The 288,358-nt window shown below is 44.2% G+C and overlaps 1 protein-coding gene across 3 annotated transcripts; it reads left to right on the forward strand.

Annotated features, from left to right (window-relative positions):
* The first annotated feature begins 35,199 nt into the window (after positions 1-35,199).
* Positions 35,200-153,990, forward strand: RRAGC (Ras related GTP binding C). Of its 3 annotated transcripts, XM_069223965.1 has the most exons (11): positions 35,200-35,286; positions 43,151-43,287; positions 53,655-53,722; positions 79,548-80,230; positions 91,258-91,461; positions 97,082-97,281; positions 108,945-109,059; positions 111,917-112,059; positions 120,152-120,268; positions 135,675-135,823; positions 152,294-153,990. In XM_069223965.1, exons 4-11 carry the CDS (start codon positions 80,045-80,047, stop codon positions 152,443-152,445), a joined length of 1,266 nt encoding a protein of 421 aa, XP_069080066.1. In that variant the 5' UTR covers positions 35,200-35,286; positions 43,151-43,287; positions 53,655-53,722; positions 79,548-80,044; the 3' UTR covers positions 152,446-153,990. The 3 variants fall into 3 exon arrangements, with proteins under 3 accessions (XP_069080066.1, XP_069080068.1, XP_069080069.1); XM_069223967.1 differs by lacking the exon at positions 120,152-120,268; XM_069223968.1 differs by lacking the exons at positions 35,200-35,286; positions 43,151-43,287; positions 53,655-53,722 and adding an exon at positions 83,103-83,153 and having other exon boundaries at positions 80,117-80,230.
* The last annotated feature ends 134,368 nt before the right edge of the window (positions 153,991-288,358 follow it).

Genomic DNA, 288,358 nt, shown 5'->3' on the forward strand with positions numbered 1-288,358 from the left:
TGCATATGTGCTGCACTGCACAGCACGCACACAATGTGTTGAATGTTTCAGAATTTGTCTAGATACAGGAGTTTTTTACTGGAAGGGTACGATTCTCTACGAATCATATGCTAGGCAGCACATAGGCATACCTGTGCACCATGGTGAAAAGGTTGACTGTGGCTCAAGGCTGCCTTTATTGCACACCAGCACAGGGGATAACAGCAGCAGCAGGCCATTTTTAATACATTTTTAATAAATATGGCTCTGCACTGCTTCTCACCCTTGCACAACATTGCATCATTGGTTGTAGTGCTGCGTTATATGCCCCATAGTTCCGAACTTCTGGTCTTCTTCCAAACAAAACATGTAAATATTCTAATGATTAATGGCACGTTCCTTTGTTACTTCTGCCTTAGTATTACAAAACTTGTCTGCAGCTTTTGATTTGGTCTCACATTCCATTCTTCTAAACCTGGGTTCTGCAAAGTCGGTCCTGGAGAGATGGATCCATGCCACATTTTTAGCATATCCACATTTAGGAACAAGATGTTTCAGAAATCTAAATTTTTCTAAATGTGTATATGCTAAAAATCTGGCAAGGACCCGGCTCTCCAGGACCGACTTTGAAGAACCCTGTTCTAAACCATTTAAGGAACATCAAAGACCTAGGCTCCAGTGATTCTCATCTTCTCACTAGACCCACTTACAGTTATCTTGCTACCACTTGGTTCTATCTCCAAGAAGGTCTCCTGTGGCATTCTCTAGGGAAATGCACTAAGCCTTACTTTTTTCAATGTCTAGGTGTCCCCTTTGGAGGCCCTTTAGCCATTCATTTAATCTCCAGTTTCATGCAAAAGCAGATGAATCCCACCTCATCCTCCAACTCGATTGAAATAAATCTTGTCTCCAAGCTCAATTTAAGGTCTGCATGTGCACAGTTACGGAACAGATGAACCTTAATTCTCCCCACCTCAACATGTAGTTTGGAATTCATTTAATCTGAAAATATATTTGTGTTTATCAGATGGTAGCAGTAACGGAGCGGTCTCTTTCCAAAGTGGAGAGAACTTGTACCATGTTTTAGAGTAGGTAGTTCCCAAAGCCCAGAGGTGGAAAATCAGCAGAGTCACAGAAGATCGGAAGAAAGTTGGTCCAACAGAGGACTAGTGAGTATTAGCAGGATGCGGAGTGCAGCAGTTCTTGATTAAATTGCAGTTATTGTGAAGTTGGATGGTGTTTTGCAGAGATGTTCCAAATGTTGTGTGAGTGTGGTGATTTATAGGGAAGTTGACATGGTTATTAGGACCGATGTGCCTAAGATCCTGGGATAGTTTAAAAGGTGCAGAAGACAACATATTATATTGTCTGCTGAAGATTTGCGGTCATCGTGAGACGTCGTCAATGGCCAGTTTAAATTAGAAGTTCACTTTGTGTGACTGTGAGAGAATTTGTATAGTGGATCTTATAGGCTCAGAGGGAAACTGTAGTGGGTCAGAGGTTACCTAGCAGGTCGAGGTCTCATAAGAAGTGAATGCAACTTTTTGTGTGATTGAAACTGTTTATTCTTTAGTAAAGCAGACAAAGGTTTATTGTATTGTATTTTGTATGTGTGTATTGCTTTGGATAAAGTGTGCATGCAGATTGTAAAGGAGGGGGGAACTGCTGCGAGGAGTGAGATCTACGTCACAGTGTGTCGCGCTGGTATAGGTCAATTAATGTGATAGTGGGTCTCTATTGGTGGGTGACACCATAGGGTTGTGCGTGGTGATTGGTAGTTGTAGTAGAGCAAGGGATTGCGAATACCCTTCTGTTTTGAATTGAATTATCACAAGAAGTTTGGGAAAACGAAATATTTTAAAGTAATACGAGACATGTTTAGAGGAGACATTTATATTCCTAGTAGGGAGCAAGAAGTGGCACCTCCCGAAGGTACACCAGGTCATTATATGGCAACGAATGTAGGGCTTCATATGTGAGTTTGGCTTGGTCAATGGTACAAGATCACAGAAAAGGATGGTCCATTGAGATTTCTGCAATAAGGCACGTTTTATTTGAGAATTATTAAAAATTTGAGGAGAGTGCCATACAAAATAAAGCCACCTCCCAGACCTGCACAATGTGAAGCGCTTAATGCTTAGGAACGTGCTGCTCATGCAAAGGAAATCGGGAAATACCAAAGTAGGGTAAAGAAAGCTGTGCGGAGTTAGGCAGATGGTAGATGAGACACTGACCAGAAGAGGTCATGATAGAGGGAGTCAAGCTGTATCCAGCTTTGGCTAATGATGTGACTGGGGGAAAGGAAAACAACATGAAAACTGAAAGAAAACAACCCCAAAGAGCCTGGTAATATGAGTGTGGATAGTGATGGGGAGTCTGAAGATAGTCTTTTGGATGTGTAACTTTCAGAACGACCACCCACTTATAATGAAAATAGAGACGAAAGTAGAAATCAGAATGTTAGTGGTAGTGGTCCAGTTGCTATTGCGGCTGCCCAAACAAATTCGACCCCCTAGTGCGGTTAGAGTAACTTCTACTGGGATGCCTTGTGGGTCTTGGAGAGGAGGACAGGAAAAGCATGTTCCCATTGATCCTACAGTGAGTGCTGTGGATGTTCTTGCAGTTCCAGTCACTATTGGTCCAGTGATTCCAAGATACAAGACAGAACTCCTGGGAGGAATATGTATAATCTGAATGTACCTGAGAATACTGAAAGACAGAGTGGAGTTCCAAATGTTTCAAGTGCCAGGGGTGTGTTCCTCTAATTCCAACTCATGCTAGTACTTCATGTGGGACAAGCGCAGATATAACAATGAAAATGTCAGGAAGGGCTTCCATGGGGTCATAACAAAAGATGCCTACTCATACTACTCCCCTATGGGAACCACCTCTGAAAAGGGAAACAATTCCACCCCGAAAATTCCTGTGGTTTCACGATCTATTAGTGTAAAGGATATAGATGAATGGGTACAATTATTTAATGGAAATACTCCATCTACAAATACAGAGGTGAGCGAGAGAACACTTCTATCACCCCTAAGGGAGAGAATTTTAGATGTGACCAAATTAGTGGCGGAGCTGGATGCAATGATCTTTGGAAATCTTGGTTTGGAGAGGCTAGATACCTATCAGGAAGATGAACTTGCTTTCATGAATAGGGACATTACCAAATGGGTGGGCCAAGTTCATGATAAGTTGACAGAATTGGCACAAAAATATGAGGTAGACCTGCACAAAACTAAAAACTTGCAAAGAAGCTATCTGGGTGTATTTTAGTAACAAGGATATTTCTGAGATGAGGACACCAGGATTGAAGACCCAGATTAAGGAACTGGTTCAATATTTTAGGAAATGGAATGAATTGGATAAGTGGGAGACCAAATGGGGGAAAAAGAAAGAGGTGAAAAAACCTTCAGGTGAACCACCTCCGGTAGGAGCAGAAGGAAGTGTTAAAGCTTTCCGTTTGAGAAAGGTGCCTGTTGGAGGTTATGTGCATGTGCAGTGGAACAGGGGTGATCTTGCATCTTTACCAAAAATACGGGAGAATCCAGTTGAATAGTACAAACAGGTTGAAAGGTTTGTTAAGATTTGACAGGTGTTGTGGGTTGATTTGCGCGCGTTGTTTGACATTGTTATTCTGAGTGATTTGTCGGTGGAATGTAAGATAGCTGTTCACTGGCCTGAAAAAGAACCACTTAGAAATCTAGTACCCAAGTGTTTCCTTCACCATTGGTTATGAAGAAGTATCAGGATGTCATAACATTTCTGAAAGGGAAGATGCCCGCTCAGGATGTTGATTGGGTTAAAATAGACAGGACAACTCAAAGGAGACAATACATGCCTATTATGAGAGACTTCTGCAGGCATTTAAACAGTATAGTGGTATGGAGACTTTAGAGGCAAAGGGTATGGAACATTTTGTGTCAAGGTTTATGACAGGTTTAAGATCAGAGATTAGTTTGATGATTCAGCAGCATTTGATCTGTTGGCAGAATAAGTCCATTGATAAGATTTTATGTTATGCAAAATACTGCCACGATGAAATAGAAATGAAGCAGAAGAAGCTCACAGAGAAGTTGATGCTTGCTCAAATGAAAGCACCTCAGAGAACTAGCCAGATGACCGTAGCTGTGAGTAATGCAGGTGAAATGCAAGGTGTTTGTCAACAATCACAAAATCCAACACAAGGGGGAGGTTGAGGTGTCCAAAAAGATTCAGGAATGGATGTAAATAGTTTGAAGAGGTCAACCCCTTGTCATGTTTGTAACAAACTGGGACACTGGAAGCAGGATTGTTGTTTAAATCCTGCTAATCAAGCTCAAAATGCAGGGTTTGTACCTTTTACAAAATAATACCTTTAATCAGATGCAAGGAGTTCAAATACCTAGGAGTCAAATTTTAAATGTGCCCTAAGCCACGACCATGCAGGTCCCTCAACCTCTGATGCCACAGCAAAATGCTACTGGCATACGCCAGCATCCAAATCAAGGTCTGAGTATGCAAATTGAACGCAGAATGGAAATCCATTTCAGCAATATCCATTGTTCGACATGGCTCCAGAGGAAATGGCTCTGATCAGTCTGCCGGATGGTGCCTGAGAGGGGAGGTAGACTGCGTACTTGGCGCAGGCTTAGAGGTAGACTAAAGTGAATCACATTTGTAGATAGTGAAGTGGTTGGCCACCCCATGACGGGAAATATCCTTTTTTAGGACTTTTTTTTTCCGAAAGTCGTGGTTAACGAAAGCGCAACAACGCTTTTTTTAACCACGACTCTGTTTTTTTGTGCCTTAACTACGTATGTTCTGAACAACAAACATGCGTGGTTAAGGTACTGTAGAAGGGTCTCTGAGACCGCGTCTCTTCCTTCCGTGAACCGGAAGTCTTCAGCTGACCCCGTCTCTACAGTACCGCGTTCCCATGGTGACATGGGAACGCGATGGACCGCATCGGGAGCGAACTACCGGCTTCAGGGCAATGAAAAGAGGACGGACTCCAAGGAAGGTGTGCAGGACGCCACGGAGCAGGGAGAGGAAGACGGAGACGCACACCGGGAAGAACAAGATGAGCGAGGACTTTGTCCAGAAACCAAGCAGACCAGCTGCAATTCCAGGAACTCGCCGGAACAGAGCAGCCAAGGAACCCGCCACGACCCAGGAGGGTCGTGGCTTTCCAAGGTACGGTCCCTCCTGGGGACGAGGGAGGCCACAGCTAAAGGGGCACAGGGGAAGGGACCAGGGAGGTGGGAGAGGGAAAAGGGAGTGCAGCACCTACCAAATAGCGAAAGCACTTCTCACCCTTTAAGTTTGGAAGCACTAAGAAGTAGTAGAAGCACTAATAGAATCACCGATAAAACTCCTCTTCCTCATACTCACCCCGGGATACCATCACTCTTTCTTCCCCCCCCTTTTTTTGGTGATCCTTCCCCACCTATTATCCTAAGAAAACCCCAGAACCACCCACCCACTTACCTTCGCGTTTTTTTGTTTATGTTTCCGGTAAAACGCGCTGGAGCATCCAGAACAGGACCATAGACTACCTAGAAGAGAGAAAAGGAAACAAGAAAGGACAACACTTAACGGAAGACTGAATCAACAACCCCTAGAACCACATGAAGCATAGAATAGATATTGGACTGTATTCCCAATTGGAAAGAAAATTAAAATATTGGTTTACCCACCCAATTATTAAAGTCTCAGCCTTTTTGTACCGCCAAAGCCTGCCACAGTGGTGTCAGAAGTGGGATCCCCCCCCTTTCCCTAAGGCTATTTGGCGGTATATACAATGAACGACAAACCCACCCTAGAGGACATGATTAAACAGCTGGCGGAAGGCCAGCGTCATTTACAACTAGTATGGGAGGCACACCAACGAGAGGCTAAGGAAGACAGGGAGGCCCTACAATCGGCATTAAAAAGCCAAGCCACTATCTTGGCAAACAACCAGCTCGTACATGAGACTGCGCTGCAGAAATTAACAGATACCAAAGCTGCCAGCAAAGTACACCCCAACGTCCCAAGCTCCGTTTTACAAAAATACCAGGAAGGGGAAGACCCGGACTCCTTTTTTACCAACTTTGAACGGGTGGCTTCCTCCGCTCAGTGGCCGGAGGAACGATGGGGACAATACATCGCACCATTACTCACGGGAATTCTACAGACAGCCTACCAAGCTGCCAATCCGGGAGGTACCACCCCATACAAGGACATAAAAAGGAGTATCCTGGAAAGGGTTGGCCACAATGTAGAATATTATAGGTTAAAGTTCCGGAAGGTGAAATGGGGACAGAATGAGGATCCGCGTACCTTTTACTTCCGGGTTAAAGATTTAGCACTAAAATGGTTGGGCCCTATAGGGACCACCAGGGAAGATGTCATAAAAACAATTATCCTTGAACAGTATTTGGATTCATTACCCCACGGTACTAAAAATTGGATAAGACAACATCCTAAGGTAGATACGGAGCTTGCTATAGATCTGGCTTGTGCATACCACCGGTCTACAGATGTGAAACTCCTACAGCCCAGACCAGCCATAAAACCCATACCACCACCACCAAAACCAACCCCGAGGTTCCCACTGGAAGACCATGGGACACATAAACCTGGGGAGGGTCATCCAATGCATCTACCACAGTGTTTTAGCTGTGGGGAATGGGGTCATATAGCAAGGGTATTTCCCAGAAAAGCGGATGGCACTGAACCCATGGAGATAGGAGTTACCAGACGCAGGGTATTATGTACGGGAGAGGGGAATTCAAAATTCAAACAAGTTATACAAATAAACGGACGCTTCCTCTCTGCCCTCATTGATTCGGGTTGTAGTCAATCCGTAATCCGGAAAAATTTAATAGACCCCATAGACTTAACCTCAAGCCAATGGGTCACTATTTGCTGTATACATGGTGATAAAGAGCAGTATCCTCTGGCCCTAGTCGAGCTGGAATGGGGTGAATATCACGACTTCCTCCCGGTAGGAGTTATGGACCAATTGATTGAAGACTGTATTATCGGGACTGATTATATCCGGTTCCATCATCTACTAGACCAAATCCGAACCCCGAAAGAGAACCTGGAGTGGTGGACTGAAGCCCCGTTTTCCAATAGCTATATTGAATGCCCCCCAAGCCGCAGGAAGCTCACCAGAAGTGAGAAACGACAAGAGAAAGTGAAATTTCAGGAAGCCCGAGAAGAAACAAAACCAGACAGAGTGGTAGCAGAGACTAGTAACGCTCCGGTATCCTTTAGAACCTGCCAGAGAGAAGACCCCACCCTCACTCATGCTTGGAGAACGGCTAAAACTGAAGCCACGAATGAGGTGGGTCCTTATTTCCTCGTCCAGAAAAACCTTCTTTATAGAATCACCACAGCTACCACAGGAGAAGTCAAACAACAATTGGTGGTTCCGGAATTATGTAGAAACCAAGTGCTCTTCCTAGCCCATAATCAGCCAGGAGGGGGCCATTTTGGTAGGGATAAAACGGAGGAATATCTCCTAAGGAGGTTTTATTGGCCGGGGGTCTACGCTCATATTAGGAGGTATTGCTTACAATGTCCCAGATGTAAACTCACAGAGCCAGGAATACCGAGAAAAGCACCCTTACAACCTCTACCCATCATTGACATTCCCTTTAACAGGGTGGGTATGGATTTAATCGGCCTACTACTTCCATCTTCCAGGGGACACACATACATTCTGGTCATCGTTGACTATGCAACGAGATACCCCAAAGCCCTTCCCTTATCAAGTATGACTACCAAAACGGTGGCACAAGCCATGATAACAGTCTTCACTAGGACGGGTTTTCCCCAAGAGATCCTTACTGATCAAGGGACCCCGTTCATGTCAAACCTTATGAAACAGATATGTCGGTTATTGGGAATTACCCAAATAAAAACGTCAGTATATCATCCCCAAATGGACGGCTTAGTGGAACGCTATAACCGTACCATAAAGACACTGTTGAGGAAGATAGTAGACGACTCTGGAAGGGGTTGGGATCAAAAGTTACCATTAGTTCTTTATGCCATCCGGACACACGAACAGTCCTCTACAGGTCATAGCCCATTCGAATTGGTGTTTGGAAGACAACCACGTTGTCTTCTGGACATGGCAGCTGAAACCTGGGAAGAGGAGGAAGAGGAGGGGAGACCATTGCTAGAATATGTCAATAAGCTAAAAACCCATTTACAAAACCTATGGGAGGATGTACGGCAACATCTCGAGAATGCCCAAGACAATCAAAAAGTCTATTATGACAAGGAGAGTAGGTTACCAACATTTCTCCCGAATGACCAAGTCCTTATAATGCGGCCAACGTCTGAGCAGAAATTGTTAGCTCGATGGCAGGGACCTTATAGAGTTATTAGAGCTGTCTCTCCCGTCACGTATCTTATAGAGCTAAGTGTCCAACCCAAAAGAGCCCAAATCTATCACGTAAACCTCCTAAAAAAATGGGAACCCGTAGACAGACTAGATACTCAAACAGGGAACGGATGTTTCATCTCCCCATGCAAAGACTTAGATCTAGAACTCTTCCCTTTGGAACGACAACAGCCAGAAAGTAATCCCTGTATTAACAGTTCTGTAACCGAAACCGAGAAGGGACAACTGTCCACTCTGATAAAACAACACTCACATTTCTTTTCAGAAATACCGGGAAGAACCTCCTTGATCCATCACAAAATAAAAACACCTTTGGGTCAGACTATCCGGCTTCGACCTTATCACATTCCCGAGGCCCGGAAACATGTAATTGAGGAAGAAATAGAGAAAATGATAACCCTAGGAGTTATTGAACCCTCTGTTAGTCCTTGGTGTTCCCCTGTAGTTCTGGTTCCAAAACCCGACGGGTCTGTCCGGTTTTGTATTGATTTCCGTAAACTCAATGACATATCATTGTTTGACACATATCCTATTCCCCGTGTCGATGACGTCCTAGAAAAATTAGGGAAAGCTAAATATCTGTCTACATTGGATCTAACTAAAGGGTACTGGCAGATTCCCCTTTCTCCTGAAGACAAAGACATTTTCCACACAATCCGGCCTCTATCAGTTCACAGTGCTACCCTTTGGTCTCCACGGAGCTCCTGCCACCTTCCAACGGTTGATGGACAGGTTGTTAAAACCCTTTCAGACCTTCGCGGCAGCCTATTTAGATGACGTTGTCATCTATAGTGATACCTGTCTGGATCACCTCCGACATCTCAACCAGGTGTTCACTACTCTTGCGGAGGCCGGATTGACGGCTAATCCTAAAAAGTGCGTATTAGGGAATACAAAAATCTCATATTTAGGCTATATAATAGGCAATGGAACCCTTCAGCCACAAAAAAATAAAATCAAGGCCATAATGCAAGCCCAACCCCCAAAAACCAAGATAGAATTACGATCCTTTTTAGGACTGGTGGGCTATTACCGTAGATTCATACCCAGATATTCCACTATCGCTGCCCCTCTTACTGATCTACTGGCTAAACATCGCCCCAACACGCTACTCCCGTTTTCAGACTCTCAGAAGAGTAGTTTTGAACAGTTAAGGATGTCCCTTACCACAGACCCTGTGTTACAATGTCCTGATTTCTCTATACCATTCCACCTTTATACTGACGCTTCTAACATTGGTTTAGGGGCTGTGCTTACTCAACCTGACAAAGAAGGACTTGACCACCCGGTTGTCTTTATCAGTAGGAAACTTCTTCCATGCGAATGCCACTACCCCACCATTGAGAGAGAGTTTTTGGCCATTAAATGGGCTATAGAAAACTTGCAATATTACCTTCTCAGCAGACCTTTTGTACTATACACTGACCACGCTCCTCTTACTTGGCTTGCTTCCCACAAGGACTCCAATTCCAGAGTGTTAAGGTGGTTCCTTGAACTCCAACCTTTTACCTTTCAGGTGCACCATGTCCCGGGTTCTCAGCAGGGCCCCGCCAACTATCTATCTCGGTTTCCCTTCTCCTCTTCGGTCCTCGATCAGGACCGTTCATGGGATGGGGTGTGTAGACGGGTCTCTGAGACCGCGTCTCTTCCTTCCTTGAACCGGAAGTCTTCAGCTGACCCCATCTCTACAGTACCGCGTTCCCATGGTGACATGGGAACGCGATGGACCGCATTGGGAGCGAACTTCCGGCTTCAGGGCAATGAAAAGAGGACGGACTCCAAGGAAGGTGTGCAGGACGCCACGGAGCAGGGAGAGGAAGACGGAGACGCGCACCAGGAAGAACAAGACGAGCGAGGACTTTGTCCAGAAACCAAGCAGACCAGCTGTAATTCCAGGAACTCGCCGGAACAGAGCAGCCAAGGAACCCGCCACGACCCAGAAGGGTCGTGGCTTTCCAAGGTACGGTCCCTCCTGGGGACGAGGGAGGCCACAGCTAAAGGGGCACAGGGGAAGGGACCAGGGGAAGTGGGAGAGGGAAAAGGGAGTGCAGCACCTACCAAATAGCGAAAGCACTTCTCACCCTTTAAGTTTGGAAGCACTAAGAAGTAGTAGAAGCACTAATAGAATCACCGATAAAACTCCTCTTCCTCACACTCACCCCGGGATACCATCACTCTTTCTTCCCCCCCCTTTTTTTGGTGATCCTTCCCCACCTATTATCCTAAGAAACCCCCAGAACCACCCACCCACTTACCTTCGCGTTTTTTTGTTTATGTTTCCGGTAAAACGCGCTGGAGCATCCAGAACAGGACCATAGTCGACCTAGAAGAGAGAAAAGGAAACAAGAAAGGACAACACTTAACGGAAGACTGAATCAACAACCCCTAGAACCACAAGAAGCATAGAATAGATATTGGACTGTATTCCCAATTGGAAAGAAAATTAAAATATTGGTTTACCCACCCAATTATTAAAGTCTCAGCCTTTTTGTACCGCCAAAGCCTTTTTGGTTTTGGGGAGTGGGTGGGGGGGTCAGGGGGTTTTAGGTTTTGGGGTGGGGTTGGGGGGGTGGGGTGAGGGATGTAGGGTGAATGGTGCCTATTGCTAATGCTTTTATCAGGAATGCCTTTACAACGAAATATAGTTGTTAAGGCATTCGTGGTAAAATCATTAGTAGTAGCAACGAGGTTGGTGTTCAGACCTCGTTGTTAAGGCAGTAGTTGTTTTTTAAGTCGTTGTTTCGTCGTACAATCCCCCATTACATTTTTGGTTGAGACTGGTTCTACCTATTCTACTTTGAGAACAGTAGAAGTCCCAAACCTACCCCTCTTGAGAAAAACAATCCAAGTTGTTGGTGTGGAGAAATAGGTTGGCAAAGTTGAATTGTGTCATTTATTGTACCGCAGCAGGAATAGAGGTTCATACTCAAGATGAAGATGCTACCTTTAAGTTGATGAAACGTGAAGCATATTGCATGTTACTGACTGTTGATGATCTGCCCTTGGACTTGAGGGAAACTGGTAAGCTTGAAGTGTAGGATTTTTCAGGAAAAGAAATTGGACTGATAAAAGGTGTAGAACCTGTCCGAATCTCTGTCAAACCAAATGTTGAGTTTCCAAAGACTCCACAATACAATTTGACACCTGAGGCGATAGCTGGAGTAAGTCCTGTAATCGAGTCAGTGATTCAGCAGGGAATTCTGAAAGAGATAATGGAAAGGCCTTGTAACTCTCCCGTCATGGGTCTTCAAAAACTGAACGGAAAGTACAGGATTGTACAAGATATGAGAAGGATAAATATTATTGTTGTTCCCCGTGGTACCGAATCCAGCTGTGATATTGTTTCAGATTCCATGTGAGGATGAGTGGTTCACTGTCATTGACCTGTGTCAGGCCTTCATTTCGATACAGCTGCATGAGGACAGTCAGTTCCTTTTTGCGTCCTGACCCGGAAACAGGGCCTTAACATGGTGTTGTGTCCCACAAGAGTACACGGAGTCTCCGTCAATCTTTAATCAGATTCTAAAGAAAAATCTAGAATCTCTGATTATGTTTTGCAATTCAGTCTTGATTGTACAGCGGTGACCTTATGGTGGCATTGAATACTCAAGATGAATGTAAACAGGATAATATTGCATTGTTGAACCACCTGGCTGAGAATGGACATAAAGTATCCCCTGGGAAATTACAGTATTGTCAAAAACAGGTTGGACATCAAATTGAGGAAGGAGTGAGAAAGGTGTCACAAGAGAGGATTTCAGCTGTACTGAAAATGTGTCCACCCGCTACACAGAGAGAAGTCAGGATGTTCTTGGGAATGGCGGGCTACAGTAGACAGTGGCTACCCAACTGTTCCCTAGTGGCCAAGCCTTTACAGAGGCTGACGTACAAAGATGTGCCTGATCTGGTACCATTGGGATGACGAGTGCCTTGTCGCTTTGATTGAGGTGAGAGAATCTCTCTGTCGTGCCCCAGCTTTGGGAATGCCCCTTTATGACAAATCTTTTGAACTTTCCTGCAGAGAGGAGGGCTGTGCTCTCTCAGAGCTGACACAAACACATGGAAATGCCAAGAGACCAGTGGCATATTTTTCTGCTAGGTTGGATCCTGTTGCATCTGCTTTGTCTGGCCGATTTAGTGGTAGCTGCAGTTAGTACTGCAATTGAGAGGTGTGAAAATATTGTTATGGGTCACCGCTTAATTGTGTACATGCCTAATTCAGTAAGGTTCTTATTGATGAGGACAGGCACTCAATATCTTACCAGCAGTAGACTTTCAAAGTACAAACAGGTGAATTTTGGCAGCATAAAATGTAACAGTCAAATGATGTGGAATTCTGAATCCTGCTACTCTGTTGCAATAGTAGGTCAAGGATCAGTTGAAGATTGTGAGGGAGACCACAACTGCCTTGATGTCACTGAACTATGTTCCAAACCCAAACCAGACATACAAGACAAACCATTGCCCCAATCTGATTATGTCCTTTATGTTGATGGTTTGTGTTTGAGAGGCAGTGGGGGACGTTTAAAAACAGCTTTAGCTGTCTGTCCTCTGGGGGTTATTCTAACTTTGGAGGAGTGTTAATCCTTTCCCAAAAGTGAAGGTAAAGTGACGGATATACCACCAGCCGTATTACGAGTTCCATAGGATATAATGGACTCATAATACGGCTGGTGGTAAATCCGTCACTTTTCCGTCACTTTTGGGACGGATTAACACCTCCTCCAAAGTTAGAATAAACCCCTCTGTCTTGGGTTGTCGAAGCTTCTTAGCTTCAAGGAATATTTTTGGCTCAGGTGGGCTGAGCTGATTGCCCTTACAAGAGCCTGCTGAGTTTAAGATCAATTGAAAGTGACGATCTTTATCGATAGTCAGTACAGCTTTGGTGTTGTTCATGACTTTGGGCAACTGTGGCCTTAGTGAGGATTTATGATGTCCTCTGGATCACCAATCCAGTGAAAAATGTCCTTGATGCACTCCAATCGCCTGGACAGGTTGTGGTAGTCAAGTGTTCTGCACACCACTCTAGAGATGATCATATGGCTTTGGACAATTGGTACACCGACAACATTGCAAAGTATTGTGCTCACAATGTTTGTACATTTAATGGAGAATTCACAAACGAGGGAATGGATGAGACTAACTTTATCCTCTTGTTGACAATGGCTGACACCTGGGATGAGGTGACAAGGTTACAGGAAGAGGTGTTTGAGAAAGAAAAGCAACGTTGAGTTAGAGCAGTTTGCGTCAAAAGAGATGATGATATTTGGGTTTAAATGGATGGAAGGCCAGTGTTACCCCTATGGCTCGACATTTCCATGGCCCTTATCATATAGTTAGGGATGCTATGGTGAAGTTGTTCAGGCAAACTTGGTTCAATTCTAAATTCAGAGTGATGGCTGAAGCATTGTGTCACAGGTGTGTTGTGTGTGAACGGAATAATGTTGGGAAAAGGACTGCATTCAAGTTGAGCCACATAGGGAGATCGAGAGGACCTTTTAACAGACTTCAGATGGATTTCAATGAGATGCCTGTATGTAACATATTAAGGTAGGATTTGCTCATTGTGTGTATCTTTTCCCGTTGGGTTGAAGCATACCCGACTAGGTGAAATGATAGTCTTATGGTGGTAAAACTTTTATTGAGAGAACTTATCCTGATGTTTGGCTTCCCAACCTCTTTAGAATCAGATTGAGGAACTCATTTCAACAATGAGGTCCTAAAGTTGCTATGCAGCACATTACAGATGGATTAGAGACTGCACTGCAGCTATAGACCTGATGCTTCCGGTCTTGTTGAACAAATTAATTGTATGCTGAAATCAAGATTGGCAAAGGAGTGTGCTTCGACATCTCTGAAGTTGCCCAATGCTTTGCCCTTGTGTTGATGAGTCTTCGGAGTGTACCTGATCAAAAGATGTGATTGTCACCCCACGAAATCCTAATGGGCAGGGTGATGAGTTGGCCTGCACTTGTGAGTATAACTGCTGACATGCTCCTAGATTATTGCAATGGACTAGCTGATGTGGTGCATTTTGTATCTCATCAGTTTGGAACAGTCACAGCTGCCCCACAACAAGAACAGTGCCATGACCTCAGTCCCGGCTACTGGGTCTTGGTGAAGAAACATATCAGAAAGACGTGTCTGGAACCTCGTTGGCATGGGCCTTATCAGGTGCTCCTCGTGACGACTGCTGTCAAGTGTGGAGGTCTCCCCAACTTGATCCATGCTTCTCACACTCGCAGGGTGGAGTGTCCCCTGGATGAAACAGCACCTGTCCCGCAAGAGTCAGTAGTGTGTAAAAGACAACTGGAGCAGATCAACCAAACTACTGGGGACCAAACTGAGCCTGAAACAGCACTCAATCAAGGAGAAGCGGGTCTAGAGCCAATCATGTCTGACTCTGAAACAGAACTGATCAAAGGTTGTCCTGAGGTGCAGGAGTCAGACTCAGAATCAGACCCCAGTGAAGGAACGAGTGCCACCCAAAAGCGAGTGGAAGCTGGAGACCGATGGCCTACACGACAGGAGCGTGAAGGAGTGAAACTTACTAATGCGCATATACTCTCAATGATTTCCGAGGAAGCAGAGAATTCTGATCTGAGGGAAAGTGAAGACGAGGTGTAAAACAGAGAAAATCAAAAAGCAAATGAGTACCAAGTCGCAGGTACTCTTCACCTAAATGGACCTACTTTGCCAATGTCACAGATCAAGATTTCTGGGAATGTTGCCATCAACATACTTGTTCAGCTGAGCCTCAGTGAACTGGACATTGGATAGATGTATAATAAGTGCCTTACTGCTTGCTTTGCTTACCATAATATTAACATTGCTAGTAGTAGGGTTTTCCCCCCACTAATCCTGTGGAGGTGAGGGACGTTTTCTGATATTTCATCCCAAAATATTGGTCTTAGGAAAGGCAAGCTATTAGGTAAGAAAGCATTACACGTAGATACATCAAGAGGAGACTATTCTGCAAATGTATATTTCCACTTGCTATATGAAAAAATAGAAACCATGAAGGCAAGGGACTGCTATGTTTATACTCGGTTACCTGCATCTGTTTCAAAGCTTATTACATATCACATCCCTGTGACATATGAGATTTCATGTAGTCTGTTGTTGAGTTTATTTTATGAGACAGGACATTATCAGTATTATTTCTCTAACTATGATATGGTTCTTTCTGAAATTCCTATAGTTGAACATTAGAATAGACGTGCAGTCCCTTTGGAAATAAAAATCTTTGCAAGATTTTTCAGACCCTTTTCCACCTTATATACTGTATATACACATAAACACAACTTAAATTGTCTTTTATCAGGTGTAGAAAAGAAGTTTTAGAATTTAGTTGAAGAAAGGAGGCAAGAGATGGAAGCGGGGTCACAGACAGATGAGTTATTTCGAAGGCAGAATAGCTGGACGAAGGAAGAAATAGAACATCAGTTAGCTGGAGACTTAGCTGCTTTAGTTTTAGATTGGGAACATAAAGGGAAATCGTGCATCTAGATGGGAGGTCCACCACTGACAATATGTTTGTGGAAAGAGTGAATGTGAGCATGCGTTCGAAGTTTGAGGAAATTTCAAGTTGTATTTGGATAGGGAAGATGCACTGATTGCTGGTGTTTATTTTATTTGTGGCAAGCAAGCATATTTTAGACTACCGAATGGGTGGTATGATACATGCTATTTGGGAATTGTTTTCCCTAAAATCTATCATATGGAGCACTTCGATAATCCTGTTTGGACAAAAGGGTTTAGACCTAAGCGAGGTGAGTGCAGGAAAAGTAATGGAAGATATTTTTCGTGCTATGATTCCATATATGGGAGTGATTTTGAATGATCTGAAAATGAGAATTTTGTCTACTATAGTGGGTAAACTAGCGACTAGTACTGCTGGAGCACTATTGGTTGTCAATACTGAAATGATAGCAATCAGATCAATGTTTTTTGTGAAATCGACTTGCGTTAGACATGTTGCTCGCAAAAGAGGGGAGAGTATGTTGAATGCTTAAAGTTCAACAATGCTGCACTCTTTTCCCAGGTAAAAGTGAAGATTTGCAGAAGTATATTCAGAATATTTCAGGGTTAACCAAATATTTGAAGGAATTGGAAGCAACAGGTGCATGGGAGGCAATTGGGAGTGGATTTTCTGCTGTAGGCAGATGGATTGGTAACCTGGGAAACTGAATATTGGGATGTGTGTTGAAACCATTGTTGATTCTTTTGATTGTAGCTATGATCTTTTTTGTGGGATACTGAATGTTCCAGAGAATTAAAGTTCAACAAGGCAGGAATAGAAAGAGAGCAGAGGTTGAACTGGAATATAGTCACTGTAGATATTACAATGACATGATGTGTTTGGAGGAATCCAGGCGGACGTTCTCAAAACAACTAAGTTTTAGAGCTTCATGACTCTAAAAGTCATCAAAGGGAGGGTTGCGAGAGCCTAGCTTGGCTGTGCCACAAGGGCGGTCATTATGAACACGGAGATGTGGGCCACCATGCCGACGGTGGCGGGAAATCCCGCCAGCCAGCATGGCGGCCCACAGCGCCACATAATTAACCCATGGAGGGTCACCGTAGGCAGCCCCCACTCACTACCAGGCTACCTCCGTCAGACAGCCTGGTGGTGGTCAGCATCATTATCCGACAGGGCAGCGGTGCTCCCCCTCGGATAATGATCCCTTAGCCTCCAGCCTTTCCCTGGCAGGTTTCCCCACCAGGGAAAGGCTGGCAGAAGGGGTGCACAGGGGCGTCCCCGGGGGCCCCTGCACTGTCCATGCACTTGGCATAGGCAGTGCAGGGGCCCCTGTGCAGTGCCCCATCGCGCAGGTCACTGCCCGACGGGTGCAGCTGCACAGAGGCATTGGCGGCGGCTCCATGAGGAGCCAATATCAATGTCCCGGGCATGCATTCCTCTGGGCTGGTGGGCAGAAACAATGTTTATGCCCGCCGGCCCAAAGGAATGTTCATTATACAGCCGGCGGGCTTCCGAGGGCGCTGGTGGTCACGGAGAAGACCGCCAGCATGAACACAGCAGTTTCCACCGCTGTGTTCATAATGAGGGCCAAGGTCTCTGGGAAAAGAATGTGAAAGGCTGATCATTTTCTGGTGGTTATAGTTGGTGGTATAACAGTTTAATATGAGTCAAATAATTTCTGCACTAAATAGCATTATGAATGAAGTACATCTCTGCACATAACATTTAATCAACATTTTATGAATATCTATTTGAGACTAATGCTTTAAAGGTATTATTTTGCATAATCATTTTGAATATTCTTATATGTAGTTTAAAATTAATTTAATCTGAAAATATATTCATGTTTTATTAACTTGGCTGGAGTGAAGGTATATACACATAATTTTCTTTTAACAGTTAGCATTCACTCTGGAGTTGTTTTTCTTAAATGTTTCTTTCAAGAAGCAGGTGTTGGGAGCAGATACGGAGTCAACAAGAAGTTTATTGTGCGGGAATGATAAGTAAGCCTGAGACGAATTATTCAAGGACGAATAGAGAAGTGTTTTGGAAGCTTGGCAGTCATAATTCTTTTGAATTTGCTGAGACTGAAGAGTATCAAGATGAGATATGTCAGAGAGTTGGAAATTGTAACTCCCAATTAATTTTAATTACGGTTTCAATCAAGAAGCTTTGGCTGTGATGTCATTGTTTTGTGATTTAAGGAAGGTTAGTGAGTGAAGAGATTCAGACCCTTTCCTATTCTTAGAGCTGAATGGACCCTTCTGAGGTTCAGACCTCATCATTTCTACATGGCTTTATGCCATCACACCTCTCTTGACAGAATATTTTACTGAACTTCTGGTTGCTGTCATTTCTCAATTATTCCTTTAATATTAGAATAGTTAGGTTTTAGTTCAAATGGTTAGACAGGAGAATTTGGTTCTAGTGACCAAGAATTATATGCTTTTTTTATATTATGGCTATAGACGTTTTAGTCCTGTATATGCTAACTAGGATTAACATTGTATGACTTTTTAACTCTCCGTTGGTGGCTTCATATATCTACACTATGGCCCTCATTACAACCCTGGCGGTCGGTGATAAAGCGGCGGTAACACCGCCAACAGGCCGGCGGTAATAAATATGAAATTATGACCACTGCGGAAACCGCTCAGACAGACAGCCACTTTAACACACCGACTGCCAGAGCGAAACCAAAAGGCACCACGCGGTAACCGCCAACAGCCAGGCGGAAGACAGTGTTCTGCCCACTGTATTATAACACACCAATCCGCCACCTTTTCTGGGGCGGTACCACCGACATCAAAAGCCTGGCGGAAACAGAACACAGAAGGGAAACGACTCACCTGTGGAGACTCTGGGAAGAACCACACCGCCATGGAGCCCGTGTTGCATGTGTTCCCCATGCTCTTCTACCTTCTACTCCATTACGAACACCAACGCCGGCGAAGACGACCACAGTGAGTACTTCCGTCTAGCACACAGGGGAGGAGGGGAGGAAAAAGACAGTGACACACACACGCAACACACACACACCCCTAAAATCATACACACGAGCAGATGCAGCAATATAACATATTTACTCCGTACCCCTCAGGAATAATGCAAAGACAACACCAATTGATTAAAGTGAGTGTAATAAGATAAAATAGTATAAATACGTGCATCCAAATAAAAAAGTATTTGCATATTTACAAATGTAGGGACACTGCCAAGTCCTCAATGTCCGTGGGCCACAGGGCCACATCACATAGTCCAAGGCCCCACCTCACTCCTGCAACAACACCGAGAGAAAACTGCAGGGGCATCAGTTTGAAAATAGCCAGGGACCTCAGGGAGACGGGGAATGGGGGGGGCACCTCAGTCAGAAGATGGTACAATGCCACTGGTCCTGGAGGGGGCAACATGTCCTGTGCTTGGTCCTGGGGAGTGCAAGGCCACAGTCTCACAAGTGGGTGATTTGCCCACTGCTTGGTCCTGGGGAGTGCAAGGCCACAGTCTCTCAAGTGGATGACTTCTTCCACTGGTTCTGGAGGGGGTGTTGTGCCCAGTGAGCTTCAGCCTGGGAAGGATGGGGTGAGTGGATGGCTTCTCCACTGGTTCTGGAGGAGGACACAATAGGATGGGGTGAGTGGATGGCTTCTCCACTGGTTCTGGAGGGGGCATTGTGCCCAGTGAGCTTCATCCTGTGAAGGATGGGGTGAGTGGATGGCTTCTTCCACTGGTTCTGGAGGGGGTATTGTGCCCAGTGAGCTTCATCCTGTGGAGGATGGGGTGAGTGGATGGCTTCTCCACTTGTTCTGGAGGGGGCATTGTGCCCAGTGAGCTTCATCCTGTAGAGGATGGGGTGAGTGGATGGCTTCTCCACTGGTTCTGGAGGGAGCATTGTGCCCAGTGAGCTTCATCCTGGGAAGGATGGGGTGAGTGGATGGCTTCTTCCACTGGTTCTTAAAGGGTCATTGTGCCCAGTGAGCCTCATCTAGGGAGGATGGGGTGAGTGGATGGCTTCTCCTCTGGTTCTGGAGGGGGCGTTGTGCCCTGTGATGCAGATCTTGGGGAGTGCAAGGTCACAGCCTCTCACCTGGGTGTCAGACCTACAGAATTTGCTGGCGCCAGGCCACACAACAACCCATGGATGCAGGACTACACACTGTCCACCAGTGGTGACGGCTGCTCAGTGGTGGCAGTGGTGGTGCTGGAGCTGGCAGTGTTGGGGGGAGGCTCCAGCCCATCCCCTGCTGCCTCGGACGGCTGCCCACTGGGGCTGCTGCTGCTGCTGCTGGCAGTGGAGCTGGTGGCGGTGCTGACAGTGGTGGGGGGAGGCTCCAGCCCATCCCCTGCAGCCTCGGATGGCTGCCCACTGGGGCTGCTGGTGGCGGTGCTGGTGACGGAGCTGGTGGCGGTGCTAGCAGTGGTGGGGGGAGGCCCAAGCCCTTCCCTTGCAGCCTCGGATGGCTGCCCATTGGGGCTGCTGCTGCTGGCAGTGGTGATGAGGGGAGGCTCCAGCCCTTCCCCTGCAGCCTCAGATGGCTGAACCACCATGGTTGGTGGTGGGGGCTCCGACTGATCCCCAGCACCAGGCCTCTTGTCCTTTCTGCCTGCTGGTGCAGGCCCCTTGACCTTCCAGCCAGCAGCTGGGGATGGCTCTTTGCTCCTTTTGGCAGCAGCTGGGGACTGCTCCTTGCCCTTCCTTTCAGCAGCCGGGGATTGCTCCTTGCCCTTCCTTTTAGCAGCTGGGGGTGCCTCCTTGTCCTTCCTTCTAGCAGCAGGGGGTGCCTCCTTGCCCTTCCCTGCAGCAGCTGGGGGTGCATCCTTGCCCTTCCTTGCACCACTTGGTGCAGGCACCCTTTCAGTGTGGCTGCCTGGTGCCCGGGATCCTCTCCCACCTGGAGTAGCTGTGGACACGACTGTGCCCGTGGACTGGGTGGCTGAAGTGCTTGCCTGGGTTTTGACCACCCTGGCCTGACGTGAGGGACGGGTGGGGGAGAGCTAGGGAAGAAGTCAATGATGGCGAGGAAAAGCTACTTAGGGACATTGGGGCGGGAAGAGGGAGATGGTCTGGGAGTGGAGGAAGAGGGAGTGCTTTTAGGAGGTGTCAGTCTGCTGTGTTTGAGTGCAGGTGCAGGTGCATGGGCTGGGTGCTGTTGTGAGGTGGATGGTTGTTGGGTGTCTGAGTGCTTGCGTTTGTGTACTTTGGGAGGAGGGGGCACAGACACAATTGGAGAGGACACAGGGGACGTGTGCATAAAAGTGGGGGTGGTGACTTCCAGTGAGGGGCGGGTCCTGTTACGTGTGCTGGTGATGGGGGTAGTGGATGAGGATGTAGTGCATGTAGGTGTGAGTGGAGACGAAACTGGGAAGGAGGTGGATGACGACGAGTAGGAGGGGGCCAAAGTGGAGGCAGTGGATGTTGGTATGTCTGATACTGGATGGTGTTTGTGTGAGTGCCTGTCGGATGAAGTGTGGTGCTTGTGTTTGCCATGTCCACTCTTGTGTGTTGTCCTGGGTGCATGCTCGTCTGCCTGTGTGCGTGGGATAGGTTGGGGCTCAGGGGAATGGGATTGGGTAGAGGAAGTTGGAGGGGGGAGGCTAGAAACACAGACAATTGCAGCCATCAGAGAGGAGGCCAGAGCCTGGATTGATCTATGCTGGGCCGCCATGCCGGTGTGAATGCCCTCCAGGAATGCATTTGTCTGTTGCATTTGGGCTGCCAGCCCCTGGATGGCATTCACAATGGTTGACTGCACAATAGAGATGGATCGCAGGAGGTCAATAGCCTCCTCACTCAGGGCAGCAGGGCTAACTGGGGCAGGCCCTGAGGTACCTGGGGCGAAGGAGATGCCCACCCTCCTGGGTGAGCAGGCACGGGAAACTCATTGAGGGGCAGCAGGGAGGGCGGTGCTGGTATGGGGGGGGGGTGGCGGCTGTAACTGTAGCTGGGGTGGGCACGGAGGTGTCCGTCACCACCAGGGAGCTTCCATCGGAGGATGAATCCATGTCCTGACTGTCCTCTCCTGTCTCCGACGTGGTGCTCCCCTCGCCCTCCATACAACTGGTGCCCTCACCGTTGGTGGATTCGGCATCCTGGGTCCTGTGGGATGCAGCTCCCTCCGTCGCCGGTGCCTCTGCTCCTCCGCCAGATAATGCTAATGCACCGAAGGACAGGGTGACAAAACAAAAAGGGGGGTGAGAGACAAAGGATACACTTGGTCAATGGCGGCACTATCACTACTGTTGGTGTACCCAACACACACACACACACACAGGGAACAGCCCTACACACTAGGCAATGCACTACCAGTCACAATGCTAGTCACCAGGCCATGGATAGGGATACCTAACGCCAATTGCAGCATACCTGAGACCCACAGGCCCCTGCCCAGTAGTTGATGCCAACTAGCTTGGTTGGAGTACTTTCACATCAGAACCCTGCCCAACATGGGACCAACCCTACAATACCAGGCCTTGCCTAGGGGCACCCACAGGGCACACCCCCCCCCACCCAGATACCACCCCACCAGGCGCAAGTTGTATATTGTATATTGGGGCACTGTACTCACCCCCTTGTGGCTGCTGTGATGCCCCCAAGAGCCCATCCAGCTCCGGATAGTCCACCGCCAGTATGCAGGCCATCAGGGGGGTCAGGGTTCGACGGGCACCCCTTCCTCGTTGGGAGGCCATCCCCAGCTGGGCCTCCACGGTCTTCCGTGCCCAGCGTCTCAGGTCCTCCCACCGTTTCCGACAGTGGGTGCTCTGCCTTGGCAATGGCACGCCATATACCCGTTTTTTGATGGGTGCTGATCTGCAGGGAAATGGACACAGGGAAAGGTATTAGTCTGAACGTCCTGCCTGTGACACTCATGGCCCATCATGCCCCTTCCCATCCCCATTGGCACAGACATGGCCCACCATACATGCTGCATGCTGCCCAGGGCCCATCCACCACACAGCCGCTACATGAGGCCCTCACACACAGCACTCCATGCATTCATACACCATGCATCGTACTCACGGTGTACTCACCTGTTGGTCTGAAAGCCCATGCAGCATTCGGTACTGGGGTAGGACCCCATCCACCAGACTCTCCAACTCCGCCGAGGTGAAGGCAGGGGCCCTTTCCCCAGGCACACGAGCCATGGTCAGTTCCAGACACAGGCCACCGCAGCACATGCAGTGTAGGTCATCGCCTGTTGAAGGTCAGGTAGAAAGTGAGTGAACAGATAGAAAATGGCGGTGACGTCCACGGCTGTGCATACCGTCACCGCCGGCGTACATCACCATTGGCCCCTGTACCCCATAGGGCCCAATATTAACCAATGAGGAGTTGCACGGCGGTTTTCGACCACCACCCACAACGGCATACAACGTCAGCAGAGTTACCTCATTTCCACCTGTCCCTCCAAACAGGACAGGAGGACGCCATTTCGAAGGGGGGGGGGTACATGCCATGGCTCCTAACTGCATCACAGTACACATATGCACCATTTGGACCTCTCCAACAAAATACTGTTACAATCACAACATGCAATGAAGTGTAGTGGTTGAAAATAAGAGATACTGACCAGCTGCTCACCATTTTGCCCCATAGATTGCAACCGCCACAGATGAATAGGAGATGGAGACATCCCCCCGGGTACAGACCCCTGGTGGTCTTGGCAACAATGGAGGACAGGCACATTATACTCATCTATAGACTGGACAGGGTCACAATCATAGAGCTGTGTGCCCAATTGGAGCCTAACCTAATCTCTGCTATCTGTCACCCCACAGGGATCCGCCCTCTTGTGCAAGTGCTATCAGTGCTCAATTTCCTGGCAACTGGCTCCTTCCAAGTGACAGTGGGCTTGGCAGCAGGAATGTTTCAGTCAATGTTCTCAATAGTGCTGACCAGAGTGTTGTCTGCCCTGATTAAACACTTGCTCAGCTACATCGTTTTCCCCTAGGTGGAGGATTTGGCCACAGTGAAAGCTGATTTCTATGCAATGGGACATATCTCCAACATTATTGGGGCAATTGTTGGTACACATATTGCATTTGTCCACCCCCTGGCGAAATGAACAGGTGTTCAGAAATCGAAAGAGCTTTCACTCCATGAATGTGCAGATTGTGTGCCTGGCGGACCAGTACATTTCCCATGTCAATGCAAAGTATCCTGGGTCTGTGCACAATGCCTTTATTCTGAGGAATAGCAGCATCCCAAATGTTATGGCTCAACTCCACACGCACAGTGTGTGGCTAATAGGTGAGCCCTGGGTCCCACCCAGTATATGTTGGTGTATGGTGTGGGCCCTAAGGGTTAGTGTGTGGCTAACAGTTGTCCCTCGATATTTGCAGGTGACTCTGGTTACCCCAACCTTTCATGGCTACTGACCCCTGTGAGGAATTCCAGGAAAAGGGCAGAGGAATGTTACAATGAGGCACATGGGCGAACAAGAAGTATTATAGAGAGGACCTTTGGCCTCTTGAAGGCCAGGTTTCATTGCCTCCATCTAACAGGTGGATCCCTGTACTATTCACCCAAGAAGGTCTGCCAGATCATCGTAACATGCTGTATGTTGCACAACCTTGCCTTACATCGCTAATTGCCTTTTCTGCAGGAGGAGGAGGCTGGAGATGGCCGTGTGGCAGCAGTGGACCCTGTGGAAAGTGAAGATGAGGAGGCAGAGGATGAGGATGAAGACAACAGAAGTGCAATAATTCGTCAATACTTCCAATGACACACAGGTAAGACAGTGTAAATTCACATTTAATTGACAGTTTTGTGTTTGACATTGTCACTTTCAGGCTGATTTTCCCACTTCTATGGCCACTCACTGTACCCTTTGGCATCTCTATTTTCAGATATGTGTGCCCCACTATCGCTCCTGGTGTGTTGACTGCAGCCAACTACAGATCTTTCCTATGTATACATTACTGTACAGTTGAATTGCAATGTTTAAACCTTGTTAAACGAATACATACTTAAATCATTTGACATACTCCATACTTTTATTTTTCAAAGTGTGTTTATTTAAGTGCTAAGAAGTAGAGGGGGATGGGCAATGGGCTGGGGTGATGGTGGAGGAAAGTCCAGGATAGATTCCAGTCTATTTGTATCACGGGTGCATTGTCCAAGGGGGCATAGGAAGGGGAGCAATGGCAGTTCTAGGTGGACAGGGTGACAGAGTGGGACACAAGGGTGACAATCAGGAGAGTCTTATTTCCTGGCGGTTTCTCAGCAATAGTCTCTGGCTTCTGCCTGGATCACAGGGACCATTTGTGGGGTGGTTCTCCTTCTGCAGGGGGAGGGGTACTGGTGGCCTGTTGGTCCTGTGGCAGGGCCTCCTGTCCACTATTGGTAGTGGAGGTGGAGGGCTGTTCATCAGTTTGGATAGTGTCAGAGGCTCGGTGGTGCGCCACTGCCTCCCTCATAGTGTTGGCCATGTCTGCCAGCACCCCTGCAATGGTGACTAGGGTGGTGTTGATGTCCTTCAAGTCCTCCTTGATCCCCAGGCACTGTCCCTCCTGCAGCCGCATGTTCTCCGGCAACTTATCCAGTATCTGGCCCAGCGTATCCTGGGAATGTTGGTATGCTCCTAGGATCACGGTGAGTGCCTCCTGGAGAGTCGATTCCCTGGGCCTGTCCTCCCCCTGTCGCACAGCAGTCCTCCCAGCTTCCCTGTTCTCCTGTGCCTCTGTCCCCTGAACCGTGTGCCCACTGCCACTGACCCCAGGTCCCTGATTGTCCTGTGTTTGTGGGGTGGCCTGGGTCCCTGTAGTGGTGGACACACTGCTGATTGACGTGTCCTGGGGACAGAGGTATGGGCCCGCTGGGTGGGTTCTGTGGTGGTGTGTCCTGAGGGGAGGCTCTGTTGTGGTGTGTGATTGTGCCTGGGTAACCGACTGTCTAGAGATCCCTGATGGGCCAGGTTGGTCATCCAGATCCAGTCGAGCAGAGCTGCTGTCATCACTGTGGGCCTCTTCTGGGGGGGACTGGATGTTGCTGGCACCTCTTCTCTGGTGACATTGGCTGGGGGACCTGTGAGGATATGAATGCAGTGTTATTGTTTCTGCATGTGACATATTGCGCATGGGTGTGTTGCCCTCTATGGTTGTTGTTGCCCTGGCAGATTTGCCTTTGTGTGAGTTGCTATTTGGTGGGCTAGGTGATTCTCTCCAGTGTGCATGCATTGGTGATAGGTGTCCATGCATTGGTGTTGCACGGAGGGCTTGGTATTGGGATGAGTGGGTTGTGATGGTGGGGTATGTGGGAGGTGGTGATGTGAGGGTAGGGGTTTGTGATGGCATGCAGGTAGGGGGGTGATAGTAGTAAAGAGTTGACTTACCAGAGTCCAGCCCTCTTCCTACTCCTGCCAGGCCCTCAGGATGCATGATTGCCAAGACTTGCTCCTCCCCTGTTAGTTGTGGGGGAGGAGGTTGGGGGTCCACCGCCAGACCTCTGTACAGCTAGTTGGTGTCTTGCTGCCACGGAACGCACCTTCCCCCGTAGGTCGTTCCACCTCTTCCTGATGTCATCCCTTGTTCTGGGGTACTGGACCACGGCGTTGACCCTGCCCACGATTCTCCACCATAGCTCCATCTTCCTAGCAATGGGTGTCTGCTGCACCTGTGATCCAAATAGCTGTGGCTCTACCCAGATGATTTTCTCCACCATGACCCTTAGCTCCTCCTCTGAGAACCTGGGGTGTTGTTGTGGTGCTATGGATGTAGTGTGAGTGGTGTGTGTGAGGGTGTGTGGGGTGATGTGTTGAGGTGTGTGATGTAAGATGCGTGGACGGTGTATAGGGGATGGTGTTATGTGGCTCTGGTTATGTGGGTGCTCTTGCTGTATCTCTCTCTGGTGGAAAATCTCCTAGTCATAAAGGGATGCGGGTATTGTGGGTGTGTGTTTTATAGTGGTGTGTGGTGTGTGTAGTTTGAATTGTACAATGTGGTGGTGTTTTGTTTGGGTGAGTGTATTTTGAGCGCAGCAGTATGTACCGCCAATGGTTTAGCGCCATTGAATGTCCGCCATGGTGATTCATGGGTCATAATGTTGTGGGCGTTGTTCTGTTGGCGTAACGGTGTGGGTTTGGATACCGCCAGTTTATCACTGACCTTTGGGCTGGCGGACTTGTGTGAGTGGCTGTATAGTGACGGATTGGTATGTGTCTGTCATAACATGCTTGGCGGTTATCCGCCACTGCGGCGGTATGATGGCAGCAGTCGGCATGGCGGTAAGCGGAACTCACCGCCAATGTCATAATGAGGGCCTATGTTTTTGAGACTCATTTATGTTACATTGACTTTGGGTCTGTAATAAACCCCTTTTTACCCTATGGACTGACTCTGAATGTTATTATGTGACATTTAGGTTGGATGGATATTGTTTAAGTAGTTGAAAATTATTATTATTCATCCCTCAGAACTGAGAAGCAAAGGTTCATCAGGCCCCACAATTAGTGAAAGGGTCCCAGGCTCTATCAGTCTCAATGACCATAAGCTCTCTGTGATCATCAGTAATCATCAGTAAAGCATAGAACTCTTTCTCTCAATCTGCACACCATTAAGTGCTAAACTACACTTCGTAAACTACATACAATTCATCACTTTAACATGTAACTTCTAGTCTGTTAACTGTTTCCATTCAGCATCAGGACTCCTTTCCCTGAGCAATCCTGCGTTTTAGAAATACCTTTGATACATTTAACAAAATAACTATCTACAGACTTTAACCCAGTGTAATAATAATTCACCCTTGAAAGGCCCGATGACTTTAAAATGTGGTGTTCTCAATAAATGTAACCTGCTGCATTTGTTGTATCTTTTCACAACAAACAGCTCAGGCTTATGGCTTAGAACATTACTTTTCCCAAATGAAATTATTGGAATGTAGTCTTTATCATTAGCTTGTCATCAAAACCAACTCCGGCCTACCGTATTAAATATACGATTTCCAACAAGGCAACCATCAGACATACATTGATAAAATTACAAATGTTTAAAAAAGTACAGTTAACCAAACCAGTTGGCAGACAATACTTACAAACCTTTCCTAAAACAGTAACCTGTGAGATTCCATGCAGAAAAATACCCTTCTACAGGCGTTAGTATAATGTATTAACAATCCCACATTAGAGCTCTATTAACTTAAAAATATATTTTTTTACAATAAATGCCACCTCTGCTGCCTATGTTATAATTAAATACTCACCCTGGCTTGTCACCATCACCAAGTCATATCAGCACTATGTTTTCAGTGGAAACCTTCCTTCTGCGAAATAAAAAAGCTATAGCAACATGTGGACGAAGTCTTAGCATCTTTCGCAGTACTGCTGTTTCTCTGGTGATTTCATAAGGTCAGATGACAGCTGCACTGTCAGGCTAAAACTAAAAGGTAGTGCAAAGAAAAAAGATACACAAAATCTAAGATTGCTATACACTGTACTTAAATTGTGATTTTCAGATTTTGGATATTGATAAAATTACACATAACATGTTATTCCCCCCTTGAAATTTCAAGTAGTCACTCTCTCCATGCCCTCTGCTTAGTTTGGGACTCTTCCAAACTTCATTGGCTGCCACTCCTTTTGGTTTGCTCTCAATATAGAAATTTCACATAGTAACTCAATGAGTTACCAACTTTCATGTACTTTGATAAGGATGCCATTTGCTCCTAAAACTTTGAACACGTATTTCAGATTTAAAAAAATGTGGAATGAATTCCAAAATGTCAGATATTTAGCAAATTGTTGACCTTTGCAAAGGAATTACCTGGAGCTCTGCTTTGTGGTCCTTGCAGTAAGGACTTCTCAGGGAGGGCAATGTCCAATCTGTGAGAATCATAATATGAAAGTTAATGAATGGCAACACATTTCATGAAGGGGTCATTATTATTATTTTTTTAAGTGGTCTCACGGACGTCATTGGCGGTTTTTGAATTTTGAATTCACCTAAGTAGGTCGCCTTTCTAACAAAAATTCTCCACGTAATAACCTAGAGTGGAGTCCGATAGACAGGTAGTGCAAAGAAAAAAGCAGTGGGACTCAATTTTCGCAGTTACATCTTAGATTTTAATTCTGTCTTGTATGTCACTTAAGCCCTGTTTGGACATTTTTGAGCACAGACAAAAATTTACACAAAATCTAAGATTGCTATACACTGTACTTAAATTGTGATTTTCAGATTTTGGATATTGGTAAAATTACACATAACATGTTATTCCCCCCTTGAAATTTCAAGTAGTCACTCTCTCCAGGCCCTCTGCTTAGTTTGGGACTCTTCCAAACTTCATTGGCTGCCACTCCTTTTGGTTTGCTCTCAATATAGAAATTTCACATAGTAACTCAATGAGTTACCAACTTTCATGTACTTTGATAAGGACACCATTTGCTCCTAAAACTTTGAACACGTATTTCAGATTTTAAAAAATGTGGAATGAATTCCAAAATTTCAGATATTTAGCAAATTGTTGACCTTTGCAAAGGAATTACCTGGAGCTCTGCTTTGTGGTCCTTGCAGTAAGGACTTCTCAGGGAGGGCAATGTCCAATCTGTGAGAATCATAATATGAAAGTTAATGAATAGCAACACATTTCATGAAGGGGTCATTATTATTATTTTTTTAAGTGGTCTCACGGACGTCATTGGAGGTTTTTGAATTTTGAATTCACCTAAGTAGGTCGCCTTTCTAACAAGAATTCTCCACGTAATAACCTAGAGTGGAGTCAGATAGACAGGTGTGCAGGGGAGTGGCATAAACTAGAGTAGAGTGGTGTAGAGTGCATTGGCATAAAGTGTTGCAGCTTATAGTGGCATAGAATGCAGTCGTGCATAGAATTCTATGGCACAGAATACAGCTGAGTACAATGCAGTTGTAGAATGTAGTGGCGTAGATGAGAGTGTTGCTTAGTAGAGTGCAGTACTGCAGTGAAGTGGTGAATAGTAGAGTGGCATAGAGTACAGTGGGGTAGAATGCAGTGGTATAGAGTGGTGCAGAGTAGAGTGGTCCAGAGTAGAACATATTGCTGTAGAGTAGAGTGATGCAGAGTAGAGATGCATAGAGTGGCATAGAGTTCAGTGGCATAAAGTGCAGTCTTGCAGTGTAGAGTATGGTAGAGTAGAGTGGCATAGAGTAGAGTGGTATAGAGTGCAGTAGAGTAAAGTGCAGTGGCAGAGTAGAGTGCAGTGGTGTAAAATGGCGTAGAGTGAAGTGGATTTATGTAGAGTGAATGGGTGTAGAGTGTTGCAGAATATAGTGGCATAGAATACCGCAGCATAGAATTCAGTGGCGTACAATGCACCATCATCTAATTTAGTGGTGTATATTAGAGTGGTGCAAATTAGAGAGTGCAGTGGTAAAGAGTGGAGTGGTGCGGAATGGAGTGACATAGAGTGCAGTGATGTAGAATACAGTGGCTTAGAGTTAAGTGGTGCAGATTCGAGTAGAGGGACATACAGTGGTGCAATGTAGAGTAGCACAGAATGCAGTGGCATAGAATGGTGTAGAGCAGAGTATAGTGCCATAGAGAGTAGTGGCATTGAGCAGACTGCTGCAGTGGCGTAGAGTGCACTAATGCAGAGTAGAGTGCCATACAGTGTATTGGCATAGAGTGCAGGAGTGCAGAGTAGAGTGGCACTGAGTTCAGTGGTGCAGGGTAAAGTGCAGTGGTGCAGAGCAGAGTGTCATAGAGTGCAGTGGTGTAGAGAGCAGTGGCAGACAATAGAGTGGCATAGAGAACAGTAGACTGCAGTGGTGTAGAATGCAGTGGTATAGAGTACAGTGACAGAGTGCAGTGTTTTAGAGTAGAGTAGCATAGAATGCAGTGCACAGAGCAGAGTGGCGTAGGGTTGAGTAGAGTAGTTTGTTTCAGAATACAGTAAAGTGGCATAAAGTACAGTGGTGCAGGGTAGAGTGCAGTGCTGTAAAGCATTCCTTTTAATTCTTTTTTTTCTCTTTACAAATGAAGAATAGACTTAAAGTGGGAGCCCAAAGCCTTCCTTAGCAGCCAGATGCTGAGTGCTGGCCTTGATGAATGACAAGACCCTCGACCAGACTGATTTACTTTCTCCAGTGCGCCCTGACTACCTTCATTAACTGTTCATGTCCTTTGCCCTACTGTTGTAACTGCCTTGTGTGGTAACTTCTCTATACACACCCTGATGTAAAAGTCAAAGTTCAACTACTATCAATGTAACCAGCTGTAACCCTGTATCCTATGTATTTTAAAGAGCTCTGATCCCTTTGGGCCATGTCCGCTCTATATAAAATTGCAGATAAATAAAATACTTAGGGTCTAATTTAGAGTTTGGCGGATGGTGTTACTCCCTCACAAACATGACAGATATCCCGTCCGCCCCATTATGATTTCATTATATCCTATGAAGATCGTAATACGATGAACAAACTCTAAATCAGGCCCTTAGTCTTAATTCCACCTCATGACTTTCTTTCACCACCCTTTACTTTTTTGTCTCTATATCTTACCCTTTGCAGATTCTTTTCTATCCTTTAGTCTCTCTCACTCACTGTTTTTCTCTCTTTCTCCTTTTTCTGTCTCTCTCTTTATGGGTCAAAGCCTGATAATACAAATAAGTCCCAGTCCCAATAATGAGTCCCACCACCTGTGAACAATGTTACAAATTAAGCACAGTGTCTACTGTTCCACAGCAAATTCAACGACTGTCGGCCAATGCGTAACTTCTGCCCATCTTGCATTGACTGAACCCCAAGCACATGTGCCAGCAGACCCGATTAAGGTGTGATACTCCCTAGTTCTGATGCCAAAATGGCTTTATTTTAGATGTCCCTCACCTACAATAGCCTCTGCAACAAGCACCCCACATAGGTGCTGTAGGAGGCTGGCCTGGCTTGTAGTGGGTACCAAGGGGTACTTACACTCTGTACCAGGTCCAGTTATCCCTTATTAGTGTAGAAGAGGTGTTTCTAGCAGCTTAGGCTGATAGAAGGTAGCTATAGCAGAGCAGCTTAGGCTGAACTAGGAGACATGCAAAGCTCCTACTATACCACTGGTGTCATATGCACAATATCATAAGAAAACACAATACACAGATATACTAAAAATAAAGGTACTTTATTTTTATGACAATATGCCAAAAGTATCTCAGTGAGTACCCTCAGTATGAGGATGCCAAATATACACAAGATATATGTACACAATACCAAAAATATGCAGTAATAGCAAAAGGAAGTAATGCAAGCAATGTAAAGTTACAGTAGATTGCAATAGGAGCACATAGGTATAGGGGCAACACAAACCATATACTCCCAAAGTGGAATGCGAACCACGAATGGACCTCAAACCTATGTGAGCTTGTAGAGGGTCGCTGGGGCTGTAAGAAAACAGTGAGGGTTAGAAAAATAGCCCCCCCCAAGACCCTGAAAAGTAGGTGTAAAGTGCACCTATATTCCCCAGAGAGCACAGAAGTCGTGATAGGGGAATTCTGCAAGGAAGACCAACACCAGCAATGCAACCAAAGTGGATTTCCAGACGAGAGTACCTGTGAAACAAGGGGACCAAGTCCAAGAGTCGCGACAAAGTCGAGAGTGGGCAGATGCCCAGGAAATGCCAGCTGAGGTGCAAAGAAGCTGCCACCGGATGGTAGAAGCTGTGGATTCTGCAAGAACGAAGAGGGCTAAAAACTTCCCCTTTTGAGGATGGATGTCCCACGTCGTGAAAAAGCTTGCAGAGGTGTTCCCATGCAGAAAGACCGCAAACAAGCCTTGCTAGCTGCAAGGGTCGCGGTTAGGGTTTTTTGGATGCTGCTGTGGCCCAGGAGGGACCAGCATGTCGCCACTTGGATGAGCAGACTGAGGGGGCGCCCAGCAAGTCAGGGAGCCCTCACAGAAGCAGGCAGCACCCGCAGAAGTACCGGAAGAGGCATTTAGAAGAGGAGTGAACCGGAGCTCACCCGAAGACACAAAAGGGAGTCCCACGACGCCGGAGGACAACTCAGGAGGTTGTGCACTGCAGGTTAGAGTGTCGGGGACCCAGGCTTGGCTGTGCATGAAGGAAATCCTGGAAGAGTGCACAGGAGCCGGAGCAGCTGCAAATCACGCGGTACCCAGCAATGCAGTCTAGTGTGGGGAGGCAAGGACTTACCTCCACCAAACTTGGACTGAAGAGTCACTGGACTGTGGGAGTCACTTGGACAGAGTTGCTGAGTTCCAGGGACCACGCTCGTCGTGCTGAGAGGGGACCCAGAGGACCGGTGATGCGGTCTTTTTTTGCCTGCGGTTGCAGGGGGAAGATTCCGTTGACCCACAGGATATTTCTTCAGAGCTCCTGGTGCACGAAGGAGGCAGGCTACCCCCAGAGCATGCACCACCAGGAAAACAGTCGAGAAGGCGGCAGGATCAGCGATACAAGGTTGCAGGAGTCGTCTTTGCTACTTTGTTGCGGTTTTGCAGGCGTCCTGAGCAGTCAGCGGTCGATCCTTTGGCAGAAGGTGAAGAGAGAGATGCAGAGGAACTCTGATGAGCACTTGCATTCTTTATCTAAAGAATTCCCCAAAGCAGAGACCCTAAATAGTCAGAAAAGGAGGTTTGGCTACCTAGGAAGGAGGATAGGCTAGCAACACAGGTAAGAGCCTATCAGAAGGAGTCTCTGACGTCACCTGCTGGCACTGGTCACTCAGAGCAGTCCAGTGTGCCAGCAGCACCTCTGTTTCCAAGATGGCAGAGGTCTGGAGCACACTGGAGGAGCTCTGGACACCTCCCCTGGGAGGTGCAGGTCAGGGGAGTGGTCACTCCCCTTTCCTTTGTCCAGTTTCGTGCCAGAGCAGGGCTGGGGGATCCCTGAACCGGTGTAGACTGACTTATGCAGAGAGGGGCACCATCTGTGCCCATCAAAGCATTTCCAGAGGTTGGGGGAGGCTACTCCTGCCTAGCCCTGACACCTTTTTCCAAAGGGAGAGGGTGTAACACCCTCTCTCTGAGGAAGTCCTTTGTTCTGCCTTCCTGGGCCAACCCTGGCTGGACCCCAGGAGGGCAGAAACCTGTCTGAGGGGTTGGCAGCAGCAGCAGCTGCAGTGAAACCCCGGGAAAGGTAGTTTGGCAGTACCCGGGTCTGTGCTAGAGACTCGGGGGATCATGGAATTGTCTCCCCAATGCCAGAATGGCATTGGGGTGACAATTCCATGATCTTAGACATGTTACATGGCCATGTTCGGAGTTACCATTGTGAGGCTATACATAGGTAGTGACCTATGTATAGTGCACACGTGTAATGGTGTCCCTGCACTCACAATGTTCGGGGAATTTGCCCTGAACGATGTGGGGGCACCTTGGCTAGTGCCAGGGTGCCCACACACTAAGTAACTTAGCACCCAACCTTCACCAGGTGAAGGCTAGACATATAGGTGACTTATAAGTTACTTAAGTGCAGTGGTAAATGGCTGTGAAATAACGTGCAGGCCTGTGTAAGAATTGTCAGAGCTCCCTATGGGTGGCAAAAGAAATGCTGCAGCCCATAGGGATCTCCTGGAACCCCAATAACCTGGGTACCTCAGCACCATATACTAGGGAATTATAAGGGTGTTCCAGTATGCCAATGTGAATTGGTGAAATTGGTCACTAGCCTGTTAGTGACAATTTGGAAAGCAGGGAGAGCATAACCACTGAGGTTCTGGTTAGCAGAGCCTCAGTGAGACAGTTAGTCATCACACAGGGAACACATACAGGGCACACTTATGAGCACTGGGGCCGTGGCTGGCAGGGTCCCAGTGACACATACACTAAAACAACATATATACAGTGAAATATGGGGGTAACATGCCAGGCAAGATGGTACTTTCCTACAGGTGCAGTAAGCGATATATAAAAACAATACAATAGAAGTTGTACAACTTTCCAGATGTAAAATGTTGACATTGGTGTTGTAAGCGATATATAAAAACAATACAATACACGTTGTACAACTTTCAAGTTGTAAAATGTTGGCATGAATGCCCAAGTGATTTTTGCACTATGACTAGACATATCATCCTCGATCTTGGATGCCACACCTTGAGCTTACCTGCCTTGAATTTGCTCTTGAAATATACTCGTCTTTGCCAACCTAGGATAGGTTAGCAAATTAAATAATACAGTTCTTAGGAATTAGTGGGCTGTCTCTCTGTATGCAAACTGAGTTTACAAAAGGCAAGAGATAATGAGAAAAAAAGATACATACAAGTGAGAAAATCCTAACCATTTTACAAGTGTTCGAAAAACATAACACATACCCCCGACATTCCAGCACATCTACTATCTACAGTCTGACTGCTGTAAATTCCTTACAACATGACGCAGCACAAGGAAAGAGAGAACAGCACGTGAGGGTTTGCATGATAAGAGACTTGCCTGCGTTTCTGAGTCTTAAAGCGGCCCAGACGCACCAGGGAAACAACAGAAGTTCGGGCTTCCTTGGCCAGTGGGCAATACGAAAGTCAGAGTTTTGGTAAGTACATGCTGTAGGTGTCAAAATGCTTCGCTGCAAAGGAAGTCAATGCAAATATTCCGTGGTACACTCAACGGGTGGGAATAGGGCGAAAAAACAGAAATGTCAGTGGCTGTAAAATATGTGCTGGGCTGCGTGGATGTGTGAGGTTTTCATCCATTCACACGGTTACACACACACCGAGTGGGACTGGGACAAAAAATAGACCGTTATAGAAGGTATGGGAGACGGCATGCCTTTGTGCTTGCTGCCGGTAATGTTAGTGGTAATATGAGGGAAAATAAACAATCAAAACGGGCCCTCCAGATCATAAGGGAGGCCCGCAAACAGCTTAGAAAGAGGTCCCCACATTGATCTGTCAGGTCATCCCTGTGGCCGCTGCCCGGTTACCATGCTGGCCAGTTGGACTCCGCACACACACACACACAGACCACATGCTGGTGAAAATATTTGGAATAATCGCATTAATAAAACCCATTCACACATTTCCAACTAATGTGCAAGATGCGAGTACCACACCAGAGCACACCTGGCGCTTGAGAAAAAACAGAAACGTATTCCTCACAAACTCCATCCTAATTATGCTCACTGCATGGAATTAATCCCTTGTATTCTGGTTTGGGTTAAAAAAAAAAAAAAAACACACACACACAAAAACAAGAAAAAAACAAAAGGCCACGTTATAGCCTGTACGCTCTTGCTGCCAGTGCCAACTCTGGGGTTGTGGCCAGGCCTCCGATATTAACACGAAATCAAAAGCGTCCGGGAACCAGTTCTCAGCTACATTTTTATTTCGCCAAACACAAGTGCCCCAACCACCAATTCGTTTCCACCACTAAGGTCTTGATCACGGATATATATATATATATATATATATATATATATGTTTTTTTTTTTACCCATGCATGCAGATCCTCAACGACTTTCAGGGAGGGGATAGAGGCCATGACTGACTTGAGACTTCACCTCTCACAAATCATGTCTCTCCTCACACTCCACATTGGTAAAAAAAAAAAAAGCATTTTACACGCTACACATCTGCATATCTCCAACATATGGATATATTGAAATGTAGCACAATTAAACGCTTCTTATTAACAACTAATTCTAAACGCAGAAATAATATTGACAAGTAAACAAGTGCAAATTTGATTACTCTTACAATGGTAAGAAAGAGCATTTTAGGTGTTGCCCATCTCCATATCTGCATTGAATGGATATATTAAATTATAGAAAAATTAAACGTTTCTAATTAACAGCCACTTCTAAATGTAGAAAGAATATTGACAATAAACAAGCGTAAATTTGATTACTCTCACGTTGATAGCCAGAGACTTGTATAATTATTGTTCAAATTGTGGTTCTATTATAGAGTGTTCTTGCTAAGATGTATTCTGCATATTCAACTAATACATCTACGAACTCAGTATTTCCACTGTGCAATCCCGGGTGGTAATTCGGCACCCATGTTTAATTTACATATTTTATTGAATAGTTATAAAAACCAACACAATATACTAACATGGTAAAATAATAAATCAATCCAGATATTTTAAAATGATCGACTATTTTGCCATCCAATTCGCCAATATTACAAATTGCTAAGTTTTCACCTTCTGCAGCCCTGTCTCTATGTGGAAAATAAAAGTATATTAATCACAAGAGGCTACGGCGTGTTGCATAACATTTAATAACAAAATCCCCATAATGCAGAAATGAGGAACTATCATAAGCAAATAAAACTCCTTTAAAAAAAAAATATTTTCTATATAATCTAATAACAGCAGACATTAATTTTATGAACCCTTTTATATGCTGCAAACTACTATAATTGAAGCAGATTAACTTGGCTAAGGGGCAGCTTCTTATCTCTTATCAGGTGAAGTAGGGTTTTAGGCATGAATGAGTGAATGAATATAGGGGGTCATTCTGACCCCGGCGGGCGGCGGGAGCCGCCCGCCTGGAGGGAACCGCCAGAATACCGCTGAGCGGTCAAAAGACCGCCGCGGGTATTCTGGGTTTCCCACTGGGCTGGTGGGCGACCGCCAAAAGGCCGCCCGCCAGCCCAGTGGGAAACACCCCTCCATGAGGATTCCGGCTCCGAATGGAGCCGGCGGAGTGGAGGATGTGCGACGGGTGCAGTGGCACCCGTCGCGTATTTCAGTGTCTGCAAAGCAGACACTGAAATACAAAGTGGGGCCCTCTTACGGGGGCCCCTGCAGTGCCCATGCCATTGGCATGGGCACTGCAGGGGCCCCCCGGGGCCCCACGACACCCCTCACCGCCATCCTGTTCCTGGTGGTCGGAACCGCCAGGAACAGGATGGCGGTGAGGGGGTCGGAATCCCCCATGGCGGCGCAGCAAGCTGCGCCGCCATGGGGGATTCCCAGGGCAGCGGAAAACCGGCGGGACACCGCCGGTTTTCCTGTACCGCCGCGGTCAGAATGCCCTGCGGGGCACTGCCAGCCTGTTGGCAATGCTCCCGCCGACCCCGGCGGTCCTTGACCGCGGGGGTCGGAATGACCCCCATAGTGTTTATAGAGTGCGCGATCACTCAAGAGCATCATGGTGCTAGCTCAAACAACAATACTTCAATGAGAAAGTACAAAAACAGTACAAAAAGAAAGAGCCAAATGGGAATAAACAGAATGTGATTAAAAGAATATAAATGCCTATACCTAAATATATTAAAGAGTGGCACAGAGTATCCAGTACAAGAAAGAGCCAAGTCTTCACATTTTTCTTAAAACTAGCTTTGTTTTCAATGAACCGAGGCAATCCTAGAAGTTGGTTCCAGGCTTTTGATCCTAAGACCGAAAATAAATTACCTCCTCGAGATTTAAGCCTGACAATAGGACATTTTAACAGATTGACATTAGAAGATCTAAGAGTCCTCTGAGTCCGAAAATCGCAAAACCCACTGGTTAGATTGTTAGGACCTGTAGTATGAAAACCTCTGAAGATCAGAAGAGGTATCCTAAATAATCTTACGTTGGCACTGGCAGCAAAAGCGCGCAGGCTATATGTGGCCTTTTGATGTGAAAAAAATAATAATAATAATTTTAAAAAATATATATACCAGGGAGTGCAGAATTATTAGGCAAGTTGTATTTTTGAGGATTCATTTTATTATTGAACAACAACCATGTTCTCAATGAACCCAAAAAACTCATTAATATCAAAGCTGAATATTTTTGGAAGTAGTTTTTAGTTTGTTTTTAGTTTTAGCTATGTTAGGGGGATATCTGTGTGTGCAGGTGACTATTACTGTGCATAATTATTAGGCAACTTAACAAAAAAAAAATATATGCCCATTTCAATTATTTATTATTACCAGTGAAACCAATATAACATCTCAACATTCACAAATATACATTTCTGACATTCAAAAACAAAACAAAAACAAATCAGTGACCAATATAGCCACCTTTCTTTGCAAGGACACTCAAAAGCCTGCCATCCATTGATTCTGTCAGTGTTTTGATCTGTTCACCATCAACATTGCGTGCAGCAGCAACCACAGCCTCCCAGACACTGTTCAGAGAGGTGTACTGTTTTCCCTCCTTGTAAATCTCACATTTGATGATGGACCACAGGTTCTCAATGGGGTTCAGATCAGGTGAACAAGGAGGCCATGTCATTAGATTTCCTTCTTTTATACCCTTTCTTGCCAGCCACGCTGTGGAGTACTTGGACGCGTGTGATGGAGCATTGTCCTGCATGAAAACCATGTTTTTCTTGAAGGATGCAGACTTCTTCCTGTACCACTGCTTGAAGAAGGTGTCTTCCAGGAACTGGCAGTAGGACTGGGAGTTGAGCTTGACTCCATCCTCAACCCGAAAAGGCCCCACAAGCTCATCTTTGATGATATCAGCCCAAACCAGTACTCCACCTCCACCTTGCTGGCGTCTGAGTCGGACTGGAGCTCTCTGCCCTTTACCAATCCAGCCACGGGCCCATCCATCTGGCCCATCAAGACTCACTCTCATTTCATCAGTCCATAAAACCTTAGAAAAATCAGTCTTGAGATATTTCTTGGCCCAGTCTTGACGTTTCAGCTTGTGTGTCTTGTTCAGTGGTGGTCGTCTTTCAGCCTTTCTTACCTTGGCCATGTCTCTGAGTATTGCACACCTTGTGCTTTTGGGCACTCCAGTGATGTTGCAGCTCTGAAATATGGCCAAACTGGTGGCAAGTGGCATCGTGGCAGCTGCACGCTTGACTTTTCTCAGTTCATGGGCAGTTATTTTGCACCTTGGTTTTTCCACACGCTTCTTGCGACCCTGTTGACTATTTTGAATGAAACGCTTGATTGTTCGATGATCACGCTTCAGAAGCTTTGCAATTTTAAGAGTGCTGCATCCCTCTGCAAGATATCTCACTATTTTTGACTTTTCTGAGCCTGTCAAGTCCTTCTTTTGACCCATTTTGCCAAAGGAAAGGAAGTTGCCTAATAATTATGCACACCTGATATAGGGTGTTGATGTCATTAGACCACACCCCTTCTCATTACAGAGATGCACATCACCTAATATGCTTAATTGGTAGTAGGCTTTCGAGCCTATACAGCTTGGAGTAAGACAACATGCATAAAGAGGATGATGTGGTCAAAATACTCATTTGCCTAATAATTCTGCACTCCCTATATATATATATATATATATATATATATATATATATATATATATATATAATATGTATGTATTGGTAGCCAGTGCAACTCCCTGAGTGCTTTAGACGCGGAACTATATTTGGGGAGTATAAGCACCAGTCTGGCAACCGAATGCTGAACCATCTGGAGTTTATGAAGCAGTTGCCTTGTACTCCCTGCATATAGATGAATGCAATAATCCAGCATTGATATCATAAGAGCAAAGGTCACTGTTTTTGTGCCTAGAGGGAGGATTTCAAATACTTTTTTAAACAGATTTAGGCCCTCATTCTGACCCTGGCGGTGTCTCACCGCCAAGGCAGAGGAAGCACCGCCAACAGGCTGGCGGTGCTTCCGGGGCATTCTGACCGCGGCAGTAAAGCTGCGGTCAGAAAAGGGGAACCAGTGGTTTCCCGCCGGTTTTCCCCTGCCCCAGGGAATCCTCCATGGTGGCGCTGCAAACAGCGCCGCCATGGGGATTCCGACCCCCTTCCCGCCAGCCTGGTTCTGGAGGTTTTTTACCGCCAGAACCAGGCTGGCGGGAACGGGTGTCATGGGGCCCCTGGGGGCCCCTGCAGTGCCCATGCCACTGGCATGGGCACTGCTGGGGCCCCCTAACAGGGCCCCAACAGGATTTTCAGTGTCTGCCAAGCAGACACTGAAAATCACGACGGGTGCAACTGCACCCGTCGCACCCCTTCCACTCCGCCGGCTCCATTCGGAGCCGGCATCCTCATGGAAGGGGGTTTCCCGCTGGGCTGGCGGGCGGCCTTCTGGCGGTCGCCCGCCAGCCCAGCGGGAAACTCAGAATTACCGCAGCGGTCTTTTGACCGCGCAGCGGTCTTCTGATGGCGGTACTTTGGCGGGCGGCGGAGGCCCTTAATCAATGAAAAGCATGTACGGACACTGATAGTGCTTGTGGCCAGAAAGAGAGCACAATTATACTCTCAATTTTTTTTACACTTCTGCTGTGGATGGAGGAGGGGGGCACATAATCCGGCCACCACAACATAGGGGAAAAAGGATTCGACTTCCCGAACAAAAGAATTTCTGTATTGTCAGCATTGCATTTTATAGCCCACGTTCGTTCATGAAAAGCGTACAACAGGAAAAAATGTGTTTTATAATTTCATTTTTGTAGTTGCAGAATCTACATTAACCTGATGACCTGGAATCAATCTATCTTTGCAACACCTCACCTAAAAAGATAACCACATTGTTAGCCTTACCTATGTGATCATACACAGCAGGACATCAAAGCCTAAATAATATGTCACAGTGTATTTTCTGTGTTACATTGAGCGATAAGCCTCCATTATGTCCCGGAACAAGGGGACAAACAAAGGAACTCCGTAGTTAGTTTCTTTATTAACCCTAAAAACGTGACTCCACTGCTATTTATTTCCCAGCCGATGTCTCTGTTGCCAATGGACATGAAGTGCACTGGGTAGGCCCTGGCACACTCTTGGCCAGAACATACCACAACAAGGACTTTACATTCTTCAAAAATTCCAAAATAACGAAAATACACAACTCAAGACCATGACAAAAATGATACACCCAAACTCTTCACTACTTGCCATAGTCCGGATACTTTGTGGAAGGCACAGGGTGAGCCCGTAGATGATATCGGGAATGCACTCTCCCATTCAGAATCAGCTGTATAGCCTGTGGCTGTGTAGCTTTAGATAAACTGGGCTCTATAACCACTTCTGCCATCTGACTGTGTTCCCTCGGTTCAGCCCATCCACTTGGAATAGGACCATGGTCTCCTTCTGTGCCCTCAACTGGGCCACACTACTCAGATTGCAAAGACTCAGGCCCAGATTTATACTTGCTTTGTGCCGAATTTGCGTCATTTTGTTTAACGCAAATTTGGCGCAAACCTAACTCCATATGTATACCTTGGTGCTAGACCCATCTAGTGCCAAAGTTTTGGAGTTAAAGTCATTTTTTGCTTGAGGGAAACTACTTTGCGTCAACGAGAAGCAAAGTGGGCGTTTCTGTGCAAAAAAGGATGATATGGCCGTAGCGCCATATTTATCCCCCGTGCTAAATCACTCATGGGGGGAACGGGGCTTTAAATAATGGTGCAAAGCTTGCTTAGCGCCATTATTTAAAGCCTGGATCAGGGCAGGTGTTAGGGGACCTGTGGGCCTATTCCCATGTCAGAGACCATGGAATGGACCCACAAATGCCCTTCCCTAGTCCCAGGGATACCCCCACCCACACCAGAGGGACATCACAGGATGGGGGACCCATCCCAGGTAAGTAAGATAAGTACAGGTAAGTATTTTATATTTCATAAAAAAAAAGTGCCATGGGGGCCCTACTTTGGGCCCCCCTACATGGCACTGGGGCCAATGGTCATGCCCAGGGGACATATGTCCCCTGGGCATGGCCATTTCGGTGGAGGGCATGACTCCTGTCTTTACTAAGACAGGAGTCATGTCCATGGGGTTTTATGTAAAAAAATGATGCTAGTCTGGTTAGAGGCATTTTTATGCCTCTGACGATACTAGCGTCATCCTTTGACGCACAACCACCTGTTCCCGCCACGCCTCCCCCACCAGCTAGCATCCTTTTTCATGACACTAGCCAGGCCTTACTGCTGGCTACCGTCATTCCATTAAAATGATGCCCGTCCGGCAGCGCAGTTTTGCGTGAAAAAGTATAAATCTGGGCCTCAGTGTTCTCACCATGGTGCGCTTTACACTGATGATTCTCCATGGATCTGGTTCAAAAGAAAGCAAGAACCTACTTCCAGGGTTGCAGTCTTGGACAAGCACTTAATATCCCACTTGCAAGCAGACCATGTTGGCTTGCCTATGGCAGATCAGCACATTGTTGCGCTTCTTTCTTCTCTCCCCAATAGCCTCACTTTCAGAATCATTTGGAGACCAGCTAGGTGGTGCCGTGGGGCACTGACCATTAGTGGCATGTGGAGTCTGTCTGTACTCTCATACAAAAGAATACAGCACACACTCCAGATGATTTTGTTGAGCATGGGCAATTTGAATAGTCTTCATCATTGTTCTCATGTACAATTCTACCTCCGCATTAGCCTTCATCTACCATGGTGTGTCCTACAAGTGCTTGATGCTCAGTGACCGAAGATACTCTGCCACTTCATGGCCTTGAAAAACGGGCCCATTGTTTGTTCGCAACTATTGCACCAAACCATGATTGGCTAAGACTTTTCCAATTTCATTTCAGAATTACCTCTTCTGCCACAGTACTTTGAGCCTCTTCTTCCTCTGGATACTTTGAAAAAAATCATCTATGACAACCAGCATGTACCGCCTGTCCAGGAGGGTAAAGAAATCAGCTCTAACTCGCACCCCGAGGTTTTAGTAAGTATTCATAATGATCAACAGGGCCAGAGTGTATGGCACCTCAGTCACATCACACTTGGGACATTCTCTGATTGCTTGTTTCACCCTGTCATCCAGCGAAGAGGAACACTACATGTTGTCCAACCTACTCTTTTTTTTACCATCCCCTGATGACTTCCATGTACTAATTGAAAACGAGACCAAGCCCACATCTATATCTATTAGTATCAAAAAAGATTTTTTTCACATATTCTCAGGTCAAGTCAAATGCCACATTATTCCACAGTCAAATCTTCTTAAAATTATCCATATGTAGAATCAAATACTGATCTATCCATAGCCAACGCGTTTCGTCCTAACTGACTTTTTCAGGGCTAAAGGCATATAAACATATAAAACCACAATTCAATACAAGATTATTTATATGTTCTTAAATATTATACATCTCAAATCTCATTAAACATGTTGAATATCACATGCTAATGTCGCCATGTTCTTATAATAATATTTAATTACAATCAAGGTTATCTTGTAAATCTATATTTCTTACAACAAAATTGTAACAATTTATGATAGAACATATATGTTTTAATCTCTTCTGACATAATTACTATGTGCGCATAGATACTGTTACATTATTCCAACTTACTATTATCACAATCTATAAGATATCTATTTGAATAGCAATTATCTGGCCCAGAGACAGACAAAAGTAAATTTAAATATAAAAACAGAGGCTATTATGTACTATGGTCATTGAGTTGTGGGCAAACCAAATATTACTACCTTTATTTTTTTGTAGAGCTATTGTGTTTAAATGTCAGACAACTTCCCCCTTAATACATGTTATAATGGTCAAAAAATATTATCATATAATTTAGTGGTCATTATAGTGCAATTTTAGATCTAAGCGTCTACGTTTTGTCCATGAAGCAAATGCTTGAATCCATAACAATTATATTAAATGTCTTGATGCAATATACAAAATACTATATATGCCGATGTATTTGCACGTAGATACAGTGTAGCTGCCATGTTGAAATGAATTATCACAACTAGTCTAAAACCGATACAATCCACATGTAACGGGCATTTGATAAACATGATTGAGAGTTATATTCAATAATAAGTTGTTCCATGAACTAATTGAATCACTAGTGTGGCAGGGCAAGGTTGCCGGGTTGTTAAGATGACGCTGAGGTTGCAGGTGTTGTCGGTGAGGGTTGGGGTGTTTCCGAGGGCAGTGGACCACTAGGAATCATTCCAGTTGGAGGGTGTGGAGCTGTGGATGAGGACTTCTGTTTTGTCTGAGTTCAGTTTGAGGCAACTGTCTTTCATCCAGGCGGCGACTGCTTTAATTCCTTTGTGGAAATTGTTCTTGGCTGTGGTTGGGTTGTTGGTAAGGAATACTATCAGTTGGGTGTCGTCTGAGTAGGAAACGATGTTGAGCGCGTGGCTTCTGACGATGGCGGCCAGTGGGGTCATGTAGAGGTTGAAGAGGGTGGGTCTCAGCGAGGATCCTTGGGGGATGCCGCAGCTGATCTTGGTGGCTTCTGAGAGAAGGGGGGGAGTCAGACCTTCTGTGTTCTGCTGATGGGGAACGAGGAGAGCCATTGCAGTGCTGAGTCGTAGATGCCGGCATCATGGAGACGGGTGCGTAGAGTGTCGTGTGAGACTGTGTCAAAGGCGGCAGAAAGGTCCAGGAGGATGAGCGCAACGACCTCGCCTCGGTCGAGGAGGGTTCGGATGTCGTCTGTGGTGGCGAGGAGGGCGGTCTCGGTGCTATGGTTGCTTCTGAATCCTGACTGAGAGGGGTCCAGGATGTTGTTGGCTTCCATGAAGGCGGTGCGTTGCTTGTTGATGGCCTTCTCGACGACTATGGCCAGAAAGGGGAGCAGGGAGATGGGCCAGTAGTTCTTGAGATCTGTCGGGTTGGAGGTGGGTTTCTTCAGTACAAGGTTGATCTCGGCATGTTTCCAACTCTCTGGGAAGGTGGCGGTTTCGAAGGAGCGGTTGATGGTATGCCGGAGTTTGGGTGCGATGATGTCGCTGGCTTTGTTGAAGATGTGGTGAGGGCAGGGGTCAGTGGGTGCTCCTTAGTGGGTGATTGCCATGATGCTGCGGGTCTCATTGTTGGTGATGTTGTTCCAGCGGAGGAGGGCAGGGGGCGCGGTGATGCTTCGGTCGACGGGCTGGTGGCGAGAGTAATGGGGAGACCCTGGGTGGAGAAGCGGTTGTAAATGTCTGCAATCTTGCAGTGGAAGTAGTTGGCGAGGTTTTCGCAGAGTTCTTGCAATGGGGGGATTTCGGTGGAGTTGGAGTTGGGGTTGGTGAACTCTTTGATGATGGTGAAAAGTTCCTTGCTGTTGTGGGCGTTTTTTTATTGATGCGTTGGTACAGGGTGACTTTTTTGGTGGTCCTAATGAGCTGGTAGTGATGTTTGATGGCATTTTTGAAGGTTTCGTGATTTGCAGGGGTCTTGTTGGAGTGCCATTTCCTCTCTAGACGTGTGCAGGCCTGCTTCGATTCTTTGAGTGAAGGGGTGAACCAGTTTGCTTTTTTGTCTGTGCCTCTGTAGTGGGGTGTCTTCAGGGGGGCGAGGGTGTTGGCGCAGTCGATGATCCATTTGTGGAGGTTGTGTGCGGCAGTGTTGACGTCGTCGTTGGCTTGGTGCGGTGTTGTGTTGAGGCTGGCAGTGAGCTGGGCTTCTGTGACCTTGTTCAAATTTCTGTCGGGAAGTTGGGGAGCATGGTGCCGACCGATGGATTTGTTGAAGGTGAAGTGAATGCAGCGGTGGTCGGTCCATTGGAGTTCAGTGATGTGGCTGACTGAGACGTGGTTGCTGGCATAGAAGATGGGGTCCAGTGTGTGACTGGCCGAGTGAGTGGTACAGTGACGAGTTGCTTGTGTCTGAGGTTGGTGAGGTTTTCAATCAGGGTGGTGGAGTTGTTGTCGTTTGGGTTTTCCAGGTGGAACTTGAGGTCCCCCAATAGGATGTAGTCCTTGGATGTGAGAGCGTGGGTGGTGACTAGGTCAGCCATGGTGTCGCAGAATGGGGGTACGGGGGCCCGGCGGCTTGTAGATGAGGGTGCCCCGCAGAGTGGTGTTAGAGTTGGTTTCATAGTTGGTTTCATTCTAAAACTGGAGGAGTGCCATGTTGGTTGTGGAGATTTCGGTGCTGGTGGAGAGGCGTAAGGACTCTTTGTGGACGACAGCGATGCCTCCCCCGTGGCGATTCGTGTGGACTTTGCGGATGATCTTGTAGCCGTCTGGGATGGCGATGTCTGGAGCCAAGGAGGGGTTAAGCCATGACATTCAATGGCGTGCCTGTGGATGGAGCGAATGTTGATCAGGATACATCTGAGGCTGTGATCTGCTTTGTGGGTCCTCGGGGTGGGCTTGAGTGACGGAGGCTGGTGAATTTGCAGTAGCGACAGGTGAAGGGTCTCGTGGTGTTATTTGGAGATGCCTGCTTACAGTTGTTGTCGTGTCCTGGGTTGAGTGTGATGAGTGCTGCTGGCCTGTAGCGGTGGCGGTTGAGAGGTTCATGGGGCCTGGTGCTGGTCGTGGTCGGGACTCAGATGGGTGCACATGGGCGCAGACGGGCACTTCCGGGGGAGCTGCACCTCTCTTGAGTGCCCCCGTTGTACTCTTGTAGTGGCCCTGCGGGATGATACGGAGAACCACCGTCCCGTGCCTCGGATGGCTCTCCATAACAGGATGTCCCCATCGAGTCTGGATGTTCAGGCCAAAGCAAACTGGGACTTCTGGATAGAAATTCAGCATTGGTGTGTTGTGAAACTGGGAAATTAAGAGTATGAAAAGAGAAGGGTTGTAAGGCTAAGAACCACCTCAGAATACGGGGATTGGTATTTTCATGTCTTGCTAGCCAGGTTAAAGGGGTATGGTCAGTTAAGAGCTTAAAGGGTCTGCCCAACAAGTAATACTGTAATGCTTCTACAGCCCATTTACTACAGAGACATTCTTCTTCGATGATGGGACATTTCACTTCCTGGGGTAAGAGTTTGCGACTTATGTAAACAATAGGGTGTAGATGGTCCGACTCATCTGGTTTGGACAAAACCGCACCGAGGCCCCGGTTTGAGGCATCTGTTTGAAGTACAAAAGGTTGTGTATAATTCGGACATTTTAAGATAGGGTCTTCGCAGAGGCAATTTTTTAGGTATTCAAAACTGTTTCTCTCCTCTTCTGTGAGTGCTGATATCTTATCGGTTCTATTAATCCTTAATAGATCTGTTAAGGGGGCAGCCTTGTCTGAAAATTGCGGAATAAACCATCGGTAACACCCCACCAGACCTCACTTCCTTTTTTGTGGTGGAGGAATCTATTGCTTTGATTGCTTGAACCTTTTCTAACTGTGGTTTAATGGTTCCCTTTAAGATGGTATACCCTAGGTATTTAATGGAGTCTCTGGCCAAATGGCATTTCTCTGGGTTTGCTGTTAAGCCGGGCTGCCTTAAGGTATTTAAGACATGTTGTAGGTGCTGTATGTGAGAACTCCAAGAGGGGCTATGAATCACAATGTCATCCAAATAAGCAGCTGCGTAGTGTTTATGTTTCTGTAACAGAAGATCCATTAGTCTCTGAAAAGTAGCTGGAGCACTGTGTAACCCAAAAGGCATCACTTTGAAGTGATACAAACCTGAGGGGGTGGAAAAGGCTGTTTTTACACTGTCTTTATCCGCTAGTGGTACCTGCCAATATCCTTTGGTTAGATCCAGAGTTGACAGGTACTGTGCTGTTCCTAATCGTTCAATTAACTCATTGACATGTGACATGGGCTATGAGTCGAACTTGGAGATGGCGTTTAACTGTCGAAAATCAATACAGAATCGGACACTGCCGTCCGGTTTCAGAACTAAGACAACAGGTGAACGCTAGGGGCTTTGGGAAAGTTCAATAATCCCACTTTGTAGCATTTTAGTCACTTCCTCTTCTACTGCTACTCTTCTAGCCTCAGGGATACTGTAGGGCCTGAGCTTGACCACTTTTCTTGGCTCTGTCCATATCTTATGTTGGATAACAGTAGTTTTCCAAGGGGTAGGCAAAAATGCATCTGTTTTTAATTACTTCCAATATTTGTTATATTTAGTTTTTTTGCTAATTGTTTTCTATCAGGGGTATTGTTCCCTGGGCATTTGGGTTGGTGTGGGGGAAATGGATTTCAAGGGGCTGTGTTAGATTGATGAGAAAGAGAGCTAGTCCTTCCAGTTAGGGATTTTCTTCTTCTGCCACCCATCCTTTTAGGTGGTTAATGTGGAATATTTGTCCACTTCTTCTAGTGTTTGGTATCTCTATTCTGTATGTTACTGGAGTGATACATTCCTGGACTTTATTGGGTCCCTACCATTTTTCCACAAGCTTTTTATCGGTAGTGGGGAGCAATATAAGCACTTGGCTACCAATAGGTAGCTCTCTATGTTTACTAGTTTGGTTGTGTTAGACCTGGCATTCTTGGCGTGGTCTCCCCTGTCTTTTTTGCCTCTGTTTCCCATGTTTTGACTATGTGCTCGACTCTGTTTTTGCTGTTTTTGGTACTCTAGGCACTTTACCACTGCTGACCAGTGCTAAAGTGCAAGTTCTCCTGTGTAAATTATATGTGGCTTATCCCTGATTGGTATATTTCATTTAGTAGTAAGTCCCTAGTAAAGTGCACTAGAGGTGCCCAAGGCCTGTAAATCAAATGCTACTAGTGGGACTGCAGCACTGGTTGTGCCACCCACATGAGTAGCCCTGTAAACATTGCTCTGACCTGCCACTGCAGTGTCTGTGTGCAGTCTTGCACTGCCAATTCGACTTGGCAAGTGTACCCACTTGCCAAGCCTAAATCTTCCCTTTGCCTACATGTAAAGTACCCCTAATTTTAGCCCTAGGTAGCCCCATGGGCAGGGTGCAGTGTATGTTAAATGTGGGACATGTACCAGTGTGTTTTACATGTCCTAACAGTGAAATACTGCTAAACTCAGCTTTCACAGTTGCAAGGCCTATGTCCCTCATAAGTTAACATGGGGGCTGCCCTTAAATAATATTTAAGTGTAGATTCCCTTTGGTAGCAGATAGAAATGTGGAGTTTGGTGTCTCTGAACTCACAATTGAACAATACATCTTTTGGTAAAGTTGTTTTTTAAATTGTCAGTTTGAAAATGCCCCTTTTAGAAAGTGGGCAATTTCTTGCTTAAACCATTCTGTGACTCTGCCTGTTTGTGGATTCCCTGTCTGGGTCAGACTGACAGTTGGGTTGGTGTGAATTTCCTGTAGACAGTGAGACAACGGGAGCAGGGGAGTAGCCTGCATATCTTGATGGGCCATCTGAACTAGAGTGGCGGGAGGAGTGGTCACCCCTGAATGGGCTGTGCCTGCCCTCTCACAGTGCAGTCTCCAAACCCCTGGTGTAAGTCTGGAGCCTGGCCCAGGCAAGCCAGGATCTTACAAACAAGAGAGACTTTTCTTTGAAGTTTGCCTACTTCAAAGGCAGAAAGGGGTATAAGGATAGGACCCAAACCCCTGAAAATTAGATCACTGCTGGATTCAAGAGGAACCTCTGCCAAGGAGAAGTGCTGTCCCTGTCTGTGACTTTGCTTTGTTGGGCTATCCTGCAGTTGCTGCTTCTGCTTGTGAAAGGGGACAAAGACTGGACTTAATTATGCATTCCTGCTTGAGAAGAATCTCCAAGGGCTTGAATGGAGCTTGCCTCCTGTTGTTGAAGTCTCAGGGCCATCAAAGACTTCTCTCTGCCAGCACTTGGATTCTCTGGTGAGACTCGTGCCCTGCCAAGTGGTGCCCCATCCAGTACCTGGGCCCTTGAAAGGTGAAGCTGGTGGAAAAGGACTGAAATTTACGCAATCACCGCCGTGCTGGGAAATTTTCCACGCACCATCTGCAACGCGGCTGATAAGCGACGCACTGCCGGTCTCGTGGCTGAAATCTACACTCCGTCTGCATTGCGGCTGGAAGATTGAGGCATCGCAGCTGGAGAGACGACGTGCAACACTCGCTAGCGGCTGCTGATAACAGCACAAAACCCACACAGCGAGGTTTCCTGACACCGTGCGACCGGATTTCAGATGCATCAACATCTCTGGGTGTGAAAATTCGACGCAAAGCCTGCCCGGACCTAAGGTGCCCGTTCGGAAATCGTCACATCACTCTCTTGCAAGGGAGAAAAACGATGCATCGCCAACCCGACCGGAAAAAGAAACGACGCATGGCCTTACTTGCAAGTAAAGAATCAATGCATCTCTGACTTTTCTGATGCACGCTTGCCCATGCAGCTTTACTTTTGATGCAAACCAGGTACTTTGTGTAACAACAGCATTTTCACTGTTTTTTAGGATTGAGACTCTTATTCTTTTTAAAATTCATATCTTGATTTGTGTATGTTGGATTTTTGTTGATTTGGTCTTGTTTTGATTTAGATAAATATTACCTATTTTTCTAAACTGGTGTGGTGTCCATTTTGTAGTCTTTTTCACATACTACTGTGTGCGTTGGTACGAATATACTATACACATTGTTTCTGGGGTTAAGCCTTTGTGCTCTTGCCAAGCTACCAAGGGGGTGAGTGGGGATAACCCAGGTGTGTTTCTCCCTTACCCTGACTAGAGTGAGGGTCCCTCCTGGGACAGAGTGCAAACTGTCTGCCAACCAGAGACCCCATTTCTAACAGGTTGTATAGGCGTTGTTGTTTATCCAGACTGGCTTGGAGATGGTGGGGGACTTTGTCCCAAAGGGCACCTAGTGTATGTTTAAGGTCCCTAGTATGTTCTAAAAGATCCTTGCCTTTGTCTTCCTCCTCCTCTCACTGTTTGGCTGCCATGTCTAACAAGGTTGCCTACCGAAAACCATGTCGAAAGGGCTATATCCTGTAGATGACTGAACATGCGTGCGTAATGAGTAAAGCACTAACAGACATTTCCTTCCCAGTCTCTTCCAGCATTGGAAATTGTTTTTTTAAGGAGGGACTTGATGGTATGATTATACCTTTCAACTAAACCATCAGTTTGTGTCTCTCAAGTGTTTAATATCCAGCAATTGACAGACTTCGGTCATCAGTTTAGACATAAAGGGCATCCCTTGATCGGTCAACAGTTCTTTAGGGAACCCCACCCTAGAAAAAAACTCAACTATGTCTAAGCTATAGTTTTGGTGGTCATGCTTTTCAGGGGAACTGCTTCTGGATATCGTGTTGCATTATCAACTAAGACTAGGATATACTGGTACCCTTTACTGGAGGTTACTAAAGGGCCTACCAGATCCATGCCTACTCGTGAAAAAGGTACTTCTATGATTGGGTGGGGCTGTTGTTGAGCTCCGGTAGATTATGGGGAGTAGATAGTAAGCAACGTGTGCACGAAGCACAATGTTATTGGATGTCTGAATAGACACTGGGCCAATAAAAGCAGGACAACAGGTATTTCTAGGTCTTCTGTCTACCATAATGTCCTCCTCCTGTTTTCTCATGAGCTAACTGGAGGACATGTGGTATGGTACTATTAGTTGTTTCTTATACCCTTCGAGGGTTTTATGTTTCTATATAAAAGCCTATGTGTCTCTCAAAATAACACTCATACCTGATCAGATGGGTCTCGGACTACTTGGGCCCAGGCACGTCTCAACGTGGGGTCTTTCCTCTGAGATAGCTGGAAATTGCAGTGGTTTTCTTCCAAGGCTGGTTATGAGGAGGAGAAGGATCACAGGTTAGCAGGGGTTTTATCAGATACATTTCCCCAAGTCTTTGTTGTGTCTATTTCAAAAGGTCCCCACTTGCTGCTATCTAACTGATCGGACAGAGGTCTCTCTATAGGCTGTGTATAAGGGGGTTGTATATTAGATGCCTTTTCTACTAAGGAAGCAAACTCTTGTTAGTCAGTCCCGACCACTAGGTCTTCCATGAGCTGGGGTATTTCCCCCACTCTTAATCGCTCCTTTCATCCCCTCCATTCTAGGTCTACCAACGCCACCGGATATGTTCTTATCTCCCCATGTACACAGTTAATGGTGGCTTTTTCATTCTCCCTCCACAGATGGGGTCGCACGTAGGCCGCATTCACCACAGAATGTCTACAGCCTGAGTCTACAAGAGCCATCACCCGCCTATTGTTCAACAAAAGCTCAATCAGATAACCTGGCGGTTTGGTAGTGGTTAGGAATACCCCTACGTCCATGGGTTGGTTGTTTTTGAGGACAGTGCAGTGCAATATATCCCCAATCCCCGTACTGGAGACACTGAGGGGTGTGCTGTATGTCCTTTCGACTAGGATGTTCCCATCTAGGACCTCCGGGATTCCCTTGCAGTGGGATGTGTAACCTAACAAGGGCTTTTCCTCCTCCATGACTACTGGCTGAGCCCCCAGGAGCCCCTGGTTTTTGTTCATAACAGTGATGCAACACACAAGCTAAGTCTATTGCTTTTTGGGTCATTATTTCTTTGTCCTGTCATATCCAGACACGCATGTTTAGGGGGAGAGCCTCAAGGAACTGTTCCAAAAGCTCTTTGTCAAATAGCTCTTCCTTGGAGGACTCATAGGGTTGTAGCTATTTGAGTGCTAAATCCTGGATCCCGTAAAAGAGTGCCCTGGGATTTTCAGATGTTACCCACTTGTCTTTCCTAAACTTCACTCTATAGTGTTCTTTATCATAACCCAGTCTTTCCAATATAGCTGTCTTAACTTCTAAATATGGGGTCTCTCCCCCTGGATTGACAGCCTGATATGCTGTCTGTAGTTCCCCTGCTAGTAAAGGGGCTATGTATTGACCCCATCTTTCTTTTGGCTGGGCTGCAGAGGAAGCTACCCTCTCAAAATTAATTAAAAAACCATTGGGATCTTCCCCCATCTGGTACTTTTGTAACACTGAACTCGGGACAGAGGGATGTACTTTGGAACTGACAGTAGTTTCAGACAACTTCTGTATAGCGTTCTCATGTACCAGTTGGTTATTGGTTATCAGAGTTGATTGTAACTTCAGGGGTTCTTGTAACTGATCCGTTCTTTCTGGGACGTATGCACTTGCTCCTCCATTACCAGTTGTAAGTGCCTTTGCCCTTCGGCTAACTGTCGAATTACGTCCTCCATGCCGCTTGGGCTTATCCAGCTATATCAGTCCCTGCTCAGGCGGCACTGTGGCAGGGCAAGGTTGCCGGATTGTTCGCCAAGTGAAGATGGCATGAATTCCAAATACCCTTATAGGGGTGTAGGGGGCTACTCCCTGGGTGATGATGTGCCAGATAAATGAAGATTAGACTTAGAGTATGTCTTTAGGACCAAAGTTTATTTTATTCTCAGTTTCTTTTTCTTTTCAGGTTAATGTAGGTGGCTGTGAGGATAACATCCTTCTTACATTCCTCTTGGTCTCTCCCCTTTTAGATTTCCAGAAGGTGGTAATGATCCAGGTCTCCATCAAAGGGAAGAAGATAAAGAGGACTCGTGGTCAGGTAAGTGAGTAAGATATGTATTTTAAGACTAATTATTTAGGGAGGGGGAAGAAGGGTCCTGTGCATGTGAGAGAAGGGTGATAGGGTTGTGACCAATCCTACAAATACCCTGTGAGAATGCTTGTGCGGCTATGGGATATCACCCTTAGGTAGCCTCTCCTCTCTGTGCACTGTCTTGCCCTCCCCATTTTCCCGTTCTCTTGGGCCACCAATGCCAGCCCTGGCCACGTACCTAGTCAAGCCACGTCCCTCCTGAGACGTGGCTGGAGAAATCGTGGTGGTTTGGGGCTCTGGGGCTCTTTCTTGGGGAGTCTCCGTTGTCGCTGGAATCCTTCGTCCCTCTGTCTCCACCTTTTCGTCTGCTCTCAGTGGGTTTGGCGATATCAACTTCTCCTCTCTCTCCACGTCTTCTTCCTCCTGTTTCTGCTGCCGCGCTGTCTCCTTTATACCAGTGTCCATCTCCAGATGCTCTGTGTCCTTGTTCAGCTTCCCCGCATTTGCGCTCACCTTCTGGGCCATCTGCACCCGAGGGGAACTTCTGGGGGAGAGAAGCACCTCTCCTGAGTGCCCCGGGGTACTCTTGTAGCGGCCCTTGGGGATGATATGGAAAAACGCGACCTCATGCCTTGGACAGCTCTTTGTAACAGCTAGCAACACTAGCCAAACCCCTTACAAAAGATACCCTTCTGAGGTGACCAGTTCATGCCTCACATTGTGAAGGGAAGTTAAGGTTTGCTATGCTTTCACAGTTCATAAAGACCAACTACCTTTGAGAATGACCCAATTTCCTGTATGCACCGCTTCCAGTGCCAAATGTAAACAGCATCTTGGGTGATGACGTTTATAATCTTAGGGAGAGCTAAATTGTCAAGCTTTCCACACCCAGCACACCACCTACTAGTAGCAGGGCATTCTCTTGGTTGAGGAAGCGACCCCCCTCAGTGCTGGTCATTCTTCTTCCTTGGGCCTCCCCTTTTGTGATTTGGTTAACTGGTTCACACTTGATGGGCTTATTCACCACTGATTCCATAAGCGAGTTTGTGGCTTTCCACAGTTCCTTGGGTCACCCCAGTGTGAGAATGTCTTGCAATAGCTTCCCATATTCTTGTAATGTTTGTTCAGTCAGTTTTGCTGATTCAAACCCTTTTATGATCTGTTCTTGAATCACTTTGTTTTCGTCTTGAAATGTGCATAGGAGTCAATGGATTCTTATAGATCTTGCAGAGCTTTCCACAACAAGAATCTCTCATAATCAAGGTTGGGCATAAGCACAACAATGGTTGAGCACAGCAATGCTAGTGGCAAGCATGTGGAGAGGGCCTTCCTCCAACAAAGTTCAAGGGAATTTATACATGGCTGCCCCTGACAGGTGAAAGAACAGGAAGCATTTACGGTTTTGCAGTGAAATATATGTCCAATATATGTCCAGGTGCTTCACCCACAGCTTATACTTTAGAGCCTGCGCCAAGGGTGGGCATGCAATAATAAATGGTTCAATGGCTGGTATGGCAGCCATTTAAATGGCAGTGCCTTCGGCATCCAGCAATAGGAATTACTCCAGCAGGTGTCTTGTGTATCTGTAACACTCTGATTACCCTCCCTCAGCAGGTCGCTGCTCTCACTATCCCCTTCACAGTAGCCAGCCACCCTTTTCACAGGGTCGTAGTTTCAGTTACTCAGGACTGTGTCGGGATGAACAGATTTACAGCAAATCTCAAAAAGCATGCTTTCTGGACCATGGGCTAACTTTCTGCCAAATGTGGTGTCATTCCGTCCAGCGGTCCGGCCTGTAGTCGTGTTCAAAATCCCTATGGGAATTAACAGTGGAAACGCACGCTTGACGAATCACCCTGAAAATTACAATGCACAATAAGACACATAGGACACTTTTTATTTGTGGAAAAGTTCATGAAGATTCGTCAAATGGTGCCAAAGTTATAGGCAAGTCAAAAAACCCTTTTCCTATGATAACTAGGTCCTAACTATAACTACCTACTGGCTAGTATATATATATATATATATATATATATATATATATATATATATATATATACACACACATGTTTAAAAAAAAACATAGAAATTCACTGAAAAAAACAAAGGTTACAGGGACGTTATAGTTAGGTTCACATTTTAAACGTACAAAACCATAGAGATTCACCATTTAGAGTTATCTCAAGTAACCATAACTCATGCACTAAGGTAACTATAACTTGCGCCCCCACCATGCACAGTTTTTTTTGTCAAAAATATTACTGCACATATTACATGGATATTATCAATGATGTTATCAAAGATGTCATGAGTGTCATAATTTGTGGGGTAAATAGCAGTGCACGGTGAGGGCGCAAGTTATAGTTGTCTTAGAGCCAAGTTATAGTTACATGAGATAGCTCTAACTAAAACAGGTGAATTTCTATAGTTTTGTATGTTTAAAATGTGAGTTTAACTAAAACTTCCCTGTAACCTTTGTTTTTTTTAATTGAATTTCCTAACTGTAATGTCCCTGTAACTTTTGGCTGTTTGAGTGAATTTCTATGTTTTTTTTAAATTTAAAGTCATTTTCATTACTATACGTTAATCCAACCACCACCTTGCACAGCCTTTGGAAGTGTGTGGCGGAAGTTGGCCACATGGCCTGGCCTGTGGCCAGATGCCCCAGCGAACCCCCTAGCCACCCAACCCCATGCCGTGCAAGGCCTTTGTCGGTGCATGCCAGGAGTTGGCCGCGGCCTGTCTCTTTGGGAGTGAGAATAGGTGTGACTGGGTGTATCTGGGTGTGGGAGTGGCTGTAAGAGTGTCTCTCTGGGTGTGAGAGTGGGTTCGTCGTGTCTTGTTGGGTCCGTGAGTGGGGGCGTCAGTGTCTATGTGGGTTTGTGAGTGGGTGCATGAGGGTTTCAGTGCCTCTGTGAGTGGGTGTGTGAGGGTCTGATTGGTTCTGTGAGTGGGTGTGTGAATGTATGAGTGGGTCTGTGAGAGGGTGCGTAAGGGTTTGAGTGGGTGTGTGAGTGGGAGAAAGAGATTGAAAGAGAGGGAGAAGGAGAAAGATAGAGGGTTGTTTAGGCTTTGATGAATTATATACCTACAATGAGATATTTCTGAATAAATTGAAAGAAAAATGTATTTGTCAGTTAAAAAGAGAGCCATCACCTTTCAGTATGAACTTTATCTGTTGAAGTTTAAAAGAAATTAAAGAAGGAAAATGAACACGGGCACACTTGGAGTAGAGCCCTCAACTTTCAGGTCTGTGTTAAACTTGGCATCCTTGGCGTGGTCTCCCCTAACTTTTAGCCTCTGTTTCTTAGGTTGTTGATGTGTGCTGGACTCTGTTTTTGCTGTTTCTGTTACTCTGGGCACTTTACCACTGCTATCCAGTGCTAAAGTGCAAATGCTCCTATATCAAATGTGTATGTAATTGGCTTTCCATGATTGGCATATTTGATTTACTAGTAAGTCCCTAGTACAGTGCACTAGAGGTGCCCAGGGCCTGTAAATCAAATGCTACTAGTGGGCCTGCAGCACTGGTTGCGCCACCCACATTAGTAGCCCTGTAAACATGGCTCAGACCTGCCACTGCAATGTCTGCTGTGTGCAGATTTTATCTGCCAATTCAACTTGGCAAGTGTACCTACTTGCCAGGCCTAAACCTTCCCTTTTCTTACATGTAAGACACCCATAAGGTAGGCCCTAGGTAGCCCAATGGGCAGGGTGCATTGTATCTTTAAGGTAGGACATATACTAATGTGTTTTACATGTACTGACAGTGAAATACAGCTAAATTTGCTTTTCACTGTTGCAAGGCCTATCTCTCTCATAGGTTAACATGGGGGCTGCCTTTAAATATGATTAAAGCGTAGATTCCCTTTGGGAGCTGATAGACATGTGGAGTTTGGGGACTCTGAGCTCACAATTTAAAAATATATATTTTAGTGAAGTTGGTTTTGAGATTGTGTGTTTGAAAATGCCACTTTTAGAAAGTATGCATTTTCATGCTTAAACCATTCTGTGACTGACTGTTTGTGGGTTCCCTGTCTAGGTCAGTTTGACAGTTGGGCGGTTTGCACCTCTCTCTAGATAGTGACACAAAGGGAGCTGGGGTGTAGCCCTCATATCCTGATGAGCCATCTGTGCTGGGAGGGAGGGGAGGAGTGGTCACTTACACCTGAAAGGGCTGTGCCTGCCCTCACACAATGCAGTCTCCAACCCCCTGGTGTGTGTCTGGGGCCTGACCTGGGCAAGGCAGGATTTCACAAACAAGAGAGACTTTCCCTTTTAAGTAGGCCTACTTAGAAGGGAGAACTGGGTATAAGAAGGGCACCCAAACCCCTGTAAATTAGATCACTTCTGGAAATCAAGAGGAGCCTCTGCCTGGAGAAGAGCTGAAGAGCTGGGAAGTGCTGCCCTGCCTGTGACTGTGCTTTGTGGACCTATCCTGCAGTTGCTGCATGGACTTTGTTGTGCATTCCTGCTTGTGTAGAAATCTCCAAGGGCTTGTCCTGAGCTTGCCTTCTGTTGTTAAATTCTCAGGGCCATCAAAGACTTCCCCTTCCAGCACCTGGACTCTCTGCTGAGACTCCAAGTGGTGCCCTATCCAGTTCCTGGGGCCTTGGAAGGTGAAGCTGGCAGACCAAGACTGAAAATCCACGCACAGACCACCGCACAGGGAAAATTTTGACACACCTTCTGAGACGTGGCTGAGAAGTGACGCGACGCCGGCTTCGCAGCAGAAATCGAAACTCCACCTGCATCATGGCTGGAAGATCGACACAAGCAGTTGGAGAAACGATGCGCAACACCCGCTGACGGAGGCTGATATCGTTGTAACCCAGATAGCACGGTTCTGCTGATACCGTGCAGCAGGATTTTCTATGTAAACCTTGCTGGGTGCGGAAAAACAACGCAAGGTCTGCCCGGACCCAAGCGCTTGCCTGGATTGACGCATTGCTCTCCTGTGGAGAGGAAACATTACGCACACCGACCCAACCGGGGGAGGAGAAAGACGCACAGTCTAGCTTGCGGTTGAGAAATCGACACATCGACAGCCTTTTCCGACACACACTCGCCCTTGCGTGCTATTTTGACGCTACCCAGGTACTTTTCAATGCTAAAAGTGTTTTTACTGTGTTCTCGAGGATTTAAGAGTTTTAAAGTTAATAACTTGACTTGTGTATGTTGGATTATTGTCGTTTTGGTCTTGTTTTGTTTAGATAAATATTACCTATTTTTCTAAACCTGTGTTGTAATTTTGTAGTGTTTTCACTGAGTTACTGTGTCTGTTGGTACAAATACTTTACACCTAGACTGTAAAGTTAAGCCTTCCTGCTTGTGCCAAGCTACCAAGGGAGTGAGCGGGGGTTAACTGAGGGTGATTCTCCTTTACCCTGACTAGAGTGAGTGTCCTTGCTTAGACAGGGGGTAACCTGACTGCCAACCAAAGGCCCCATTTCTAACAGTCTGTGACCTTAAACTTTAAGCCATAGGTGACTCCTTACTGTGAAGCTTCCATGACATGCCTGTGACAGTCAACCCACGCTTGTGATTGGAAACAAATGTGAATGTTACATCACTAGGAAGGTTTGACAGTCAAAACACCAGTAAATAAAGAAACACACTGTCAAGTGATACTAGGATTTTAACCTTCAGTCTACTCAGTGACAGCACAATACGTTAACCATTAGGCCAGAAGTGACTATGTTGTGCTCTGTATCCAAAGGTAACTATAACATTCGTACTAAGCATCTTGCTAGTCTAACTCTTTGAAGTCATTGCATGGAGAGACCGTTGCATGACAATCTCTCTCTCTCCCATCCCATTATGGGATGGGATGGGATGGCGAGAGCGAGAGAGAGAGAGAGAGAGAGAGAGAGAGAGAGAAGAGAGAGAGAGAGAGAGAGAGAGAGAGAGAAAGAAAGAAAGAAAGAAAGAAAGAAAGAAAGAAAGAAAGAAAGAAAGAAAGAAAGAAAGAAAGAAAGAAAGAAAGAAAAGCCTCAAGGTCCTCACGGTCCTAGCTGGCTCTCTGCTTCTTGGGGGAGCTGGCATTGCTCCTCCAAGCAGGGAACTGCTTTTAATAACAGCTCCCTGCTTGTGGGAGAAATGTTTCATCTGTCTTCCCCACACATATATTTTTATGCATGGAAGACAGATGAAAACTCTGCTTTCTGCAAGTAAGCCCTGTTTGACAGCTCTCACTTGCAGAAAGCGGATTTTGTTTGCTTTTGCTTGGTGGGAGTGGTCTGCCCGGGACATTGCAGGAGCTGGCCCCGGGGGCTGGCAGTTCCCAGGGTGGTCCCCGGGACTTCAGGGGTCTGCAACAGACCCTTTTCTTTTTTTTTATGTTTGCCCCAGGGAGCTAGTGGTCCCCGGGGCTGCAGGAGTCCTAAACACACCTCCTTTTTTTATGTTTGTCCCAGGGAGATTGTGGTCCCCCGGTCTGCGGGCGTGCAGCTCCCCACACTCAAATAAAAGGAAGCCCTGAGGAGGTGGTGGCCTCTGGGGCTACGGGGGTGGGGCGAGCACCCGTCTGCATTAAATGAAAAAATAACCCGTGGGGAGGTGCAGTCTCCAGGGCACTGAAAAGCCCAAGAGGGGGGGCCTGTGCATCCCCTCCTTATTTTTTCATTTGCCCACGGGAACTGACCCACCCAGGGGGCTTAAATAAAAAAAGCACTGGAACCTGCACCTTTTGTTAAATATTTTTTTGCTGTGTGTTTCACAATTGTGCCATAAAAAATGCTTTTTTGCCCTGGCTGGGTCTCTATGGGACCCCAGCACCAGAGCTAAGGGGTCAGGGTGTCCCTAGCATGGCCCCTTTTCTTTTTTTTAAATTTTAAGCTGAGTCCCATGATGGCTGCCAACACTTCCTGGCTGAAGTGTTGGCAGCCAGTCAGAGCTGTGCATTTCCCTGCATGAACTCGTCATTACTCACGAAGTCATCGCGGCCAGAGATATACATATTTGGATTTCCTTAAATTTCTCAAATTTGGTGTAATTCCGTCCAGTGCTTCGGGCTGTAGTCGTGTTCAAATGTCCTATGGGAATTAACATTGGAAACACAACTTTTTTGACCCCTCTCCCTCTTTCTCGGCCCCTGTGTGCAATAACATTCACCTGGGCACCTGGTATGAAAACCTTTGTGAAGATTGATCAAAAGATGCCAAATATATAGACAAGTCAAAAAATGCTTTTTCTATGGAAAATGGTCCTAACTATAACTACCCAGTGCGACCACTGTGAAAGTAAAAACATATTTTTCTTATTCCCTTGAAAAGACTTTCCCTTTTGGATCCCCTCTCTCCTCTGACTCTCTGTGTGATCATGGGAAGCTCTGTACCCAGTATTCTGCCTCTTTTGTCTTCCCTGGCACCAGCCTAGCCAGCACCCCCTCAACAGTTTCTGACATGGATATTACAAACAATTAAGGATTTCAAGCTGGAATTCTATCAAACACCTCAACAAAGGGCATTTCCTCCTCACCTGCAATTTTCCCTACAAGTGTCCAATTTTATAAATGCTGAAATACAAGACTTGCTGCAAAAGCGTGCAGTGGCTTATTGCGACTCTCATCATTCTGCAGCAACATATTTTAGTTTAAATCCAAGGTGGAGAGCACATATTGGTATTAAATCTGCGAGAGTTAAATTGTTACCTTGGATTCTGATATTTCAAGATGGAAAGTGTCCAACAGACTTGCTTCGAAAAGGGGACTGGATCGTCGGTTTAGACCAGAAGGATGCCTATCTAACCATTTCCATTTTTCATCCATACAGACTATTTCTCCAATCCAGGTGGAAAGACAGGTGGCTGGAATATTCACCAAGGTGCTGAAACTGGTGTTAGCCCATCTCAAGGAGAAGGGGATATGCATGATCATTTACCTAGACACCATTCTGGTCATGGCTCAGACCCAACAGTTAAAGTCAAGCAACATATTCAGAGATCTCTTACCCTGCTGCAAGACTTAGGATTTGTAATCAGCAAGACCAAATTGATCCTTTGTCCCACTTGATTCATAGAAATCCTGGGAGTTGTGATCAATTCGGAGACAGTTTGTTAGAAATTGAGTCTCTACTTGGCAGTCCAAGTAGGGACCTTCACACTGGTCAGGATATGGGAGCTACACAGCTCAGATAACCCCTGCTCACCTCCTTGGTAACTTGGCACAAGCAGTCAGGCTTACCTCAGAGGCAATGTGTAGAGTATTTGTACACATGCACAGTAACACAGTGAAAACACCATAAAAGTACTCAACAGCAGTTTAGAAAAATAGTCAATATTTATCTGAGTAAAACAAGACCAAAATGACAAAAATCCAACATACACCAATAAAGTTATCACTTTTTAAAGATTCAAAAGAGTCTTACTCCTGAAAAATCAGTGGTTGTATCCTTATAACACATAGTACCTTGGATGCATCAAAACAAACATGATGCGGTCTGCAAAGGAAGTGATATGTCAAAAAAGCAAGCAATGCATTGGTTATTTTCACGCTGGACAGGCGATGTGTACATTCTTTTCCCGTCCGGCTGGTCATTTGCTGTTTCTTTTCTCTCACGACGGGAAAATAATCCTGTGTTGATTCCTGGTTGCAGAGCAACATCGATGAAGTAAAATGATGCCCAGGGATGATGCATGGAAAATTCAGGCGCACAGCAATGGTGGATCCATGCTAAAACACGTGATGCATCGATTTTGCTGCTGCAAGACAGGTGCTTTGTCGATTTTCAGCAGTGGTGCAGGCGCTGCATCGATTTTTCTGCCGCAACAGCCTAAGTGCATGGATTTTGACTCAGGTTACCAGCTTTCACTTCTAAGGACTCAGGGACTGGATATGGCACCACTTAGCAGGTCAGTACTCTCAGCAGTAGCGCCCAGGCACTGGCAGATGAAGTATTTGATGTCCCTGAGACTTCACAACAGGAGGCAAGTTCAAGCCCTTGGAGAATCTTGGAAATCAGGATTTAGAAAGCAAAGTCAAGTCTTTTCAGTCCCAGGACAGAAGCAACAAACAGCAGGTCAGTAAAGCAAAGCAACAGGTAGAGTGACAGTACCTCCTACAGCCTCTCATTGTCCTGGCCCCAGAAACACTCTAGTGGGTTGGAAACTGCTTTGTGTATGGACAGGCACAGCCCTATTCAGGCCAAATTGTCAGCTCCTTTCTCCACTCTAGTCCAGGAAGACCCATCAGAATATGCAGGCCACACCTCAGCTCCCTCTATATGATACCTAGAGTGAATTCACAAACAGCCCAACTGTCAGTCTGGCCCAGATGTGTTTTCAGCAGCCAGACACAGACACAGTTGGTTAAGCAAGGAAATGTCTACTTTCTAACAGTGGCATTTTCAAACTTACAATTTAAAAACCAACTTCACCAACAGATTTATTTTTAAATTGTGAATTCAGAGACCCCCAATCTCCAGATCTTTATCTGCTCCCAATGGGAAACTGCACTTAAAAGATATTTCAGGGCAATCCCCATGTTATCCTATGGGAGAGATAGGCTTTGCAATAGTGAAAAACAAATTTAGCAATATTTCACTATCAGGACATGTAAAACATATCAATATATGTCCTACCTTTTAAATACACTTCACCCTTCCCATGGGCCTGCCTTGGGCTTACCTTAGGGCTGACTTACATGTAGAAAAAGGGAAGGTGTTTGTCTGCTCTGGCAAGTGGGTGCACTTTCCAGGTCGACATGGCAGTTTACATCAGCTCACACAGAGACTGCAGTGGCAGGTGCCGGTCTGAGATATGTTTACAGGGCTATTCATGTAGGTTGCACAATCAATGCTGCAGGCCCACTAGTAGCATTTTATTTACAGGCCCTGGGCACCTCTGGTGCACTTTACTAGGGACTCACTAATAAATCAAATATGCCAATCATGAATAAACCCCTCCGAAATACACTTTAGACAGAGAGCACTTGCACTTTAGCACTGGTCAGCAGTGGTAAAGTGCCCAGAGTCCTAAAGCCAGAAAAAACAAAGTTCAGCACAGGATCAAAACAGGAGGTCAGAAGCCAAAAAGACAGGGGAAACCATGCCAAGGACTGACAGGTCTAACATAGATGTTTGGAATGGCAAGACCATCTTCGGTTCCCATCCAGAAGTGGTTATAATGTCCTACGCCAGCCGATAAGGGTTAGGGAGCTCGTTGAGAAGATATTTCAACAGGTGGAAGGTGGTCTCCACAGGAATCAAATCTACACATCAATTGTCTGAAATTGCTAGCTGAGTCCTTTGCCATCAGGGCCCTCTTCCCCAAGAAGATGTCTTATTGCATTCTGCTCAGAATGGACAATGTATCAGTAGTTCGCTACATCAACAAGTTGAGGGGTACCATATAGTCCCTGTTAGTAAAGATAGCCAAGGACTTTTGAAATTATTGCCTGACCAACAAAATATCAGTAATAGCTAAATACATTCTGGGATAATTCAATGTTGTGGTGGACCGAAACTCCAGATACCTGGTAGACCACAGCATCTGGAAACTCCTACTGGAGATATTCAGATTGACCCATATTGTGTAAGGTCCTTGCAAGATAGACCTTTTTGCCTCCAGCCTGAATCATCAATTGGATGGTGAGATCCTCTATCTAAGGCGAGGGACACCTTCTCTCAGGACTGGTCAGGGGACCTGAATTATGCTCCCCCCCTTCTCCATGATCCCTAGATTGGTGACTGAGATCAAGAGACAGGTAGCGTAAGTGTTGGTAGTCACGATTGCATAGAAAGTGCAACCTTGGTTTCCAGTCCTCTTAGAGTTGACATGCAACCCTCCTCTCCTTCTTCTTTAGTCTCAGAGAAAGTTCATTGGCCCTCAGGGGGAGCTGCACTCATTAGTTTAACGGGGCAGCTGGCCCTGATGGCCTGGAGGCTTTCCAGCAACAGTGGTGTGTGCCAAGCATTTTGGATGCGGCTTAAAAATTTATTACGCAGGCAGGGGCTCCCTCCACCAGAAGGCGATATTTTTCAGAATAGAGATGTTGGCTGAGCTAGTGCCTGGAAGGACACGTGGATCCTGTGGCAGCACAGATCTCTGATATTGTGAACTTTCTGTCACAGAAGGTAAGCAAGAGACTCTCTTACTGGTTGGTATACAACTTTTGTGATGCCATTTCTGCAGGACATGTACAGGTTAACAATAATCCTGTGGGCATGCATCCCATCATCTGTAAGCTACTTAAGGGTATCAATGCTGTAGGCCCCACCCCATGCTCTAACTGAGGTGGAATGGACCTCATGGGGAAGGTCCCTTCCATGGCATCCAGGGACCAGCTGCATGTCCAAAAGACTGGTGGTGGGCCCCCACCTCCTCCTTTACAACTCACATCCCGGGTGGAGAAGGTCTTGGCCATCCTGCATCCTGAGGGCTTGACAGGAATACCTGGGGGAGTGGAGTTGGGTAAGTCACAACAACAAAATAACAGCAAAATGTATTGTCATGCATGCTCATTGATTACCTTTTGCCAAACTCACTGTCAACCCACTCATCAGCCCAGTGTCCACCTGTCCATAGACCCCTGCAGCATTTCCAAGTCTGACTTAGCAAGCAAACCTTGGCTGTATACTGCATAGCAAATCTTCCCAAACCAAAATATTCTTTTTTTATGGGATGTACACTTGGTTCTGGATCTCTTTGAATGATGGCCAAGTAATGATCAGTTGACCAGAAAGAAATTGCCAGCTAAACTACCGATATTGTTATTTCTCATTGCATGTAGAAAGACTTTGGATGTGAAAGATCTGGATTTTGCAGGTAGAGTTTTTACTCCCAAAGGAGTTTCTTTTCATATTACAAAAAGTGTATTGACTATCATGCATTTCCTCTTAATGCTAAATTGTGTGTGGTCAAATGTTTAAAGACATATGAGGGTTGTACTTGTGCATTGAGAAATGATATATCAGGGCAATTATTGATTTTCTTGCACAAGCCATTCAAACTGGTTTCAGCTGCGACCATTGCAAGATGGTTAAAAGCTGTAATGGTTAAAGCTGGCATTAATGTTCAGGTGTTTGGTGCTCATTCAGTTTCGGGTGCTATGGCATTCAGATCTTTTGAATTAGGCTCTAATATTCAAGATATCATGAAATCGGCCGATTGGTCCCCTTACTCAACTTTTTAACAATTTTACTATAAACCTGTGGGTGATATTCCCTCTGTGGTGTTCACTCAATTAGCTTTAAATTAGCATAATTGGAGCCTCCGGTCCTGACATAGAATAAACAATTTGCTAGTATTCACACCATGACTTTTCAATTCTATTACAGACATGAAAGCGAGGATTATCCCACCCATGCATATCAATCATTTGTTTTATTATGACATTTTTCTGATACGTATTGGTCTATTTAATTGTTTATCCCACCTGCTTGCATTAAAAGATGATAAACTGAGATTATGGTGCCTTATTTTTCCTTTCTATATTTTAATCAGAAAACAGAATGAAGATGCTTGCATTTCGTCTCTGAAGTTGGCACTTTGCGTTTCAGTTGCTGGTTGAGCTGGTGCTCATGGATGGATAACATTTGATGGAGTTTGTTCCGTATTCAGTTTGGTTTTGTTAATTTCAAAGTTCTTTGGGACTTCAGGCGAGTTTGTGTTTACTGTTTTTAGGGGCATGCGCAAAGCACTCCGTCCCTCTTCTAATGTCTCTTTAGGGGGATTTTAACCACGCCCATGTTACGTCAGGCACTTTCATTGGTTTGTGGACTTGCCTTTTAAAATCCATTTGTTTTAATTTGTGAAAGGCATGCATACGTCATGGCTTTTCTGGTGTTTAGCCCTCCTCAAGAGCACCTGTAAACTACTGGAAACATACGAGGCTCCACGTTTTCCATATGGTTTCTGGACTACCTTTTCTCTTTATTTCACAGCGCGATCGTGCTGTGTTTTACATAGAAGGATCACACTCATTTTTATTTTTTTTCATTTAATGTGGTAAGAAAAGTCTGGTTAGGAGATTGCAACGCTAATAGCTCTAACTGGACGTAATGCAAGACCTGTTGCATTGCATATGTTTGTTTCATTGGCAGCTGTATTTGAGTAGTGAAGCCTAATCCTCACCTTCATGTCCTTAAGAGAATTTAAAATTATTGGTGCAAATGCTAGCAATTTGTTTACAACGCCAGCTCTGTACCAGAAGCCTAAAGATGTTTGCTGGTATTGATTGGTTACCATGCCCTCCTAGGAACAGAGACTTGACGATCGATTACACTCCTAAACAACGCCTCCTTACGCACACCAGGAACGTCTGAGCAGAGGCGGTGGCAGGGTGCTGTGAACTGGCGGCCAGCTCCATGTGCCTCCTGTTATCCCGCCTGAGGCAGTTACTGGGTGGCCATTGGGGGGTGACAAATAGTGGGGTGCCACTGTCCCAGTCCCTGAGGCCGCGTACGGTGTTCCTGTTCGCCAGAGGCGCCTTATGTGCTGCTGGTGCTCATCTCAGGGAGCTTAGGGGAAGGAGCATTGGTTATTTCTGCAGGACACACCGGGCGCCGTCGATCGCTTTGCTTCTCCTGCGGGGGTGAGCCCACCGCCCGCATGTATGCCTGGTTATCGTCTGCCCCAGGAATTGGGTCTTGAGCTGGCGGGTAGCCCGGTTTGTCTCCTTAGGGGCAGCCTTGCAGGTGACTGAGTTATCTATCTATCCATCCCCTTGCGAGGAGCTGCCAGGGTTGTCGGACGAAGAGAAGCATCTCTGCTCTCTGCCAGCTTTGTTGTCACTGGCTTTGACCTATAACGGTTGGAAAGAAATTAACACTGGATGTAACGCTAAATTTACGGACTGTCCATATACTCCTGCTTGGTGACAAACAGCATGGAGAACTTTGGCAGCTGAAGACAAGGATCAAAGGTCTTCCACAGTAGGCACAAAGTGCTGATCTAGAGTGGAAAGAGAGTGGGTCAAGCAGCACAGAGCAGCAGCAGAACAAGTGGAGCAGAGCCGGAGCACAGAGCGTGGCACTAAGGTACAGAAAGCTGCGAAGTACGGAGGTGTGGTGTGTGCAAAAAAGGGGATCCTAAGACCAAAAGAGGGGCTGCAAAAAAGGGGGTGGCTCCACACAGACTTTGCCCAGCTACCAGCACCACCCTATACCATTATCACTGCCGTTGTACTCTCTGCTGCCACTAGCATCTGCATTAGGATCGGACCAGGACTTGTGCCTCCTTCAGTACACCACAGCACAGCTCATGGCACAGCACGGCACCGGGTACGGTTCAAGGCTGGGCTGAGCTGAGCGCGCTGGCATTGGACTGGTTTTGAGTGGTCAGGTTTACCCAAGCGTGATAGCCGTAGCTGGCCATCGCAAAGTGTGAGCTGCGGCCCCCTGTGGAAGTGACCCAGCGAGGTCCAGGTGCAGCTTGTGGTGCGGCTAGCGAGCCCTGCTTGCTCTCTGGTTCCACTCCTGTCTTGACTCTCAAGGGACATAAGAACTTGAAGTGCCGCGACAGTCATAGTCAAAGTCAAACGCATAATCAGTCTGGTGTATAGTCCACCATTTGGAGAGTACTCCGGAATAAAGCTGGACAATATTGGAGCAGATCTAGAGAATAATCATATCTACAGTCCAAGGCTACACAGTGGAAGGCCCCCAGAGTGGATTAATCTCCCGTTCAGCAGACAGACTGATCAATCAGGAAAAGGAGTATTAGGTCAGGCAAAGTACGAAACAACGCCACCGACCAAACCAAGACGAAACGGAAAACAGAACAGGTTTGGGATGAAGCAACTGCAAAAAGGAAAGTGAGCAGTGATTTAGACTGCTTCAGTCCGTGCAGGGGGCAGGTCTCAACCAGCAAAACAGGCAGGAGCCCGGCTGAGCAAAATATTAGCATGGAAAAAATGAGCTGGGGAGAATGAGATAATTGGAAAAATGGGACCTTCCAGGAGGGGGGACCAAACCACGTTGTCCCACTCAATCTCTGCAATCACCGCAAAATAACTGACTACTTTTCTGTTGCAAGCGTCTATTGTGAAAGTAAGAGTAACCCACAGGCAACAATCCAAAAAAACTCAGGAAGCGGCATATCATTTGTTCAAGCCCAGCAAACTCAAGGAAGCCCTGGAAAGAATGCCAGGGAGAATCTTCCACCCCCTCTTCTCCATTCACAAAAAGTAGCTATTATGGGGATGTAGACTCTGACAGGAGTTGTTTCGCTCGTAGGCCCAGTAGTCCCAAATCCCGCAACTGGAGCCCCCATGCCGCCAAACAAGTAAAAACTCTGAGGAACACTCGATCAGATCTCGCCAATCACCACTAGACGTCCAGCCCGGGTAACCTATCCATTCTGGACTCAGAGGTGGTAGCAACTGTGGAAACACTAGAACAAGTCTCCCAGCAAGACGGCCCAATGTGCCCCACCCCCAAGCTCTATTCCTTCCCGATGTATGGATTTGAAAGCAATGAGCAGGAGCCTTGGGAAATAAAATTGGACGCTCAAAATAGAATGGTAGGGAAAGAGCAAGCAAAAGCCTCACATAATGAGTTTCCTAAAGCAAATACAATCGAAGGAGTACCAAGAGGGGACTATAAGGCCAACTCACAATCATCGGCGGTAACCAGTGTGAACAAAATGTGGGCCGCAATCTTGAACTCAATGCAAGCAACAGTTATGGCTCTTCAGTTTCATTCAAATAAAATGGACATCCGGGTAGATTTGCTAAATACACTGGCGGTATTTGGCTCCGGAATAGACGGCAAGTTGGAAGAACTAAATGCCTTGATAACAAGGGTCCAAGCTAAACAAACCAATGATTTTACCATCTGCTCTTGTAAAGAGGTGGTAGATAAATTATCCCAACTGCTGCTAATTCTGGAAGGAATATTAAAAGAAGTTCGTACTGCCCGAAATGAGGAATGCACATATGTTAACTCTCTTGCTACTATGTTAACATCTGCCCCCGTGCAGAAATCAGAGGATAGGCCTCACTTCTCTCAAGTGGCTTTATCCCCATCCATAGCGGATAAAAGGGACCTGGCAGGAAGTAATACTACAGCAAGACTTAGTATGGAACCCTCTGAGGTACCAGCACTCTTACTAGCTGCCAATAATCCCAGGAACTCTGAGAACCCCACAACCCAGATCTTAACAAAAAGAGAATGGAAACGTGCAAGAAAGGGAAGGAAATCGGCACTGTAAAGGCCACTGAAATTACCCCTATAGAATCAAGTAAGGAGGGCACGGTCTTAAGTGGAAGGCAAAACATGGATACTACTGCATATGTCAATTCAAGTGTTAACTCGAATGCAGAAGTAAAGAACGCCCTCGACCCAGTAGTTGTTATTTCGTCAACAAGGTCCCACCCAGGGCATCGCTTGCCCACAGTTGTTAGCGACCACATGGATGAAAGAGCAAGCCCCTCAAGGGGTCAGCAAAGCGCAAGGCCAAATATTAATATGCCAGGAGACCCTAGCCCACCAAGACAGGTCAACGTAGGCAGCAAGAGAAATGAGCAATGTAATAGAAAGAGCGAATCCAGCTATATGGAACAAAACTGGCACACGGAGCAAAGCTGGCCTACATGAGTAGCCATGAACTGAATCAGCTGCTTTGGATCCCGGAATTTATCTCAAGATCCCCCACGGATGTTCTCAACTGCTCCACTATTTTAAAACTTATAAAAGCACTTTGAGATCTCCAACATGTGTCTACGGATGACATTGCTGCTATAAAATTCATTCAAGCAAGAGGGAACCAGCTCACTGGCCCAACGCTCGTTATCTTTTCTGCGCCGGATCTCCCCAAACAAATCATGGAAAGGAAGGACCTTTTGAGAGCCTGGGATATTGAGGTGGCCATTTATTAAGGTGAGAGATATCCGTCCCTGCTATTACACCCACAACATTCTGAAATTCCCAAGGGCGCATGGTCAGTCCTGCGTGGAGCACACGCTGTCATCAACCCCAGTATAGCCACTGAAGAAATGATTAACAAAAGGAGAGCAGTCCAGTTGAGAGTTCAAATATGGAAGGAAGAAGGGAAAAAGAGACTAGTATCAAGTCAGAAATCTCAGCCTGATTGGAAATGGTTACTGCTGGCATTATCGACAGGAGCGGTTGGGAAAAGCTGAATAGCTAAGGAACAACCAACCTAAGGGGTATTAAACATCTGCTCGTGGAATATAGGTGGCCTATTGGCAAAGCTGGGGGACCCAGCAATAATCCAATTCTTCAGCTCATTGGACATCATACTCCTACAGGAATCCTGGGCTAAGGAATCAATACCATTAACAGGAATTACGGATTTTTTTAGACCAGCTACGAAAACTAGCAGATCCAGCAGGGTAAAGGGAGGCCTAGCAATTTATATTAGCACAAGCATTCTCGCCAAGATTACAGAGCTTAAGGAGGAAGACCTACCATTTTAACTAGTTAGGCTTGACGGCTGGGGAAAGAATATGCAGGAACCATTGATCGTAGTCAATATATATATATCAATCCAAAAAATAAATCAGTTGAAGTTAACAATTTACTAAAGGATCTGGGGCCAGATGTACAAAAAAAGCAATTTGCGACTTGCAAATTGCGAGTCCCTGCGACTCGCAATTTGCAAGTCGCAAATTGCTATACAGTACGGTGTCTGAGACACCGACTGCAACTCGCAATGGGGTCGCAATGTCCCACCTCATGAATATTTATGAGGTGGGTCGCAAATTGCGGCCCCATTGCGAGTATAGGCACTCGCTAACATGGAGGCCTGCTGACGTCAGCAGGCCTCCATGTTAGCGACCTGCCTTTTAAATAAAGCATTTTTTTTTTTTTGAAGTGCAGCCCGTTTTCCTCACAGGAAAACGAGCTGCATTTCAAAAAAATCCGAAACCTTTAGTTTCGGATTTTTCAGGGCAGGGAGTGGTCCCTTGGACCACTCCCTGCCCTGAAAAAATAATATGGGGTCCATTCACAAAGGGGAAGGGGTCCCATGGGGACCCCTTCCCGTTTGCGAGTGGGTTACCATCCACTTCAAATGGATGGTAACTGCGACTCCATTTGCGACCGCGTACGCGGTCGCAAATGGAGTTGCATACCACTCCGACTCGCAAATAGGAAGGGAACACCCCTTCCTATTTGCGAGTCGCAAATGCATTTTGCGAGTCGGTAACGACTCGCAATATGCATTTGTGCATTGCAAACCCACGTTTGCGAGTCGCAAACGGCGATTTTCGCCGTTTGCGACTCGCAAAAGGGTTGCTACATCTGGCCCCTGGTAATTACAAAAAGTATAGTACACACGGCATATTGGTTAATTTCAGGTGATTTTTAATCTTTATCTATTCCATAACCCACTGTGAAGATCATATTCAAACAGTAGCAACGGTGCCAGGCCGAACTCTCCCAGTAAAGAGTAGGAAAGATAAGTTTGGGGAGAAGTTTATAAGCACCTGTGAGTCTGTAGGCCTCTTCGTGCTAAATGGTCGGAATCCAGCTGACATCCCACCAGCATGGAGAAGATCCTCCGGGAATACGGTTTCTTACCTAGACTACCCACTGGTAAATCCTGCACTGTATACACTAGTGAGTGACTTTAGAATCATGGACCGTGTGGAAAGTGACCATAAGCCGCAGACAATCAGGATGCGATCTTTACCACATAAGCCAGAGGAAGCGGTTTTTCTGAACGGGTTGATCGGCACTGAAAACCTAAAATGACTGAATTGGTCATCCAATACGATTGAAAGTCAAGCATAAGACGCTCTGACGAGGCTAGAATCCATGGCTATGGACCCAGAAAATTTGACAACGGCCTTGGAGAACTTCGTCATTTACCTTACAAACCTAGGCCCCTCGGCGAATGTAAGAAAGGAAGCGCAATTGAATTATCGAAATTGTTCACACATACCGCAGCCAGTTCATATGAGGAAAGCTGGAGTAGGCAGACTACTAAGGCAACTGCGCAAATTCCCAGAAAATATATTATTACTGTCCGCCCTGTGAGAGCAAAGGAAACTGCTTAAAAAGGAATTATGGTCCTTTAAAAAAACAGACACTGGCTCGACCCGCGGCATATATTAAATGTTGCTACAAATTGTGCCGTGCCCCAAAGGGGACACTGGCTAATCTAGTTTGGCAGGAAATTAACTTAGAAAGAGGTAATAGCAACTACAAAAAGCATCTGGAATAAAGCCTAACCCTTCGGAACCTAGGCGATGTATGAGATCAGTCGCTTCCTACCTCGGCTTTTAACAAAGCGGTGAATAAATCAAGCAAATTATACAGCTGGCTAGAAGACAGGTAAGTTCTGGCTAAAAGGACGCACGGCTGGTTGATTCTCAATTCATATAAAGCTCCCAACGAATCACCACTTTTGGCTGCCCCCTATTCACTGAAAATCAAATAACGCTTTCTAAAGCTAAGGCTGAGCGAAGTGCCAACGTTAGACCTCATGCCGAAATGGAAGAAGGGGTCGCTAGTAGACATCCATGAATGCCGCCTATGTCATCTGGCAGTAGAAAACCTAGTGCACGTGGTCTGCATTTGTTCAGCTTTGGTCGCTGAAAAAAGACAGATATTGAAAAAAGAATTAAACGAATTAAGGGACAGATCATGCAGACAAGCTTTAATTGAAGCATTTAATCCAAGAAATACCATACTGAATGTTAGGCTCGTCCAATTTCGGCAAACTTTTATCTCTGAAATTTCCTGTGCCAAAATAAGCTAGCAGATAGGAATTACGCCAGTGGTAAAAAAAAAAGCACTCCACCACGAAGTATGAAACCCACCTACTATGAACAAACAGGTCGAAAAGAGGAAGGGCTCTTAAGTTATGTAGTTGCGCATTCACTCAACCCTGTAATTAAGTCCTGTACTAGTAATTGGAGTTAAGTGGGGGCAAACCTGTAGAATGTATTAAATTATTCTAATTTCACAATTTTATTGCACTATCAATGTTTTATCGCACCAATATTGTTGTGCTTAATTTTATGTTGAAGGAATATTTTTATGGTTTTAATTAACTAATAAAATAAACATTCATTCATTCATACCACGCTCTTGTAGTTCTTTATTAACTTCTTTACCGTAGCATGAGCAGCAGCTGGTATTATAAAGTTAGTCCGTAAACCTCTCCTCTGAGTCTGTTTTAGAATTTTTATTTATGTATCACTCTGGTTGTTCAGAGTGATTGCCCAGAGACACGTAAAATGTAGATTTTCCAAGTATTTTATGATGGAAAGTCTTAATTTTATTAAAGATACGGAGGCGAGTATTATGCTTTCTTTTCCTGCTTTATTTTAATAGCAGCCAAGAGAAACAGACCAATCCCAGGGCTTGCGAACCCGCAGCCAATGGGAGTTAAGAGAAATAACGTTAACCAATCAGTGCACTATATCATGCAAGATATACCAATCCTGACTGCAGGCAGCCCTCTTTTCAGTTGCGAGACAGTCAAGAAAAGGATTTGAATAAAGGTACAATACAACAAATTAAACATATTGCCAGGATTAGAGCAAAAAAAGTCTTGAATTCTGTCCAGGTTAGGAGAATAGGATGGCTTAACAGGATGATGGATGCAGAAGTCCGAGTTCAATGGAAATTGCGGTGGATGGATACTGCGAGGAGAATCGGCCTCCGTTGAATTAGGTTGAAGCGGATGTTGGAGCGTTGGTAGTAACTAGATGGGGTGGGAAAGAACAACGTTAGTGCAAAAAGCGGTGGGATAATACTCGCCTCCGTGTCTTTAATAAAATTAAGACTTTCCATCATAAAATACTTGGAAAATCTACATTTTATGACAAGACCGGAAGCTCCTATTGTGCTTGTTTAAAGCATGTTAACTACTACAGAAGTTGCTGTACTAACAGGTTTACAATAAAAAGTGCAAAAGGTAGAATCATTTGACCAATCTGCTGATCTTAGAATATCTTCCATGCGTGAACCAGCCCAAAAGGTTTTTGACGCCATGGCCCCTCTAGCAGAATGGGCACCAAATTTGGAGGTATCGATGCCCACTAGGGACATCACCCATTTGACCCAACGAGCTAAGGTAGGGGAAGATACTGGTTTATGGGATTTCCTGAAGGAAATTAAGAGTTGGGAAGCGGAAGATGTTCTAAGATCGGCCGTTTTCTGTTCATAAACTTTTAAACAGTTTCCCACACAAAGTTTCGGGTGATTTGGAAAGAAGGGATAGAAAACAGAAGTAATATTGGTTTTGGTACGACGAGAAACATTGAACATAACACCAGTAGGGGTGAAGTGACGAGCCGAGATATCTAGAGCTTTGACATCAGAAAGACGTTTGATAGACACAAGACAAAGTAACATTGTTAGCTTAGCTGAAAGCATTTTCAAAGATAAGGAGTCATTATCCTGCCATGAAACAAACATTTGTAAAACGAGATTCACGTCCCATAAAGTGGAATATTTGGGAATTGGGGAATTGGAGAATTTTACTCCTTTCAATAGACGACAAATAATAGGATGTTCTCCTACAGGTTTTCCGTTTATGAACGGGTGATGTAGAGATATAGCTGATCTATATAGATTGATGGTTCTGTATGATTTGCAGACGCTAGCTTGGGAAGCAAGAAAATTAGCTATTAGGGTTAGATCTGTTGAAAAGGGATCATATGTTTTTCCCAAACACCAGCTAGACCAGATGGACTAAGCTGATTTGTAAGCCTTGGAAGTGCCTGGAGCCCAGGAATTGTTGATGTATGTTGAAGCCTTGAGTGAAATTCCTGGATAAGATGAGGAAGACCTGAAATTTTCCAGGCGGATAGGAGAAGGGTTTTGTTGAGAATGAGGTCGTGAGGGAGACCTTGTGGATTGAGAGGGAGGGAGGGAAAGGAGGGTAGAAGTACCGGAAAGTCGATGGCTAATTCTAGGAGAGTGGGATACCACACTTGGGCTTGCCACAACGGGACTACTAAAACTAGTGTGGCTTTTTGACGTTGAAGATGGTTGATGACTCTGTTTATCATGATAAAAGGAGAGAATGCGAAGTTTATTGCATGATTCCATTGTTGGAGAAATGCATCGGTCGCCAAGGCGCGAGGATCTGGTCTCCAGCTGAAGAAGCGAGGAAGTTGAGCATTCAAACGGGATGCGAAGAGATCTATATGAAAGGGACCCCATTTGCGATGAATAGAGTTGAATACTGAAGAGTGAAGCTTCCAGTCGCTGTAATCGGAAAGATGACGAGAATACCAGTCTGCAACTGAGTTGAGAGAACCTGGCAAGTATTCTGCTTGAACTGAATTTTTTTGATGAAGGCAAAATTCCCAAACGTTTTTGCTAGATCTGCTAGGGGTTTGGACTTGGTACCACTGAGGTGATTGATGTGTTTTACCACTGTGAGATGGTCCATACAAAGGAGTACGGAACAAGAGACTCTGTTTTTGGTGAAGGTTTTTATTGCAAAGGAGCCTGCAAGCATCTCTAAATAGTTGATGTGCAACGAAGACTCCTGTCGAGACCATGTGCCTCCAGTCAATATCTGTCCACACCTTGCGCCCCAGCCTGTTAGACTTGCGTCGGATTCTAATACAAGATCTGGGGCTGAGGCAAAGATTGTCCTGCCATTCCAGGCTTCGAGATGATCGAGCCTCCATTGGAGTTCTGTACGGGATTCGAGGTCGGGGGGGATGAAATCTGAATAAGCAAGACCTTTGCGCAAGTGTCGGATTTTCAATCTTTGGAGCACCCGATAATGCAGGGGGCCTGGGAAAATTGCCTGAATCGAGGAAGAAAGAAGGCCTACAATCCCTGCAAGGGACCTGAGGGAGAGAGAAGTCTGCTGTAAAGATAGGGTTATCTCGGATTTGATACTTTTTATTTTTGAGGCCGGGAGTTGTAGAAGGCCTTGAGAGGAATTGATTAGGAATCCTAGGAATTCCATTGTCTGTGACGGGATAAACATTGATTTCTCGTTGTTGATTAAGAAGCCTAGATCTGACAGGAGTGAGATTGCGAAAGAGAGTTGGGACCGGAGTGTAGAAATATCTTGATGCATAAGGAGGATATCGTCCAGATAGATTATCAGTCTGAAACCCTGAGATCGGAGAAGAGCTACAATAGGTTTCATTAACTTGGTGAAGCACCAAGGGGCCGAGGAAAGACCGAAGGGTAGGCAAGTGAACTGATAGGTGTGATAGTTCCATTGGAATTGAAGAAACTTTCTGTGAGAATGATGTATAGGAACTGTTAAGTAAGTATCTTGAAGGTCTAGACGAACCATCCAGTCGTTGAGGAGAAGCGAATCTCTTAGATGGAGAATCGTTTCCATCTTGAAGTGTCTGTAGACAACGAACTGATTGAATTGCCTGAGATTGATGACCGGTCTTATTTTCTTGTTTTTTCTGATTACTAGAAAGAGGGGGCTTATGAAGCCTGAGTTAAGGGGACGAGCTGGTTGGATAGCACGTTTTTGAAGAAGATCTTGGATTTCTGAATCGATAAGATTTGACATTTCTTCTAAAAATCTGAGGGGAAGAAGGGGGGATGGTTGAAAGGGAGTTTCGTAAAGTTCTATTAAGTAGCCTTTGACAGTATTGAGAACCCAGGGGTCTGAGGTAATTTCTTTCCATTTGTGGAGAAAATTTTTTAGACGACCCCCTATAGAAAGATGGCCAGAATGTTGGCTTACCTGAGTTATTATAGGACCTGCGTTGGTTCCTTCCTCTGAACCCTCTGGAATGCTGGGGGTAGAATTGTGGCCGAAAGTCCTGCTGCTGTTGTTGTTGGTAATTATAGGAGCCTCTGAAGCCTTGGTTCCTGAAGGACCGGCCAGTGGAGCGGCTTCTTCCTCTACCGGCCCTGGCAAAAACCTGTGAGTTAAATACCTTTTTGATTGACTGTTGGGATTTGTCTAGTGAAGCAAAGGTGGTGACGTATTTACTGAGTTCTTTGATAAAATTATCTCCAAAGAGTAAACCATCGGCTTTAGCTCCTGGATCCATACCTGACAAATTTGCAAGTTTAGGATCTAGTTTGAGCAGTAGACCTTTCCGACGCTCGTGCGTCATGGCTGAGTTTGCGTTACCCAACAAACAAAAGGCTCTCTGGATCCAGAGGGAGAGTTCTTCGGGATCGATAGATTTATCATTGATTCTAGCGGATTCTGCGAGGTAAAAATGCGGGATAAGGGACCGACCAAATCAAGGACTTTATCCTGACACAGGGCCCAGGCTCTGTCCACCCCTTTACGGGGATCTTTCCTAAATTTGGAGAAAAAGGTTAGAAGGGACGGATCTATAGACGGGGTAGCAGTAATGTGTAAGGGAAGGGAGGGTCTGGGACATTCTGATCGAAGCTTAGCTCGTACTTGTTTGTCTAGAGGAAGACGTAATTTTGCAAGAATGTAACTTGCAACATGGTCAGAAGGTAACCATTCGGTGGAATTTGGATGGTAAATTAGACCAGGATCAAACATGGGGTTACCATCTGAATCTAATAGAGGGGCGTGGGATTGTTCAGATGGTGTTGACTTAGATTTTTTTGGGGGGGACTAATCCAAAAGTTTGAGGTGTTGTCGTCCTCATTGTCTGAGGAAGAATCATTGATGTCATCATCATCATCAGTGTCTCTAATGTCCGCAATCACAGTTTTATGGGTCTTAGACACATTTTTTGATTTAGATTTACTTTTAGTACCCATAACTTTGTTCCCCTCCGTACTAGGAGGCCTTTGAGGAACTTCGTCCTCCATCCTGTGTGAGCTTGACTCACCATCCGTTAGCGCAGACGAGGCGTTAGCCTGATTAGAAGAAGCCTCTGAGGCTTTGCGCTTTCTGCTTTCCCCCGCAGAATGGGCCACTTGTGATTGGGACAAACAGGATGATACTGTAGATTGAATTTGTTGAGAAATCTTTCCCATAGAAGCAGAAACTGCTTTTTTAACTGAAGATTGAATGAAGTTATTTAGATTATAGGAAAAATTCTCTTCAGAATCATCATTTTCTGTGAAGAAGTCTGAAAAATCCATTTTGCTAAAAGAAAGAGGCAAAAAACTGGTAAGTAAGGGGTTAAGTAAGAAGGGCAGTCTCTGGGAATAAGAGGTGTGTGACTCACCAGAAAGACCGGAGATAAACGCTGTAATTCGAGGCCAAGTTTCACTGTAAAGTGAATAGAATATACGCGAGGTGCAGAGGAGCTCTGAAGAAGTGTGAAGAAACGTGTTAAACACTGCAGGCGGCCGCGATAAGACGAGCGCTTCAGAAGGAATGCGCTCTGGAATGACAAAAATGAACGTTTGAAGCTCGTGTCAGCCGGCGTTCAAAATAGAACGTTCACGGCGATGCGAGCGGAATGAGAAATGGAAACGCTGCAGGCGGCCATTCTCTTCGCACGTGAGAGAAAAACGGCAAAAAATAGCCTAAGAGATAAGAACTCGCACGCGCGCTTTCAGGGTCCTAACATTAACAAAAGTAAAAGATACACGCAAAGTAGTAGAACCACATGTAAATACTATAAAATTACAATAAACTTATCGGAATGTATGGAGCAACGAAAGATATACTTATCTTGACTGCGAGCAGCAAGAAAAGAGGGCTGCATGCAGTCAGGATTGGTATATCTTGTATGATATAGTGTACTGATTGGTTAACGTTATTTCTCTTAACTCCCATTGGCTGCGTGTTCGCAAGCCCTGTGATTGGTCTGTTTCTCTTGGCTGCTATTAAAATAAAGCAGGAAAAGAAAGCATAATAGGAGCCTCTGGTCTTGTCATAAAATTACTTGTGCAAATACGGTTACAACAATCCTAAATACCTTTTCTATAAATCATTCTATGGCTGCAAAACTAAACTAGCTACCATTGCAAGATGGCCCCGTCGTTCATACATACTAGTCAACATCCCTTTTCTGTTTCTTTTGTCTTTTCTGCAGCAGGCTGCGTCAGCTGTGAGGTCAAAGTGCATAATCATTCTTTTTCATCAGCCGCAAGACTCGGGGCAGCTTCTGCCAGTCAGGTGATTCCTAGGCACATGATCAACGACACGCCGAACCTGTTTGCTGATCTTGACGCCTAATCCTACGATCGACGTAAAACGTTAACCAATCGGAGTTTAGGATTGGTATTCTACAGCGAATCATAGTTAAGAACAAGAAATCCAGGCGTGGTATTTCCGAGGAGTTTGGTGGAAAGGAAGAGGAGCTACTGGGGAGCTGGTTTTGAATAAGGGGGACTCCCTTGTTCGTGGAAGTCTGCGAGTGTGACCGGTCCGCTTCTGACTCGAGAGCGTTAGGGCTGTCTCCGGTGTGACAGGTCACGGCTCTCCTGGGCCTCCCATTCGCCCGATGCGTGGCAGGCGGAGGTGGTAATCCTTTTAATCCAAACTGAGATTCCCTCTTGCTCCTCACAGGACCGGCCCCCCTTGGCGGACATGTCTATCCAGTACGGAGACGAGGAGCAGCTACAGGGCAGCTACGGGCCAGTGGACTCCTTCCCTAAGGACTTTGGCTATGGGGTGGAGGAAGCGGACTTGGAAGAGAGCGAGGCTCCTGCAGACAGCAAGCCTCGCATCTTGCTCATGGGGTTGCGTCGCAGTGGGAAGTCTTCCATCCAGAAGGTAAGCCGAACTAAACAAGCTGCAACGTGGCTACATGCCAAATTCTTATAGATGTATCAACCAATTCTGGTTGATCAGCCAACAAACGTCTTCATGTTGGGCACCTTAAGGTTAATTGTTAAAGAGATACTTTAAGTGCTGCATTAAACTAGCTAGTACATAAGAAAATAGGTCATTGGCAGGAGTGTGCAGTTATCATTTGGATGTGTAGTGCTGCGGGATAGCCCTCCCCCCCCCATTCCCTCATCTGTGTCGTGAGCCCTACTGTATGCTTTCGGGTTACTTTGCAACTCCCACTGCTTGCCCCCTCAGTGAGGACCACTAACTCCATCTACAGCCTGCATCGGTCACTGTAGCCTCCCCCCATTGCCCAACTGGTTACTACTGTTGCCATCCATTGCTTGTCTTGTTATTATTTCCTCAAACATACAAAAGGTGATGGGAGGGATTCTTGCAGTAAGTCTAACCACTGACATTTGCTCAGGTTAGCATTCCAACTCCTTGTTCTTTTTACCACCATGCCACCTTAGGCAGTAATGGTTTGCATTTGGCTGGGAATAGTCTGAGGTAGCATGGTGAGCAGACGAATGATGGGTTAAAGTGCTACTCCGAGCAATTACCAGTGGTTGACTTATTGCAAGCATTCCTCTCAACTTCTTTTTTTTGTGTTTAACTATGGTTTCTGGTCATTAATTTTTCCCATCACTGCCTGTAACCCACCAGAGGTACTGCTGGACCATCCTTGTCACTGTTTGCTACTGGTCCTGGTAACTGCTATTACCATTAAATTCCTATCCCATGAGTTTGTTATGTTATGTTGATTTGTATAGCAACTCATCGCCCGAGAGGGTATCCAGGGACTTGGGCAGATGTGTAGGTTTGAAGTGCCTAAGATGCTTACTGGAAGAGCCAGGTCCTCAGCTTCTTGTGGAACTCAAGAAGTGAGGCAGAGGATTTGTTGTGGGAGGTCGTTCCATGTCTTTGGTATGATGTATGAGAAGGAGTGACCCCCTCACCCCCCCAGTTTTGTGTTTGCAGATGGGGGAATGTCTGAGAGTGAGGCTGAGCTTAGTTGTCTAGTGTATTGGTGAAAGTTTATGCAGCTGTTCAAGTATTCTGGTCCTGTGTTGTGTAGGGCTTTGTATGTGTGTGTGAGAAGTTTGTATTGTCTGTCCTTGTGGATTGAGAGCCAGTAAAGTTTTTCTTGAGGTGTGATATGATGTGGGTGCAGTATGGAAGGTTGAGTAGGAGTCTTGCAGCAGTGTTCTGGATAGTCTGTGTGGGAGTTGTTTGGAGATTCCAGCGTAGAGTGTTGCCATAATCCAGTCTGCTGGTCATGAGTGCTTGCAACCATTTGAAGATCTTTTGTGGCATGCATAGGATATAGGATGTGGAAGCAGGAAGTGCACACTATGTTGACTTGAGCCGTCATTTTGAGCTTGTCATCTAGGATGATCCATAGATTTCTTGTGTGGTCTGAGTGTAGGCGTTGGTCCTAGCGCCATTGGCCACCAGCAGCCCTATGGGGAGGTCTTGTTGCCAAAGACCAGTATTACTGTCTTGAGCTGCAGGCAGTGAGTTCACATCTACTCTTCTAGCATGGTCATGCAGTCGGTGAAGTTAGACTTGGTAGTGGTTGCTTAATCCGTTGGGGAGAGGATGAGTTGGGTGTCATGGGTATAAGAGATGACAGTGATGTCCCATGAACGGGTGATGTTGGCGAGTGGTTTCTTGTATATGTTGAAAAGGGTGGGTGTGAAGGGGGGATATCTGTGGGACTCTGCATATCAATCTCTAGGTCTCTGATGCGAAGGCTGACAGCCTGAACCTTTGAGTTCATCTTGTGAGGAAGGAACAGATCCATTTGTGAGCAGATCCTTGTATGTCAGTCTCGTAGAGTCTTCTGATGAGGATGTTATTGGAGACACTGTCTAAGGCCTCAGACAGGTTGAGCTGCATTGACAGCCGCTTTTTCTCCTCAGTCCAGGATGATTTGAATTACATCGTGCCCGGGAGGAGTGCTGTTTTGGTAGTGTGGTTCTTTCTGAATCCTGGATCAGTGTTCTCTAGAAGATGGTGAAGTTCGAGGTAGGTTGTGAGTGACTTGTTGATGGCATTCTTAATAATTTTAGCTTGGTAGGGGAGAGAGAGATGGGTCGGAAGTTGCTCAGTTGATTTGGGTCAGATGTGAACTTCTTGAAGATGGCATAGATTTCTGTAAGTTTTTCATCTGGAAAAATGGCAGACGTGATGGAGATGTTGATAATGTGGGTAAGGGTGGTGCTGATTGATGATGATGCCAGGTTGTAGATACAGTGATGGTCATGGGTCTGTTGGGGCCCCTGACTGCATGGTCCACGATTGCTGGCATGTTTCTGTGATGCAAGAATTAACAATTGAGGCAGAGTAAGAGGCAGCTGTAGTATCCTGTGTTTCCCCATTCTCTGGGTGTCTGAGCAGGTGTTTGGAATGCTGAGAATGATTGACTTTGAGGTGTGATATAGAGTAGAATATAGAAAATAGACACAGTGGGATGGAGGATGGAGCCCACATAACCCTTACCTGTGGGTGCTGTAACCATAAGGGCCTTCATGCTACTATTGTGGGTAGCGTGCATGGGATTCGGTCCTTGATGTCTAGGTTTATGTATGCCCTCTATATGCTCATAGTTGTAAGTTTGCTAAAGCTGTGCTAGTTGAAATGTGGACCATTAATTAAATTGGGTATAGACTTTGTATTTCTGTTTGCGGTGTTACCTAGACAATAATTATTCTGCATTGTCGTCGTGGATTATTTTTACTACGTGGCATGAGATGGTAGTCAAGGCCACGATGGAGAGTATAGTTTAATTTTTAGATGATTTGTTTTGCAGAGAAATTAATTCCAGAAGAGTTGGCAGCTGACAATGGCCCACAGTTTGAAGGTAGTACATTATGTTTTTTAGTATCAAATTTCGATGTATCATGCGAATGCCAGTGGCAAATTTGAAAAGCTTACTAGTGCTGGCAAAGAATCCCTTCAACTGGCGATTAAGAGTGAACTAGAGAGGAGTATGAATCTTCATACTAACTTGTTACCAAACAGGAATATTCCCAATCAAGTCAGAGGGTTGTACCTTTTTGAGTGGCTACGTTTGAGAAAGGCTTGTTCCAGGTTGATGCCATAGTGGTTAAGAAAGTGTAAGAAGGATGACTACAGTGGATTTTGAAAGAATGAAATAAGCAGTTAGCAACTCCAAAAATAAAATGGTTAAATATATGAATAAATTGAGAGGCAAGGGTTACATGAAGGTGTTAAGGAACACTGTTGTGGAAACCCTGGCTTCTAACCATAACATTTTGGCGACAAGTTGTTAAGGACCTGTGTAAAAATACATCTGCACTCTGGTGGCATTTGGCAGTTCTCACTGGCAGCTGAGAAGTCCTGATGTGAGAAAGAACATGGCCCTGTGACGATGGAGGAATAATGTGGGTATGCCTATGCCCACCTTCAGTTTTACCCTCAATTGGTATCCGCACTGGCTTGCTTGACAGGAGGATCTCATTGAGAAGGGTGGCAAGGACAAGAATCAAGCTGAGGACATTTAGTAACTGAGCTATTGTGTCCCATTAAATAGCCCTCAGCTTAAGGACAATATATGGAGACAGTGTTATAAGGATAGTGCTGCTTTAGACAATGGTAAGAGATGGAGTGTTTTCTTCATAGTAAGTATAACTTTGAAATGACCCAGGGAACTTCCGGCGGTAATACATTCAACGGTGATGGTGATATAAGGAGCAGTACTGGAGAGTATATTGGATGATTTCTCAATGAAGGTGACTGGCACTGGCTAGTCCATGCCTCTTGTGGGTCCTGTGTGCCTGGATGGTGTTAGTATACTGCAGTGATTGCACATCATTCCATTTGAATTGAAGTATTGTGTGTTGGGCTCTGTGTGAGGAGGACAATGGGCAATTTGGTATCACTGCCTAAAGGCATTCACGTATTTTATGTCACGCAACACAGAGTGACCGGAGGAAGTTGCTCCTCTCCTAGCATTTTGTGCAAGGCAGTGAAGAGAGGTTTTTTGGTAATGTGCGGCACTAGATATATGGGTGCTTTTCTCTCCGGGGAGACCTAGTGGGCACTGGAAGAAGAGTGTGGAGTTTGGGGCATAGTGAGAGAGCCTCGCCAGTGTTTTGGATTCCAAACATTAGTGTTGGAGTGAAACACTGGCAGTGTAGACTGAGACATCATAAAGGAGGATAGGAAGCTGGTGTTTGAATGGGACGGTTCTAAAGATGTAAAAGGACTACCCTAGGCCGCCACCTTAATTTTGGAAGGGAAGCAGGACTATCTTCAAATACATTATTAATTAAAGATCGAAATGAGATTGTTCTGTTTGAGGGAATACTGTGTCCTGAGGTCACGGGAAGAAAGTAGAAACATTGCCTGTCTTGCATTTCACCAATAGCAATGTCAATTTATATCCATTGAGTCTATATTACTTTATGTACTTCTATTGAAAAGCATGTCTTGCTTCTTACCACAGAGGAGGCTCATTAATATGGGGAAACAGTTTGTTGGCAATTCTTGCATATTGATGTGCTCTAATAAACTTATTAGTAATGTATGTATCAGATTGGCATGTGTCTGATTAAAGTGACTTAATGGTTGTGTTGTGCTGAATGATTAGTACTGCAAAACAGGTTAGAAAGTTTAAATTATGCATCTGTAGTTTGTTTTCAGAGTACTGTGTGAGCATATTCTTTTTACTCCGTATGGAGTCTACATAGCAGTTCGAAGAATAAGGTGAATTCTGTGTGTTACATAGATTCCTGTTCGTTGTGTTTCCTCAAGTGTTGCAGATGTGGGGAAGACTACGACTCCTTTTCGAGAAATGAATATGTAGTGCAAAAGCAGTACCTCATTGGTAGAATTCGTATGGGAGAGTATCCTGTGGTATGCAAAGTTCAGGAAAAATAGCACTCTGTCGTAAGAAGTGGTATGGGGAAGTACCTCATGGTGTGCTAAGTTGAAGAAGAGAAGTACTTTGTTAAGAGAGGTGGCATGGGGATGTACCCCCATGGAATGAACATGTGGGAAAGTGTAGTACCACATGGTGTTGAGGATGATAATCACAAATTTTACCTGTGTCGTCATTCTGTCTGAATGGATGAATTGAAGGTGTATTGTATTCGATTTGCCATCCTTTTGAGCTGGTATTTAGGGATTTCACTTTAATCTTTCCCCAGGTCTCCCTTGCGGCCCGCCCCCGTCCCTCCACCTTGATTCTCCGGCATGTCTTTCTTTTTTCCCGCCTCTATGCCCCCCGCTCTCCCATTGATGTAAACCCCTCTCCTAGCTGCCACACCCTCCCTCCTCCCCTTTTATGCCAGCTGCAGCATGGATGCGCGCAGCAGGAGCGCCAAAGGCAAGCCCGCCTGCACCCGTCCGCGCCAAGACCGCGCCCAGCGCCAGACCCCCTGGCCAATACTCCCCCGTACCACCAATCACCACTACACTGCCTACGACCTCCACGCCCTCAACCCAGGACGCTCCTCTACTTGCTTCCAGTCCACCCCGACGCGCACCAAAGGACCCTTCACCTGCAAAGCCTGCAAATACACCTGCAACCTAACCTCCAAGCTCCAACTCAAGGCCTCAGACTGCCGCCTAAGATGCATCCTACTCAACACCCGCTCCGTCCACAAGCATGCAATCAAACTCTGGGACCTATTGACCACATTCCTCACTGAAACCTGGATGAATTCGGCCTCAGAACCAGACATAGCCATAGCCGTACCAGAAAACTACAAGATCACCAGAAGAGACCGCAGCAACAAACCAGGAGGTGGAATCGCCATAGTCCACAAAACACCATAAGAGTCTCCACCAGCTCCCACGACACCATCAAATCCGCCGAGCACTTCCATTTAAAAATCCACATAAACGCCAACACCACCCTCAGAGAAACTCTGGTCTATAAACCCCCAAGCCCCGGACCGCAGTTCTGCGACGACATCGCAGACATCATTAGCTCCCAAGCCCTCTCCTCAACGGACTACATTCTCCTTGGTGACCTTAACTTCCACCTAGAAAACAACAACATCAACACCACCAACCTAATCAACAACCTCGCCAACCTCGGCCTCAAACAACTCGTCACGTCACCCACCCACACCGCAGGACACACACTCGACCCCATCTTCTCAGCCAGCAACCACGTCTCCTTCAGCCACACCACCGAACTCCTATGGACCGACCATCGCTGCATCCATTTCTCCTTTCAGAAGCCGGTCACTCACCACCTCATCACCAAACACCCCGCTGCTACTGGAACAGAATCTCTACAGAACAGCAGATCTCCACCCTCACCCAGGCACCCCCTCCCGCCCCACAAGGACCCAGGACACCAGCACAGCTGCCACCTACCTGCACAAATGGCGCGGTCTTCTAGCCAACACCCTCGCTCCACTCAAACAACCCTCAGACTCCCACCACAGACCCAAAGCAAGCTGGTTCACCCCGACCTGCAGGCCTCCAAACGGGAATGTCGAGGTATGGAGAAGACCTGGCGCCTTGCACCCACTGAACCCAACCACACCACCCTCAAAACTGCCATCCGCAAACATCACCAGCTGATCCGCATGACCAAAAGGACCAACTACAGAAACCGAATAGACACCAACGCCCACAACAACAAAGAGCTCTTCGGCATCATCAAGAACTCTCCAACCGCAGGACCTGCGCCCACGAACCCTTGCCATCACAGGAACTCTGCAACTTTCTCGTCACTCACTTCCGTCGAAAGATCGAAGACATCCACAACAGCTTCGAACCCCAGACCCATCAGACAACCAAGAACCCGACGCATCAATCAACACCAACCCGCTATGCTCCTGGACCCACGTCAACAATGAAGACACCATCAACACCATGGCCTCCATCCACTCCGGCTCCCCCTCGGACCCCTGCCCGCACCAGATCTTCAACAAAACCTGCAACATTATCGCACCCCACCTCTGCGCAATCATCAACAGCTCCTTCGAGACAGCCACCTTCCCGGAGAAATGGAAACACACCAACGTCAACGCCCTGTTGCAGAAACCCAAAGCAGATCCTGATAACTACCGACCTATCTCCCTCCTCCCCTTCCCAGCGATGGTAATCGAAAAAATCGTGAACAGCCAACTTTCCGGCTACCTGGAAGACAGCAAAGTGCTAGATGCCTCCCAATCCGGATTTCGCAAAAACCACAGCACAGAGACCGCACTCATTGCTGCCACAGATGACATCAGGACCATGTTTGACAAAGGCGAAACCGCAGCTCTCATCCTCTTGGACCTTTCCACAGCTTTGGACACCGTCTGTCACCACACCCTTCGAACATGCCTCCACAACACTGGGATCCATGGCAAGGCCCTCGACTGGATCTCCTCTTTCCTCTCCGGCAGAACCCAGAGAGTCCGCCTTCCGCCCTACCTATCCAAATCGTAGGTGGCGTCCCGCAAGGATCCTCCCTCAGCCCAACTCTTTTCAACGTTTACATGGCTCCCCTTGCCCACATCGCACGATCCCACAACATCAACATAGTATCCTACGCAGACGACACCCAGCTGATCATCTCCCTCACGAAAGACCCCACAACAGCAAGAAACAACCTACACAAGGGACTTCACGCTATCGCCGGCTGGATGGCTTCAAGCCGCCTCAAGCTAAACACAGGTAAAACAGAGGTTCTCATCCTCGGCACCAACCTCTCGGCCTGGAACGACTCCTGGTGGCCTACATCCCTCGGAGCCGCCCAAGTACGGAACCTGGGCATCATCCTTAACTCAACACTCAGCATGACTCAACGGGTCAGCGCAGTATCCTCTTCCTGCTACAACACCCTCTGCATGCTCCGCAAGATTTTCAAGTGGATTGTTGTAGAAACCAGAAAAACAGTCACCCACCCCCTAGTCAGCAGCAGACTGGACTTCGGCAATGCGCTCTATGCAGGAACCACAGCCAAACTACAAAAGAAATTGCAACGCATCCAAAACGCCTCCGCCCGACTCACCCTTGACATCCCACGCCGCAACCACATCTCTGCCCATCTCAGAGGACTACACTGGCTAACCATATCGAAGAGGATCACCTTCAAACTACTCACCCACGCACAAAAAGCCCTCCACAACACAGGCCCGGCCTATCTCAACGACACTCACCTTCCACAACCCCACCCGCCAGCTCCGCTCCGCCAGCCTCGCCTCCGCCCCCTGCATTCACTGCTCCACCACCGGAGAAAGATCCTTCTCCTACCTCGCCGCAAAGACCTGGAACTCCCTACCGCTCCAACCACGCCAGACCCAAGACCTCCTGGCCTTCAGAAAACACCTCAAGACATAGCTTTTCGACCATTAGCACCCACGCCCCCGCATCTTGAGACCCTAACGGGTGAGTAGCGCGCTTTATAAATCGTTTTATTGATTGATTGTATAGTAGGAGGAGTACATTTGTGAGTGTTTTGTGGTACATTTTATTCAACTTGAGTTCAATGGATTCGGTCAGTGTTGTTTGAATGGTAGTATTTAATGTAGTATTTAGTGTGTTGTAGGTGAGTGCTTCTTACTTGCTGAAGTGGTCTGGTTTAATGGTGGTATTGCTGTAGTGTTTGATTGTTGTGCTGTCAATAATATTTCAGTGTGGGTCATCTGGAGGCTGTCATTGTGTTTGCAACACTTCCCTATTATTTCAAGTGTAGTTTTTAGAGGCCTGGTACTGGGTACATATTATGCATTGTTTTCAGCCTGGCACTTGGTCATGTTGGTTTGACCAGCTGGTGTGACTGGGTGTTAGGCTTGTTGGAGTGCTGGGCTGTATGCTTTGTTTGTGGTTGGTGCATATATTGTCCTTCTAGAGATGTGTATGTTTCTTGTGGAAGATGGAGAATGTGAGAGTTTTGACTGTCTCCTATGTAGTTTAATAACATGAGGTGGATACCTGGGGGACCTTGTGTATGAGTGCATTTGTAGAATGCATGTGAATGGAACATACTTTTCTGAAATTGCATGCTTGAAAATTAATCTGTGCTACTCAAACCTCGGCAGTTGCTTGTTAAGAACTGATTACAGGGCCCTTCAGAGAAGCTGCTTCTGCTGCCTGAGTGAATAAAGAAGCCTTGGTATCCACCACTACCTTAATCTAGAAGTAAATTGTGCTTGTTTGGGACCCATAGCCTATAGAATCCTTTAACAGGACCTTCTATGCACCCTGTCTCTCAAATGTGGAAAGACTGATATCGGGCACAAAACGGACGGTGACCCAAATGTTCCACACACAATTTTCTGAGTGCCCAGCGTAACACTGTTTCCTTGTGATCTCTAAGGGCTTTGTATTTTGCAAACACTGTTTTGGTCTCTTGTTGAATCGTGCTTTTTTCCTCCTTTGTGGAATGGTGCAGCTTTCAAGTGAAATCATGTAGTAATCCCTTTGCAGATCTATTTCACTCTCTGCAAGAAAGCGCAAACGACCTTCAAGGTCCTGGCGACTGACTGCCTTCTAGTTGGCAGGCAGTTCACTTGCCGTTCTCAAGTTTTTCGAACCTGTCCTCCAAAAAGTCTCACGGAGCTCACATTGCATCTCTAAGTTTGCTACTGGGTATTTCAGTCACTGTTGCTGAGCAACAGATTACTATACCTTCTCAAGGGCATTAACTATGGATTTCCTGCCTACAACCTTTATGAACAACAATTCAGTCTTTTCTGTTTTCCAAGCTGTCTGTTTTCTTACGCAGCCTATATAAGGAGACCATCATTTCTATTTTGCCACCCCTCTCTCCCCCCCCACCATACCAGTCTTCCACAGAGTCCTCTCCATCAATCTTGGCTCCTGGCTGTTACTTTAGGGAAACTATTCTGAACATAGATGGTGGTTTTACACCATTTTTTATAAGACATCATTAGTGACCCAGCGTACTAGATTTCCAAGAACTTCCCTTCTTTTCACAACCAGTCAAATGTCATAAATATCAAAGGTTGTGCCTTCTACAGCCTGGCCTCTGAATCTCCAGTTGCCCGTCTATATATCCCCAGCTACTGCGATGATTGATGGAAGCGGAGATAAGCTTTTGTTCCTAACTTGTCATTGTGTTTCGCACCCGTCCCTGTCTGTGTTTACGGACCCCCTCCTAACTGTCAGCTGGACAAGGCGCAAGGATCAGTAGCAGGGTTAGCCTTGTTCTTCAGTCTGTTTCTGGAGTGGCTGGGTAGCGCACTCCTACAACCCCAGCAGAATTAGTACTCCGTGATAGTTCCCACTGCTCACATCGGGTGAGCCACTTCTTGGGCCACGGAAGAATGCAAGCAGTTCATTAAACCCACGTCTTGGAATAGGCTATGTCAGGGGCAAAAGCTGCCAAGGACAGACCTGTGACAAAGCAGACTTTCCTAGCCCACATAGACTCACCCATTCTATACATTTTAGGTACATATTCATTTAACTAAATTTTTTGAGTTTTATGGCTTGTGTACAATGATTAGTTTTCGCATTAGGGCAAGAGAGTTGCAACTGGTGGACCTGAGGATGTAACGTGCAGGGCCTTGGCATCAAAATATGATGGTCGTGCTCACTTTTTTCCCCTATGGATTGACTCAAGTAATTGGAAGATATTGGGCCTTGAGACAATTGGGGCTACATTATTGGAAAAGTTTCTGTATGCTATTGGCTTGCGATTGAAGTTCTACGCCTTGGTTCTTAAAATCCAACAGCGTAACAAATTATCATGCACCCCATATCCCTGAACTAATAGCAACCACAAGAGGAAGTAACAGTTTTATTGCCTTAAACCTAGTTGACATGTGGAGCTTGACCTTTTGGTAATGGACGGGGTTTGCCAAGCATGTGTTCTGTTTCTTACAGTTGATCTAAAGTTAGAAATACAATCCACATGTCGGCAGCATCCCTGTTTAGCTAATGGTTTACAGGTGGTATTTTCCCATTTGACTAGATATGTACTATACGTTCAAGCCCAATAACCAGTAACTCTTATTTCCAATTCATAGGTGGTGTTCCATAAGATGTCGCCCAACGAGACTCTTTTCTTGGAGAGCACCAACAAAATTTATAAGGACGATATATCCAACAGCTCCTTTGTGAATTTCCAGATATGGGACTTTCCAGGCCAGATGGATTTTTTTGATCCTACTTTTGACTACGAAATGATTTTCAGAGGAACAGGGGCCTTAATTTATGTTATCGATGCACAGGTACATTTTCATCACTGTACTCGCATAGGAAATCTTTTGCTAATTTGTACTTGACCTCAGTTTAACTTAAAATTGCAAATGTTTATAATATTGAATCCTTGAAGGAGTGTAAAATGCATAGAAGATGGCAAATACAATTGTGTTTTATGTTTAATGGTCCGTTCTAGATGCAGGGATGTGGAATTCCTATCGCCCGACGCCCGGGACATCTTGTTTGGGGTCAAGGGCAACAAGTTTTTATGTTTACTTTGTCCTTGGGACAAGTAGGCCCAACCCCCTTTGGCACAAACCCTTTGGCTGCCTGTTTACATAGAGTTGAACTCTCTGCAGTTGAGGTAATGTGTTTCCAAAGGATAATGCTGTTCGAACTTGTATTTAAGGTTCATTATTAGGGTGCGTGCTGTAAATAAATGTTTTAAGGTCACACTTCACTACTGACGTTGGTTCCAGTACAAAAAAAAGAAAACGTGTACACACATGTTTGAAAAGTTTAGGCTAAGAGGCTAAGTATAATGCTCCCAGAATGCTCTCTGATTATATGCAAATGAAGTGTCATTTAGTAAAATGTGTTGATGCATGCTAGTATTTCCAAAAAATATTTCTAATGGAAAATCAGTGTAACAATTTTCAACACGATTATGGGAAGCATGAAAATAAACAAACACTGACAAAGCCAACTGATCTGACATATTTTTATAAGTCTTTCAGTTTCATCAATGCGTGTCTTGTTTTGACATGGCTTTTGTAACACTTTATTGTTGTGGGAGCTACCAGGCCCTCAACATTGTAACAAACATTGGCAAAACCCCCCCAAAAAGTTTTTGAACTCTTAAAGCACACGTTGCCACCAGCGGCATAACAAAGGCCCCGCAGCCGCCCTCCAGGGGGCCCCGTCAGCACAGCACCTGCCCTGAGTGAGTCTGGAGAGGGGGCTCCTCCATGTTCTTTGCAAAGGGGCACCCTCCAGTTTCATTACGTCACTGATTGCCACTGTAGTTCCTGACACTGAACAAAACTACTTTGTGTGGCAATATGCTCCTTGTGGAAGAGCAGAATGCGATCACTCACACTAAAGCCAGCCGAAAGAGAGAGAAATAGAAGTTTAATAAAAACAAAATGTCTTTGTTAACACCAGACCTAATTAGGGACCAAGACCCACATGTAGGTAGCTTTTTGCATGTCGCAAACAGCGACTTTCGCTGTTTGCGACATGCAAAAAGCACATTGCGATGCACAAACCCAGTTTTGCGATTCAGTAACCTGGTTACCGAATCACAAAACGGGTTTGCAACTCGCAATTAGTAAGGGGTGTTCCCTTCCTAATTGCAACTCGCAGTGCAATGTAGGATTGTTTTGTGACCGCGAACGTGGGCGCAAACCAATCGCAGTTTGCACCCATTTCAAATGGGTGCTAACACTTTCGCAAAAGGGAAGGGATCCCCATGGGACCCCTTTCCCATTGTGAATGTCACTGTAAACATTTTTTCAGAGCAAGCAGTGGTCCTGTGGACCACTGCCTGCTCTGAAAAAATGAAACAAAAACGTTTCATTTTTCGTTTTTGTTATGCATCTCGTTGTCCTTTAAGGAAAACGGGCTGCATTACAAAAAAAAACTGCTTTATTGAAAAGCAGTCACACACATGGTGGTCTGCTGTCTCCAGCAGGCCACCATTCGTGAGGGGGTCGCAAATTGCGACCCACCTCATGATTATTCATGATGTGGGCATTTGCGAAGCCCTTGCGAATCACAGATGGTGTCAAGGACACCATCCTACATTCGGATTTGCAGGTCACAAATCTGAACCTACCTACTTGTGGCCCCAAATTCTTAAAGAAAGTCACAAAAGTGCACCCATGGTATATGTCGTACCCCTATAAAATATTTGTGAACTGTATTTTAGCGTGGGTAAATACGATGTGTAGATTTGCTCATGTGAAAATCTATTGAGCATTTGCAAGTTCATTTTCCCTCCAGCCACTTTCTTCCCAACCCTGGAAGAAGTTCTAATTCTGCCATTGTCAGGAGTAAATGTCCAACCTTCTTATTATGGGAAAATATTAGAGAGAAGCTGGTAAAAATCTTTAAAACATGCAGGTTAGTAGGTTTGCAGACTCAAAGGCATTCCAGCCCTGGAACTATTGCTTACTGCTTCCTCCAGCCCCAGTATGCAGATCTGCAGAAAGGTGGCAAAATAAGGACATTTCTACAGTATGGATTGAAACTCCAAGTATTCAAGCCCTACTATGGTAGTAGCCCTGGCATAATCAGAGAGGCTATTAATTGCTGCCATAATTTGTCGCCACACTACATGGCACCAAAGGGACAAGTAGATCTTTTTACAGGACAAGTAGATTTGAGAAGCAACCTGTCCCCTGGACAAGTAGATATTTTAATAAATTCCACACCCCTGAGATGACTACAAAAAAGTGGCAATATGTAAGCCTGATTGGCTCCAAAAGTAAGGATGACCAATCTGAAGTTGTAGCAGTGGCATTAGATTTGTCATAGAAAATCTAAGGCCTTTACCACTACATGTACTTACTTGGGAGTCTGTTGCTAGTTAAAGTGTTATGCCGGATCCACTCCTATTTGATGTGCTTCACTGCACACGTTTTCTTTCAGGAAATCTCTGAAGTATGTTGCACATTCAAGACTGATAACTATCCAGTATAAACTTGGTGTAATCTGTGTCATGGTTTTAGTGGCATGACTTCAAATCACCAGCACTGTTAAAGGAGGCAGGGGTGTGGAATTCTTATAGCCCGATGACTGGGATATTTTTTAGGTCAAGGACAGCAACATTTAAATTTTGTCCTTGCCCACCCCCTGCAACACAAACCCATAGACTGCAAGTTTATAGTACCTCAATATGAATCTATGATTCATATTGTGATCTAGTATGCAGTTAATGTAAGATTGATATCCGTGTCTTTAATGCTGTTTGAACTTGTATTTATGGCCCACTAACGCAAAGCCTTTACTATTTTGGTGAGCGCTCTAAGGAACTGCTGTAAGCTCAGATTGACTAATGACAGTGGTACAAAAGTATAAAAATGTGTACACACATTTGCTAAGTTTAAAAACATGAAGATATGTATTACGCTCCCAGAATGCTCTCTGATTAGATGCAAGTATTTGCAGGAATTTGAAAGTAAAATTTATGATTTTTTTTGCATTTAAAATACAATTCTGGCAGCAATCTCGTTATGTAAGAACTCTGATTAAAAGCCACCCTGATGATTCCAGGGCTAAAACTTTAGTAGGGCTTGAATACTAGCAATTTGAAGCCCTACTATAGCAATTTCCTTATTTTGCCACCTTTCTGCAGATGGGAATACTGGGCTGGAGGAAGTAGTAAGTAATAGTTCCATGGCTGGAATGCATTTGTGTCTATGCAAACCTACTAACTTGCATGTTTTAAGGATTTTCATCAACTCTTCTCACTTTTTTTCCCGACCTTGGATAAACCTCTACTTCTGCCCTTGTTAGGAGTAATGTTCCAACCTTTCTCAGTATGGAATAAGATAATCTACTGAGAAAGGTTGGAACTTTACTCCTGACAAGGGCAGAAGTAGAGGTTTATCCAATGTTGGGGAAAAAAAATGGTTGGAGGTGAACTTGTAAACGCTCAATAGATTTTCGCATGAGCATACCTACACCCGAATATTTGCTCATGCTAAAATACAGTTCACAGGTAATTTCTAGGAGTATGATTTCCCGGTCTTCTTCTGTAAATTCTTGTGAATTCATGAAAGCCACTAAGCAAAGACGTATACCATTGGTGCACTTTTGTGACTTTCTTAAGAATTTGGCCTCTAATTAGGTTTGACGTTAACCAAGACATTTTGTTTTTATTAAATTGTATATTTCTCTCCTATCCACCTGTTGGCTGGCTTTACTGTGAGTGATGGCACTCTGCTCTTCGTGGAGGAGCAAATTGGCAGACAAGGTAATGTGGTCCGGTGCCGGGAACTACTGTGACAATGTGTACTTTTTGAGACCAAAGAACTTTTTTTTGCTTTTTGCCGACGTTAGTTACAATGGTGAGGACATGGCAGCTCCCACTACAATAAAGTGTTACAAAAGCCATGTCAAAACAAGAATGCATTGACAAAATCAAAAGACTGAGAACTAATGTCTGATCGGTTGGCGTTGCCAGTGCTTGTTTATTTTCATGTTTAACATAATCTATTCAAAGGGTTACCCTGGTATTCCATTATAAATATTTTTTTTACATGCTAGCATGCATCAACACATTTTACTAAATGATGCTTCCAAGAAATAGTACCTAAAATTTCACAGTAATTAAGCAAAACTTTTTTTCCTGCTTGCATTTTTCTTATGAAAATGTTTTGAAAGACTAGAATCCTCAATCTTGATTACAAGCTTCTACAAACGTTTGCATATAATCAGAGAGCATTCTTGGTGTATTATATGTAGCTTCATATTATTAGGCTTTTTATACGTGTGTACACTTTTTTAAACTACTGGAACCACCGTCAGTAGTGCAGTGTGACCTTACAAGATTTAATTAGATCACTCCCCTCAATAATAAAGGCTTTGTATAAATGAATTATAAATAAGTTTGAACAGCATTAACATTTGGGCACAATTATTATCTCAGCTGCAGATGGTTCTCTTCCTTGTAAACTGGCAGCCAAAGGGTTTGTGCTGCAGGGGGTTGGGCCTACTTGTCCCAAGGACTAAGTAAATCTGAAAACTTGTTGTCCTGGGTGTCTGGCTACGGGAATTCCATACCCAATTGTTCACCATTCACATAGCCTCTTGGAGCTTGTGGCTGGCTGCATATGTAGATTGCTTTGTGCTGGTTATTGGTCATCCAGAAACCTATTCTCTCATCACAACAACATATTAAATGTCATTGGACCCTAGTTGATTCAGTGCAGCACCAAGATAAAACAACTACAAGCACATAGAAATCCGCAGCAACAAATTATACGTGCTTTTATTCTCAAATCTTTTGGGGGAAAAAAAAAAAAGTCATGTTGTTGGCAGTGACATAAGGTGTTCCGTTGCATGCTGGAAACTATCCCATGTCACGAATCAGTGACTAGTTTAGCAAGCACTGAAACTAAATAAAAAAAATATCATACTTAGTTTTCCAAACTAGCTTGATTGGTATACTGTAGAAATTGAAAGACTAAATATGCCAATCTTCCCAAAGGAGCTCTCTTGTATGGCATGCTTCCACTTTCTATGAACGCTAGAAAAGTGAACAAACGAGTTGATGTTTTTTTGTCTATTGATCTTAAGTTTTGTCTCCGCTGCAATATACATTGAAATTGGAATGCAACACTCGTAGTGTTGATAAATATCTAAATGGATGGTGTTCTTAGTTAGTAAATGTGTTGAATGCTTTTGGAGCTATAATTACATGTTTAAGAGAGCAAGATCTTTATTGGATATCTAACTCTTAATTTAATGCTGAGTGAGAATAATGTAAACTGTCCAGGGTGGATCTGTAGGTTTTTGTAAATCCTGAAAACCTGTCTTGAAGGATTGTGGAACTCAAAGACCACAGTTTGACTGCCCTCATATTGACATCAGAAAGCCATCTTCCTTTTTTGTGCTCATTTAATCTCTGAACTTGTGTTGCAGGACGACTACATGGAGGCACTAACAAGACTACATATTACAGTTTCCAAAGCCTACAAAGTGAATCCTGACATGAACTTTGAGGTTTTTATTCACAAAGTGGATGGGTTATCAGATGATCATAAAATTGAAACCCAGCGGGATATACATCAGAGAGCGAATGATGACTTGGCAGATGCTGGACTGGAAAAGCTCCACTTAAGGTACTCTCCTAATTTTGAAATTCTCTTTTTAGTTTAAACAGAATTCGGACTTCAGGTTCAGTGCTCAGTGCAGTTACACCTATGGTATTCCCAAAGGCCAGACTAATGTTGCCTTTATTTAAACTATGATCTTTTCTTATTTTGTCTGCAGTTTTTTCCAACTGTTTTGTAAGTTATTCTTTTTCTTCTTTTTTTAATTTGGTGTACATTCTCTTGGCTGTATTTTCTTTGCTTGTTGCATTCCGATCATAAAAGAAACTCTTGTTATAGGTTCTTCACCTGCTCATGTAAATCTAGTGCTTACAGACAGCACTGTTTTTGGTCCTCATGAAATACAGAAAGAGCACTAGATTCCTAGAATCTGTATGGTAATTTAAGTCAGTAGGCATGTACCAGACAAATATATGATAAGGACCTACTCTTCTTAAATCCATAGAACACTTTCATGTCATTCTGTTCCATTCTCTGAAAAAAACACTTGATGATAAGCAAAGTACAAACCAAAGTTAGTCTGTGTACTTCTTCCTACCCACGTCTGGCTTTATGTTGTGCTTTTCTTAGTCTCACAAAACTCCATAGGGCAATAATTGACCTCCGTCTGGTAAGGATACCTTAGTGTTTCTCTTTTGAACAAAAAAACTCAGCCATATCAAATCTTGTAGATGTTATCCTTATTTTCAGCCCTGAAATCTACAGTTTATTGGTTGTTACCACTTGTCTAACACTCTTAACAGCTGTTGATATATTAAAGAACTTACCATCCAACCTTTTTCCAAAATATTTTTTTTAATGGTTCAGCATCTTACAATGTATTTTTGTTCTTAAAGTTATATCTGTTGCAGTCTACTTCTAATTGCAGCTAATAGTTTGTAAAAGCCAAAACCTAGGTTTTTTTTTGTATACGTTTTTGTACATCCCAAAGCGTAAGGTTGACAACTGGTTGTGGCTGACATTCCCTTTCTTTAGTGTATTCTTTCTTTCTTTACTGCCAATCTTGGCATTCTTCCTCGATGGCAGCATGATTTCCTGCAGTAAACCGAGATTTGTTTGAGCAGGATTGATGCACCCATTTGCCAGGCCATTTTTTCTGCTTTGTAAAACTAAAGATTGTGCAAATCAATGTTTTTACAAGTGTGGGCCACTTGCCACTCCAAACTTTAATGTTAATGTAAAACATCATTGGTGTGGCACACTAGTGCTTTGTATATGTGTCACTCAAACATAAAATATTGTTTGGGTGACTAGTGCTGAGACCCTGGCATTGTGGTTTGCATTGGCAGTGATGTTTTTGTCGACATGTTTAATGCCTTTCAGACCCGGACTTATGTTGCATCAGCAAAACACTCTTCCTCCCCCTTGTTTCAGAAGACTGGCATCACTAATTGGACTAACCTCTGCAAGTGTGTACTTCCTGTTTGCTGTGATGGACTCTAGCTTATTAGCTGGCAAACTCATTACTGTGTGTAGTCGCAGTTGTAGCCATTCCTTATTTCCACAGCCTGGGGACCCTTCTGTTTTGATGGAAGGTGTGTATGTATACAGTGATTAACTGCCCATTTCTGTGCAACTATTACAGTGCTTTAATTCTTTCTTTTCAAGTCTGTCCTGCTATACGTTTGATAATCTGACTTACAGATTCCGAAAAGATTTGTAAAGACTTTATACTTTACAAATCTGTATGCAAAGTAAAGCTTTTAAAAAGAGACCCCTGGAGCGGTTGAAAGAAAACTGCAGACTTAAGTACATGTTTAAAAACCTAGTTGTTCAATCTTTATGGATAAAAACTCTTATGATCCCACTTATCTGATGGGATGCCTGACTCAATCAATTCCTTTCTGAAATCTTCTGCCATTCATGTGGAATAGCCAATTCCTTGGCATAGTCCTCCACTACCCGAAACAGGCTGGAAAGGATGCACCAGAGTCCTGTCCCACCTGGGCATGCGCAAAAGTCATCTCACTGGTCACAAATTAGCACCTCAACCTCAGAGCCAAATATCATATCATTGAAGAGTTTGTGCTGGGGGAATCCTTACATGTAAAATCAAAAGAAAGGAAATTTGAAAAGGTATGGGAGACAAGGAAACTGTAAACGGGGCATTCACACAACTACTGACCAATGGCATACACATCAATGTACATATTTTCTTCTGCAAAACAACTCAAAGGGTGAAACGCGCCTCATGGCATGTGTAGTGAACTTGTACATTGGTTTGGGGATCTAAACTTTGGAGGACAACTGCATACATTTATCATTCAAAATTACTTTGTTGTTACTTGGATTGCAGTCCTTGAAGAGTCCTTTTTTCCATAAGTCCTTATAGTTATATCCTTTAAATTGGCAGTTTCCACCAGCATGACTATAAGTTCATGAAAATTAAAAGATAATAAGGCATCAAACCTGTGGATACAGGTCCCAAAATATTGAAGGTGATCTCCTCCAAAGGTACCTTGGGATCATTGTTGCAAATCATGGGAGGCATTCATACTCACCTCACTTTGTTGCTAACAACACACACCGCCACCCCAAGCCACCAGTGGTGGGTCCTTTGTCCTTGTTTTTGCACATTCCTTAGTGCTCTTCATAACCTAAACGAATCACATTGTCCATAAACTCACTGTCTGTACTAACTTTGAGCCTCTTTAAAGAAGGCCACCCTTCATTGACTGTTCATTCTTATCTGACTTGAAATACTTTGCTGATTTGCAACAGTTCCACTTATCTCTGTCACTAAGCACCTGACGCACGTCAGCCAGAATCACATAGTTTGCCTTTCCTGCAACTGTTTGTCTTTAGTGACGCATCCTCAAGTAACTGTTAAGTAATCTTTTGACCACCACTCAACACTAGTGGCAAAGTGTCCCTCGCCAGAACCCAGAAGTGCCCTATCGCACAGAATGTCTTTTTACAGCCCAGAAAACCGCCAAGGCCTGTTGATGGTGGAATAGCAATATTCTCAGAACTCTTGAGGCAAAAGCAAGGGTGACGTCTCTCCCTTTCTGGACCAGTTTAAGAGCTGTACAAAGGCATTTTTCATTAACATCTGCGATTAGCTGGTGTAGGTCATTTGGTATATAACATTGTAGTTCCAGCAATACACTTCTTGATGTTGTCAAACTCTTTTTAACATCTATCACTTCAGAAAGTCAACTCTTTTTTGTAAGTGAAGACCTAATGATGCTGGTTCTGCAAGCCAAATCTGAAATGTCCGAGCTTTTTCTTTACAGGCCGAGGCTGATTATGGTACGGGTTAGTCATCTTTAGGGGAAATGCCCATTGTGATGTAGTTTAACTCAGTGTGGTAAAAATTACATTTCTCAATTTTCAGAATTTCAAAATTTTAAGCACCGTATTGAACCGGAGGGAGTATTTTTACAAGCCATCACTAAAGGTCGGCATTTAAAAAAAAAAAAAATTTAAAAAATTACCTCCTGAATTTCCAAATAAATTTGTCACCAATCATTTGAAAATACTCTGCAGAGCATAACCCAAACGTCGTACAGTTTAAAAAATAAAAAAAAACTGCAAATAGAGTAATGTCAGGTGTCTAGATTCATCACTCAGTTTGATTTGGGGGTATATGCTGTCAAATCAAGCGTGGAAAAACTGAAATGTTTGTCATATTTGGTAACAGAATCTTGTCTTTGCCCGCATTCGTGTTTAGTTCCCTTAGATAAATGCAGGGTATGATCTTGCTCCTCTTATCCTTGTGTGCTACAACAACGGGTCTATCCACTCTGTAGCTTCAACAATGTATGGCTTGTCTCAAACTTAACCAATCCAGCTCAGCTTTACCAGCATCTCTGACACCAAAGGATACCCTTCAGACCTTATTTGCAACTGGAACAGTCTGGTCTTTGAGCTTTATGTGTTGAACATAACCCTGTCACATACAAAAAAAAAAAACTAAAAGTCCTTGGTCAACTCAGATTTCAAAGTGGCAACCCTGCTCCACTGACACCTCAAGGTGTGGATTTGCAATCAAGCACATTTTCCACCAGCTTTCGATGTGACCACCTCAGCACTGTTTTACCTACTACTGGAAATAGACCTTGCTGTGTGTAGCATTTCTCCTGAATTCAAACCATGTGACAAAGTAACCCTTTAAGTTTAGTGTTTTTGTCACAATAGCTGTTTGTTCAAACATAAGGATCTTTAAATTATACTTTCCCTTTTGAATTTCTTTGCAAGATCAGTGTCCGAGATCAGTGTGAGCTGTGCTGCAGAATCTATTGTCATAAAAAGATCCTCTCCATTCAGGATAACCAGTTAACACTTCAAGATTCCAACGTCACACACACACTCCTCTACTTGCAACACAATGTCATTCAATGCAGAAGAAACTTCAGAAACACTCTTGTTGGTTTTAGTGCTCCTACAGCATTTGGCATAGTTCCCTCTTTCTCTACATCCTTTTCACGCACTCTTAATGGCATGACAAATCTTAACAGACCACTGTACATTTCAGTGGCTCTTTAATTTAAGCAAGGAGTTTGTTTGGTATCTACTGCCTAGATATCCCCTACACAAAAGTTTCTTGGGTAGTTCAACACATGCTAAGGAATGTTCAACCTCTTTTGCAGTAGTAATTTGGGATCAGCATTGAGCCATAGTTTACGCTCGATTTTGTCACATCTACACCTTAACATGAAATAGCTCCTTATTCTTTCCTCAGTGCTATGAATAAACTTGAACGTAGAGGCAAATTTGTGTAGTGCAGTCACACATTCCTCAATTGTTCATCTCTTATACCAAAATGATATCTTTCAAAGACATTCAACACCTTAGAATGATAATGGTCGTTTAATTTCTTGACACAAATCTCTTTTGCATTGCAAACCGAGCCTTCCTTATCAGGTAAGTCAGGCAAAGTCTCAAAACCCCTTGACCCTATGGCTTCAAACACTGACGGAGTGAGGCTTTCTCAAATTACAGCCTCAAAAAATGGTGCATTTGTAGTGCTAAAGTATAAAGTATAAATCGGGTCCTTATAGTGCAGTGCCGTTGAATGGTGTAAAGTGGAGTGGTGCAGAATAGAATAGAGTGGAGTGGTGTAGAATGGAGAATTTATTGTGTGGTAGCACACTTTTTCAGTACTTTTTCAATTGAAATGACTATTACACTTGCAGACATACAGTTGTACTAATAAAACTATACAGTGAACAGATGCAAGTGTGTGGAAATTGCATCACCCAGTTTAATGATTCGTTTTCATATTAAAGTATTTGTTTCAAATACACTTCAGAAATAACAATAAACGTGTTTTTTCAACATCTACATGATGTAATTACCAGCAATGATCAGTGAATTTCAACTAACATGCTACGACTATGCAGACGACACACAAATATTCTTAACTGAAATCCCCCAAAGACAATGGAAAATCACAAATCTTTAATTGCCTCAGAGCCGTTGATCAGTGTATGACATGGAGCTATCTCAAACTGAATGCTTCCAAAACAAAAATAATCACATGTGGCGACTGGAAAAAATATTACCACCTCTGTGCCTGGCCTGACAATCTGGGACCACCTCTTAAACTATCTAAGGAAGTTAGAAAACCTTTGAATTACCATGGACTCCAAGGTAGCAATAAATGCTCAAGTGGACAAATTAGCAAGATCAAGCTTTATCACCATGAAAACTCTGCAACACATTTTTGCCCACCTTGGATTCCACACAAGGTGCAGGCTACTATCTCTGTTCAGCTATCTAAACTGGGTTATGCCAATGGCCTCTACCCTGGATCATCTCTATCTACTATGAAAATATTACAACCCACTCAGAACTCAGCTGCCAGACTACTCCTGCATATAAAACCACAAGCCCACATCTCCCCTGCCTTGAGAGCCGTACATTGGTTACCGGTTGCCAGAAAATCCACCTTCGAGCTGCTTTGTATCACCCACAAAGCAATAGATGGAACAGGACCGCTTTTTCATCAGGAATAAAATCACAAAATACATTCAACAAAGAAACCTCGGCTCAAGATTGGCACCCCGCCTCAAAACACCACCATACAATAAAAAAGATAATGGGAATTCCAAACTCCGGACTTCATTACCCCCAAATATAAGATCCATGGATAAGTATCCTCTTCAGAACACTGCTCAAGAGATGGCTCTTTCCTACATAACCACCCTACTCCAATATAAATGCATATCCATGTATATGTAAAGATTTATAATTTCTTCATATGTATATATCGAGATATGTGTATTTATTTGTACAAATAGGTATCATATTTATTTTATCTTAAAATATATACATATTCTTTACGCGTTTGTTAACAAATGTATATTTTACTTACGATTCAATGTATATATGTTTGTGAAGGTGTGTGTGTTAGGGCTGTGGAATTTTAATAAAATATATACTTGTCCATGGGACAGGTTGCTACTTAAATACACCTGTCCTGTAAAAAAAATAAAACAATCTACCTGTCTCTTTGGTGCCATGTAGTGCGGTGTCGCATTACGGCAGCAATCTCATTATGTAAGAGCTCTTATATTAGCCTCTCTGATAATGCCAGGGCTACTACTATACTAGGGCTTGAATACTTGCAATTTCAATCCCTACTATAGCAATTTCCTTATTTTGCCACCTTGCCACAGATCTACATACTGGGGCTGGAGGAAGCAGTAAGCAATAGTTCCAGGGCTTGAATGCCATTGAGTCTGCAAACCTACTAACTTGAATGATTTAAGGATTTTCACCATCTCTTCTTTAATCTTTTCCCATTATGAGGAAGGTTGGAAACTTACTCCTGACAATAAAAGAAGTAGAAGTTCTTCCAGAGTTGGGGGGGTGGGGGGGGAAGTGAACTTGCAAACACTAGATAGATTTTCACATGAGCAAATCTACACGGGCACATTTGCTTGTGCTAAAATACAGTTTACAAATATTTTGTTGGAGTATGATTTCCTGATCTGCTTATGTCAGTTCTTGTGAATTCCCGAAAGCCACTAATTCAAAGACATATATACCATGGGTGCACTTAAGTGACTTTCATTAAGAATTGGGTCCCTAATAAGGTCTGCATTAACAAAGACATTTTGTTAAACTTCTATCTCTGTATCTATCTGCTGGCTTTACTGTGAGTGATCGCATTCTGCTCTTCCACAAGGAGCATACTGGCACACAAATTAGTTTTGTTCAGTGCCGGAAACTACTGTGGGAATCTGTGGCATAATGAAACTGGAGATGGTCCCCTTCAAAGAACATTGAGGGGTGCCCCCATCCCCCACAAGACACCCTCAGCGCAGGTGTTGTGTTAAGTGGACCCACTGGAGGGGGGCTGCAGGGTCTTTGTTACGCTACTGGTGGCAATGTGTGCTTTTTTGAGACCAAAAACTTTTAGCTTTTTGCCAATGTTTGTTACAATCGTGACAGCTCCCACAACAATAAAGGGTTAAAAAAGCCATGTCAAAACAAGACACGCATTGACAAAACCAAAAGGCTCACATTTTTTTTTTGATCGGTTGGCTTTGCCGGTGCTTGTTTATTTTCATGCTTCCAATAATCTTGTTGGAATTGGTTACACTGATTTTCCATTAGGAATATATTTTTAGAAATACTAGCTTGCATCCACACATTTTACTAAATGACGCTCCAAAGAAATAGCACCTAAAATTTTCATTGTAGCGAAAATCTTTTTTCCTACTTGCATTTTTTTCTGAATGTTTTATTTTTGAAAGCAAAGAATCCTCTCTCGTGCTTACAAGCTTCTGCAAACATTTGCATCTAATCAGAGAGTATTCTGGGAGCGTTATACTTGGTCTCACACTGTTAAACGTTTCAAACATGTGTACACTTTTAAAAAAAAAATGTATTTTTCTTTTTTCTTTTTACTTTTTACTTTTTCTTTTTAATGTTTTTTTATTTTTTATTTTATTTTATCACTGGGACCACTATCAGTAATGCCCTGTGACCTTAAAACGTTAATTTTTTGGGTGAGCGCTGTAAATAAAGACTTTTAATTAATGAATCATAAGTACAAGTTTGAACAGCATTAACATATGGACACACATTACCTCAACTGCAGACAGTTCCCTTCTCTGTAAACTGGCATCCAAAAGGTTTGTGCTGCAGGGGGTGTGGCCTACTTGACCTAAGGACAAAATAAACATGAAAACTTGTTGCTTTTGACCCCAAACATTATGTCCCGGGCATCGGGTGATAGGAATTCCACATCTGTGGTGTGTGTATTTTACTCTTAACATGTCAATTGCAAAACTTTTATATAAGTTGTTTTTATTTCACGCTTAAGAGTCTGTTTTTATTTTATCTATCACAATAAGTAAATATTACCTTGACTATCTACAAGCATTTCACTATTGAAATATTCAGGAAAGATAAAATAATGTTATAAAGTACACAAATACATTAACTTCAAATACTGCAGCTCTTAAAAGTCGTGTTTATAGGGTAAGACTAAAAAATCAATATATTATATTCCTTACACATATACTCGCTTACTAAGTAATCGTGTATCTACATATATGAGGAAAAAAACCTGTCAAAAGCTTTACTCTCACCGTAACCCTATACCGCTAGTAGTCTATCCTCTATCTCTACTCTCTGACTCATCTCAAACCCATTCTACTACTGTGATCTCCAAAATAACCCTTCCCTCCTCTACCCCTGCTGGCTCACCCCAAACCTCACTTTATCAACTATGATCTCTCAAACAACCCTACTAAATTCTACCTTGGTTATCTCTCCTTTAACTCATCCCAAACACCATTTTACTACCATGATCGCCCAATTCCTTTTATCAGACTGTTCCCTTTCTATCTCCTTTACTCATCCCAAACCTCATCTTGCTACTATGATCTCCCAATTAACACTTTTGGATTATTTCCTCCTCTGTACCTCCATTATTCTACTCAGTCCAAATAACAGAATCACATGCTCCCCTCCATATTAAGTGATACCTCCCTATACTACTACTGTACTTAGGGGTAGTAAGCGCTATATAAATACAACTACAATTTATGCATTCATAATTCTGATATATTCTGAAATACTTACACAGTTCATTTAAACGGTGTTATGTGCTGGAAAAAACTCTGTCCTTCCTCCAGTGTAAAGCAAGATTGTCACATAAATCCTATCGCTTTGAAGTCCGAAAAAGAAAAGTAAACATGCGTCCATGGAAGACCACATCTGCATTTGACCTCTGATTTTGAATGTACAGCAAGTGTGGCAAGTTAAGAACAAAATTTAATGGCCTGTTAACAGAAAGCGATTCAGGGAAGGATACTGCGAATGAGGTTTAGGCAGTGGGAGGGACGAACTGAACCTGGAGAGCCTGCATGTGAGATTCTTATGAAATATACCAGTGAACAACAGTGAGAAAGGCAAGTAGTTACTGATTGTAGAAAAGTTGTCTCTAAAGTTAACCAAGTACCTTTACAAGCCAGTTGAACATGGAGATAATTGAGGTTAAAGCCTCTTTAACAGAAATAGGTACATTTTCTGATTGTCTCCACATATTGTAGTCCAATGAAGCGTCTGGGGCAAAGGAGGAGTAACCAAATTTTTTATTCTTAAATCTGGCTCCACAGAAGAGGATCCAACCATCAACCCATCATAGTCCATACTAAATCAAATGCCCAATAATACACCATTCACAGTTTCGTTCTGAGAAAGAACTCTATAAAAAGGTCCAGTATTAAGACTATACCACTGATTATTTTGAGTATCACATTAACTCATTAGGCATGCGCTCTATCACTGAACGTTGCTGTCCAATAAATACTCATTTTCACCTGCGCCAACTTTTCTTGCTTTCTCCCATCCGCTCATCCACCATAAAAGATAAATAAGCAAGGTAAATTAGAACTGTAGATGTGTGGAAAAAGGCTTAATGTATCTGCCTAAACATGGCTAGCGTATGCTTGCAATAAAAGAACCTAAAAATTAAAAACACCAGTGTGCAGCCATCCTAACTAGATACCATGCACATGTATTATTAATTTAAAGGTCCAGCATGACTGCCTCATTTAGAAGCCATCTTAAATCAATATTATAACCATATGCTGTGTATAGTACTTATCTAAGATGGCCACTCAGAAAACATCACAATGGGTTGCCATCTTAGAATGATCCTATGCATTGTATTGGTGTACAGATCCAAGATGGCCAACATGTTCCTTTTAAAACTGTCAATTTAGTAAAATTAAATTGATGCACTCTGGACATTATTTTTCCAGGGTGGCTAGCTGCTTTAGAAGTATTGACCACAGAGGATGCAGTGCAATGCATATGAAAGGAACATCAAGCAAGTGAACTGGTAACACGTTCAGGGGAGCTGTATGAGTTATAAAATTAAAAACAATACAAAGAAAAGGAGAAATCAACAAGGATGTATACAAGATGAAAAAATATAAAACTTAAGTACTGGCCCAACAGCCCTACCAGTGAACCATATTCATTTTGAGGTGGATGTGCACATGTGATCAGGCAAAGTACATCAGTCTAATAAAGGTGATCAGGCAAAGTACACCAGTCTAATAAAGATAGGACTAGTGACTGAAGTACAGAAACCTTTTTCCCCTATGCACACTCATCTCTACTCTGGGTTTGTCAGAGAGGAAAACCAACACCATAACCCTTGCCTAATCTGTGAGTTTCGATGAAACAAAATACCCATGGCCAGCCTTTAACACAATGTAATAGCAATCTAGCATTAAAGACTTTTTGGCCTGAAGATATTTTGTTTGCAGTAGTGGTTCAGGCCTACTGTCTTTGTTGTAACATTTCATAATAAAGAAATCCGACGTATGGCATGTGCCATACGTTTTCCTGTGAACTAATAGGGCCTCTATCCTGTATAGTTGGCTTGGTACCATAACAAACTCAGACATACAAAATTGAACCTTGGCTTCCCCCCAAAGTCAGTGATATTGCATGGAGTTAGAAAACTACATAATTACAGTTGGCAAAGCAATACATAAAACATCCTAAAAGTGACTAACTAGTGTTCTCACACTGCAGCTCTTCTACTCTGTTGGCTTTAATGTATTCCTTTCCCAGCAAATGAGTTGGGCCAATTGATTTTGCCATAACATTTCATAATTAACAGTTCCAACTTATGAATTCTCATGACAACAAACCTGTTAGGCTTGTAACCTTTATTATTGGCGTATCACCTTGACCATCTGAAACCTTTATATAACATAAGCTTTCTCATGTCAGAACGAGTACTCTTTTTCATTGGCAACAAACCTCTTTTGCCAATCGAAAGCTTGTGGGTGAGGAAGTTCACCATGTTGTGGCGCCTTAGCACCTCTCTCCGTACAGCTTCTTAAAGGTCATTTTTTTCCCATATCACAAACGGTATTGCAACAGCTGTGCTGTCAAGCCAATTCTGAAAATGTTGTTTGTTTTTATATTTCTTTGAAAAATCTTTAGATACAAATTATTGCGAGGCCTTTCATGTCTTTCCAGGCATAAGATAACGTGGTGGATAATACTGTACAGGAATGCCTAAGGCAATTGTTTTGGATCCCAAATGTTCTGTTTAAGTGTGTGTGTGGTTGGGCGTTTTAAATGGTAGCAAACTGTTGATTTGAAACGTAGCTTGAACCTAAACATTGTTGCAAACCCATCTGTTGCTTTCACTGTTTGATAACATTTAAGTACTTTCGCTCTTCCAGCTTTTATCTGACTAGTATATACGACCACTCCATATTTGAAGCATTCAGTAAAGTGGTGCAGAAGCTCATTTCTCAACTACCAACATTGGAAAATCTGCTGAATATTTTTATTTCGGTAAGTGACTCTCGAGGATGGAATTTTTTTTTTTTTTTATTGATTAATTAGTGCTCACTTTTTCTCAAGAAAGGTGACAACTGTTTCTGTGATCCTGTTACTATTATTTTTCCATATGGTATTTGCTCAGCCCCTCTACACTTAACTCCTTTTGCTTTCCTATGGGATTTGCCAAAAATGCAATTTAGAAAGGAAAGTTAAGATTAGAATCCCCCTGTAACCCTATCAAACGTTTCTGTTAAAGCTTTATTTTTACCTTGTTTCCTCTTTCATTTACTTTTTCAACAGGGTTATGTAAACCTTGCTTCTAATAGTGTCTGCTTCAGATTCCTTACTTGAACTCTCCTCCCAACCCCAGACTGTTTGGTAATTTCTTCTAGCAATTTGAAACCACTGTGCGCCCTAAGTGGCTAGGGTATGCCCAGACGTGGGTCTCTTGCTTGCTGCGCCACTGGACTCAAGCTAGCCTGGCTGATGAAGGGGGATATCCTGAAATTGGTCTCAGGATGCTTGAATCCTGTCCAGGGAGGACCTGGCTTGGCAGTTCGGGCTGTACTGCAAGGGTCAAGACTGTTTTGCATATGGCCGGGTCCGAACTGGGGTTACGTGGCAAGCAAAATAACAATGGATTAAACCCATATCTGTGACTGGGGGTGAGTGTTTGAAAAGTTTCAACACTCTGTCCATCATTTGATTTTGTGATGTTATCCTAAAGTAATGCCAAAATTCAGTGCTTCACAGACAATTTCTTTCCTCTGCCTCCTCTCTCTAAGTCTGATGGGAAATGACATAGCTTCGATCTTAGAAGGGATAATTTTCTACATCCATGGTGGTAAGTGCCTCAAGCAAGATGGCATTGTGTAAATTACAGTCAGTGGTCCTAACTTGGGTTTTTGTGTTAAGAAGCAAAGTATTTCTTGATTTACATCCCTTGATGTAAAGTGCTGTTGTAAGCAGTCAGGGAAGGCTCACCTTCAGGCTTTGGAGCTCCCTGTTAGGGCCACGCTTTAACAGGCCCTCTTACAAGTTCCTCTCATTCAATCATTTCTAGTACTTGGTGTCTTCCTTCTCTTGTGAAACACTACTGCCTGGAAACGGGGAGCCATGCTCTCATAATTTGGATGTGGCTGAAGCTATTCCTCATTCATTTTATTTTGAGTTAACTATTAACTTTATTTTCTGTTGTGTTTTGGTCACTGGTCTCATAGTTATAAAGCATCCATGTGGCTAAAAGCAATTCAATTTGACTTGTTTTCATTTATAAAAACTAGCAGTGGCATTTCCTTCGCACCACTAGGAAATGTATTCCTTGGGTATGCATCTGAGGAGGTTCTTCTACTGGACAAAGAAAGATTAAGCACCTACCAAAGTGAGGGTTTCTTCTCGAGCTGAACCACCTCATCTCTTGTCATTTGAGGTAGACAGTGTTATGCTATACTGTAAGAACTGGCATAAATCATGTATCCTCTTTCCGGGCCACTGTGCGCTTTACTCACTGTAAAATCAAAAAAAGAAACAGACCATTTTTTCTCTAAGCGCTGCAATTTCAGATAGTTTCTCTGCACTTTTTCCATTTCTGACAATGAACTTAGAATCGGGACTTTTCAAGATGTTTCAAATTATAGAAACTCACATGAAATACCATATACATAAAGACTGCATTTGGGTGAACCTATGCCAACTTCTCTGGTGATAGTTATGTACTAGTAAGTGGATACAACACCAGGCTCTTTATCTTTAGTCTGCTACAGTTACTTGTTCTTTCCTGTGTTTTTTACAAGAACCGCTGTGGCTGCAAGCAAGTCCTTTGCATAATTTTATCTTTGGTATGTAGTTACTGGGTGCTGGCACTTGATCAGGCCAAAAACTGTCTCCCAAAGTCTGTAATACACATGCTTATTCCTTTGCACTCTTTGCCTGCCGTCTAATGTGTGTGTCAGCAATATTGTATTATGGCATTTCTTCAGTGCTTTCCTGCCTCTTGTCAAGACCCCAGAACTCTTTCAGGCATTCTGGTGACTAATTACTTCATCTACAGTGCATGGATCGGGGAATCATTTTCATAATAGCATATTAGGTTTTGGTGTTTTGATGCGAGGTGCGTGCACTTAATGGCATTTATACACACGTTATTCTTGTGATTGCATGCAAAAGAGTGAGACTTTTGCATCACAAACGGCACATACAGATTCACCTGAATCCAGCATTTGGAAAAACCCAGGTACTTCGTTGTCTTTTGAAATTTTAATTATTGTTGATTGTCTTCAGTTTTGGTGTGTTGTATTGAAAGAGTGCTCCCACTTAGTTGAGGTTTTTTATGATTGGACTATCCTCTTTATTTTTGTTTGATGCCCATAGGTGTATTTTGAAACCTCATTAACGCTTTCTGCAGACTGTTAGTGTTGGTATGGTTATGTCATTCCAAGTTGAATGATGTTGGGCGTATTTGAAATAGCAAGTAAACTTATTGTTTTTTCCTGGTGAAGATGATGATTCGTCACTAAACTTCCTTTCGTGTGTTACATTTTTAATGTATAGGAATTTCTGTACTGCCTTTCAGGATGTTTAGCCTAGTGCTGAGATAAAGTACTGATGTCAAAATGCATGCAATGCACATTTGCCTTTCATATTGAAGATACTACACGAGGTTGCCTTGATCACTATAGGTTTGAGGCTCATAACAAGCAAACTATGATGAACAAGTTATGATTAGGGTAAAACACTCATTTATTTTGTACAGCTTTTAAATTCCTCTTACACAAACTGCAGTGGTTTGCATACATTACTTTCCTCTTTTACAGAATTATGCATTTTAAATAAATATTTGACAGTTTGTCTCCCTTTTTTTTTTCCATAGAACTCTGGCATTGAGAAGGCGTTCCTGTTCGATGTAGTCAGCAAAATCTATATTGCAACAGACAGCTCTCCTGTCGACATGCAATCCTACGAGCTGTGCTGTGATATGATTGATGTAGTAATTGATGTGTCCTGTATATATGGGTGAGTAACCTAATTGCAAGTGTGCCATTCTTGACAATGCCTCAATATTCCGTTCACAATTGTATTTGTTTACCACCAAGGAAATCATCAAGATTTATTGAATTTCAAAATAAATAAATCTGCTCTACAACCCCTTCTCTCGTAACACTTTTTGTACCACGTCTTATCCAGTCTTTAGCTTATAGTGCAACGGGTCAGGTTTTTTTTTTCTTCAAATCTCTTGGCAAGTAGGCCCTTGAGAATTACATTTGAATATATTTTCTTTCTGTTTCATTGGTTCATCTCGTTATTGTGAGGTTTTTTTATTTATTTTTTGATTCATGGCCTTGGAAGCTACGTGTATGCTTCCACCTCACTTATATAGGCACAAGTCTGCTGTGCCATGCTTAATGGAATATGCTTTCCAATGCCATGTTTCTTGGCTCCTCCAGTGTGTCGTGCAATCCTGTAATCCGTTACATACATTCATTCAGGTAGCAATCTTTTGTGCACAATTAGGCTCTCCTGTTTTCAGTTTCTATACGTAGTGATTGCTGATGTGTTTTTACAACTCCTACAAATTGGTGATTATTGTTGTTTACATTTATTGTGCAATTAAGTAATTCGATGATGGTGTTTTTCCAGTGCATGTAAATAATTTTGCTTTTATTTCTTGTTGTTGATTTATTGTTAATAGTTTCGGCTCCTAATAGTTCCTTTTACCCTTTTCTTGTGTTTGCTCTTTCTTTGTTTCTTTTATTTCCCTGCCTGTCTTGGTTCCTAGCAGTCGAACATATGGTTCAAACTTCTGGTCCCAGGATCTTGGTCCCACCCATGTGTGAAGGATGTGAATGTCGGGAGATATGTTTGTATCTCATTAGATTTGGATTACAGCAGCTAAAAGGTGAATGGTGGGCATCCAACACACCATCCCTGTGCTCTTTTCTTTAGTCATAGGACAATGAGCGACTGAAAGAATATTTTCTCCTTCGGATATGAGGCAAATTTGGTGGGGTATTCTGTGCTCCATTATTGCAATCTACTGTTGTGATGTCTTATTCGCTGGATCAAGGTGCCAAGAAAGGAATGGAGCAATGTATTATTAGTATTGGATTTGGGCCTTCTCGTCCTCTCCCCAGTCATAATGAGAAGCTAGTGAGGAATTAATATGTACATTGTGCTGTCACCAAAGGTCATTAAGCCAACAATGTACTGTTCTATCAAAAGAAGCTGATCATACAAAAATAATTCCATGACTTACTGGGACATTTTCGTGTTTGACCCTGTAGCTGACTCTGAATGAAGGCAACTAGTGCTACGTAGGATGTTACCTGCTAAATCCAGGAAGACGACAATGCGAGATGTGTGTACTTTTGTGAAGCTTTTCATTACTTAACCTTGAAGATATATTTATTCAACTTTGTACATTGTTTTGCTGTAAATACTGTATATTTTGCTTTGCCTTACTTTTGTTGTACTCTTGGCTTTTCCTGAGTTAAAGAGGTAAGCCGGGAGTACTATAGTAGAAAGTCATATCGACTAATAGCGAAAGCGTTTAAATTTAGCCCATTTTGTTTTTTTGGAATCCAGGGTGAAAACGTTTAAGCAACGGTTTCTGCTTGGTGTGTGGGTTTAATTTTTTTTTAAAGATGTATGTGTACTGCTGTGCTCCTACTTGGGGGTGTGCGAGAATTGCTCCAGCTACTTGAGCTTTGTGTTCTGTGTAGCAGTTGCCCCATATGCACCCCCTTTCTCTAGTCCTTTGGAAAGAACAAGCAAAGCCAAATATCTTAAGTGCAGCACAACAGAATGCATAGCGTATCGAACTGAATTCAGGGGAAGTCATACAGACGTTGGATGGCCGTAAGGAAATACTTAGGCCTTCATTACAACACAGGCGGTCTACAGACCGCCAGGGCTGCAGTGGCGGTCGGAGTCCGCCAGGGTGGCGGTCTGACAGTCACATTATGACCTTGGTGTTTCTGCGACGGTCGGACAGCACTTTTCAGCCTCCTGGCGGTCCCAATACACCAGGGCAGTACTACCCTGGGGATTACGAGTACCTTCTCTGCCGGTGATTACATGGTGGTAGCCCTGCCATGTAAAGGCTGGCGGGGATTGGGTGCAGGGGGCCCCATGGGGGCCCCTGCCCTGCCTATGCACTTGGCAGTGAAAAGCACGACAGGTGCTGGTGCACTTGATGCACTGCAACATTGCCGCAGGTTCAATTATGAGCTGGCGTCAATTTTGTAGCCCGTTTCTCGCTGTGCCAGTGGGCTGAAACTCTTTGTCCGCCCACTAACCCAACAGGAAACACTTAATTGGGGCTGCGGGAAGGAGACCGCACTGGCGGTAACTCCACCGCAGGACTTCAGTGGGTGCCCTTTTTCGTCCACCGAAGTCCCAATGAGGGGCTTAGTGTTTTACATTGGCCATAGTTTGACATTGCAGGAGCATCCATCACAGAAAAGTGCTTAGAGGTATGTCTTTGAGAGTACTGTGAAAGTGCAACACAGTTCACTGTGCCCTGGTTTCCTTTGGAATGCATTCGCTGAGGTGTATTTTTATTGTTATACTCGTTTTAACTGAAAAGCTAAACCCTACATTGTCATGATACATCCTGTTACTCTACTGCAAGGTGTTCTTCACCCTACTTTTCCTGTTCATCAGAAAGGTCGGTCTGATTCAGTTCTCACTTTTCAGATCCCAGCTATACAAAGTAACCTGGTGCCATGTCTTAGTTTGACTTCTATAATCTATAGCAATAACAACCTTAACCTTCTTTTCTCTCCTCCTGTCTCTAGTGCTAACAAAAAAAATCAGTGTTTCCTAGATACATTTCACTGGCATGCCATGCACAGTCTTGTTTAGCTTGGCCCAATTATTTCCTTCTGCAGCTCCATAAAACTTACGAGAACGGCCCTGCATAGCATGCTATCACGTGCATGCTCTCACCTCACTGTGAACTAGGCCTAAAAAAAATGAAGCAGTTCAACATTCAGTGAACTGGATTTCTGATTCAGCCTCCATGTAGATCTTCCCCTCTTCTCTTTTTAGACGGTTGTAAAAGTCCTCAACTTCAGTGACTACCTACATATTTGAGGACCCTCCTTAATTGAATTACTTTACCTGCTAATATCCAACTAATTTTCTGCGTGCCCTCTAGAACTCTCTGCATATTTATTCCCTTTGATATTCTAATGTACACTTACTTCCTGCAGTACACAACCCACCCCATGTCTCCTGCAGCCAGTCATTTGTTTAATCTAGATAGTCAGTCCCACGTGCAGACTCTTCTTTTTTTTTTCCTTTCCTTTTTTCTTAGTCTCTAGGTACTCAGACTAATGTGAGCATGTCCCTTTTTGTCTTTTGCCTTCGAACGTGTGAACCCTCTCATTTACTGCAGACTACTCATGTCTTTACAGTGGTGTGGAATTCAATAAAATATCTACTTGTCGATCAGACAGGATGCTTCATAAATCTTCTTGTCCTCTAAAAAATCTACTTGTCCATTTGGTTCTGTGTAGTGCAGCAACAAATATAGCAACAGTTGAATGTAAGAGCTTTGATAATAGCCTCTCTGATTTTACCAGGGCTAATACCATGGAAGGGTTTGAATACTAGCAGTTTCCCGATTTTACCACCTTTCTGCATATTTACGTACTGGGACTAGAGGTAGCGGTAAAAAGTAGTTCCAGGGTTGGAATGTCCTTTTGAGTCTGTGCAAACCTACTAAATTGCATGTTCTCAGGGTTTCATCAGCTCTTCTCTAATCCTATCCCATACTGAGAAAGGTTGGACATTTACTCCTGACAAGTGTCAGAAGTAAAACTTCTTCCAGAGTTGGTTAGTAAGTGATTGGAGGGAAAGTGAACTTGAGAATGCTCAGCAGACTTTTGCATGAACTAATCTACACATGCATATTTGCTTGTGCTAATGTACAGATCACAGGTATCTTCTAGGAGTACGATTTTCTGGTCTACTTTTTGTAAGTTCTTGGGGATTCATTAAATATTTAAATCTGCACTATTGCAGAGACAAACAACATGGGTACACTTTGGTGACTGTCTTTAGGAATTGTGCCCCAAATTAGGTCTGGCATTAATCAAGACCTTTTCTTTTTGTTAAAATTATGTCTCTCTAGCCATCTTTCGGCTGGCCTCACTGTGAATGATCACAATCTTCTCTTTCACAAGGAACATATTGGCACACAACGTAGTTTTGTTAAGTGCTAGGACCCAATGTGGCAATGTGTGCTTTCTTTAGACGAAAAAGTATTTTAGCTTGTTTTCAATTCTTCTTTCAATAGTGAGGGCCCAGTTGCTCCCACAAAATTAACGTTTTACATAAGCCATGTGAAAACAAGACAGACATTGACAAAAGATAAAGACTAACCACCAGTGTCCGACCCATTTACTTTACTAATGCCCATATATTTTCATATTTTCCATAATCTTGTTGGAGCTGATTACAGTGATTTTCCTTATTGAATTATCTTGATAAAACAGCTAATGTTATCTCAACTGCAGACAATTCCCTTCACTGCTCCATAATGTGGTATGGGCAGATGAAGGATTTGTGCCGCATGGGGGTTGGGCCTAGGACAAATTAATTTGAAAACGTGTTGTCCTTGCCCCCAAACAATATGTCCCGGGTGTCGGACAATAGGAATTCCACACTCCTGCTCTGTTACCCCCATCCCCTTTTCAACGGCACCCATCTCCCCATTTGTATTCTTGTTTTCTGCTAAGCATTTGTTGTGTACAACCTAATGTAATAACAATGTTCAATTGCCAAATGTCTGCCAATCACCACTCAGCTTGTCAGTGTGTGTGGTTTATGTTTTTTTTTTTCTTGTGTACCCTAACATCAGCAACCCGTGGCAATCATTTTTTGTTTCACCAGTGGTGAAAAATCGTACATTGATGCCATTAATAACTTATGAAATAACCAGTAACTACATTCCATACTTATTTATTTTTTACTTGGTAGGCAGTGGACACATGCCCATGTCTTTATCGACTACTTTTCTTTCTATCATTATGTGGTCTTTCCATTCATATTATCCTTGCACCAAATTATTTAGGACCATGGTTAGCTATATTCTATATAGCTGTTTTGAAAAATACTTTGGAGAGAAAGTATTAAAAAATACAGAATCCATGTTGAGCTGTTTCTGAACAGCTAGTACATTTTGCAATGTTTTCCAGTAATGTGGAGTTATGTCATGGTATTTTTTTTCATTTTTAATGCACCATTTGTCAAAAGCATGTCTGTCAAGGAAGCCTACGAAGATATATATATATTTTTTTTTAAATAGATCAAAATATGCATTGAACATTGTCACCACTGGCTTACATGCAGTAGCACTTCTGGTTCTTGTTTTGATTAACTGATCACTGATCCTGGAGGGACTTTCAGTCCTAGTCTTTAATGTTAAGCGGATGGTTTGTTGGTTAAAATGTTTGTCAAGGGCAACAAACATTCTCTTGAAGATTTTCCAGGAGATTTAAATGGTTTCACCTACCTTTTTTATGGTCATGTTTGATCACGCAGCTGTCGTCAGACAATTATTTGAGAACAAAAGGAGAAGGCCTTAACTCCGCCCACATGTTGGGAACCAGGAGTACATGTTTTGATTGGAGGAAGTTGTGTGCTTACACATAAAAATTCAAAGTCACCATATAGCTGTTATCGTTTTGTTTATTTATCCCCGGCTGGCTGAAGTTGAACTGTCAAGGGCAAAAATGTGCATCTTAAATTGTCTTAGAACTATAAAATGTATGGTGTTTTTCTGGCAGAAGCACCAATGGGAAGAGGGCAGCCATTAACCTACATGGGGTTTTAGGTCTGGCTTGAAAGTGCAGCTGTCACCTGACCTTTTATCCTACACCAATATTATTCTACTGTTCTTTTCTTCTACACTACTGCATATCCATTCCCATGCTGTCGGCTTGTAATACTTAACATTACAATACAACTTTCCTTAAATACCTGACGTATTGGCTTTGCAAGTGCTTGTTATACCATTCCTCCTTGACTTCACACCAGTCCTGATGCTGATATGTATATAGCTGGGGGAGTGGGAGTCCCCAAAAAGCTGTCTCCATCTTGCTTGTACTCACATGCAGCTACCTTCCTTGGAAATCTGTGGGGTAGCACTTCTACCTTGTGAATGAAACTAGGAAAAATGCCTCAGATGTTAAGTCAGAGATGTGCATATTGCTGTACTGTGACATCATCCCTTTTCTCACTCCTCTCAGTGGCTTGCATTCTATTTTTCCTATCCTAAACTTTTTTATGTTCATTACAATTGGCACATTTTCTTATGATTATTCTTTTTTCCTGATTGCTTCAGCCTCAATAGTGCAAACTATGCTTATCTTCAATAGCATGTAACTGCTCTGGTAAGGAGTATGTTTTAACATCTGGAGGTATGTAGTTTTCCCCTCATCTCAGAAGATAAACAGATCCCTTTATGCGAAAATGCCCTTGTTGTCAGAGAGGTCAACAGATAGGAACACCGGAAATTTACCTCATGTCGCAGGGCTATTGGTCAGTTTGCTTGTTGGCCAGTGTTATTTATCCCTTAAAATTAATTTGTATTTCCAAAAGCAAAAAAAAAAAAATCTCAAGTCTAAAACCACACTCTGGTTTGTACTGTATTGCTTCTAGTTCTATGTTATAATCCGATGTGTTTTAAAATATGTATCTCCTCAATCTTTGTCCTTCTATATTCACTGTTGTCTGAGTGTATTTTCAGAAATATATCGGTCAGACTTGTATTTCTAGCACTAATTTTGTAAGAGGATCTTAAATAATGCTGAATCAGAGGAAAATGATCTGAGTACTTGTAGTGTCGTATGACACTAGAATACAATTTTGACACAATGTGTACCTAAATGAATAGTTGGAAGTTTGGGAATGATGGGGGATGCAGGGGAAGGAAAAAGAATGTCTTAACATGTTGGTAAAGACCATTTTAGTAGCCTGGCTGCCTCATCCACTCCGTTGATATTGCGTTTCAAGACAGTTATTTGTGCTCTAGAAATTCTTTGGTAATGATTTAAAAAGCTACCATCCATAATATTCACATTGTGTTTTTTTTTGGGGGGGGGGGGGGGGGCTTTCATTCAGTTATGAAGCATATGTTGTCTGGCTGACAAAAATCATTAGGATGTTATAAGTGACTACCATATTTTCAAGCTAAAACATGTTAAAAAGTGGGTGGGTGAACATGACCAGGGTGGGATTGGTGGTAGACACAAACACTTGGCTTGAGAAGTGTATGACAAAGGTGCTGATGATAGGGGAATAAAGGGAAGGATCATCTTCCACCTTAAATTGTGCACTTTGCAAGTATGTGCCAGAGACCTTAACAGGTCAAAAAAAAGTCACCATTTCAATATAGCGATATTGGACCACACAGCAACATTCTCTCTTTCAGTGCTCAACATCAGCAATCATTTTTGTGCCTTTGCCTCTTTACTCACTAGTCGTCACCAGCGAGAGCTTGCATGCACAAACGTCCATCTGTTTAGTTATGCAGAGCTTGTTGGGTTTCCTGTTCTTTGTCAGTTTAAAAGAAAAGCGTTTCTGGTGATTTCTCCACTATTATGAGAGCAGGGCATTTTTGAGCGTCTTGGAGGCATACATACTATTCATTAACTTTTGAGCAGTATGTGCTCTTTCTGGTGTATTTATGGAGAAAATAAACATCTGAGGCTATAGATGTTTATATTTCTTTTTCAAATTCAGAAAATTTTATTTGAGGTTTGAAGGTGTTCCATTAGTAATAGAAAGCCATTTGCACAGAATACTCTTCGTTGCGAAACCCACCCCTGCACCCAGCCCCCCCTGACCCTCCCTCCCCCCCCAATGGCTCTTCTTGGGTAGTGATTAGAGTCCTGTGGAAATGTTACTTACTGGAGAGGGAGTCATCTTATATTTTAGTGTCTTGAGTAGTCCGCGCTGTGGCTTGCCTATATCCATCAGATGGATCATCGTGTTTTCGTGTCTGGTTCAGACTTTTTTTTTCTTGAGCTCTCGGATAGAATATGTATTTGTTTTGCCTTGTGGAAAGCTAAGCATGCAAGCATCTTGTTTGTTTCAGGAGCAGCTGGGTTTCTGAGAAGTCCGATTTTGGGCGACGCAGAGTAACATCTTCATCCAACGCTGATTCTGTAGATGGATGTCTTGACCACATGGGAGCAGTACACCCAGGGATAAGGTCTGTAATGCCTTTCTGGTTAATAGTTAAGGCAGTCCCTTCAAAGTGGGCAAATAAACCATTGCCCTCTAAGACGATACCTGGACTTTTAAATGGGCTTGAGCAACAGTACATGATTGTAGAAACCTGCAATGACTAGCCATTGCTGTGAGCCACTTTTTTGAAGGGTGAAAGCTACACCTTCACTTGAACCTCCTGGTAAAGTGAAGTTTGACTGTAGCAAGTCTCTTTGCTTTGGTGATTGTTTTATTTTTGACTGTGATATTATCAGGAAAACAAATAAATGTTAAAGTTGATGTCCGGTAAAAAGTAGAACTACCTAGTATTGGGTAGTGGTTAGTTATGGAGTTGTATTATAGACCAAATAGGGCTCTTTGGCAATAAAGATAGCCTCTCTTACAGCAATAGACACAAGGTATTCTTACAGTCCTAGTTTTCAAAACCTTTCCTATATGTTTTATTTTTCAGGGCACATATTTTACTTAAATAGCATAATTTACTGTTGTACTAGATCTAAAATAATCCCCTTGTTTTGGCAACCTGCCTTTGCTATATTTAATCGGTGTTCAGTAGTGCTTTTGGGCTTTTTCTCTTTCTGTTACATGCTTAGGTTTTCCTGTAAATACTAGGCTTGTCCATGTAGTTCAAAAGTTTGCCAAATCAGCGAGTACAGGACTACTTTTCAAGAAAGAACAAAGAATGTTCTATTTAAAAAAAATAAATAAAAAAAAAAAATTATTTCCTGGTACAAGCTCATAGCTTACTGATACACAGATGCCTTATGGAGAAGTGCAGGCGACACAAGGGGACCAACGCAGCAGTGACTAGCCAGTGACCTCATATCTTATTTGCTTACTCAGACTAAGTACATAACCTTCCCCTCCCCCTTTCTTCAAAGCTCGCATTATTGTTAATCAAGCTTATCTTGCAGTTTCCACACATCCACCTAGCAGTCTGTCCATGCTTGATGCCTGTGTTCACTAGACCCTCCCATTGTTCCTCCTCATCCCTCTCCATGCCCCCTCATTCAAGGTTCTCGTTTGGTTATCTTTTTCTCTGAAAAGAGTGGCTTTCTGAAGAAAAAAAATTGTACTCCAAGATCTTCAATTTTCGCTTATCTGGAGTGTCCATTTCTTATTAAGCTAGCGAGTGGGTTGACATATCTCCTTTTCTCACTCAGATTATTAACTATTGGCTCTTTTCTTTCTGTTCTAAAGATAAGGTTCACATTCTTATCTCGTTTTATTAGATTTTTTAGGCCTAAGACTGTCGCATGCAAGATGCTATACCACCCAATTACCTCTGTCAATCGTACAGATGCATTGCTACCCATCATAAATACCTACATGTAATAAAAATTTAATCTAGACAAAAGATGGGCCAGTTAGCCAGGCGACTAGCTTCTTAAGGGGCTGTTCTTCTCTGTGCACAGTAAATGTTGCATATTTTCAGCTAGTGTCTGAATTGTGGATCTCCTTGGTGTTTCAAGTTAGCATTAAAATGGACTTCAGTGGCTCACTCAATTTTGTTTGTCTGGTGTGTTGAATTCCTATTGCCAAACAAAGGACGTATTATTTGGGGTCAAGTGTCACTGCTTTACTTGTTTATTTTATTCAGAGGACAAAGCATCCGTAGTTATTAAAAATTGTATACAAGTATCTTTAGTGTTAGGTCGAGCACTTTAAGGAACACAGGGAGTTGTTGCATTAAAGACAAATATATACACATTTTTATTTGAAAAAAAAGTACAGTAGGTGGCTTTTAAAAATACTTTGAGAATGCTCCTTCGTTATATGCGAGTACATGCAGTAGAATGAAAATTCGAGGGATGATTTTTATTTTGTAAGCACTTTACCTAAAGTATATATGCAACTTGGAAAAAACAAAGGCTGCCGACAATTTTACTGTTAATTAGCTTTCTGTATAAAATGTACTCGAAGATATTTGCAGCTAAAAATACCAAACATCAGAGACAGACTGAGTAAATTACATGCATTTATTAAGAACCTTAAATCACGTTAATGCAGAATCAGGATAGAACCAATATGATATACTTGGGAGAAACTGCTTCTTTTTCAAACAGCACCTTATCAAGGACAGGTATCGATTTGTATGATTTTTGTGAACTGATACATTATATCTCCTCTAGGATTTGACTGTTGTAAATGTTTTGTAAAGCTACTGATTGTTGACAATGTTGTAAATGTTTTGTAAAGCTACCCAGTTCATTATCTGGATGTAAGAGAAATTATGTCTCCTACTTCATTATTTTTAAAAGGGAAGGTTTAGGAGACCGGTTATAAATGTGTATTGAGCAATAGCGCCAGTTTACTGCACTTTTTCTCCCTCCTTGTTATATTGTGAGGGCCCAGGAAACAATGCGTTAACGGCCTTCAAACTTTGAAAAGTTTAAAGAGGAGGAATATTATAGATCTTGGTTAGTGACCTAAAAATCTTGACCTGATTACTTACAGTCTGTTACTGGGCTTTTTTGAGCGTTAAAGGAATGGGCATAATAGACACAGCAGTCAAAAGTACAAAACTGTGACTGTTTTCCACAGGTTAGTGTGCTTTAGTGTTTTGTCTTGAATTTGTGTTCTTTGCTTTGCCCAAACGAAAGTGGTAAACAACTGTTCAGCCTTTACAAATCATGAATTTGATGTGTAACATAAAACAGTCTAATAACTCACAAGAGTGGTAAACTGAAATGTTTATCCTTCTTTTATGTTGTCATAGTAGCAGTTGTGTTAGCAAGTTCCAGCTTTCAAACCTCTTTAATTTATGGTGCACAATTGGGAATAAGATTGCTGTGTGATTACAACACAGCAAGTCCTAACTTTTTCTCCTGGAATAAAATTTCATGTTTGCACTTTAGCAAAATCTAGTACATTTTGTTTAGTAATAGCAGAGGGCTGCGCTGTGGAGTCAGACCAAAAGAGGCACAGTGTGAGATGTGAATAATTTGTATAGTTATCTAGTCCCATGGCTTGTTAAGTGACAATTTCAAAATTACGTCATCTTCCCCCGCCCCCGTGAAAAAAGATTGTAACCATCAGTCGATGGAATCCTCTAGTTTTAGATTATTTTATATTGACAGAAAATGTCTTGACAGTGTCAGCATGTCATGTAGATGGCAATGGAAACTCTAATCTCAGTCTGTTGTGATAATAGTGGCTTACCTGATAGCCTTCTCCTCACAAATGGATATTGATGTCCAATGTTGTGATTAAATAGAGAGCGCTCCATTGTTTTCATACCCTGTCTGACTGGCTTAGGCCAGTGTTATCATGACAAGTTACTACTTGTAATGCTAGCACAAAGATACTATACCACCTGGCCCTGCCCCCTACGCCCCCCCCCCCCCACTCAAAAAAATAAGAATGGTTTACGTTTATGGCCAACTTGGTTGGCGGAGCAAAAGCTGCTTTGATACAGTGATGTCATGGAAACTACTGTTCATGGCCCAGACACCGGTCGTCAATGTAGCAATAAGCGTGGATGAAAATAGTTGTAAACCTAGCACATGGTTGTTGCTCGTTGGTAGGAAGAATCTATTTAGTTCCTAATGTTTTGAAGCAGTAAAAAAATGACATCTGAAAACCCTCATTCAACACATCACTCATTTGTTGCAGCAACATGACTGTCCCAATGGTCAGTCACTGTGTCAGACTGGGCCACAGTTTTGGAAGATATCACAGTACTTGAAGGGGCCATCTAGAAAGAGTGACGAGACAATGAATACGTTTAGCACTACAACAAGTGGATTAAACTATGCAGATAAATTACAACATCTGAGGATTTGTCCATACATGACCTGCCATTTCATACAGATTACCTTTTGCCCTTATGTGACCTACCACAGCGGCATACTGATGCCGTAGTATGTAGAAACATTGTACATTTGATAACTCTTCTACTGAATGTCTGAGAAATAATAGTGTCTGCAATAAAGGATGACACCTATCATGGAGGCTGAGATTTACATTCCCATTATCTAGAATGGTAACCACATTTATTTTGCACATTTCCTTTTAGGAACAATTAACAGTACAATCATCCATTTGAGTTTTTCATTAAGATCAACCAGTGTGTTACTCTGTTAACTTTAATCTCCTACCATCCAACTTGATCCAACCAATGCGTCATACCCCACCAGTAAATCCCAAAGAGTTTGCTTGATTGCCCTCTGAAACTGTTTGGCACGCAAAAGGGACTACGTTGTCATGTGCCTTCTCATGACGCACAGGGAACCTGTAACAAGTCATTGAGTCTGTCAAAGTGAGCTGACGAGCAACTCGCACTGAGTTGATTCGTACTTGCCACCCAAGTACCAAATTGCAACCCCAGTAACACATTTTCCTAGAACCAGTATGCTGGGTGCAGTGTATTGTTACAGATGGTTTGTACCCATGAACCTTCCAGACGTTTTCCATCACAGGGTTGGCAGGATCCCTTTGCTGGGGACACAAACCAATAAGGCATCTTTCACTTTAGAACTGACATCCTGCCAGACCTCTGTCTTCAATATGCCCGAATACATACGCAGTCACAAAAATCACATGATGAAGGTACATTATTGGGTTATGTAATGTGTGGCTTTTAGAATAGTGATTTTAATTGTTTTACATACTGGGTCTATCAGCTGTCCTGATAAGGCCCTTAGTTATTAATGTGTTGAGATAAACTTCTTGGGATGAAGTAAAAAGAACATTTAACAGATCACATCCGGTTTGTAAGAATCTTACCAAAGGACATACTTTTGTTCCAATAAACCTGTTAACACCAACCCAGCTGTAAGACTTTGAGTACTTAGACTTATTCTATAAATTTTCCCTTGTCATTTCAGTCAGACTAACTCTACAAGGATTATTTTTTTTCTGTTATATTTCTCTTGTTTTGTTTTTGTAACACAGGTCCCTCAGTCATCAAGAGCTTTGGGTCACTAACACACTACACATAGCATGACACATGATTGATGTGACTGAGGTTTTACATGCCGTAGGATGATGTCTCTGAAAAAATATTTTATATTGCAGCATGATTAATATATATGCCAGTAATCTATTACCTTCAAGGTTGGAGGCATCCTTTCTCCCTAGCTTGATTGGATTTGGTCTCAGTGATGACTTTAAAAGTTGAACTCTGTTCTTGAAAGATAGACCACATGCTTTTGGAATCAGGAGGACCTTCGGCAGTCAACAGGACTAAGTTCTGGGGTGTGAAGGCTTGCTGCCTAATTGGAGTGGAGGTTGAAGGGGAGAGGATTGTGGGGGATTTGGAGGTGTCTTTTAAGTACAGGTGTGTCAGGGACGATGCATACCCAGTAGCCCTTTTCAGAAAAATGACCTTGCCAGAAAACTGATTTTTAGCTTCTTGCAGAATACAAGAAGTGAGGAGTAGATCCTGATGTGTCAAGGTAGGTCATCCCAGGATTTGGAGGCTTGCTAAGAGAATGATCGACCTCCTGTTCTGCTTCTGTGGATGTGGTGTGTGTGCAAGTGAGTGATTCTGAACCAAGTTGTCTGGTGGGTTGGTGGAAGTAAAGCCAGTGATTCAGATATGCGCGTCCTGTGTTGTATAGCGACTTGTACGCATATGTGAGAAATTTGCCCTGGCAGCGCTTCTCAGAGAGCTCCACTGGCTCCTCATTCAGGAGTGGTGTGGGCTCGGAGTGGGAAGACAAGTCTGACGGCGGCATTTTGAATAGTTTGAAGTCTGTGAAGAAGATGGATTGGGATGCTGGCGTAAAGTGTGCTGCCATAGTTCAGTCTGCTTGTGATTAGAGCCTGCGTGATGGTACATCAGGTGTCCAGTGGGAACCACTTCAAGATTTTACGTAACATGCAGATGATGTGAAAGCATGAGGAGGTGACTGTGCTGACCTGGGACTTCATGGTGATGATGATGTCAAGGATGAGGCCTGGGTTCCTGCTCTGATCGAGTGAGGAGGGTTAGATTTCAGAGGTCCACCAGGTGAAGTCCAAAGTGAACTCTTATTCCAGAAGAGCAGCACTTTAGTTTTGTTGAGCTTGACAAAGCTTTCTTCCACCCTATTGGTTATGCGTATTTCAAAAGTTTGTCTTGGTGATGATCGGGCCATCTGAGAGGGGGAAAAAATTAGCTCGGTGTTGTCTGCATAGGATGTGATGTTGATTCCATGTATGTACTAACTAAGCTACTATTTTATGCAGTATGCATATACGATACAATGGATCTCCCACTACTCACTACTGCGCAGTAAACCGCACACCTCATATAGCCTGAGTCTTTACACATGTCCCATACATTATGAAGGTAAAGAGACCGCATGACATCTATCTAAGGAAAACCAGCAGATTCTCTACTGATGTTAGTTCCCGAGTGTTATTGCAGAAAACTTGTTCCTCATTCTTTATGGTCTACTAGTTTGCATTTATTTTTCCTTCTTCTCATAAGGTAGAGTCTCTTGTTGAGGTTTCCTATCTTTTTGCTCTACTGCTACATTAATGTATAATATTTATTATTTCTACTAAATGTGTCTAGACAGTATAATAGAGATGTCTAGCCGCAGAATTCTTACTTAAGAATATTGCTTAGGCGTCAGACTGGATCTGGAAATTTTTGTGTAGCCCACTTGCGCGCCAGTAGGTGGAATCATTCAGCTCCGCGTGACATCGTCCATGCCAGAATGTGATGTGTGCGATAGGTGCCACCCCAGCATGCTGATCTCTGCTCCTTATTTTCCTTTCCATCAACACTGATCAGGACGAGGTCCCATCAGTAGTTTTCTGACTGAATCTTTCGACCATTCGTCGAATTTGATCAGTGTTCCTTTTTTCCACTGTTTTTTTTTTTTATATATGTCTCCCAAGATAGACTGGTTTGAAGCCTTGTGGTGCATGTCACAGGCAAATGTCTGCGATAGACCCCCACTTGATATGTTTGTAATGCCTGGAACAGGACCACAACTCCAAAGGCCTGTGCAAATTGCAGGACTAGGCACCCAAAGGCCATTCGCAAGCGGGTCATTGTGAGAAAGTAGCCTCTTTCTAGCCTTGTTACCCCCCACTTTTGGCCTGTTTGTGAGTGTCTGTCAGGGTGTTTTCACTGTCTCACTGGGATCCTGCTAGCCAGGGCCCAGTACTCATAGTGAAAACCCTATGTTTTCAGTATGGTTGTTATGTGTCACTGGGACCCTGCTAGTCAGGACCCCAGTGCTCATAAGTTTGTGGCCTATATGTATGTGTTCCCTGTGTGATGCCTAACTGTCTCACTGTGGCTCTGCTAACCAGAACCTCAGTGGTTATGCTCTCTCTGTACAAATTGTCACTAACAGGCTAGTGACCAATTTCACCAATTCATATTGGCATACTGGAACACCCTTATAATTCCCTAGTATATGGTACTGAGGTACCCAGGGTATTGGGATTCCAGGAGATCCCTATGGGCTGCAGCATTTCTTTTGCCACCCATAGAGAGCTCTGACAAATCTTACACAGGCCTGCCACTGCAGCCTGAGTGAAATAACGTCCACGTTATTTCACAGCCATTTTACACTGCACTTAAGTAACTTATAAGTCACCTATATGTCTATCCTTTACCTGGTAAAGGTTAGGTGCAAAGTTACTTAGTGTGAGGGCACCCTGGCACTAGCCAAGATGCCCCCACATTGTTCAGGGCCAATTCCCCGGACTTTGTGAGTGCGGGGACACCATTACACGCGTGCACTACATATAGGTCACTACCTATGTGTAGCTTCACAATGGTAACTCCGAGTATGGCCATGTAACATGTCTATGATCATGGAATTGCCCCCTCTATGCCATCCTGGCATAGTTGGCACAATCCCGTGATCCCAGTGGTCTGTAGCACAGACCCTGGTACTGCCAAACTGCCTTTCCCGGGGTTTCACTGCAGCTGCTGCCAACCCCTCAGACAGGCTTCTGCCCTCCTGGGGTCCAGCCAGGCCTGGCCCAGGATGGCAGAACAAAGGACTTCCTCTGAGAGAGGGTGTTACACCCTCTCCCTTTGGAAAATGGTGTGAAGGCAGGGGAGGAGTAGCCTCCCCCAGCCTCTGGAAATGCTTTCATGGGCACACATGGTGCCCATTTCTGCATAAGCCAGTCTACACCGGTTCAGGGACCCCTTAGCCCTGCTCTGGCGCGAAACTGGACAAAGGAAAGGGGAGTGACCACTCCCCTGACCTGTACCACCCCTGGGAGGTGCCCAGAGCTCCTCCAGGGTGCTCCAGACCTCTGCCATCTTGGAAACAGAGGTGCTGCTGGCACACTGGACTGCTCTGAGTGGCCAGTGCCACCAGGTGACGTCAGAGACTCCTTCTGATAGGCTCCTTCAGGTGTTGCTAGCCTATCCTCTCTCCTAGGTAGCCAAACCCTCTTTTCTGGCTATTTAGGGTCTCTGTCTCTTGGGATTCCTTAGATAACGAATGCAAGAGCTCATCCGAGTTCCTCTGCATCTCTCTCTTCACCTTCTGCCAAGGAATCGACTGCTGACTGCGCTGGAAGTCTGCAAAACTGCAACATAGTAGCAAAGACGACTACTGCAACTCTGTAATGCTGATCCAGCCGCCTTCTCGACTGCTTTCCTGGTGGTGCATGCTGTGGGGGTAGTCTGCCTCCTCTCTGCACTAGAAGCTCCGAAGAAATCTCCCGTGGGTCGACGGAATCGTCCCCCTGCAACCGCAGGCACCAAAGAACTGCATCACCGGTACCTTGGGTCTCCTCTCAGCACGACGAGCGAGGTCCCTTGAATCCAGCAACTCTGTCCAAGTGACTCCCACAGTCCAGTGACTCTTCAGTCCAAGTTTGGTGGAGGTAAGTCCTTGCCTCCCCACGCCAGACTGCATTGCTGGGAACCGCGACTTTTGCAGCTACTCCGGCCTCCGTGCACTTCTGGCGGAAATCCTTTGTGCACAGTCCAGCCTGGGTCCACGGCACTCTAACCTTCATTGCACGACCTCCTAAGTTGTTCTCTGACGACGTGGGACTCCTTTGTGCGACTTCGGGTGAGCACCGTTTCACGCATCCTCGTAGTGCCTGTTTCTGGCCCTTCTGCGGGTGCTGCCTGCTGCTGAGAGGGCTCCTTGTCTTGCTCGACGCCCCCTCTGTCCCCTGATGCAATTGGCGACATCCTGGTCCCTCCTGGACCACAGCAGCATTTAAAAACACTAACCGTACGATTTGGAGCTAGCAAGGCTTGTTGGTGGTCTTTCGGCGGGAAAACACTTCTGCACGACTCTCCACGGCGTGTGGGATCCGTCCTCCAAAGGGGAAGTCTCTAGCCCTTGTCGTTCTTGCAGAAACCTACGCTTCTACTGTCTAGTAGCAGCATCTTTGCACCCACAGCTAGCATTTCCTGGGCATCTGCCCATCTCCGACTTGCTTGTGACTTTTGGACTTGGTCCCCTTGTTCCACAGGTACCCTCGACTGGAAATCCATCGTTGTTGCATTGCTGGTTTGTGTCTTTCCTGCAGAATTCCCCTATCACGACTTCTATGTCCTTTGGGGAACTTTAGTGCACTTTGCACTCACTTTTCAGGGTCTTGGGGTGGGCTATTTTTCTAACCCTTACTATTTTCTAATAGTCCCAGCGACCCTCTAGAAGGTCACATAGGTTTGGGGTCCATTCGTGGTTCGCATTCCACTTTTGGAGTATATGGTTTGTGTTGCCCCTATCCCTATGTGTCTCCATTGCATCCTATTGTAACTATACATTGTTTGCACTGTTTTCTAATACTATTACTGCATATTTTGGTATTGTGTACATATATCTTGTGTATATTTGCTATCCTCATACTGAGGGTACTCACTGAGATACTTTTGGCATATTGTCATAAAAATAAAGTACCTTTATTTTTAGTATATCTATGTATTGTGTTTTCTTATGATATTGTGCATATGACACTTGTGGTACTGTAGGAGCTTCACTCGTCTCCTAGTTCAGCCTAAGCTGCTCTGCTAAGCTACCGTTACCTATCAGCCTATGCTGCTAGACACCCTATACACTAATAAGGGATAACTGGGCCTGGTGCAAAGTGCAAGTACCCCTTGGTACTCACTACAAGCCAGTCCAGCCTCCTACAGTCATCAATCTTCTGTATGCTTGTTGAGTGACTCTTCATTGTTCCTGGGCCTGTTCACAAGGGAGGTTCTGGACCAACTCTTGAAGTCACTCGCTCCGGTCATCATCACAATTGTGTAATTCTTCATGCGAGTCCCATATGAAGTCGAGGTAACGCTCTTCTACTTCAAGTCGGTCCTACAGGAAGAAGTAGAAGCGCTCTTTGACTTCTCCACACTGGTCCTATTCATCAAATGAGGCCCGGAACGATGCCATAAGTCCAGGCTCTGCTTCCAGGTCATCCCTGCGGAGCCCATGCCGACACTGGGTCTGCCCCTTAGTTCGCGGAGTTTCCCAGATCAACATCTGTCCAGCTTTGAGAATTTCATGAGATCATGAGCCTCCTTTTTTTAGCATATTGACCCCTCTGGAACACCTTCTTGCCCCCGGGGTTCGAGAGGGTCTCCAAGAGGAACTCTGCCAGCGAGTCAGCCCGCTATGCCAATTGGGCCCTTAGGGATCTGTTGGCAGATCCGGATTGACCCTGGCTGCAACTATGGAAATTTTTCTGGTTTACCATTCCAGTAGTGTTGTTCTTGGTGCCTCTGACACCCATCTGTGTCACCGATCCCATTGCGATTCCTGACTCAGATAGGAAACCGGACCTGTGTCCACTGCTTGGTGCTGACCAGGCCGCACGGTCTGAATTGGAGATGGAGCCCTAGCTCCATAGAAGGCCCTCAGAGAAACTGAAATGGAGGGGTTCCAAGGATTCCTTTGGCTATTCTGGCCCCCAGTATAGTCCATGGCTGATGATACCTGGTATGAGGACCTGCTTTGGACATCTCACCAGACACTGTCCTCCTCACCTTCCACAGTGGCTATGGAGGAAGGAGCTTCCTTTTGCTATGGTGGTTGATGTACTGGACCTTAAGCTGCCCACAGTTGACGTCAAGCCCTATGTTTTGACAGTGGTGTGTCAGCCTGCAGTGTCTCTATCAGACTCCTTACTCTCCTTTAATGAAGCCCTCACTGGTATCCTGCTCGGAGACTGTCTCCTGCTGCCATCGCCCAGGGGCCTGGGAACCAAACCTTTCTCACCCAGCACCGCACTCGTAAGAGCCTGGTGGTCCATGCCTCAACCTCCAAGATGAACCCCGGTGCATTCCCTTCGAAATCACTGGACAGGGAATCGAAGAGGCTGGATGCCTTTGGAATGAGGATTTTCTCTTTCACCAGCCTGGCACTGTGATCCCGGAACACAAAATTCTTATTGGGCCATTATTTCCATACTGTATGGAACACTGTTGGGCAAATGTCTTCAAGGAGGCCTGAGCCAATCCCCCCCATGCTACTGCTGATGTGGCAGAGTTCACGAATAGATGCGGATTGGATATGAACGACTCGCTGGGCAGAGCCATCGCTTCCCCAAAGGGACTCAAACGTCACACATGGCTGAGCATAAGTGGCTTTTCAGGGGATGGCCATGTATCCCATATGCACTTGCAGATTCAGCACTCAAGCCCTTCAGAGACAGTAGGGCCACCGCTAAGTGTTTGGGGCTCACCATAGCCCCACGACAGCTGCATTCCACAGCTACGGTAGAGGCTGTCAGCTGGATCCTTTCCACCAAGCCACAAGGTACCTCATTCTTTCGTGTCTACAGATGCGCTCCAGCAAGCCTTGTGGGCGCCAGAGGTTGACCCAATATGTGCTCAAGTTAAACCCCTTAACCCCCCCCCCCCCCCCCCAACAACTTCAAGGACTCTCGTGCACTCGTACCGTCTTGGGCACCCAGTTGGTGGTTAGATTTGGAACCACATATCCCAACAGAGGAAGATCACTTCAGACAAATGGGTGTGCTCCAGATTGTCCAGCGAGGCTATGCCCTTGAATTTCAACAAACCCAGAAATCCTTGCTACCATCTCCCGGTCACTGACAGAGGACCACCTTTCGCTCTTGTTATTTTTTTGCTCTTCTAGCCTAAGGAGCCATCGAGAGGATGGTGGCATCAAGTCTGTTGTAGTTGCTACTTCTGCTATTTTTCTGGTGACTAAGAAGGATGAAGGACCCATCCTATTCTAGACCTACATCTGCTCTATTACTTCCTGAAAAAGGAAAAATTAGAGATGCTCATTTCGGCTCACGTACTATCTGCCCTCGACCCTGGAGAATAGATGGTAGTACTGGACTTGCCGGATGCCTACTTCAGCATTCCGGTCCTGCTCGCCCACATTCCTGTCTTGCCTGCCCACAGACATTACCTCCAGTTTAGGGTAGGCCAAGATCATTATCAGTTTGCTGTGCTACCGTTTGGCCTTACCAGCACTCCTCGGGTGTTCACCAAAGTGATGGCTGTGGTTGTAGCACATCTGTGGAGATCAGAGATGCCAGTCTTCACCTAACTCGACCACTGGCTGGTTAAAGTGGGCTCGCCCCAGGCAGTCATCTCCCATCTCCAGACCACAGCGGAACTCCTGCATTTCTTGGGGTTCACCATCAACATTCCGGAGCCACACCTGACTCCCTCTCAGATGCTTTGTTTCTTCCTTTTATGAGGGCTTACCCTGAATATCCTGGATGCATGGTTACGTAGGATATGATTCAGATGTTTCAGCCTCTATCCTGGATTCGGTGAGAACTTTGAGGCTTCAGAGTCTTATGGCCTCCTGCTGATAAAACCTGCCCGTTGGCATATGCTAGCCCTGCAGAGAAATCTGAAGTCCCAGTGGCCACAGACCAAGAGAACTCTCTCTGATCGGGTCCAGATAGTGAAGGGAACTACAAAACAACTGTTGTGGTGTCTCATGGACCGCGAGTGGGTTAGTTTTAGACATCTCTACTTTCCCCATGTGAAGCGAACAGTAGTGACAGATGCGTCACTTCTGGGTTGGAATGGCCATGTGAGAGAGGACTTTGATGTCCGTTGGAATCTCAGCTCCACATCAACCTTTTGGAACTGATAGCGGTTTGTCATTGAAAGCCTTTCTTCCTTTCGATCTAAAGAAGGCTAGTTCATTTGTTAATGGTCAACATCACTACCATGTGGTATTGCAGCAAGCAGTGTGGGATGTGGTTGTGGACCCTGTGTCAAGATGCTGTGTCTCTGAATGTGGCTAGAACATTATGGCATTTTCCTGTTGATTTAGCACCTGTCGGGCTCTCTGAATGCCAGAGTAGATAAGCTCAGTCGTCAATGCCTCAAGGTTCACAAATGGTGTCTCAATTCGGAGGTGGCGCAAGGTCTCTTCCGAGTTTGCGGAAAACCTTGGTTAGATCTAGTCACCGTTGAAAATACGCAGTGTAAACCCTTCAGCACTGGAGTTTCCAAGCCAGCTCTTGATCAGAGACGCACTTCGTCTCGAGTGGAGCTCAGGACTCCTGTATGCCTTTCCACCAATACCACTATTTCCAAGAAGATCAGGAACAACTGAGCTAAAGCCATCATAGTGGCGCTGGATTGCGTAAGGAGTGCCTGGTATCCCAAACTCCTGAGTATGAGTGTCTGTCTTCAGATCAGGTTTCCCCTTCTGAAAGATCTCCCTGTTGCAGAAACAGTTTAGGGTCCTGTACCTGAACCTGCACAGTCTTCATCTTCATGCATGGAGATTGACCGGCAACAGTTGAGAGTGCTTGATCTCCCTCATGAAGTGTTAGATGTCATCCTAGCATCCTGGCTTCCCTCCAAGAAAATGGTTTACACCTGCCAATGGGACAAAATAATGGTTTGATGTGCTGCCAAATCCATTGATCCTCTGTCTGCACCCTTCTTCGAAATACTTTTGTTTCTCATCCATTGTCTAGCAAGGACATTCCTTAAGCACAACCAAGGGGTATCTTTCTGCCATTTCAGCCTTTCTGCAGCTGCTGGATCAACCCTCCTTGTTGAAGTAACCTGTTGTGACCCGTTTCTTGAAAGGTTTGCTGCATGTTTCCTCCCACACCTTTCATCATGCCCCTAAGGACTCTGAATTTATTTTCTTATACTTCGAATGCGTTTACTATTTAAGCCCATGCACAGCTGCCCCGTCGGACAGCTAACCATCAAGACAGGTATTCTTGTGGCGAGGGTTTGCGAATTGCAGGCGCTTTCCATTAAACAACTTTTTTCTCAAATAATATGGTCCTTAGGACCTGTGCATCCTTCTTACTAAAGGTGGTCACACCTTCCCATGTAAGGCAGAACATCACACTGCTTTCATTCTCTTTCCCACCTCACCCTCCCAAAGAAAACAAGAGACTCCACCACCTGGTTCCAAAAAGAGCATTATCGTTCTACATTGATCATATAAAAGACTTCCAGGTGGACGATCAACTTATTCTTGAATTTGTGGGTGCAAAGAAAGGAAAGGCAGTCCACAAGAGAACCATCTCCAGATGTATAACAATATACTACGCAATGGCCAATAGACAACCCCCTGAGGGCTTGAGAGCTCATGCCACCAGAGCTAAAGCTGCGACCACCGCTTGCTCAAGGAGGCTCTATTCTGGACATCTGTCAAGCAGCTGAGTGAGCATCACTGCTCACTTTTCGCAAACATTACTGCTCAGACTGTCCGGTCTGGTGAGATGGGCATTTTGCCTGTTCAGTCCTCCAGGACTTTTTAGTTTAACAGTCCTCAGGCCCACCTTCAGGGATAGATTGCTTTGTTACCTATTCTGAGATAAGGAATATGACTAGAAGCCTCTATCAGAGAAATAAGTTGCTTAACTTTGGTAACACCTTATCTGTTACAGACTAGTCACAGATTTCCTATGTACCTACCCTTCCTCACTGTTCTGCGAACTGTATTTTTCATCAAAGAAATCCTTTAGAACCTGACTTTGGCACGCTGGCCATTCTACCTCTGTTTGACTCCGTGCTTCTGGTGCAGAAAAACAGTCATGAAGGTCAGTAGGCTGGGGTGGCGCCTTTTATTGGCACCCCGCACATCACTTCAGTTTCTGACAACATCATGCCACCTACCAGCACGCAAGGGGACTGCTATAAAAAAAAAAAAAAAAGGCCTGGGGAATATTCTAGGGTAAGGAAACAGCGGCTAGAGTCTGTGCCAGAGAAGGCATTACCAAAGGTAAGTAACTTATTCTTTAATCTCCTTAGGCTTTCTTCACAATATTTAGCTACTGTATTATGTTAATCATTTGTTGCAAGATCACAATTTAAAATTAAATAAATTATTGAATGCAGCAGATTTTTAAAGAAAGGTATGACACTTGATACACATTTGCAATGACTGGTGAACTTTACTTGCTTGCCATTTTGTCACATTTTTAAAATGGTAACTATTTAAATGGATGTGAATGTAACCTTTTTTATGCTGTATGTTTGTATTATTTTTAAATAGTTTAAAAGAAGATGGAACCGGGAGTGCATATGACAAGGAATCCATGGCAATTATCAAACTAAACAACACAACGGTTCTCTACCTAAAGGAAGTGACAAAATTTCTTGCTTTAGTCTGCATTCTTAGGGAGGAAAGCTTTGAGCGGAAAGGTAACAATTTGCTATTTTTCCCTGTATAAAAGCATATTTCTTTCAGCAGTGGTACTTTTTGAACTATGTGGACCCTCACATAACCATTACTGGAATCTGGGGATCTCACTGAATCATGATTTGATCCTGGGAACCCAAGTCTTAGGGACTTAGATCATTTGAACCTTAAAACAGTGCCCAAAAATATGGAAAGATTCCTTCATTAATCAAATTCACACATGATTAAATATTTTATTCAATTCACAAATATAAAATATTTTTTTTTTTATTTGGAAGATTTGAGCTTTTCTAAATACAGTTCAGACCACCTGTTGTCCGTACTATATCCTGTTTGATTCACTTGCACTGCAGCCACAAATCAATCTGAGGATACTAACATTTTTAGCCTCTAATTTTAAAATCCATCACATCTACACTGTTTTAAAATTTTACATTTTGCTTCTTTATATAAACTGTAAATCGGTTAATATTTAATTTTCTGAGTAGGAGTCATGGACTACCAAGGGTCCACAGACCACTGGTTAAGAACCACTGTTTTCTGTGCATTTGTTTCTTGATCACCCTGGTTGATTAGTTTTCATTTTTGATCAGCTGTAATTCTGTCACTGTGCATTTTAAAAAGTTTTTTTTAAAGTTTCTTTAGCAAATTCATATTTCTTGCCTTTCAATTAGGATAGTTTGTAACTAATTAACATGTCTTTTTGTTAGAATTCTGATATTAGATGGTAGCAAATACATTTTAATAAGTGGACTGCCTTGCGCAAAATTTTATTAACTGGTTTCACATACTTTGTTGCAGCCACTTTTACCCGAGTACCACTCTGGATTAAATTTGCAGAATTTTCCGTTTGTGGGGATTATTGACCAAAACGAAGCTACACACTTGAATTATCCTTGTTTTTCAAAATCAAATCCTGAACAATTTGTGTGACAGTATTTTTGCTTAGATAAACATGATGCTATTTTCTTTTTTTTATATATGTTCCAGGCTATTCTGTTCTTCCAGTGAATAATTAATAAATCTATTCTTTAAAATTTGATCTACGAAGGAGCAGTTCATCAAGGTCATGACTGTCTTTCTTGAGAGAGGCCAGTCCACATTTACTGATCACATGCGTGTGCTAGGTCATTTCTTTGGGGCGTCTTTTTGGGATGGAAAGTAAGGGAGTTTGAAGTAGAGAAAGTCGGTCACTGTGGGCATCCAGTCTGCAACAAACATCAGAATAGCTATTTTATTGTTTTTTGGGGGCAATGCAGAACCCTCTCTGGTCGCTTGAGGCATCACCCAAGAACTAGTGTCTGCATGTCAGCAGGCTTTTCCACAGAATAAGGTAGAGGTCAAGAGGTTTCTGTATAAAATTTGACTTGCAGAGTCACAACATTCTTTCAGAATCTGTAGTATCAGGATTAAGTTGTTGACATGGAGATAAACCTCAGGAGTGTGAAATAACATTTGCTGTCAACTGCCTACAAGGGCAAAAGATTATGTTTTCAAAGTTCAATTGTACCGCTTTTCAAATTAATTTGTGCAGTGTAAACCATGAGGTGGTGAACTCTTTATAGGCTGATGTGAAAATGTCATCGTAAAATTGGGCATTGAAAGACAGGAGTAATCGGAATCCCCTGGCAAGGAGGACCCCCCACTCCTTAGGCAGCACATAAACAGAAATTATGTGTTAACGTGCTTTGCATCTCGATGTCATTTGGTCGTTAGGCCTGAAAAATATTTTATTACATGTCTGCATAATTGGGTGCCAGTACCAGGAGGAGACCGTATGCTTTAAGTTGACTTTGACTTGATCCTCACATTGCCCTGTTCTGTAGACATCTGCAGCTTTTGTCATCCCTCAGAGTTTGAAGCATTGATAATGTCCAAAACAGCATTAGCTAGTGAGTGGAGATGTTTAACAGCTTTGCAACACTAATTGGTGGGACTTAAAACCTCTGCATATTTTGTCCAGAGCTTTTAGCACCCACAATTGTGCAAATTTGTTGTATGCATGTCTGGAAGTTTGACAGTACATTGTGTTGCACTTTGTCATTCAATGGAATTTTGTGGCTTTCTCATGCTTTGTCATTGGCAGAGAGGAACTGAATGCTAAAATGTGAAGCTAGTCTCTTTCACGGTTGTGGCTGTTCTCTGTCAGGCTTGTGACTTTCTTAGGATAATGGCTTCTTTTTGTGTCACTTATGCTGTCCTCTATCTAGCGTTTTGTGTTCATGTCCCATTTATGGAGTTTCTGCATCAGCACCAGTGTCTCTGATGGGGAAAAAAGCAGATTCTGTCCAAACCCATTAAAGTTATAATTTAGAAGATGATTATTCACAGCAAGACTAGGTTATTCACCCAGTTAAACCTATTCCCAAGTTTATTTTTAAATTGCCATAAGAGTGCAACCCACAAAGAAATGTCATTGGGACTGAACATCTTCCATAAATACACCACCATTGTCATGGTCTCATCCATTCGGAGACACCTCTACATTATGACTTTAACACGCGGCACAATGTGGAGATTACCTCTGTCCACCCCGCTCTCTGTGACCATTTATTTATTTACTGGTTTGGTATACATCAACTAAAATATAACAAAAACAGATCCAGGGATATTTTGAGTTAAATAGCAGACTGTGAAATAACTGGGGGGAAATACAGAAAAATAGTTATTATATACCCTGTTTGAACTCATCCCTTATAAAAGTATGTTTTTATATATATGCCATAATTACATTTTAGTTAAAATGAAAACTTGTTCCACATAGGCTAATTATCCAAGCAACAGTCAACCAGCAGGCCAGTTTAAAGCTAAACATGAGGTACAATATAAAACAGCACTGCGCAGTGAAGAAACTGTATGCGATCTGGCAACATAGTAACATGCCTACTGAACATACTAATGAAGACCTCACGACAACACATTGACTGCGCATGATAATTGCAAGTTAATATATAGGCATTGCAAGGCAGGTAACAATATGCGATCACCCAGTTTACCTTGCTGTTTTGTATACATCTTGGAACTGCATGCCTGCTCCTTCTGTATAGATCAATATGCACCCCGCCCAAACACTCTTCCAGTCCAGTATATAGGAACTCGCTTTAATATATACAACCCTAAGTAGATTAGGGCATGAACTCCAACTCCTAAATAGCTGCCGAACCTTGGCATGGCTGACCTCTTGTTATAAAATGTGACATCAGGCAGTCCATAGCCAATTTTATTGTTTAGCACATTTCCATCTACCACAACCCCTCCAGAGTTCAGAGAAGGACACTGTTCTATTGATGGCCAACACTGTTCATAGAGGATGAAAGACTTCCTGCAAACAGCCCCCCGAGGGGGGCCTGCTGGGTATTGCAGTGTCCACCCAGCAAGCAGCTTGACCCATGCCATGATTGAAGCATGCTACTTCAGTGGGTGAAGGTCATTGCGCCCTAATGTCCGATAGTGGTCCATTCACTTCAGTGTAGTATTGGTGGATCAGCACACTATTCTGTTTACAGTGACAGACCATTAATCTCTGATATCTGAATTGAGCTTCCAGAGCAGAACATAGTAGTGCCATTGCCCCCCTACAGCTTTTATGTCTTACCAGGTATTACAAAGACAGTCGGCACAGCTTGTTACCTCATGGCCCACACTCTAGTGACCAATCTATTATGCACCAGAATCTGTCCTAATTTCAGCTTGTAGGTGTTGACTAGCTCCTGGTTAGTTCAGAGTCTGCCACAATCCCATAGATCACCCAGTTCCACCACCCCAGCGTCTGCTCAGGGTCTTCTACTTTAAGTTCCAACAATCTCCCTCAAAGATGGGAAAGACCACAGTGGCAGCTATGGGGCAAATGGTGGACATGTGGACAGACTTGTTGCAGAAGGTCCATGCTGTTTCTTTTGGCACCCTGCCCAAACCAGGCTCATGTTGTTCTGGGGGACATTAGCCATTCCAGTATGGACCTATCTCTCAGCACCTGCCGATCATCAGAGCTCCCTGGGGGGACTCGCACATCCCAGCCACCACATTTGCCTCTGCAGCTCGGCTGCCACATAATACTGTTTAAAATTTGGTGCTCCCAAACCACCCTCAAAGAGGGGAAGCTGCACTTTGCGTACCACTGCTCTTTTTTGCCCATGTCTCCATATTAAATCCGAGAATACCATGCATTTGCTTGGAAAAAAGACACCCCTCCCCCACCCCCAGTACAGCTGAAATGTCTTGCAACATTATATAATACCCTCTGCTCAGCGGTGATAATGGAAGGGAGGTCCAGTAGAGAAGAGAGTAGTGAGTCAAAACCAAGATCTTACCTAGGCTCTCTCTCCGACTTGGTTGGTAGATGAACTTGTCATCTGTGCACATTGACACTATAAGCCAAGTGCTCCCCAGCTTTGTGCTCTATTCCTCTGCCTTCTGTCTCAGACATGCCAACGGTTCCATTGCCGTGGTAAAAATTATACATGAAAGCAGGCAAACCTGATTGTGTTCCTCTACCAATTTTCAAGAGATCTGAAATGATCTTCTCTGTTCACACCCTAGCCATTGGGTTTGAGTACAGCAGTTGCACTCAACCAAAATGTTTGGGGCCCAAGATCTTGTGGTTTGGATTCATCATTGAAAGAGGCCTATACAAATACCCTTCTAATGTGTTCCTCTCGCCTTTTGAGAGTCTACAATAGATGCCTCCCTCATGGACTCGGGTAACCCTCCAAGGTTCTTTGCAGCCCGATCCATGGACAACAAGCAGGGTGCTAACGTGGGAGCATAAGCACCATAAACCTGTATGGGTAGGCCATCCATACTGTGGGGTCTTATTGTGCTCCATCTCTACTTGAATAGATTTCTCCAAGTCCTGGTATTGGAGAGTGTCCATTGGGGATACATGGATGCCGCACAGGTCATCTTGAAGGATAGTAGGATCAGTCTCAGTCCCTGTTTTGTACAAAATCTTAATAGTATTGTACAGATGCTTCGTTGATTTCTCCCCTTGTAGTCTGTGGTGTTGATCATCCCATTTGGTATCCTGCAATTCATATCTTGCAAACATCTGGTTTCAGTAGAAAGGCCATCTCCCGGCCAAATTCATCCCCATGCCTGTAATCCATCCTTTCCACATTCTCCATCAACTCAAAGTGCTTCCCCTAGAGCTCTAAGATGTAGCCCTCCTTCAGACTCCAGACAGAAGAATTCTCCAACTCTGTGATGTCCTCTTTTACTTTCATTAGGTCCCTATGGTAGTGTTCTTTGGAGACCCCAGGAGCTCTAGATACACTGTTTGTGAATGACTGCATTAAAGTGCCATCTGAGGCAAACCTCTCCTTTGCAAAATATTGCATAATATGTGTGCTTGCTGCCTCCAAAATGTGGGATACAACATTCCTCAGTCCACAGTTCTTGTTAGGCCTCCTAATCTGCTCAGTTTAAACGTATTGTGGTTGGCTAGCATGCTACCCAGATATTCACCACCTACTACCTTCAGCCACGTGCATCGTAACAAACAAATCAGTTCTAGAATGATGTGGTGAACCAGGGAATAGGAGTACTCCAGATCTTCTGGATGCTGTAGTCTCCACATGTTGTGCAGTTGCCTATGTTCTACCCACTTCTGAAAAAATGGAGTATCATTTTAAAACCCACAGTGCCAGGGAGGGATCGACTAGATCTGTAAAGGCCTTCTGACATATGTCTAGGAATACAGATTGATTAGCATTTGGAGCTTAGACAGCAATCAGACACTGGCTCCCCATCTAACAGCCTCTCAACCACCACATACCTAACATCTAGATCAATACTGCTGTTGTCACCACAAAGAGGACCCTCTGGTAAATTCATACCAGGATACCCAGGGCAAATACAGACTGCAAGATGCCAAACATGTGCCCCCTCCACTGATTAGCTTCCTTTTGAAGCTCAGCCTAATTAAGGTGTCTTCTGAAAGCAGATCAGGTGTATGATCCTGCTCTTATTTACGCGGAGCCACAATCATGCCCAAACACAGAAGTGATTCAATTACCCATGCTGCCCTCCCGTTGCGCATTGGGACATCGCCATACAAAACTCACACGAGTGACGGCCCCGGCAGCATCCATATGCCCATTGTTCAGCAGCTCATTTCTTCTTATTTCCTGCTTCATGTCCAGTATCACTTTTAGCCCCTTATGCACAATAATATCCACATTGCAAATGTCTTTGATTTTGGGCATGTGGTGGGGCGTAGTTGGGAGTGGTGGGGAGTGAATTGAACACCTCTACCCTTTGCTAGAGGCTGCAAAAGACAGTTTGGTTCAGAGTAGCATTCCAGTCTCTACGGGACAAGGTCTCCAAAGGGCATTAATGCACTATAGCTCAGGAAATGCCCCTTTTATGTAATCTGGCAGCTACAAAAACAAGCAGGTAGCCCGGAGCCCAGAGTGAGCAAGAGGAAATACATTTGTATATATATTTTTTTGTGCCCCCCAACACAATTCGACTGTAACAGGTAATACAATTAGTAAGAGGGAGAGAAGTGATTCTTAGTAGTAGACTTACAAAGAGACAGGTAAGCAGGGTGGGTGGCGATAGAGCATCTTCAGCTAGAACATCTGCAGTTGGTAGAGACAGAAAAACAGTTCTGGTACTACTGAAGTAACATTGAGAACATGCCACCAGTAGCTGCTGAATGAACACTAAAAGTAAAAAAAAAAAAAAAAAAAAAAAAGAATCCTACTTGTTTAGGTGATGAAGCTGAATTCCAATATTTGCCAAAGTGCCTTTCTGCATTCAGATGCCTCTGCAATAGCCTAGGACAATTACCCTTGGGTAATTCATATTTTGGTTCTTAGTAACCGCTTGTGCATGGGCTAGGCACAAGAACACCAGTAGCCCCTGATGAGTAAAGTATCAGACTGTTATTTCAAGCTTCCTTTTGGACTGACATTTGAAACTACCCAGTTGGCACAGGGAAAAGATGGATTACTTAAATTATTTGTGGGAGCATTGTCAATGAGATTATGTTGAGGGTGAGGGATAGGTTTGGGAGGGGAGAGGGAAGAGACCTTCATTGTCTGTGCTGTTGAATTACAGTAGTAGGTCATAGGAAATGTATTGAAGTTAAGTGAAGTGAATAAAGAAGATGAGGAAGAGAAAGTGGTAATACCTTAGTGTCCAGAAAATATTCGCTGATGGAGAGATGACATTGATAAAGTGTTGGTATCGTAGAATGGTGAGTTTGTTAGGATAGAGACACCCGAAAGATTTTGAAATAATTCTTCCAAAATGCCGTAGAAAAGGTGGTGTTTTCTTGTTTACATGAGGTTTAGGACAATGTGGAGAGGTTCCAGAAGGTTTGTGGTGAGTGATTATACACAGTATACTACATAAGAAGAGGGCTAACTTATATGTCACACATTGAGCAGAGCCCTTATTCTGATGCATGAACTTTTTAGAAGACTTTGAAGGCTAAAGCAATCAGGAGTCAGTGAAGACATGTGAGAGAAGCTTAGGTCTTTAGTGTAATCAACATACCTTCACCATACCACCAAGTGATATTTTAAGAGGACTGACAGCCTTTGACTTCATTTATTACACCAATTGAGTCTTTATCCGTTTTGTAGGGTTGCCTTTGACCTTGTGTTCGCAGCAGCCCGTTTCAGTTGAGTGATAAGGAAGGCAGGTGAGGTGTTACGCGAGGTATGTTTTGCAGGCAAAGGAAAAAATATCCCTACCCAGTAGGGTCTGCTTGAAATTCTGATCTTACTATTTCAGGTGAAGATGTGAGACCTAAGTTGGTTCTGGCCAGTTCAAATATATCTTGGTACTGTGGAATATTATTCTCAGTTCCATTGCAGTTTTCTTCGTATTATACATCAGCTGTTGGCCATGGTGAACAAACAAGGTGAAGAAACAAGGCATGAATGGTCCGAGAAGTATCAGTGCTTTTGACTGTACCAGAAATTAAATGTCCCATGTGCCTACACTGGGTACTTAGTATGCACATAGAAAAAGTATCTTGATGACTGACACCAGTCTGAGAGGTTTAGGCGATATGCTTACCTATGAAGGCCTGAAGAACTTATGTCATACTTTAAACTTTTATTTGAATTTGAAATGCGACAAGGGGCTGTCTGGTTGTTGTCTGATATTCAAAATCCAGGCTTCTCTCTGTTTAGAGGAGTGTACTTTATTATTTCAGTGTGTTGTTCCGCCACTGGTATACTCTAAATCAGTGGTTCTTAACCTTTGGGCTCCTGTGGATCCCCCACTTAATCATTACTGGAACCCGGGCACTTCCACTGAATCAGAATTAAAATCTAGGGACCTTCACAGAGTAATTATTGGAAGCTGGGGACCTAGTTCCAAGCATTTGCGATAATTTGAACAGCAAAACAATACTTGAAAATAATTAAACCAGTTTTCATCAAACAAATACACAAATGATAAAATAGTTTATTTAATTAACAATATCTAAAAATCTTTATATATATTTTTGATGGCATGTGTAGCTGCAGATACACATGCTATGCATATCTCTTCTGACATCTAGTGTTGGGCTCGGAGTGTTACAAGTTGTTTTTCTTCGAAGAAGTCTTTTCGGAGTCACAGGATCAAGTGACTCCTCCTCCTCCTCTCGGTTACAGTGCGCATGGGCATCGACTCCAGTGTTAGATTGTTTTCTTTCCGCTGTCTGGTTCGGACGTGGTTCCTCTCGCTCCGAGATTTCGAATCTGAAACCTTGGAAAACTCATTTAATCGTCAGTGTTGTTACAATCGCTTTCCATTTAGCATCGAACTGATAGTACCGTCAGAATATAGATTTCGCCCTTCTCGGCGCACGTGCCCGACTTGGGCCTGTTCGGTCCTACCTCGTGGAAGCCTGAGGGATCGGACTCCATTTTGATTCTGCCCTCAGTGCCACGCGAAGTTTCTCTATACAGACCAATACCTGGTTTGTAATCTGTGTCTTTCTCCGGACCACCGAGAAGAGGATTGTGAGGCCTGTCGATAGTTCCGATCCAAGAAGACCTTGCAGGATCGGAGAGCCAGAAGATTAGAGATGGCATTGAAAAGTACAGAGCATCTCAACGTCATGAAAGAACAGGCGCAGACAGTAGTCTCCATTCGAGACTCCGAGCAAGAATCGGAAGAAGACAGGCCTATCTCTGCTGGCCAGCACGTGAGTAAGTCTGCCCCTACGTCCACATACAAAAAACCACCGAAGGCCTTGGGTACACCACTGCCAGAAGGCCATGGTTCGACCTTCGGGTTCGGTGCCGAAAAAGGCCACTCTTCCGTCCACTTCGGAGTTGAGTAAATCGGTAAAAAGTTCTGCATTGGACTCCACTAAGCATCCTCACTCCTCGGAGTCGAAACTTCGACGCCCTGCTTTAGAGCCAAAACAGCCAACTTCATTTTCGGGACTGGAAGAGATCCAGACTTCGGAACCTAAGAAAGCTTCTTACACAGAGGAACACGGACTTTCGAGTTGCCTCAAACAAAGTTCGAAGCCAATGCAGGAATCTTACAGATCTTCTGATAAGGACACTGAGATTCAGTCCATACTGGAGGTTATGGATAAGTGACAATCCAGAATCCATATACACAAAGAGACTGGCAGAATTGTTACTGCACCTCCTTTTGAAAACTAAAAGAAAGCTGGCTTTTCAAGAGGAATTAGACTCTGTTCAACAACCAGAAAAAATTTCCAAGCAAAAGGAAAGGCCAGTACCTGTCCCTACTTCTCCTCATTCACCACAGCTTTCTTTTTCACCTTCACACAATAGTCCACTACCTTTGCCTTCACCAACGCACTCACAGTACTCTCATGGGGATACAGTGGATCCTTGGGATCTATATGACCCGGATCATATTCCAGATAACGATCCTCACTTATACCCCTCCAAGTCTTCTCCACCAAAAGACACCACTGCATACACGCAGGAAGTTTCCAGGGCAGCTGCTTACATGGGGTGCTTATGCATACTGAGCCCCTAGAGGAGGATTTCCTGTTCAACTCTGTCTTCCACTCACTCTAGATATCAGTGCCTTCCCATGTTGCCTGGAATGGTCAAACATGCAGACCAAATTTTTAGTGAGCCGGTCAAAGCTAGAGTAATTATTCGGCGAATTGACAAAAAGTACAAACCTGCTCCTACAGACCCAGACTACATTACACACCAAGTTCCTCCAGATTCAGTGGTGGTGAGTGCAGCTCACAAAAGGGCTAATAGCCAATCCTCAGGGGATGCTCCCCTACCTGATAAGGAGAGTAGGAAGTTTGATGCCGCTGGCGAGAGAGTGGCCACTCAAGCGGCCAACCAATGGCAAATTGCTAATTTGCAAGCACTTCTTGCCAGCTATGATAGAGCCCACTGGGATGAGATGCAAGAACTCATACAGCACCTCCCAAAAGAGCATCAATAGAGAGCACAACAGATGGTAGAAGAGAGACGGCCATAAGTAACAACCAGATAAGGTCTGGCCTCGATGCTGCTGATACAGCCGCAAGGAGTGTAAATACTGCCATTGCAATAAGAAGGCATGCATGGTTACTCTCTTCTGGCTTTAAACCAGAAATTCAGCAGGCAGTACTTAACATGCCTTTTGATTAAAAAACACTTATTTGGGTCTGAGGTCGATACGACCATAGAAAAGCTGAGGAAACATTCAGAAACTGCCGAAACAATGGGAGCATTATACACCACATCGTCTAGAGGTTCCTTTTGCATGCCACAGTTTAGGGGAGGATTGAAACCACAATCCTCTGAAGCTTCTACCTTCCAGGCAAAGCCGGGACAACAGCAGCAACAATATCAGAAAGGAGGGGGTTTAGAGGGTCCTTCAGAGGACAATGTTTTAGAAACTGAGGCAAGTTCCAAACTTCAAAACAAGCCACTACACCATACAAACAGTGACTTCCTTCCCACCCCTCCACCCCACACATCTCCTGTGGGTGGAAGACTACAGCAATTCCACTCTCATTGGCAAAATATCACCACAGACAATTGGGTGTTATCAGTTATCCGCAATGGCTGTTGCCTAGAATTAATCTCCACCCCTGCAAACATTCCGCCACCTTACCACAAATTGTCCCCAGAACACAATGTTCTTTTGCAACAGGAGGTACAATCTCTACTACTAAAACAAGCAATCTATTTATATTCTTATACTCTATCTCTACTTCCTTCATCCTTTGAAGGCCTTGGGTACACCATTGTTTTCCTGCAGTGTTTTTTTGTATGTGGACGTAGGGGCAGACTTACTCACGTGCTGGCCAGCAGTGATAGGCTTGTCTTCTTCTGATTCTTGCTCGGAGTCGGTGTCTCGAATGGAGACTACTGTCTACGCCTGTTGTTCTTTCAAGACGTCGAGATTCTCTGTACTTTTTGATGCCATCTCTACCCTTCTGGCTCTCCGATCCTGCAAGGTCTTCTTGGATCGGAACTATCGTCAGGCCTCACAATCCTCTTCTCGGTGGTCCGGAGAAAGACAGATTACAAACCAGGTATTGGTCTTAATAGAGAAACTTCGCGTGGCACTGAGGGCAGAATCAAAATGGAGTCCGATCCCTCAGGCTTCCACGAGGTAGGACCGAACAGGCCCAAGTCGGGCACGTGCGCCGAGAAGGGCGAAATCTATATTCTGACGGTACTATCAGTTCGATGCTAGATGGAAAGCGATCGAAACAACACTGATGATTAAATGAGTTTTTTGAGGTTTCGGATTAGAAATCTCGGAGCGAGAGGAACCACGTCCGAACCAGACAGCGGAAAGAAAACAATCCAACAATGGAGTCGATGCCCATGCGCACTGTAACTGAGAGGAGAAGTCACTCGATCCTGTGACTCTGAAAATACTTTTTCGAAAAAGAAAAAAACACTTGTAACACTCCCGAGCCCAACACTAGATGTCGGAAGAGATATGCATAGCATGTGAATCTGCAGCACTACATGCCACGATCAGATGTACTCTAGATAAGTGACATTTTCCATATATAATATATCTTAAAATATAGATAATATTTCAAATATAAATAAAAAATATCTCAATTATAATTTTATTGGGCAGTTTAGTGCTTTTCTAAATTCAATTGAGACCAATAATTGTGCATATTCTATTGTGTTCCATGCACTTGCACTGCTCTAATGAATACATCTGAGAACATTCAGTTTTTAATTAAGTTTTTACTTTTCAGTGTTTTTTATTGAAGCATTTACAAATAGTAAACAGACAATACTGTCTGCAGTAAAACAACCTCAAACAATAGCCTCGCTGTCCCCCCCCCCCCCCCCCCCAATAATCCCATTCCCAGACCAAAACAGTTGCATGATAAACAGCGATACATTACACTTCTGTATCTTGAGCTTCAGAGGATCCACAGTGAGGCAGCAGTGCAGGATCGAGCTTCCCAGGGTTCGTAACATTTGTGGGCATGTCTTACCCGGAATCCTATGTGAAAGTACGCCTCAGGGCCCTCACAGTAGATTTGTAGCGCTCAATAAATGCTTGATTGAAAGTATAAAAAGACAGAGCCCCATAGTTTGTGAAAGATCTGAAGTGTGTCCACCAAGTAATTTGCAATTTTCTTGTGCTCCAGCAGGTGCCAGAGCTGTGGAGCCAAGGTTTTCTAGTTGGTTTCCTTCAAAGAGAAAGAATGACGTGCTTGGCTGCGAGAATGAGATGGGATAGTAATTTGCCTGCATTGTAATGGAGTGGCTAGAATCCCACCAAGGGCCAATTCTGGGACCTTGTGTAGGTATTCAGCCCTGGATCTTGGAGATTGCAAGAAAGCATCCCAAAAGTCCTTCTTTCGGGGGCACGACCATAGGATGTGCTTGAGGATGCTAATGCATCTGCATCCGCAAGACTGTAGGTGAGATTGATGATGTGGAGTAAGGTGCCATCATTTCAGTATTTTATAGAGGATCTCCCTGCCACGAGCCTGGCCACCACGTAATGTTAAGATCTTTCTTTGAAAGGTTGATTTATCTGCTAATGCCAGTTTGTTGAATATGCTATAGATGTTAAAGATGTAGTGCCTAATTTAGAGCTTGGCGGATAGAGTACTTTATCACAAACATGGCTGATGTCCTCTGTATTACATGTTCCATTTAATATAATTCACTTGTAATACAGTGAACGTGATATCTGTCGTGTTTGTGTCAGACTATCCCATCTGTTAAACTCTTAAATTAGGCTCCAGTTGCTTGAAGTAGAAGTGCTGGTGGAATGTCTCAAAGGGTGTTGGGTTCTCTTTCAGCATTCACTTTTACTCTGCTATGCTAGACCCAGTGGCTGATCTTGAGGTAATGATATTGCTTGGCTTCAGGAATGCCATATTCATGTTTGATCTCTTCGAAGGTTTTCTGTTGGCCCTAAACGTAGAAGTCCAAAAGGCGAAAGCCATCCCTCGCTCATCACACCTGGCCGGAGCTAACTCTGTGTTGTCTACGATTTATTTGAAGGGAGAGGGAGAAGCGATAAAACGCCATTTGGTTTGACAGCAACAGAATCCCAAACTGCTAATGTTGCGCTAGTGATAGGGATCTGTATGTGAGCCTGCCTCTCATGTTCTTGGGAACCCACAGTACCTCGCTGCCCGGCTGCAAGGTTCTGATCTATGAAGCACCATTGGTTATGAGTTTCCCCCTCTAAGCTGTTTAACCATGTAGCATTGAGACACCTGGAAGTAATGCATTAAATGCAGGACTTCAACCCCTCCTCCCTGGAGTGTTTTGTGCACGTCTCGAAGGCCACTCTTGAGCTTTTCTTTTCCCAGATATACAACATACAGGAGGCGTGCAATATCTTCCCATTGATGGGAAGAGGCATCACTTGGAATAAGTACAAGATATACAGTCGTAAGGTAATTGTAAGGGCCCTGGTGCATCCTGCCCACAACCCGCTAGTAAGGACTTAACCTCATGCAATTGGAGTTCAAAATTGATTTTGGCAGAGGTGGAGAGGGTTGGCCTTAGGAAGATACCCAATGTTTCATGTGTTCCATTGAAATTGTGTTGTCCTGTATAAGGAGTCCGCTAAGGGGTTGCCTCCCACCAAAATTAAACCTTCAAATGTTTTCATGTATATCTGTAAGCAGGCGACTGCTTGGAGTGAGTAGGATAATGTCAGCACAAGGTGACACTTTTAAAGGTATCTTGGCAGACCAAAATGCTGTGAATTATGGATCATTTCTAATTTTCTACAGGAAGGGCTCCAACAAAAGGTCAAGCAAGGGTGGGGATAAAGAGCATTAGCGAAATTAAAGTGAATATTAACGGGTGTTGATGATTGACCAGACAGCATTCTCCAGTCCACCCTATCAACTAATTTCTCAGTTTCGACTGATAGGAGGATTGCAGCCTTCTCTTTTTACCTGGCTATATCAAAGAGGTGGAGGGCGAGTTTAGTCTTGTTGTCTGGTTAGTTACAAAGCTGCTTTGGTGGTTACTTACCAGATCCGGCATCATTTTGTCCAATTGATTAGCCAGAACTTTCAAAAAGCATTTAATTTCAAGACTGAGTAATGAAATCATCCAATAGAAAGAACAGTGTCCTTGCCTGGTTTGGGGATCAGTGAAACGGATGCCTCAGTCATGCATGGAATGACTCTTCTGAGGTTAGAACGTCTAGTATGCGTTTCCTTGCTATGTGGAGAGGCACTACCCTATGTACCCTGTCCATATAGATAGAGCCACAGTTGTTTCTCTCCAAGATGGCGCTGAAAATGTCAGAGGTACCTGAGGAGTTGGGCCTTCGAGACACTAGTGGGGACTCCTCAAAATGCAAATATTGTTGTGACAATTCCCGTTCTCAAAGTATTCTCATTTCTCTTATGGGCTAATTTGCTGGTCCTCCAGTTGCAGGATACTTTGCTGCAGTGCTTTGCACTCTTAAGTTTGTCCATTGATTGTTCAGTTTGTGCCACATACTAATTGAGCTCCTGCTGAAGGGTGTGCAAGCCTTGTTGGAAGTCAGTCTTTCCCCCTTAATGTTGTCCTTGATCTCTTGAGCGAGTTGGAGGAGAAGGCCTTTAGCAATGGGTTGTGTGAGGTCCTCAGAAGTATTGCTCCGACCCTGGGCTCCGGCATCGCCGAGGGGATGTTTACCCTGTGATAATTAACTGTTGAAAGATTTGGTGGTGGAATCAGTTTTTGCCTCGATCGCCAGTCATGTCTCCCATGGCACAGAGAGGCTGCACTAATTACTGGGCTGGCTGCTTTGCACAGGCCATAACTCACTCTTCAGGTGATGTCTTATAGCCAAGGGATGCCCCCCTCTGGGGGTCTCTCCCTCCATCTCTCCCACCCCCACCTTAAGTGCTGCTAATGTCACCTTGGTAGGCCCAAGGTGTCAGTTTAGCAGTTGAGCCTACGCACCTCCCAGCTTTTCCCCTCTCGTGACACCAGGGCAGGCGTGGTGCCCACTCCCACAGGTCCAGTACCCAGCAGTGTCTGCTCCCCATAGTCTCCAGCGAAGTCCTGAAGCGATGTTGCCGAGCAGCCAAGGGGTAGCAACCTGAGCCTTATTGACCCAGACACTTTGCACCCCTGGAGTTCAATTAACAATGCCGTCTGTTCTGGGGTGCACCCCGGACCAGTGAACTCAATATCCACCGCAAGTGGCACTGTTGAATTGAGGCCCCACCATGCCTGCTCTGCATCCAGTGAGTGGCCGGGTGGGTGCTGTCCTCAAAGTTGCGCCACGTTATATAGGCCACCACCACCACCACCGCCGATGGCTTCCCTCCTAGTCTAGGCCCCTGATTTCCAGTAGTCTTTAAGTTGAGCACGCCGGATGGGTGGTTTGATAAAGGTGCTGACTTGGTTTAGTTGGGTTGGGGGGGGCGTGGAGGGGGGTGGACAAGGGGGACAGAGGGTTGTGGTTGGGGGAGGCAGGGTCCTCAGAATACAGGAACGGGCAGTGGTGTCAAACTAAAAAAACAAAGGCTGTATCGAGGCCATGCAGGGAGCTCAGGATCATAACTGAATTTTGTCTGACTTGGCCACGCCCTTCTTACTTCATTTTTAGCTTCCATTTTCTGATGTCTTCACATTTACATAATGTTTTAAAATGTTCTATTGTACATTTAGCTTCTTTATATATAGTTTATTAATCTTTTAAAACTTAATTTTCTTAGCAGTTGTGTAGCCCCCGAGTAGGCTTCGTTGACCTCCGGGGTGTTCCCGGGCCACAGGTTAAAACCAACTGCCCTACGTGCTCGCAGCAATTATTGTTCCCCCAGGTCCAGGCTATTGAAGCTTATTCAATTAATTACTTTGTTACCCTTTGTTCTCCTTGGAGCGCCCATAACTTACGTATCATATGACTGCCCAAACTGTTTAAACAACAATTGTGGAAATTAAATCTAACCATGAAATACCTAGTGGCATATTTATATTGAGAATATTAATGGCTTTCAAAATGTCATTCTCTTTAACTTATAATGCGTTCTCAATCTTATTTCTCATAACTTATTGTTTTTCATCTTTGTATAGGTTTGATAGACTACAACTTTCACTGTTTCCGCAAGGCTATTCATGAGGTATTTGAAGTTGGTGTTGCCTCCCATAGAACCTTCAGTCATCAAGCAAGTACCCCAAACCTGAATGCAGTGACTCAGAATGGTACGCCTGCCAATGCAGTTTAAGTTTAAAAAGTCCCATTGCCAACTTTAATCCAAAGGCAGAGACCTCGTGTGTACAGAGTCCAAAATGGAATAGCTGCTGTTCTGGTGCTGGCTCTAGTGGAAAAACTCACTACACTTTCAACATCTGTGGCTCTTTCTGCATCCTTGGTCATTCAGCTGAAGCGATCTGAACATTTGGAGAGAAGAGTATAAATTTGCCTCAGACTTTCTCTTATGACCTGTTTTTACACGTCGTTTGACTTGGGTTTAAAAACTGCACTAGTGTTCCTGTGAAGATTATAAGCCGTGCCTATGAGCACCTTTCAACAATTCCAGAACCTTTAAATTGATTCATGTGGATGTTGTGCTTGCATTTTACCCCATCGCCTTTAAAGGAAATGTGTATTTTTTGAACCTCAGACACATTGCCCTGACTGTTTACAATTTCAGTAGAACACGACATTCCAAGAAGTCTCAATTTGAACCTCTCGAGTGGTGTGAGCCATCACAACAGGGTATGCAGGAACTCTATTACAACTGGAAGAACTGTGCTCTTCTGTGGCGAATAACGTGTGTGGTTTGGGACTCAATCGTGCTGTGGGCTAGATGTTAGTTCAAGTCTATTCTTTGTACTTCTCTGAACCAAGTAAAGGCACCAATGCTGTGAATCTTTACAGCTGTGTGCCCTGGAGGAAAGTTTTGGGACCTTGTTGTGGGAACTGGATTACTGATTTGTTAGGACAGCAGTGAACGTATTTCTGTACCGACTTGTATCTTTACAGAACAGTCATTTGCAAGACCTAATTCCAGCTGCCTTGCTTGGATGGATGACCAAAAATGTAGTTGAGTAATAATGGCCTTCTGAGAAATTAATAATTACTTGAACTACTCTATCTGGAAATGCTTACGCAGAAGATGGCCTAAAATTGGGTTAAATTTTTGCTGTTTTATTTACAGTGATTTCCAGTATTTACAGATTTTGCAAAATGAATTGTTGTGCCTCATTTCCCTTCTCAATGTTTCAAAACCTGGTAGATGTTTAGTTCTGATGTATTTTCTCACACGTTATGCTTTAACATTGCCTTCCCTCATTCCCTGTTGTGAAAATGGTACGGACTTCACATTAAACAGCCTACTAAGGTTGCTTTGCCCTCAACCTTCCGATTCTTTGCACCTTTCAAGCACAGTTAGTAGTCCACGTCCTAGACACTCATTTTGGCAGTTTATACATAGACTCAAAATGAAACTGCGTGCATGAGTGTTGAGAAGCTCAAGTCCCTCAGCAACTGTTTTAAGTGAAACACCTTTCTTGGATGACATCTGTCTGTCCAAAATCTGCTGGACCACTTGAGTACATAAGTGCCACTGTATGATATGTTTGTATATATAAAAAACAAATCTATATAACCTAACGGTGTGACTGCCTTTGAGAGTTCTCTGCAGATGACTGTTGATGGTGTTGTGGCTTAGCACATGCAAGGTTTATCAACCAAAAATGCTTTATTATATTTTTTTCACTGAAGTATGTATAACGCGGGCATTAATAAACACATTTGCTAAAGTTGACGTTTATTTGCAAGTGAAATGGAAGATTTGACGGTGTAACTGAAGGACCTCATGGGTTTTTGTTTTTTGTGAGAAAGTATTTTCTCGACCAACGCACCAAATGGTCAACGCTTGAGAATCTTCATTGTATCACATTAGTTTGTTACAGATGTCTTGCCTATGTTAGTTCAACTTTGAGATTTTAGTGTATTGATTATGATCGTAGGTAAGCATCACTCTGGTAGGTGGTAAGTATAAGTAATCTTTTTCAGCTAGTAGCTGTTTTTCCTCCATTATATACTTCTCTTTGACAGGTCAGAACGTTCTAGCTGCTCATGTTCTGCAGGAAAAAGGTCGTTCCTCAGTAAGAATTGCTATCACATTTTAGTGTATTACAGTTTACATAACTTCATCCCAGTCAACAGTGCTGGCTAATGAGCTTTTTACGTTCTGATAGTTAACCCAAATATTGCCTTTTTTTTTTATTATGCGTTCTTCATGGTAGCATTATTGGCATTTAGTCTGCTGCTTACTTTACTGCCTGAGTGTGTGGCATACTGAATGCATCAAACATTTAATAGTGCCTGATTACCAATACTATTGTTTGAACTTTTCGGTATTATCTAATCACATTAAGTCCTCCAGGTTTTTCCCTCAAGACAAAACAAGGATAATAGGCTTGCTGTATCCATTATAATGGAGAACAAGCAATCCTTCTGTGACTATATATATCCTATGCAGTATGCCAGCCATTTGAATGTTGATTTGCAGAACAGATAAAGCATTGGCTGCTCTGATTTTTAAAGATTGTCTTAGGGAGCATGAACATAGTCTATATTCACATGTTGTGGAATATTATGTTTGTTGTGGTTGTAAGTCTTTGTGTGATCTAACCTTTTTTTGTTGTCTTCCTACAGACATTTTTAGCTGTTGCAGATTCATTTAAGGCAGTAATTTGACATTCAGTTAAGAATGTGTTTATGGTCTCTACCTTGCTAATGATTTGGATTATTTGTCCTTTCTTGTGTCCTTTTTAGTTTCCACCTTGGGATTCTCTGTTTTTTGTTTATTCTTCTATCCCCCCAGGAACATTTTGGTTTTACCAGGCTTCTTATTGGATGAGTATATCATCCCACTCTTCATGTCAGAAAGCTATTTTTCCTTTTTCATGTTCCTGCAGCATTTACCTTCTAGCACTCTGTTGGACATCCTGCCTTGCCCTTTCCTAGCCCCTTTCTATTTCTTCACTCTTAACATGCTGATCTTATTTCCGCTCTTAGGCTTTCCCTTTGGCCTCTCCAGCTGTTGCTGACCATCCATCTTTCCCCTGTTTCTCCCACCTTTGTATTTGTCATAGAGTGTGTCTGACAGTTCCTTGTGGGAAGGATGAAGGTTGTTTTTTGCACGTTGTGGACTTTACAGCCCGTGATTTGGCTTCTTCAAGATCAGGGTGATCCTTTCTGGTTACCACAGCTTCCTTTGTCCTGACAGTACTCCAACGGACAGGTGCAATGAATGGCCACAGAACTGGAGGAGAAAGCTCGATGGAAGGAAATAACAAAAATCAGGGCGTAATGGAGCTGAAGAAGGGGCTCGAAGGACTTTGGGCTTCAGCAGGCACAATAGTAAACTGGGCTAAAGGGAAACACACTCCAAAAAACAATTCGAAGCTCCAAAAAGATGCTAGGGACAAAAAGTTAAACAAGGGCAATGACACCTTTGAATAAACACTCAATGTTTTGACTGAGTACTACTTTGATCTCCTTGTATAGTGGTGGGATGGAAAATGAAAGGTACTTTCTTGAATTAGTAAACTTGCTTTTTAAACACAGTAAAGGTGGCCAATTTAGTTTTTTCTACTAGACTTTCCCTCATATAAAACCCAGAGCACCTCAAAAGAAGATTCCTGCCACCTTCCAAGGTTGCTGCAGATAAGCACATCCAAGGTTGGTGCGGAGAAGCACAGTCTGAACATGCCAACATTTCCTGCCCTCAGTAGCCAAGCACCACAGTAGCCATTCAGGGGAGACAGCCAGAAACATTGTGCGTCCCCTTGCATCACTGTGCAGGCACAACACTTTATTCCCTCTCCGAGACTCCAGGTTGTCAGAGAAAGGTGTGTAAGACGTGATTGATAGGGCAGATGCATAGGAGTGTATGCTTTGTGGATATTGTTTTTTTTCCAGTGAACCAAAAACAAAAATTGCAGTTCACTAAGCTCTCCTCTTTATTTGATTACCTACCGGAACAGGAGAGGTCATCAATAATAAAATGGATGCACAAGATATTGTCATTTTGAAAAGTTGGATGGATGGTCAAGGATTTAGTTATCGAAATGCCACTGGATTGATACATTTGTTAGTAGCATAGGGTTCCAAGAAACATGGGAAACATGTTTGTACCTGAAAAGATGATGAGTGGGTAGACATCCTGAGAATAACTATTCCTTATCTCCTTGTTGCAAGGTTTGTGCAGGCCTGGTGGCTGAATCGGCTGTAGCCTTTGTGGATTGTTGAGCCTCTGACATTCTTGGCTGTAGTTTTTTTTTTTTTTCTTCAGCAGATACTTGGAAAAAGTCAGAAGCAACTGGAACCAGAGAATTGATTAATAGAGAGGAAGGTCCCATACGAAGATGGAATCTTAACAGATTAAAGAAGGATGAACCCTTTATCGAAGAATGAGTGGTGCTATAGGTAAATTATCCTAATTCGTAGGTGTTTGAACCATTTGAATTGGGTAGCATTACTGAAACATTGTAGTAAACTGTTCTAGGCCATTTTTTACCGTTTTGGTCTGCCCATTGGGTTGAGGTTGAAAGTCTGAGTACGATCGGTGTCTCTTCAGTGATATAAACAAATGCTACCAGAAATTGGGGGCATACTCCAGCTCTTATTAGAAATAATCATGTGATGCAAACCATTAAGACTAAAACATCAATGATGAATCCTTCAGGTGCTTGAGAGCAGTGTTTTGTCTTAAATGATAAAAAGTGTTCCATCTTAGAAAAGATAACTATGAATCACACATTAGCCATCAGAAGGGAGGCTTATTAACAATGAAATCTTTAGCTATGGTGTGCCAGGGGTGAGGAGCCAATGGTAATATTTGCAAATATCCAAACACCATTTGTTTAGCCTTTCCTTGAGCACAAATTGGGCTTATATGTGCATATACCTCAACATCTTGATGTACAGTTGGCCAGCAAAAGGAATGAAGAATTAGGTTGAATGTGATGTTCACTCCATTATGTTCTGCAATAGCACGTTAATCCTCCTACTGTAAGACTTTTGTTGGACTGAACAGTGTCTAGATGGAAAATAGAGATGATGTCCAAGGACCAGAGGTGTCTGAAACTGGAGGTCTTGCAGTACTTAAGGGTCCAACTGAGCCTGGGCTTCTCAAGCGTTTTGGAAAAAAGGAATGGACCACCCTATTACGTTAGTTTTGTAATAAGTGTTGATTCAAATTACACTTTGGTACATTTTCACTTACAAGTATGCAAGCAAGTTTTGTAATCCAGGAATGTATGGGATATGAAAATCGAGCTTAAAGAAAAACATATGCCAAATAAGCTTAGTGACTTTTGGGGTGAGTGTGTCTCCTGCTTGGTAAACTGACATGCACCCATGTCATAAGTAACCAGACTACCTGTGTGACTGATATCCCAGTGAGCCTAGAACGCACAAACATCTTGTGTGTTGAGGTCGGGTTAGAAATTCACTGCGAAACCAAGGGTCTGGCTTTGCGGGCAGGAAGGGTGCTAAAAGTATACTGTGGTCAACCAAAAGTCAGTTCAGATATGTTATCTCAACTGTGGTGTCAGCATAATGTTTTTGAATCCGTAGTATTGAACAGTCAGTAAGAGGACGATGCCTACAGGTCTTCTTGTCTAACATTCAGCACAGACAATCCCCCACAGGAGCTCTTCCTGAGAAAGTAAATGCCCAGCCTCCTAGTTTAGAGAGGTAGACTGTGGTGGGAGTATTCCCAGAGATGACCAGCGTTTGCCAAAGATGAATCAACGTGAACTTGTGACAAACCAGTGTGCCCACTCTATCCGATGATACACAGGAACACCAGAGGATCCGGGGCCACCCTGCCTTTGCTGCACCTTGAGGACTATGACCCTGCCCCATGGACAGGAGGAAGGAATCCAGTTGTTGGTGCTGGACCATTGACTTCAATTTACCCCTGCCGTTGCAGCTTCTGTCTACCTGCCGTGGAGAGGAGAGTCTGACCTTGCCACCAAGAGTGCTGATACTTTGTGGATGAAGGCTTCTCCTGTGCTTGGATAACTCGAGTTAACGTTAATGCCTGAACAGAACCCTGACTGAACTTTAATACCAGATTCTGGTGTACTTTGTTGAGGTTATTGCAACCCACTTACAAGAACTGCCAAGCCAAAGCCTATGTACTGAACTTCAGGTCACATCACTCTGGAATCTGCTCCATTTCGCCATAGTGAGTCTGCCCCTGTGCTTAAATAAACATCTCTCTATGTGGTAACCCATTAGCATCACTTCCATGTAATGCTACATAGTCCTTATGCATAGTATTGAGTTGTGATCTTATTAAACTACTCCTCTTTTTCTTAAAAGGCAAGCACTGCGCTGGACATTACTTCTTGTGTCTGTTGTTTGCTTTAGTTCTTGAGTCTCTAGCACACCCATACAGGGAGTGCAGAATTATTAGGCAAATTAGTATTTTGACCACATCATCCTCTTTATGCATGTTGTCTTACTCCAAGCTGTATAGGCTCGAAAGCCTACTACCAATTAAGCATATTAGGTGATGTGCATCTCTGTAATGAGAAGGGGTGTGGTCTAATGACATCAACACCCTATATCAGGTGTGCATAATTATTAGGCAACTTCCTTTCCTTTGGCAAAATGGGTCAAAAGAAGGACTTGACAGGCTCAGAAAAGTCAAAAATAGTGAGATATCTTGCAGAGGGATGCAGCACTCTTAAAATTGCAAAGCTTCTGAAGCGTGATCATCGAACAATCAAGCGTTTCATTCAAAATAGTCAACAGGGTCGCAAGAAGCGTGTGGAAAAACCAAGGCGCAAAATAACTGCCCATGAACTGAGAAAAGTCAAGCGTGCAGCTGCCACGATGCCACTTGCCACCAGTTTGGCCATATTTCAGAGCTGCAACATCACTGGAGTGCCCAAAAGCACAAGGTGTGCAATACTCAGAGACATGGCCAAGGTAAGAAAGGCTGAAAGACGACCACCACTGAACAAGACACACAAGCTGAAACGTCAAGACTGGGCCAAGAAATATCTCAAGACTGATTTTTCTAAGGTTTTATGGACTGATGAAATGAGAGTGAGTCTTGATGGGCCAGATGGATGGGCCCGTGGCTGGATTGGTAAAGGGCAGAGAGCTCCAGTCCGACTCAGACGCCAGCAAGGTGGAGGTGGAGTACTGGTTTGGGCTGGTATCATCAAAGATGAGCTTGTGGGGCCTTTTCGGGTTGAGGATGGAGTCAAGCTCAACTCCCAATCCTACTGCCAGTTCCTGGAAGACACCTTCTTCAAGCAGTGGTACAGGAAGAAGTCTGCATCCTTCAAGAAAAACATGGTTTTCATGCAGGACAATGCTCCATCACACGCGTCCAAGTACTCCACAGCGTGGCTGGCAAGAAAGGGTATAAAAGAAGGAAATCTAATGACATGGCCTCCTTGTTCACCTGATCTGAACCCCATTGAGAACCTGTGGTCCATCATCAAATGTGAGATTTACAAGGAGGGAAAACAGTACACCTCTCTGAACAGTGTCTGGGAGGCTGTGGTTGCTGCTGCACGCAATGTTGATGGTGAACAGATCAAAACACTGACAGAATCCATGGATGGCAGGCTTTTGAGTGTCCTTGCAAAGAAAGGTGGCTATATTGGTCACTGATTTGTTTTTGTTTTGTTTTTGAATGTCAGAAATGTATATTTGTGAATGTTGAGATGTTATATTGGTTTCACTGGTAATAATAAATAATTGAAATGGGTATATATTTTTTTTTGTTAAGTTGCCTAATAATTATGCACAGTAATAGTCACCTGCACACACAGATATCCCCCTAACATAGCTAAAACTAAAAACAAACTAAAAACTACTTCCAAAAATATTCAGCTTTGATATTAATGAGTTTTTTGGGTTCATTGAGAACATGGTTGTTGTTCAATAATAAAATTAATCCTCAAAAATACAACTTGCCTAATAATTCTGCACTCCCTGTACTACCTCTATGGGAATGCCTTGAACTGCTCACCCTTACTCAGAGTTCATGTGGTAGGGGTGTACCTGCCCAGTTAGCATCTCCAAAGTGGGTTAAACCTTAGGACACCTAAGACAAAAGACCCCTATTCTCCCTTCCCCTCAAAGATTTAGTCTCACTAGCCCCTGCCTGCTCATTGACCCCTCTGACTGAATCCCCCCACCTTCTCCAATCGGGGTCTGAATGTAACTGTTCCGAAATTGCAGTTTCTCAGAATTGCAAATTTGTACGATGTGTCCTAGCCTCAAACCACCCAAAAAAACCTAAGAAATGTCCTACATATGATGGCCTACAGCTCCTTCTCCAGAACGGAATAATTCTCTTTACAGCATGATAAAGTATGTGATGAATAACATATCAGATATTCCAGCCCATCATCAGTCTTCCGTTGTAGCACTACCACCTCTTCTTCCTTATCAGACATCTGTTACAACATTTTAGAGGAACCTGGATGTCGAAGGTTTAGAGCTTTAGTGAATTACTTTCTTTGATCTCTTTTTCTGCTTACTATGTCCAATTTAAATTCTTTTTTCAGTCCGACTTTCTTCTAAGTTTCTGTGATGTGACATGTTTTCTGGGCTGTTACGTCTACAAACTGGCAATAGAAATTATCAGGCTGTGAAAACATTGTCTCTCTATCAGAAGTTAGAGATTGTCAATCTATAATGGCTGATCTCCTCTTAGGCTCCCTTAAGATATCTCTGCGAGAGAGGTGAAAACCTAGCTATTTTCATATTCACTTTTCTTCTGCTTACACAACAGATGGTGGTGTAACCTGGATTTCATTGTGATAACCTTGCCTATGTCGTTCTAGTGCTTGAGACTATATTGTTATATATTATCGAAGTACCAACCATATATTGATTCAACATGTTTAATTAGTCTTTGAAAGATATAATATATCTGGTGCATTACATAGGCCGAAGGGCATAACTATCTACATGAAGTTTTTAAGTGTCCTATTATGGGTGAAAGGCAGCCTTTGATTCATGGCTTTCTTTAATATGTTTGGTGTGGAGGATGGCTCCGTGCCATCCTCCACACCAGTGCTTGTGTGCTGAGGATGCCTCCAAGTCGCCCTCGCACACAAGACAGGCAATCCCTCTGGTGCTATCTCTGATCTGCCCCTAGAGGATAGGGGAGGGCAGAAAGCCCCCTTAGACACCACATTTTTTTTTTTGGGTGGAATGTGGGTAGGTGGTCCTAGCCCCCCATCTACTCAAATGACCCCCATCAGTCCTTCTGCCACCAACCCCCCCTCGCCCCCCAATTGAGGGCAGGTAGGAGGCAAAAAAAGCCCACTAGTCTACTAGGGATGATATTTGGAGGCCCCCCTTTAAACCCTAGGCAATGAGGTACTGGTCACCCCCCTTTCACTGGGCCTAAAAGTCTGTTTTTACCTCCAACCTGCCCCAGGGATGGGTGTGGGAGGTGGACAGAAACATGCATTTTTTTTATTTTTATATTTATGCCTCATTCGTGCAGCAGTTTTAAAAACACTGCAAATTTCCGTACATCCAGCAGCTTTTGGGCAAAAATAAAAGCGTGACGATAATACTGGTGATTAATGTACTTGCTAGAGAGAGAGATGGGAGTTTTGCTGGTTCGATGGCATCTGTCGCTGTAGATACGCATGTTTTGCATAGCTCGCCATCTGGTGTTGGGCCGGAGTGTTACAAGTTGTTTGTCTTCGAAGAAGTCTTTCGAGTCACGGGACCGAGTGACTCCTCCTTTTGTCTCCATTGCGCATGGGCGTCGACTCCATCTTCGATTGTTTTTTTTCCGCCATCGGGTTCGGACGTGTTCCGGTCGCTCCGAGTTTCGGAACGGAAAGATAGCTAATTTCGGAAGATTTTCGTCGGTATTGTTGCGTTCGGGATCGGCGTAGTTAGATTCAACACCGCGTCGAAAGATCGAAGAGCTCCGGTGCCCTTCGGGGTAGTTTTTCGATCCCCCGTCGGGGCCTGGTCGGCCCGACCGCGTGCAGAAGAACGCCGATGGAACGGACCCCGTTCCGCTTCTGTCCCAAATGCCACAATAAATACCCCTATACAGACCAACACTTGGTCTGTAACCTGTGCCTGTCACCTGAGCACAGTGAAGACACCTGCGAGGCCTGTCGTGCGTTCCGGTCCCGAAAAACACTCCGAGACCGTCGAGCCAGAAGACTTCAGATGGCGTCCGCGCCGACAGCCCACCGAGAGTTCGAGGAACAAGAAGAGGAAGGAACCTTTTCGATCCACGAATCGGACTCCGAAGGATTCGACGATACACAAACCGTGAGTAAGACGTCGAAAACCACTCAGAAGAAGATTTACAAGGCCCAGGGGACGCCACTGCCACCAGGCCATGGCTCGACCCATAAATTCGGTGACCGACCGTCGGCACCGAAAAAGGCCCAAACAGTGCCGAGATCGTCCGACTCCGGTCGAGACACCGGCACGCAGCCTTCTCGGGACCGAGAAAGTGCTGGAGACAAGCATCGACACCGAGATACCGGTGTAGACACGGCTCGACGCCGAGACAGCGGCACCGACGAAGATCGACGCCGAGAGGTTTCGGCCCCGAAAAAGAAAAAAGTCACCTCGGAGCCGAAAAAAGATGCAGACAGGGTTTCGGTGCCAAAACAAACTGCAACCGACCCAGTTTCAGGCTCTTATACAGAAGAGCAATCGCTATCCTCCCAAATGCGAAAGCATAGGTTTGAGGAAGAGCTACAATCAACTGATGTAGACCATACGCAAAAGCGTATTTTCATACAGGAGGGGACAGGAAAAATAAGCACCCTTCCCCCTATTAGAAGAAAGAGAAGATTGGAGTTCCAAACTGAACAAACACCACAAACAAAGGTGGTGAAAAAGGTTACTCCACCACCCTCTCCTCCACCTGTACTTAACGTCTCACCAGCACAAACTCCATCACATTCCCCAGCTCACACCACCATGAGCCAGGGTGACCAAGATCAGGACGCATGGGACTTATACGACGCCCCAGTGTCAGATAACAGCCCGGAGGCATACCCTACGAAGCCATCTCCACCAGAGGACAGCACTGCGTATTCTCAAGTGGTGGCTAGAGCAGCACAATTTCACAATGTAAGCCTCCACTCAGAACAGGTCGAGGATGACTTTGTATTCAACACCCTCTCCTCCACCCACAGCTCCTACCAAAGCCTGCCTATGCTCCCTGGTATGCTCCGGCACGCAAAAGAAATCTTTAAGGAGCCGGTCAAAAGTAGGGCAATCACACCAAGAGTGGAAAAAAAGTATAAGGCGCCTCCTACAGACCCGGTTTTCATCACTACACAGCTGCCACCAGACTCTGTCGTTGTAGGAGCTATAGGAAAAGGGCCAACTCCCACACATCTGGAGATGCACCACCCCCAGATAAAGAAAGCCGCAAGTTCGATGCAGCTGGTAAGAGAGTCGCAGCACAAGCTGCAAACCAGTGGCGCATCGCTAACTCTCAGGCACTACTTGCGCGCTATGACAGAGCCCATTGGGATGAGATGCAACATCTCATTGAACATCTGCCCAAGGACCTACAAAAGAGGGCAAAACAAGTGGTTGAGGAGGGACAGAACATTTCAAACAACCAAATACGCTCCTCCATGGATGCTGCAGATACAGCTGCACGGACAATTAATACATCTGTAACTATCAGAAGGCATGCATGGCTACGAACGTCTGGATTTAAACCAGAGATTCAGCAAGCAGTTCTCAATATGCCTTTTAACGAAAAAGAACTGTTCGGTCCAGAAGTGGACACAGCGATTGAGAAACTCAAAAAGGACACGGACACTGCTAAAGCCATGGGCGCACTCTACTCCCCGCAGAGCAGAGGGAATTACAGCACATTCCGTAAAACACCCTTTAGAGGGGGGTTTCGGGGTCAGGGCACACAAGCCAGCACCTCACAGGCAACACCGTCCAGTTACCAGGGACAGTACAGAGGAGGTTTTCGGGGACAATATAGAGGAGGGCAATTCCCTAGGAATAGGGGAAAATTTCAAAGCCCCAAAACCCCTACTACTAAGCAGTGACTCACATGTCACTCACCCCCTCCACACAACACCAGTGGGGGGAAGAATAGGTCATTATTACAAAGCATGGGAGGAAATCACTACAGACACTTGGGTTCTAGCAATTATCCAACATGGTTATTGCATAGAATTTCTACAATTCCCTCCAAACATACCACCAAAAGCACAAAATTTGACAAAACATCATTCCAATCTCCTGGAGATAGAAGTGCAGGCACTATTGCAGAAGAATGCAATCGAATTAGTACCAAACACACAAATAAACACAGGAGTTTACTCACTGTACTTTCTGATACCAAAGAAGGACAAAACGCTGAGACCAATCCTAGACCTCAGAATAGTAAACACATTCATCAAATCAGACCACTTTCACATGGTCACACTACAAGAAGTGTTACCATTGCTAAAACTACACGACTACATGACAACTTTAGACCTCAAAGACGCGTATTTCCATATACCAATACACCCATCGCACAGGAAATACCTAAGGTTTGTATTCAAAGGAATACATTACCAATTCAAGGTATTGCCTTTCGGATGAACAACCGCACCAAGAGTCTTTACCAAATGTCTAGCAGTAGTCGCTGCACACATCAGAAGGCAGCAAGTACATGTGTTCCCATATCTAGACGACTGGCTAATCAAGGCCCATTCGTTAATAGAGTGCTCAAACCACACAAATCAGATCATACAAACCCTCTTCAAACTAGGGTTCACCGTCAACTTCACGAAATCCAACATTCTGCCGTGCAAGGTACAACAATACCTAGGAGCCATAATAGACTCAACAAAAGGAGTAGCCACTCCAAGTCCCCAAAGAATTCAAAATTTCAACAACATCATACAACGCATGTATCCAACACAAAAGATACAAGCAAAGATGTTATTACAACTCCTAGGCATGATGTCTTCATGCATAGCCATTGTCCCAAACGCAAGACTACACATGAGGCCCTTACAACAGTGCCTAGCATCACAGTGGTCACAAGCACAGGGTCATCTTCTAGATCTGGTGTTAATAGACCGCCAAACTTACCTCTCGCTTCTATGGTGGAACAACATAAATTTAAACAAAGGGCGGCCTTTCCAAGACCCAGTGCCACAATACGTAATAACAACAGATGCTTCCATGACAGGGTGGGGAGCACACCTCGATCAACACAGCATACAAGGACAATGGAACGTACATCAAACAAAACTGCATATAAATCACCTAGAACTGCTAGCAGTTTTTCAAGCACTAAAAGCTTTCCAACCAATAATAGTTCACAAATACATTCTCGTCAAAACAGACAACATGACAACAATGTATTATCTAAACAAACAAGGGGGGACACACTCCACGCAGTTAAGCCTGCTAGCACAAAAAATTTGGCGTTGGGCAATTCACAACCAAATTCGCCTAATAGCACAATTTATACCAGGGATTCAGAATCAACTCGCAGACAATCTCTCTCCCGAGATCACCAACAGGTCCACGAATGGGAAATTCACCCCCAAATTCTGAACACCTATTTCAAACTCTGGGGAACACCTCAAATAGACTTGTTTGCGACGAAGAAGAACGCAAAATGCCAAAACTTCGCATCCAGATACCCACACAAGCAGTCCCAAGGCAATGCCCTATGGATGAACTGGTCAGGGATATTTGCTTACGCTTTTCCTCCTCTCCCTCTCCTTCCTTATCGGGTAAACAAACTCAGTCAAAACAAACTCAAACTCATTTTAATAGCACCAACTTGGGCAAGGCAACCCTGGTACACAACGCTGCTAGACCTATCAGTAGTACCCCACATCAAATTGCCCAACAGGCCAGATCTATTGACACAACACAACCAAAAGATCAGACACCCAGATCCAGCATCGCTGAATCTAGCAATTTGGCTCCTGAAATCCTAGAATTCGGGCACTTACAACTTACCCAAGAATGTATGGAAGTCATAAAGCAAGCCAGAAGGCCATCCACCAGGCACTGCTATGCAAGTAAATGGAAGAGGTTTGTTTGCTACTGCCATATTAATCAAATCCAACCATTACACACGACTCCACAACATGTAGTGGGTTACTTGCTTCACTTATAAAAATCTAACCTGGCTTTCTCTTCCATTAAAATACACCTTGCAGCTATATCTGCATACCTGCAGACTACCTATTCAACTTCCCTATATAGGATACCAGTCATTAAAGCATTCATGGAGGGCCTTAAGAGAATTATACCACCAAGAACACCACCTGTTCCTTCATGGAACCTAAATGTTGTCCTAACTAGACTTATGGGTCCACCTTTTGAACCCATGCACTCCTGCGAAATACAGTTCCTAACCTGGAAGGTTGCATTTCTCATCGCCATTACTTCCCTAAGAAGAGTAAGCGAGATTCAGGCGTTTACAATACAAGAACCTTTTATACAACTACACAAGAATAAGGTCGTCCTAAGGACTAATCCTAAATTTTTACCAAAGGTTATTTCACCGTTCCATCTAAATCAAACAGTGGAACTTCCAGTGTTCTTTCCACAGCCGTAGCTGAGAGGGCACTACATACATTAGATGTCAAAAGAGCATTAATGTATTACATTGACAGAACAAAGAACATCAGAAAGACTAAACAACTATTTATTGCATTTCAAAAACCTCATGCAGGAAACCCAATATCAAAACAAGGTATAGCCAGATGGATAGTTAAATGCATCCAAATCTGCTACCTTAAAGCTAAACGACAGCTGCCCATTACACCAAGGGCACACTCAACCAGAAAGAAAGGTGCTACCATGGCCTTTCTAGGAAACATCCCAATGCAAGAAATATGTAAGGCAGCCACATGGTCTACGCCTCACACATTCACCAAGCACTACTGTGTAGACGTGTTATCCGCACAACAAGCCACAGTAGGTCAAGCCGTATTAAGAACATTGTTTCAGACTACTTCCACTCCTACAGGCTGAGCCACCGCTTTTGGGGAGATAACTGCTTACTAGTCTATGCAAAACATGCGTATCTACAGCGACAGATGCCATCGAACTGAAAATGTCACTTACCCAGTGTACATCTGTTCGTGGCATCAGTCGCTGTAGATTCGCATGTGCCCACCCGCCTCCCCGGGAGCCTGTAGCAGTTCGGAAGTTACCTTCAACTATTTGTATATATATAATTTCAACCTTAAATAAGTACATACTTAGTCACTCCATTGCATGGGCACTATTACTACAATTCAACTCCTACCTCACCCTCTGCGGGGGGAAAACAATCGAAGATGGAGTCGACGCCCATGCGCAATGGAGACAAAAGGAGGAGTCACTCGGTCCCGTGACTCGAAAGACTTCTTCGAAGACAAACAACTTGTAACACTCCGGCCCAACACCAGATGGCGAGCTATGCAAAACATGCGAATCTACAGCGACTGATGCCACGAACAGATGTACACTGGGTAAGTGACATTTTCATTTTGACTCATCTAAGGGCATGCAGATGGTTAATATGCCTGCTGCAAAGAACGTTTATCATGCAAAGAATAGTATTTTATGTGCATAGTACAGTGGGTTACTGGTTTTGTCGCAGAGATTCTTTTGTTATGGTGCAGTTCATAAATTACAGTCGTAACCTAGCACAGTGAGCTATGAACTGCCATCAACTGCATTGCACAAATTAGAAAGTTGTTTTTTCCCCCAGTGTTTCATTATCCTTATGCTGCTAAAAAGGGTTTGCTTGCATAGAAATGCATTCTTCCTATCAAAGTCAACGCTAAGCACTGTGTTATGTTCTAAATCCTGAGTTTGTGTTTCACCTGACCAAGCACTCTTAGAAAATGCCTACCAGTGTGAATAACATGAATCCTACGCATTGTAGTCCTATGTAAAGTGCTCTGACACCCTACACTGGTGTGAGAGGTGCTTTAAAACCAGACAAATGAGTTACATGTGACATAGAGGCTATGGAGAGATGAGAGGTCCTTAGGGTTTTACTTTGTTCTCCACCATATATTTATGTGAAAACATTTTCTCAAATCTTCCGTACCAAAAAAAAAAAAAAAAAAAGAAATCGCTTCGGAAATGTAGAGTCTCACCAGAGGATTCAGCTTTCCTAAATGAAACCAAACTTTGAAAAGTTGGTTGCCAAGATGCAGCGCCAACCTTCCCATTAATTACAAAAAAAATAATAAATATAAAATAATTATATTTTTGCTTGGTCAGGTATTTGGTGTGTGTACTTGTTTGTGTATTTTTTGCGAATTACTGTTTTATTGTTTCAAATTTAAATAGTACAATTTACTTGGGGGGGGGGGGGTCCCTGCCTTCCAGTTGTGATTCAGTGGGGGTCCTCAGGAGTCAAGAGGTTGCGAACCACCGCTCTACACAAGCAAGGACCTGTGTACATTAACCGCTTCTGTGCCTAGGACGAGCTGGTCTCGCCCTCGGTGCCGAGGACGAGACCAGCTCGTCCTGCTATGGCCCCCGGGGGGAGCGATAGCTGAGCACCTCCCCTCCCCTGGGCAGAGATGGAAGGGGAATCGCTTCCCCTTCCACCCCTGCCCCCCTGTGAACCCCCGTGGTATCTGATGACGTCAGAGGCCTTCCCCCCCCGGTGCTGGAAGCTCAGCTTCCAGCGCCCGATCGAAGGAGAAATGCAAAAGCTTTTCTCCTCTGATCATGTGGAGGGGCAGAGAGGCATGAAAGGAGAGGAAAGACCTTTCCTCTCCTTTCATGTCTTGCTGAGCATTGAAATCCACTAGACACCAGGGAATATTTTATTTTTTTATTTTTTTAGGTTTGGTGAGCGACCCCACGGGCAAAATATTTTTAGGCCTTTTTTGCCCCCAAAGGGGCAGAAACCTCTAGACACCATAGATTGGTGTATGTGTGTTTTGTTTGGAGGGGGCAGCCCCTTGGGCAAGAGTCTCTCCCCATGGGGGAACATTACTGTTGGCCATAACTGCCCCCTTTGGGGGCAGATTGGCCTATTTTGGAAGGCCCATCTGCCGCCAAGGGGGGCAGAAAGCCCACCAGAGAAGATTTTTTTTTTTCAAAATAAGAGGTTGGGGGTATGGCCATACTCCCACCCCAAATAAATGGGGCCAAAGTTGTTCTGCCCACCAGTCAGCAGATTGGGCAATTACCCCCGATCCACACCCGTGGGGGACAGAAAGTCTACTAGATGCCAGGGAATAAAAAAATAAAAGAAAATAGTGGGGTGGTGGATACCAACCAGTATGGGCCTGGTTATGCCCCCACCTGAACTGAAGGGGCTAACAGTCTTTCAGCTCTCCCCCGCACATTAAAACATCTTATCCCATGGCAAGCAAGAGGATATTTGATTATTTTTGGTTTTTGTTTCACATTTGGGCCATGAGAGCTTGGTAACTCTCAAAATCGTCCCATTTGGAATGGTGAGGGCTGCACTTTTTTAAAACTTTGGGACGCTGCCATGTGGAAAAATACACAAGACCTAGACACATCTGAAAAAGAAACATCTAGTTGATTCCAGGGTTGTGTGCTTCACATGCACCCCACACCATTTCCTTACCCACAATGCCCTGCAAACCTGCAACTTTGCTGGAAAGCACACATTTTTCCCACATTTTTGTGATGGAACCTTCCAGAATCTGCAGGAATCCACAAAATTCCTACCACCCAGAGTTGTCTCATCTATACCGATAACATTTCTGCTGCACTTGTCAGCCTAAAAATGTTTTTTTTCAAACTGCCCTTTTGGACCCACTTTGGTTCCCCCTCAATTTCGACGTGTTTTTGGCTTTTCCCTGTCACAGGCACTTGGCCCATCTACACAAGTGAGTTATTTTTACCAGGAGACTGACTGGAACGTTGGGTGGTATGAAATTGTCCCGGTGCAGTGATCCCACACAGAAATGTGGGGAAAAATGTGAATTATTATTATTATTATTTTTTTGTTTGTTTTTTTTAGCTAAATTTGAGGTTTGCTGAGGATTCTGGGTAAGAAAATATCGGGGGATCCACACAAGTCACACCTCCCTTGACTTCCTCGGGTGTCTAGTTTTCAGAAATGTCTGGGTTTGGTAGGTTTCCCTAGATGGCTGCTGAGCCTAGGACCAAAAATGCAGGTTCCCCCGCCCGCAAAAACAGGTATTTTTCTATTTGATAATTTTGATGTGTCCAGATAGTGTTTTGGGGCATTTCCTGTTGCAAGCACAAGCCTACCCACACAAGTGAGGTACCATTTGTATCGGGAGACTTGGGGGAACGCTGGGTGGAAATTTATGGCTCCTCTCAGATTCCAGAACTTTCTGTCACCGAAATGTGAGGAAAAAGTGTTTTTTTTTTAGCCACATTTTGAGGTTTGCAAAGGATTCTGGGTAAGGAACCCTGGTGAGAGCCCGACAAGTCACCCCGTCTTGAATTCCCCTAGGTGGCGGCTGAGGTAGAGGCCTAAATCCACAGGTAGGCACTTTGCAAAAAAACACCTGTTTTCTTTGAGAAAATGTGATGTGTCCACTTTGTGTTTTGGGGCATTTCCTGTCGCGGGCACTAGGCATACCCACACAAGTGAGGTACCATTTTTATCGGGAGACTTGGGGGAACATAGAATAGCAAAGCAAGTGTTATTGCCCCTTGTCTTTCTCTACATTATTTCCTTCCAAATATAAGACAGTGTGTAAAAAAGACTTCTATTTGAGAAATGCCCTGTGATTCACATGCTAGTATGGGCACCCCAGAATTCAGAGATGTGCAAATAACCACTGCTCCTTAACACCTTATCTTGTATCTATTTTGGAAATACAAAGGTTTTCTTGATACCTATTTTTGACTCTTTATATTTCAGCAAATTAATTGCTTTATACCCGGTATAGAATGAAAACCCACTGCAAGGTGCATCTCATATATTGGCTCTGGCTACCTAGGGTTCTTGATGAACTACAAGCCCTATATATCCCTGCAACCAGAAGAGTCCAGCAGACGTAATGGTATATTGCTTTCAGAAATCTGACATTGCAGGAAAAAGTAAAACGTAGAGAATGGCTGTTTTCACCTCAATTTCAATATTTTTTTATTTCAGTTGTTATTGTCTGTAGGAAACCCTTGTAGGATCTACACAAATTACCCATTGCTGAATTCAGAATTGTGTGTACTTTTCAGAAATGTTTAGGTTTCTGGGATCCAGCATTGGTTTCACACCCATTTCTGTCACTGACTGGAAGGAGTCTGAAAGCACTAAAATCATAAAAATGGGGTATGTCCCAGTAAAATGCCAAACTTATGTTGAAAAATTGGGTTTTCTGATTCAAGTCTGCCTGTTCCTGAAAGCTGGGAAGCTGGTGATTTTAGCAATGCAAACTCTTTGTTGATGTCAATTTCAGGGAAAAAACACAAGCCTTCTTATGCAGCCCTTTTTTCCATTAAAAACAACAACAAAAAAGTTAACTTTTTGGCTAATTTCTTGGTCTCCTTCAGGGGAACCCACAAAGTCTGGGTACCTCTAGAATCCCTAGGATGTTGGGAAAAGAGGACGCAAATTTGGCGTGGGTAGTTTATGTGGACAAAAAGTTATAAGGGCCTAAGCGCGCCCTGCCCCAAATAGCCAAAAAAAAACCCTGGCACCTGAGGGGGAAAAGGCCTGGCAGCGAAGGGGTTAAACACCGCCCGAACTTCCACCAACCGTTGAAGACCACGCTCTGCCTCCCTTCCACTTGCCCATACTCCCGCATCTACTGAAACAGAAGTAAAGGGTGCTTCTTCTTTCACATCGCAGCAGAAACCTCTAACAGCCTCCCCACGCACCTCTGAACCATCACCTCCCGTCCTGGAATTCCAAATGTTCCTCAAGACCTGGCTGTTCGAATTAGCCTCGGAGACCTGCAAGCACCTAGATGCCCTATCAGGTGATTAGCCGCGCTTTATAACTCCTGATTGATTGAATCTGCCCTGGTGGAAGAGGCAGAAACCCCACTATTCACAAGGTTTTTTTTTGGTTTTTTTAATTGCTACAAGGTGTGGGGTTGGCCTGCTCACACATCAGACCTAGCTTCCACCTCCAATATGACTCTCAAAAGTCTTTCTGCTCCCCTGTGAACTAAAGCATTCCCATCATTTTGGCAAGAAGGTAAATTTTGATGTTTGGAGTTTATTTATATATATAATTAATATATATCTATATATATATATACATATATATATATATGTTCGATGGCATGTGTAGCTGCAGATACACATGCTGTGCACAGTCCGCCGTCTGGTGTTGGGCTCGGAGTGTTACAAGGTGTTTTTCTTCGAAGAAGTGTTTTCGAGTCACGAGACCGAGGGACTCCTACTTCGGTTCCATTGCGCATGGGCGTCGACTCCATCTTAGATTGTTTTTTTTCCGCCATCGGGTTCGGACGTGTTCCTTTTCGCTCTGTGTTTCGGGTCGGAAAGTTAGTTAGAATCTCGGAAAAAATCATCGGTATTGTTTGCCTTCGGTATCGGGTTAGTTAGAACAAATCGACACCGAATTTTGAAGAGCTCCGGTGGCCCTTTGGGGTTTTTTCGATCCCCCGTCGGGGCCTGGTCGGCCCGGCCACGTGCAACTTTAAGGCTAATGGAACGGACCCCATTCCGTTTCTGCCCAAAATGCCATCACAAGTATCCGTATACGGATCACCACCTGGTCTGTAACTTCTGCTTGTCCCCCGAGCACAAGGAGGATACTTGTGAAGCCTGTCGAACGTTTCGGTCGAGGAAGACACTGAGAGACCGAAGAGCCAGGAGACTACAAATGGCGTCCACGCCGACAGGTCAAGATCGTTTCGAGGAGGAAGAAGAAACTTTCTCCGTCCGCGAGTCGGATTCGGAAGAACTCGACGCTGAAGAAACAACCAAAACCGTGAGTAAGACGTCGAAAATCAAGACTCACAAGAAGTCTACAAAAGCCCAGGGGACGCCACCGCCAACAGGCCATGGCTTAACCCGAAAAATAGGTGACCCATCCAAGGCACCGAAAAAGGGCATGCTGGTGTCGAAGTCATCCGACTCCGGTCGAGATACCGCCACACAGCAACCTCGGAGCCGAGACGGCGGCTCCGAGAAAAGACGGCACAGAGACAGCGGCACCGAAGAATTTCGGCACAGAGACACACCGAGAACAAAGAAAGTTTCTTCGGAGCCTAAAAAGACTTCCGAAAAGGTTTCGGTTCCGAAACAGCCAGCCTCGGAGCCGAAAACTAGTTCCTATACAGAGGAACAAGGATTAACCTCCCAATTACATCGATTTGGAGAGGAGCTTCAATCTGCAGAGCCTGACTACACACAAAGAAGGCTTCATGTTCATGAGGACACAGGGAAGATAACTACTCTTTCCCCCAATCAAAATAAAAAGGAAACTTGCCTTTCAACAAAAGGACAAGCAACCACAGGCAAAGGTGGCAAGGAAAACAACCCCACCACCGTCTCCACCACCATCAATACATGCATCACCGGCAACAACTCCACCACTGATGCATTCACCAGCTCATACCACGATGAGTCAGGACGATCCCGATGCATGGGACCTCTACGATGCTCCAGTGTCTGACAATAGCCCAGACTCTTATCCTACAAAACCGTCACCACCTGAGGACCGTACATCCTATACACAGGTGGTCGCAAGGGCAGCCGAGTTCCACAATGTGTCCTTACATTCAGAACCAATTGAGGATGACTTTCTCTTTAACACCCTATCCTCCACCCATAGCCAATATCAAAGCCTTCCCATACTCCCAGGAATGCTAAGACATTCAAATCAAATATTTCAGGATCCAGTTAAAGGCAGAGCCGTAACTCCAAGGGTGGAGAAAAAATATAAGCCACCGCCCACTGATCCAATATATATTACAACACAACTAACGCCAGACTCAGTAGTTGTGGGGGCAGCTCGTAAGAGAGCCAACTCTCATACCTCAGGCGACGCACCACCTCCAGACAAGGAGAGCCGCAAATTTGATGCGGTGGGAAAAAGGGTTGCAGCACAAGCAGCAAATCAGTGGCGTATCGCCAATTCACAAGCACTTTTGGCAAGATACGACATGGCTCATTGGGATGAAATGCAACATTTCATCGAACACTTACCCAAAGAGTTCCAAAAAAGAGCGCAACAGGTGGTGGAAGAGGGACAAAGTATCTCAAATAATCAGATACGGTCTTCCATGGATGCAGCAGATACAGCTGCAAGAACAATAAACACTGCAGTCACAATACGGAGGCACGCATGGCTGCGCACTTCTGGGTTCAAACCGGAGATCCAGCAGGCTGTGCTCAATATGCCGTTTAATGAACAGCAATTGTTTGGGCCGGAGGTAGACACTGCCATCGAAAAACTCAAGAAGGACACCGATACAGCCAAAGCCATGGGCGCACTCTACTCCCCGCAGAGCAGAGGCACATTTTGGAAAACACCTTTTAGGGGAGGGTTTCGAGGTCAACCCACAGAAACCACAACCTCACAAACAAGACCTACCTACCAGGGCCAATATCCGAGGGGAGGTTTTCCGGGACAATTTAGAGGGGGCCAATTCCCATAAACTTGAGGAAAATTCCAAGGCCCCAAAACCCCTCAAAATAAGCAGTGACTCACAAGTCACACACCCCCATCACATAACACCTGTGGGGGGAAGACTAAGCCAATTTTACAAACTTTGGGAGGAAATAACAACAGACACTTGGGTCTTAGCAATTATCCAGCATGGTTATTGCATAGAATTTCGACAATTCCCTCCAAACGTCCCACCGAAAACACACAAGATGTCAAAACAACATATAGATCTTCTAGGACTAGAAGTTCAAGCATTGCTACAAAAGGACGCAATAGAATTAGTACCAATTCAACAGGAAAACACAGGAGTTTACTCACTGTACTTTCTAATACCCAAAAAGGACAAAACTCTGAGACCAATACTAGATCTCAGAACACTAAATACCTACATAAAATCAGACCACTTTCACATGGTCACGTTACAAGACATAATACCACTGCTCAAACAGCAAGACTACATGACAACATTAGATCTAAAAGATGCGTATTTCCATATACCAATACATCCTTCACACAGGAAATACCTAAGGTTCGTATTCCAAGGAATACATTACCAATTCAAAGTGTTGCCGTTCGGAATAACAACTGCGCCAAGAGTCTTTACAAAATGCCTGGCAGTAGTAGCTGCACATATCAGAAGGCAGCAAATACATGTGTTCCCGTACTTAGACGACTGGCTAATCAAAACCAATACGCTGGAACAGTGTTCACAGCACACAAAATATGTCATACAAACCCTTCACAAGCTAGGTTTCTCCATCAACTACGCGAAGTCACACCTTCTGCCGTGTCAAACGCAGCAATACTTAGGAGCGACAATCAACACAGCAAAAGGGATTGCCACTCCAAGTCCACAACGGGTTCAAACATTTCACAAAGTAATACAGGCCATGTATCCAACACAAAAGATACAAGTCAGAATGGTAATGAAACTACTAGGCATGATGTCTTCATGCATAGCCATTGTCCCAAACGCAAGATTGCACATGCGGCCCTTACAACAGTGCCTAGCATCACAATGGTCACAAGCACAGGGTCAACTTCTGGATCTGGTGTTGATAGACCGCCAAACATACCTCTCGCTTCTATGGTGGAACAGTACAAATTTAAACCGAGGGCGGCCTTTCCAAGACCCAGTGCCACAATACGTCATAACAACAGATGCTTCCATGACAGGGTGGGGAGCACACCTCAATCAACACAGCATCCAAGGACAATGGGACATACATCAGAGACAGTTTCACATAAATCACTTGGAAATGTTAGCAGTATTTCTAGCGCTGAAAGCATTTCAACCCATAATATCCCAAAAATACATTCTTGTCAAAACAGACAACATGACAACAATGTATTATCTAAACAAACAAGGAGGGACACAATCGACCCAGTTGTGCCTCCTAACACAGAAAATATGGCATTGGGCGATTCACAACCACATTCGCCTAATAGCACAATTTATTCCAGGGATTCAGAACCAGTTGGCAGACAATCTCTCTCGAGATCACCAACAAACCCACGAATGGGAAATTCACCCCCAAATACTAAACAATTACTTTCAAATTTGGGGAACACCTCAAATAGATCTATTTGCAACAAAGTAAAACTCAAAATGCCAAAACTTCGCATCCAGATACCCACAAGAGCAATCCCAAGGCAATGCTCTATGGATGAACTGGTCAGGGATCTTTGCATACGCTTTTCCCCCTCTCCCTCTCCTTCCATATGTAGTAAACAGGTTGAGTCAAATCAAACTCATACTAATAGCACCAACATGGGCAAGACAACCTTGGTACACGACACTACTAGACCTGTCAGTAGTACCTCATGTCAAACTACCCAACAAACCAGATCTGTTAACACAACACAAACAACAGATCAGACATCCAAATCCAGCATCTTTGAATCTAGCAATTTGGCTCCTGAAATCCTAGAATTCGGACACTTACACCTCACACAAGAATGTATGGAGGTCATAAAACAAGCTAGGAAACCTACCACTAGACACTGCTACGCAAACAAGTGGAAAAGATTCGTGTATTACTGCCAGAATAATCAAATTACGTACCCCTAGTGTACAATATAAACAGGGCGTATAAAACATGATAGGTAATGCTTACTGACATACTCGTAGAAAATACTCCGGTTGGGTAGACCACGATGCTCATTTTACAGAAACTAAACCTCAACAGAAAGCACTTAGAAATATAAACGTAGCAGGTGCCGCAGTTGAAGCTCAGCTTCTGGAAAGGACAAGCCACCCTAACTCTTGGGCTTGGCAAAGATAAAGCAAGGCTGTGCGCTCAGAGATCCCATAGCAGAAAAAGATCTAGAATCCTTCCTGGAGGTGAACTGATGATGCACTGGAGCGTAATCTGTATCTGACTGTGACGCTCGGGTTCTATCTTCCTCTGCTGGAGACACAGAGTAGAAGGTTCTCCCTTTATAAAGCACCTGTAAGCTCCGCCCGCTGAGCCACGCCCCGTCCACCCTCAAAGTAGGTAAAGGAATTCCCGCCTTTTACCAGGATGATGGAGAGCTTTCCAAAATGACCCCAATGCGTTTACCGCCGATTCCGGTGGTGCGTTGTTGATGCTCAGAAGCACGAGGACATCTCCACAAAGACGCACTAGTAACAATCATATTGCCAAAGGAACACAAGGTTGCTGGAGACGTTTACCCCGTGGCCCATCACGTACCCTTAGTGTACAATATAAACGGGGCGTATAAAACATGCTAGGTTACGCTTACTGACATACTCGTAGAAAATACTCCGGTTGGGTAGGCCACGATGCTCATTTTACAGAAACTAAACCTCAAAGGAAGCACTTACAAATATAATTGTAGCAGGTGCCGCAGTTGAAGCTCAGCTTCTGGAAAGGACAAGCCACCCTAACTCTTGGGCTTGGCAAAGATAAAGCAAGGCTGTGCGCTCAGAGATCCCATAGCAGAAAAAGATCTAGAATCCATCCTGGAGGTGAACTGATGATGTACTGGAGCGTAATCTGTATCTGACTGTGACGCGCGGGTTCTATCTTCCTCTGCTGGAGACACAGAGTAGAAGGTTCTCCCTTTATAAAGCACCTGTAAGCTCCGCCCGCTGAGCCATGCCCCGTCCACCCTCGAAGTAGGTAAAGGAATTCCCGCCTTTTACCACGATGATGGACAGCTTTCCAAAACGACCCCACTGCGTTTACCGCCGATTCAGGTGGTGCGTTGTTGATGCGCAGAAGCACGAGGACATCTCCACAAAGACGCACTAGTAACAATCACATTGCCAAAGGCACACAAGGTTGCTGGAGACGTTTTACCCCGTGGCCCATCACGTACCCTTAGTGTACAATATAAACGGGGCGTATAAAACATGCTAGGTAACGCCTACTGACGTACTCGTAGAAAATACTCCGGTTGGGTAGGCCACGATGCTCATTTTACAGAAACTAAACCAATAACAATAAAATACACACACACTCTTTTAAACCTGTCTGACTAAGTATTTTTTACCCATGATTCTAATTATGTATTGTATGTGCATATGTGTGTGTATTCATGTGTGTGTGTGTGTATAAATATATATATATATATATGTGTATGTATGTGTATATGTTGTTTCTGTGCCTGGCATGTTTGTGGATCATTGCATGGCTCCTGGTTTTTTTTTTTGGGTTGTTATACTAGATATCTATGAATTTCTGCTCTCTTTTTATCACACTTTTCTACTCATCACTCTTATGTCATGTCTCTATCAAACTCCTCCATTCTCACTAGGACTCATCCCAAATCCCTTCGACCACTTTCATCTCCTAAATATCTCTACCTAAGCTCTTCCCTCCACCTCCACATCTAACTCACCAAACCTCACTCTACCTCTGTGACCTCCCACACAACCCTACTAAATTTTCCTGCATTCATCTCACCCTGCTACTATGCTCTCCCTAACCCTTCCACATCCTCTTTCCCCTCCGCTCCCCTTTTATTCATCTCAAGCCTTTGGATTGAGTAAATGAAGGATAAACTCCCAATTAACACTTCTGGATTTCTTTCCTCCTCCACCCCTCCATTACTCCAGTCAATCTAACTAACAAATTCTCATATCCGCAACTCAAATTAACTCATAATAATACTAAAACTGTACTCCTTATTAAATTATACTAATCCATAACTAATTCTTGTTGGGTACCGGAGTAGCGTGCTACTCATCGAAAAGCGCTTCAACGCCTTGTCAGGGGTAGTAAGCGCTATATAAATACGATTACAATTACAAAAATTCAGCCATTAACCGCATCTCCAAAAGATATAGTTGGATATTTACTACATTTGCAAAAATCAAATCTAGCTTTCTCTTCCATAAAAATACATCTCACCGCAATATCAGCTTACCTACAAATTACTCATTCAACTTCACTATTTAGAATACCAGTCATTAAAGCGTTTATGGAAGGCTTAAAAAGAATCATACCACCAAGGACACCACCTGTTCCTTCATGGAACCTCAACATTGTCTTAACAAGACTCATGGGTCCACCTTTCGAGCCCATGCATTCTTGTGAAATGCAATACTTAACGTGGAAAGTTGCATTTTTGATTGCCATCACATATCTAAGAAGAGTGAGCGAGATTCAAGCATTTACCATACAAGAACCATTTATTCAGATACATAAAAATAAAGTAGTTCTAAGAACAAATCCAAAATTTTTACCAAAGGTTATCTCACCGTTCCACTTAAATCAAACAGTAGAATTACCAGTGTTCTTCCCACAACCAGATTCTGTAGCTGAAAGAGCACTACATACATTAGACATCAAAAGAGCACTAATGTACTACATTGACAGAACAAAACTAATTAGAAAAACAAAACAACTATTTATTGCCTTTCAAAAACCTCATACAGGAAATCCAATTTCAAAACAAGGCATTGCTAGGTGGATAGTTAAGTGTATTCAAACCTGCTATCTTAAAGCAAAAAGAGAGCTGCCTATTACACCAAAGGCACACTCAACCAGAAAGAAAGGAGCTACCATGGCCTTTCTAGGGAATATTCCAATGAACAAAATATGTAAGGCAGCAACCTGGTCTACGCCTCATACATTTACCAAGCACTACTGTGTAGATGTGTTAACTGCACAACAAGCCACAGTAGGTCAGGCTGTACTAAGAACATTATTTCAAACTACTTCAACTCCTACAGGCTGAACCACCGCTTTTGGGGAGATAACTGCTTACTAGTCAGTGCACAGCATGTGTATCTGCAGCTACACATGCCATCGAACAGAAAATGTCACTTACCCAGTGTACATCTGTTCGTGGCATGAGTCGCTGCAGATTCACATGCGCCCACCTGCCTCCCCGGGAGCCTGTAACCGTTTAGAAGTAGATCTTGAACATTTGTACATTTGTAAATATATTACTTTAACCTTTATTATGTACATACGTATTCATTCCATTGCATGGGCGCACTATTACTAATATACACAACTCCTACCTCACCCTCTGCGGGGAAAACAATCTAAGATGGAGTCGACGCCCATGCGCAATGGAACCGAAGTAGGAGGAGTCCCTCGGTCTCGTGACTCGAAAACACTTCTTCGAAGAAAAACAACTTGTAACACTCCGAGCCCAACACCAGACGGCGGACTGTGCACAGCATGTGAATCTGCAGCGACTCATGCCACGAACAGATGTACACTGGGTAAGTGACATTTTCTATTCTATGGCATGTGTAGCTGCAGATACACATGCTACGCATGCCGTCTGCCATCTAGTGTTGGGCTCGAAGTGTTACAAGTTGTTTTTCTTCGAAGAAGTGTTTTCGAGTCACGGGATCGAGTGACTCCTCTTCGGCTCCATTGCGCATGGGCATCGACTCCATGTTAGATTGTTTTCTTTCCGCTATCGGGTTCGGACGTGTTTCCTTTCGCTCCGATAGTTCGAGTCAGAAAAGTTTCAAAACTCTCTAATTCTCGTCGGTATTGTTTCGATCGTGTTCCATCTTCCGTTGACACTTCGGTACCGTCGGGTCAAACATCTTTTTTGCCCTTCGGGGCGCTGCGCCCAACTTGGGCATGGTCGGGCCGACCGCGTGGAAGCCTCATGGACCGGACCCCATTCCGCTTTTGTCCTCGGTGCCACGCTAAATTTCCATATGCAGACCAACATCTCGTCTGTAATCTTTGCCTTTCCCCAGACCATCGGGAAGAAAATTGCGAGGCCTGCAGATCCTTCCGCTCCAAGAAAACGCTCCGAGACGGAAGAGCATGGAGACTCGAGATGGCATCCAAGAGCACCGACTGTCGCGACGTCAAGAGGAAGAGATTATGCAGACGGCTGTCTCTGTTCTAGCATCCGACTCCGAGCAGGAGTCTGAGGAGGACAGACCGGTCACAGCGGGACAGCACGTGAATACACCTGCCCCTGTCCCAGCCAAGCCCAAACATAAGGCCTTGGGAACGCCACTGCAGGAAGGCCATGGCTCGACCCGTAAAAAGACCTTAGATGACCAACCCACAGCTTCGGCACTGAACAAGGCCACGCCACCAAAGCCATCGGACTCGAGCCGAAGCTCCGTCTCCGAGTCCACCAAACATCGATCCTTCGAGTCCAAACGTTGAAAATCATTTTTGGAGCCAAGACCATCATCGACCCCGACTTTTTCGATACCGAAAAAACCAGCTTCCGAGCCAAAAAAGACAATTTACCAGGAGGAACATGGACTTTCACAAGCACTCAAAGAAAGCCATAAACTTACTGAGGAACAATCACAAATGGAGGCAATAGATGAAAGGCAAGCCAGGTTTTACATCCATAAAGACACTAGCAGAATTATAACCGCACCTCCTCTGACGCCAAAGAGGAAATTAGTCTTTCAGGAAGAATTGGACACTGCTCAGCCACCAGCTAAAGTGCCAAGAACCAAAGAGAAACCTCCACCTCCTCAATTCCCCCCTCCTCAGTCTCCTCCTCACTCTCCTCATTTACTTCTCTCTCCCTCTACTAGTCCTACACCTATGCAATCACCAGCACACTCATTTGATTCGCAGCAGGACAGTGTGGATCCAAGGGATCTTTATGATCCTGATCCCAATCCATAAAACAACCCAGATTGCTATCCCTCTTAGCCATCACCACCAGAGGATAGTGCAGGCTACACTCGGGTAATAGCTAGGGTGGCATCCTATCACAATGTCGCCATGCATACTGAGCTGTTAGAGGATGACTTCCTTTTTTAATAAACTTTCCTCTACACATGCAACTTATCAGTCTCTTCCCATGCTCCCTGGCATGTTGAAACATGCTGACCAAATATTCAAGGAGACAGTTAAAACTAGAATAATTACTCCTAGGGTGGAGAAAAAATATAAGCCACCTCCCTCTGATCCTGTCTTTATCACACAACAATTGCCTCCAGACTCAGTAGTCGTAAGCGCAGCCAGAAAAAGAGCAAACTTACAGTCATCAGGGCATGCACCCACCACCAGACAAGGAGAGTAGAAAGTTTGATGCTGCGGGAAAACGGGTGGCATCTCAAGCAGCCAAACAATGGAGGATAGCCAACTCTCAGGCATTGTTGGGTAGATATGACAGGGCCCACTGGGATGAGATGAAAGACCTAACACAACATCTCCCCAAAGAACAGCAAAAGAGGGCACAACAAATAGTAGAGGAAGGGCAAGCCATCACCAATAACCAGATCAGGTCAGCCCTAGACTCTGCAGATACAGCAGCTAGAACCATCAACACTGCTGTAACAATAAGAAGACATGCATGGCTTAGGTCTTCAGGATTTAAGCCTGAAATACAACAGGCTGACCTCAATATGCCGCTTAACCAGAAACAGCATTTTGGCCCAGAAGCGGACACAGCCATTGAAAAAATGAAAATAGATTCTGACACAGCAAAAACCATGGGTGCTTTGTATACTACACAATACAGGGGATCCTTTCGCAAGCCCCAATACAGAGCTGGATTTAGAACCCAAACACCTGAGGCATCCACCTCACAAACAAAGTCGGCCCACCAACCTCAATATCAACGAGGTGGTTTCAAATGTACTTACAGAGGACAGTACCCCAGAGGCAGGGGAAAATATCAGTCAGCAAAACAAGCCTCACAAAAAGCAAAGCAGTGACTTGAGCCATCCCTTCCCAATTCACACCTCACCTGTGGGGGAAAGACTGCAAAGTTTCCACAACAATTGGCTACCCATTACCACAGACAGCTGGGTATTATCAATTATCTTCTATGGCTATTACATAGAATTGGCACAAACGCCACCAAATATTCCACCAAAACCACACAACCTCTCCACACAACATATCGCCCTGTTGCAAGAGGAAATAAAATCTTTATTACTCGGGCAGTGCCACAAAATCAAATAGGAACAGGGGTTTACTCACTGTACTTCCTCATTCCCAAAAAGGACGGAACCTTAAGGCCAATATTAGATCTTTACACCCTGTCAGAACATTTTCACATGGTAACACTACAGAATGTTGTGCCGCTACTTCAACAACACGATTTCATGGCAACATTAGACCTCAAAGATGCGTTTTTTCACATACCCATCCATCCAGCGCACAGAAAATATCTCAGGTTTGTGATTCAAGGAAAGCATTATCAGTTCAAAGTGTTACCCTTCGGAATAACAACAGCTCCCAGAGTATTTACAAAATGCCTGGCAGTAGTTGCAACCTACCTAAGAAGTTAACACATTCATGTCTTTCCATATCTCGACGATTGGCTAATAAAATCCAACAGTCATACACAATGTCACAACCATACGCAATATGTAATACAAACCCTACACACCCTGGGGTTATCCATAAACTACCAAAAATCACACCTACAACCTGCGCAAATTCAACAGTATTTAGGAGCAACACCAAATACTCAGACAGCACTCGCGAGCCCAAGTCCACAAAGAGTACAAGCATTTCGCAATTTATTGCAACAAATACTACCAGCCCAACAGTACACTGTCAAATTCGTTGTGAAACTATTGGGCATGATGGCATCCTGTATTGCCATTGTCCCACATGCAAGACTAAACTTGCGGCCTTTGCAGCAATGCCTTGCACAGTAATGGTCACAGGCACAGGGTCTGCTTCAAGATCTAGTGTTGATAGACCGCCAAACATACATGTCCCTTAAGTGGTGGAATGCCACAAACCTAAACAAAGGGCGGCCATTTCGAGACCCTGTGCCTCAGACAATACTTACAACAGATGCATCAATGATTGATTGGGGGGCTCACCTCAACAATCACAATATCCAGGGACAATGGAACACCAAACACAAACAGTTTCATATAAATCACCTAGAATTGTTAGCCATATTCCTAGCACTCAAATCTTTTCAGCCTCTTCTCACTCACATGAACATCCTTATCAAAACAGACAACATGACAACAATGTATTACCTAAACAAACAAGGAGGGACCAATTCATCCCAACTGTCCCTCCTAGCCCAAAGGATTTGGCAATGGGCAATCCACAACAACATTCACCTAGTAGCACAATACATTCCAGGGATACACAACCAATTGGCAGATGTTCTCAGCCGTGATCATCAACAAACACACGAGTGGGAAATTCATCCCTAAGTGCTTCAAACATACTTTCATCACTGGGGAACACCAGACATAGACCTATTCGCCACCAGCGAAAACGCAAAATGCCAAAACTTCGCATCCAGGTACCCACATCCTCTATCCAAAGGCAATGCTGTATGGATGAATTGGTCAGGGATATTTGCTTACGCTTCCCCCCCCCTCTCCTGCTCATTCCATTTCTAATCAACAAACTGCGCCAAAACAAACTCAAACTCATACTTCTAGCACTAACGTGGGCAGGTCAACCCTGGTACACAACACTATTAGATCTGTCAGTTGTACCACATATCAAACTCCCAAACAGACCAGATCTGTTAACACGAAACAAACAACTGATCAGGCATCCAGATCCCAAAATACTCAATCTAGTGATTTGGCTCCTGAAGTCATAGAGTTTGGATATCTACAACTACCAACTGAGTGTATGGAAGTAATTAAACAAGCAAAAAAAAAAAAAAACACTACCAGGCAGTGTTATGCAAACAAATGGAAAAGATTTGTGTTTCACTGTCAATCTAAACAAATTATCCCTCTTCCAGATCAATACAAGACATTGTAAGTTATTTGCTTCATTTACAAAAGGCAAATTTAGCCTTTTCGTTCATTAAAATACATCTCACTGCAGTCTCTGCGTACTTGCAAAATATACAACACAGCCCTTTATTTAGAGTCCCTGTTATCAAAGCCTTCATGGAAGGGTTAAAACGCATCATTCCACCTAGAACACCTCCAGTGCCTTCGTGGAATCTAAACACAGTGCTCACACGACTTATGGGTCCACCATTTGAACCTATGCACTCATGTCAGATTCAATACCTAACATGGAAAGTTGCCTTCCTAGTTGCAATTACTTCATTAAGAAGAGTTAGTGAAATCCAAGCTTTCACAATTCAAGAACCGTTCATACAAGTACACAAACATAAAGTTGTACTTCAAACTAACCCTAAATTTCTCCCAAAAGTTATATCACCGTTTCATATCAATCAAACCATGGAACTACCAGTCGTCTTCCCACAGCCAGCCTCTGTAGCAGAAAGAGCCCTGCATTCATTAGATATTACAAGAGCATTAATGTATTACATAGCTAGAACAAAATTATTTAGGAAAACGAAACAGTTATTTGCGGCGTTCCAAAAACCACATACTGGTAACCCTATTTCAAAACAAGGGTTAGCTAGATGGATAGTAAAATGTATCCAAACATGTTCCTTTAAAGCTAAAAGGCAGCTATTAGTTACACCTAAAGCACATTCCACACAGAAAAAGGGGCTACAATGGCTTGCTTAGGTAACATGCCAATGGCCGAAATTTGTAAAGCAGCCACTTGGTCAACACCGCATACATTTACCAAGCATTACTGTGTAGATGTGTTAGCAACACAGCAGGCCACAGTAGGACAGGCTGTAGTAAGAACACTATTTCAAACAACATCAACTCCTACAGGATGACCACCGCTTATGGGAGGTAAAACTGCTTTGTGATCTATGGATAGCATGTGTATCTGCAGCTACACATGCCATCGAACGGAAAATGTCACTTACCCAATGTACATCTGTTCGTGGCATGTTCCGCTGCAGATTCACTTGCACCCTCCCACCTCCCCGGGAGCCTGTAGCCGTTTTTAAGTTCAACATTCACTTGTACGTATATATATATATATATATATATATATATATATATATATATATATGTTTTCCATTTGCATGGACATCTCTTTTCTTTATACTCTATCACTCCTACCTTACCCTTTGCGGGAAAACAATCTAACATGGAGTCGATGCCCATGCACAATGGAGCCGAAGAGGAGGAGTTACTCGATCCTGTGACTCGAAAACAATTCTTTGAAGAAAAACAACTTGTAACACTCCGAGCCCAACACTAGATGGCATAATATGCATAGCATGTGAATCTGCAGCGGAACATGCCACAAACAGATGTACACTGGGAAAGTGACATTTTCCATATATATATATATATATATATATATATATATATATATATATATATATATATATATATATATTCACAAAAGTCCTACGACCTAGTGTTCCCCTACTTGTGTGACTTGGCCTAGTGCCCTCAATAGGCAAAAATCAAACCAGGGTCAATAAGACTCCACAAGACTCCATTTGACCTTGGTTTGATTCTTGCCTGTCGCTTGCACCAGGCTGAGGACTTTATGAAAAGTCTGAAGTTTACAGGGCATTGTAGATAAGACATTTTTGTGGGATCCACCAGCGGCGTACCACACTGGACTCCTTGGGTGTCTAGTTTCTAAAAATGTATAGGGTTGCTAGGTTTCCATAGGTCCTGGCTTAGCTAGAGCCCAAAATCCACAGCTACCCAATTTGCTAAAAACTGGCAGTTTTGAGTGAAAATAATTTGATGAATCCAGGTTGAATCTTGGGCTGTTTTCTGTGGTGGGCACTAGGCCTACCCGCACAAGGGGGAGGTACCATTTTTTATCAGAAGACCTAAGGGTATGCTGGTTGGAAAGGAGTTTGTGGCTCCCCTCAGATTCCAGAACTTTCCATCACTGAAATATGAGGAAAATGTGTTTTTCAGTCAAAGTTGAGGTTTGCAAGAGATTGTCGGTAAAACAGCCTGGTGAGAGCCACGCATGTCACCCCATTCTGGATTCTCTAAGGTGTCTAGTTTTAAAAAATTTACAGGTTTCTCTAGGCGCTGATTGAGCTATGGCCCAAAATCTACAGCTGGGCACATTGCAAAAACAACGGTCAGTTTTCAGTAAGAAATTTGATGTGTCCATTTTGCGTTTTGGTGCCTTTCGTGTTGTGGCCACTAGCCCTACACACATGTGAGATACCGTTTTCATCGGGAGACTTAGGGGAACCCAGAATAGTAGAACAAGTGTGATTACCAACTATTTGTCTCTACATTTGTGATTTTCAAATGTAAGCCATTGTGTAAAAAAGCCATTTTGAAAAATGCCCTCTAAATCATATGTGTGTATGGGTACCCACAAATTCAGAGATGTACAAATAACCACTGCTCCTAGACTCTCTTGAATCACCCATGGGGTTCACACTGGTTTGCACCACAAACTGGAAGTAGGTTGAAAGCACAAGAAAATGGGCTACCTCTTTGGAAAAATGCCAAAACTGTGGTAAAATATTACGGGCAGAGGTACTAACATTAGAAATACCAACTTCCTAATTGCGGTTCTCTCTGAACCTCAAATAGGAAATCTGTATTCCCAATATTCCCAATATATGAAAACTTTTGGGTTTCAATAGTGATTCCTAGCGGGTCGCAAATAGACCTACCTCATGTACATTGAGGTAGGTTGCAGTCTGAGACCCAATGGGAATTGCAGCCATCCCAGGATTGATGGCCTGCTGGGGGTCAGCAGACCACCATGTTTGTGATTGCTTTTTAATAAAGCAATTTTTTTTTTTAATTGCAGCCCTGTTTCCTTAACGGAAAACAGGCTGCATTAAAAAGAAAATATGGAAAGTTTGAATTATTCTTTTTTAAGAATAGGCAGTGGTCTGCAGGAATACTGCCTGCTCTTATAAATGTTTATTTAACATTCTTGAAGGGGAATGCGTCTCAAACTTTGAGGTTGGGGGAAGGGTTACAATGGCTCCTTGAACATACACTGGGATGTCTTTCATAAGTGGTAGAGTGTAGTGAAACAGGCTGCATTAAAAAGAAAATATGGAAAGTTTGAATTTTACTTTTTTAAGAATAGGCAGTGGTCTGCAGGAATACTGCCTGCTCTTATAAATGTTTATTTAACATTCTTGAAGGGGAAGGCGTCTCAAACTTTGAGGTTGGGGTAAGGGTTACAATGGCTCCTTGAACATACACTGGGATGTCTTTCATAAGTGGTAGAGTGTAGTGGTGTTTTGATGACAAATTAAACCAAATAAACTGTAGTAAATACAGTGTTAAATTTCCAGTTTTCTTTGGCGTAAGAAAACGGAGGGGTCTCTGTTGTGGAGGTGGAGTGCATTATTAATCCATTCTGTACGTTTTCTTCCAGGTATTGTTTCATTACTCCTTTCTCTGATAAGGCGTAAGTCCATGCTGACTCCGGTAAGGTGAGTATAGCACAGTCATAGTCCCCAGTGTGGTGGAACAAAACAAACAATAGGCTTGTGGAAGTCATATGCAAAATAAAGGTAACATGATGGTATCCGTGAAAGTAAGGACATGGTAGGAACATATCAGAATTCTTCAATAAAGTCTTTGGTGGTTCCCAGTAATGTTCTTCACTGTATCCATGAGCTCCACAGTAACGTGAAAAAAGAGATTGTTCTAATGACCAATTAACGTAGGGGTAATGCTTTCAAGCCAAGATAATCCCAATATTACTATGTAGCTGAGAATGTCAATTAAATATAAGGAAATTATTAATTTGCCTTCCCAAGGTTCTAATCAAAGTAGTTCACATTTCCTTTACTGGCCCAGAGGATAATGTTCTAACCACAATGTATATGCCTCATAATGAATAACCTTGGATTTAGTAGGTATTCATTGTTTGAGGGCCCAAGTTTTGACAATGTACCTGCCAGATACCTGACTATATACCAGAGTGGAACAGATATACTTGACCCTTTTCTCCAGCTGATTTGAATATTCAGGTGGATGTAGTATTTGCAGTAGAAAATCCAAGACAGTGGGTTAGGAAGACCCCACCCATTCCTCCCTCACAGTGGAAGGGTTCTGGCATTTCCCTGGTTACCATAAGGTCATCTTGGACAATCTCTAACCAAATGACTGAAGTCTGGACAGTATCAACAAAGTCCAGTTTTGCTTCTCTATTTGTACCGCTGATAAAGGTCCTCTGGTTTTAATTTTTGCATAGTTTCTTCTGAGGAAGAGTAAACTTTGTGGCAATGTCAACACACTTCACAAAACATGAAGAGGGAGGCAGGGCAGCAGGTACTAGAGCTTTGTTCTTGGACCTCTTGTTATTGGAGACAGTCTTCAGTTAATACTGACCTATCTATTATTTTTGCAAGGCATTGTTGGGTGACTGTTTCACAGCAGTTCATCCTTTATTTTGTCCCTGAGATCTCTTCTGAATATGGTTATCTGGGTCCTTCCTGTCCATGTAATTTCAGCTGTCAATTGTCAGTAGCAAATAATGTAGGTGAGGACATCAGTATTTCTTTGAAATACACCGTATAGAATGTCTTGAACCAAGCTTTGCCTGAAGCGCTCAGTCATCTTTTTAAATGATGTCATAAGGAATCTGTAATCATTCAAACTAGTGTAATCTGCAGACACTGCCATTGTTGAGTATGCCATTACAGTGCAAGTCAAAGAACAGATTTAAAAGCCCACCTTCAGATGGTCTTTAGAACAAAGCCCTGAGCAGAAGGTAAAGCATACAGTCAAACCATCCAAAAATACTTTCAGTCAGCTGCGGCCTTCAGAAAAGTGAGATGTACTGAGAACTGGAAAATCATTCATCCTACCCGCTAGATGTGTTGCAACCTTTTAACTGCTAGTTGCAAAGTAGACTTAAAGGACCATGAATTGACTTCCACAAGATAAGGCGGACTCCTCCTGGCAGCTACATTTACCTTTTTACTAACAATACCTGTATCCATGGCAGGTGTCTGCAGTGAGGAGGCGCACAAGGAAAGAAAAGACTGCAGAAAAAAATCCAGGAGGCAAGGACATAATTGATGAAGTAGGGGCTCGAATTATTCAGGGACACAGCAGCACAGGAATTAATGTTATGAGAACCCAATCCAAAGAAGTTATATCAAGGTCTAAAAACACTCTAGAAATTAAGAGGTAAATAAGGAATGATAAACCCTTGAAAAAACTACTCCGACTGATGTGTGACACAGTGAAGACTCTACTCTCTGTGTATAGTGGCACAACAGAAAATGGAAGGTGGTGTGGGGCAGGGGTAAGCACTGGTCTGATGGGCTGTTGGGTGCCTACTGAAGACATAGGGGTCCGAGTCATTTGCCACTGGAATCCTGGGGCCACTCTTCAGTGATTCTGCAAATGGGTCCCAGTGCCTCCTTTCTATACTTCACCCTCAGGGTCACATGTTTCTTAGAGAGGTAGTGCCGGGTGCTCGAGTGTGGTACTTTGTTAATCAACAGACACAATAACTATGGTGTCTATCCCAGAACTATTGAAATAAATGAAATACTTTTAATCACACTGTTGTAATAAATTCTACACAGTGCAATATATTATGCACAGTGTCTCTGGGAGCAATTTGTCTTTCTAGTACTACACTATCCCCAGCCATTTTCCAGCAATCCTTTTCTGTGTAGCCTCTTATCCACTGGAATAATCTCATCACCAACCCCAAACCAATCTCTCCTCGCCCACCTCCCAATCCACCCACCTTGCTCATAATCAGATGTGCACTCCATGTTCAGCCTTACCCCTTGCAATTTTGGAATGTCATGTTTAAGTCTTTTGTTTTCCTCTGACGGCCATCCTGTGCGTCTACTATAGGGGGCCTTGGTGACCAACAAGCTTCCGGACTGCATTAGGAAACTGGGTGCAGACTACATGCATGCATACATTGCAAACCATTGCCTCTGCAGTGTTGGCAGAGGTGACAACCTGCCATCAATGGTCTACTATGTGGTGATGTGGTATTGCCTGGGCCAAGGAAAGTCAAGCCTGAATAGAGCCAACTGTAAATGGCCGTTGTGGTCCTGCTTGGACAGATGGTAAGTGAGGACCTGGCCTATGATGATCACTGTAGTTGCATAGCCCACCTGGGTCTGCGACTATAGCAGCATGTGCAACACCTGTCCAGGCTTCCAATGATCACTACAGTTAAAGCATCTAATGATCAAGCATTTACAACCTGGGCTGGGCCTACAGCAATCGCACAGTTGCACCCCATCTTGACTTACGATGTCAGCAGCAATTGCTGTGCCTGACAGCAACTAAGATGAGACCAAGAGGGGCCCACTTTACACACTGGTCCTCCCTAATTCACTCTTGTGCAGGCACCTTTTTCTGAATGTACCACATCTACTAGGGAAAAACTGGGCTTCTCTTTTATTGTAAGGTCTTTGCTTCTAATGTGTCTAGCAGACTCATTTCTTTTGTCGGCATTCAGGCTTCCAGGTTCCTCAGGACAGATGTATAGCTTCTTCAGCAGAAAGTGCAGACTTTAGTGATGTACCCTCATCTCTGGGAGTCTGGCAGTAAAGCAGACAGCAGTCCTGGGTGCACAGCAGTCCTTTGAATACTCCCTTCCCTCTTCAGAAATGACTTGGAACTGAAACAGTGTGGCAGTTTAGATACCACTTTTAAACACCACTTCTAGACTGGGAATTTGCATTCACTGACCTGTCTCAAACTGAAGTACTTCTTTCGGGTGGTTCCTCTTTCAGCTGTCTTGCTCAGGCTGCTCTTCAGACACTTCATTTGTGTTAAGTGGTGCTTTTTGCAGTGTGTGGCACTGAGGATGTCTCCAACCTGGGGAACCCACAACAGAGGCACAAAGAGTTGAGGTTTCTGCACCTGGCTTTCATGAGCCCAACCGAAGGAGTAATCTGGCACAGACAAAAAGTCAGGCCTCAGGCCTCAGGCCTCACCTCTCACAACTGAGACCACAGTCCCAGCTCTCACCATTGCAATCCACCTAATGGTAGTGCTCAGGCAAACTAATCGTCATAGCCTCAATAGTAAAAGGCCCCATGGAATTGATAAAGGTTGCTCTGATGCCTTCCTCCTCACTTCATTTCTAGATCACACTCCAGCTGCAGGCAATAGTCTTCCACTGTCTGGGGGCACAATCCTAACCCTCTGTCTTGTTCTATAGCAGACAAATGGCTTGCAAAATGGATCCCACTGGCCTCCAGTACCCAGGCATACTAACACAGTTTATCATCAATGATGTTCCTGTAAAGAATAGGGGCTGGAGACAGTACACAGTCATCTTTGTATTTTAGTAAACATCATCACATCGTTAGAATGATAAGTGTTGAGCCTAAACACCATATGGACAGCTTCTACAAGCTTCTCGAAAGAGGAGCATCCATCACGCATCAAACCAAAGCTGCTACTACTGTGTTAGCATGGGTAGTGAGTGCCCATACTGGATAACTGTCAGCCTGCAACATGGACATCAGTGCATATGTTCATTAAGCATTGCTGTCTTGACAATCGGGTCCGAGGGATGGGCATGTTCTGATACCGTCAAAACTTTTGGATTTGAGCCATTCCACCTTCGGAAGTACTGTATGATTTCAATTTAGTATTTAGGCATGTGGATACTCTCACGGGTGACAAGTGCGGTCAACTAATTGACATAATTTACCATATCTGTTCACAAGGTGAGTATCCGCAGTTAGAAGAACACGTTACTTACCTTTGATAATGCTGTTTTTGGTAGATACTCTAACCACATATTCTTCACCGCCCCTCCAGCTCATCTCCTGGTAACTTGGGTAATGATACCTCTAACCATTTGAATTCTTTGGAAAGTGTCTCAAGTATACTTGAAGAAACCTTTTATCAGTGTGCACAGCCCTTAACTTAAGGTGGGGTGGGGTTGCAGCAACTTACAGGATTAACTAATTTACCTATAGTTGAAGTAATGTTGAATACTGAGGGTACAGGGTTTGGTAAGCCAGGTCTAGAAGGCCCAGAAGGTGTAATTTCATCGACTGGAATAATTACAGTATGGAGCAGAATACAGTAATCAATTTATTTGATCTCAGTGAAAGTCGAAGCTAGACAATCTGAAATAAACAGGGAACATGTAGATATCACTGCAAAATTCTAACAGCAAGCATCTGAAGCAAGATTAGTAATACTAGGACAGGGTCAGGCAACCTTATCAGCTGTCACGCCTCTGAGAAGCTGTGCCTCATTTAGTGTGTTGTGAGTCTCATGATTTATGAGCCTACCTACATCCTTGTTGACTTCAAGCACTCTTCAAGTGGCATAGTTTGCTTGAAAGATGAGCCAATATGGCTGTACATTGACCAGAGACTGCAACCGTCAACTTTTAGACTGAGTATGCAGAATTTGAATGGCAACTGAAGATGGCGGCCATGTTGGAAAAGCCTAGAAAAGGCTGTCTTTATTGAGAAAGAATAAGAACCCACCCTATAAGTGTTGCCTATTGTAGCAGTATGGAAGGTTAACCAACTGAACAAATGGTGTATATTTATGAATGTGCCTGTACCCAACATTGCTTCCTCAAATTCCACCTCATTGCGACTGTTGACACTTACATCACAGAGGTTAACAGGCCTGTTGTTTCTCAAAGACAAGCCTCAACTAATTACACTGTCAGCTTCTCCTTGATCCTGAACTGCCATATGTCATATTTTCAGTGCACACTGGACTTAGAAGGTTTAGCATCTCTATTACCTTAGAAGTTTTACAGAACTGCATTCAAGAAGTTCACTTTGGACTCTATGGAGTTGCTAACATATATTACAATATCCTGGTTCATGGGAGACAATTGAAAAATATAATTAAAAAAAGACCCCCCTGACCCTCGAAACTTGGAGGTTAAGATTATTAGCGTTTCACAGGATTGAATTGAGTTTATATAGACTTAAAGATTATACGAATAGGCATAGGTTGGAATGAATCTGGGCACCACTGACTAAATGGTTGGAAGAGATTAGTCTGAGATAAAGAGTTTGTGTCGGATTAATTATGCTGAATGTATTTTATTTTATTCTTGTTTTTCTTTTTTCCCTGTCCCTACATGAGGATTTGTAAATGATGTTTTGTAAAAGAAAAAAAAAAGAAAATGCTATTCCCACAAATAGAAAGAAAAAAAAAATGAAAAATACAATTCCAGATTCAAGGCTGTTTTAAACAGCCTCTAAGACTGTGCCTCATATTAATACAATTTCCAGGGTAAGCTTCTCCCTATTCCACTTCTGAGCTGAACCTGATACTATAAAAGTGATATTAAGTCATCTTCTGTGTCTTAAGTGTACAGCTTTCTAGGCATCGTCACATGCTGTGGAACATTTAACCTAAAATATTACATTGCATACTGAACTACTCAGAGATCTGCTTCAATCTGTGTTTGCAAGGACCATGATGGAAGAATATCAACAAGTTTCAAAGCCACCAAAGATGCACTTGCAGTTAAAACAACTTTCCAATATTTTGAAACTGCAATAGATATTGAACTCTAAGTGGATCCAAGGCCAAAGGAGCTGTGGGCTGTACTTCTTCAAAACTACAGACTCAAAAGCATATGCCAGTTGGCATTCACTAGAGCAATGGTACTTTCATGACAAGAAAGAAGCAATCATCATTCACTGGGGATGCCGGCCCTTCCTTCTTTCCTGTTGTTTACCTCTCACTGCATGGTAGGCTTTTCATGGTCCAAGAAGCTGAGACTGCTGCGTAAACAAAAGAGCATGTTAGAATTGTAGTTTCAGGCTGTTTATGTACAATCGGCCACCACAACAGATGACCTCATCACATTAATAAACAAAGCAACACATCAAAGCCTCTGAATGGGATCTGTCTGTGGTGCCCATCCCAAGGATTTGCTCTTCAGAGGCAATTGTCTTATTTCATCAGCCTGTATTGATGGAGTTCTTCAGGTGGCATGTGTGACCATAAAGGCTGAAGCTAGATTAAGAAACATGGTGTCGTTCCCTCAGTTGGATGACTTTGAAAAAGGAATAACCAGGGTCTGAACTGTTTGCTAAGTCACAGGGGTGCCAGATCTTCCAGCCACCATCAACTCCCATAGTAATTTCCCCTCCGTGTTTATGTGCCGGTTCAAATGTCAGCAACTTTCCTAAAGGAAGACACTTATTGTCATGATTATTGACGATTATTCAAAATACCCTGAGGTGGAGGCTTTATTTATTGCACCTGCAGAAGAAGTGACACCTAACGTTAAGACTGTCATCACCTCAAACAGGGTGCTGTAAGAATTGGCCCCAGACAATAGAAACACAATTCTAAGCAAACAGTTTTCTGAATTCCTTTAATCACAAACCTTTGTATGTTTGAAAAGTTAATAGATTTAGTCCATGATGTATCACATTTGGTTAATAAAAAGTCCTGAGCACTGGGCATGCAAGACCCGAGGATCAACATATCTGTGTTGTTTCAATCTGCCATGCATATGAAGCATGGTTGCCCTTTTGTTGATAGCATTGATAGACACAGAAACAATACTAACTGCTTGTGTTGTGGAGATAACCTTCTGATCGCATAATAGGTTACAGTGGAAAAGGAGTAGAAGTGCTTGATGATAAGACTATTGCTGCAGGTCATACCTAGAGATCTGGTGCATTCAGTGAGTTTCAGTTTGCAGTTTAGTCAGTTTAGTACACTTAGAGAGTCCAACCAATCTTTTACCAGGGTGAGCCATGAAAAATTGAGATTTAGGCCCAGATTTATGTAAGCTGTGATACGCCATTTTTTCTGCAACCCCCCCCCACTGGCACCTAACGCTACCATGGTTGCACCGTATTTAACATACAATGCACCATGGTGATAGTTAGAACAATAATGTCAACATTTTTGACGCTATTGTGGCACTTTGCTACACTGACGTTAAAAATGTTGACGCTAGTGTAGCAAAATGCAAAGAGGCCCATTGATTTAAATGTGTGCTTCATTTTAACGTCTGCTCTGGGCAGGCTTTCAAAATGACAAAAAAAGTAGCGCTGTGAAATCTGTTACATTTTACTGCATCATTTTTTTAAGGTGTCGTAGCGCCAGAATGCCCCCTTGCATACATTATGCCTGGCACAGTCATAATGTGCCGTAAGGGGTTACAAAGTGGCAAAAAGCATGCTTTTTGCCACTTTGTAAATATGGCACGGGGAAATGCTACTTTAACACCACATTTGCATTAAAAAAAATAAGCAAATGTGGCGCAAGGTGATGCTAGAGGCTTCTTAAATGTGGCCCTTAGTCTTTAGAACTTGGCCTGGAAAGAGTAGACCCTGTTTAGATCACAGTTTTATATTTAGCTGTGTATTTAAAGCATAGAGGTAATAGTAGAGGTAGAGCTTTTAGACCTTTTTTAGGAGTCTGGGTAGAGGTTCCTTGTACAGATTGAAAAGAGTTGGGATAGTATAGAACATGTAGGATGTCACCTTAGTGTTGCATCTTTTTGACTCATGGCAGGATATTTTTTATCCAATTTACAGGTAACCTGACAACGCTTTTATGCTTGATTTCGTAAAAATGTGTTTTAGATGTGAAAGTGTTGGATGAGTCCTTCAGGATTTTTCCCCTAATGTTATTACCATTACAGTGTCAGAAAGCACCAAGACCAGCATTAGCACAGTCCATTAACCATCTTTTCCAGATCATCCTAAGCTTTGTCTAGTCAGTGTGTTAATGTCTGTGAAGCGTTAATGGAGATCAGACCAACAGGTACTAGACAGTTGTTGATCTTCTTTAGCCATTTAAACCTGTTTCTTCTCCCACAATTGCCAGATGGATACACTGGGCGATGATAGAAGTGGGCATTGATACCTCATCCTATGAGGCACATTCTGCCAGGGGAGACTTTACGTCTAAGACTTTACGTCTAAGACTTTCTCAATAGGAGGTTGGTTGTAGGATATTTTAAAGGTCGTCAAACTCAGCTTTTAAGAAATGTGTCTTTAAACCTGTCATGAGAGTGGCATCCATGGTGGTAAGTAAGCTTTAAACAAGCAATTTCCTAACTATATTGAAGCAAAGATTATCTCCCCTGAAGGGGAAATCAAAGTCATCCTACCTGCCCTCATGCGTGTGGACTTTTGAATTCATTGGGATAGGTATATTTTCACCCAGTTTTCAGTTATATGATCATGATTGCCTGATCAGACTTTAAACATACGTGGCTGTTTCATGATCATTTTTTGAGATGGCTTTCGGTTCCATTGCCATTATTGTACTAGCATGGAATGTGGAAGAAGTATATTTTAATGACGGTCTGTATCTCATAGGTAATGATCAGATGCAAGATTTCCAGTAAAGGAGATATCACATTGGAGACTGCTTCATAGAAAATGAGGAAGTGCTGTTCATTAAGGATGGATTTGTGTGATGTCTGAACTACCGGATTGGTTAACATTTGAGTTTTCTCTGACTTTCTAAACCTTTGTTGGGCTGCTGAACTAAACAAATAGAAGAAAGATAACCAAAATCTTTGTCTCTGTGTCCTTAACAGAACTGATTTAACAGAACTGAAAATGTTCTACGTGATAGCTAGGGAATTATACATTATAGTGACTGTGCAGCGTTTTTTTTAAAAATCCTCACTGACTGAAAATAGGTGTTGTCCTTTAGTATGGTCCCATTTGATGACTACCATTTTTTTTTAATATAAACAGAATCCTGACAAAACAACAAATATGGTATTGGGAGGTCCCGAAGAGAAGTAGCCAGTGGAGATGTGGGTTTCACAGTTTGGTGGTATTCCTGCATCAATCTTGTTGAACTCCCAACTGATACTGTGGTTGCAAATATTTCAATTAGTCAGAGCAGGTTTCATTCAACCAAAGAGCCCAAAAAACATTCACCTGTTATTATTTGTCATGAGGACTCAAAACGATATAAATTCAAATGCAAACACCATCTATTGTGGCCGTCTATCATTTTGAGCCAACTTATTTAGGAGGTTGTATAGAGAGCTGCATATTGCCTTTCAATTACTATGAAGCACTATATGGGTAACGCAAGAAGGGCATATGGATAGTGGAGAGAGTTGAGGTCCTAATGGTAATGGCAGGTTCAGTCCCATTTTCTTGATAGTGATCCTGTAGTAAAGTGCCGCTCTTTATGTATGCCCCCAACACGTTTTGCCCCAATGTTGATGTGTATGACTGTGCACTGAAAGCCTGCTAGCCCCAGTGCCCGTGCGGTCTCCCTAAATTAATTTGCCCATTTGGTAATTCCCTGACTGGCAAAAACGTTACCCCCTTACAAGCCCCTAGTAAATGATACCCAGGGCATAGTTGGTAAAGGGTTTCCCAGGGCTGCAGCATGAGTTTGTGCCACCCTAGGTGACCCATACAAATTGATGATGGCAGGCCTGCCACTTCAGACTGCCAGAGTGGTGCAAACTGCTCAGGTTCAACCGTGCCCTCACCATAAGTGGCACAGTTCCATACACTGCCTTACATGTATGTCAGACACCCCCCTAAGAAAGGCCTCTGCAGCCCAGGAGTCAGGGTGCATTATATTAAAGGTGCAGGCATGTAAACATGAGCTTATGTCTTTATAGTGTCCTTTCCATTCAAGAACACTAATTGCAGACAAGTCCATAGAATAACATGGGACTTAAGGCCAGGCAGACCTGGGTTGCTATCTCCATTGTGGTATTGCCTTCATATGTCTAGTTTGGTGTCCAACATTGTGTTTTCTTTTCCACAACATGAATCTGCTGTTGTGGGACTGCTGGCATGCACCCAGGTGGCACACTAAAGGTTGCCACCAGTTTGCCCACCGTCTTTGTGCTCTGGCCGGCCAGCCTGTGCTTTTTCTTGCACTTACTGCCCCCAAGACTGGTTTCTCACCTCCTGTCAGGTAATGTGGACACTTGCAGGAGTCGGGGACAAAGGCTGAGGCAGGAAGGAGGTCACACCTCCTGCCCCACAGCTGGGCTACTGAATAGAGCCATCAGGGCGGTGAGCTTCAAAGGCTTCACCACCCCTCATCGCCATCTGTGCTGTCCTCCAGCAGAGGAAACAGCTCTCCCCTTGCCCACAGGGCCGTTTGCTTGTGGTCAGGTGAGAAATTAAGTATGCGGGACAGTGCACACCCCGAGCAGACTGACCACACCTCTAGGGTGAGCAGCTCGGCCTGTGCACTACATTTTGATTTCTGCCATCTTTGGAGTGGCAGAATAGAGGGTTCTGGGTAGCAAAAAGTGACCACATGGGATGTGGTCACCTCGGGGGCAGATTAGCTGTAGGAGCTGAAGGCCCCTTGGCCCCTAGTCTTCACCCCCCTATCTCCTCTAAATCCAGGATTTAAGGGACACCCCTGACATCAGAACCTATGATCTGACTGACCAACTTCAAAGAAGGGCCAGGAGGATCTCTGCATCACAGACAGACAGATATTGCCCACTGCACCAAAGCAAAAGAGGGATACTCTGTCCCTGAAGCAACAGACTGGAATCTGCGTGATTGACCCTTGTCCTTGGCTGAAACTCGACACTTTCAGGGACGCCTGTCAAAGCCAGAAGCACCCTCAGTCTCCCCTGGGCTAGTGGCACTAGTGAAGGATCCGAAGATTTACTGGCCATCAAATCTGCAGTGGGATTGACGAAAGCCAGGTGGTCCAGTGTCTTCTGGGAGATGTAGTCTTGCCTTCCCCAAAGTTTAAGGCTGCAACATTGCTCCCCCGGACCTTGTGAAGTTCCCAAAGGTGTTCTGCAGCTTTCTGTAGGCTTGTTGGTTGCCAGTCCAGTAAATGACCCCCACACTCAACTCTTCAAGTGCAGGGCACAGTGTGCAGCCTGCATCCAACATGTGCAACCCAGCCCCAGCTGAGATTTTGCATCCCTTTGTCAGCACCGTCTTGTAAGCAGTAAAATGAGTACCAAAGTGACTCCCGGTCAGCACCACGAAGAGCCAGGACAACTCTGCATCTGGATGCCACAGGCTAGGTAAAACTGAACTAACTGTTGTGATCTGGTCCTAGGGACTGCACAACCTTACCCCTGCAAGAGTTCCATGTAACTCGTTCTTTAAGTACTGCTTTTCAACCAGTGTTTTTTCTCCATAGACTTCAATGCAACGTTTAAATGCCATTTTTGCTATGATTTAATTTTTCTTCTAAAATTCATAACTCCGGCTAGACTTATGCAATTGTGTTCGTTTTGGTGTCTAAATTAAGATCAAAATAAGCTCTATTTTTATAAATTGATGTCAGATTTCTTTCGAGTCATGTCAATTAGTTATCGTTCATGTTAGTGCTCTGAAATGCTTAACCAATTCCTTTAAGTAAAGCCTGACTGCTCTTTGCTACACTTCTAGGACTGGACTAAGGATTTACTAGTGTGAACCCAAGGACCATCTTTTGGGTATTACATGGTAAAGACTAACCACCACACCACATAATACTCCACTTTCCTACACTTTCCCTTTGGAAAAGTTTCTTTAAAGGCAAGCCAGAGCAGTGCTTTTTTTCAGGGCTTTCCTAAAATGCAAGTAATTAGGTTCCACCACCAGACTTGGATGCAATGCATTCCAGTTTAGAAACCTCTAAGTTGTGCCTCAAAGTTTGATCTGATTAAATGCTGTTTAGGTACTTGGGTGAGAAGTGCTTTTCTATGATGAGAACAAAGATGGAATTTTTTAATCTCTGTTACAGCTACTGTATATGCCTTTTCCCTTACCTACTCCTTTTGGCTTTCTAAAGGTGTATTCAGTTTTTCTTTTTTAATGATGTCTGAGGACCATGTGAGCCTTTCTTTGTGACAGGAAGCTTAGATTTTGAATGGATTTCTCTTTGCGCTCTAATCCCTATGCCAGGTTATTCCTAATAATGTACTGTAACCATTTTCCTTGTTTTTTTTAGATCTCAAACCATATGAAATAAGGAGAAAGTAGATTATTAGTTGAAGTGGATGGAAATTAATGTCTGTCTCGATCTCTCTCTGTTTGTCTATCTGTCTTTTTCTTTCTCGTTGTCGGTCTGTCTCTATCTATTAATATAACCTAATCAATCTGGATTTGTAGAGCGCAACAGCTACTCAACGAGTGTCCTGTCGCTATTTGTAAGAGCTGGTCCTGAGTGTCCTGGAGTTAGAATGTGAGACTGAAAAGCCAGGTTTTAAGCAGAAGCTTGTAGACCAAGATGTCCTCTAGCACAAAGCTGAAAAGGGAGGGCACAGTCTTTAGCAGTCATGTAAGAATAGGAGCTGCAGCCACCTTTTCCTTCTAAATTTGGGAACCCCCATCAACAGGGAACTAGACGAACAGAGTAGTCTGGGCTGGTGGTAGGGGGGTGATCCTTTTTAGACCAGCATTAAGGGCCAGAGTGGTAGAAAGCTCATGCCATGTCAGTGCCATGATGGGTCCTTTAAACCTCAGCCATTGCTACATAGGAAGCCAGTGAAGTTCTTTCAGGTACGGCTGGATGTGAGTCTTCCTGGAGAGTCTCAGCAGCAGTCCCACTGTTACATTCTGCACCAGCTGTAGTCTTCTCAGGAGATAAGCTGGTAGGCCTAAATAAAGGGAACTGGCATAATCTAGCCATGAAATGATTAGGGCCTGAATCATTGTTTTCTGCCGTGGTGGAGGGAGAAGGTAAAGAAATTTTTTATACTCTTTAATAGAATGAAGCAAAAGCCAACTATGCTGGCTTACCAGAGGGGCGAAGGTGGCATTTATCATATTATACCCAAGATTGCAGGCCACTGAGGCAGGGGCTAGTGGAGACTGGACCCTATTGAGCCAGGTGTTATTGTTCCAATAGGGGAGTGATGGAGGATCCCGGAGAGCATTATTTTGGTTTTACTGGCATTACATTGCAGATTTCTGGCCCACATCTACAGAAACTCAGCAGAGGTGAAATCCTTGAAGTTGCTCAGCACATTCAGGGCCTTTTTTATCTAAGGTGAGAAGCAGTTGTGTCTCATCTGAATATTAAACCATTGTACGCAGTAGGACTCTACATGGGTCACCAGTGGGGGGGTCATATAAACATTGAAGAGGGTGGGCGTTAATGCAGATCCTTGAGGTACCCCAAAACCCAGAGGCTTTGGTTCTAAAGTAAATGAAGCCATCCAGATTGGTGTCTACCTGCAACGAAGGAACAAACGGAACCAGGTCAGTGTGTTGCACATACCCTGTAATAATACAGGGTGCAAGACAGTGTTGAAAGCTGCAGATAGATCAAGGAGAATCGGGCCACCTGATTCCCCTGATCCACCGCCAGCTAAATAGTGTCAGTGACACCCAGCAAAGTAGTGTAGGTACCGAATCCATTGTGAATGGGGTCCCGGGGGGGACCCGCCGAAGAATGAGGTCTCCCCCCCGGGGTCTTTGGGGAGGGTGGTGCGGTCCAAGATGCCGTGGGCTATTTTGGGCGTCTTTTGGGCTCCTGGTGCGGGGGCATATATAGCCGGACATTTTGTCGCCGGCCACCATTTTGTCATAGGTAACACGGTGGCCGGCTCGTTTTGTCAGGGGCAATTTTTTTTTTCAAAATTTGGCATTTTCCTGTTTAAATTTTTTCGATTTTGCTGTAGCTTTGTAAACTGTACTAGCGATCAGTACTGCGGCAGTCTGGGTTAGTGCTTACCGTCGAAGTCTTTGGATTTCTGCAACACTTTGGCGGTTGTGTCCGGTGCCGTTTTCCTGTTCGTGGTAGTCCGGGTTGCGTTGGGATGGAGGCCGGGCTGGTGGAGGAGGCGCTCGCTTTGCTGCGTCGGGCCGGGCGCATGGACCTTGTGAATCCAGAGGGTCGCCATGCGTTGCGCCCGGCCCGTATGGCAGCCCAGGGAGTGGCGGCCGCTATCTTGGCGTGCTCGCCCCCGCGCTCTGCCGGCGGCAGGAACAAGGTGAGGAGCTTGGGGCGGGCCGCGGGGAGGGGCCGTGGGCGGGCTGCAGGGACGGTTTCAAGCCGGGCAGCTTTCAAGGCTGCCGGCTGGAGAGGGCGATCTGGGGCGTTGACGCACGCCCAGAGAGGAGGGGCAGCGCCGACTCGGGCTCGCGTGCGGGAGAGCGGAGAGCGAGGAGGGCCCAAGCCGCGGAAGGAATTGGGCCTCTCGAGTTGGTGGGGACGGCAGCCGGCAGAGGCCCAGGAGCGAGGAGGAGAGCGGGGAGGGAGCTAGCCCCCAGGGGCCTAAGGAGTCGGGAATAGAAGAGGAGTGGCAGGACAAGGCAGTGAGGATGGGGAAGGTGTAGGGGTGGACAGAGGGGGGTAGGGGGCGGACCCCAGGATTCCAGTTTCAGCTAAATGGCCCACAATGCTAGAATGGAGCACTTCGGGGAGCGAAGGAGAGGAGCAGGTGGTTGCAGGGGCCCGGGTAGCACGTTCCCCTTCCCCGTTGGCGCGTTGTAGGGTGCCAACCAGGGTTTACGGTGACCGGGCGATTGGGGGGGGTGGCCGAGCCTGCTGGTAAGGGGCCCCGGGTTACTCGGGTGTTAGATAGTTTGCAGGGGGTGCAGTCCAGGGATAACCTTTTTGCCGGTACGCCGGACCTTTTTTGGCAGACGGACGGGACTGGCCCAGTGAAGTCAGGCGAGCCACGGGCGGCTCGGGTACCCTGGCGCGAAGTTCAGGCAGAGCCTACGGCGGCTAGCCGGTGTGCGTCAACAGAGGGACGGAGGAAGTTGACATTGACTGCGGATGCTAGCGATGGGGGGTCTGGAGGCGCGGGTATTGCACCCGGCGGCGCCACCCCTCGTTGCGAGCAACGTCCGGGTCCATCACGGCATGGTGAGTTTGGGCGCGGTGAGGGTCTAAAACCGCAGCAGGGGAGCAGTAGGCAGACCACCAGGAGCGTGGGGGGGCAAAGGACGGATTCATGGTTGCAAGAGGCGTGCGTGTTGGATTTCGAAGAGGACAGCCTCGAAGAAGGGGAGTTAATTGAGGAGAGAGAGGAGGACGATTGGTGGGCTCAGGGTGGGGCGGGGCCCGCTAATGCTCTGTCTAAGTCATTTCAGAGGCCCCGGCAGGTGATATCGGTGGTAAAGAAGGTTCCGAATGGATCTCAAATTGGGCGACGGAAGGCAGAGGAGCGGCCACCGTCTTTGTCAGCAGGTGAGGACAGTGCGGGCGTGCGCAGGGTGTCAGTTGCGGTTGAGGCGAAGGAGGAGGTGGGCGAGGGCGCAGCGCGGCTGGTTAAGGGCGTTTACGTGTCGGATATGGGCGTCGGGACTGAGGGGTCGGAATTCGTAAGAGGGGAAGGTGGGGATAAGGCAGCGGAAGGAGGCAAAGCAGAGGGGAAGAGCAACAACACGGGATAGCCAGCAGGAAGATGATAAGGCTGAGCAGCCGTTAGTGAAACGGGCGAGGCTGCCATACATGGGTACGGCGAAACCCTTGGGGGCACATTTGATGCAAGCTACCAAGGAAAAAATTTGGAAAGGGGAATACGTAGAGGTCCTCAAGCTATTGCATAGGGAGGTGAGAGCTAAAGAAGGATCTAAGGAAGAAGAATTTGAGCTTTCCAAACGTCCAAAGGTACCGGTGACTATAGAGGATTGGACCGCAGCCTTTTTGATTTTCGCTAGCGTTTATTGCGAACGCTACCCGGAGCGGTCAGTTGCGTTATTTAAGTACATGGATATAATTCGGAAAGCCCATCTCAATTATGGGGGCTTCGCATGGCGGCAGTATGATGAGGAATTTCGCGCTCGTATGGCGGCGGATCCCGAAGTCAAGTGGGGAGAAATAGATGCCGATTTATGGCAACATACGATGGGCCCGGCAAAATTCAGCAAGACCATCTTTACGGCCAGTGGTTTACCGATTACTTATCGGCCCTTTCGGGAGCGCCCCACCCAGGGGGTGGGGAGTGGAAACACCAATCAGGCAGGAGTCAGCTTTTCAGGCGGTTGGATGGGGGCCTGTTGGGATTATAACGAGGGCCTGTGCCACAGAGAATATTGCAAATTCAGGCACGAATGTTCTAAATGTGCTGGGAGGCATCCAGTCACCAATTGCTCTGGTCAGGCATCAGCAGGGGCATCGAGCAATCAAGGACAGGGGGCTTGGGCAAGGTCCCAGGCAGGAACAGGAGGGCGTGATCAAAGATTTAGACAGGGAATTGCGGCGAAAGGCTTGTACTCCGGTTAAGTTAGCGGCGTTGACAGAGTGGTTGCGCGGATACCCGAATGAGGGCGACGCGGACATATTGCGTCGGGGATTTGCACACGGGTTTCGTTTGGGTTATGTAGGCCCTCGGCAGCGTCGGTGGGCTGAAAACTTGCGTTCTGTCAGGGGGAAGGAGGACTGGGTCTGGACAAAATTGGGAAAGGAAGTGGAGGAGGGACGTATGGCGGGCCCCTTTTGCCATTGGCCCTTGCCTAACCTCATCGTCTCTCCCATTGGGGTGGTTCCGAAGAAAGAGAAGGGGCAGTACCGTTTGATACAACACTTGTCGTGGCCGGAAGGCGCGTCAGTGAATGACTTCATCCCTGAGGAGGCCACCCGTGTGTCGTATGCGTCGGTGGATGTGGCCATGGGTATGGTGGATGCTTTGGGGCATGGGGCTTTGATGGCGAAAACGGATATAAAGTCGGCATTTCGGTTGCTCCCGGTTCACTCGGATGATTTTGAGCTGCTGGGTATACAGTTTGGTGGTTTTTGGTTCGTGGATAAAGCTCTGCCGATGGGATGTGCAAGCTCATGTGCACTATTTGAATGTTTCAGTTCCTGCCTGCAATGGATTTTTACGGAAGCGTACGGGCATGCAACGGTTACGCATTACCTGGACGACTTCTTCTTTGCAGCAGAGGCGGACTCTCCGCGGTGCGCGGAGATGCTGAGAGGTTTTCAGGAACTTATGGGGGACCTTGGTGTGCCCTTGGCCCCCGAGAAGACAGTGGGGCCTAGTATGGCGCTGTCGTTTTTGGGTATCGAATTGGATACTGTGGCGGGTACGGCGAGGCTGCCGGATGAAAAAAAAGTGGATATGATTCACAGAATTTCACACATTTTGGGAAAGAAGAAAGTCACGGTGCATGAGGTGCAAATATTGCTGGGCCATTTGAATTTTGCCTGCCGTGTTGTGAGGGCAGGGAGGACTTTTTGCCGGCGTTTAGCCTTAGCTCTAGCGGGGCAGACACTGCCTCACTACCATGTGCGGCTCAAAGTGGGAGTGCGCGAGGACCTTCGGATGTGGCTTACGTTCTTGCAGGCTTTTAACGGCATTCCTTTGAAGGCATGGCAGGAATGGGAATGGGACGTCCAGATATTTTCGGATGCGTCCGGGGCGACGGGTTTTGGCATCTATTGGGAAGGTAAGTGGTGCGCGGAGGAATGGCCTCCCGAGTGGAGGGGTGGCGGCCGTAGCATTGCCTTTTTGGAGCTTTTTCCCCTGGTGATAGCAGTGTGTTTGTGGGGGGATGCTTTGAGACATAAGAAGGTGCTGTTCAGGGTGGACAATTTGGCCGTAGTTCAGCTGGTCAACAGGCAGTCTGCAAGGGAACCACAGGTGCTTGGGTTGCTTCGGGCATTTGTTTTACAGTGTTTGAAGTTGGACATTGCTTTTCGGGCGCGGCATGTGCCGGGAGTGGACAATGACATTGCCGATGCTTTGTCTCGTTCACAGTGGGACAGATTCCATGGGTTAGTCACGAGTACGGAGTTGTGCAGGACGAGAATGCCGGAAGAGCTATGGAGTATAGGCACAAGAGGATGCTTCAGCTGGTCGTAAACTCGTTGGCTCCTTCAACTCGCCGGGCGTATCTGAAAGCGTGGGAGGAGTTTAGACAGAGGGGGGCGCGAAGGAGGAGGCGGGCAGAGGATGCGGTGGAGGATGTAGAGCAATTTATTCTGACATTGATTGAAAGAGGTCAGTCTCGGGTGACGATAGCGGGTAAGCTTGCAGCCCTTGGCTTTATGGGTAAATGCTTGTGGGGTTACCAACCGTCGGCAGGTGAACTGGGCCAGAGGATGTTGGAAGGTTGGGCGCGGGAGGGGGGTATGCTGGGGCGTCGACGTCGCCCGGTTTCGCTGCATTTATTGAAGGGCGTGTCCCGCTCGCTGTCTACGGTATGCTTTTCGGAGAGGGAGGCTGTCCTTTTTCGTACGTTAAGGTCTTGGATGTTCTTTGGGGCCTTCCGGGTGTCGGAATTGCTGGGTTCTCAACACTCTATGGGGCTTTGTTGGTCCGAAGTTCAGCTGGGGGCGCGGGGGGTCGCTCTGCACATTTGTAGATCAAAGACAGATCAGAAGGGCAAGGGGGTGGTGGTATTTCTTAGGAGTTATCCTGTGACGGAGATTTGCCCATTAGCTTTGGGGCGGCAATGGAGCATGCAGAGGGGAAGTTCTATGGGAGTAGTGTTCGCGCATGCGGATGGATCTTAGGCAACACCTGCACAGTTGTTGGCAGTCTTGCGCAAGGCCTTAGCGTCACTAGGCGAGGATCCGCGTTGTTTTGGTACCCATTCGTTTAGGATTGGGGTAGCATCCGAGGCGGGGCAGAGGGGTTGGACGAGGGAGGCTCTCATGTCTTTGGGAAGGTGGAGGTCTGACTGCTTTAAGGGTTATGTCAGGGGGCGGGACGGGTCAGCAGGGGGCGCGCATTAATGTTTTTCTTTCTGTTTCAGGTGTGGTAGCTGGACCAGACAAGGAATTTGTGCTCATATGGGTGGTGGGCCACTCTTTCGTAAAATGGGCCCAGCGTCAGGCGCGGCGGACGGCTCTGGGCGAGAATTTATGCCTGGATTTTCGGCGTTATCCCGTTCGTTGGTTTGGGAAGGGGGGTATGCGGTGGCAGGAGCTTATATCGCGTTTGCAGGGGGCCCGGTGGGGCGGGCCTTGCCCCGATGTTTTGTGTATACATTTAGGGGAAAATGATATGGTAATAAAGACGGGTTTGGATTTGCTGAAAGTCATGAAGAAGGACCTGTCGTTGATTCTGTCACAGTGGCATGGCTCCCATATTTTGTTTACTGGTTTTATTCCGCGTCTGGTGTGGAGAAGTGCGAGGAAGCCAGGGGCAGTTGAAAGGGCTAGACGTAAGGTCAATAAGGAAATGAAGGGATTTTGTTTAGAGAAGGGCATTACGTTTTTAGAGCATAAAGATTTGCGTTTTGAGGACTCTGAATTTTTTAGGGACGATGGGGTCCACTTGTCTTTCATAGGTATGTAGCTTTACCTCCTACATTTGAAGGATGCATTGAGAGATCTTTTCCGAGAAACTTAATAGGGGGGGCAGAAAAAGGCTGTGGGCTTTTTCTGGTGGCGGCGAAGAGAGCTTGCAGCCAGCGAAACACGGACGGATGGGCAGGATGGCAGGGCAATTTTGGATAATAAGGGGGGTACAACAGCAGGTAGCGTCGGGCAGGAAGGAAGATTGGAAGTGTTCAGGAGGAAGACAAATGAGTAGGTTTGGGAGTAGTTAAACAGGAGTTGAGGCAGGAAGCAGGAGAACCTGACTGGGAGGGGGGAGGTTGGGGTAGGGGAGGGGGGAGGATTTGGGGGTTTTAGGTGGACTTGATGTATAGTGAGGTTTTTAGTTTTGTAAGGCAAAGGCCGAGGTTAATGTATTGTAAGTGCACCTGTTCCAATAAAGCGGCCTTTTACACACAATAACGGTGTCGAGTTTCCGTGCCTCTCCTCCCCAAAGCCTGATTGGGAGGGGTGTAGCAGCTTGCTCGCCTCTAAAAAAAACTAGAGGGTTTCTGGTTAATACATTTCTCCAATATTTTCGCAATGGCCGGTAGCAGAGAAATGAGTTGGAATTCAGACACTTTGGACTTGTCAGCTGACAGCTTTGTTTAAGGAAGGAATTAATTTTGCCTGTTTCCAACAGCTAGGAATGATGGCGGTCTGTAAGTACAGATTTGGCAGCTGGTTTAAGGTGGTATTTATTGCTGGGCAGTTGGAAACGTGAACGTGGGGGTAACATGGATCATCTGGGGACCCGGATTTGCATGTGCTGAGGGCTTGAGCAGATTCCTCCATCAAAATTGGAGCAAACTCTTGCAAGGAGGGGCTACTGGGTGTAGGTGAAACTTCCTGCCATACAATAGGCTCACTGTTGCCTGTGGGGTTGGGGTACAGCAACTAAAGGGAATCTACAATTGTTTTTATTTTTGCATCAAAGAAATCAGAAAGTTGGGTACACAACTTCAGCGAGGGCGTTAATGGCTGGAGTGTTTAAATTTGTTTTTTAACGATTATGACTAGCTCACTTGGTTTGTTGTGGGAAGTGTCAATTTGACCTGCAAGGAAGTCTGCTTGGGTTTTCTTCATTGCTTGGTTATATTTATTTAAGACATACTTATAGATTAATTGGTTCTTGGGAAGGTAAGCACGCCTCCAGTTTCTTTCGAATCTTTTAGTGTTTGCAAAGCTCCTTGGTAAGCCAGGGAGCCGATTATCGTTTGGCCACAGAGGTGGCATCTCTAGGTTTTATGGGAACAATCATGTCAGCCGTCTGTGAAAGCCCAGTATTAACCAAATGAGCATCCACATCAATATGTCTGCTCAAACGCCGGGGGTGCTTACTCTTGGATCCACTGAACTACGCAAAGTCCACCACAAGTAGTAATAATAATATCCCTGTTATATCTAGTGAAGATTTCAGTGATTTAACCTGGAGGACAACCCCTGTAGCAGTCTTAATGTAAGAAAAAGTATAAAGTATTTAGAAGTTCCAAAGCTGTTGAAAATTGAAAAACACAACTCCATAAGAATCCCATTCCAATGTATAAAAATAAAGAATATTTCAATGAACAAAAATGGCACCAAAACAACAAGAATTCATTAAGGGGAACCGGAGATCTGAATTTTTAAAGTTTTAAATGAAAATAGTGCCAAAAAGTGCAAAGCACAAATCGCAAGCAACTGGTTGTGCTAGACTCAGTCAAAGTTCATATTTGAAGCTGACTACAATAGATCCCCGGTCTGATATAGGGACCTGGTTTGTCTGGTAGAATGTTTACAATCTGACTTAGAAACTTTGATGGATAAAAATGGTTGACAACGAGTTGACACTAGGGCAAGCTGCAATCTGGATGCAAAGCAGCGATTAACAGTGGGTTGATGAAGGGTGCGGTCACAATGCAGTTGACCAATATGAAAAAGCTTAGAACGGGCAAAGTCTGTGCACAGGAGAGCTGCGATGTTGATCGGATGCTGCTTGGCGTCGGTCCCGGTGAAACCTTCCATGTTTAGACTTTAAAACTTTTTCTAGAATTTGGATCTTCAGTGGGGCAAGCTGGCAAGTTGAGGCTGAATGATAATACTGTAGTTTAAACGTTAAGGAGGGTGCAGTTGATTTGTCAAGCATAAAGTTGACAAAAAGTTTATAACTCCCACTTCTTGCAGTTTGGGGAAATAGGGAGTACACTTTAACACTGGCAAGGGTGTAGCACTTGTGGTGCACCACTTGACCACTTCAGGGTTAGGACTCCCTCCCAACAGAGGCCACCAGCAGAGTTCACGGCAGGTTTGGCTGAAACTGTTCAGCTGGGCACTGTCAGTAAAATGGGCTTCTTGCAGCTTTGGTGTCCCTGCAGATTAACTGGATATTGGCCAGCTGACCCGTCTTTGTCCTGAGTACAAGTGAAAGCAGGTCCAGCCCTTTGGGCTCCTCTCATAAGTCTTGGCAGCCAATGCAGTCCTTCTTTGTTTTCCACAGGTCCAGTAGTGTTCTGACAAAGGTTCCCAAGCTGCCACCTTTATGCCTGTCACCTCCTTGTGTTTGGGGGTGACTGCTGGCTCCTCGTTAACCAATGTTAAAAACATTCCCAGGTGTTATCCCACCCACTTTTGCAGAAGTTCCTGTGTATCCTACTGCAAACAATTCCAGAGTGTCTGTGTAGGAAGTTGGCTCTGTATGTGCTATTTCAAAGTAAGGAATAGCATGCACAGAGTCCAAGGGTTCCCCTTAGAGGTAAGATAGTGGCAAAAAGAGATAATACTAATGCTCTATTTTGTGGTAGTGTGGTCGAGCAGTAGGCTTATCCAAGGAGTAGTGTTAAGCATTTGTTGTACATACACATAGACAATAAATGAGGTACACACACTCAGAGACAAATCCAGCCAATAGGTTTTTATATAGAAAAATATCTTTTCTTAGTTTATTTTAAGAACCACAGGTTCAAATTCTACATGTAATATCTCATTCGAAAGGTATTGCAGGTAAGTACTTTAGGAACTTCAAATCATAAAAATTGCATGTATACTTTACAAGTTATTGACAAATAGCTGTTTTAAAAGTGGACACAGTGCAATTTTCACAGTTCCTGGGGGAGGTAAGTTTTTGTTAGTTTTACCAGGTAAGTAAGACACTTACAGGGTTCAGTTCTTGGTCCAAGGTAGCCCACCGTTGGGGGTTCAGAGCAACCCCAAAGTCACCACACCAGCAGCTCAGGGCCGGTCAGGTGCAGAGTTCAAAGTGGTGCCCAAAACACATAGGCTAGAATGGAGAGAAGGGGGTGCCCCGGTTCCGGTCTGCTTGCAGGTAAGTACCCGCGTCTTCGGAGGGCAGACCAGGGGGGTTTTGTAGGGCACCGGGGGGGACACAGGTCCACACAGAAATTTCACCCTCAGCGGCGCGGGGGCGGCCGGGTGCAGTGTAGAAACAAGCGTTGGGTTCGCAATGTTAGTCTATGAGAGATCTCGGGATCTCATCAGCGCTGCAGGCAGGCAAGGGGGGATTCCTCGGGGAAACCTCCACTTGGGCAAGGGAGAGGGACTCCTGGGGGTCACTTCTCCAGTGAAAGTCCGGTCCTTCAGGTCCTGGGGGCTGCGGGTGCAGGGTCTCTCCCAGGCGTCGGGACTTTAGGTTCAAAGAGTCGCGGTCAGGGGAAGCCTCGGGATTCCCTCTGCAGGCGGCGCTGTGGGGGCTCAGGGGGGACAGGTTTTGGTACTCACAGTATCAGAGTAGTCCTGGGGTCCCGCCTGAGGTGTCGGATCTCCACCAGCCGAGTCGGGGTCGCCGGGTGCAGTGTTGCAAGTCTCACGCTTCTTGCGGGGAGCTTGCAGGGTTCTTTAAAGCTGCTGGAAACAGAGTCGCAGCCTTTCTTGGAGCAGGTCCGCTGTCCTCAGGAGTTTCTTGTCTTTTCGAAGCAGGGGCAGTCCTCAGAGGATGTCGAGGTCGCTGGTCCCTTTGGAAGGCGTCGCTGGAGCAGGATCTTTGGAAGGCAGGAGACAGGCCGGTGAGTTTCTGGAGCCAAGGCAGTTGTCGTCTTCTGGTCTTCCGCTGCAGGGGTTTTCAGCTGGGCAGTCCTTCTTCTTGTAGTTGCAGGAATCTAATTTTCTAGGGTTCAGGGTAGCCCTTAAATACTAAATTTAAGGGCGTGTTTAGGTCTGGGGGGTTAGTAGCCAATGGCTACTAGCCCTGAGGGTGGGTACACCCTCTTTGTGCCTCCTCCCAAGGGGAGGGGGTCACAATCCTAACCCTATTGGGGGAATCCTCCATCTGCAAGATGGAGGATTTCTAAAAGTCAGAGTCACCTCAGCTCAGGACACCTTAGGGGCTGTCCTGACTGGCCAGTGACTCCTCCTTGTTTTTCTCATTATTTTCTCCGGCCTTGCCGCCAAAAGTGGGGCCTGGCCGGAGGGGGCGGGCAACTCCACTAGCTGGAGTGTCCTGCTGGGTTGGCACAAAGGAGGTGAGCCTTTGAGGCTCACCGCCAGGTGTGACAATTCCTGCCTGGGGGAGGTGTTAGCATCTCCACCCAGTGCAGGCTTTGTTACTGGCCTCAGAGTGACAAAGGCACTCTCCCCATGGGGCCAGCAACATGTCTCGGTTTGTGGCAGGCTGCTAAAACTAGTCAGCCTACACAGATAGTCGGTTAAGTTTCAGGGGGCACCTCTAAGGTGCCCTCTGGGGTGTATTTGACAATAAAATGTACACTGGCATCAGTGTGCATTTATTGTGCTGAGAAGTTTGATACCAAACTTCCCAGTTTTCAGTGTAGCCATTATGGTGCTGTGGAGTTCGTGTTTGACAAACTCCCAGACCATATACTCTTATGGCTACCCTGCACTTACAATGTCTAAGGTTTTGTTTAGACACTGTAGGGGCACAGTGCTCATGCACTGGTACCCTCACCTATGGTATAGTGCACCCTGCCTTAGGGCTGTAAGGCCTGCTAGAGGGGTGTCTTACCTATACTGCATAGGCAGTGAGAGGCTGGCATGGCACCCTGAGGGGAGTGCCATGTCGACTTACTCATTTTGTTCTCACTAGCACACACAGGCTTGTAAGCAGTGTGTCTGTGCTGAGTGAGGGGTCTCTAGGGTGGCATAAGACATGCTGCAGCCCTTAGAGACCTTCCTTGGCATCAGGGCCCTTGGTACTAGAAGTACCAGTTACAAGGGACTTATCTGAATGCCAGGGTGTGCCAATTGTGGATACAATGGTACATTTTAGGTGAAGGAACACTGGTGCTGGGGCCTGGTTAGCAGGGTCCCAGCACTCTTCTCAGTCAAGTCAGCATCAGTATCAGGCAAAAAGTGGGGGGTAACTGCAACAGGGAGCCATTTCTTTACACAAGCCCCCCCCAGCCCACAGGCCAGGAGACTCAGCCCAAGCTGGGAGAGTCTTCCTAGTCTGTCAGGCGAGGAAGAGTAGGAGAAATAGGCTGGTTAGTTGCAGGGCCTACTCTGCCTTACATCCTTCTGTTCAGGTCATTCCCTTTGGGGAACTGACCTACTTCCACAGTGATAGGACCTAGTCTGAATTGCCTCTTGTCTGCCTCTTCAATGTCTCCACCCATTCTTTCTATCTTGGTCTTAGAGGTATCCACCTCTGCTAACCTTATCTTGGCCAGGGTTACCCCTAGCTTACCCAGAGAGGTTACCCAGAGCTGGAGTAACCCCACCATGACCAATAGGGTCAGGGGGCCTAACTTGCTATTTGGCATGGGGTCAGACCACCATGCTAAGGATAGTGCAGCCATAAAGGCTAACACCCAGCAGAGGCCACTGACAGCTGTCAGTGCCCAGAACCACACCTTTAGCTCTTCACCTAAAAGGGAAGGGGCTAAGTTACAGGCTTCTTTGGGTTCAGGTTGCCTGTCTGCTGTATTGGAGTGGGGGGTTACCACATCTTGTAGTAAACACCCTTCTTCCACTCTTTCTTCTGTTAGCTGAGGAGCCACCCACTCAGGTTTAACAGTTGCCTGACTAGCCAGGACTTCTTGTGGGTCAGGTTGGACTTTATCAGGGCCATTTTTGGAGTTCTCCCCTACTGGAGCAGAATCTCCTTGGCTTGCTGTAACCTTGGCTAAAGGTTGTCCACCCTTCCTACTCTGTTTTCTTTTCTTCTTCTTCTGGGGCCTGCTTGCATTTACTGCAGAGGCAGGACTTCCAGAATCCTTGGGAGAGGACTGGCACTGGACCAGTTCCTCTCTTGAGCTCTGACTAACCTCTGGGTAGTCATTTCCAAGGAGACAATCAAGGGGGAGGTCTGTACTGACTACTACCCTTCTCCAGCTAAGAGTGCCACCCACTTCTATGGGCACTAAAGCCACAGGCCTCTTAGTGACCCTGTCTAGGCTAACTCTTACCCTGGCAGTCTCACCTGGGATGTACTGGTTTGAGAGCACCAGCCTGTCATGCACAATAGTGTGACTGGCACAAGTGTCTCTCAGGGCAGTGGTTGGGATTCCATTAACCAGTAGGTGGTGGAAGTGTCTACTTCCCTCTGGAATCTCCAACTCACCTGTTGGGCCCTGTTTCCAGTTGAAGGCTAGGAAGACCTCCTCATCTGAGGAGTCATCTCCCATGGCTACACTGGTTACCCCAGGAATTTTGTTCTGGGGTTTGTTTTTGGGACAAGAAGTGTCCTTGGTGTGGTGCCCAGACTGTTTACAGTTGTGGCACCATGCCTTAGTGGCATCCCAGTTCTTACCCTGGTACCCACCTTTGTTTTGGGTTGTGTCCTGGGGCCCACCCACCGGTTCTGGTTTTTGGGGGCCTACAGAGGACTCTTTCTCTTTGTTTCTAGTGTTACCCACTTTCTCCTGGGGAGTTTTTGTAACCCCTTTCTTTTGGTCACCCCCAGTGGAAGTTTTGGTTACCCTAGTCTTGACCCAGTGGTCTGCCTTCTTTCCCAATTCTTGGGGAGAAATTGGACCTAGGTCTACCAGATACTGATGCAACTTTTCATTGAAGCAGTTACTTAAAATGTGTTCTTTCATAAACAAATTATAAAGCCCAACATAGTCACACACTTCATTTCCAGTTAACCAACCATCTAGTGTTTTTACTGAGTAGTCTACAAAATCAACCCAGGTCTGGCTCGAGGATTTTTGAGCCCCCCTGAATCTAATTCTATACTCCTCAGTGGAGAATCCAAAGCCCTCAATCAGGGTACCCTTCATGAGGTCATAGGATTCTGCATCTTTTCCAGAGAGTGTGAGGAGTCTATCCCTACACTTTCCAGTGAACATTTCCCAAAGGAGAGCACCCCAGTGAGATCTGTTCACTTTTCTGGTTACACAAGCCCTCTCAAAAGCTGTGAACCATTTGGTGATGTCATCACCATCTTCATATTTTGTTACAATCCCTTTGGGGATTTTTAGGATGTCAGGAGAATCTCTGACCCTATTTAAGTTGCTGCCACCATTGATGGGACCTAGGCCCATCTCTTTTCTTTCCCTTTCTATGGCTAGGAGCTGCTTTTCCAAAGCCAATCTTTTGACCATCCTGGCTAACAGGGGGTCATCCTCACTGAGAGCATCCTCAGTGATTTCAGAAATGCTGGACCCTCCTGTGAGGGAAGCAACATTTCTGACTATCATTTTTGGAGACAGGGCTTGAGAGGCCCTGGTCTCCCTATTTAGGACTGGAAGGGGGGAATTGCCCTCCAAGTCACTAATTTCTTCCTCTGTGAAGTCATCCTCAGAGGGGTTGGCTTTTTCAAACTCTGCCAACAGCTCCTGGAGCTGAATTTTGGTAGGTCTGGAGCCAATGGTTATTTTCTTTATATTACAGAGAGACCTTAGCTCCCTCATCTTAAGATGGAGGTAAGGTGTGGTGTCGAGTTCCACCACATTCATCTCTGTATCAGACATTATTTTGCTAAAAGTTGGAAGACTTTTTAAAGAATCTAAAACTGTTTCTAGAATCTAATTTCAAACCTTTAACAAACTTTTAAACTCTAAAAGACAATGCTAAACAGGGACTTAACACACAAGGCCCTAGCAGGACTTTTAAGAATTTAGAAAAATTTCAAATTGCAAAAATGAATTTCTAATGACAATTTTGGAATTTGTCGTGTGATCAGGTATTGGCTGAGTAGTCCAGCAAATGCAAAGTCTTGTACCCCACCGCTGATCCACCAATGTAGGAAGTTGGCTCTGTATGTGCTATTTCAAAGTAAGGAATAGCATGCACAGAGTCCAAGGGTTCCCCTTAGAGGTAAGATAGTGGCAAAAAGAGATAATACTAATGCTCTATTTTGTGGTAGTGTGGTCGAGCAGTAGGCTTATCCAAGGAGTAGTGTTAAGCATTTGTTGTACATACACATAGACAATAAATGAGGTACACACACTCAGAGACAAATCCAGCCAATAGGTTTTTATATAGAAAAATATCTTTTCTTAGTTTATTTTAAGAACCACAGGTTCAAATTCTACATGTAATATCTCATTCGAAAGGTATTGCAGGTAAGTACTTTAGGAACTTCAAATCATAAAAATTGCATGTATACTTTACAAGTTATTGACAAATAGCTGTTTTAAAAGTGGACACAGTGCAATTTTCACAGTTCCTGGGGGAGGTAAGTTTTTGTTAGTTTTACCAGGTAAGTAAGACACTTACAGGGTTCAGTTCTTGGTCCAAGGTAGCCCACCGTTGGGGGTTCAGAGCAACCCCAAAGTCACCACACCAGCAGCTCAGGGCCGGTCAGGTGCAGAGTTCAAAGTGGTGCCCAAAACACATAGGCTAGAATGGAGAGAAGGGGGTGCCCCGGTTCCGGTCTGCTTGCAGGTAAGTACCCGCGTCTTCGGAGGGCAGACCAGGGGGGTTTTGTAGGGCACCGGGGGGGACACAGGTCCACACAGAAATTTCACCCTCAGCGGCGCGGGGGCGGCCGGGTGCAGTGTAGAAACAAGCGTCGGGTTCGCAATGTTAGTCTATGAGAGATCTCGGGATCTCTTCAGCGCTGCAGGCAGGCAAGGGGGGGATTCCTCGGGGAAACCTCCACTTGGGCAAGGGAGAGGGACTCCTGGGGGTCACTTCTCCAGTGAAAGTCCGGTCCTTCAGGTCCTGGGGGCTGCGGGTGCAGGGTCTCTCCCAGGCGTCGGGACTTTAGGTTCAAAGAGTCGCGGTCAGGGGAAGCCTCGGGATTCCCTCTGCAGGCGGCGCTGTGGGGGCTCAGGGGGGACAGGTTTTGGTACTCACAGTATCAGAGTAGTCCTGGGGTCCCGCCTGAGGTGTCGGATCTCCACCAGCCGAGTCGGGGTCGCCGGGTGCAGTGTTGCAAGTCTCACGCTTCTTGCGGGGAGCTTGCAGGGTTCTTTAAAGCTGCTGGAAACAGAGTCGCAGCCTTTCTTGGAGCAGGTCCGCTGTCCTCGGGAGTTTCTTGTCTTTTCGAAGCAGGGGCAGTCCTCAGAGGATGTCGAGGTCGCTGGTCCCTTTGGAAGGCGTCGCTGGAGCAGGATCTTTGGAAGGCAGGAGACAGGCCGGTGAGTTTCTGGAGCCAAGGCAGTTGTCGTCTTCTGGTCTTCCGCTGCAGGGGTTTTCAGCTGGGCAGTCCTTCTTCTTGTAGTTGCAGGAATCTAATTTTCTAGGGTTCAGGGTAGCCCTTAAATACTAAATTTAAGGGCGTGTTTAGGTCTGGGGGGTTAGTAGCCAATGGCTACTAGCCCTGAGGGTGGGTACACCCTCTTTGTGCCTCCTCCCAAGGGGAGGGGGTCACAATCCTAACCCTATTGGGGGAATCCTCCATCTGCAAGATGGAGGATTTCTAAAAGTCAGAGTCACCTCAGCTCAGGACACCTTAGGGGCTGTCCTGACTGGCCAGTGACTCCTCCTTGTTTTTCTCATTATTTTCTCCGGCCTTGCCGCCAAAAGTGGGGCCTGGCCGGAGGGGGCGGGCAACTCCACTAGCTGGAGTGTCCTGCTGGGTTGGCACAAAGGAGGTGAGCCTTTGAGGCTCACCGCCAGGTGTGACAATTCCTGCCTGGGGGAGGTGTTAGCATCTCCACCCAGTGCAGGCTTTGTTACTGGCCTCAGAGTGACAAAGGCACTCTCCCCATGGGGCCAGCAACATGTCTCGGTTTGTGGCAGGCTGCTAAAACTAGTCAGCCTACACAGATAGTCGGTTAAGTTTCAGGGGGCACCTCTAAGGTGCCCTCTGGGGTGTATTTGACAATAAAATGTACACTGGCATCAGTGTGCATTTATTGTGCTGAGAAGTTTGATACCAAACTTCCCAGTTTTCAGTGTAGCCATTATGGTGCTGTGGAGTTCGTGTTTGACAAACTCCCAGACCATATACTCTTATGGCTACCCTGCACTTACAATGTCTAAGGTTTTGTTTAGACACTGTAGGGGCACAGTGCTCATGCACTGGTACCCTCACCTATGGTATAGTGCACCCTGCCTTAGGGCTGTAAGGCCTGCTAGAGGGGTGTCTTACCTATACTGCATAGGCAGTGAGAGGCTGGCATGGCACCCTGAGGGGAGTGCCATGTCGACTTACTCATTTTGTTCTCACTAGCACACACAGGCTTGTAAGCAGTGTGTCTGTGCTGAGTGAGGGGTCTCTAGGGTGGCATAAGACATGCTGCAGCCCTTAGAGACCTTCCTTGGCATCAGGGCCCTTGGTACTAGAAGTACCAGTTACAAGGGACTTATCTGAATGCCAGGGTGTGCCAATTGTGGATACAATGGTACATTTTAGGTGAAGGAACACTGGTGCTGGGGCCTGGTTAGCAGGGTCCCAGCACTCTTCTCAGTCAAGTCAGCATCAGTATCAGGCAAAAAGTGGGGGGTAACTGCAACAGGGAGCCATTTCTTTACAGTCTGCCTCTACCTAAATCAATTATGGACCGAGGTGTGGCCAGAGAAATGAGCAACCCCTCCTCTATGGTCACTCAAAACTGGTTCTGAGGGCAGAAACTCTTCCACTGGCATTGTAGCCTGGCTGGGTAGGAAGACAAACGTAATGCAAGCCCAAGTGTGAGCTGCATCTGCAAGTGACAGATTAAGCATCCTTGGAAGACCTGCAAGGAGCTGGGCAGGCCCCCCTGGCCATTCTGTTAAGGGAAGGTCAACCACTTCAAAAACCCAAGGCCTTTGCCTCAGTTCTGGGAACCAATTTGCACCTCATCTAGGAGGTATTCACCTCTTGAGTGACATCTGAAGGCTCAGGCAAATTTACTTCTAGAGGCTTTGGGCAGGTTAGAGATGACATTTTAGAAGTACCTTTTGCAAAATATTCAGTACAAAACCCATTTTATCAATGAATTTCATTTGCAATAATCATTTAAAAACACCTAAAAATTAACTTTTCGTCTGGTTCCTAGGTGGATATAACATTATTTACGTTAATAAAGTGAGTATATGTTTAATATTAAACATTTACATGTCTGACTTGGAAGTTTTTAAAGTAGGGTTTAGGCCTGTCAAAGGGGGTTCATTTGACAGGTTGCATTTGCAGTTTAAACTTCCACAACCAGGTTACAGATGGCAAGCCCGCAGTCATGTTTTGCATTGTCACTTTAGTGGTGATGGAATATGTGCTGCAGTCCATTAGTGACATTCACCTTGCTGGTCCTGGGTACACTTTACTTTATACTAGAGACTCATGTGTAAGTTAAATGTTCCAGTTGAGTTTAGCCAATTTTGACATGTTTTAAGGGTCAGAGCACATGCACTGGGGGCCTGCTTAGTAGGTTGCAGGTGCCCACTGTCAAAAAAGCACAGTAGCATCAGCCTATAAAATGGGTGAGATTTTGCAAAAAGGCATTTTCTTACAGAAATCGTGAAACGCCCTCTGACCAGTTAATTGAAGTTTTATATTTTCATTTGAAATATAGTGAGCTCCTATTTACAATTGTCCACTGTAGTAAGTAAGCACCAAATTATGGGACGCAATGAAATCTAGGGAGAATAAACCTTTTTCTTTTTCATTGTAAACATTATTTGCCAGGATTCCTTTTGTGCTATACATTCTGAATCTTACCTCTTCCCAACTTCGGTATTTGTACTGAAATAGCCCTCTGCACCGTTCATTTCTTTTTTTTTCCCCTCTTGTTTTCGTTGTTTCTTTTTAACACCTCTAATGGTGCACAGCATGTCTTGCAACTCCCGGAGCTATGTCTATCGGACGTATACATCAATGTAGGGGGCCCATTATAGCCGTCTGTGGTCACCCTGTGCCTCTGAAATGTATTTATGAATATTTCAATGACTGGTATTTGGCACAATTCTATTTCATTCCTACGTAAGCCTTAAGGTTCTATATTCGTTTTTTCATCTTGAAGGTATGATATGATATTCATAACTTTGGATTTCTGAAGGGGTTTGTGCCCAGGTTTCCAGTCTGGTTGCGCTCCGACCCTCGTTTTCTATCAGAATCGTGTGTTCCCATAATGTGTGGTTACAGCTCTTATTTGCCTTGTCCTCATTCACACTTATGATTACATTTACTAAAACTTACATTTCGACGCCTCGTCAGGGGTAGTAAGCGCTATATAAATACGATTACAATACAATACAATACATTCAAGGGGCATAACGTGGTATCAACATTACTGAGATGCATTCAGATAATTTGAATTTTGATTCCGGATACTTTCGTCCTAGGAATGAAATGCAGATGACCTGTTTTGTGTTCTTTGCCTTTCCACGTTCAAGACTGTCTTCAAGCTCGGCCCATTTATGTATGTCACACAACCAGCGGGCCATATCAGAAGGTATAAAAGAGTTCGATCTCATTACAATTAGATGTTGACCAACAACAGTATCTGGTGTACACATTTTATGCTAGATATGTTTCTCCTGGGCGTAGTCATCAGTTTTAGTAGGCATGTTTCGGGTTTCATTAACCCGGTTTATCACTCCCTGGGCATGTTGCTGTCTGATATCCAGGTTCAAGCTTGCAGTAGGCTTCATGAACGTATGATTCCAATAAAAATAAAATTGGACTTGGGGTTTATTAAAAAAAAATTCAACTGGTGAAGTTAATGTATTTTTTTATTTGCCCTGACTGTTTGCGCTATCCATGCACCTTTATTGTTAGTCCCAATTGGATCTTGCATTTTTTGTCCCTATCGTTTTATATATAATTAAAACCACTACACAATGATCATTTTCAAAATCTTGAAATCTGCCATTAGTTTTATTCTTCTTTCTCTAGAAGCTTCTATTGTCACTTCCATTAAAGTCTTTCTGGACCTACTCCATCAAGCCTGCTTAATCCATTTCAAATTTCAAACAGTGGACACTGGTCCCTCAAAGACTGATCACTACTGTTGTGTCTAATTTCTGGTGACCCTTTCGTTTAACTCTCATTGGAACAAGCACTTTGCTCAGGACCGCCTGTAAAGGCCATCCACTTAACAACATGTAGGCGCTGTATGAATTTCCTTCTACCCTCTGTTTCTTTAATTTCTTCCAGAATGCTCTCATCTCACGTCGCTCTTCTCCTGTGTCAGTCCTTCCTTGCCCGCCCTCCCCCTTTGTTAATTTGCTTCTCCTGAATCTTCCACAGATTCTGAAAACTGGCAATATAAGGTGCTGAGGGCAGTCAGCAATGGAAGCTGAGGCAGTGCATCAACCATCACAACTACAAGTTTGTCAGAGCAGCACGGCAATCAATTCCAGAAAAACCTCGAGATATGAATCTCTGTAGCACATGGGTTGCAGAGCAAGAAAATCAGATATTAATCTTGTGTTTCTCATACAAGCTGCTACATGCCGCTAGTCTCAGGTGTTCAGCAAATTTGCTTTATATGAGAAAAGCTGTCCCCACTATTGCATGGTTTTGCATAGCTTCAGGCCTTGTTACAGTTACCAAGAATCATTACTTTAAGCCCATTGAGCCAGAAGAGCTGATTTTGTTCCATGACTTGGTGAAGTCGGGCTCTCTGTTGGAGCGAGATGTGGAGGTGGTCCACCTAGTATTAGGTGAGTGGCTCAACAGCTCCCTGGCCTTGTGACAGTTGCCCTCGCGATTGAAGCATGCTGTCATGGTCCCACTCCTCAAGAAATCACTGCTGGGGTCCCATCAAGCCTGTAAACTACCATCCGGTTTCGCTGCTACCACTCATTTCCAAGATCACAGAGAAACTACCTGAGAACATGTTAATAAGCAGCTTTCGAGCTTTATTAAGACCCACTGCCTGCTAGACAGGATTCATTCGGGCTTTCCTTTTTCATAATTTACTGTGTCTGCCCTGCTGTTGGCACCCGAGTCAATCCATCAGCTTTTGGTGATTCTTTAGCATTGGTATTGTTGAATCTCAGTGCCACATTTAACACTTTGTCCCACAAGGTGGTGTTTGAAAGACTGGAACTGTGGTGTGGGCCATAAAGCTCTAATCTGGGTTACCTCTTTTCTGCAGGAGCAAACCTTTCAGGTGTCTCAAAAATCTTATCTATCAAAGGTGCTTCCCCTGAAGCAAGGAGTGTTGCAGTGATGCTCCTTGAGTCCAACTCTGTTAAATATGTATGTGCGCCCACTAGATGAGGTCATCAAATGCTATTGGTTTATGTAGTAATTACGCTACTCGTGGTAAATAGAGAAAAGCCATTTATTTAAGAACAGATGCTGTGTGGGAGCTCAGCGACCATCGCTGCATACAAATGGCTGTCGCCGCTAACTGCCGCCAATTCCTCACACATTACATCACACATGGAATGTCATAACGCCTCATGCGAAACTGTGTGAGACCGCGTAAATCCATATTATTAACTACTACATTATCCCCTTTCTCTCATAATTACTCAACTGAAATTAAGTAGAAACTGTAAATAATGTTAAACAATAAAAGATAGCTAAAATCATAGCCTCATCTATTCCTGAAAAGTGAAGGATTTTACAAATAAACGTATTAAACTATAACTTAAACATAAATGTAAATCAACAAAGAAATACTTATGGCACAATTATTAGAACAAAGAAAGGAATGTAACGTTTGGACGATGAATAATTATTAATTGAAATAAAACACAATATACAAGAAGTACTGTAGTTGTGTTTAAATCCTGTAGCCCACTTGTATCAGACCTTACTGATGATTAGTCTCTACAAATTGCTAAGGCCTATTGTCGATACCTCATAGGTAAGGAAATCTGATGTTTACTTCTGCAGGGAACTACCAATGCTTCATTCAAATCATTTTCTGAATGTTTGTGAAAGATACACATATCATTTTTTTTCTCAAATTTTTTATCTTGAACACCCTTGCTTTATTCCATTAACTGCTGTTGTTAACACGGATGGCATTCCCACATATCTTATCAACTACATTTGGTTCATGGTATTTAGTTCTTCCTTTTTTAACATGGACTGGTGCTTTTATGCGTACAATGTTTCCCACCTTGACAGGCTGTTGAGAAACCCTTTTCCTGGCATCAAAATTGTGCTTTTGATACCTTTGTGACCTTTCAACATTTTGCCTCACTGCCTCATCTATTCCGTCCATGACATTCATCCTCACCCATTTGGACATCGACCCAGGAAAAATATTGATTGATGGTTTCCTCCCTCTTAGCAGCTCAAAGGGAGATACTTTAGTTGAGGAGTGTGGTGTGCTATGGTAAAACCACAACATAGAATGCACAGCATTTTGTTTTTGTACTACACAGTCATTTGCAACTGCCCATTGTATACTATTGTTTAGAAAGCGATTCATACGTTCAACCAAACCATTAGTTTGTGGATGATATTGTGTGCTTTTACAGTGTGTAATGCCCCTTGCTTAAAAAATTCTAAAACTCTAGACTGACAAATTGAACACCATTGTCAGAGACAAGGGAGGAAGGAAAACCTTCTCTTAAGAGAAAACCTTCTCTTTAGAAAATATCTTTCAAGAAATCTACAATATTTATGAGGGGTAGCGTAGACATGTATGGTATGGTTGTAATGGTGATAAGAAATGCTGCTTACTGGTGTAGGTGTATTGTTTATTACTATTACAGAAATGCCACTTCTAGAAAGTGAGCATTTCTCTGTGTTTATGACTCTGGTGTTTTGCAGCTTAACTCCAATCCACGTCTGGGCATAGTGACAGTTGGGCTTTGTGCATACTTTTCAGACAGCCTGTACACAGGGAGGGTGGAGGTGTCACAGAGGTGCATCTTCATACTGAACAGTCTTTCTGGGCTGAGAAGGGAGAGGTGGGGCACACCTACATTTGTAAAGGCTGTGCCCTGGCCTCACACAATAGGGTTGTTTACCCGCAACTGATGTTTGGAGCCTGTGCTAGAGGAGAGAGGAGGCACCCCCAGAACCAGTTGTAACTGGTTGGAACCTCCTCTCCACTTCCATTGTAAGACACTGTAAAAACGGTGTATAAGTACAGGAGAGTTTTCCCCACAATTTGGAGACTCTTGGAACTGGACACAGAAATGCTGGAAGGACTCACCAGGGAATGCCATGGACTGCTGCTGCTACTGTGCTGACCTGTGACCTGCTTGGTCACTGTAAGGACTTGCCACTTGCTTGCATACTCTTTGTGCTGGTCTGTTGCTGGGCCTCTCCACCTGTGGGCCTTTTTCCCTGAACTCTGCTCCCCAGGGACAGGGTGCCGTGGCCCCTGACCCCTGCAACCATGTGAAGCACGAGGGGTGCTTCACGTCTTGACAAAATTAGCACTTTTGGAAAGTGCTTCATCCTTAAAGCGCTTTGAGAGCGCTCCTTATCGCCCAGAAACACAGCAGTGACCCGGGCTCACCAATAAGATAAATCGCTGTGTGAAGCGCTTGTTGTGCTGTGGAAAAATCACTGCTGCAGCCCGGGAGGGCTGTTCAACGTGAACGCAAGGACGTGCTATCTCATTGTGCCCCAGGGGCACCATCAAAAGAGGAAGAGGAGCGAGCACGCTCCTATCGTGCCCCTGGGGTGAAGCGTGCTCCGAGGAGCACCCCGGGGCACAGGCAGGCACCTACTCTGATGCCTGCCCTCTAGGACGGCCGGGCGGGCTGCCGCATTTTGAAGGAGACGTCGGGCGGGGAAGGAGGCCTCATCGGAGGCTCCCCCACCCGACCAAGCTAGTTTTTCCTTGGTTTGGGAAGGGCAGGGGAGAAGGAAGCCTCTCCCTGCCCCACTGGAGCCCAAAGGAGTTGTTGCAGGACCGCGGGTGGGGCGGAAGCTTCGCCAGAGGCCCCCGCGCCGCCGGGCACATTTTGGTGGCCCCTTGTGGGCTTGTGCCCTTGTGTTGCCCCCCCCATTGGAGGGCCGGGAAGGCCAGGGGGGGCGCTCAGAGATTGCATGCCCCAGGAGGGGCCCATTGTTAAAGCAAGCAGGTGCGTGGCACCCCCCTCCTTCTGGAATTGTGTTGCTGACTTTGGCCCAACCTCGTGAGGGCTGTTTGAGGCCCGGGGGGATCCCCAGCGATCGGGGGCCCCAGGAAGGGCCCGTCACTAACACAGAGAGGGTAGATGCTGCCCCCCTCAACCAGTATTCTTAGGCGGCCCCTGTTTGGCACAGAGGAGCGTATATACAACATAAGTTATTTTCAAAGACTTTATTGATTTATATGTTGCCTACCTGTTTGATATTTTTTTCATATGTGTATGCAAATGTTCCTTTTATGGGCATAACATGCTAATATGTTTTTCTGACTTGTCATACGTTTTATAATGTTCCTAAAATGGGCGTTTATGATATTTCTATGACAAGTGCTTTGGTGTAATAACATGTTTCCTGACTACTGCTTATGTTGCAGAATATTGAGTAACCTGTGTGACATATGTGACTATTGCTAGTTTTGCAGAGTAACTAATGTGTAACGTTCTGACAACTGGTAAGGTAGCAGGATATTACTGATATGTGATGTTTGGTCTAATAATTGCGTTGTGTACAATACAGTATATTTTCATACAAATTGGTGTTGTGTTTTCTTTGTGGTGGGGATAGTACCTCACGTGTGTTGTGTGTGTTGTGAAAACGCTTTACACATTGCCTCCGGTTTAGGCCTGACTGCTCGTGCCAAGCTACCAAGGGGGTGAGCAGGGGTTAACTTGGACACGTAACTCTCTTGCCCTGACTAGAGTGGGTGGGTTCTGCCTAGCTTAGGTGCATACCCTAGCCAACCAGAAACACCATTTCTAACATTTCCCATGGTCCTTTTGGATATTCTATTGGCTGCATGGATTGCGTTCTTACCTTGAACCATTTTTCAGCCTTACAACATATCACGCAATCATCCACTAATTTGTCAACATTGTCCATACAGGGCTACAAGAACACTTCACGCAACCTATGTTTGGTTAAAGTTTTTCCTAAATGTCTTTCATGCACTCCATGCATCAATCTGGTTCTTAATCTCTCTGGGGGTATTAATGTTCCACTCGATGAGAATGCCATATTCAATAGATAATTCACAAGAAACTTTAACATAAGTTTGAAACTGGTGGGAAACCTTTCTTTGGGCTAAACTCTTTTCACAAATTCCATTACTCGAAGTAGTACCTCATCTTTAGACAACTCTGCCCTCCATTCCTTCTCACTGATAGCACACATTTTTTCTACATCCACTGACTCAATGAAGCTATTCTCTTGTCCCTCATCCTCAAATTTTTGTTTTTCTGTTTCATCAATAGGAAACTTAGACAAGTAATCTGCCCTCACATTCTTACTCCCGGGTAGATATTTAATTGTGAAATCATACTGTAATAGTTCACTGGAAAATCTGGCTATCCTAGGGGTTTGATCATTGATCCTGTCTCCTGACAGGACTGAAATTAAAGGACTATGATCAGTATGTAATTCAAAGTGACTTCCCCCAGATGAAACTTCCTGATCGCCTACCAACAGACAAAAAGTTATTTCTCAATCACAAAAAATTCAACTCTAAATCCCTGAGACCTCTCGAGGCATAGCTCGGAGTGTTCTCTACATTACCCATGTTTTGAGTAAGAATAGTTCCAAGACCAAACCCGCTTGCATCTACATTGATGGTACATTTGACACTGGGATCAAAAGGTTTCAATACTTTAGACCCAACCACTTGGGATTTGATCCATTCAAAAATGGTTTGACAATTATTATCTCATGAAAATGGAACATTTTTTAACATGTTGGTAAGTGGTTGGATCTTGGATGTGTAATGTTGTACAACTCTAGAATAAAATTCACATAATCCTATAAATGATTTCAGCCTGGCCTTGTCTAAAGGTCCCTTGGCATCAATGATTGCATTGTCTAACCCAGGCCTAGGTTCAACACCTTGCTCAGATACAACATGTCTCTGATATTCCACCTTAGATTTCAGAAACTGGCATTTCTCACTCTTCAACACTACACCCTTTTGTTGTAAACTATTAAGGGCCCGAAGTAATGATTTGTCATGTTTCTCTCTAGTGTCGTCATAGATTAGGACATCATCTTGGAATACTACAACTCCATTGACATCTTTCAACATGTTGAACATGATTCTTTGAAAAACTGCTGCGGCTGATGCTGGTCCAAAAAGGCATTCTATAGTACTGAAAGGTACCAGTAGGAGAAAAAAAAGCAGTGAAATGTCAGGATGATGGGTCAGGTATGACTTGGGGGTAGGCAGATGCCAAATCCAATTTGGTAAATCATTTGGAGCCACCAATTCTATTCAACAATTCTGAAATTTTAGGCAAAGGATGAAAATCTACCCACATGTTTTTATTAAGGCTGTGGAGATCCACACAGACCCGTAAATCCCCATTTTTTTTTTTTTTAGCTACCACCAAGGGAGAAAGCCACATGGATGGTTCAATGGGTTCAATTATACCTCTGACACACAATTCATTTAGTTCTTTCTCTAATTGTTCCCTAACACTAAAAGGCACACTTCCCAATTTATGCTTAACTGGAATAGCATGATCCTTAAACCTTTGATAGTACCTAAACGTTCACCAAACAGAATGGGAAACTGACTATCATTATTTTCAGTGAAGTCAGAAGATTCCACTACAGACACTTGTTCATTTGTTCCAGGTCTAAGAACCATTTGGAAGAGTCCCTTGTGAAACCATCCAAGGATGGACCCATTCTATCTTACGCCCTTCATATGAAACTGGCGCTCTATCTGGAGGTTTTAATGGTCTGTTTTCCCACAAATCCTCAAACAATTCCTGAGTGATCATGGTTATCCTCGCACCAGAATCCACTAGCAAACATATTTTTTTCACCAATACCCACTTCAACATAAGGATTGACACAAGAAGACATGTCACCAATGACAATGGATTGATCCCCCACTACCACTACCATTTCTCTCCGATCATCTTGAATTTTCTAAATACTTTCCATATCATCACATGCTGGTTCAGATACATTACCAATGTCTGCACTTTTAATATGTGCCTTATATATTTGCCCATTCCCTCCAAAACGTCTCCCACTGTGACAAAATTTTGCTAAATGACCAATTTTGTCACACAATCTGCAGTTTACTGTTCTTGCAGGACAAATCTTGTTACTTTTATTATGAGTTTTTATTTCCTTATTGAAAACAGACGTTCCCTTTTTTGAAGAAAGATTTGTTTTCATTTCATGGTTGTAAATTATTTTTACATTCTCTATTTTTGACTACTCCCACTACCTCAGTAGTTTTGTCCTCTAACTCCTTCACAGATGCTTTGGAAAGTTCCATGCTTTTTGCTGTTTGAATCGTCCCTTCGAGAGAAGGATTTCATATAAAAATTAACTTTTTATTGTTTTATACCAGCATTTGCAAATGTATTGATCCCTGAATAGCTGGTTAGTGAATACCTCAAATTGACAATCAATACTCAGCCTTCTCAAAGTTGACATTAAATAATCTACATCTTCTCCAGCTCTTTGTTCTCTTTTGAAAAATGCATGTCTAATGACCACAATGCTTAGCTGTGTATCAAAACGCATCTCAAATTTTTGGACTGCTTCCATGTACTCATCTAAATCTTCTTCTCCTTCTTTGTTTCTTAGTTAAGGTGGCAAATGCCTGAAAATGGACCTTCCTTCAAAACCTAATGAGTGGCGCAACATATTTTTTTTCTTTCAGGTCTATATCGTGATGCACCAATGGCCCCTAAATAAGTAACAAATGCATCAAACCATTATTTCCATGGCACAGGTGTAGTACCTGGTGCTTCCAAAAATGGTGATGGTGTTAACAATTGCATAATGTAAATTTTTAGGTTTGAATATAAAGTCAAATAGGCACTTTGTCACAGAATTGTATATGAGTTTCAGACCTACAATCAACATTTACTGTAATCAAAGTTTTGATTCAAACCTAGTTCCCCAACATTTGCTAACAATACTATAATTTATTTACAACAGGGGGAAATGTTAAAATGTACTGAGGGGTAAACCTTTTTTTTTTAATTAGCGTGCCAAACAACTTACATAGAATGTATGTGCCAGTCTACTTTTATTTCGTGCCAAATTTTATGACAAGACCGGAGGCTCTATTATGCGTTCTTTTCTTACTTTAATTTAAACAGCAGCAGTCAAGAAACTACAACTCCCAAGAGGGTTAGAAGAAAACTAACCAATGGGAGCAAAACAAGACCAAAATTGGACCAATAACAACGAGCCACCAACCATAGAGTGTACCCTTGACTGCAAGCAGCCCTCTTTTCTTGCTGCTCGCAGTCAAGATAAGTACACTTTTTTCGTCTTCTATGTTCTAATTGTTTTCAGAGTATATCTTTGGGTTTTGTTTACTTTCAGATTCCAGTTCGGGGAATACCCTAGTGTTTCTATTCCTTTGCCGCTCCGCGGCGGTCTTATATAAGCTTTGTTTGTCTAATTTTATTTCTTTTTTCCGTTCCTCTTCGACGGCCTCGCCCGTTACAGCCGCGCGCTCCCCCGAACGTTCTAAGCCGAACTCAAGTCTACGAACCCGTCAGCGCGCGTCTCAGTCAACGCGCTTCTGACAGGGGAAATCCTTTCCGGCTCAGCTGTTCGCCGCGCTTCTTGTAGAGCGCTTCTACGCGTCTCCCTCTCACGACGCTGTTCTTTCAGGAAAGCGCTAACATTACAGCGTGTTTTTCTCTTACCGCTGTCTCCAGCACCGCCTTGCTCCTCGTCTGGCTGTCTTACCGAATCCCCGCCCCAGGGAGGAGCATAGCTTCTTCACACGGAGCGTCCTGCTCCTGTTAACCCTTTGCTGCCTCTTCACTGTGAGTTTCTGGACTTCGTTTTCTCTGGGTTTTTTCTGCCCTATCTGCTTCTGCAGCTATGGAATCAGGGAGTTCTCCCTCAAGGTCTGCCTCTGAGGAGGAAGAAGAATCCTTTCAACAGGATTTGAATAAATTAATCCAGTCCTCTGTTAAACATGCCATGAAAGCATCCATGGAAAAAATGTCTAAAAATATCGAAAATTCTGTCATGTCCATGGTGTCCAAAACTATGGCCCATTCTGCGGGAGAAAGCAGAAAACGGAAATTATCATCTGTTAAATCACATAAAGGCGCTCAAACAGAGAGTGAGCTTGCTTCACACAAGGATGAGGACTTGATTCCTCCCAGGCCTCCTTCTAAGGAGGGGATTTCCATCAAAAACACGATCACTCAATCAAAATGTAAATCAAAATTAAAACACGTCTCTGCGCCTAAAAAGATCGTGATTTCAAAAATTTTGGACACGGACGATGAGGACATGGATGATCTATCTCAGTCTGACAACCCGGATGATACGTTTTCCTCTCCCAAACGTATTAAACTTACAACAGATGGTCCCTCTACCAGCGTGGTTGACTCAGAGGGCGTCCCTATGTTTGACCCGTCACTCATTCACCACCCCAATTCTACTGAATGGCTCCCGCTAGACCATGTTGGTGATTATATCACTTCCCGCTTACGCCTCCCCTTAGATAAGCAAACCAGATCCAAGTTAAAATCAGAATGTCCCAGACCTTCGTTGGATTCCAATATTACGGCAACCCCAATTATTGATGACTCACTTATCACCTTTTTCACCAAATTCGGCAAGGATCCCAGAAAGGGAGTCGACAAGGCTTGGACCACTTGCCAGGACAAACTCCTGGATGTGGTAGGCCCACTGGCAAGGATCTTTGACATAGCGGAATCTGCTAGGTTGGAGGAATCGCCTATTGATCCTTTAGATCTTTCTCTCTGGACCCAGAGAGCTTTTTGTCTTTTGGGTAACGCCAACTCTGCTATCATACATGAAAGGCGTAAGGGCCTTCTCCTCAAAATGGACCCCAAGCTAGCGAACCTAGCTACTCGAGACCCCGGGATCCAGGCCAACGGAAAACTCTTTGGGGATAACTTTATAAAAGATGTAAGCCGTTTTGTCTCAACGTTCTCATCCTTGGACAAAGCACAACAAAATCTCAAGAAGGTTTTCAACCAACGTGTTTTTTCCCGGGCCGGTAGAGGTAGGAGCCGCTTTACCGGCCGCACATACAGAAACCAAGGCTCAAGAGGATATTCCAACCCCTCCTCCTCCTATCCCCAAGAGTTCAAACCCCACTTTTACCCACAAAGAAATAGAGGTTTCCGCAGCCGTGGCCAGCGTTTCTCCAGACCGCCCTCTAATCAAGGTAAGCCAACTTTCTGGCCCTCCCGTAGGAGGTCGCCTTCGCTTCTTCCTCCAGAAGTGGAAGTCAATCTCTGCAGATCCGTGGGTCCTCTCCACGGTTCAGGGATACCAGATCGAATTTCTTTCTTCCCCCTTCCAGCTATGTCTTCCTCCTCCCCCAAAGTTTTCTCTAGAAATGTCTTCTTTAATCTCTTCAGAGATTCAATCTCTCTTAAGAAAGGAGGCCATTCAACTTTGCACTCCAGACCCTTCCGGGTTCATCAGCTCTATATTCCTCGTTCACAAAAAGAACAAAAAGCTCAGACCGGTAATCAATCTCAAATCTTTCAACCAGTTCGTCATCTATCGACACTTCAAGATGGAAACTATTATCCATCTCAGGGACATTTTACTCCAGTCCGATTGGCTAGTCAGACTAGATTTACAGGATGCATACTTGACCATCCCTATTCACCATTCTCACAGAAAGTTTTTGCAATTTCATTGGAATTCAAAAACTTATCATTTTTCCTCTCTTCCTTTTGGCCTCTCCTCCGCCCCTTGGTGCTTCACAAAACTGTTGAAGCCGGGCATAACCTTCCTACGCTCCTTGGGTATCAGACTGATTATTTATCTCGACGATATTTTGATCATGCACCAAAACAAAGCCTCGTTACTCTCTCACCTCCAGCTAACCTCCTCTCTCCTCTCGGACCTCGGTTTCTTGATAAACCTCGAAAAGTCAGTTCTTTTACCTTGCCAACAAATAGAGTTTCTAGGCTTCCAAATAGATTCCGTTTCGGCCGCTCTGTCACTTCCCCATTCCAAAGTGTCCGCAATAAAAAAAGAACTAATCTTAACCCTTCAAAAAGAGTCTATCTCCCTCAGATCCCTCGCAAGGATTGTCGGTCTTCTCTCATTCTCTATTCAGGCCATCTTTCCAGGTCCCCTTCACTACCGCGCCCTCCAGCGCCTCAAAATCCTCCATCTTCGTCGAGGACTGGCCTATTCCGACCTTGTCTCTTTGGACCCAGAATCCCAGATGGAAATCCAATGGTGGATATCCCATTTAGAGGCTTGGAACGGCAGGTCCATCTTCCCCTCTGTGCCCGATCTTGTGTTAGAATCAGATGCAAGTCTCACGGGTTGGGGCGCCCGCTGTGGTTCGATATCGACTGGCGGTATATGGTCCGCAGGGGAGTCCAGATTGCACATAAACTGTTTAGAGCTTCTTGCAGGCTCCTTTGCGATCAAGAGCTTCACAAAAAACAGAGCACGATGCTCCATTCTACTCCGGATGGACAATATTTCAGCGGTACGCTACATCAACCGCTTAGGGGGCACCAGGTCCAGACCACTAGCCCTATTAGCCAAAAGCCTCTGGGACTTTTGCCTGTCACACAAAATTTCCCTCTTGGCGGAGTATCTACCAGGTTCATTGAATTCAAATGCGGACTGGCATTCCCGTCACCTCACCGACTCCAGCGACTGGAAACTTCACCAGTCCAGACTCAACACCCAACTTCCCCATTTTTTCAGCTGGCGCCCGGATCCTCTTGCTTTGGCCACAGACGCTTTCTTACAAGATTGGTCCGGTTCCCTCAACTATGCCTTTCCTCCTTTCATCTTGATCAACAGAGTGCTGAATCAGGTCAGACGTCAGCAGGCATCTCTCGTTCTGCTGACTCCCTTTTGGCAGTCTCAGGTTTGGTTCCCTCCCCTTCTCGAGTTGGCTGTGGATTTTCCTATTCTTCTCCCAACATTTCCATCTCTCATTCTAGATCCTTTCGATCGTCCTCACGATCTAATATTAGACCAATCTCTGACTCTCTCAGCCTGGTTCATTTCCGGTCTACCCAACAGACCCATACTATTTCGGCAGAAGCTTCAGAGTTCATCAATAACGCATGGGCACCCGGCACGAGACGAGCCTATAAGTCAGCTTGGGCTCTTTGGTCAAGCTGGTGTATGGGAAAGTGTGCCAATCCCTTTTCAGCGGATCTAAATCTTATTATTAATTTTCTAGCTGCCCAGGCGGGCTCGGGCAAGGCGTACCGCACAATAAACCTTTACAGATCAGCTATTTCTATGAACCATTCAAATATTGACGGAAACCCTGTTGGGTCTCATCCTTTAATTTGTCGTCTCCTAAAAGGGGTCAAACTCTCTAAACCTCCTTCTGCCAGGTACTCTCATATCTGGGACGTCTCTCTAGTTTTGAACCTCTTTCTCTCTTGGCCAGATAACCCTTGTCTTTCACTTAAAATGCTTTCTGCTAAACTTACCATGTTACTATGTCTAATTTCTATTAAAAGGACTTCGGACATTAAGTCCCTAGACGTCTCGGCCCGTCAATTCTTACCTTCAGGGGTCCTATTTCACATTTCTAAACGTACCAAAACTAACTTACATTCTGTTTTCTACCCTTTCTTCCCGAATAAACCTAAGCTATGTGTGGGTCTTTGTCTAAAAGAATATGAAAAAAGGACCGTCAACCTGAGAACGTCCTCTTCCAATCAATTGTTAATTTCTTTTCGAAAACCCCACAATCCAGTGACTTCGGCAACTTTAGCCCGCTGGATTAAGTTGATTATGTCCCTAGCGGGAATAGATATCTCCGTTTTCGGAGCACACTCCTCCAGGGGGGGTATGGCCTCAAAAGCTTTCGCTATTGGGTCCAGTTTAGAGGACATTCTCAGGTCGGCAGACTGGTCAAACGATAATGTTTTTAAAACTTTTTACTGTAAACCTGTTAGGACTGCTTCGTCCTTAGTTGTTGACCAGCTTTAAACGCGCATAATAGAGCCTCCGGTCTTGTCATAAAATGTAGATTTTCCTAGTAATTTATGACGGAAAGTCTTAATTTTATTAAAGACACGGAGGCGAATATTATCCCACCTCAGTACGATTATTAATATGTACTTTTTCTTTCCCTCCCAGCGATTCCGGCACTGCCTCCAGCTTCCGGGTAACGCCGCTAGTTCCATCACGTCTTTCTTCATGAACAGAACTCTGGAGTTGCCAGCACATACTATGCAGGACCAGCTTCCTCATCCATCGCCCTCTCGGCTCATCGCGGTGCTTCAGGACTTGTGTTCCGTTTCCTTATCCTTGGCAATTGTTGGACTTATTTTTCCTTTGTTCCATGACCCTATTTGACTGGCTCGTTCAAGAAAAGAGGGCTGCTTGCAGTCAAGGGTACACTCTATGGTTGGTGGCTCGTTGTTATTGGTCCAATTTTGGTCTTGTTTTGCTCCCATTGGTTAGTTTTCTTCTAACCCTCTTGGGAGTTGTAGTTTCTTGACTGCTGCTGTTTAAATTAAAGTAAGAAAAGAACGCATAATATTCGCCTCCGTGTCTTTAATAAAATTAAGACTTTCCGTCATAAATTACTAGGAAAATCTACATTATAAATACACATGTAGTAGAAGAATATGGTGTGTGTATCCCCGTTGAAAACAAATTGATGTTTTCAGTGGAGGGATACTTTTCCGTTTAAAATCTGGTCTGAATGCACGTTAAGTAAATAACTGTTCATAAAATGCTGCTTTCCCTCCATAAGATGGTTGGCAACTAAATGCTTCAACAGTACATAAAGATGATTATAGTTGGTCTAGATGACCATCATGACAATCATTCATTCCACGCATACGTTTGTTCACTTATGATTGTGAAGACTCCTCTACAAAGTAGAAAACTCTCTGCATTGTACCTCAGTATGGAAATGATGAACCTCTAGAGTTCGCTGCTCTCGTCAGGTGACGTCTTTTACTTTTCCGCTTTCAGCAGCAACTTGAAATTGAATATGCTTTTTGTAAATTAAATCTGTGGGTTCGTCGGCATCCCATCCTAGTCACCATCAAAATTGTAGTAACTACGCTACTCGCAATAAATAGAGAAAAGGCATTTTTTTTAAAACAGATGCCGTGTCGGAGCTCAGCGATCATCGCTGCGTACAAACTACCATCACCGCTAACTGCCAACAAGTCCTCACACATTGCATCACACATAGAATCTCAGAAAGTCATAATGCCTCATACAGAACTGTACGAGGCAACGGAAATCGATATCATTAACTACTAAAGTTTACTATAATCTCTTATGCGGATGCCACTCAGTTTATCATCACGCTGTCACAGAATTCCACTCGTATTGCTTTCTCTCTGTGCCTCTGCCTTGCAGAGGTCACAAGGTGGATGGACTCGAACTGTGTCAAGCTAAGTGTAGAGAAGACCAAGGTTCTGACCTTTGGCAGTCGCCTTAATATCTCGCCCACTGCTTGATCGTCCAGTGATTTGGCTCCACTACCTGTACCTAAGCCCAAGGTCACGAATATCGGCATTTGGTTCAATGAAAAGCTTTCTTTTGACAGTCAAGTAACTGCACTGACAGGGAAATGGTTTGGACGGCTCAAGATGTTGAGGAAAATCTTTTGTTTCTTGACGGAATATTTTTTTAAAACAGTACTTCAGGCATTGATTCTATTTAGGCTCGAATACTTTAATGTTCAGTATCTCGGAGTTACAAAGAGTGGGATAAAGGGACTCCAATGAGTGCAGAATACTGCTGCACATCTTCTACTGAAGTGTGCCTTTATCCGGGCCGTACTTAAGAAGCTTCATTGGTTACCGATGAAGCAGAGATCCTCTTTTAAAGCCCTTTGGTGCTGTTAGAAGGCATTTGCTAAAAAAGGTTCACGGTACCTCCAATCCTTTGTTAAACCATATGTACCATCTAGGAATCTAAGATCAGGGAGTACCATGTTGGCCAGTGTTCTTAATGTGAAGAAAGCACAGATACGTGGTAGCTCTTTCGGCTATTTTGAGCCTAAACTTTGGAATGCTCTTCCCCTTGCAGTCTGTCAGGCCCAGTCTAAATGTCTTTTTAGCAAAAACTCACATCCATTTTTTTTTGTTTTTTAAAGCTGTGGCTGACAGGGAGTTTAACAGCTTTGTTTTCGGTCTTGCAGGTGCCTGTACCTATCTCTTGGACACCTCAGATGAGGTAGCTATGCGCGTTACATACTGTATTATTATTATTATTATTATTATTATTATTCTTTACCACTCACACAGAATTGGTATGGGCAAAGGAGGCAGCTGTATTTGTTAGGCAGTGATCATAGAAAGTGGAAAAGGATTTGACTACTAATACTGCGGGACATATTTATACTCTGCACCGAATTAGTGTCATTTTTTTTTACTCTAATTCGGTGCAAAACTAACTCCATATTTATACTTTGGTGCTAGACCCCTCTACCACCAAATTTATGGAGTTAAAGTCATTTTTTGAAAGTGGAGACCTACTTTGCCTTAATGAGATGCAAGGTAGGCGTTCCCGTGCAAAAAATGACTCTATGGCCTTAACGCCATATTTAGGGGCATATTTATACTCTGCGGCATATTTATACTCTGTTTGCACCGAATTAGTGTCATTTTTTTTTACTCTAATTTGGTGCAAAACTAACTCCATATTTATACTTTGGTGCTAGACCCATCTAGCACCAAGGCCCTGATTTAAACTTTTTTTGCACCGCATTAACGTCATTTTATGACGCAAAAGTGGCGCAAACTTACAAAATATTGGCCCTTATTTATACTTTTTGCTGCAAAACTGCACTAACTCAGTTTTGCACCAAAATGTTTAGCACCGGCTTGCACCATTTCTGTGCACCGGCCGGGCACCATATTTATGGAATGGTGCAAGCCGGTGCAAAGGGTAGGCTAGAGTTTAAAAAAATTACTTTAGTCGGGTGGGGCTGGCAGTATAGAAGAAGAGGGTTTAGCAGCAAAAAATGACTTTAGGCAGGTTAGATTAGCGTCATTTTATGGTGCTAAACCTACCATGCCACATGACTCCTGCCTTAGAAAAGGCAGGAGTCATGCCCACCACCCCAGTGGCCAGCACAGAGGACAGGGGTCCCCTGGGCATGGCCATTGCACCCTGTGCCATGTATGGAGGCCCATTTCATGGCCCCCTATGGCACTTTCAAAAATAAAATGCACTTACCTGTACTTACCTGGAATGGGGTCCCCCATCCTCGCAGTCCCTCTAGTGTGAGTGGGGGTGCCCCTAGGGCCTAGGGAGGGCACCTCTGGGCTTATTCCATCGTGTTTCACCATGGGAATAGGGCCACAGGTCCCCTAACGCCTGCCCTGACCCTGGTCTTAAAAAATGGGGCAAAGCAAGCTTTGCCCCATTTTTTGACCCCTCCTCCCTCCCTTGCACCATTTTTACATGGGAGTATAAATATGGTGTTAAGGCCATAGAGTCATTATTTTGCACGGGAACGCCTACCTTGCATCTCATTAAGGCAAGGTAGGTTTCCACTTCCAAAAAATGACTTTAACTCCATAAATTTGGTGCTAGACGGGTCTAGCACCAAAGTATAAATATGGAGTTAGTTTTGCACTGAATTAGAGTAAAAAAATAATTACGCTAATTCAGTGCAAACAGAGAATAAATATGCCCCTTAGCGTCAAAAAATGATGCTAATCTGGTCAGAATCATTTATTTTGACTCAAAACTGCCTAACGTCATTTTTTTTTTAAGCTAGCCTACCCTTTGCACCGGCTTGCACCATTCCATAAATATGGTGCCCAGCTGGTGCTAAAAAATGGTGCAAGCCGGTGCAAAACTTTTTGGGGCAAAACTGCCTTAGTGCAGTTTTGCACCAAAAAGTATAAATATGGCCCTGCATGTGCTGCATGTAGCACATGTTAGCAACATGAGCCCAGAAAGAGCCCACAATCGATAAAACTCTTAACAAAACCTTTTGAATCACTGTCTTTATGAATTAATGAAAGGGGAATTCAGCTCCAATAAGATCACAGATAGTGTTCCTTTCTTACTGGCTTTTCAGAACATCTCTCGACCCGGAAGTTTCCAAGAAAAATGAATAATGACCTTTTGAAGCAACAAAACGCATTGTAGAGGAAGTTCCTCGCTAGACAGAACACTTCTAGGTGTTGAACGGTGCACAATTGAAAGACCCAGGCCCGTATTTATACTTTTTTTGCACCGAATTAGTGTCATTTATTTTTACTCTAATTCGGTGCAAAACTAACTCCATATTTATACTTTGGTGCTAGACCCCTCTAGCACCAAATTTATGGAGTTAAAGTCATTTTTTGAAAGTGGAGACCTACTTTGCCTTAATGAGATGCAAGATAGGCGTTCCCGTGCAAAAAATGACTCTATGGCCTTAACGCCATATTTAGGGGCATATTTATACTCTGCGGCATATTTATACTCTGTTTGCACCGAATTAGTGTCATTTTTTTTTACTCTAATTCGGTGCAAAACTAACTCCATATTTATACTTTGGTGCTAGACCCATCTAGCATCAAGGCCCTGATTGAAACTTTTTTTGCACCGCATTAACGTCATTTTATGACACAAAAGTGGCGCAAACTGACAAAATATTGGCCCTTATTTATACTTTTTGCTGCAAAACTGCACTAACTCAGTTTTGCACCAAAAAGTTTAGCACCGGCTTGCACCATTTCTGTGCACCAGCCGGGCACCATATTTATGGAATGGTGCAAGCCGGTGCAAAGGGTAGGCTAGAGTTTAAAAAAATGACTTTAGTCGGGTGGGGCTGGCAGTATAGAAGAAGAGGGTTTAGCACCAAAAAATGGCTTTAGGCAGGTTAGAGTAAAAAAAAATGACTCTAACCAGATTAGCGTCATTTTATGGTGCTAAACCTACCATGCCACATGACTCCTGCCTTAGAAAAGGCAGGAGTCATGCCCACCTCCCCAGTGGCCAGCACAGAGGACAGGGGTCCCCTGGGCATGGCCATTGCACCCGGTGCCATGTATGGGGGGCCATTTCAGGGCCCCCTATGGCACTTTCAAAAATAAAATGCACTTACCTGTACTTACCTGGGATGGGGGCCCCCATCCTCGCAGTCCCTCTAGTGTGGGTGGGGGTGCCCCTAGGGCCTAGGGAGGGCACCTCTGGGCTTATTCCATGGTGTTCCACCATGGAAATAGGGCCACAGGTCCCTTAACACCTGCCCTGACCCAGGTCTTAAAAAATGGGGCAAAGCAAGCTTTGCCCCATTTTTTGACGCCTCCTTCCTCCCTTGCACCATTTGTACATGGGAGTATAAATATGGTGTTAAGGTCATAGAGTCATTTTTTTGCACGGGAACGCCTACCTTGCATCTCATTAAGGCAAGGTAGGTTTCCACTTCCAAAAAATGACTTTAACTCCATAAATTTGGTGCTAGACGGGTCTAGCACCAAAGTATAAATATGGAGTTAGTTTTGCACTGAATTAGAGTTAAAAAAAAATGACGCTAATTCAGTGCAAACAGAGTATAAATATGCCCCTTAGCGTCAAAAAATGATGCTAATCTGGTCAGAATCATTTATTTTGACTCAAAACTGCCTAACGTCATTTTTTTTTAAGCTAGCCTACCCTTTGCACCGGCTTGCACCATTCCATAAATATGGTGCCCAGCTGGTGCTAAAAAAATGGTGCAAGCCAGTGCAAAACTTTTTGGGGCAAAACTGCCTTAGTGCAGTTTTGCACCAAAAAGTATAAATAAGGCCCCCAGAATCATCCAATCAATTATTTTCCAAAGTAATGTTAGCCTCAATATTAACAGTGGAAATCTGACATTTAGCATCCACATTGTTTCTTCCATAATTTCTTGACTCACCCATCACCTGTGCCTCATGAGAGCCATATACGTGTTACTTTTTCTGGAGCACGCATTCTAAAGCAACCAGACAATGTGGCCATAATGAACTCTGCTTCCATCTGTCCTAAACTGCTTTCGATTGAAGCACTTTGCTCCATGAGAACTGCATGTCTCACCGGCAAAGCTTTCAACGTTCAATCTCCCTTATACCTCTTCCTGATACTGTCCAGAAATGGAGGCTCTCGCACCCTACTTGGCCAAGGCAGAACAGCCTTCTCCACCCCCTTATTAAGAAGACCACTCTTCACAGATCCTTCTTTGGCAGTGCTCCTACATCATATCTAGATCAGTGTCATCTTGATGAATCTTGGGGGCTCGGGCAAGACATATTTTAGGGGCCAAGTTTGCATTTTATTACCTGGTTTCTGCTACGTCAGGCCCCATGATTCCAAACAATGTTAAATTATAAGTTACAGGCTGAGATGAAGAAATAGGTATATGTGTCCCCCAAAGTGAGTGGTGGTGAGCCCCACCTACAGCCACTGGCTCAAATAGAGCACAGATTATGTCAGTGTAAATGTCCGTGCGTATGCATTGTTTAATGCCTCTCATGGCTTTTTTTTGTTGCGTTTTCACTAACCAGCCAGAAATACAATAACTATATTGTCTACATGTGCTACCGTTTGTTACCTTGTAAACTTGCGGCACTCCCAGATAATTGTGACTGTGATTTTAAAGTGCCACATTTTCAACAAACTAGACACACAGTGGTAGAGAGATCAGTCTTTGGACTGGAGGCCAGGGCTTTAATTGGACCGGGTCACAGACCTGACAGTAATTAATTCTGGACCCTCGAAATGCCCCTATGGGGCCCTATATATTCATGTTCCTAGATTTACAGAAAAAAATGATTGATTTATTGACAATGACTTTAAAGCCCATTGTGCTGATCCATGTCAGCGATGAAGTTCCTATGCACATTTCACGTATTTTACTTAATCTTGCATTCCATTAGAGTGATTTTTACAGGATGTTTTGTATCTGAATTTTTTTTCATGCAGCTTGTTACTCTTATACGGTGAACTGAGTCCACTCATGGGAGTTCAGCTTGTGGGTACCTGATTATTACCTGCCATGATTGAGACCTCTGCAATTGAGGCTGAAGGTAGTGCAGATCTCCAATAATGCTTACCAGTGGTTGATAGAGCACACACACCACTCCAGTCCTTAGCCTCTCTGTAGAGCACACAGGAGCAGCAGCTTCTTGTGCCAATGTAATTGTGTTTCTGTGTGAAAGCTTGTGAATCGGATACCAAACTGTCAATACTGCGAAAGTAAAAAGATGCAGTGCTTACAGAAGAGAGGGTGTTTTATGTAGTGGGCATGGTGAAGTGAAGGAGATGAAAGGAAGTACATACTGGAGAGGATGTGAAGAACGTGCTGAAGAGGAAAGAGATGAGGTGTGAGACATACAGATGAAGGATTTTAGAAAGATGTGGGAAGAAAAACTGTTCAAGTGAGACATTACAGAGGAAAGTGGTGTGAAGCGAAGAATTTGAGTGATCAAGACACTTTGAAGGCCACAACGCCTTCATAGACCTTAGAAATGTTTAACTGTCATGTTTTCAAAATTGAAATATTTTAAATTCTAATTATTCACAACAAAATCACTGCTCCCTTATCTGATACTGCTAATACGCTTTGGCAAAGCCAGTGGGTCTGTCTTGTTTTAGGTAGATGTCTGGCCTTTCTGTTATTGTATCCATACATATCACACAATTACACAGAGAAGCATCAAAATACTGGTCAGTTGACTTGCTATGAGAGGTAAAGGATTTTAGTTGATCTTTTTAAAATCCCGCCTTTCAGAAAGAACTCAGCTACTTTTCTTAGACCATGCCTCTTTTAGACATCCCCTACTTTTTTCTGCGTACTTAAAGCTTTGCTGGAGGCCACCCTTCCCCTGCTCCAGAGCATGATGCACTCTGGGCTTCCTGGTAAGCTGCACTGTCCTGTGCAATCTGCAAATGTGCACCCTGATTATAAGCAAGAAATGTGTGTTTCATATACACAATGACGCTGATGCTAGTGTTTTAATGTAGCATCTGAGTTTGTTCTAATGTGGTGCACTGTAGGCATATTTGCTCACTGGTTCGGTGTCACCTTCTCTCAGGTTTCCAGCCTGACCTTACAGCCTGTGCTACTGTGGCTCTATTTCCACTTCACTGTTTCTGAAGCTACGTGATTGGCTTTCAGGGCTGCTGCTCCTCTGTACCCTCCTAGTGGTTTCCTCTCGCTCTTGTGAGCCGGCCAGGAGGCCAGGTGCAGAACAGAAAGGCTAACGATTAAAGTCATCTACCCTTTGCGTCTTCTCTTTTTAGGGTAGAGCCTGTGAGAACATGTGCTATCGCATGTGTCCTGCTTACCAGACACTTGTTAACAATAAGGGCTTTGGGCACGCCCGTTGTTTACCATTTGTTGGCCTGCCTGGCACTCTTCTTTACAGCCTCATCATTTGTCACTGCAGGCCTAGCATCATTTCTGTTCCTCTCTGTGGAGCAGGGACCAAGCATTGATTGATTCAATTTAATCAGTGCCCATCTGATGCTCCCTACGTCACTGAGGTACTGTTTTCTTCTTTTTAACGTTATGTGCCATGCAACCAGAAAGAGTGGTTAGCTTTCTTTTTGTTTGCCAAGTCTTCTTTTCTCACTTTGACTCGTGTTTTCTTTTTTTTTGCTCAAGGGTGCTGTTCTCGGAAGATCAGGATTATTTTGTTCTAAATATTGGAAAGTGACATTGTTTCATTATTAGGTGTAATTTCTGAAATGATGCTTAAACACATAATTGTGCTGTACACCCCAATCTACCCACTCAAGTCAGCCCTACCCCACCCCAAACTGGTCCAAACCACCCACTCAAATCCGACACACTCCAATTCTCACAACCCTCCCCACTCCAGTATACCCCACTCCAATCTAAAACAATCTGCTCCATTTCCTAAAACAATCTGCCCCATTTTAACTGTCCGCACCCCAATCTGCCCCACTCCAATTCAAAACAATTAGCCCCCCTCAATGCAAACCAATCTGCCCCACTCCAATGTGCCCCACTGCAATGCAAAACAATCTGGCTCACCCCATTCCAGAAAAATTGTCCCTACTCCAATCCAAAACAATCTGCCCCACTCCAATCCAAAACAATCTGCCCCATTCCATCCTGGCCCAGTTCAAAACAATCTGCCCCACTCCAATTTAAAACAATCTGCCCACTCCAATCCAAAGCAATCTGCCCCACTCTAATCTGCCCCAATCCAAAACAATCTGCCCACTCCAATCCGCCCCATTTCAATCTGCCCCACTTCAATCCAAAACAATACTCACCACTCTAATCTTCCCCATTCCAATCTGCCCTACTCACGCCAAAATAATCTGCCCCACTCCAGCTCAAAACAATCTGCCCCTCCGGTCTGCCACACTCCAATCCAAAATAATCTGCCCCACTCCATTATGCCTCACTCCAATCCAAAACATTCTGCCCTCCTGTATGTTCCAGTCCTATCCAGAACAATCTGCCCTACTCCAATCCAAAACAATCTGCCCCACTCCAATGCAAAACAATCTGCCCTACTCCCCTCTACCCCAATCCAAAACAATCTGCCTCCCTCCAATCGAAAACAAACTGCCCCACTCCAATACACCACTCCAATTCAAAACAATCTGCCCTACTCCAATCTGCCCCAATACAAAACAATCTGCCTCACACCAAACGAAAACAATCTGCCCCTCTCCAATCCCCCATTCCAATTCAAAACAATCTCTCCCACTCTAATCTGGTCCAATCCAAAACAATCTGCCCACTGCAATCCACCCCACTCCAGTCTGCCCCACCTTGATCCAAAACAATCTGCAGAATCCAATCCGCCCACTCCAAACTACCCCAATCCAAAACAATCTGCCCACTCCAATTCACCCCACTCAGTGTACCCCAATCTAAAACAATCCTCCCCACTCCAGTCCACCCCACTCCAATCTGCCACGATTCAATCAAAAACAATCTGCCCCACTCCAGTCTGCCCCAATCCAATCGAAAACAATCTGCCCCACTCCAGTCTGCCCCAATACAATGCAAAACAATCTGCCCTCTCCAATCTGTCCCCTTCAGTCTGTTTCACTCAATCCAAAACAATTGGTCATACTGCAATCCATCCATCTCCATTCATCCACACTCCAATCCAAAACAATCTGCCTCACTTCGATACAAAGCAATATTTCTCACTACAGTCTGCTCCAACCCACCCACTTTTTCCCAATTCACCCCACTCCACTACAATCCACCCCACACTAATGCACGCCAATCCAATCTACTTCACTCCTATCCACCTTATCCAAATACACCCCACTCCCTTCCCAATCTGCCCCGCTCCAATCCAAAAAAGCTGCCACACTTCAATCTACCCCACACCAATCCAAAATAATGTGCCCCACTCCAATCCAAAACAATCTTCTCCACTCCAGTCCAAAACAGTCTGCTCAACTCCAATCCAAAAAAATCTGCCCACTCCAATCCACCCAACTCTCATCCAGTCCACCCTGCATCAATCCAATCCTCTCCAATCCAGCCAAATCCACTCAACCCAACTCTAATCCAACCCACCCCACCACAATCTAATTCATCTCAAGCTAATTCACTTCAATCTACGCCACCCCAATCCAGTTCACCCCACCGCAATTCAATCCACCTACAACCAATCCACCCCACTCAATCCTCTCTCTTGCAATCCAATCCACCTCACTGAAATCCACCCCAGCCCACGACAATCCAATTTCCCCCACTCCAATCCCCACACTCTTATTCCCCCACTCCATTCCATCCCACTCCATTTCACCCCTCACTAGTCCACCCCACTCAATCCACCCCAGGCAACCCATTTCATCCCACTCTAAACCACCTCATCTCAATGAAGTCCACCCCACTCTAATCCACCCCACCCCGGTTCAATACAACCTATCCCACCCCATTTTACCCCACTCCAATTCAATTCATCCGACCTCATTTCTATCCACCCGACTTCAGTCTAATCCAGTCTACTCCTCTGCAGTCCAATCCATCACACTACTCCAATCCCCCCCAATCTGCCCCGGTCTTAGCCACTCCACCCCAGTTCAGTCCACCCCACTCAATTCAATCAATCCAGCCCACTCCTCTGAAGTCTACTCCATTGCAATCCACCCCACTCCAGTCCAATCCACACCACTCACTCAAATCTACTCCACTCCACTCGAGTCCAATCGATCCCTCCAGCCTAATCCACCCCACTCAACTTTGTCACCCCACACAAAACCACCCTACTCTAATTCAATCCACCCCAGTCCTTTCACTCAATCTACCCTACTCCAATCAACCGCACTCCAATCTGCCCCAGTCCAATCCACCTCACCCTTTTTCAATCCACCTCATTGCAATCTAATCCACCCCATCCAGTCGACCCACTCCAGTCCACCCCTCTCAATCCAACCCTCTCTACCACAATCCAATCCACCCCAGTCTACTCCAATCCACCCCACCACCTCAGTGCACTCCATCCTATTCCACATCACTCCAGGACACTGCACTCTGCGACACTGTACTCCATCAAATCCAGTCTATGATACTCTACCCTGCCTCCTCCCCACTCCACTCCAGGACACGCCACTAAATTTTAGCCATGCTTTTAGCAGCCACACTGGTGTACAACACGGCAAAAACGCATTGCCAAAGCCAATAGCTCTTGTGTAGGCAAAACCTATTGGCTTTACCAATGCTTGTTGGTTCTCTTACTGCCCTGGAAGGGCCCAAAGCCAGAACCTTGCACTAGTTTCTCTGCCCTTCCATCCAACTTGCCCCCTCCACTATCTCATTATAGTAATTCCCTTGAGTCACAGAATCTCTAATTCCACCCTCTGTGTACCTAACACCAACCACTCCAAGGGACTGTGCTCGCAACTCTAGTAGATTAACCTCACAAACATTGTATTATGCATGAATTTTTAACACCAGTCCTATTATTTTGCTCGTCTTCCCCCAATTGTACTACTCTATTTTTTATAGTGTATCTGGTTGTTTGGTTGTTTCTCTCTTTTTGCTGGGCAGCACTCATGTTTGGGGACTAGGACTAATTTTTTTATCATTGGTAAATGCTTTACGTTTGTCCTGCGTTGGGGAGGTTTTGTTAATGCTTTGCAGACTGATCCTTATCCTGATAAGTTTTACTGTGAGCGAACTTCTTTTTCCTTATGTATCTCCCCTTTGCGCTCATGGCAGCCATGGAGCTTTGAATAGGTTCGCTTTTGTCAACTAATCTTTTATTTTTCATTTTCAATGCATTTGGCAAGAAAAGTCTATTTAGCAAATTACAACGGCACTAGCTCTAACTGGAGCAAATGGGAGAAGGATTGCATTACAAATGCTTGTTTACAAATCCAGTACTGCCTCTAAGGCCTGGGCGTCTGTCGTTCCTGGGTGGACACAATTTAGATTACATGTGTAGTTTACCATCACGGTTAAAGTTTGGGCGTCTGTCAATAAAGTTCACCTTCATTGTGTAAAGTATCCGTTTACATTTATTTTCACGAGTCCCGCAACAAGTTGAGCATAAGCACAGCTACGGAGCAGTACCGTGTTCAGGTCATGTCTCCAAACCTCACGCTGCTCACCCTACAGCTCTCAAACAGCTCTCAAACAGCACATACCACAACCTACATCCCTCTCACGGCACCGAGGACCACGATGCAAAACCGAGTACTTTGTGACCCCGTCAGTGGCAAAAAACTCTGTATAAATGATAGAAGACATTACAATGCAGTATATCTATGCATTTTTTTCTTGCAGAGGCCATGTCTCTGACACCCTTTCCTATCAATTACGACTAACTGTGGCTTTCCATACATCTTTGAATTTATATTCTCTTTTATTTCCCCGCCACACGTGCTTCGGAACAGTTGCTTCTGTTCTGATTGGGCAGTCGGTTTAGGGCGGGTTTCACGGTTTATAAGAAAATGTATAAGCATGTAACGAAATTATTAAATTAATAATTCACCATCGACTCTTTACAAAATATTGCTCGTGTAAATTTTTCATTCAATTATCAATATTATAGTAAATTGTCACTAGATGGCAGCATTGTAGCATTGTACATCAATGTTCTCGTAGATAAATCTATTTCTATCACATTTGAGACGCACGCTTTTTCAGGAACCTTACTGCATGCACCCTCTCGTTTTCCACATATTCGGTCACCCTTTCATCATATTTTTTCTATCAAGTATGCTTGAATGCTAATGTAGCTTATTTTCTAGATTACAGTCAGAACTACTTAAGAGAACATATTAATATTAGTTTAACCTTAATATTTGAGAAACCATTTTTACTTGAGTATTTTTTGTTTTTCTAAAAACACCTAGAGACATTCAATAGCAGCTGATTCTGACAAAAGTACAGTTTATTTAGAGACAATTGCTTAAAAATATGTTATCATATAGTGGAATGCCGAGAGCTCCACGGAAGACAATATAGTTGCACCAGGCCAATACTGGCTGATAAACGTTCCACTCCAAAATTGCAATATTTGCCTGTTTTCCTTTTTATTTAAGGGTATATTTTTTTAACAGTCTTGTAGGCCTTCTGCCTCAGGCTACACAAGGTCCTCTTCCCCTTGTATGGCCCCTCCTGTGGCTGGGCTAATAGCTCAGGTTTAGGGACTTTAGCGACTGGTATCGCTCTCAGCAGCAAGATATAATACAATACATTAATACCATATCATATAACATATATCTACTCTCAAGTGGAGAGAAATGTTTGTGGCATGGCACACTTTGACCTTTGGCTCTTCTCCACAGCTGCCATATAATTGTGAACCCCCCCCCCAGCCAGTCCTGGCTTTATTTCCAACAGTGCTTAGCAGGCAAGGAGGTCGCACAGAGCAAAATGCAGAATTAAAAAGTGACAAAATGACAGGAAACAAAACTTTTCTGTCCAAAACGCCAGGCCTAGCTGAATGCATCTCTGATGAGGTGAGGCATCCTGGCAGGTAGAATCCCTTCACCTTCCAAAAAAATCAGCCCCACATATCCTGTCTGGATTGGATTTTAACAGGTACAATAAGCATTTCCAACGACTCTGGGTCACTCGTAATTGAGGCCTTTGTATTCAAATATTTGACCAGCTGACAGACACCTTGTGTGTCATTTTGATTAGGGATATGTGATTTATGGGCGACGTTCTGCAAATATGTAGACATTTCTACTTTTGCCAGTGACTCTTAAGGCAGTTAAGGAGTAGTGAAATTCACAGCAGAGTGTAGTGGGGTTGTCTGATAAATGCAATTCCAATGGGGACGAGCCCCCTGCGAATAGGTGTGTCCTGGGTACTCATAAAAACATTTTCTGGTTCTAGTTCACAAATATCTTTTAACCCTATGCTTAACATTTTGCACAGTGCTGAGTACACTTTTTGGTAGGATTAAGGGAGTCCGCGTAGGCCAAGGAGGATGCAAACATGGTTCGCTTTTCTGGTACAGGGCTGCCACTTGTGTGAATCGGGCGCGTACTGTAAATGCCATATTGCACACGTTAGCATCTGAACATTCACTTCCAGGGTTCCAGATAAACTCAGGACTTGAAGTGTTTCACTCCCTTTGTTTGTGGCGTTTGGAAGTAAAATACTTTCTTAGAGAGCAAAAAAAAAAGTCCTGATCGGATTATTTATACCTAAATAAAATCTAGCCATTATTATTTTTTTCCAATTGGAAATATTTGCCTGATTACGGATAGGAAAACAGACGAGCACGCCCATCATCTGGTCATTTCTTTACATCTGTTTTCTAAACTGAATTCAGCATGTTCATTGGGTGAGAACGGCTCTACAGTCCCTGTCTAGTGCGTTTAATAGGCCTTTTTGGGTGGGATCAGTTTTTGATCACACTGATTCAAGCGTGAAACCTCCCCAGTCTGAAGTTCGGTTACTAGTGTGTATTCCATACTAATAGATTTTTTTCTGATAAACCAGTGAATTAATGATTGGGTCTCCTTGTGTAATTTCTTTGCGTGTCCTAGTAACCTTATTATGAAGAAATATTGCACATATAAATGTGTTAGTTCTTATGCAAAAATAAATGGGAATATTAGGCAGAAATATATAGTAAATAGTACAGGGCTTCCTGTAACAATAAGACTCTTTGAGATGTTCTAAATGTGGCTCGTTTTCTCATATTTGTGACGCATCAGTCACGTGCCAGCACAAAGAGCAGCAACGTCTCTGCCATTGAACCAGCAGGTCCCAAAGACCACAGGACAGGAATCCATCAGGACCGGAGACTAGAATGTGTGGTTCTAAGGCAGTAATGACAAAGCTAACCATTCCAATCCAGTCTAAGCGGGAGATCAAATCTGTAGTCAATATAGACAAATCTTTAGAAACGAATTGACTTATCAGGAAGTAATGGCTACATGGGGTTGGAAAGACGATGTTCACTTTTGCTTTAGGCCATGCCGAAGAAGAAGTTGGCAGTGAATGATGACAACGTTCACTGTGATACTAATGAATTGTGGTTAACCTTGATTGCTAAATCCCCAGATTAACTAATTTAAGGGCAAAATTCAATAACAAAAACACACAAGGATGAAATGCATAATTTCTGTGGCAACCTCCCTTGCATGACATAAACGGTCCGTGAAGCACTAAACGTACGTAGTATAAGTGTGGTTATAGTACTTTGTTTTAGTGCATGAGATTTCATTCCCTGCAGATCAATCACTTTTGCTGTATTTGGCCTTATTTGCAAACAGAAAAACAAAGGCAGCTCATCTGACCTCGACATTCATCTTAATATAAGTAGAGGTTTGACTTGCTAATACTGGTGGGGTTGTTTCTAATCAGTCTGATGGGAATCAACAGCAAAGCTTGTCTAACTTCTGTAACTAAATTAGAAAAATAAGAAATTCCTACGCCTAAGGAATAGAAGAATGGAGAAAGTTGGCTAAGGGGAAAAATGGGTGTTGATGTGTGCTTCAAAGTTGTGTTCTGTTTTACAAACATTTAACAAGCGGACCTTGGTATTGTCATTCTTTCCATTAATTTGCTCCGGCTCCACCAGTGTGTCAGGTTTGTGCTAACCTTATGCCCATGATCCAATGGGAGCAATGCTCTTTTCAACGTCTCAGAACTACGTCAACTGCCACATATAAGGATATATGAAAGCCAGTGGTAGAGGCAAGGAAAGGGGGACAGGATAAGAAAGGCAGTGGAGACACAGGACACCACTACTTCTGCCTCATCACTCTGCTTGTCAATGAGGTCTGCAGAACGCAGTGACTTCTTTCAACTGTATTGTCATACAGAGACCTAAGTCTGGGTGAATTCAATTTTGTGACTGGAGGCCGTACCAGTAAAGGAGCATCTCTACGGTGGTGTAAGTGATGGCTTATGTGGCACCTTGTGTGTGTGTGTGCGTGTATATTTCTGTAAATTTTGCTGAAGGTGGATGCTGGTGTGCTGCCTGAGCACTGGTGGTGCCCATACATATAAAGAAGAGACTGTCTCCAAACATGTGTTGTCTGTTTCTGCTGTTCTATAAGTGTCTACAACTGGAGAATAAAAGAAGGTTGTTTCTGCGCTTTTCAAGACACAATACATATTGTCAGCCACCAGTAAGTAGTTATAGTTAGGACAATTTTTTCCATAGACAGAGTGTTTCTTGTTGTGCCAAAAACGTTTGCGCCACTTGACAAAGCTTCACAAAACTTATACTTTGGTCAGTTCAGCTGCTGTGTTGAAAGTTTTGGGGCGATCTGTCAAGTAGGGGCTGAGAAAAAGGGGAGGTCCCAAAACACTTTTTCCCCATTTGACATCAATGGGATTTTTCACATTTTTGAACACAACAATAGTCCGAACCGCTGAACGGAATTTCACCAAATTTGGCAAAAAGCTAGGTCTTGGTATAGAAAACACGCTTTGTACTTTGGTGTAAATCTTTTCAGTAGTTTATGGAGAAATTAGAGGTAAAAAAAATATAGGTATATAGGGACGCGGATCCTCCACGGATCCAACTGTCCCTGTGCTGATATCTGATTGGCTGTCAACACTTCAAGCAGGAAGTGTTGGCAACCATCTTGGAGCTCGCCTGCATCTGAGATCCAGAAAACAACAACAACAACAAAAAAAACAAAGGGGACAGGATAGGGACACCCTGACTCCTTAGCTCTGGTGCTTGGGTTTTAAAATGTCAGGAAAATCTGCGGATCTATGGATTTTTCTTACTTTTTTTTTTTTTTAAAGAGTGGTTTCCTACCCTTTTCTTTTAATTAGCCCCTGGGTGGGCCAGGCTCTGGTGGCATTGGGGGCTTTATTAAAGAAGGGGACACACAGGGCTCCTCTCCTAGGGCTTCTATTAGCCCTGGGGTCTGCCACCTGCTGTGGCAATCAGAATGAAAAATGCCGTGGCACCACACGGCTCCCCCACCCCCTGAGGACCACCACCTCCCTGGGGCAAAAGGATCCTTTCATATGGGGGAGGCCGTATGGTCTCCTCCAGAGCTATGGGGACTGCCACCTCCCTGGGGCTAAATAAGAGGTTTGTGCAGGGAAGCTGCATCCCCACACCCCGCAGCATCAGGGAGCGCCACCTCCCAGAGGAAAAATAATGTTTTAAAATGGGGGAGGCACTTTGGCCTCCCCCACATCCCCGGGGGCTGCCACCTCCCTGGGGCTGCCACCTCCCTGGGGCTAGATACGTTTGTGTGGGGGGGGCCCCTGGCCCCTGCAGCCCTAGGGACTTCCGCTTCCCCGGGGCTTACACTGTATATTATGCAGTGGGCTTCGAGGCCCCCCCAGCACCCTCACGGACCGCCACCTCCCCAGGGCAATTTATTTAAATTAGGGGGGCACAAGCTACCCTGCAGCTCCAGGGACCTCCACCTCCTTGGGGCTGGATTAGCCCCGGGTACTACCACCTCCCTGGGGCAAATTGAACATTGGAGAAGGGCCATGTTGCCCCCCCCCCGTAGAGCCACAGATGGCCCTGGGGACCTTGACCCCCGAGGGACAGCTCCTGCTATGTCCCAGGGTGCCCACCCCTGGGACATAGCTGTTTGCTCTGACGTGGCAGGAACTTTGACAGCTCCTGCCAAGTTATCCCAAGTTACTCTGCTAATTGCCCCACAAATTACAGCACTCATGACATCTTCGATAACATAATTGATAATATCAATGTAATATTTGCAGTAACATGTTTGACGAAAAAACTGTGCATGGTGGGGGCGCAAGATATAGTTACCTTAGGGCACGAGTTACAGTTACTTGAGATAACTATAACTGGAACAGGTGAATTTCTATGGCTTTGTATGTTTAAAATGTGAGCTTAACTATAGTCTCTGTAACCTTTGTTTTTTTAAGTGATTATATATTTATATACATGCACACGTGTAATGCTAATTATTGCCATTTTTGAGTATGAAAAAGGGTAATGACTGAATAAAGGTGAAGTTTCCAAATCAAAATAACACATTGCACTCTGCATATATGGTTTATGCTGTGGCATTTGTATGTCAAATGATTTTAAATAAGGGTTTTAATCCAAACTGGGATGCAAGCTGTTACTTTTAAGTGGTTTGAAGAGGCTTCCTCACTATTAAGGGATTGTTTCTCTGTATAATGTCACTGCAACATGCCATCCATGAGGCAGTAAACAATATTTATTCTAGATCATTTTTACTGTACATGGTATTTGGCGTTTCCACTTTAATAAATGTGTGAATATATGATTGTTAATAAAGTTGATCTTCGTAACGCTTTGTCTTGGGCTATGGCCTAAAATATATGTATTTATATAAATATATGCTCATGATATTTCAGTCTCAGAAATTTCGGTTTTGTGAACCAGTCAGTAAGTTATAAAAAATGGTTTCAAACTAATGCCTTATTAAATCCAGTCTTAAATTCAGACTTTAGGAGATCAGTTCCCCACCTTCGAAGTTATTGCACCAATAGGTATCATAATTTAAATATAGCAAAAGTTTTCTACATGAAAGTTTCCTTTTGTAAAATTAGATGAATAAATAGTTGCAGCTATTTTTGAGGAAACTGCATTTAAGTGTCTTCAAGTAGAGACACTGTCCTTATTCATAATTCAGTTGCTTTTTGCCTCATCTGATCGGCTTCATACATTGGCATTCAAGAGAATCTTTGGGTGCGCTGAAAGTGATGTGATTACTTCAACGCTCATACCTTAGAGAAAACAAAACTAAACCTGCTCATGCTCAGAAGAAAACAGTGAAGACGTGCAAAGTGCATTGAGTGCACCTGTCTACAAAATGGTGTGTAATCTTTGTGAAACTGCATCAATCATATATCTTATGTTCAGAAGATTATCCTCATACATTTATTTTTACAACCCTCGGGGTAGTTCTCTAAAGGCACAGAAATCCATCGCTATTTCATTCAATTTGCTTGATTTTTACTGCATTTATATCTAGGATTCTCTAACATTCACAAATTTACTGGAACTCTGTTTCTCGACTAAAGAGTATGTTTTAGGTTAAGATTAGTGTGAGGAGTTTGGAGCAGAAGAGAAAACGTGAACGATATATGTGACTCCATTACAGTCAACTAATTTGGGATGGTGAAATGGTCTACTTCATAAAGGATTTAACGCACCAGCTGAATTCAGGAGTTCTTCATAGAAATCGCAGGGAGTTTGGGGAAGAAAAAAAAAAAATATATATATATATATACACACACAAACACACACACACACACATATATATATAATGCACTGTGATATAATAGGACCTTTAGTCCTATTTCTATGTCTGTGCCTGTCCCGGTTTTTCGTTTAAACATCTGGTCACCCTAACAATAATTCATTGACATTCCTGGATGTAACCCATTTTCATGAGGAAGGCAAAATCCAGACTGACCCTTATCACACAAGCCTATGATAAGAAACAATCTTCTGAGATTTGATAGCTGCCACCCACGTCCTATACGAGAGAATTTGCTCTATGGTCAGTTCCTCTGTCTTCAGAGGAATTGTAGCTGAGTCAAGCATTTTAGAGATCAGGCGAATATTCTGTCAGCTAAACTTAGGGTGCATAATTATCCAGAACGGATAATTCAGCATACTTGGAAGACAGCAATGAACCAAAACCATGAGACCCTATTGGAAACCCAGACATGACAAAAGAGTGATCTACTGTTAGTATGTGCGACTACTTACAATATGGCATCCGATCACATCAAAAAGTTAATCAAGTGCAACTGGGAAATTTTAAACAAAGGAACAAGGAACAAGACAATGAGACTACCCTTTGTTTTTCCATAAGAGGGCAAAAGCTTATGTGATAACTTGGTACACACAAGACCTAGACAAGACCTGAAACCTGTGAACACCATAGAGACAGTCTTTGGGTTACCAAAATTTACAGGGCATTATGTAGTGCATGTCATCTTACTGCACCGATAGAAGAAAGTGACCTTGGCTTACAGACCCCAAGGCAACTCCAGAAGCACAATAACTGTAACACTAAACAAGTAATGACCACATGTCTATGCAACCTGAAATACATAGGGATGCCAGTTAGGAAAGTGAGCACCAGAATCAGCAAACATAGGAACAATATATGCTGCAGATGCAGCAGTACCAAAACGGCAGAGCATTTTATTAACAATAAACATACCGTAAGCGACCTGAGATGGATTATTCTCGAACAGGTGGTAGTAGGCACTAGGAACCTAGAAAAAATACTTTTTGAAAAAGAATAGAAGTGGATCTATAAATTGTCAACTCAGACTACAGGTCTCAAAGATGACATTCCATGGGGGAGCATATTATAAATCCACACTAGGACCTCCTGCCACTACTAAAGAATGATACAATCATATCATTTTCATTAAATTATTAACTTCTAGAATATATATATATATATATATGCACCCTTCGGGTGTCAGATTTCTTTCATGAAATTCTGTTAGCTGTCCTGAAAACATGAGAAAGTCTTCCTTTTTAATCTCCAAGTGATGGATGGTTGTCATCAAAGAGTACAGGCATTACACATGAAGCAGGTTTGGTGTCACAATACTCATAACATAGTAAATGGTGTAACATGCAATGTATTAGAATGGCGCTCCAGTATCATGCCGATTTGGTAACATGTCCATACATATACTACTTTGAAATGGGTCTTATATCCTTTTTTAAGTACAATCAGTTTTGGCAGGTCGACCCCATTGGCAAATGTATCCTGGGCACCTATAATTTGGTGATATTTACAGTAATCACATCATCTAGGGAGGAAGAGATGCTTAGGGGACCGAAAATTTAAAAAATAAATCTTTGACACCTTAAATCCGGTGATATGTAGCATATATGAGTCTGTTAGGAAGCAACAAGATGCTTTCAGGACCGAAGTGAGCACAAGGAATTCAATACACATGAGTCCTTTGGGTGCTCACACCTACTACGTAAGCACATGACAACTGGCAATCAGGAGCTGACTCTTGCGCCACAATCTTTTGCACCTCCGCTCTTCGCGGGGGTCTGCAGTTTTTATTTCCTGGGGCTATTTTGATATTGGCTACAATCTTGATAATGACGGGCGCACAAACTACAGTGGGTCATGTGCTTTCCATGCACGGCCCGTCCTTTAGGGCGGAGGGGCCATGCCCCCCTACTTTTTGCATCTCATGAAGCGTGCCGGTCAGGCTGAACAAAGGTCAGCCTGACAGACACTCTTCATGTTCAGGTCAGGCAGCCAGGGGCAGACATGTGCGATTTGTGCAGACTCCTGGCTGCCTGAGCTGAACTTTGCTGGGCTGAAGAGGTCACAGCTCCTGTGACCTCCTCGGCTCAGCAAAGGTGCCTTGAGGCCCTCCCCCGGGTGACGAGGGAAGCGTCTGCCATTGACTTCAACCTGGGCACTTCAGGTTTAAGCCCTGAAGAGCCCAGGGCAAGTGTCAATCAGTGATACCTCGTCACAGAGTGGGGTGAGGTCAGCAGTCTTACTGACCCCATCCCACTCTGTGACGAAGTTGGGACTGCTGTCTTCCCTCATTGGCTGACCTAAGGTCAGCCAGTGAGGGAAGACAACAGTCCCAACCCTCCTGGGACCTCCCAGGCTGAAGGTAAGTGTATGTATCTTCTTAAATGAAAGTTTGGTGCGTGCGTTCATGTTTGAATGTTGAGGAGTGTTGTTAATGGATGTGAATGTGTGTGTGTGTGTGTGTGTTAAAGAATGAGTGTGAGTGTGCCTCCCGCCCCCTCCTAAAACTGCTGGCCACCACTGGTGCTTTCTTAGTTACATGATTTCTGGGACTGAATGCTTTTAAACACCATTGAGTGCAAGGTAATCTAAGATGCAGGGATGCAGAGAGTAATGTAGGTGACATTATGAACGCAATCCCTTGACGAAATAAGTGCCTCCTCTCACATGTATTCAAAGGTTTCTTTTGACATTCATCTTCAAATATCTCAATTGTCTGTTCCTGTGTTCCTTTCAGTGTGTGACTACAGTGACCGTCCCCATTGCACATCCCTATGATGCCTGTAGAACAAATAGGCTATGTAGGTAGACTGTGACTCCTGCCCCTACATGTGTTTGCATGTTTTTCACTATTATGTGAAATTATTTTCAGTTGAGTTTGATATATTGTTTCTTTTAAATATATATATATATCTATCTATATATATATATATATATTATAGATAGATATATATATATATATTTGGAACTTTATAAGCATATAAGCATTGCAGTACTTTGAAAGTCTACTTACTATGCAGGAGTTTAGATTGTTTTCTAGTCCTGATGAAAACCGATTGACCCTTTGGGCCAGTGTAACGGCTGAAATATGTAGACCTCTTGATGTTGAGGACCATTGTTAGCCTCATAACATCTCATAGTTTTTAATCTTTCCAGAGACCTTGCCCATTATAGCATATCTGAAGGTTCTGTGAGGCAATTTTAACTCACTCATAGAAATCCCTTGCCTTTCCACATTAGTAGTGCTCCACTTACAAATGCATAGAGTCCACTCATTCACACTAGGTGATAGGAGTGAGGGTCCGATGATGAAGCAGACCATGGGAGGTACCTGTGGGTGAGGACCCTACAAAAATATCTAAATATATACAGGTGATGTGACAAGAGCACTAATTTACCTGAGTGCTTCTCATACATTCATTTGAGATGTTTGTAAGGTGATACATTCTAGCGTAAGGAACTGAATTTAGAGAGTTAGGGCTCACCACTCCTTGTGTGTATTTTGTATTAGAAATTGGGAAGTTGAGGGCTTCTCTTTATTAACCTCTCACTCCTTCTTAGGTATTGATGAAACACAGGTGGAAACAGCTAAGTAGAGAGCAAGGAAAGTAAAAAAAATGCTAAGGTACATAAGAGTAAATCTAGATGTGAATCTCGGACACCAGGTAAAATAAAGAAGGGTTAAGGTGTTATAGGTGTGACAGTATTGCACATTTAGGCCCTCATTACAACCCTGGCGGTCGGTGGAGAAGTGGTGGTAATACTGCCAACAGTCCGGCGGTAACAAAAATGAAATTACAAGCATGGCAGTGACCGCGATGCCAAACCGCCACTTCTCCACTCCGACCACGAGGCCACAAGTTTGCACCTAAAATATTCCCTAAATTAGAAAAAGCAGACATAAAACCACAAGGATATTCCTGTGAAAGAATAGTTTACTAGGATATAGAGCCCTGATTTTTAATCTCAAAAATCAAGAAAGAAATGGTAAAGGTGTATGTTGCAAAGAAAGGACCCTCAGTTTTACGGTGGTACTATCAAGGAAATGTAAATATAACGCTCAAACCTAACAGCCGAGAACCTATAATGAATATTGATGAAGGAGAGATTATTGGAAAAAGTATGTTGGAAAAACTTCCTGATATATTGAGTGGAAAGATTGGAAATGTAATTGATTTCAAACATAAGATAAAATTGAAACAAGATGCGCGTCCAACGGTACATATATTGAGACATATTCTAATTCTTATCAGGGAGAAGGTTGAAAAAGATTTGCAAAGGTTAGTGGAAGCTGAGGTTATAGAGGCTGTGGAATCATTAGAATGGATTTCTCCTAATGTTGTGGCAAGGCATAGTAATGGAAAAATCAGTTTGTGTTGCCTTACTCCATCTTAACAATAATATCCTTATTGACAGATTTCCTTTACCCAAAATATCAGAAATGTTAGCTTTGGTTAAGGCTGCAAAATGGTTCTCTACCATTGACCTGTCTGCATCATATCATCAGGTGTTATTACATGAGGATAGTAAAGCATTTACAGCATTCATTACACCTATGAGTTGCTACCAGTGTAGGAGAATGTCATTCGGGCAGCAGCTGTTTTTCAGCATTTGATACATTGATTGTTTGGAAATATGTCTACTATCCAATCTTTCAAAGATAATATCTTGATATATGGAGAAAGCAAAGAAGAGCATAATGGCATTTTGAACATTGTGTGTGAGAAAGGTTTGATGGTAGACTACTCTACAGTAAATGTAAATGTGCAGTTGAATCAGTAACATACTTGGGCCATGTGTTGGGTGGAAAGAGAGTAAGCCCAAAACCTGAGTTAGTTGAGGCTATTCATGGAGCTCCTTTACTGAATACCAGGGAAGAAGTGAGATCCTTATTAGGATTAGTAGAATACTACGCAAAGTGTGTGGAGAATTTTGCAAGTAAGGTATTTAATGTACGTCAATTCTCGTAAAACAATTGTAAATTTAAATGGAATGAAGAGTGTGAAAGAGAATTTGATTGTATTAAGGAAAGGATAGTGAATGCTCCTGCATTAAGTAGTTTTGATCCTGAGTTATTGAGTGTGATCACCACGGATGCAAGTTGCAATGGGTTGGGTGCAGTCCCATCCCAGGAGATTGTGGAAGGCAAGGAGGTAATAACTGTGTATGCCTCTAGAGCATTATCTACAATAGAGGAGAAGTTCTCTGTAATAGAAAGGAACCCTTGCATGTGTGTGGGCATTGGAATGGTTTCGCTCTTTCATATGGGGAAAGTTATGTATATCAAGAAGTGATCATACACGGCTAGTAAAGTTACTCTTCACTTAGGGTATGTAAAAGCCAGCCACACAAATTGTCAGGATGTCTATGACCTTGCAAGACTTTGTGTACAAGATAATGTATGTCCCTGGAAAGAAAAACGTTACAGCAGATTTCCTTTGAAGAATGCCACTACAGATAAATGAAGACTTGAATGATGAAAGGGGTGATTTCCAGGGAGCCAGTTTAGAGATTTCAAGTCATGAGTTATGTGGTTGTATCTTTTTGATCCTTGAGGAGCCTTGCAGCAGAGTTAAGAGCGGTCCTAAGTGGTGCCAGCTTATATCTAGGTAGGCTGCAGAGGGTTGTGCTTCCATACTCCAACCTGGAAATCACTAGGGCTTTAACAGCTAACTTGAAGTCACCGGGGGGGGGGGGGGGGGGTATTTTTCTTACGATGTTCAATTGGAAGTTCACTTCTTTGGTGCCTGAACTAATATGTTCCTGCATTTTCAGGTTCTTGTCTAGATTTATTCTAAGAGCTGTTACCTGCTTCATCCATTCTTCGATATCAGGCGACTGTTTGGGGTGGGGGCGATTAAGAGGAATTCCTTTTTGAGAGTGTTTAGTTTGAGGTGGTTGCAGGTCAACCAGTTTTTTTTTTTTTGTAGAGTTATGTTGAAAGACTTGATATCTTCGAGGGAAGAGATTTTCAGGTATGGTTAGGTCTCATCAGCATACATATAATAATGGATGTTAGATAATTTCAGTTAAAGCCTCCATTGACAGGTTGAAGAGAGTTGGAGAGAGCATGGACCCTTGTGGGACCCATAATGTGACCGGCGTGGAGTTAGACTGGGTAACCCTGATTCTTTGCCTTCTGTTATGGAGAAACGAGGCAAACCACTTAAGGACAGACCCTGAAAACCCCATCCTGCATTCCAGTAGGTCTAGGAAGCTGTTATATTTGACCATATCAAAGGCTGATGGGAGGTCAAGGAGGATTAGAAGGCAAGATTTGTTCTAATCCAGCATTTTTAGTGTGTTGTTAACTATGTGAGTGAGAGCGGTTTCCATGCTATGGCCCTGACAGAGGCCGTATTGGAATTGATCTAAAAGATGGAATTGTTTTATGTGGTTGCATAATTGGACATAGACACGTTTCTGAAGGAGCTTTGTCAGAGTCGGGATGTTTGAGATTGAGCGGAAGTTGTTTAAGTCTGTGTGATCTGCTGTGGATTTTTTCAAAATAGGAGTTACCTGCCTAGATTCTAGGCAGTCTACAATAGTGCCTTAAAGTAGGGAGGTATTAACTATCTTGGTCCAAAGTGGGAGTATAGACATTTTCATCTCACTCAAGAAGTTTGGTGACAGAATGTCACTGAAGTGGTTTGAAAGTTTCAGTGCTGTTAGAATATTGAGAATGGTGATTTCATCAAAGGTTTTAAATATGTTCCACAAAGCGTGGTTTTTGGGGGTGTGCCCTAGGAAACAAGGGAGCTCCTTGATCCAGGGTGGGGGTGTCTGATATGTGGTATGACCAGAACGTGCTCCAATGCTTACCCTAAATCACTTCAATCTTTTTTGTCTTTTCCAGGAACAAGTAGGCAAAATCCTTGCAATTTGAATGTGAACTGGACCCAATTGGGGAAGAGTTTTTGTATTTTTTAGCCTATTAGATTGTAGTTTGGTTTGACTAGTTCAAACACTTTTTTGGTTGGTTCTGACTTCATCAAGTTGGTTTCTAAAGAAGTTGGCTTTCACGCTTCTAATTTGTTTGTTATAAATGTTCCTCATGGGACTCAAGTACTTTGGCCCTCATTACAACTTTGGTGGGCGGAAACCTCCGCCTGCCAAGTTGTAATCGCTGCGCGGCCGCCAATGCGGGCGCACTTCCGCGGTGGCCATTACAACATCCCCGCTGGGCCGGTGGGTGGAAACCGAGTTTCCACCCGCCGGCCCAGCGGGGATGTCGGCCGCAACACAGGGAATGGAGCCGGCAGTGTTGCGGCGGTGCGACGGGTGCAGTTGCACCCGTCGCACTTTTCATTGTCTGCTATGCAGACAGTGTAAAGCTCCATGTGGCTGTGCCCATGGGGCCCACGACTCCCCTTTCCGCCAGCCTTTTCATGGCGGTTCCTACCCCCATGAAAAGGCTAGCGGGAGGGGGACTCGTAATCTCCTGGGCAGCGCTGCAAGCAGCGCTGCCCTGGAGGATTAAATCCGCTGGGCGCTTCCGCCGCAGTCGTAATACGTGAGTTTGCACCGCCAGCCTGTTGGCGGTGCAAACTTCAAAACAGCCCTGGCGGTCTTTGACTGCCAGGGTTGTAATGAGGGCATTAAGGTGTTCTAGGGGTGGCAAAAGTTTCCATGAACATTTAGCTAATATCAGATCGCATCCTTCATCATTAAGACTACCATGGTACCAAGGTTGAAGTCTTTAGTTCCCGCCCCCTCCGCTCCGCTGGCCTCGCACTTGCTGCCGTCCCTCGCACCCGCCGCTCCACGGCGGGTGGGAGATCTTTCTCCTTCCTGGCGGCCAAGACCTGGAACTCCCTCCCCACCAGCCTCAGGACCACCCAGGACCACTCCGCTTTCCGGAGACTCCTAAAGACTTGGCTGTTCGAGCAGCGATAACCCCCCCTTTCCCCCCTAGCGCCTTGAGACCCGCACGGGTGAGTAGCGCGCTTTATAAATGTTAATGATTTGATTTGATTTGATTTGATTTAGTTAACATTCTTTATAGCTGTAAAGGCTCAATTGAGTTAAGAATGTTCAAGATTGAGTAGCTGCAGTGATCTATAAAGTCTTGGACATCTGACAACTTTAAAGGAGAGAACAAGATGTTATTGCTGAAGAATATCATTTTGTTTAGATTTATGTTTTATGTGCTCCTTTTATATTGTGCGGTTTTTTTTGGTTAAGTTTTTTTTGTCCGCGTGGATTCCGTAATGAGGAATGTGATACGGTGATGATCTGACTAGTCGAAAGTGATGATAGATTCAAGTGGGATGGAATTGACATAAGCAATGAATAGATCAAGGGTTGCACCCATGACGTGCTTAGGACTGTTGAAGAATTGGGTCAGGTTGAGGTCTGCTAGGAAGGTTTTGAGGCTGTTAACTGCAGGGTCATTCAGATCATTCTAGTGGAGGTTAAATCTCCGTGGAAGATCTGGGTGCATTGTTACCCCGCGTTGGTTGAGATTATTTCCATAATTTGATCTGCAAATGAAATGTTAACTCCTGGTAGATGATAGATTACATGAAGTTTACATAGTGGCCTGTTGTTACACATAATATTGATACATAGGTATTTGCATGAGGATAGAGCTACAGTTTGTGACTGTTTCACTGTGAGGTTGTTATGGTGTATGCAGACAATACAGTGCCCTAGTCTGCTAGAGCTGTCTAATCTTATGGTGTCATTGCTAGGTGGGACCAGAAAGTCAAGGATTGGTGCTGCAGAATCACTTAGCCAAGTTTCAGTCAGGATTAAGAGGTGAAACATGTGTGGGAGGATGAGGCCAGTGATGTCTGTCGCATGTTGCACTGTCGATTTGCAGTTGAATAGCATGCATTTTAAGTATGAATTAATGTTTACTGAGGAAGTCTGTGTGACAGGAATTCTTAAGGTTGGATTTGTTAATGGCTCTGGGTTTAAGCCTAGGTTCCCTGCGTGGGTTCACAGGAATAGTTTGGATTTGACCCAAATTGTCTGGGTTACTGTGATGAGTAGAATTATATGAATGTCCATGTCGGAGAGTGGATTTTTCAGTCTGCTGGGATGAGGCGTTGAGATAGGATATAGTTCTCAAATTGGGTTGGGAGATACCAAGACTGTATTGACCAGAGGGTGTGATGGCAGCCTTGGGGACAAAACTTTGGGATGCAGTGAGTGCTCGTAGAGATGAAATCTGATGGTAGATCCAGGAAGCTAAAGACCTTCTTAGACACCTGCCAGGTTCATTTCACACTCAAACCCCATATATACACTTCATATATATCTAAGGGAGGTTTATAATATGTGATATCACTATTAACGCATTGGCTTTGACTTAGTCATTAATATCTAGTGCCAGTCCCCGTTTGGATAACTTTACAGCCCTTATTGTGGAGTTTAAAAAAATGTTCAGACACCAAGACCACAATTGCTCTGCCCAAGATCATGGAGATTTGTCAAGGTTCATTGAATCTTCACTCCTACATCTTGAAATGCAAGAGGGCAAGAGAAATAGATTTTTTTTAGAAAGGCTTATAACATTGAGTTGAAAGATGAACTCATAAGAGTTCCATGGCCATCTTTCCTCAAAGATCTCACGCAGGTAACCATCTCAATTGATAGTCATCTGCAGGAAAGATGTCAAGAATGGCAAAGATGGTCCACATCCAAGTCGACTTATATACCACCATTGAAGGCCATACCCAAATCTTTAGAACCTTAGGATGAGCTAAGGCGGGTGTGTTTCAGTAATGATCCCCTAACTGTGGATGATTTCTGCCCTGTACACCCTACTTGCAATTCAGGGAAGCCGGGAAACTGAAGAACTAACCCCTAGTGCAGGAAATAAAAGACAGTGATAATTAAACATCTCTGCCTATACCTTTGAAATCCTCCAAATGTATTCTCCTTTAAGGTGAGTTTTTGCTTCAGCCCAAATCTCTTTTAGTGCCAGTTCCTCTTGACTGTGGAGCTTCAAATATTTATATAATAACATTCAGTGGGCCTCACACCACCACATTGCAGTATCTAAGACAGAAAGTCCAGTGCCTGTAGAAGCTGTTGATGGGACTCTAGTAGTGTCTGACTTAGTAGTGGAGGAAATTCAACCAGTACCTCTCAGGATAACTGCTCGCTATGAAACACTCATTTTTTATTTAATTACTTCTCAATGGTACACTACCATTTTGAGTATTAATTGTTTACTTTTTCACAATCCTTATAGGCATTGGTCAGCTAAGACCTTGTTTTGCTCTCCAAGTTTGAATATATGGGCAATTAACTTTCCTTTAAACCTTCCACAGTTTCTGTGGATATGTCTGCTCAGCCTATTGCTCAGATTTCTGTCACCCATCATAAGTTATTTAATGTACTTCAAGAATCAACATCTAAAGCGCTACTACCTCATAGCTCTTTCAACTGCACTATTGACATTCTTCCAGATGCCCCTGTTCCTTAATTTTATTCCTTGTCCCCCTTGGAACTACAATCCCTGAGGGAATATCTCAATGCCAACTTGGCTAATGGCCTGATTTCCTCATCTCAATCCCCTGCCAGATTTTCCTTGTTTTGACTTTGGGCTTGTGTAGATTACAGAGCTCTACATTTGGTAACTATACCTTGATATTTTGGAAGCTGTTGATGTGGCTGAGCTCTTAACCAAACCACACCTAAGAGGAACTCACTGCATGCTCTGGATTCAGTCTGGCGATTAGTGGAAACAGCCTTCAGAACACCTTTAGGCACTGCAAGTACAGAGTAGTGCCATTTAGGCCACGTAATGTCCTGCTGTTTTCCAACGGTTCATTAATGCTATGTACTCTAATCTAATCATTCTATCTATGGTTGTCGTTCTAGATGATATCCTGATCCTTTCCTAGGACCCGACTGAACATCTTGACCATGTTAAGCATGTTCTACAAAGGTAACAGAAAACAAACTGTTTGCTGAAGATGAAAAATGTTTTTTTGAAAAAGAATCTGAAGAGTATCTAAGCTACATCCTTTTTTCATAAGGAATTACCATGGACACATGAAAAGGTACATGCCATTCTTGATTGGCCCACTCCTTCCACCATAAATGAAACACAAAGTTTTATTTGTTTGGTGAACTATTATTTAAAATTCATCAAGAACTTACAAGCTAGTTTTGCCAATTATGGATTTACTAAAAACGAACAAGACCTTTGACTCGACGAATGATGCCACATTAGCTTTTGAAAAATTGAAAGCTGAGTTCATCCAAGGTCCCAATCTACAAAAACTAGATGCTTCCTCACAGCTTATAGAAGAGATACATGCCTCAAAACTAGTTCTTGAAGGAGTTTTAATTAAACCAGATCATGCTGGTGAAGAACATACTATTGCTTTCTTCTCAAAGAAGTGTTATCCAGCAGAACAAAATTATTCTGTCTTGGAGAAAGAAGTCCTCTAGCTATTAAGTCAGCTTTCATTAAAAGCAATACTTAGGAGCCCAAAACAGAATAACTGTCCAACCTAAACATAGGAACCTTTAGGCGTTCCAACAGGCTGAGTGCCAAAACAGCAGACAAGCCCTTTGGGCCATCTTCCAATAATTTGATTTCTTTCTTACCAATTTTCTTGGGCTCAAGAATATTGTTGCTGATTCTTTGTCCAGGTGTTATCTTGAATCTGAGCGTTTCAAACTGTGGAAAAAATACATTTTCCTTAAGCCTTCATTTCTGCAATAACCACTCTATTTTTAGAATCAATGTCTCAAGAATCTTAATGATTGAATCTACTCAAAGAAAAACATTTAAGTCTACAAACAAAGAATACTAATAGCCACATATTTGCAGAGAAATTACTATTTCAACAAAACATTCATAAATGAAAATATTACTGCTATGCCCTCAGACCTTAGTTTCTAGACATAGAGATTGACAGGTCACTGAAGAGTTTATCAGGAAGATGTCCTGGTAGTTTTCTCTTCACCAAGATGTTGTTAAATACGTCAACCTTTTCAAAATCAGGGATCAAAACAACAATGAAACACAAAAAAGAAAAATGACTTATGTCTCATTAAATTCCTTCCATTCCTTGGTACATATCAACTAAATTCAGTGTAGATCTATCTCCCTCTGAAAATTGCACTACAATCATGTTTACTATAGATTCAGTCACTAAAATGGCATTTTTTTCAGTTCTCTCCAAATTACCTACTGTATCACAAATGGCTGAAGTTTTTCACCTTCATGGATTGCCTTTAAAAATAATTTCTGACAGTGGACCACAATACGCATCTAAATTTTGGAAATTTCTGTGTCTCAAGCTTGCATCTGTTAATTTCCAGGTTTCACCCTCAATCTAATGGACAAATGAGGAGGTTGAATAAAACTCGGAAAAAATATTTAAGGTGTTACGATTCTGCCTTTGAAGACAACTGGAAGTCCCATTTGCTCTGCAGCAGATTTTGTTTATAACAACTCTAATAATACTTCTACGTGATTCTCTCTCTCTTTTTTGCTTTATCAAGAGTCCATCCTTCAACTTTTCTGGATCCAATAGAAACTGATGATTCTGTACCTGCAATTCAAAAGTCGTTAGAGAAATTAAAGATTGTTGAACAGAAAGTACTTTAAACTTTGTTAAATTCTAAGCCCAGACAAACATTTCAGGCCACCCAGCACAGACAGCCTAATCCTACATACAAAGTAGGCTGTCTTCCATCAGTCTACCTTGTTCAATCTGTTGGTCCAAATTTTCCCCAAGATATTATGTGTCTTTTAAAATGTAAAAAATGTTAAATCCTGTCACAGTGTGACTTAAACTTCCTTCTTCATGTTTACCATTTGAAACCCAATCGCCGTTGTAAGGGCTGTTCTGTTAAAGTAAGACCAAAGCCCATACTTGCTGATGGCCAACTTGAATATTAAGTCCAAGTAATGTGTGATTCCTGATATTTTAGAGTGAAACTTCAATTCCTTGTTGATTGGATTCCTTGTGACTGTTCTTGGGAACAACCTGATCAGGTTCACACTCAACATTTGATTTAACAATTCTAGTTAAAATACATTTTCTAAACATGGAGTTTCTCCTTAACTTATGCCCACATGTGGGCCCTGCCGCAGTTGCTGTCTTCCTTCTCAGCTGCCGCGTGTCTCCTCTCCTGACATTTTCATGCCACACCAACTCTTCCTGATGCAAGAACATAACGGCATCCTTGCTGACAGCTATATTGAGGTCAGGCGCCTGCTGAAAGGGGAAAGAAAGGGGTAAACAGAACTTCTTTAAACCTTAGCTGATATTATGAAAACCATGCAAAATATAGATAATATTAAGGATTATTTAGAGGCAAAAGTCACAGATTACATTTTTTACTAATTCCCAATCCAAGATGGCCTAACCTTTTCCTTTAGAATTATGTCATGCCCTGTTCTTTGCTATACAAGGGATCCATTTAAGATCTACATGTGTGTCAACTGTTTTTTGTACCATTGCTTACTCACTAGACCTTGGGGAACCTGTGTTCTCTCCAGTTCCTGTGTTCTCACTCCTTGTTGTCTCACTGCTTGGTCTGGACAGGCAGAAGGGTTTTTCTAGTATCCAGTTTTCCCTCCTTATTGAGTTATTTCTAGAGCATTGTTATACGTATTGATCCAATCTGGCGCCTGCCACTGCCTCTGAGGATAAGAAGGTCTTTCTTTGAATCAAGAAGACACTATAAGCATCACCCAGAACACCCGTGCTTGACAATCGGAACTTGTAAGGCTGGAGCTGATCATGACAGCCTTGGGTTATATAAGCAGAATTATAGGCCTAATGGTCCAGTCTGGCATTCAGAAGTCATCCCACTAAAATCAGTCAGAGAGCCCCAATCTGTATAGACCACACACACAACCACATTGAAAATACTGCATTACTGCCCATGTGGGAATCAAGAATTGTTGTAGGCTGAGCTGCAGAAACAGTACACTCTGCACAGTGCAGGGTGAATTTTATTAGTGTCTGTGTGGATTTCCTATGGAACCTAGGTTTACCCTACCCTTACTATGGTCCTAGTTTTATGACCTACTGAACCTACCTGAAAGAAGGACCCGGGAAAGAAAATGGGTGAAGGGATATGTATAGCAAAACATTGACTAAAAAGGAAGTAGTGAAGCCCACCCTAGAGCTATTGCTTGAATGGTAGTGTCCTGACTTGCATATCACAGGTCATTCAATGGAGATTTGTCCAACACATAGACAGCAGCTTTTCCACCCTATCCAGAAGAGAAACAGGAATGGGATGAATTCTGTTTTAAAAAGAATTAGCCAACTTAATGTGGCATTGGTCAAGGAATCTGCAGCCTTTCTTTCTCTTCCACAGTCACAGGCTTATAGACTTTTAAAAGGGAGGGTATTTGGAAGTGTTAGGTGTGAGTGTGCATGAAGGGAAGGAAGAGAAGTCGGAATACACTTACAGCTTTCTTTTCCTCAGAGAGACTCATTTTTGTATGTTCATATTTTGTTGATTGGGCATGAATCGGTTGGATGATAATTCTTGTTTTTAGTGGCAAACATTTTCATTCTTGACTTGAAGTAAATTGAATGAGAAGACATTTATGACCATGTTGCCTGTGAGTAGTCACACGGAAAACAATGAATTTCAAGGCACAAACTACCGAATGTAAATACTGTTGATGCATCGCTTCATGAGCCCCGTTGTGATGTTTTTTTCAACTTTTTTTTAAGGAATTTCAAAAAAAGATTTCTACGGACATTACTTTCTAGGGAATCCTAAATGTATGTGTAGTTTATGCTCAAAACTCCTATTCACACTGTAGTAAACATATGCCATGTTCTGTTGCACTAAGGGAGGATACTCATGGAGGCAATTGTGTATATATTTTACCCCTCAATATTGTAGTCATGAAATTGTGAAACATCCATATTTTAGACTTGATGTTCCCAGTCTACTCCATTTATTACCATTGTTGGCTGTAAGATGGGGCCCATAACTCAAGAGAGGAGAAGCCTCGAGAGATTCATGATTCCCCTCCGCTCACTCAACAATGGTAAGAAATCTAATTTAATAATGTGCACATCTGCATATAAAGTTTATGCCAAGCTGTTTTTCCATGTGTACATATTTTAACAAACAGTATCAAACCCAGGATGCAAGAGGTTACATTAGTGCAGTATAGTGGATTCAGATTGAGGCTACCTCAGGACTAGTGCTTAATTTGAGCTGGTGGTTACAGGTGGGGCCCACCGACACTCATTTTTGGGGACCAGCACTTATTTTTCCTCAGTAAACACTGGGATAGAGCAAGAGAGGGAAAACACAGAAGGGGTAAAGAAGGGAAAGAAGGAGGAAGAGAAATACAGAAAAACAATGAGAAAGGGAGAAAGCAGTAGGTGAGATAAAGAGGCAGGGAGTGTCACCTGGTAGATTAAAGAGTTATGAGGTGGAATAGAGTTTATGTAGCCTTGGCATTCAGCATGCCAGCTTTCCATAGCGCTGGCCATAGGCTGGTGAACAAAACTTTGGGACCAGATTCTTATTGTTTTACAAATAAAGCACTGCTCATGACTATGTTGTTTCTCTCTGTAAAGTAAGTGTTACATGTTCTCTATCAGACAGTAAAAAGGGTTTTCCCCATGCCATTTTTACTGTAGTGTAGTAATAACCTCACATTTGACCATTGCTCTTTGATAATAAATGCGGTAATGTTTGTTTATTAGTACAGTTTGGCTAAGTGACGTATTATTGAGCCACGTTCATTTTATTGACATGGCCCATAGATATTACCTAGTGGCGGTCGCCTCTAGGTAGTTGTAGGTAGAGCCATGTTTCCAGAGAAAAAGTGTTTTTTTACTTCCCTATATCTTTGGCAGCATTTGACAAATCTTCAAAAAATTTGTTGTGCATGGAAAATTTGGGGTGATCCGTGAAGTAGGGGGCAGAGAAAAAAAAGGTGGTCATAAAAGTTGCTTTTCACATGTTAATTCCCATTGGACATTTAGACACGTCTACAGCCTGAACCACTGGATGAAATTACACCAAAGTAGGCAGAAAGCTAGCTTTCAGTACAGAGATTGATATTTTGCTTATTTGGTGTAAATCCATTCAAAAGGTTTTGAGAAATTTAGGGAAATGCAAATTTGTATATCTCTGCCTGTGAAGTGTTAGAAAAAAAGACAAGCTCGTGCAGGGAAATGCACAGCTCTGATTTGGTGCAAACACTTCAATCAGGAAATGTTGGCAGCCATCTTGGAATTCGTTTTCAGCCGAGTCCCAGTAAAAAATGCAAAAAAAAAAAAAAAGAGTCCAGGGTAGAGACACCCTCACCCCTTAGCTCTGGTGGTGAGGTCCCAGAGGGACCACCCTGAGAGCAAAAATGCATTTTTTTTAAATTTTTGTTGTCACAAAATCGCGATAGTCACAAATTCGCAGCAAACTTTTTTTTTTAAAACAAGCACCGGCTCCAGAGCTTGTTTTTTATAAGCCCCCAGGTGGGGAGGCCCCTAGGGCATTGATAATTTTAAATGTGGTGGTGCCTCACAGCCTCAATACAGCTGCAGAGACCACCACCTCTCCAAGGCAAAGTGCATGTTGGAAGGGGATCATGCGCCCCCCCCTCGAGTAGTCACTGGTGGCGCTGGGGACCACCACCCACCAGGGCCGGCACCTGCTATGTACCAGGGTGCTCATCTCCGGGACATAGCTGTTTGCTGTGGCTGCAGCTTTGAAGCTGCAGCCAAGTCACAGCAAAGCAAACATTCCAGTTTCTGACAGCTGTACCTGTCAAGCAGGTCCTGCTGTCAAATAGCAGAGATTTCATCTCTGTTCCCTGAACGCAGATGTGTGTGTAGGGAACAGAGATGAAAGGTTTGCTACAGCAACCAGGGAGCTGCTGTTCAAAGCAGGTACTTGGTTGCTAAAGTGATGGGACAGCAGGGGAGGCCTTGAGGTGTCCCCCGCTGTCCCAGATAGCCTGTAAAGGGCAACTTAGAACTTATTTAAAAAAAAAAAAACATATAGGGACCACAGGAGAGCCCTGCAGGGCTCCCCTGCTGTCCCAGATAGCCATAAAAGGGCTGAAAAAAATGGTTAAAGAAAACAAAAGAACAGCTCAGTGTGAGTTTAGCCAAACTTGTTTCCCTCATATATTTGTTTTTAAAGTACAAATGTTTTAGGACCAAATAAAGGACGATTTTACTTTTTTAAATTGTACAGCAATATAACATTCTAAGCATATCGTACATCAAAGCTTGAAAAAGTCTCTATCTCTCTCCCTCTCACTCCCTTTCTCTATTTCAATCTCTTCCTCCCACTCATACACCCACCTACGCATCCACTCACACACCCACTGAGATCCTTGAGCACCCACTCACAGCCCCAATCAGACAGTTACGCACCCACTCGCAGACCCACTCAGACTCTCACACACCCACTCACAGACCCACTGACACCCTCATGCACCCACTCACAGACGTGCGCACACACTGATGAACCCACTAAAACACTGATGTACGCACTCTCACACTCACACAGACACGCTCACAGCCCCTCTTAGTCCCAGATACACCCTTTCACACCTATTCTGACACCCAGAGAGGCTGAGGCCAGCTTCTGCCACGCATGGCCAAAGGGGGTTGAGTGGTTAGGTGGGGTTGACTGCAAGGATTGGCAGCAGGCCAGCCCTTGCGGGCAACCCCTGCTGCACATGGGTGAAGTCCGTGCATGGTGCAAGGTTGGGTGCTTGTAAGGGGGATGGCCTTTGCCACATGGCCGGTTGGATTAATGTATAGTAATGAAATGACTAAACATGAAAATTCACTGACATAACCAAAGCTTACAGGGACGTTGTAGTTAGGCTCATATTTTAAACGTACAGATCCATAGAAATTCACAAGTTATAGTTATAGTTACCTCAAGTAACTATAACTCGCACCTTCGCCATGCACTGCTAATCACTCCACAAATGATGGCACTCATGACATTTTTTATAACATCATTGATAACATCAATGTAATATTTCCAGTAAAATATTTGACAAAAAAACTGTGCCTGGTGAGTGTGGAAGCTGTAGTTACCGTAGGGCATGAGTTATAGTTACTTGAGGTAACTCTAACTATACCTGGTGTATTTCTATGGTTTTGCATGTTTAAAATGTGAGCCTAACTAAAACGTCCCTGTAACCTTTGTTTTTTTCACTGAAAAAAAATAATAATAATAATAAAAAAAATATATATATATACAGAGAGTAGGTATCTACTTTTCTTATTACACTCTCAAAACCATAATTCACTGCTGCTGCCAGTCAAACCAGATATTTCCAATGATTCCAAATAGAAGATTGATATAATTCCTGTACATTTCATTTCAGATTTTAACATAAACATGCTTTTATCATCTGTAAAGAAAAATAGGCGAAGATTAACTTGCATATTACATTAAAGTAGTACCTCTTCGCTAGCTTGTTCTCTAGCTATTCTCTGTGCCAGTTGCCTTCAGATTACCCTGGTATCAATGTACTGACAGGATAGACAAAGCAATGCTAGCAAAAAACAAAAGCTAGAACAAAATGATATTTAAGAACTCTCACACATGACCAAAGACATTTCTTTGTAATGTCTACTTTGTATTGTTTTCACTCCACATTGATGTTGCTATTTTTTTTGTAAGTTATCAGTGGTTGTATTCAGGGGTGGCTCCTCCATTTGGGTGCAGGAGCGTCGCCCCTTGCCAGCAGCAGCTGCCAAACTTCTACAATACAACGATAATAAACTATGTTTATTATCGTTGTATTGTAGAAGGGGTGGGGCCACAGGCTGTGAGGAGCACAGAGGGGGAGTGCTCAGCACTCCCTCTCAGTACGCATGTATGTTTGGCCAGCCGTCTCAGGCCGGCCAAACATATATGTGCACTAAGCTCTGTCCAACCCGACAAGGCAGTGCTGAATTGGAGAGAGCAGGCAGACTCTCCCAGTCGTCCTAGGTGCACCCTGGCTGGGCGCTCCGACCAATCCAAACGCTGCTGCGACAGCAGCGTTCAGATTGGCTGCAGGGCAGGCTGGGAGCCTGTGCCTGCGGCAAAGGAAAAAGGAGCTGCGCAGTGGTGGTGGTGGCAGCGCAAGAGGCACATTCAGGTACGTTTAAAAAATAATAATTATTACTTTGTTTCACACAAACGCCCCACCCTCCTCCGCACGCCTGCCCCCGCCACACGCTGTGAGCTCCTACTGGTTGTGATGTCTCTCACGTTGTAGATTAAATTTAGAACTTTTATAATAGTTTGTGAAGTTGTTTTGGAAGGATAATTATCACTGGCATTTACATTGTGCTTTGCGCTGCGCAGTGGTGGTGGTGGCAGAGCCGGAGGTGCATTCAGGTACGTTTAAAAAAAAAATATTATTACTTTGTTTCACACAAACGCCCCACCCTCCTCCACACGCATGCCCCCGCCACACGCTGTGAGCTGCTACTGGTTGTGATGTCTCTCACGTTGTAGATTAAATTTAGAACTTTTATAATACTTTGTGAAGTTGTTTTGGAAGGATAATCATCACTGGCATTTACATTGTACTTTGCGCTGCTCTAATGTTGGTTTGTTCTGGGCGTCTTTAAAGTATTACAGTTTCACCGGTAATCGGAAAACTTCATTAATACGATCTGATTTCCGTGAAGAAGCATTTCCTGTTTCCGTAAAACTGTAGGTCAGGGGTCACCCACTATTCTTCACAATGACCCAGAGGTGATGTGTCTCGACGTTGTTCCAGTCCATAAATGGTGCTTTTAGTTCGGGTCCTAGGAGCTGAGGGAGCCCATGCGGGTTCCAATGGCCTTTTCTCCGGTGATAATATAATTCCATATAAAAATGTAGATCCAATAAACATAGTCTGCAACTGCTACTCATATAGTCGAAAAACAGTAGTAAAATTTGAATCTTATATAAACACCACTCTTTCAATTTTCCTCGGGGCAACTGCTTGCTTTTCTTTCCTCTAAATTTTCAATACAGCCCTCGCTTTGCGAGGATCTTTTTTTGGCCCGACCTCTCTGCTGGGGCTGTCCAGTCCATGGCCATCAGCCTCGCCTGCACTCCAGATCACAGGGGAGGCCATTGTGGTACCCGGAACGGTACAGGGAGGATGGTACCAGCGGCACGCGGCAGGACCGGTGCTAGGCATGGGCAGTGTGGACAGCTGCCCAAAGCCCTGCGCCTGCTCGTAACTAAGGGGCCTTGCAGCACCATTTAAAAAACTTCAGCGTTATGAGGCTTAGGAAGCAGCAGTGGTTCATAGCTGTAAAGCTGAAGGAGGCCCCCTCCCCTGGGCCTCACAGCCATTGCCTGAATGGGCATCAGAAATCTAATCATTGTAGCTGCATGATAACAGCAATTAGATGGGGCTCTTTAGGTGTAAAGTGAGCCTTGCCTTTGCATGAATGAAAAACAGGGTGTCTGGCAGGGCTCACAACATAAGAAGTAAAGATGTTTCATTACCTAGGATGGAAGAAAGGGAGTTAGGCATCATCAAAATTAAAAACAAAACAAAAAACACACTCACTTCTTTAACACAGAGAAAGTTTTACGTTGGTACTTGGAATTATATGACATAATGTGGCACATTTTGAGATAGTGCTACCTCATTATTTTGTCACTCATTCAAATACAGCAATAAGCAATATCAAGGTGACAAGAGTTGCTATGTGTTTAGTAACATTTGATGCATTTGAGCTAGAAACACAAAAGTATATTTTTTATTTAAAAAAACTACAGATCATGGAGCAGATTGCTTTTTGTGGTAAATGCAACAAATCCATAATGATTCAGAAAATGCAGCAACCATGAAATCAAATAGTTCCAGTGGCACTGCGTAAGAGGAATGGCAGGGTTCATGTGTGCCCACTATATGAGCTACATTGTTATTAAACATGCAACAAAATTTCAGTCTATTACATAAAAAGTGTTGTACAGCACACTCCCTGACTGCAAGCATTTGAATGTGTTCTGATGTGTAGTAATAAGGGTTGGTGAAATAAGGCATTTGCCTAGGATCACACAATTTGGTCAAGCAGGGAAGCCAGGATTGGTCCTAGATTTTCCAGTTTCTCACTGTGCAATTCAACTACTACATAGGTATCTCTCTGTGGCATTGAGTTTAACACTTCATCTTTAGTTCTTGGAGGATGAGACTAGAGTCTGGGTGACAGTCAGGGCCCACATTGTGTCTTTGGCAGTTTTTTTTATAGCACAAACATTGGCCATGTACATAAGAGCTCTTCACAACAGACACAGACTACAGTAGTTTTCCCCCTTGGTGCACGGTGGGCAGCCATATGCACTGGGCGACATTGCCTCCTGTTAAAGCTCAGCTCATTTTGGGCTCGAGGTTACAAGAGCACCTTGAACTAAATATTCAGTGGCTTGCCCACCTATAATAGCATGCAAAAGATAGTAATGTTAGGAGGGGCAAATCCATACAAAAATGAGAGTGTGACAGTAGAAGGGGAGAGATTGATGCAAAATAAGAGAACAGCTGAAATAAGGTGAGAGACTAGTGGGAGAAGAGTGGAAAGAGCAGCAAATGGAGAGAAGATGTGGATGTAAGAGGGGCAGAACCAGCTAAAATGTGCTGGGAAAAAGGGAGTGTTTGGTGTAAAGGGGGCAAAACCAGGAAAAAAGATGAGGCAAGAGAAGGTGAGAGGTTTGGTAGAAAGATGAGAGAAAAGGAGTAGAGCATAGAAGGGAAAGATGGCTGAATGAGTGACCGAATCAAAGAAAGAATGTAAGATGACTGTGCTAACACATACACCTGGCCCTTTGTCATGTGCAGAATGACAACGGGCCAGTCTTGGCAAGCACAGTATGATGTGTGCCTCTTCCTGCAACAAATGATTCCAAACCTCAAGGAGTGGCAGAGCAGCCTGAGGAAATGACTGCCTTTCAGGAACACAGTTAGAATTGGCCTCCTGTGAGGGTGAGGAGAAGAAGAGGCGGCGTACAGCAGATGGGGGATGTAGGGGAGGAGAGCAGCTGATAAGCAAGGGGGCTATCCATAGAGTACATCATTGCACTCTGAGAGATCTGCCAAACACTGAGCTTATGCAACTAGGTAACCAGTAGATTCAGGAAGAGAGAGCTTTATTTGGAGGTTGGAAGAGCTAAAGTGTTTGGTTAGGTACCTGGGGAGTGAGTGGATTGACTTGTGGATAAATAAAATGATCTTGTATTCAATTATCTCTTTAACCAAGATCCCACGGATTTACCTGACGGCAGGCAAAATTCCATTATTACTTCTAAGGCTAAAAATTATTTGAGTGGCATGGTTCTGTCCCTTTGGATTTGGCAAGTGCCTTCTCATATATTAAGGACTAGTGACAATTATTTTTCAACTGTAAGTCTCTGGTATACTTTAGTGTTGGTCTGCATGTCATACACCAGCTCCCTAAACTACCTATTCCACATTGCTAAGTTTCCTTTCCATTTAGCTGTAAACTGTATAAAGTCTACTTTAGTAGGCCCTTTTTGTTTTGTTGCTTTAATGTATTCTTTAGTTACTGGCTCCAACTATAGCTTTAGAGTCTTTTTGTCCCAGGTCACAAACTGTTCAAACTGTTTTTCCTTTAAGCCATCCATTGTATAAATCTATAAGTTATTTCTGTTCTTTGCATCTTTTTAAAATGGAGTTAGAACGTAATTGCTATGTTTGTTTAAGTGCTCTGTGTGTGGTTGTGGGCCAGCGGTCCAGGCTTCTGTCAGCCAATATTTTAGCCACCCAACCTATGAATGACATTTGTGTTGTTTCTTCTTCTTATATTGTATTTGCTGCAGTCCTTGCAGGTCACTTACCCCATGTAGCATGCATCTGTTCGTGTTGATCTTCCATGCCTGCTGAAATCCAAATGCCGTATCTTGAACTTCACTAGCATAAAGGGGGGCTCTGACATCACTTGAAGTCCTGCCCTAGAGTTATGGGACAATCTGACTTGGAAATGTAATCATGGCTAATCTGGAAAAAGTGAACATTGTATCAATCATATCAGTTTTGGAAAGACCTTGGCCTAGTTTTGTGTTTTGATTTGACACAGCTTTAAAAAATATATACATTTTTTATGAGGATCATTAGTTATATTTTGTAGCCATTTTAGTGATATCCCCACTGCGTAGGTAGTTTCGTGCAAAACTGCTTCAACAATTCCAGGACATTAATGTTAAATTGATGTCCCTTCCTGTGTTGTCACTTCCTAAGATGTCACGTTGTTCAGGAGCCTCACATGTTCCTATTCTGCCCAGGGCCCCACAAACCCTGGCATGAAGGCAGACAGTGGCGGGATGGCACTGTCTAGTGAGGTCTTGCGGCTGGCCTCGGGATGGAGCGAAGGGGCCGGTGGTGGCAAAGCCCAGAGATGCACAGAGCTGTAGCTTCCATATAGTGCCACAGACTTCAATCTTCCTCGGGGGCCCAGGCGGAAATATCAGGTGAATGCCAGCAAGACCTTCAGGGAGTGATGTATCAGCTAAAAAGATGTAACATACATATTCTTCCATAGTGAAATAGATGAGGGGGTTGACTGTTATGCAACCAAGGCCTATTCATAAGCTTTAGGACATGCTTCTCTTCCTACATTTTTGCAGTCCAAAGCCGTGCAGGGTGAGCGATGTCCATGTGAGTATTGTCTGTGTGAGTGCTGTCTGTATGAGTTCTGTCTGTGAGTGCAAAGTGAGAAGTGTGCCCGCAGGAGTTCGGAACGAGCAGTGTGCCTTAGTGACTCTAGGGTGAGTCTGTGCGAGCCCACAATGTATGAGTGCCCTGTGAAAGACAGTGCTTTAAATGGGCAGGTACTCAGTGCCTGCATTCCTTTAATTTGGAAGGGATAGTACTGGCACTTCTCAGCACTGTTCCAGTGCTTTTAATGGGAGAGTACTGGATCTTCTCAACAGCAAATAGGTACTGTGGGACAAGGAGTAACTGCACGTTTGTATTTCCATTTCATGCACTGGGGCGAGGTGTTTCTATGAGTGGAGAATTAATTATGCCACTATGTGTTCTAGGTAGAAAGGTGAGTGGGTACTTGTTTGTATGCAGCATGAGTGATGTACCTGTATGATTGCATTCAGAAAGGTGTGCAGAGTGAATGGTATGTCTGTGTCCGTGAAGGCTAAAAGGAGCACTTGTGTGAGTTCAGGTTGTGTAGTGAAGGCAGGGTGAAGAGTCTGTATGAGTGTAGAGTGAGTTAGTCCTGTATGGGTGCAGTGCCTGTGTAAGTGCTTGGTGCAAGAGTGAGGACAGTTTATTTCTGTGTGCAGGTTGTTTCCATGCACTTATGCGTAGAGAATGAGTAGTGTCCGTAATTGCAGGGCGAGAAGTGTGCCTACATGAGTGCAGGATGTCTTTAAGTGCAGGGAGAGTGATGTGGATGCCTGTCTGAGCGACTATGAGTGAAGAGTGAGTTCTGTCACGGTTGGCAGTGGAGCAAAGGGGCGGGAGGAGGTTGAACAAAACAAAATAAATTAAAAACTAAAAACAAACTTACCTTGAACCCACTGCACCGCCACTCCTCGGGTCTCAGCTGGACTGCAGACTCCCAGGCACAGACTCCCAGCTTGCCCTGCGGCCAATCCTAATGCTGCTGTCATGCATGAGAGCAGCGTTAGGATTGGCCTGAGCACCCTTGCTTTGAGCTCCCAGTCAGACTGGGAGCCTGGGCCTGCTGTCTCCAGCCCGGTAACACAGTGCCGGGTTGGAGAGAGCTAGGTGCACGTATGTTTGGCCGTTCCGAGACAGGCGGCGAAACACATATATTTACTAAAGGGAGTGCACACCACTCCCTCCAGTGCCTGTCACCCCCATGGCCCGTCCCTTAAAAATAAAATGATAATAAACATTGTACCTCTTGTTTTATTTGTAAAGTTTTGCAGCTGCTGTTGCTGGCGTGGGGTGGGGGGGTGACACTCCTCTGCCATAATGGAGGAGCCACTGCTGAGTGAGCTACTCCTGCATAAGTGCAAAGTGCCAGGGGAAGGGTGTACCTATGTGAGTGCAGGGTGTTTCAGTCTGCATGCAGGATGACTGGTGTGCCTATTTTCATGCAGGGTTAGCTGTGTGCCTGTGTGAATGCAGTATCAGTGGTGTAGGTGTGTATGAGTGAAGACTGAGCTTTGTCTGTCTGGGTTTTTGGTGAGCATTGTGCCTGTGTGGTGTTTTCATGCAGGGTGAGCTGCGTATCTATGAGAGTTCAGGGTGAAAGAACTACCTTTGTGTGCGTGGTGAAGAGTGAGCCTTGGTAAGTGCAGGGTGTAGCACATTAAAGCCATACCTATTAGCACTGTTGAAGCCGGTTCTTCTGATTGTTCTCTTTTTTAAAAGGAATATGCATAAAATTTAATTATTGTTATTTTAATGTGCTGTGCACACTCCTAGTGTAGATCTGTTTTCATTTTTGGTCCGCTTGGGGTGATATAACTTAAATTAATGTTTCTCTAATGGCACTTTGCACATACCAATGAACCTCTGGGACCTCTAGATTACAGCATATAAATACCAGGTTTCATGCATTAAGATACACAACAGAGTGACCACCTCACCTCAACTCATTATAGACACAGAACCTGATTCACAAACTGCACTTTGCAGTAATTTGTATAGTACTGCAAAAAACATACTACAAAATTCCATTCACAAACTATGTGGCATTTTCTGCCCTGACTGTAGTGTCTCCAGGTCCCTAGAGCTTGGCACACATACAAATAGGGAGTGTAGAGTCATAAAATTCCACATATAGTTTGTGAATTCTGAGAAAGTAGTAAACGTACTACCAAGTGTAAGTTTACCTTTGTGAATCACACCATCTATCTCCAGTTCTGAACTTTTTGACTACATGTCAATGTTTTCAAGTGTGTTGGTCAAATTAGTTCAAGTGAGTCAAAGCAAGACTACAACACCCAGAATGCAATAAATAATCACATGTAGTGTAGGAATGAAGATACTGTCCAGAATGCTCTGGAAGAAAATGGGCACCCCACTTACACAAGATTTTGAATCCCCTTCCCAAAACATCTGTCATTTTCATATTGTTAAGAAGCAAAATGTACTATCTCCTTCTTTATCCTGGTGATATGTAGGAATCTGTACTGTGAATGATTAATTTGGCATTTCTTAGACATGTGCCAACTCAACCATTAACGGCTGAAGGTAAATAAAATGAGTCAGTACTAATGCCTCTTACTGCAGTGCTTTGAGACATTCGAGATACAGTGCCCTATCAGAAACCAGGCGTCACTGTCAACATAATGTGACAGTAAATGTGAAATGTGTGAATTCATGAAAAACCAAATACATGAAATCCCGATACTTACCATGTCACTGGCACTAATAACAGAATTAAGGTCAACCATCTGGAGGACCGTGAGCAGGCACTATGACTCCCAGCATCCGGACTGCAGTCTACTAAAGTTTCAGAAAGACTTTAATTGCTTGAGGGTGTAAAATATTGTGATCCCCAAATTATTGATATCTGGAGTATTCTATAGGGCATAATGCCACTTTATTCTAAAATTGATCTTCTATTGGGGAGATTGATTTTGCTCAAATGATTCTTCTTCACTGGCAAAGTTGAGATGATAAGCTCAATTTAGGTGAGGTTGTATGGGTTCACTGTTTCTCATTGAGAGGGTCAGCGATTCTGGGGCCTATTCCCGTCCATTCATACCAAAGAAGATCTGGTAGCACTAGCCAACTATCTAGAAAGGCTCATATGCCGTAGTTTATTCTAATAATGGAAGGGGACATCACTGAAGGAACACTCTTTATTTGGAATTTTCCCTTACATCAACGGATGCAAAAAAAAAAGTCAATTTAGTGTAACATTTTGTTTGTCTGAATTAAAGACTCAGAGAGGAAATGTGAGGCACTGATTAGCTCCTCGTAGTCCTGGGCTTCTACAAGGCACCCCTGTGGAGAGTCAAAAGAAGCCTCAGAATACTCCATCAGTTTTTTCGCCTACCATAGGGAAACTGCTTCTCCTCAGCAGGTTAAATTTCTAATAGCCAATTCATTATTCAAGCAACTTCAGTGCTAGCAATTATGAATGCCAGTGAACTTGTGCTCCTCTGTAGAGAGAGAAAGGAAGTCTTTCATTAGATGTGTGTAGGGATCTCTTCAAATTAGTGGGATATGCAGTGTTTCAAAGACTTCCAGCCATTCATTTCCGTTCTTCACCCCTAACCAAAATAACTTAGGCTCATATTTATACTTTTTTTGGGCTGCAGTTGCATCATTTTTTGATGCAAAAGTGGCACAACTGTACAAAATATAATTGTTTTTTGTAAGTTTGCGGTGCTTTTGCATCAAAAAATGACGCAAATGCGGCGCAAAAAAGTATAAATATCGGCCTTAATGTTCAACTCCTCAGGTCATTTGTGCTGTTTCCTGGCTAAAGTAGCATACTGCAAGGAAGTCAGCAAGATCACATAGGGTACAAAATGAAGAGCTGCAAGTCAGGTCCATGCAGTGTGAGGGAGGTAAGCAAACAAATCAACCCCCAACATGCACAAACCAAAGTCTGTCTTACTTGTAGGGACCAGTTACGAGTTGTAAATTCGTGGAGAGTCAGAATCATTGATTCTGAGTGGTAAACGAGGTTTGAGAAATAACTACTGCCTTGGAAATATCTGGTAATTTTCTGCATATGTATCCCTGGTTCCAGGGACTTTTCTGCTTTAATTTAACACCTGCTCTGAGCAGGCAAGAAAAGGGAGTGGCGGTCCCAATGGTCAGGAAGGTGTCAGGGAGAAGTAGACCATGTGGCTATGGAAAAGCGTTCCATGCTCTCCGTTGGTTCATGAATGGGTACGATGGGCTGTGCTTATATCTTCTTCCTTGCCCCAAGCATTTGTGTAGTTTCACCGTGCGTGTCTGTGCACCTGACATTACCTCCACGTTCCTCATCCTTAACACAGTCATAGCTAATGAGGGTTGTATCCAATGACAGGATACAAAAACAGGAAATTCTACCTAGCCTCACCCACCCTCTGGTAGGGCTCTAAACCCATAGCCTTACCTTAGCACTTCCTGTTTCTGTTTCATGTTGACTGGAACAAGGACAAGGAGACGTGAGGCATCTGCTATGTTTTGCCTCCAATAAGTGATGTGGCAGAATCACTTCCCCTGCTGGTCTTGGGAGGGGAGTGGGGAGCAGAATTTCTTGACCGATGTGGGAGCAACAAGGGAAACAAAGCATGAGGGGCCTCTGGACCATCCCTTCTTGTAGGTAATGGATCATGCTGTTATGTCCGCCCAGGCTAGGGTGACCAGATGTCCTGGATTTCCCCAGACAGTCCCAGTTTTTAGCGGACTGTCCTGGTGTCTCAACGCTTCTCCTAATTTTAAATAAATGTCCTGGTTTTTGAGACAAAGGTCAGATCATCTAGGGAAGCATAGGTTAAATACTCCTACAAAGTATGAAATAATTAAAGTAATTTATCTGTTGCTGTCAGGCAACACAGCCCCCTGTCGGCTCCCAGCAGTAAGACCAGTGGGAAGCAGAGAGAGGTGGGTGGGGGCGGGTTAGGGGGTGCAGGGTGGGAGGTCAAGCCATAGCTAATCGTGTGTAGTCTTGTAAATGTGTGTGTATATATATATGTGTGTGTGTGTGTATATATATATATATATATATATATATATATATATATATATATATATATACACATACATATATATATTTAAATAAATAAACACACATATGTATAGACACACATTCACAAAGCTACACAAAAAAGGGACAGGCTAGATATAAAATTGAGAGTAAAGTCTTTAGTCCTTCTTTTATGTCTGACCTGTCCCGGTTTTTGCTCCTCAAAAGCTGGTCACTCTAGCCCAGGCCTTTCCTGTCTATTGTTTGGGGCTATTTGGAGTCAGCTTTGCTGCTTGTGAGCGGTGCAGCTCTCATTCCCTCTCTATGGGCCAGTGTCTAAGAGGTCGAGAAGAACGGGGGGGGAGAGACCGCACTAAAGCCTCTGTTTCAATGTTGTTGCCCCGCTATGCTTTCAGAACGTGTCTGCCGGGTTTCAGTTGACTTCCTGATTTGTTCACGTATGCGCTCTGGAGAGGCATATAAAAGAAAAATGGTGTCAGCTTTTAGCTGGTTTTTATAATTTTTTCAGGAGTGACTGTTTTATGTGTATAAGGTAGTCTAGTTGCATTTCTTATTGTGACAGTGTGGAGTTCGGTATGTTCATGATGGGGACACACTCAGCTAAGAGGAGGCATTGTTCCCTTTCATCCTCTTCTTCCAGCCTTTCCTTCCTGCATGTGCCTGCCCCAAAGAAGGCAATCTCAGGGGCTGGAGAGGCAAGATTGTGGCAATTGATTTTAGAGACATTAAGCTTTAAGTTCTCTAAAGAAAACGAAAGTCAGCTTTCTTCCTTCTGCTGATCAGACCAGCCTTTATTCAGACAATTCTGAGTGTGAATATTCAGAGGTTTCAGTGCAAGGGAGAATGGAGCATAAAGGGAAATATATTAGAAAAGATATGCTACCTGAACTTTTGTCTCATGTTAGGGAAAATATTGGGTCCCCTCAGGAGATTTCTTCATCTCCACAAGATGCTATATTACCTGAATTTAGACATCTTGCTTGTGCTTCTCTGTCCATTCATCAGTTTTTTCAGGAAGTCTTTCTGAATGAATGGAAAGATCCAGAGAGAATTTCTGTTCCTCGGGTTGTGAACAAATTATACCCACTGGAAGAAATGGAGGAATTTATGATTGACTTGCTCCACGTGGATTCGGTGATCTCAAGCCTGGTGGGCTGCTCTTCGCTGTTTGAGACAATATCCTGAAGGACATTGCTGACAAGAAATCAATACTTCCTTGAAAACGATGTATTTGGGGTCTCATCTGGCTTTGAGATTTGGTATCTATAGAGCATATATGGCTCAATCCTTGTTTATGTATTTTAAGGAGCTCTTTCATCGCATGCAAAAGGGTGGTCTGTGTCCTGACCTCCTGGAAACTATGGAGAGACAAGCAGGTTTTTATCTGACATTTCTTTTAACTCTGTTTAAACCTCTACTTTGTCTTGCGGTGCTTCTATTACTGCACACAGGAAATTGTATTTGAAGCGGTGCATTACAGATTCAGCTAAACATTCAGCTGCCTTAAAGATGCGATGCCTGGGAGCCCATCCTTTTGGTAAATAATTAGGGGAAACCTTATAGAAAATCCATAAGGAAATAAAACATTCTATTTGTTTCCAGAAACAGTAATCTCAGAGTACGCCTTCCTTCTTTCCATCTAAATCTTTTCACTAACTATTCAAGTGACAGCAGAATGCAGAAGGTGGCTAGATGCATCAGGGGAAAACTTTTCAGTGTAGATTCCAGAAGAAGCAACGGCAGGAGCTTAATGCATCAAATCAGTGTTCCTGAGTATACTGGATTCCAGGGGGAAAATGGAGTACTACTAGAGGTTGGTGACAGGCTCACACTGTTTTAGAGCACGTGGCTACGCAAAACAGACAGATGGGTCTTGGAGATCATTACCAGCGTGTATCAAATCTCAACATTCCCTTGCAGTTCAGGGACCATCTCTGCCCCTTTTCCCAGAGATAAAGTCAGGAGGATGGCTTTGGAAGAGGGCAGTCAGTCACTCTTATTGAAGAAGGCAATTATACCAGTCTTGCTCGACCAGGTGGGGAAGGGAGTGTACTCCATCACCTTCCTGGTTCCCAAACTGACTGGGGGATTTTGAATTGTGATAAATTTGAAATCCTTAAACAAACACGTTTACAATATTCCATTCAAGATGAAGACGTTGCAGCACATTGTTCCATTGATTCAGATCCAGTCAGTGATGATGACATTGGATATCATGGATGCCTACCTCCACATTCCCATGGGTTCCAGGTCACAGCAGTAGCTCCAGTTTTGTGTGGAAGGTCATCACTCGCAATACTGTTTTCTCCCTTTCGGCCTCTACTCCTCCCATGGGTGTTTACCAAAGTGGTAGTGAAGTTGGTGGCATATCTCTATCTTCAAGGTGTATCCCTGTTTCCCTACCTAGATGATTTGTTGATTCAGCCCCATTTAATCAAAATCATGGAACAACATCTAGGACTGACCATATGAACACTAAATGACTAAGGCTTTCTTCTCAATTTTCGAAAGTGTCACCTGTTACTGTCCACCAGAATTCAATTAATTGAGGCCCTATTCAACTCAATTCAAGGGAAAGTCTTCCTTCCACAAAATCAGATTATTTGCCTGTAGCCCCTTCTTCGTCTCTTGCTGAGTCAGTCTTCAACCAGCCTCACTCAGTGGATGGAGGTGCAGGGGTATGTGGCACCTGCAGAGTTTTCAGTCCTTTTGGCAAGGCTCAATTGTGTCCCTTGCTCTGGTATCTACACAAGTTTGTGGCTTTTCCTATTAACAATGCGGAGGCACAAGTTCCAGTGTTGTTAGCAATTGTTCAGGAGATGCAGTGGTGGCTTCATACTCCCAATAGTCTGAAGGATGTGATCCTGCACTCTTCCCTGCTGACAGTTGTGACAACTGATGCTAGCTCTCTGGGTTGGGGTGCCACGTTGAACAACATTTTAGTCCAAGCTTGCTGGTGGATATGAAAAATGAAATGTGCATCCAACAGGGGTGAACTGTCTGGCGTGGAGGGAGTATTTTGTTTTTTCCAGCCTCAAGCAGAAGGGCTCAATGTGCTAATTTGATTGATGAGCCAATTGTGTGGCAGTGGAATATAATAATCACCAGGACAGCACAAACAGTCAGTCTCTCAACTTGGTGGCATGTTCAATAGGTCGGTGGATGGAGTTGCATCTCCTCCTCCTGTCTGCAATTCACATCAGGGGAGCAGCCAATGTCTCTGCAGATGTGCTTAGTCATACAGTTTCCATCTTCCCTCTCTCTCCGTCTATCTAAGAAGATCTTTGCTCAATTTGTCAGAGGTTCGGTCTGCCAGTCATGGACTTGTTTGCATGCAAGGAGGGTGCCCTACTTCCTCTGTTCTGCTTGAGATTTAGCAAATAAGGTGTTTCGGGAGTGGATGCATTGAACCTGTCATGTCCTCCAATGCTTCTATATGCCTTCCATCCTTTTCCACTGATTCAATGTTTTCTCAGGAAAGTTCAACAAGAGAAGGCACAAGTGGTGGCAGTCCTTCCTTCCTGTCCACTAAGATCATGGTTTCCTCTATTGAAGAGTTTGGTGATTCAACCACCATGGATCGTGCCATGGATTCCCTCTCCAGTGGAATCACAGGGCCTCCCTTTTCCAGTGCCACTAACGCTAATGGTCTGGAGGTTGAGTGGCGATCCTTAGAGAGGCAAGGGTTGCCCTCACGTGTGGTTTCTGTGGTCTAGGGGCCTAAAAAAGGTTCTACCTTACTATTCTATTATTAGGGGCCTAGAAAAGGTTCTACCACTTGTCAAAATTTGGTGGTATGCCGCAGTTTGACAGGTGTTATGCCTCCTGAAATCTATCATCTGTCACATGCTCTAGTTTAATGTTTCGTCCATTCTTCTTACATGGTTCTAAGAAGGGGTACTCTCTTTCTACCTTGAATGGTCAATGGACTGTGATTTAGACTGTTAGAGACTCTGGTAGCTTTTCTCTTGATGCCCATCTTTCGTTTTTTTGTTTGTTTAGGAGTCTGTGCCTGTCTGGTCTTACAGCACCTCCTTCTATTCCGTACTGGGATCTTTCTTTAGTCCATAGGGTTCTTCAAGCTCCACCATCTTAACCTTTAGATTATGTTGATTTGAACTTTCTTTCTTACAAGGTAACGTTCTTTGTTGCCATAAACTCAGCCCGATGATTAGGAGAACTTTCTGTGTTACACTGCTCTCCTCCTATTCTTGCTTTCTGCTAAATTTGGTATACATCCGTTAAACCTTTTTAGCTGTATGAGTATCTAATTTTCCTATAGAATAATGAATTTGTAAAATGGGTTTTTCGTGCACACTTAAAGCTGCCAGGTGAAGTTTAAGTGCCAGCGGTTCTTCATTTCAAGAATGTAAAGACTGAGCGCAACTAATTTGAGTTACTCGCCTATATATCAAATAGGTAGTGGCTTAAATTAAAGTCCTTTTACCCAAACGTGTGAAAAAGTAAAGCTTCTTCTGGCACTACTTTATTCACCTGTGGATTTCTGTGTGAATGCTGATGTTAACAATTTGTCATGTAGTGCTATCAACAAGGTTTTGAGGTCTGCTGCCATCGGGACATCAGATTCATTCTTTTTGTGACCTTTGGGTTGCCTGGCTGTGGGAAGACGGCATCTAAAGTTACTTTGAGCAGGTGGATCAGAGTGACCTTTAGGTGTGCTTATCAAAATTCTGATACTCCTGTTCCAGTATCTATCCAAGCAAGGTCCAGAAGTGGTGTTTCGGCCTCTTGGGCTGATCTTACAGGTGTTTCTTTGGAGGAAATTCTCAGAGCTGTTTGTTCCTTGGGCTTCTGAACACACTTCCACAAGCCATTACAAACTGAATTGCACGTAGTATAGTTGTAAGCATTTTGTATTGGGTCTTTTGCAAGCTTTGGGTCCACAGCCAACTGTATGACGTTTTTTCTTTAGTTTTTTCCCCATATAGCATGAAAATCACATGGGTTTTGCATACATTGCTATGTATTTTGTGTATTTCTTTCAGGTGTAGGCTATGTTCAAAGGCCTTCATCTGCTTTAAATCTACTTTGGTGTACTTCATTAGTTATGTCTGGGTCGAGGACGTAAAGATAATGTCCTAATTACTTTCAGTAATCTTCATTACTCCTAGTCCTACTCATCCTTGACCCAGTAATACTCCTCAACCACCCTCCCGATATCAGGTCTTTGAGAGACTTGGGCCCATATTTATACTTTTTTAGCGCCGCATGTGCGTCGTTTATTTACGCAAAAGCGGCGCAAACTTCCAAAATACAATTGTATTTTGTAAGTTTGCGCCGCTTTTGCGTCAAAAAGCGGTGCAAATGCAGCGCTAAAAAAGTATAAATATGGGCCTTGGTATTTCAGGAAGTGCTAGTTAAGCATATGGGCTTAGAGCCCTGCTGGAGGGTCGGTGGAGTTAGTTAGTGTTTCCTCTTTTTTGTCCCCTGTCATTCTATACAACCCTTATTAGTTATGACTGGGTCAAGGACGTGTAGGAGTAATGAAGATTTCTGAAAGTAATTAGGACAGCATAGGGTCCCTCACTTGGCAATCATGTCTGTGGTACCACCTCCCGACCCTAAAAGTACTGCTCTGTCCTACTTGTAATAAGGCCCTCAATAGTGCAGCAGTCATAGTGATTTAATCACTAGGACTGTAAAGCAGGCTTCGGGGTTACA

The sequence above is a fragment of the Pleurodeles waltl genome, chromosome 3_1 (genome assembly GCF_031143425.1).
Source record: "Pleurodeles waltl isolate 20211129_DDA chromosome 3_1, aPleWal1.hap1.20221129, whole genome shotgun sequence".
In the NCBI taxonomy this organism is placed as follows: Eukaryota; Metazoa; Chordata; class Amphibia; order Caudata; family Salamandridae; genus Pleurodeles; species Pleurodeles waltl.

Excerpts from the sequence above, each read along its gene's own strand:
- RRAGC (XM_069223965.1), top strand. The coding sequence starts at position 80,045 with ATGTCTATCCAGTACGGAGACGAGGAGCAGCTACAGGGCAGCTACGGG. Across the intron at positions 97,282-108,944 it reads CTGGAAAAGCTCCACTTAAG|CTTTTATCTGACTAGTATAT; the intron begins GTACTCTCCTAA and ends TCGCTCTTCCAG. Across the intron at positions 112,060-120,151 it reads GATGTGTCCTGTATATATGG|GAGCAGCTGGGTTTCTGAGA; the intron begins GTGAGTAACCTA and ends TGTTTGTTTCAG.